Source organism: Tympanuchus pallidicinctus, unplaced genomic scaffold, assembly GCF_026119805.1.
Source record: "Tympanuchus pallidicinctus isolate F22 unplaced genomic scaffold, pur_lepc_1.0 scaffold3, whole genome shotgun sequence".
In the NCBI taxonomy this organism is placed as follows: Eukaryota; Metazoa; Chordata; class Aves; order Galliformes; family Phasianidae; genus Tympanuchus; species Tympanuchus pallidicinctus.
In genome coordinates, this window is record NW_026294747.1 from 31167152 (window position 1) to 31426378 (window position 259227).

General features: G+C 34.6%; 2 protein-coding genes and 5 long non-coding RNA genes across 22 annotated transcripts in view; 6 read left to right on the forward strand and 1 right to left on the reverse strand.

Annotated features, from left to right (window-relative positions):
* The window catches only part of LOC128085923 (uncharacterized), an 8687-nt gene extending 6964 nt beyond the window's left edge, over positions 1-1723 (forward strand). The window contains exon 3 of the long non-coding RNA XR_008209165.1: positions 1171-1723. This is a non-coding gene — a long non-coding RNA (uncharacterized LOC128085923). The remainder of the gene's footprint in view (positions 1-1170) is intronic.
* A 31204-nt stretch (positions 1724-32927) lies between these two features.
* Positions 32928-34453, forward strand: LOC128085912 (uncharacterized). The gene is made up of 3 exons (XR_008209149.1): positions 32928-32983; positions 33076-33146; positions 33750-34453. It is a non-coding gene; the product is annotated as an uncharacterized LOC128085912 (long non-coding RNA).
* On the reverse strand, positions 34152-36567 carry LOC128085917 (uncharacterized). The gene is made up of 3 exons (XR_008209159.1): positions 36178-36567; positions 34676-34821; positions 34152-34272 (listed from the first exon to the last, which is right to left on the reverse strand). It is a non-coding gene; the product is annotated as an uncharacterized LOC128085917 (long non-coding RNA).
* A 168-nt stretch (positions 36568-36735) lies between these two features.
* Positions 36736-214867, forward strand: DPH6 (diphthamine biosynthesis 6). 9 transcript variants are annotated; one of them, XM_052693900.1, is made up of 15 exons: positions 36736-36882; positions 40667-40761; positions 43027-43220; positions 78469-78542; positions 80839-80957; positions 89578-89639; positions 93880-93974; positions 99525-99612; positions 108261-108411; positions 109686-109817; positions 113524-113653; positions 116658-116832; positions 153858-154100; positions 176661-177066; positions 214556-214867. In XM_052693900.1, exons 1-15 carry the CDS (start codon positions 36860-36862, stop codon positions 214669-214671), a joined length of 2103 nt encoding a protein of 700 aa, XP_052549860.1. In that variant the 5' UTR covers positions 36736-36859; the 3' UTR covers positions 214672-214867. The 9 variants fall into 9 exon arrangements, with proteins under 9 accessions (XP_052549860.1, XP_052549868.1, XP_052549861.1 ...); XM_052693901.1 differs by lacking the exon at positions 36736-36882 and adding an exon at positions 36954-37025; XM_052693902.1 differs by lacking the exon at positions 36736-36882 and adding an exon at positions 37014-37123.
* LOC128085922 (uncharacterized) lies at positions 67974-70101 on the forward strand. The gene is made up of 3 exons (XR_008209164.1): positions 67974-68374; positions 68824-68902; positions 69341-70101. It is a non-coding gene; the product is annotated as an uncharacterized LOC128085922 (long non-coding RNA).
* A 9825-nt stretch (positions 214868-224692) lies between the features above and the next one.
* On the forward strand, positions 224693-238563 carry LOC128085911 (uncharacterized). Of its 2 annotated transcripts, XR_008209148.1 has the most exons (5): positions 224694-225820; positions 228676-228764; positions 230633-232753; positions 233224-233343; positions 237963-238563. It is a non-coding gene; the product is annotated as an uncharacterized LOC128085911 (long non-coding RNA). The 2 variants fall into 2 exon arrangements; XR_008209147.1 differs by lacking the exons at positions 230633-232753; positions 233224-233343; positions 237963-238563 and having other exon boundaries at positions 224693-225820; positions 228676-230081.
* Positions 238564-241560: 2997 nt separating this feature from the next.
* Positions 241561-250460, forward strand: ZNF770 (zinc finger protein 770). 7 transcript variants are annotated; one of them, XR_008209146.1, is made up of 4 exons: positions 241660-241981; positions 242076-242170; positions 246228-246340; positions 249643-250460. XR_008209146.1 is itself a non-coding variant. In XM_052693896.1 (3 exons), exon 3 carries the CDS (start codon positions 246360-246362, stop codon positions 248517-248519), a length of 2160 nt encoding a protein of 719 aa, XP_052549856.1. In that variant the 5' UTR covers positions 241634-241653; positions 242076-242170; positions 246228-246359; the 3' UTR covers positions 248520-248999. The 7 variants fall into 7 exon arrangements, 6 of the variants coding, with proteins under 6 accessions (XP_052549857.1, XP_052549856.1, XP_052549854.1 ...); XM_052693896.1 differs by lacking the exons at positions 241660-241981; positions 249643-250460 and adding an exon at positions 241634-241653 and having other exon boundaries at positions 246228-248999; XM_052693894.1 differs by lacking the exon at positions 249643-250460 and having other exon boundaries at positions 241660-241985; positions 246228-248999.
* The last annotated feature ends 8767 nt before the right edge of the window (positions 250461-259227 follow it).

Genomic DNA, 259227 nt, shown 5'->3' on the forward strand with positions numbered 1-259227 from the left:
GACCTCAGGACTATTCTTCTGAGTAAAGTTACTCTCATATAAGCTCTCTTGTTTGCAAGAGAGATCGTTGTATTTGCTGTTCTGAAACAATTTTATTCCTGAATCCACTTTACGAAGTATGAATACAACTTAGTAAAGATCATGTATGTTCAAAGAAAGTATTAAGAAAGTGTTTTTTCTGCATTTTAACACATTAATGCATTTTATAATGTTTTTATAATGTATTTATATAATTATATCTAGAATACATACAGAAAAGTAAAAATACAGACAGAAATTATAGTATGGTTTGAAATTACAAGATTAATAACCTGGGAATGACAGAAATGCTCATTATTTAGAAATAGCCAGGTGAATTCATGGAATAAAGATTAAAATTTTCTATGATATATTCCTAATTTAAGTGGAAAGAAAAATGCAGTAATCTCAACTGCAATACTTCCACTGAGCTTGCTTATTTCAGAATCAAGTCCTAGAAAGCAAAATTGTAACTTAAAAAAGGATGTGAGGGGATTTTTTGCTTAATTTGGGTTGCTCAGTAGAGCAGCCAAGAGGAAAACAAGTGACAACCAAAAGAGAAATAAAAATCAAATTATTTCTCATATGATAATGAACAGAGTGATTTTGGAATGGAAGTTATGAAGGATACAACAATAAATTATATGATAGACTTTCAAAAAGGAGAAAGAAATAGAGACATTAATGACATCTTCCTTCAATTCCTGCCACATGAACTTGAGGACAAATTGTTCAAATTTCAAAAAGTTAATTACAACACACATCTAAACTTCAATTACTTAGAAGATAATGACACCAGCATTATGTGTGTATATATACATAGATCTGTTAGTAATGTAGTAGCTATTTTTCATTGTATACTTCTACTGCTTGACACATCAGTTGACATCCTAGTGTGAGATGAACAAGTGAAGAGTCAGCCCTGAAAGTGGTACCTGTTCTAAAGGCATGCATACAGTGGTTTCCCTGGCAACTGACACATGTGAAGCTCTCTCTCAGAAGAGCTTTTTTCCTCATGTATTCATACTTCTCTGTACAGGATTTTAGTTCATACATTTATATGTAGGTTCAGGCTACAGAATTTATCAATCAAACTATAGCTGCATAATTTCAACCTGATTTTTCTGACTTTTATTATTTTTTGCTTTCCAGCAGCTTATGATGAACATTTCCTGATGAATGGAAATGTTGTCTGACAGTGCTTTTTGTTCTATTTGAGATATACAAATCACTGCTGAAAATTTACAGAACATCTACATGAATTTTGGAAGTATGAAAAAAGCCTGTACTGGCAGTGGGGAGATGCCTATCTACAATGAAGTTGGAGAATGATCTAACTAAGGAGACCCAGATTGACCTTTCCAAATATCTGGCATTAAAATGCATGTACATGCATAATTAATATATGTAGCCATACTATAATTTTTATTTTTATTATCGATTCAACTTGATGTAATTTCTAGGTATTAGCATCCCCATTTGACAAATGTGGGGAATTATCTCAATCATGTTAGCTGTGATTGTTCCAATCATTAATTGAAGCCTCTTCATTTTGGAATTTATTTTGAATCAGACTTGAATGTTGTAAGGTGCTGCCGTGTTACAAAAAAAAAAAATCTATAACTGACCTTCAGATTTCATGTAAGTAGCTTGCATTAAGCAGTGGGCTGTGTATCTTATATAGTATTAGTACAGTAGACAGCTGGATGTAGTAGATAGATAAAAAGGGGTTCATTATGCTCCATTAAAAGACTACTTCCCGATTATGTTAAAGTTTGGAAGGTTACTTTTTTTTCTCTAGGCCCCTTATAGTATTTTTTAACTTAGCTTGTGCTGAATTGGTTGGACATGTTTTGTTCCTCATTACATTTTACACTGACACAGCTATTTCATTTTCACTGGTGTAGTAATTGGTCTAAGAGCAAATCTAAAGGCCATTGAAGTTATTTGGTGATCTTATGTCCACAGAGAGTCAGGAATCATTTTACATGATACCTCTTCCTTCTGTCTTATTCTCGTAGCAGAAATAATACCTTGCGACACTACTGGCCTTTTCAGCTTTGAAAGGGACTTGTATTTATATGTCAGAATCAGATTCAGAAGCTTTTCATGTGCTTTCACTTCTGGGCAACTAAGCATGCCTAATGATGCTAGCAGATCTCATCCTACATGTGACACAGAAAGCCTAATTTCCTTCTGATTCTCATATTTTACCACTGAGAGTCTAAACCAGGGCCTTCTGTACTTCTGGAAAGATTCCCATATTTTATCTGGCTTTGATATAGGTTTTCAACTTCTGCAGATTTTTTTCATTCCTTACACTAACAAGTATGCATGTTTATATCCATCAGTAAAAGGGAGGAAAAAAACTCCCTTCCATACCAGTGAGTATTATTTGTAACAAAAAATAGCAGGAATAAAAAAAAAAAACTGTTGTCAAAGAAGCTGAGCTTGGAATAACAAATATTTTATAGGACTGTTCTGCACTTATTCACTTTATTTTGAATTTCTAGCTCTACCTTATCTCCTTTTGCACCTTTTTCTGTTTTGTTTGTTGTTTTTTTTTTTTTAAATATCATTACTAATTAGTAAACCTTGTCTCTATAGTGTTTCTGTTCTGCTTTATTTTTCAGCACAATAACCATGCTAACGTACAGTGAGGTTAAATGTGAAGCATAGGTAATCATTTGTCAGTGTTCCAAGCAGTATTCAGGGACATTTCAAAATGTTTTTTGTGATTTGGGCTTCCAGCTTTAAAATGTGATGTATAATTGACATTTTGATACTTCGAGGCCATGGTGTATTCTCACACTTCCATGAAAAAACCTCAACTTGCTGACACAATCAGGAAACAGATGGTGACAAAGATTCTGTATTTAATATGCCAATCATTATGCTTTAACTACATATTACCATCTCATTCATGAGGCCACTATATGAAGGAATTTTGCTGTGTAAATCAATCAAGAAGTCTTCAAAAAAATTTTAAATATAATTTAGTACTTTTTTATTCTTTCCATGTTTTATTATATTTGGGGTGGACTATTTATGCATTTTATTATGCATGAAAAATGCTTTGACAACTGCATGGCTAGAATAGATGTCAACAATGGAATTTTCACTATAGATATTTTTAACAGAGAGACCAAGAAATGACTTGGCAACTGAAGTCAGAACATCTTCCATTCTTCACTATAGTCCTTAATCCAAAGGGAGTGACATAGTAAAACATTACGAGGAATGATGTTGAGTAGGAGGATGGATTCTGTAACGTGGCCTCATAACTACTAAAACCTGGACTTCAGTCAAAATTTCTGCTCAAGAAAACCACAGATGGCAGATTACCAGTATATTTCAGTTAGAACTAGCACTGGATTTGAAATCATTGAGTATGTGAGCCAAGCATACCTCTTTTCCAGTTCTGAAAATAGTTATCTTTGGAGAGTTCCTGATTCAGAGTCGCATCATACAGTACTGAGTTCATCCCTTCACAACTGAGCAAGGATCCTCTGTGGTTCAGGAGATCCTTTGAAAATGTTTAGTCCATTATTAGAACTAGTGAGAAAAGGCTTTAGTTTTGTCCTGCCGTATGCAGAAAATGCATCTTTCCTGATAAGAGCCAAACCTTCATGTTCAGAGGAAGCTTGAGTATAGTTGGCATTGTTTTATTTCAACTTGTTATTTTTAATGGGATAAGAAATGGAAAAATAAAAAATAAAACTTGCCAAGCTCAATGTAGCTATGTAACATATAAGCTCCTATTAGCCATAGGCTCAGATTTATTTTTTGTTTTATTACTTATCAAAGGTAGTGGCTTACATACCTTGCACTATCTAGATAGCTGTCTTGGAATGTCAAAAGTCAAGGTTACATCAGCTCTTGACTTTATCCAGGTTGTATGATGTACAATGTCACTATAACAGAGCACTTCCTTCTTTTTTTCTGGGGGATCTTGATTCATAATGAGTTCAACTAGGGAGTAGTGAGATTGAGATAAAGAGACTTACGCAGCAGCTCCTATTTTAGAGAAACAGGTGTTGGCTTTGATTAGAGAAAAATGACATCATCTAAGACAGAGGAGAAAAAAAAAAAGCAAAGGGAAAGGAAGGCAAAAATAGAAAAAGTGGCAACTAGACGCAAATACATTTGCACATATAAAGCTGTTCTAATGAGAGCCAAATTGATTTGACATTCAGTGGCAGTTTGAAGCCAAAAAAAGCATAGCAGCCTACAAAAGGCCCAGCTCATTGTTTATGGAGTGTCATACTTCATCATCTGTGAGACCAATAACAGTGATGGGAAGACCTTTAAAAACAGGGAGTTTGCACAGAATGGCTGTGTGGATACTGCTGATGTCAGATCCAATAGAATGATTGTGAGATATTTCCTGAATTGAAATCGCAATTATGAGATGAAGTAGATGCTCTCTACAGACTATACCTTTGAAAACAGAATTTGGTACTTCATTAGAGTTCTTGGATATTTTCTTCTAGACATGCAGAACAATACTTATCCTATGTTGAGTAGAGATTGTCTAACACCCATGAAGAAAAAACAACAAAAAAAACCCCATAACCTGCAAATGCTGCTTGCACTACATGGAAATTTTCTTTAAGAAAAGGAACTTTGCATAATATCATGTAAATTTATGTAGGCACTTCTTTAATTCCTATTTCCACAAGTAACTTGTTAATTATTTTTACAAAAAAATTGTTTTGAACTTCTATTAAAATAGTAGACTACTGTCATCAGTATGCTGAGGAATATATTTTTTCCATCTCTGCTTTCAGTTAGAATATTTGATGAGGACTGATACGTTTGTTAAATATTGGTGAATACTAACATGAGTAAATAAGCCTTAAGAAAAAAAAAAAAAAAGAAAACACCAAAAGAGAGAGAAGCTATAGTTATAGTCTATATTTATATGTCTATAGTGTGTGTAGAAAAAAAATCTCTCTCCTCTCTCTGCCTTGTAGCTATGAGATCTGCCTAGATATTGCAATATTGATATTAAATTCTGATATTAATATTTCTGTTTAGATTTCACTGAAAAATCTCTTTCTTTCTTAGAGGGAAATTCAGGTATTTCACTCTTCTGTGTTTCAATACTCTAATAATTCAATGGAATACAAATAGACAGTAATTTACATTAGCGTGTCCTTAATCCCATTTTACACCTAGTATCTAATATGGCTTCATAATTCAAAAGGCACTGCCAGGGTGACCAAACTTATAACAGATGGTACATCTATAAACAAGTAATGGAGAGACAGGTTTGGTGGTGATGAGTCTGGGTGAATAAATGAAACATCTTCTTTTACTCATATTAACAAAGTTCAGTTTAACTTTTTAAAATTTTTTTTGCAGATTTTTGTCTATTTCCTGTAAATATTTGAGTGTGTGTGTGTTTATGAGGAGGAACACCCAGCAAAATAAAATAAATCAATCAATAAATCAAAATGTTTTAATAAGCATAAAAAGATAAACTTATAACTATATTAAATACCTTATTCTGATACATGTATATATGGTGTACATTGGCTATGAATTATATATGTGGATGTAATTTTTCCTGTGGTAGTTCTATGTTGTGAATTATATGATTGTTTTTCTTTTTCCACATTTGAGAATTATGTGATGCTGGAATAAAACACAAATTTGGATAGTACAAGTTAGATTTCTAAATTCATTCTCTGGTACAACCTGGACATCCAAGCCTAGGCAATATCTATTCTGACATAGCCTTTATTTCAGTTTTCAGGAGAAATAAGGTTGCTCTTAAGCTGACTGATTTCGTAGTCTAAAGTACTTCAGTGGTGGCATTTAATTTTATTGCATTAAAAATTAAAATACATTTGTTATGGTAAGCCGTTCAACAAGTTGATATCTCTTTTGGTAAATACAAAATCAGTTTGGGATGATCAAAGAAATGCATTGCTACACAGTTTTGCTGGATGTTGTTAAATCATTTAAAATATCACCTTTTAGGATTTAATGTCAGAATTATAACACCACAGAAGTGAATGGGAGCAATTTACATTTTGCTTACAGCTATTGTTTCACACTGTCTGAAGATTCAAGCTATGTCTTTCACTGCTGAGAAACAATGTGATTACATCAAGCAATGTAAACTTCTATAATCCAGTGAAAACAAGAAAAAGACAAATTTCACTTTAGTATATTCAGTCAAGGTTAACCTCAGACCCATATCTGCCATTTTATCAACCATATAAAGAGATAAAAATGATACGACTCGTATTTTACATTGGGACAATCTATTATGGGAAATCATACGTTGTCAAAAATGAACATATAGTCTTTGTGAGAGAGCATAATTACCTGCTGCTCAGACTGGAAGCTTCTTTCCACAACTCTATGCTGTTACTTTAGAAATTGTCCTGCACTATTTTTGTGTTTTCTTTGAAACCTGTGAAAGCAATAGTATGAAATTTTTATATTAAAAAGTAAAAGAGGGAAGCTAAGGAAACTAATGTATATTATAAAAAAAAAAAAATCGAAAACATGCAAAATGCAATGAATCAGTTATGTTAACTAAGCCAAAGTATTTTTTCACATATATAGCCACTGTCTGCTTTCCACACAATATCAATACCAAATATTTTTGTAGGAGAAATTACAAAATCATATTGAAGGATGAATATGTAAGATTTGTATTTTGGTGGAAAATTCACATATCAGATAAGCGATTTTTACAAAATAGCCTTTCAGTTCAATTTTCCTACTGGAGAGCCAGGTGTTATGAAGCTGGAAAAATGTTAGATTACAGGATTTGCTTCTGTTAGTCAGAAGGATAAAAGATACCTGATTTTGATGGGAAATTGCTGTGTATATAACAGCCATTTCATCTAGCATAAAGCAGACCAAATGACTATGAGCAGAAAATAACCGAAGAAATAAAGATTTTAGTTTTATTTTGTCTTTCCAACAGTGTGAGTGATAATTTCTGAAACACATTAGCACAGCAAGTGGTAATTTCTCCATTGCCTTTTATATCTGCACCAGGAAGGGATTTCGCTTTCCCTGGAAACTATGCTTAAGTAAACCAAAACAGTCATTAAATTTGTGGTCAGAGATAAAAATGTAGGAATTCCCTTTTTGTGCTAATTTACATCAAGTTTGTAACTTTACATAGAACTTTCATTCTGATACGGTTTGGATTGTATAGATGGCTTCTGAATATGTCTTGGCACAAGAAGTTACTTGGCTCATAAAATAAGATAATTTTGTTTTTTGCCTGTGTTATACAAAGATCTGTTAGACTAAGTTGTTTAGAGGCATATTTTCAAAAAGAGTTCCCTGCTAGATAACCTTCACTTGTGCCAAACTGTTCATTTTCAAGCTGTGAGTTACTTGACTAAGGCTAGACTTAGATGTCCTTATATGAAACTGTGGGAGGTTCCAAGATGTCTCTCCTATGTGATTAAACCTACCCTTTTTTCCTTTCCCCCTTTTTTTTCCCTCTCTTCTTCCCCCCTTTTTTCTCTTTTCTTTTTTTCAAAAGACTCTTTCAGAGTAGTACTAGCAGTTCAAACACTGCAGCTGGAAATCAAAAGTTGAAAATGAATTGTTTTGTAAGAAGTTGTTCTGCAAACTGTTCATCTGAATTCTGCTTTCAAGACATACATACACACAATCCATGCACCATTAGAAATCCATGAGTTTCTTGAAAGGAAATGCATGCGGTGAAGCACATACATTTTGTTGTATGCAGGCTTTGATTAACAGAAAGTGTTTTGCATGCATATCTCCATTACAATTCTTCCAACAAGTCATCATGAAGTGTTTAACTGTATTCAGTGGCAATTCTCATTAATTCAAAGTTAAAACCCAAATTAGTTTTTACGGTACAATTCATGTTTCTGGAGATGTCTGAAGTTAAATGAATGATGAATTACATTTTAAGTAATAAACATCAACTAAGATGATGGGAAAGAAAAAATATTTTAATTTCAAAATTATTAATTTTATGCCATTTTTTGTGTATTTCAGAATTTTTTTTTGCACTGAAAACTGAGTGATTTTTATTTGGTGGTCACTCAGAATAAGTCAGTCAGAGGAAAAGTCTTAAAACCAGGCATGTCAAAACACTTCTGATGAGGAATCAATTGCATAGACTTTGCATTATACATTCTAAACAGAGAATATGCCAAGTGTGAGAATATCTTCTGGCAAGACACCTGAACCACATAAAAGCTGATAGATATAATAAAATATTCTACTAAAGACAGGGACCAGTGAGATTTGGTGTTTTACTCCTGTCTCAAACCGTGTAAAGATGAGTAGTATCTTCAGCTTTATGAAACTGAAAAGCAGCAGTTTTTACTGAGTCTGCCTTTGTTGTTGTATTTTATCAGTAGCAATAACAATTGCTGCAATTTTGCAAAGGGATTTGAAAAATTAATTAATTACTAAACATCAGCAAAAAGAATCACAAATGACACCAAACTATACGATGACAGATTGTTCTTTATGGAGCGGTTTTTGGTGCTACCAAAACAGTGTGGTTTTCCTTTACAACATTCTTGCCAAATTTTTTTCTTCTGTTTCTTTATTTCAATCACCGAAGTAAGAGGATAGGAAGGAGAGATTAATATAAGCGGAGAGAGTTAAGTTCAGTAAATTGCTGTCCCCTTATTCAGTCGGTATTTTATTGTAGAGCTACCTTTATAATTAAAATGGAAAATAAGGCAGATATCATATTAGTAAGACTGATAATATCTTCAGTTTTACAGCAAAAATTGTATAAGGAAGGGTGACTTTGTTTTCCACACAGAGCAGATGAGATGACCATTTGGTCAACTGTGGAAATGCCATTTGTAAGCAGAAGTACCTTAGGGTTTCTTTCTCCTCTAATTCACTGCAAGTTTGTTTTTTGTTTATGAAAATAGATTTGATCAGCTAATCAGAGTGTAGAGATAGTATTCAATCATTTTATGATATTCCACGGTTTTTATTCACTTTTATACTTCATTGCATTTGCACTCTTGGAAACTCATTTACATAATCTCCGTATGGTCATTTCACAGTAACTGTATGTGACTCTAGATATGCCAGCTAATAATTACTCTAAGCTATCAGAAAAATTGTAACTGCATTGACTACACAGTTATTTCTTAATATTCATAATTGAGATTGAAAGACCTCTGACTGGTCCAATACTATGAATTGTCAAACTGTTTACCAACAACAAAGACACTGCCTCAGCTTCTCAGCCCCTGCAACTGAAGCAGAAAATTCTGTATTTACTTAAGAAGGGGAGAAAAAAAAACCCTCTCCAATGCTTGAAGTGAGTTGTAGTTTTTGTCACTGATTTCAATGAGAATTCAATCTGAGTTGCTTTCTCATTGTTTTTATGCCCAATTCTTCTTGTATTTCAGGAAAGCATTTTATTTACATAATAATTGTCATAAAGCTATGATTTCTGTAGATGAGATTCTGCTGTATTTTCCCCACACACAGACTTATTTTAGGTTCCGATAAGCACTTACCCAGAGCCATGATGTACATTTCTGTGTATTTGAACAACTAATATCTTTAGAAAAAGAAGAAACAAGAATTTTCCCTTGGCACTTTGGGAGGACAAAATCTTCAGGAATTTTTACAATATCATTCCAACTTCCCTGGGCTTTGGTCATTACTTTCCAGCATTATTTTAACACAAAAAGGCTTATTGTGAGACTGCCTCCCTTTTGTTGAAGTAGAGTTTGAATTAAATGAACTACAGAGAGGGCAAGGACTTCCCTTCCCCCTTAGCAATTGAATTTAAAAATGCCACTGTCTATAATCACCAGTTATGGGTTGTTGAATTGTATAGAATTTTAGAATTTGGCAAAAGAGATTAAAAAATTCTGAATGGGGATAAAAGAAAACACAGAAAATTCTAAATAAAACCACAGGGGGAAAAATGTTATTTTCTTTGATATTTTACAAAATAAACAGAAATAATATTCAAGTAATGTATAAATAATACTCAAAAGGTTTACTGTGCAAACAAGGAATTTCTCAGGGTTGTGTAAATGTGTGTTACTTGATTGTTTTCCATTTTTAATTGAGGTTTCTTTTCAAAAAGAATGATGTGATCTAAAAAGAAAGGACAAGCTTAGTTCAGTTATAGCTTTCATATAATTACTACAAACTAATGCAAATTAGACTGTAGGTCTGCTCAATGTACATTTCTGTGCTTGCCAAATTATGTTTGGCAGTGTGGTCAAGCAATAACAGATGCACGCTGTGCCTAGTTTTCTCGGGCTGTTCAATAATTAGGAGGGCCATGTATTATAATAAACCACATCCCCTTGGCTGAGATTTGGATGCAAATTGCACACTAATTCACTTCCAAGTTTTTTGGAAGCATACCAAAAGACATGAAAATTAGGGAAATATACTATTTACTTCAAGAAATGTGTTTAAAACTAAATAAGGCTCATTTGTAAGCAGTGTTCATCTATTTCATGCTTGTAAAAAAAATTAACAATAAGTTCCCTTTTCCTTTGCACTATTTAGTTCAGCACCAGCATAGAGCAGCTAATGTGACACCTCTGCAATGTTCATGGCATCTCTATTATTCTTGTACCAAGAGAGTACAATAAAAGACAGCTATTCTGCTTTGTATTTCTCTAAGATGTTACTGAGGTTGAGTGGATGATATGATTTCAATGAATGCCTTGTATCACACTGCAATCCAAATTCCTTGCAATCAGTTGAGTTGTAATGACACGGTGTTCATAGCAGAAAATTTGTCTTTTGAAAAGGCTGAAGATTCTTTACCTTTAGCTATTACACAAAGTCTGAATGGACAGATTTAATAAAAAATATTTAATGAAGGAAACTGTAGAATACTCTAGAATATTTATTCAATATAGTGCACAGTTGTAACTACATCAATCACCAAACTCTGGAGTAACAGAAATATAAAATTACTGAACTGATATAATGATAGTATGCAAGCATTTTGGCATTTAATCCATTTACAGGAGTACAAATCTGTTTACAGGAGTACATATCATGCAGCTATGGCTAGACTGTTATGTATGTTAGATTTACCATTTTACAGTAGGTGTTTTTCAGGTATTTCTTTGGAGTTCATCCTGTTTTGTGGTTGTTGAGTATTGTGGCTCTATCACCACAGACTAAAAGGTTAGCATCAAAATTCTTGTCTCCAACATGATGAACAGAGAGCTAATTACATAAAAAAAAAAAAAAAAAATCTTTTTCACTCTGTACGTTCAAATTGAAAGCCAACTAAAGACTAAAACCTTAAAAGCAGCTAAAACTGTAAACTGATATGTATCACGGGACTATGAAGAGCTTTAGAGGAATTTTGCAAAAATAACTGGTTGAACAACTTTATAGCAGATAAGCCTCAACAAATATAAGACCTCCCTAAAACACATTAGTGGAAACAGTCTAATGATGTCTCCTGAAATAGTTGTTGCCTCTCAGGAAGAAAAAAAAGATCTAGGCATTATTGTAGACAGTTCAATGAAGAGACTTGTTCAGTGGTGATTAAAAAAGCAAATAAGACGTTAAATTGTGTTAAGAAGGCAATAGAGAATAGAAAAGAGAAGATTACAATTCCATTATATAAATCGATGGCACATTGATTACTATATTTAGTTAGACATCTTATTTTAAAAAGACACAAATGAGAAGGTGAAAAGAAGTACAATGAAAATGACAAAGGTGTTACTTTTGTAGTCATTGAATTATGTCAGCTCCTCCAGAAGCTTATGGGACTAAGTGGAAAATGTTAATTTCAATTTGATAGAATGATCCCTAGAAAGCTAGCCCTTTTTCTAACATTTATCAGATGCAAACCAACCCACTTTAACGTTTAGGAGAGACTGCTTCAGCAGGCTGCCAGTGTCAGATTCAGGAACATATGATGATGGTATAGAGACATTTTTGGATTCCAGACATTCTGTTTTGTGGGCACTCATCACCAGTGCTTTGTGGAGATCTAAATCAATACTTGAGAAATAATTTAATTTCCATTTTTAATGAAAAATTATTCTTGGAAATTAGTCATTCTACTTTAATTTATGGCTTGTCCCTAGTTTGTAGCATTTCCTTGCAGTGATTTTTTGAGAGGCTAAGCTAGAATCTGAGGCTTCTAGATTCTGTAGGTACAAGAGCATTGTTAATGATTTATAAGAATTTTCCTGTTCTTTTTGTGGAAATGAGATCAGTTAGAATTTATTCATAATTATTATAACATTTTAAAGTGATAATGTTACATATTGTCTGGACTGTTAAAGACAGCAGAATACGTATATAGTAGCATACCCAGACTTGGAAACCTCTAAAAACTTCAAGGTTTTTCATGTCTATTTCTGATGAAACACTACATGTGCATGTTAATGTTGCCATTAATCTGAACTGATCTGAAATCACTACCTGACACTGCAAAGAATTAGAAAAATTAGTCATTTCCACAACTCCTGAGATACAGCATGTCTTTTAAGGTATGTACAAGAATGACACCACCACTGCTGCTAACTCCAATTGAACATTAATTCATTAAATATGAAAGAAAGTAGAGAAGATAGGTGCTTTCCAACTCAGAGAAAAAAAAATTCCAATGTACCCATACCCAGTGTTATTCCTCTGGATATGTAGAAGGCATGGAAAAATCTCTCTGGAGTGTCACTGAGTGAAACAGACTTCTAATAGCATAGTGCAAAGTATATATCAAGAAATCTATAGGTATAGGACAGACCAAACACATTGACCATAGTCTTGTTCTTCCTATATATGTGCTTTTGGCAATTTACAATTTTTGAGATTTTTTTCAGTCTCTTGTACAGAAAGTTTTACACCAGTGTGTCTTCCAGACCCAATAGACAGCTGCATGCATAGATGGCTCAAAGAACTCTCCAGATTCCGAGTCAATATTCATACATTCCTTATCAGAATTATTCTAAAATAACATAACCTCTACTGTATAGTCAAGTGAAAGTCAAGACAAATAAATGAAATTCTCTACATCTGATTCATTTTATGACATGTTGATACCATAAAAATGATCAATATGACTTACTGTCTTTCTTATCAATCTTTCTCAATAATTCTGACAACTTATAACTGAAGCTGAGCAATAATTTTTAATTAAATTACTGTAACGAATGTCATTAAAAATTCATAGCCATCAAAATTTTCAAAGAAAGATGGAAACATTTACTTTCAAATGTTTTCATTCATTTTGTTTTAATGCTAGAGATCAGATTTGCTAAAGTAGGTAGTTGGGTTAGGTCTCTAAGGTTTAAAACGAATATTCTGCTGCAGAATACATTGACATTAACATCTGTACGTGATTCAGCTTTTATTGCTCTTTTTTAAAAATTATTTTTAAAAGACTGTAAAACTCAGCATCTCTATTTACTAAAATGGTGGAAGTTATGCCTTTGTTCAAACCTAGAAATGCTCTAGGAATGGTAATAACTACTAAGGATAAGTTATGCTCTTGCAAAACTTGCTGTCAATGATATCTGCTCTAGCTCAGAGAAAATTCTCAATTGAGAAAATTCTCAATTCTAAAATATTATTCAGGAAAACACTTCAATGGCACGACCCTTTTTTGTCATCTCCATATTAGAGTATTTGTCAGAGCGTCACATATTAATGTTTATTACAATGTTACTCTGATTCCTCCTTTGCAGCTATCCTGTGGTTTCCTGGAAGAACCAAAATCCATCCTCCAAGACAGCCATTTTAGTTGTGGAACCAGCTGAAAAAAAAATTGATTTTATATCAATTCTTACTGGATAATACAAGCTGCAGGGAAAACTGAAGCGAGCTAGGGAGGAAAAGAAACATGTTAAAAATAACCTTAGATGTTATTACTTTATTACTTTTGGGAGGAGCTTTAGGGTAATTAATCTTATTGTACAGAATTCTCTCCCTGCAACCAAGACATATAAATATCACCCCTCAGATTTAAGAGAAATCTTTCTTCAGTTCAATTTAGATAACTCTTTTGCCTTATGTTGTTTCTACATGTCCCATTGCTGGCTTTCTCTCCCCACAGACTTCACATAGGGAATCAAAGAACTGGATTCCATTAAGCATCAGGTTTGTGCTGCAACAATCAGTCACTGCTTTGATGCCCCAAAGTGTTTGGAATGAAGTTTTTACCCTCAAGATATTGACAACATTTGTAATTTTTTAGAAGTGGGATAAAACTATCTCAGAAGTGGTTATGAAAGGGACACTTTTGTTAACTGAGCTGTCATTTTGGCATGATATCAAGTCCATGGCAGACTCACTGTAAAAATACTGCACCATAAAATAGACCATGTTACAGAATCTTAGAACATGTATGGGATATACCTAGGAACTTGAGGTCAGCCTTGCTTGTTATTTCATAAAAATTCACAGAAATTAATAATAATAAAGGAAGAAAAAGAAAAAAAAAAAAAACTAGCAGAGGGTTAATTTAAAACTAAAAAGAATCTACTTCAGGCAGTAATTTTTTTAATCCTTCCTTTATAATTTTTGCTTATCAAGGAGTGCCCTTCTGGTATATCAACTGAGCCAAGACTGAGTTCTCAAATACTATGATGGCTTCTGTTAATTAGATAGTTTATCTGTGATGAGTTGTTGACACTGAGATGATTTGTGTTAAATAATTTTAAAATATTCTGTGGGGCACTAAGTTAGATGCATTGTTTGTTCATATTCCAGGACCCGGCTTCAATCTTTTTTTACAGCCCTCGACAGAAATGAAGTCGAGGTTTCAGCAAACTTTAGTGAGAATAAGCAACATCGAAAAGACATTTTTGAGTAACTGGAAATCTCTGTAAAAATTTTAATTTTTATTCTTAATAATTTTTTATTTTTACATACATGAAATGTGGCATAAAATGAAAAAATATTTTTTGCAGTATTATTTAAAGATGTTAAGTTTTGTTAATTTTGCATTTCTTAGTTATTTTTTCTGTGATATTTTCCTGTTCATAAAGCCATCTTCAGAGTCCAAGTGAAGGGCAAACTGAAGGAAGGATTGTCAGAATGTGACACTTTTTTCAGAGTGTGCTCTATACTTACACAAGGTCAGCCTATCCTTCTGTTTAATTATGAAATGCACTGTTTATTAACAAAATCCATGTATTGTTCTTCAGCAGAGTTTACTAAATATCACAGTGCTTGTAATGAAAGCAAATATATGAAGGCTGCACATGGATGAAACTAGGATCATAGAATCATAAGGATAAGCATATTTCTAAGCAGAAAGAACTCTAGTACCATAACAGGCAGCACATCAGTATTGCTTCTTGTTCCTCAGCTCCAGAAATTTGTTCTCCTCTCCTGTCTTGCTTCTGTGTTCTTACACTTTTCCACCTTTCAATCCATTTTTTTTATCTCTTATTGCTCCTTTCAAAAAAAAAAAAATTATACCCTTCCTTTTTCCTGTTTTTAACCACTTTTCTCATTTGCTTCCAATCTCTCTGTAGTCTTTAAGCCCCAAATGCTCCCTTTTCCTTCTCAACGCTCCATTCTTCCTGAGTGGGAGTGCTACCCATGCTGCTATAACACCTCAGACTCTGTTGTGATCTCCATTCTACATTTGCACATGGATACAGTCCCCTAATTGATAGACTTCTTTTTTTTCTTTTTCTTTTTTTTTTTATTAAAAGCATTAGACATTTATATGTAGGAATAACACTTGCAGAGACATTCTTTAGGTTAAAAGTTAAAAGGGATGTCAATCATCATACTTCAGAGTGTAAACAGATTGCCAGCGTGGGTTGAAAAGGAATTTTCCCCATGTAAAATCATAGAAGTTTGCAATAGAAAAGAACTAATAGGTCAGCTAATCCATCTACCTGCCAATTCAAGCTTTTTTCCCACCATGTATTTTGCTGTTTCTTTGGCCTTTTAAAAATCTCAAGTGTTTGGACTGCTAATGCTTCCTGTAGAGATTATACAGTTGTTTATTGCACGATAGATTTTTTTCTGATAGTCAGTTTGAAGTTTTTCCTATTGTCTTTATCCCAGCAGTCCTAGTTGCACTTGAATCTATCATATTAAATAACATTTCTATCCTGCCTTACTTTTTACAATTTTTCAGTACATATAAATTCCTACAAATGTCTGATTGATAATTGTTACTTAATCTATTAGTTGCTTTTAGCTAAATAAACAATAACTTCTGGAATAAACTTTGCCTAATATTATATTTCCATAACCATGAAGTACATGAGAATCAACCACACTACATGACCGCAGGCAAAACAGAGTTTCTGAATTTATGTAAATACACATTAATAGATTTTTTCAACAAGAATATTCATATACATCTATACTTACACAGAAGGACTGTGCAGATAATTCTATCATAACTGAAGATAGTTCTTTCAGTTATGTGACCAAAACTGTGGTGTTCCACTCAGTTTTGAAATGCTATGTCCCAGAAGGAAGAATCAAGCCTCTGTCACTTCAGTGGTAAAAATTTTTATTCTAAACAATTATTAATTTTCAATGAAATAAAAAATACAGAAAAAAAAAAAAAAAGCTTGATGAGGAGGTTAAACTGATATGAAAATACTGTATGTTCACTAAAAAGAGCAGAAAGCTCCAACAGATTTTTAATTTCTCATACCTTCGTTTGTAAACAAGAGGAAGATCAAGTTATGCACAAATAGAATACTATTCCTGAGTCTTAAAGATTTGACAGAGAGACAGGTTATCCTAATTATCATAGGTGATTTTTCTGTTATTTGTAAGATTAGTAATATCCCAGAAGAAAAAATAGGAAAGAACAACTCTTGCTGTGCTCTGTGTTATTGTTATGGTACCTAGAAGTCAGCCCCCACAGAAATAATTTCAAGCCTTGTCACAAACAGCTTTCAACATATCCAGTTTCTTTTTTTCGAATACAAACATAACTCTTCACTGCCCTAAGGAGAGCAGTGGTCTTGACTATTCACACAGCAAAAGCACATTGCAGTGGTACTCATGTATGCTAGAAAGAATAGAGATATTTCCATTGTAGGCCAATTTTTATTATAATTCTAAAAATGAAATAGATAATATACTTAAAATACAGGTGACTGAATGGTTACTATAAAGTATTCTAACTAGACACATTACTGCGACTCCATTTTTGTATTTCTTTGCATCCCTTATAGCTTAGTGTAAACACAATTAATTAATCATGAAAAGCAACTCCAACAAAGTAGGAGCAGGATTTTAGCTTTCAAAGCAAGTTCTCTTCCAGACCTGAAAAATCTTATTCATTGTCAAGCAGTGTCACTCTTCTTAGCCAGCCTTTGATACCATTAGGTGCAGCGACCAAGAATTGCAGCAGTCTGGCTGCTTTTTTTTGGTGTTTTTTTTTTTGTTGTTTTTTTTTTTTTTTTTTTTTTTTTTTTGACATGGATACAGGATTGAAATATACTGGGCTATTTGCACCATCTGGTACATGCGTTTCAGTTGAATGAAAGCAGATGAACTCCTGGGCACTTTGGTGATGATGCATCAGGAGAAAAGGAAACAAAACCCAAGAGACAAAAAAATGTTTGTGAGGAAAAGAAAGCTGAATCAATCTCATGTCCAGACAGTGGAAGGACATCTTCTAGGTTTCTTCACACTTGACATGGGGCTATGTCTTTAACTCCTTGCATGTTTGGAAAGAGAATGTGTCAGATTAAGCAGAATGTTCTAATGATCCCTTTCAGTTTTAAAATCTATGGATCTATAAATATGTATATATCAATGTTGCTGCGACTATGATTTGCAGCTGTCAGTCAGTTTGCATTTATGGCTGTAAATTTTCATTTTGCTAGATTTTTTGAGTAGTCTTCTAAAGAGAATAAAAGTCTACTCCACATCTCAAGATTTAAGACAGAAGAGTAGTGCATGATTAACAGTATGCTGAGAGGTGTCACATTCACATTAACACTGATGTGTGAACCAGTGGTCAAATGGCAGATTACATGTCTGTCACAACACATCAGGGCAGTGTTCCAGTCTGCCAGCTTTACCCTGCCCAGCTTCTTCAAACAAAGAGTTCTTCTGAGAAATGTAGCGCAGAAAGAACATTGAGCCTTTGGAGAAAAAAGAAGGCTGTCTCACGGTCAAGATTTCTGAAGTCTTAGTAACATCAAATGGCAGAAGGGGTTACTCACAGTCAGGTAACCATGCAGGTTCATGGAATTCTGTAACACAAATGTTACATATGTGGCCTTATCAAAGATTTTCTGCAAGATAAGTGAATTACTAAAAAAATACTATGGCTGGCATATTTCAACTTGGAGAAAGGATGCCAATTCTATCAAAGCTAGAAAAACTCTGACCTAGTTCCAAGAGAGAAAGAAAATTTTTGGAACATCGTTTCAAGAAAGAAGTTCCAGTTCACTGGAAATGTCATGAAAGTGTCCTTATCCTTTTGTCTTAAGGACAAAATTTTATTTTTAAAGTGGATTATTAACTAGCTGCTTGATTACTTAATAGCAAATAGCCACACCTGGAGCTCAAGTCACTTTTAGTGGGTAATGATGCCTGAAGCCAATACATATAATGAAGCTGAACACGTTTTCAATCCCTTGGGGTATTTTCATATATTAGGTGAAAAAAATTTAGACAATAATTTTAATATTGTTTGCAAAATCAAAAATAATTCTCAGGGTTTAAAAATGCTTTCTAGGGAGCTGTGAATATCACACTCACTTGAGCAATGCCTAACTTCTTACATGCTATAAGTCCCAAAATATCTGCTGAGCTTTCCTGAAAGGTAAACTGTCCTTTCTCCAGTACTCTCAACACATTGAAAGCAAAAAATGGAAAATACCAAGGCTAAAATTTTGAAAACTTGTAAATAACATAGAAGTTAAAGTTGTTTTCAGTAACACTGAAGATACATAGACTTTTTTTACAAAATAAATACATGTCTACTGAATAACATTAACAAAATACTGTACTTCTCAGTAGTTAGCATATGAGCCAGTATTTGGATACAACCCAAAGTGAGTAGTTAAGTATTGTCTTGGCTCATCTCTTAAATGTTAATATGTGTTTACTATACATAAAGCACTTGATGATAACCTCTTACAACATTCTAAACATTGACTTTATCAGAATCACTTCTGATTTATATACAAACAATGACTGGTATGTCAAATCTATGTATAGATAGGAGATGGAAAAATATTTTATGTGTGCATTTTCAATCCACTATATATATATCTCTATATCATACAGAATATTAGTATTACAGTACTATATTATTAAAAATAATCCATATTTATATGCAAAAATAGAGAATTTTGATTATTCGGATTTTTACTTTGCGTCTGCTTGGATACAAATTTCTGTACAATTCTACTAATGTAGAATTGTAATGTAATGTAGATGACTCTAACACAGAATCATCATTTAGTTTTTACTAAAATCCTCTTTCCCAGTTTAAAATGTTTAAGATACTTATATAGGTGCCAAGTTCTATGAATTTATATAGGGCATATATATTTATTTTAAGGCATTATGATAAGAAGAAACCTTTATAATTTCCCCCTTTTTAACAGTAATTTATTATTTCATGATAAAAAATCAACAACCCACTGCTTTGTTAGTGAGACAAAGTTCAACATTCAGATTAGACACAATTCAGTTTGTCAGCTTTGGCTTTCATTATTTTTTTCTTCTTGACACTATGAACCTGCTGCTTCTGTCATAAGATGTAAAGTTTATTTTTGTACACATTTTGCTTCTCATTTCTGTATGAATGGCTCCTATGTCTTGAGGCGTAGAAGTGTTATTTTCTATGAACTGAATTTAGGCTTCTCAGGAATAACATAGGTATGGCATGCTACAAACAGAAAGAGTAGCTGGAGGGTCTGAATTCCACCTTTAGCTATCTTCTTTCTAATTCACTTAAAGTCACTTAAATAATTATTCTTAAGCAAAGGTCTCACTATATGTTACAGTGTTATACATAAGAAGCAACTATGGTTGTACAGCACAGCATGGTGTTATAAATTATACAGTGCTATAGTATTTTATATTCAGAAGCTAGACATAAAATTGCACAACTTCTACTAATATTCATTAATTTAATTCTCAGTTTCAAAGACAGAGAATCTTAATGATATGAATTTTAAGATCTCACGAATGCCCTTTTGAGCACGCTAAAAAAAAATATTAGGAAAGAGTCTAATGGAAAGGGAGGAGGCATACTTGCAAGAAAATATCCGCAAAGCTGATACATAGAGTTTACTACCTGTGAAGTACTTTAGTAAAAATAGTGGTAAAATAGTATTGGCTGAATTTTCAAAATCATTTATTATTGGTCAGCTGTACTTCTTTTAATTTTTATGCATATCCTCAATAATTTCTGCAGAAGACAAGTTTCTTGAACTCTAGGATAAAATTTATGAAAAAAAAAGATGTTCTTAAAGCAACAGTTGGGCCTCTAAACATGTCAACAATTTACCCTGTAGTGCTCAAAACATCTTTATTGAACTGATGCCTGTGGGTGTCTACATCTGCTAAACATCTATGTTTTTTGCAAGTAGAACTCCTATAACATCTTGTTAGGCAAATGCTGAGAAACCTACACTTTCAAAATATCAGAAAAAGTATCAACACCCCAAGCACTGAACAATTCACAAATTAATTTCACAATCCTGTCTGTGGATCCATAAGTATTACTTATTCTTAGCTGTCAATAATTGGCTAACGTGATTTAAATTATCCTGGTTAGAAATTTAGTTTTGCTCCTGTAATTCAAAGATGACTTACATACATGAGATTGTTATAAAATAACGAGTCGTCTGCTAATTATTTTTGACATCTAGGGAAATAAAAATATATGAATGTTTCCAGTATTAATAGAATTGGCCTATTCTTAAGAAATTCAAAAACACCAAAGGGACGTGATTGCTGGAAAAATTGGCACAAATTCTCAATTCCATCTTTGAACTAGTGCAGGTATTTTCTGTATCTAACTTCTATGAAGACAAGTATAACCTGCAAATCTGTCTTTATATAATTGCATGTAAGCAGTGTTTGACCTACCTTACTTTAAATGCCTTTCTGCAAAATGCATGCTAACTACACATGCTATCAAATATAGTCTTTCGCCGACCACATGCTGTGTAAGGGTACCAGTGAAATACTTCATAAACAGACAGAATGCAAACATGCACAAACACACAAATCACTAATGCCATAAACAACCTCAAGCACAGTACAAACAAAATGCATGCCAAGAAACCTGCTTAAAAATGTGTATTATAGAAAAATACAGTGTCTGAAAACGTATTTGACTGTTTATTATACACAAAAAACTACGCAAAATACATGGTGGCCCTTGAATGAAGCTCCTGACAAGCCCTAGATACAATGTGTTATTATTTACCGTCTCTTCCACTGATACGTTATTTATGATGATGACTTGTCCAAGTACAAATCACCTGATAGAAACAGGCAAAATATTCATAGTATGTGATCATGCGTCCCTACCTGCTTATCAAATATCCAAAGAACAAACAAACAAACAAACCAAACCAAACCAAAAGAAAACAAACAAACAAAAAAAAAAACAACCAAAAAGTAACAGTGTAAAACATTGACCTAATTTATTTCTGATACGACTCTAGTTACTCAAATAGCACTTTAATATCACTTTTCACCTGCAGGTAAATTCACTTCTATATAGAATTAAAATACAGATTTTTTTTGGTGTATACAAGGGACGCAACCACGCTTTGAAACCACTTGATGCCTCACAATGGTATCTCAATGAAAAACATTTAATCACTTATCTAGGCATGCTGCTGCCATGTGAAGCCGTTAGCCCAAGGCTGGCAGGCAAATTGGCTGCAGACAAGATGGAATAGAAGTTGTCAGTGAAAATGGGATAAAGTTGTTGTTAAGTAGGAAATGCAGGGAAGATTGCCAGAGCCCTGAACCTGCCCCTTCACAGAAGTTAGGTCTGGGTGCTGGAGTTGAGCCTGAGGTTTCTTCCCTTCAGTTAAGACCAATTTAGCCCCCAGGCTTAAGACAGGAATGGCACAAGGTGAAAGTTCATAAAATCTGCTTCCCGGATTCTTACCGTACTCACAAGAAGCATCATAGTAGTGTGTCTGGCTTTGCATTGCATGCTTAATGAATAGCCAAATGTGCAACTAATAACTGTAGTGTTCTCCTTGTTGGAGCTCTAACTGTATTTTTTTCTTCTCACACAGATGCTTATTTTCAGAAGAAATAGGAACATTGTGGTCTTCCTTTGCAAAATTCAGTAATGCAAACAAAAGTTTTGGAGGAAAAACATGTAGAAGATGATAAATAAAAAGATGGATAGATAGTGCATATCCGTGTTCTGAAAGCTAAAGATAATACTCCAGTAGTTACAATACCTAGCTGGACACAGGTCATCTAGCTTGGAGTTCATTGAGAAAATGAGTGGGTCAGACTCAAGGGATCAGAAAGTGAGCTGGCAGGTAACAGGTGCTGAGAAGAGACAGAAGGGCCATACACTGCCACGATCTGAGCACAGGTTCTCCAGGCTTCCTACAGGTTTTAAGAAACACTGAGGTAGAATACCTCCTGGAGCATTTCAGCTTAGGAATCAGTACTAAGCAGAATGAGAACTTCTAAGAGCTCAATGAAGAAATGTAAATTTTCTCAAAGTAAGCTAGTATCAGAAAATGACTATTAAAACTGAACTAGTTTCAGCAATGATTAAACAAGCTATGATATGGCACTGATTACTAGTTCTGATGACTCACACTAGGGCAATTTCACCAGCTGTCCATCCAGACACCAGAAGTCACTGCTCCCATTGTGGAGACAGGATGTTCCCCAGATACCCTTGTTTATTATTGAGCTTATTAAAATAAGAGCAATTAGTATTCTTACAAGTAATACAGAACAGCATATCCCTGATTAGATGAACAGTGCTACGCAACCTCTTTAGCCATACTGTTTGGCATATGCCCCAAGAGATTTATCATTATCAGCTACATATTTAAATTCAACAAATACCATGAAACTTCATTACCAGATTGCACTGATTAAACTAGTCAAATTTTAAATCAATTAAATTAAGAGAGTGTAAGTTTTGCCTTATAGCTCAGCCCTTGAAAAACCACTTGTTAATTACATTATTTACTTTTCTTTGTTTTTATTAACACATATTGAATCTGAACCTGAACAAACAGTAATATATTCATCCTTTTTGAAATTTTCATTAAAGGAATCAGCATGTGCCAAAAACCTATTTCTGAGTACTCCAGAAAGCCTTAAGAAGGTGACAAACTAAGCTACCACTGATACTTTAAAATTTAAACATAAACACAAAAAATGTTTTAAACCAGGAGGACATGGAAAAAAGTAATATTTCCTAACATTTTTTTCAATTCTTTTTCTAAATCAGAGTAAACCAAACAAGTATTTCGTTTTTCTTTACCCTTCTGATCCTGCCTCCACACAGCTTTAAATGTTCTCTTTATTATCTGTGTATTTGTATCAAATCCATGCTTTTTGACTGGTGACTGTCTGCCTCTGAAGAATACTGATTAAGATGAACTATTTATGCCTGCCCATTTCCAGCAGCAGCAAGTTTCCTTCAATTTTTCATTAAAATTAAGGATATGCTTGATATAGTTATGACCATCAACAGTATTGCTTTCTAATTGAGATTTACAAATTTGCTGGCTAGGATAAAATTCAATACTTTGGTAAGTCTAGAAAGGCCTTTCTCCTTTTGGTGCTAAAGTTCTGATACACAAGATTTTTGTTTGTTTGTTTGATGGGGCATTGTGTTGTTTTGTTTTGTTTTCCTCAGGATGAGGATTTTGCCAGAAAAATGATTATCTCATTCTTTCTTTTAACTGGTTAGTATTTGCCAAAATTATTCTATAGAAGTAGTCCTCCATTGTTGCAATTAAGCAAGTTTAGTTAATTCAAAAAACAAAATTAAAAAGCTGCTAAAACTTTGTTTTCAGCATGAGTGAGTATTATCTGCCTGAAACCATGCTCATCTGAGAAGGTTTTGGCTGTGGTGGTAGAAATCCCTTGACACAAGATCAGACTTTGTGTGAGAAGGGGATATTCAAGTTCCTTCATGATAACTGACCATGACGTAGTGATTAAAGATGTTGGCTGACCTGACAGCTCTGGAGCTCTGTTACAGAAAATACAGTTGTGGCCAGAAGCCTTTAAACCCACAAACTTGTCTGTATGTATTTATTAATGTCATCACTAGCGGCAATTGCAATATATAGTTTTAAAAAATAATGTTCTATTTTTTTTTTTTTTTTAACTGGGCTCATAAAGTCCAAATGTTTACTTAGAAATTAAACATTTTGGTATCTGAGGATAAGTTGGCAGTGGAAAAACTAACCTACACCAGATGGCAGAGGTTAAAGAAATACTATAAAATATGGCTTCTATTCATACAGTTCTCAGACAAACAGAACCTTAAGCAGAAAAAAAACTGTGAAAGTGGAAAACCTTTTCATTTGCTTACATTTCTCTTTGCTACTCGGCAAACCTGAGAGGTATTGTATCATCACGTATCAAGAAAGTAATATGCCAGATTGTTGTAACAGGTGGAATATGTTTGTTTGTAACACGTTGAATCTGAAATAAAGAAAGGACCAAAGTTACTAAAAGGTTCTACAAAAACATTTACAAAATGTAAGCACCTCGTTTCTGTACCTGCACAACTTACTGAGAAAATTAGAATTTGAGTCAATAGCTCCATTTTGCACACAAAATAGAAAACCAAAACTCTTAATTTTTTCCTGGTTCAGTTACTTATGTTCAGTGAAAACATATGCTAAGGAGATACTTTTACAGTTGTATTTTTAATTAACCATTTCATAAATATTTAAAAAAATAGAAGTTAAATATGGCTTTTATCTAGAATTTATCCTCTATATTCTTTAAACTTCATCCTTACTTTTTTTGCTTGTTTGATGCATTTGTTTCTGAAGGTTTCTAAAATAATAAGTTTTTTGGTACATCAATATATTTGACATTGCCTCCTTACATTGCAATTTAGATTCACTTTTATATTTTTATAACTTCAAAAACAAAAAACAAACACTGTAAAACCCAGTCTGTAAAGCAAAACGTGTTATAAATCTTATATTCTTATAATATATAAAGATATGTAAAGTTAAAAAAAAAAGTGAGGGAAAATAACTGATGTGAACTTGGGCACAGTGGACCATGCTGTCATAAGTATTCAGCTGTCAAAAATGCAGATGGCATAAAAGCACAGCAACAGATCAGTTATCAGAGTTCTGTTTAATAGAAGCTATTGTGTGGATTTTTATAATTGATTAGGTGCCTAAAAATGTGGGTGGTTGGCCAATAATTGCTTCAATGATGCGTAAATATTTCTTGAAAATTTTGTTTATCTGAATAGCTGAGTACTTAATACCTTGAGAGCCATAGTATGTTCCTGAAAATAATTGTTCTCACACGTAAATAACGGTTCAAAAGGAAACAGCAAGGTGTCTGAGAAGGGAGAAGTTCCCTGAGATCTTGTACTTTAGTGTCCAAGAGAAAACAAAAAGCTAAATAGAAGGATCAGAGCACAATGAAAACAAATGAGCAATTTAAGGCCATTCAGTAAAGAGTTTTCATATTGAAGTTTCTGTGCTACAATCACTTTACTAACTAAATGACACTACTAATGGCATTCCAAACAAGGATTAAGAGGGGAAACAATCTATCTGGCCAATCCCGCAAGTGAAACATGGAGCAGCTCTTGTGTCTTCCTTCCTGAGGACTTCCCAATAGCCAGAGGAGAATCTTGAAACTTACAACTATCAGGATTGCTTCCTCATTCTGCCCATTCTATTTTTGCCCCATTTGTAAGAATAGTGTCATTTTGGTATGAATACAAAGACCTCTAGAGATGGATAGAGTCAGTGTTCATAATAAACTCATCTCTTATTGCTAGGCAACACTGAGCAATGTGAATTTGTCACTTCTGTTTGGTGCAACTTTCAATTTCACCTCCAACTGTAACAATATAGCCTGCTATGTTTTAGATGCCACTGTGGTTGGATGCCATCCCAGGAAAGATGTGAACTACTACTGACAGGGAGTGAATGACTGGCAATGGGCATAAGCAGTTTTCTGATTCTTATGCTTTGACATATAATTAATTGTTAGACTTACTCTTCTCTGAAACTCATACTTCATGATTCCCACTTGCTGACTGCCTGTTAGAAAGGCAAATGTTATACACAAATTCTCAAACAGGTGAAGTTTTGCCTGTTCATCTCTTTTCATGTAGTACTTCCTCTGTTCATATTTTTCTTGATAATTTGCCTTTTTGAAGGATGATTATACAATTAAGATTTTAAGCACCCTCAACCAAGTGAATATCATTATTTCAAAGGCAGATATAATTATTTGCTTAAATAAATATGTTACTTGTGCTAAGAAATTAAGGTTCAGATTATAATAAATGCTGAACAGCCTTACACACTGATGAGAAGAACACTTAGCGTCCATGACCATATTTCTGGAGTTGCTCAGGAGCTCAGATTACTGCCTAATTAATACTGTAGTCACAGGTGTTTTAATAAGAAATGAACCCCCTCTCATTCATGATAAATACATTTAATTGTGTTATATCCTATCTAGTTTTTTTTCTTCTTTTTTTAAGAATTGGAAAAGTGATAATCTCGTTTTGAAATTTTGTGTATGATTGTCTACTCTTGGTTATGTCTCTATAACATTTGAAGAATGTTAGATCTATTTGGGGCTAGAACAGGGAAAAATAAGAAATTGGACAAAATACGTACTTTAGATAAAATAAACATCTTTTAAAAAATCAACATTCTCAGCAGTCATTTCTTTAAACTTTTACAAATATTTCATGGTGACACTACAGAAATATGTCAAACAAGTGAGAATCTTAATAACATTTTAGTCTTTGCATATTTTCTCTAACTCACTGGAAACAAAAGGAGTTTCTGTAACTGTATGAATGAACCGCGGCATGCGCGTGTTCTTTTAAGAAAGGCCAAGGGTGCTGTTCTATTTTCTTAGCTCTGCTTTCATATTTATGTGTCTCATTTCCAGCTCATTGCTGATGCCTTAGTTGCACTATCCATCAACACTTTTATCCTCCTTGTTCCTCAAAAAGAACATAAAATCCTTTTTTATGTGGTGGTAATATTATTGCAAATAAAAGCAAATACCAAAATCTTTATTAGTCTGCCAAAATAATAAACTATTTAATAAAAGCATGCTGTAAAAATAAGGTCATTTGCATCACTCAAGTTTCTTGCAGGATATACAGAGAATTATTGGTCAAAAAGTACAAAATGACAGCAATTATTTCTGTTGTTGATCTAATGCTGCCTGAAAATGGGTTAAAAAATGCAGTGATGTTTTGCTAGTTTGCTGTCTTTAAATGTTTGTTTTTAAAGCTGTTATATACAGAGGAGCCTGGGAGAATCAAATTTTTCAGAGCTCTTTTTTTTATCACTCTTCCATAATTGAAGAAGGTGAGACCATACAGAACCTTCTAGAAATCTTTGAGGCAAAACTTACAGTAACCTTTTGACTCCCATATTGCCACAGCAACTATCATCCAAATACTTACCATTTTTATATTCCATATTAATTGTATTTGGTTAAGACTTCAGCTTTAGCTTTTCGGCTTTCTCTTTTGTCATTCATGAGGACAGATCAATTCAAAGATTTTATTTAAGAACTTGGTTAAATATTTAAAGTTAGTAAAAAGACACTTTTCAAAATCATGTATCTAATGTCTGATCCCTTTTCTTACTGAACTATAACCTGATCATTATTTTCCCATTGCAGTTTCTCTCCCCATCTGGCAGTTCTGCAGATATATTACTGGTTGAGCATAGAGAAATCAGTTGCCGTGGTGAGATTTAAATATTTCCTGTGATGCCCCTGTATACTTACCCAGAAGAATGTGCAAACAAACATTAAAAACATTAAACAAACAAACATTAAAAACAAGCTAATCTTACAAAAGTTATCCATCAGACATAAAGTATTTACCATTTGCCACAGCATAAATGTTACGGATTGATATTTAGAACTGAGTAAAAAGATTTCAGAAAAGATTGTTTTGTCTATAATTATTACACTGATATTTTGTAACTACAAATCTCAAAATACTCTGCAAACTATAACTATGCCTACTTTACAGATAGAGAATCTGAAATAAAAAAAAACAAGCTGAAATAGCATAAATAATCACACAAATTGTTTACCAGAGAATCAAATTTTAACATTCATATCACTGGTGGTGTCCCAGTATTTTGAGGTATTACTGCCTCTGCTTCTTAAGTACAGTAAGAGTACTTCTCTTAGGTATATAAAGGATGAGACCTATATAAAGTTTAAGTATTTTTAAAAATATGTTATATATATTGAAATGAGTACTTCACGGAGCCCTGTTAGTGTATTCAGTCATGCTCTAAACCATAAAACAGCCAGCAGTCATTCTCCACACTTCATAGACTGCAGCCTGTTGAAACCTGAATTATCTCTTATTTGAAATAATGTTTAGGATGTCATGTGATATATGCAGGGTAAACACATATATGTTAGGAGTAATGCCTTTTCTTATAATGAAGTTGAGGAAATTTGGTATTTACATACAGTAATAGATTCAGAACTGTAAATTTTTGTCCTGCAAACATTTGAGCTGAGTTACACACTCCAGTAAAGTCACCCACCTGTTTTCAAAATTAGCTAAATCGGTAGTTTCCAAAGTTGACTTGTCTGGATAGTAGACACAGCCACAGCAGATGCTAGAATAGCAGCTCCCAGCTATATGTAGGACTGTGCACTTCAGCATGAAGAGCTGTTCTGTTCCCATGACAATTGAAATGCAGAATGTGCATAACAGTTTCAGAATACCCCATCACTAATCAGCAGTATGGTTTAAATTAAAAGCACTTGCACTGTATGTGCTTGGTATTTATTGGGACTGCTATGCTCTGTATACATCATTAAGAGAAACTGTACAGATGGGATTTTAAAAGACTTAGATAATTATATGAATGTTAATTAGAGCTTTGTCTAGTCAGGCTAAGATAGGAAATAAAGACATCATCAAAACATATTTTTCAAAATATTATATACTGTATTACCTGTAAAAATCAGCACATTCACAAAGGTCTGTTAAGGATTATTTTTGAATTGAGTGGTTTAGGTACAGGTGTTAAATAAATTGTCAGTAGTGAAACAAATCAGGAAAGATTCCTGTAGGTTATAATTTGTGACTGAAAACACTATAAATAATTGAAATTCCCTTCATTTTTCATCAAACAAACAAACAAAACAACAAAGAAACAGAAAACAGGCAACGGCAGCTTGCAAATAGAAATTAATGTCCACACAAGAAAAATCAGGGATAGCTGTCCCTCTGGCTTAACTACATAGGTGGCTAAAGCCAGAAAATGTGTGAAATGACCCCACAGTTGACAATCTACGTTTTCCAGCAAACCTTGGCAGATGGGTATTAAAACTTCTGCTCATCTCAGCTCTTACTCCTGAAGTTGTAAAAATTCTGTACGAGTACAATGCACTGTAAAACTGTATGTTTGTGAAAGTCACTGCTTACTCAAAGATCAGAGACCAAGTGTCCTGATTTTTGTTTTTGCCAAATTTCTTAGGCATTACAGAACCAATCAGACAATGAGGAGAGTTCTTTTTTGTTCACATTCAGTTCTTATCAATAAGGTAATCAGGAAGTATTTCAGTTCAAAGCTTAAACAACATAAAAGCATACACACAAAGAAGTGTTGGAAAGGAAGTAACATGCCCTTATACTTAGCATTTGCCCACTTGTCACTCTTAAATTCTCATCTGCTTTTCAAATGTAGTGTAATCTAATTTTTATGCATACTGTATGCTCACACAGACAATTTCCTCATTTCAGAGTATGTTGTTTGGTAAAGGCTTTTGTACTTTTCCTTAACCTGTTTCAGAAATAGCACTGTCACCATTAGTCTCAGTAATATACAGCATGATGGAAATTGACATTTTTCTATGCAGAAATAAAAAGAATATTGGTTTTATCAAAGACTGAATCCCCCCTTTCCCTCCAGTTAGATTTGAATTTGGTCACTTCAGGGCTTACTGTGTAGGATGATTTTAAGCAATGGTCCCAGTGGTTGCAGGCTCTATCACCTTATAATTGACCATGACAGGAATTATATGTCCAAAGCCAAGGGGTAGAGTGAACAGCATATGTCAGGGTCAATTACAAGGTGGAAGACCCTGCAACAAAAAAGACTGTACTGATTAGAGCATGTTGTTGGCATGGGAGCTGACACTTCAATGTTATTTCAAAGGACACTGTCAAATCCACCCTTCCTTGAGGTCTCAAAATCAGAGGCATATTATGTCAGTCATTTATGCTACAATGTAATAAAGTTCTGTTGGATGCTGGAAGTTACAACTGATTTGTTGCTTTTCTTGCAGTGATAAAATGTTTTAACTTTCAAAGTTAAGCTTGCTGTTTTCCTAATTAGGATATACTAGTGCTCCATACTTGCTAGACCAATTGTCCCAAGAAAACGCTTACTGTAAGACAAAAACAGTTTGAATGCATCACAGTTAAAAACTGTTTTGATTTTTTAAGTTAACATTATTTGTTCTGGCACAATTGAACACAATAGGAACAGTGGAGTACAAAGAAAATAGTTATTTTTATTACTTAAAGCTATGTTATAAATATTTTATGACATGGGAAAATTTTTGTAGTAAAACAAATGAGCCAAAAAAAGCTGCTGTTTGCTTATTCTCCTGAAACTCCAGCAGTTTTAGCCTATTCAAATGTTCTTAATCAGTGATGAACTGCAGCACCATTTAATAAATGAGTAATCATCCCAAATTATCTATCAGCACAATAAGATGCTGCTGTTCAGTTTTAGATTTCATTACACAAGTTCAATTTCCTGATTCCTTTCTTTAAAGCTGTTTCTTTAAACTTTTGCGTCTTTTTTAAAAATAGGCCAGTCATTTCTGCCTACACGTGATGATAGAGAAGATACTGGAGCTTAATTTCACTAACTTGACAGCTAATTACTCCCTGTTCTCAAGGGTTATTACTCTGACCACATTTTTCCAAGGTATTTTGTAGCTATCAAATATATGGCTAATTCTCAATAAGTTAATGCCTGTGGTTACAGAGTCAAAGTTGTTGGATGACAGACTTGTTACAAGGATTGCTGAATCTAAACAACCTTCTCATCCTCTAGAACAGTTAATGAGAGATAATAGATTTTAGTACATAGAAATGCTGCAAAATTTCTATTTTCAGAGTCTTCATTGGCAATTAATGAAACTTCACTGGAAATACATCATCTTATATAACAGAAACTTTGTTTTGAAAATTGAACATGTAATTCTTCACCATATAAATTCAACTCTGATCTACATTTGTAACAATGTAACATTGGAAGAGCTCTCACACTTGTTTTGTATTTTAAAGTGTTATGCAAATTTTAAAATTGAAATGCTTATTTCTAAAAAATCCTTTTTCTTTTCTCCACAAGTGGGAAAATGAGGATTATTTAACCTGTAAATACTTTTCCACCACAATAGAAATTAAAATAAATCAGAATACAAACTTCTACTGGCTTTTCGTAAAGGCAGAGGTAATCAGATATTTTTTCCCTATTGAAAGTACTAAAGCAGTTCATTTCAAGGAGAAAAAACAGTAAAATCCCACGGGTTAAAAAGAACAGGAAAAATAAAGGCAAATGGAGGATTTTGCCAGTCTCAATTGACAGTTTCCCTTGGTAGTAATTACTATTAGTAGTTTAACTAATAAAATAAAAATTTTGAACACTGAAAACAGATCTACTCAAGGGGAAAAACTACTCAGCTTCCAATGAATGCAAATTTTAACTTGTCTGGTTTCTTCTGGAAACTGAAACAGAATGGTCATTTTCATGAAGCAATACATCAAAAGGTTAATTTTTGTTTTGACTCACTATAGATTGGTAGATTGATTAATAAAAAGGTAGGAGTTTATCAAAAGCTTGAAAAAAGTGTCATCATATATGTACCTTTACTTATTAGTAAAGAATGTGAATAATACTGTCTTAAGCTAAATTCCCTCTCTGTTACAGTGGTTAATAAATACAGGTCTGCCACTCTGCTTGAAAGCTAAAGGATGAAGGAAAGTTGCTGAATTACATAGTTAAGAAAAATAGGTCAAATTATCCTGTAAAAGGACAATCTTTATCAAAATTAGGAACTATAGGATTAGCTGTATATATTTTTAGTAGCGTTGATATAGATAAAGCACTTAACAGCAAGAAGTCAGTAGATCTGATAAAAGTCAGTGTTCATGTGCAGTGTAGATAGTGAAGACCAGATCTGAGTGAATGGCTGGAGATAGATGTCTGAAGTCACTGCCTAAAAAGAAGTGAACAGTATGATATAGTGTTCAAACTAATCTCAGTAGGGTGCATAATCTCAGGCATAATACCTTAGTAGCATGATTATACAGAATGTAGCAATTCAGCAAAGTAATTTATATTTGCTGAACTTGAAATGAAGACAGAGTGATCCTGAGTCCTTAGATGAGGAGATACACATTTAATAGTACGTTAGTACAGCACATTCTTCCACTCTAGAAGCTTTTTACCCCAAAAATAACTTCATTGCATCTCACAGAAGAGTTGATAATATCCTGTTAACGGGAAAGTAAGTGGAAATTCAGGAAAGTTGTCATTGGCAGTGTATTGGAACTGCTGAATCACAGCCTGAACCACTAATTGAGCACCTGAGGAAAGGACTTGGTCAACCCTGGGAGCACATGTGAAGGCAATTCACCTGTGTAACCGGAAGGGGTGGAACCTGGCTCCACCTCTTAGACCCCCATTTAATGGCTGACTGCCACTCTGGAAGGATCTCTGGTTGGAGATTCCTTGCTGATGGGGTCCTTTCTGCAAGTCTAGATATTTGGAGATGGGTGAGCACATGCTTATGCTCCTGTGAAATACTATCCTATCTGCACTGGTCACTTTGTTGTTACATTTTTGTGTTACCCTGCCACTGTGCTAGTCTTTCCAATTGTAACAGGCAAGAAGCTGAAGAATCTCCACAGAGAACTCCTTAGCCTCTCTTAGAGAGATGTATTCTCTTAAAATCTAAAATAATATTTATATAATATATTTATATAATATTTATATTAATATTTATGTAGTAACAACTTTAGGCATTAGCAGCAGTAATAATGCTGCCACCTGGTACAGGAGAGAAACCCTTCTGGCTGCAGGTGGGTCATAGGGGAGCACCTCTAATAAATATAAAATAAATAGCACAGATGGCTACTCCAGGGCTCTTACAGGGGCTTAGCTTGGCAAGTAGAGGAAGCAGTTTTTCAAAATCCTTATTTTAAAATGGAAATATTCTTCTAATGCTATGTCTTCTTTATATATAGAATTCTGTTACTGGTGATTGTAATACGGAGCCTTTTAATTAAGAACTACAGCAGTTCACCTTTAACTGCCAGTCACTGGATAATTGGCCCTTTTCTAATAGGCACTGCAGCTCAGGTATGCTAAAGTGGCTGTTTCTCAGAATAACTTGCTGAAAGTAAGTTATTTTTGGAACTCATTTATAAGATAACTTAATTAACTATTCCAAGTCGTTAGGGATACTGCATTGCAATTTTTAATCCTCTGTCAGGTTCCTCCAATAATATTAATTCATTATTATTATTTTCAACTTTCTAGGCAGAAAATGGTGAGAGAGAATCATGGAGCCATCACCGTTTTTTTCTGTACAAACTAGCCAATACTTCTCCAAGAAGAAAGGAAGCTTTGGTGAATTTCTTGCTTCAGCTATTGCAACAGTATAATAGAATGTCTTGGGCAACCAGTCTGACAGATGATGCAAAGTCTTTCGTCCACTGCCATATGGCAAAACATTTTAAAAGCACCAGAGCTATTTCATCAGGTGGATGAGACTGAAAAGATTTACCTACTGAATATGTTTCAAGTTGTTTGAAACTAGCGCCCTCCTGGGTAAAATGTAATTTGTTTCACAGTTTCACTTTATTAATTTGCTATTGACATTTCTCACATGCTGAACAGGCTTTTTACTTGTGCAAATAATTAGTGATATCTTCACAAAAATTCCAGTTTTGAGAGCAAATGAAGTAGGCTTTAGTCCTGTAGTGTCATATGTAACTTCTAGTTCAAACAAGTCGGGAAATTTGTTTTTTGAAAGCTGTAAAATTGAGTGCAATGGAACCATCTGCTGAAAAAGAAACAGCATTGTGTCAGTTAGATAATAATGGACTTATGAGAAAGAGACTTCAGAATTATTCTGAATTAAGATCTTTCCAGAGCTGCTAACAGTGATACTGAGGAGTCAATATCTTTACAAGTCTTCAAATTTGTTATAAATTTATGTGATTAAAAGTATTGATTTTATAGCATCTGCATGTTCTAAAGTAGAAAAACGTATGTATTTTTTACATTTCATGTATTGTTTTTAAATATAGTGAATAAGCATCTTTTAGAAGTTCACAAATACTAGCTGAATTTTTTTTTTTAATAACAAAAAGAAAAATATTTTAACAGAAAAGACAGGAGGTAAGGTATGATAAAATATCCACCCACATTTTTTCCCAGTAAATCAAATACCTTTACTCTACCTTCTTTTACAGTTCCTCAGAAGTGCAGTGATCTTCTGCCTGAATATTATACAATGTTGCTTGATTCAATTTTTTAATCTCTCCTATAATCTTGGAGTCCCCTGGATTTGCAGTTTTAATTCAGAACAGGCCTCCATTTTACATTTCTGAGCACAAAAAACAAGCAAATAAAAACCATTAACTTGGCTGCTGTCCTTTCATCAGAATTTCAGGTTTAAGTAACCTTGGTTCTGATCATTTAATGAGTTATAAAAAGCAAAAATGGCTTTCTAAGAAGTATGCATTTCCACCATCACAAAACTACAAGAAAATCAAACTGCCTTGTAATTCCCAACTAAGTCCAATATTTTGTCTCACAACTGATGGCTTGTCATGCTCAAATCATGAGTTGAAGAAATATTTTTTAAAACACAGAATTTTTCATAATTATTCCTGTGTGGGAAAATCTATGTTGTTGTTACGACACCTGCACAAATACTTACTGATTTTTTTTTTCATCTTTTTCAGGAATGTATTTAGTAAATCATTTTATTGCCTTTATATCTGCCTGAAATTAACTACTCTCATTTTACATGTTACAGGAACTTATTGCACAAATCATACAAATCAAGTACAGTCAAATCATCCAGGAAGAAAAAACAAAAACAATAAAATAAACTTCCCAGAAACAGCTATTGCGAACTGGTTTGTGGCTGTTTAAAAAAAATTCCTAAATACTGTATCTGTCTCACCAGGTATTACAGAACTTATTTTGGTACACCTAACACTATAATTTCACTAAAAATAAAGTGTTTTTTTTTTTTTTTTTTAAAAGGAATTTTCTTATCTGTTTTCATTCATCTTTTTTTCTTCCTGGGAACTTCAAATACAACAAATGAGCAGGCAAATTGTTTCTCAGAGGCTTGCACTGGGCCCTAATGGTACAGGTTGTTATAAAGTGCATAATATCACTTTACATAGGGCTGAGAAGATCTCATGTATAAAGCATACCCTTGTCATGAGCTCTTAAGAACAAAGCCTTTTATGTTAGCTGTGCTGTTATGCAACTCAGTTCACATGGAACCAGGTGTTAAAGCTCCTGGTTGGGGTGACGCATGGTCTGTATGGTGCTGGCTCTCTGGGGATTAACTGAACCCAGCAGACCATGGTCTGACTCCATGATACTACATGTGTCTGATGATTTTCTGTAGCAACCTCCTAAGGGACAAGCAACAAACAGCTATACAGGGATCTCCAGCCCCATTCTAAGTGCACAAGCGTGGGGTGTGGTGGGCTCTCCCAGCACTATGCAACACCTAGCCATGGTACCACTAGCAATGCTAGGTGTAAAATGGTGTAAGACTTAGGATAGTTGCTATTTCACCAGGCTTTGTCTTTGACCTGGGAGAGAGAAAATTGAGTTTGTATTCAGAGGCTAGACTTTAATGCCGTATTGATTCAGCATGGAGACCTACAGTGGTGTACACTGTGTGCGTAAGGGTCTGGTTATTAGCAAAACTGACCCACAAGGAGGGTTACATTAGGTTTATGGCCGGCGGAAGCTGAGCTCAGCGCTGCAGGTGGACATTTCCCACGTGCGCCTGCAACAGGCAGTCCTCCTCCTCCTGCCCGCACAGATCCTCACGGCACCGCGGTGACAGGAAAGGGTCTCCCCAACAGGGACTGAGGGAGCACGCAGCTCTACCCGGCCCCGCCGTGAGTCGCCTCGGGGTGACGAACTCTGAAGTCCCGCACAATTTCCTTCCACCGCACCCGGCCCTCCCGCACCATAACGAAGCACAAGAGCCCGGTGGACCTAGCAGTTGCGTCCGCTGTGCACGGAACAAGCGGCCCGCCCGGGCCTACCGGCAGTAGGCCGCCCGCCCGCACGTAGGCGCCCCACGCGCTGCCTTCCCCGGCGCCTCCCCCTGCCGAGCTCCCCGCCGGGCCGGTCCTGGCAGCCGCGTCCCCAGAGCTCTCTCCCGGACGCGTGAGAAGTCGTCCTCCCGGGCAGGGCCTGGCGGCGGCCCGGAACACCTCCCTCTCGCTCAGGCAATCGGCCGGGCTGCCCTGGGAGGAGGGCCTGCCGCGGGGACGCTGCCGGGCGGTAGCGGCGGCGTGCGTGGCCCGGGGTGGTGGGGAGCTTGAGCTGCGCACTCATCGCACGTCTCCTGTTCAGTGTTACCGCCCCGGGCAGTGTGCAGCATGCGAGTAGTGGCTCTGATCAGGTAACGGCCAGCGAGGTGCTGGCGGCAGAGCAGGGCGCAGCGGGGGAGAGACTGCGGGGCGTGGTGCCACCAGCGCCGCCCGAGCGTTCCCCCGAGCCGCCCCGCGCCCCTGCCCGGCGGATGGGAGGGTCCGGCAGGGCAGGGTGAGCAGAGCCTTTCCCCCCCGCCCCCCCCCAACCACGTGCTGGCCAAGGCTGCCGCGCTGCTAATGCCGTGCTGTCGGGAACTGCGAACATTACCGGTCTGTAAAAGAAAAGAAAAGAAAAGAAAAATATAGTTCAAGACCCTTCCGCTGATTGCTGCCCGCCCCTTATCTCGGTCAGCTCCTGTTTCGTGAGTGGGGCCTTTGCCAAGACCATGCAGTTAGGGCAGTTCTGCTCACTTTTAGTTCAATTTTCAAGGTTATTTTTTGTTTCCCGTCCAAATACTTTATGATCTCTCACGGTAGACTTCCTAGCGTGCCTTCCAAGGGGCATTTCGTTTTTGCTCGTTTAAAAAAAAGACGGGAGTTCCCCATTAAAGTAGCTATGGTTTGGCTCAGCCCTATCTGTGAGGTGTTTTATTTGCTTCTCATGTCGTCCTGCTGCTTTTGTCCGTTTCCATGGTTGTTGTACTGTAAATAATACTTTTTTTTTTTTTTTTTTTTTTTTTTTTTTTTTTTGTAGTTTCAAAAAGAGATGAGTGTTATTTTGCTTTTCTAGCAGTCTGATTGTTTTCTTGAAAAATAACAATTAGAAGACAGCAAGCTGAGGAACCTATACGTGGGAACTGCTTATATAGAATGCAAGCAGTGTGTTTTTATTTTTGGGTGCATTCACTTTACCAAAGTTCTAATATTTAATGTGTTAAATTCTCTCAGGCAATGTCTGATGTCAGACCCCTCTGAAGTTGTTATTTGGCCACAACAATTACAAATCATTGAAATACTACCCAAAGAGGAAAAAATGGAACACCAAATGGTATCTGTGCTTCTCAAGATCTGCTTAAATAATGACAGGGAGAATCAACTTCAGTGCTTTTTCGTGTTTGAGAGCTAAGTTTCTGTCTCCCAGGTTTATTTACTTTGATATTCTCTAAAGAGAGGAATGTGTTAAATGGCAGGATGAAATAAAATCCTAAAACAGGTTTGTAACACATTTGCTATTTTTATGGGCAATTTACAAGGATGTATTTAGTTTCAGTAATAGTTTTAAGAAGAATTTTAAAGAGACATCAAAGTGTCTAAAATCTTTGTAACAGAGCTAGTCTCGAAGATCAGAGGGAGAAAAAGTATTTGAAAAGTGCTTCTTACTTTTGAAAAGGTCAGGATTATGTATAAAACTACTTTAGCCTGTTTCTTTTTGTTCTAAAATGTTGGCCACACTTAAAGTTGATAGTCTTGCACTAAGGTGATATTTATGGGCTAAGCCCTGTATTGTGTTTATTATGTCTAAATCATAGACATTTTAAAGCCAGTCTTCTAACTGAAATATGATATTTTTTTTTCAATTCTTTAATTCTTGTGGAATTTTCTTAGTGTAAATGGTTACATTTGTTGATAGAAGGATTTTTTTTTTTCCTAGAAGTCTTTTATGGATCTGTGCCTTTATGATTACCTTATTTTTTCTTCTGGTATTTTGTTAGTTTATAGTCCTATCTGTTAATGGACCTGGAGCACTGTTTAACCTAAGCCTGGGTGTGGCCAGCATCATTCAGTGTCCTTCAAAAACTATGTGCTTTAATCTCTCTTGGATATTTTTTTTTTTTTTTTTTTTTTTTTTTTCCTGTCACAAGCTGGGCTGGAACTGTGCTGAGTCCACCTTCCTCTTCCAGTATTGGCCTCATTGGACCTAGCTGTCTTGTGTTTTACTGCTAGACTAGAAGGCCTTTTATGTAGGTAACATTTCCTTCTGTTTCTTTGGCATAGTTATTTTTTAGGGCCATGATAACCGTAATACAGAAAATAAATAGGAGTATAATACCGTGTGATACAGCAAGCACTCTACAAATCTTCAATAAATGTGGGAAATCTGAATGTAGCCTCATCTTAAAATGATAACATTTAATACAATTCATGTTAATGAAATATTAAAATGAATTGTATTAAAAGATTAATAAATTTATTCTGGCATCCTTCTTAATTTTAATTAGAAATGTTAATATTGAAACTCTGTGAATGGCAAAGGCAAAAATATCGACTGTCATTACTTGGCTTAAGTTGTATTTTGGAGTAGAAATCAGTGCCAGTAGTAGGCTTTTACTTTTTAGAATGGAATCATTCAGAAATAAAAGAGCCTTTGTCTTATTATGAGACTGTTTAGCCTGAAATTTCACTTTATGAAGTGAATGCTAACTACATTTTCAAGCTATCAAGCACAGTATTCAGAATTAATGAATACGTCTTTTAATGTTCTTTTATCCATATATAGATCAGAAGAATGTTGTAGGAATGGTTGAGAATATTGTTAGGTACAGATGGACCCTAAAATTAGAAATATGTTTATCATATTTATAACACTGAAACATAAGCACCTGCTTTATGACAGTCTGTAAAGTACAAAAGGATTCCATATTGTTTATACAACTTCTTCTTGAGGTTTGAGTTACACAGAAAGTTAGGGTCAGCATGCAGATTTTTACCATGGATAGAAGCCTGAATTGAGGGGAATAGCTGTATGATTGTATTACTGTAATACATTTCAAGCTCTTGCATGAGAGAGAGATAAAAGCGGGAGCTTCCTGTTAGAGATGCTGAAGGATTTTGCTCCTAACAGCAGGGAAATGGTGGTGGCCAGTTGCAGCAAGGAATGCTTCAAACTGCTGTCTGCTCTTCTGTTCTGGTCCCAGGGACCACGAGGCAGGAAGCAGTTTCACAGAGGTATTGTGACTTCTGTCCTGGGTTGGTGTTTGCAGTTGTAGTTTGAAGGATGTGAATCTGAGCATGGGATGTTGAAGTCTTTGTATCTGCACCAGTTTTAGTTTTGTTGTTAGATTGTAGTGCTTCTTTTGACAGGGATTAAAATCTAGGGTTCTTTTCTCACTGGTAGTGAAAAAAGTTTCATTAGGTTTTAAGTCAAAACTAATCATGTTCCATGTTTTTGCATTACCGTCTCTTGGCCTCAGAGGGGAATGTTTTTCCACTTGTTATTCCAGCTTTTATTTAATTAGCTGTAATTTTTGTTATCTGCAATTATCTGTAGTAAAAAGTGGCATGTTTCGTGCAGAGCAAACTGCACCTACTGCCTGCAACAATTAGAACTTCTGACAATGGGAAGTACATTTAAAGTATTGAAACTTTGGACAACATATCCCATTAAGCATGAAAGTTATTGCCGTAGTTTTCATCTAAAAGGACAGCTAAATCTGGTTGTTCTCTGGAGTTTTGCTGTATCTCTGGAGTTGTATCTCTGGATACTGGGAGTTTTGTTTGTTTGTTTCCATGTTACTTAATAATGGGTACAGAATAATTGATCCCTGGAGTAAAAGATGGTTCTTGTTCTGAAGGGATTCCAGTTGAAATGGCTGTTCTTCATGTAAGCTCTCTGATGAGAAATGAGATAAAAGATTAGAGCTGGATACCTGTTTTTTTGGCTACTGTGTATAAATAGGAAACATTGTTTCAGCTTTGCTATGGCGAAATCATCCTTCAGTTCCTACTAGCATTTTGCAACCTCCTCTTATTCAAATACTTAGTAACCTGCTCTGATAATGTTGAGAGCGAGACAGGAGGGCTAAAGTAGTCCCGGAGAGAGCTAGAGTTTTTTGCAGTATTTTCACTTAATTGTCACTATTTTCTGTTTTACAGTGGTGGGAAGGACAGCTGTTATAATATGATGCAGTGTGTTGCTGCTGGGCATCAGATTGTTGCTCTAGCCAACTTAAGACCTGCTGAAACCACAGGTATGTAGAAATACCACATAGGAGTTTTTTGCTTGTTTGTATTAATTAGAAATAGTAGACTGACAGCTTTGCCTTCAGTATTTACATATTGAAGGGCAATCTAGAAATCTCAGGTAGAAGGAAGAAAATGACATGGATACCTATTCAATTTAATTTATTTTTCCTTGAAGAGAGAGAAAAAAAACAACAAAAAACACAAGGTGGAGGTTGGTAAAAGAAAGCCTTAAACAATTTAGAAAAAAAAGCACAAATATTTCCGGTGGTATGGGAAGAGGTTGTATGAGTTAAGTAGCACAAACAGTAAAAGATGTAAGAGGAAATGATCAAACAAAATGAATACTGTATTTCTAGAAATGCGTTAAACTAGCATAAACCATTTTGCCAAAGTAAGCAGTTTTGAAGTTGCTTGTTTGTTTTTAACTTAATGTACCTTTCTCCATTATTCTAGCCCAACATTTGTAGAACTGATCTGAATTGCAGTTTATCTTGATATGCTTCTTTCTTTCTTTTAGCTTTGTCCAGTTTTCTGATCAGTTCCTCACAGGCTAGGCCTAGACTTATTCCTACAGAAGATTATGGGAGAATCTCAGGTAGTCTGAGTCAGGAGTGAGCTGAGCAGGGGAGTATCTGCTACTTCTGTGTTTGTCTAGAGCATAAAATGATGTGTGTTGTTATCCAGCTGGCAGGAGAGTATATTAAATATGTTAAAGTATAATGTCTATCAACAATTAACCTGGTAACTACATTTCAGGAAGCTATCCAGAGAAAGTGAGAGAAAATGGGAGCTGACATCACAGATAAATCATGGACAGACCTAGCAAATGCTTGGGAGTACAGGAACAATTTATTTTCTTCATAGCTAGCACACAATCATCTATAATCTTATTGAAATAAGTTGTCTTTAAACTAATTTATCCCCATAAGAAATGTAGAATATTGTCATTAAAATCATAAAATGGTGTCTTTAAGTGTGTAGTTGGATATTTTGTGGAAAGTTAATTGAGGTGCTTCAGGCAATGGCAGATTCTATGCCATTCATTTTATTTTATCTGCACCAGTGCTGCCTGGAGAGTCTCAATTAATAAGAAAAACTATGTATTCTGAACTGAATATCAGTTTAAAGACCTTGTCATGTTTTATTTATGTTGGAAAATACTGACTTCTCTTTTAAATCATCTATTTTGGCTTAGGTTGGTTAGTTGTGATTATGTGTTTGGACTTGCCCATTCTGTGCAAGTACATATCTTTGTGACTGTTGTATGGCATCAAATGTGACATGATTTAATTGTTACATCACAAATTAATTACCTTGATCAGTATTACAGACTGTTCTCAAGATATGCTAGATGTACTGCAGAGCTCCTTTAAGTGTTTATGTGTAAATTAAGAGAAGTTCCAGTGTGATAGATTAGCATTAAAATAGTGAACTCAGATAGCTTTTAACAAATGAGATTGAAATTTCAGCAATATTTTCAACTTATTTGAGCAATTATTTGAATGATTTTATGTAGAAACAGTTTGAGATGTATTTGTAATCTATGATTGCTGCATTTTAGCTGCTTTTTTTCTTCATTTGTTAGCTACAAACTGCTTGTAAGAAATTTCAGTTACCTTTTTTTTTTCTCCTGATTAAGGAAATAGCAGCAAAGATTTGATCACATTCTAAGTGATTATTAAAATGACTGAAGGTAGAAAGAACTTGGTACTGTAAGGTGTTTTCTCTTTTTGAATGTTAATGTCAAAACACTGTAGCAATCTACTTTTATTCCACATTGGTTCAGATAATCTGCTCTTGTCTCTCAATGGCCATGGAAATAATATAAACGCTGAAAGTTTTGAAAATTGTGACAAGTCACTGCTTATTTACAGTGTTGTAATGCATTCCATATTTCTTGCACTGAATATGCTGAAATACACCTGGGTTTGTGCCTCTGAGCACAAACTCCTATTTGAATTACCCTATGAATAAGAGAAGAATTGGACCAGTCTTGGATACTTGGATGAAGCAGGGAAGAATACTGAAGGAGAAGCAGACTCCACAGCAGACTCCACGGCAGTTTTCAAAAAGGCAGCATATTCTTGACGTATGTCTGGGTGGAGAAAACCTTTTTTTTTCCCCCATGTTTATAGAGTTAATGTCTCTAAACATCTGTTTGTGCACGAAACAATATTAACATTTAGATTTTTTCAGTGTTTTGAAGTATTATGATTATCTTTAACTGTTGAAATTATATAGCTAATGAGATTATTTCTTAACTGTGACAGGGCAGAGTGATGAATTGGACAGCTATATGTATCAGACAGTAGGACACCATGCCATTGATCTATATGCTGATGCAATGGATTTGCCACTCTATCGTTGCTTCATAAAGGGTACCAGCATAAATACTGGAAGAGTGTATACAACGTGTCAGGAAGATGAGGTTGAAGACCTTTACCACCTCTTGAAACTTGTTAAGGTATGATGAATGAAAAGAATGAAATACTTGAGGACAATTGTATTGCTTCCGTATGCTTTGATTGTTTAAAAAATTTGACTCAGTTATGAATTTAGGTAAATGATCCACTAAGGAAAGCTTTGAGAAAAGTTTTTGACACTCACACATTTAAAAGTTTAATGTCCATTCTTTTGTTCTTCCTTGCACTGTAAATATATAGTGTAACTTTATTCACCTTATTCCCCTTCCTTCCAATATAAGTCAAACTTATTAATCCACATTTCAGGCTAAATCCAAATATTTATATAGTTTCATATTTGAAATGTGTCGTTTGATTACTTGAATGAGAGAATTGAGGGAGGTTGTGCATTTATCAGTGTATGGAAAAAAAGCATCTAAACATTTCCATTTGGTTGTGTGTATGCTGTATAAACTAGGATTTGTTTGTCTGTATGTTGCAGATAGTCCACGAAGTATTAAGGAATGTTTTACAATTATGGTTCTACTGATTTTGCTTCTGGTAGCCCTGCAGCTATATGCCAATTTATATCATGATAGTTGTGACTGCAGTACATGGCACTAAAGCAATACAGTGTATAGGAAAACATGTTTATTGTTTAATATAAATTGTTTAATATAAATATTGTTTAATATGAATTATATATAATAAATAATTTAATAAATAATTATAAATAAAAAATAAATATGTATTTACTTTTATGGATAAAGCTGGTAGACTGCTTTATGAAACTTCAACTGAAGATATTTCTTGTCTTCAGTTCAGATACTGAGCATTTCCTCCTTCATTTTTTTCCACTGAATTGAGATTTAAACCTGAAAGCTTTAGGTTTATTCTTGTATAAAAAAATTAAATTGCAGATTAGACTAAGAATGTGGCTTGAGTGCAGAGTGCTTCCTGAGCCAGTGCTGAAATTGTATGTTACGTTTAACTAAACATCTTCAGCAGGGAAAACTGAGATCATGTACCTGTGTTGAGTATAAGACTACTCCAGAGGAGAATAGTACATGTAGGCTGTGTTGTGCTCTAGAGTGCTTATGGAGGTTTTAAATAGAATGTTCTATAGGAATTGAAAGAAATATGGCACAGCACTTTTATACAATTTTTGAATCATGATAGTATTAGAAATTATAGGGACTACACGTGCTGTCTTGTAAAGCTGCATGGTAGCGGCTTTCTGCCTCTGTGTAAGATAATAAATTACAGATCAATTTAATTAAAAATGGTCAGATTAATGGCAATTAAGATCATACTTCCTTTTCGATCCTTGCTGTCTTTGGAGAAATGGATGCTTGACATAAATTAATGCTAATGTTAGATCATGACAACTTCTGCTTTGGAAGTTAATACATGGTAATTATAACTATAGCTGAAAGAGATGTTATCAAGTTGTCTGGAACCAAATATCTATCTCTTTCCTGTACAGAAATATTAATTCTACTGCATGATATTTTAAAGGCACAAATATTAACAATACATTGCTTTTATGTTAGTCTTTGGCTAAACATGCTCTTATCTATCTATAGCCAAATCTGTCTATGAAACTCCAGTGCAGAGTTTCAGTAGAAGTCTATTCTGATGAATAACTGCATAATTATCAATAATATGTTATAGTCATAATCTGCAGAAGATGTAACTCTTTGTATTTTTAATTTTAAAGAAAAGATATTAAACTTTATTCTGGGTTGAAAGTAACTTTGAAAGCTTTCTATTTTTAATTTTTTACATTTATTTATAGTTTTGTACTTTTACTATGTAAATTTTAATTGCTAGTGATTTCTCTTTAGGATTTTTTTTTCCGGATATGTTAATATATCTCAGTTTGCTCTTTGTTGAAGGCAGGAGAGGAATTCTGAAAGAGGCTTGTAAAAATGCATCCTTAAATGAACATAATCTCAAAACACTGGTGAAAGTAGCATAGATCTGTTTTTCTGTCAAATGGTTTCTGCATAACTGTACAGGAAAGTTGTATTCAGTTGAAAATTGCTTAATGTGCTTTGCTTTCACATGGTAAAGAATGCTTATATTGAAGGTACTTGTTTAGTAAATAATGATAATTTAAACCATATTTGAAAAAAAAAAAAAAAACATGATGAAATTAAATGCATTTGATGTTTATAAAAGCATCATGTTAACATGACTTTTAAGAAATTAAATATTCCTTTGCAGTGCTAGGTACTCAGCGTAACAATCTAGGATTCAAAAAGTGATATTGACTGTTCATGACTATAAACCAGTTAATTTTATTGTCACAAACTGAGATGATTGATTTCATATTTATGAAATAAATTTATATTTACGTTCCACTTGCCTAATATCCTATTTTAGACCATCTTTATTCATTACATGTTTTGAAATATATTAGAGTATTTATGTGATGTCAAAATGTATCTAACCAGACAGTCCTCACCTAATAGCAGTATTTTTGCTTTGTAAGACATGTAAATTCTGAAATCTAATGAATAATTTAATTTATTATCCATAATACTGTATAAGGAGCTCTTATTGCCAGTTTGCCCATGTTTGTTGCTTTGCATATTTGGGCTTTCTCCAGAAAAGTGTATAAGCACTAGAGTTTCTTAGTTATCTGAATTATCTTCAGGGTTTTACCATGTCTCTATTTTTTGAAGTACGTAGAAAAATGTCCCCACTTTGTCCCTTTTCAATGTAATTACGATGTTGCCCAAAGCATTGATGTTTGAAACAACCATATAGTGGTGAAGTAGTGTGAGATGTCTTGAGTGTTGGGTTGTTTTCTATTGAATGTTGGGCTGTGTTCTGTATCGCACGGATTGATAGCTTAGACCTATATTCAGGACAGCAGTTTTTGCAGCATCCAGACTCTAAAAACTAATGCAAGATAACTTGTTCCACTTCTGGGATTCAGTAAATTGTTGTCCTCTTCCAAGTTTCTTGCCTTATCTACTCCATTCTGTGAAAGCTTTCCTTTATTTTGTAAGTTTCCACTGCTGTGATAATTTTGTAGAAATCTAGAACTTTCTTACTGAGCAGTTGCTTTCTTCAAGCTATTCTTCATCTTCTTCTATAATGTTTTTCAACAATTAAGTTTTTTGTAATTAGTATTTTGAAAAATTGTTTCTGTTCATAGCTTCTTTGTAATATATTTGGGTCATATGTCTGTGTATATCTATTATAAAGGATGTAAGTTGATTTTCAGTGTATTTTCTGTTTTAAAAAGTTATTTGCATCAGTTGTTTTTGCTTTGCACTTTGTGGGTTCAAAACCTACAAGATTATGAACAGCCCCTAACATTATACTTGGAAGAAATTAATACTTTGGATCTCGGGACAGAGGGATTATGAATTATGGTATCATCCATTGGTCATTACCTGAAAAATAAGAATTGATGCTGAGTATATTGGATGTATGAAACATTTTAATCAAAGTAACCTTTACTTGTGGCACTATTTCATTTTACCAGGGTTCTGAAAGAAGGAAAGAAATAATGCTGCATCCTTGAGCAGTGGTCTTCTAACTCAGTAGTCACTAAAAGTAATGTGCTTTTTAATTGCAGCAACAAAGAGCTTTTTAATACAGTGTGACTCCCATACTTAATATTTATTTTTTAAGGACAGATAATGATTTTTGACATAGACATGCTCTTACATTTACTGAAGAAAGAAACCTTCCTGTACATCTGGCAGGTAAAATTATAATAACTGTGGAATTTTTTATGTTCATTCAGATTATAATTTTTCTGAGATAATATACATTGTTTGTGCAGGCTTAGATGAAAGAGAGGTAAGTTAAGTCCTCTCATTATTCAGTCAAAATCCCTAGGACTTGAAGGTCTGGAACAAACAGAGTTGGGGCTTGAGATGAATGAATGGAATACAAGATTGTTCTTTGTTTAGGCATTAATTCCCTCATAGAAAATAAATTTTGCTGTTCCTCATTGTTGCAGATATTCTTCCATGGTAATTTCTTCCTTTCCGTTCTGTCTTCAGAACTTAGCTGCTGTAGTTAATGGGTGAAATGAGTTCTCAGTTTCAGTACTGATGCTGGACTTTGTGGTTGTTGCACAGCCAAAATTTTGGGTGGCTGCTCCCAGAAATAAAAAAGCATGGATAAATCTATTGAAGTGTTTCACAACAAGTATTATCTCACTACAAAAATATGTTACAAAAGAGACAGTAACATATTTAGAAATAATCATTCAGTATATAGGTATCTATTTTAATAATCTCCCTGTGTCTTCAGTGGTAGTATTTCCATGATAAAGACTAATCGCATGCTCTCAACATATGAGAATAAGGTTTATAAACTTTCCTAGGAGTCTTAGTGATCTAGATGATACCAGATAAGGAATGCTGATTGACTTCAAGAATCTTTAATATGGGGACTTAAGCATGCTGTTCTTCAAATTAATTTTGTAGTTAATAAGAATTAGGGCAAATTAGGTAACTTCTTCCACTTTCTGATGGGATTCAGAGAGCTTGGAACGGTTCTGTTCTAGTTCTTTGGGGTATTTTTTGTTGTTTTTTGTTTGTTTTCATTTGAGGAAAATCTGATGTTTTTCCTGTTGCAATTTGAATTATTTGTGTTATGTATAGGCTAATTGCTTCAAGTTATATTTCTCAGAAATTTTGAGAGAGATTAAATTATAGGAAGAACTATTTGTCTAAGTAAAATTTCTGAAGTAATCTTGTGAGTACTGTGCATTTTATATTTAACTTCACATGTAATTCAGTGACTGAAGCACAATCCAGATAGAATGAAAGAAATCATAAAATCAGTATTGGAAAAAATATCCTAAAATACAGTAAATGAAACAATGACATTCATTGTTATTTTGTGCCCTCTGCTTGTCATGTTGGTTAAGTAAACGTTTGGATGTTTGGATTTTTTAGAAATCTTTTTGCCCATAGAGATTAATGTGGTATATGAACTTTTAGAAGTTTTACAAAATGGCTTCCAACCTTAATAAGAAATACCATCCAATGCTTCCTTGTAAAGCAGGATTATTTTTTTTAAGGCAAAATATTTGATGCCTTTTTTTTTCATGTAGCATGCATTTGTTCCTCTATAATTCCTCTAGAACGACTGTTCCTCCATTGTGCCTTTGGAGTGAATTTATCTGTGAGAATGTGAATTATCCCTTTGCACTCTTCATAATCAATGGATTTATTTATTATTATTTTAATTGGCTTTTTTTTCTTTTTTTTTTTTTTTTTTACTTCTAATTCTGAAGTGACTTTTTCCATCCAAGGGTTGACCATTGTCAGTAGCTGTGAATAAGAGGATGAGTTAAGGGAAGAGGGTAAAAAGTAATTACACTGATGGCAGTGCTTTTTGGTGCTGTGAAAATAATTATGCATCTTGTTCCATTCAGAGGACAGGGGTTTTTTGTTGTTGTTGTTTTAGTTTGAATTTTAAAAGGAAGTGGGAAGACAGAAATTTTGTAGTCAGCAGGATGCCTGTCATTCTCTGTCTCATCTAAACTGTTCAGGAGGGTTCAGTTTTCCTTCAAGAATGGAATCTTATTTTGAGGTAGTTTCTTACCACGACAAATGTTGAGCTTAATGTAAACAAACAAACAAAAAAAAGTCACTCTATTTCTCCCTGTTAGGTGCATGGAGTTTTTTTCACTCACTCTCATTCTTGTGTTAATACTGATTAAGAAGAGGCAGTGAGACTGGTGGTGAAAGATGGTAAACAAGCCTGAGGGCTTGTTCTGGTCAGTTTTAAACCCCCGATTGCTAGGTTTTCCTAATTTCCCATTTCCGGGCCATCTCTTGTATGACCTTGCTTGCTGAATATGATGCTCTGAGTTGCAGGATTCTCACGTGCATTTGGAAATAGGCAGCCAGGCATTGTTTACAAGACGCCAAATGAACCGTGCACTCACAGCAAGTTTGATAAACACACATTTCCTCCTTTTATCAGTGAGATTGCAGAATGTGAAGCATGAGTTTCCAGTTTTATTCATTCCCTTCAAATCTTTTCCTGTTTAAAAACTGAATCTCACTAATTGGATGATGATACATCCTTGAATTTTGTTTTGCTTTTTTATTATTGTTGTTTTGAATTCCACTTACTGGTCACTGACACTTTATTCCAGTGTCTACCTTGACCAGGTTTGGCAGACGTTCAGATAAAAGCTTTCCATTTGTTCAGCACAGAAAAGGTTCGTCCCTATCAATGTAAAGTGAACGCTAATTAACAGTAATGACTTCTAATCACTTAGCTTTTATGCTCCTCTAGGAGCACTGCTATTATCCAATGTAGTTAAGTGAAATGCTTGTATATGAATCAACAATGCGGTATTTCTTCCAGCAGCTATTGCTCATAATCAAGCTTTGAATAAATTACGATAGTAAAATTGGTTTTAATGTTCTGTGTTGCATGGGGAGAAAGGAATCTCACATATCTTGTTAAATATCTTGAATATTTAGAGAGTTATCTATTAACATTTTGGCATTCAGTATTGTAGTTAAATGGAAAAATATGTTAAAATGTTTAAGTCAATTTTGTAAATGTTATCAAAACTTTTTTCATGGTTTTACTTTTGTTTAAGTGACATGCGTAGACTCAACAGCCTCAGTTACAACTCCATTTGAATTCACTTGCATGTCTGTAGGAATGAGCTACAACATTTCTGAGTTAAATTGCAGTGAAGTTTTACATAGAACTAACATATATCTTAAATTAAGAACTTCAGCAGCTTTAGTCTAATGTTATAGTAGTTTGTTTACTGGGTTAATATTAACTTCTTTTATTAATACCCTGTGGCTAAGAAAAGCTGGCTTTGATGAATGCATGCAACACTTAAAAAGGAGCATGAAAGTAGTGAGACTTCCCTAATACTTGAAAGCAATAGAATAAGATGAAGCGTTTAAAATAAAATTGGAGTGTTGGTCAGAAGCAATGCTAATATAAACCAGGAGCTAAATAGATTGTTACTGGAAATGTGTTCAGCACTTCCAAAATAATTTCTGTTTAAAACAGAATTAGCCTAAAGACACTATATACACCAGTTTGAAGTTTAGTGAACTTTCTCAATTGATATTTCATTTATGGAATGTGTAAACTGTAATGTTTGGAATCAGAATATGGAAAAATCTAGATGAAGCCTATTTCTGAGGTACACTTCAGTTTGGTGGGGTTTTTTTGTTTGTTTTGTGTTTTTTAATCTTTTGTGTTTTTTATTAAGAATTTCCTTGAAATTATCATTTAAATCGCCTACGAGGAATCTAAAATATGTGAAGAAACTGGGATCTTGGATGACAAACTTACTTCTGTAGTTTATTTTTTTTTTATTTTATTTTTATTTATGAATTAAAAAAAAAAAAAAAAAAGTTTTCATTTTCTGTGGCAGATACTTTTTGTGTAGTACCTCTGTCTTTTCATGCTTAGAAACCCAATTCCTTCACAGCTACTATCACAGTTTTTATGCATAGGATTGTGAGTGAGTATCCACATACATTCTGTGTGGTTTCAGTTCTGTTTATTTTGTTCATTCACACACATAGTATAGACAGTTTTCTGGTAGATTTTTTTTCTGTTTACTTGAGCATCTTCTCGGTTAACAGTTATTCTTTGGTTTATTACACAGTCATTGTCCAACTTAATTCGAAAATACCTTTCTTTTAGTCTTTTCTCTTTACATCGGAATTCAAGTCAGTGTTCCAAAAAGTCCTATGTCTTTTGCCATAGTACTATAAAATGTTCTGCTTGTGTTTTTTGCCAGCAAGCTGTTGAAAAAATGAGCAACACCTTTCTCCTCTACAGTTTCATTTAAGTGAATGGTACTATTCATATCTTATTTCAATACTTTGGTACATGGCAACTTCACCCTGCTTGCTAAGGATAAAAATTTTTAAAAATAAAATAAAGAAAAAATATAGTCCTATTCTGTGCTGCAGTAACTAGCTGCTTTGTATTGTTTATATTTCTCATTAGGCAGTAGTAATACATGCTTTAAAATTTATTAGTTTTTAATGAAATATAATTGGAGTTATTTCTAATAAAATGCAATCAAGGAAAGGAGAGCTTTCAGATAATTTAACAGTAAAACATTTATCGAATTTGTCCTCATAAATATTTTTATCTCTGCTCATCCTTTGTGTAAAATTCATTTTGGTTTCTTATGCAGGTGCTAATTTATTTAAGCTAACTTATTTAATGGCCCCTTTGATATAAATGTCATACACAGAGCAGTTGCATGCTTTCATTGCTTTCAGCTGGACACTTTCTGATCAGTGTGTTTAGAGACGATTCTTCTGGAAAGGCTAGAATTTATTTGGTTTGTATTGCTCCAACATGACTATTTTCAAAATAGAAATGATTGTTTTGTATCTGTCATTACAAAAGAAATAAAGCGGAATTGGCCTTTTGCAGATAGCTGTGCAATATGGAGATCCTCTTTGTGTTGTCTTTGTGTTGATAAATTCTGTCTGTAGAACTGCAGAACAGTCATTACTCCTTTTCATGTGGGTTGCGATTAGGATTCCCAGACCAGGTTGCTGTTTGCAAAGGATAAGGCGGTGCTGTGATTAGTTATCTACTCCATGGAAAGTGCTACAAAGGAATATGTCAAATGCGTGTGCAGCAGTATTCCTAGTAGCCTGATGCTCCATTATATAAACTTTTCTTCAGTCCGTTTTCCTTCAGAAACACAGCTTCAGTCTTTTTGCCTCATTACTCGTTAGGTGTAGTTCATTTGCATGCTCTAACTCTGGATTCCTTTTCTTTCTTTATTTGCTGGCAGTTTTCTTTTGGGCCTTTTCTCTGTTGTAACTCGCGAAAACTGGAGCAACAGTGCCCTCTATAGTTCCTCCTTGTGTGCTTACTTCTTACAGCTGGTTGTGAGCATTCAGGTAAAGAATGGGATGTTCAGATTTATTTTTAACTCAAACAAAACCCCTTTTTCTAAAGGAGAAATTTTGATTTTCAATGACTTTTTTTACATACAAAACTGAGAACAGAGGAGACTATTCTGAATCCTCTTGCACGCTTAGAAGCTCTCATCCTTATCTAGTGAAAAACTGAAATTTTTTCAGGCATTTAGGGCATTCATTAAAGCTGGATAGGATTTTGACTTGCAAAGGCTTTCCTGAAGTGTGTGTTTGTCTTTATGTGAAGCTTCATAACAAAATAATTTGGAACTTACTTTCTTTGTATTTACTGTTTCCCTTAAACTAGATCTTGCATGGTCTCTGATGTGCTTACCAGCAGAACAGCTAAGCTTTATTAATGATGTTGTTTTAATTCACACACTGACTGAAATAATTGTTGTTCATTAGTATTGATTTGTATCCAAAACTGATTTACAATGTAGATTTCTCTTTTACCTTATTATAGCTTAATATGCAAATACTTTTTATTCTGTGTTTTCCACAGAACTTGTTGGACAGGGTTAGTATTGAAAATGCATGTTCCCAGCATTCTCATACATACATGTACATTTTCCCTCTCGTTCTGCCATTTGAATATTGTAAACTACAATAAAAACATATGACCTTTTTAAAAATAAATGTTTTAACTTCAGTTTCCTATGACAACATCATAAAAGTCATTCTGTGAAAAGTTAAATGGATTTATTTTAGGATGGGGAGTGTTAATGTATGTGTAGAACACACTTAATGCACTTCTATGAATTGAAAATCATAAGTCATTGTAGTAAATTACAGTTAGTGATGTAACTATTGATGGCTATTCAAAACATTCCTGTATCTCTAATGATTTGTGCAAAACACATGGCTACCCACATCCCTTAGTTCGTTTGGAACAGTAGATAGATAAAAACACCAGCTTGATACATGAAAGAAATGATAAGAATTCTTTTGGAGTAAATAGTATATCACAAGCCACTTTCTACAGTATTTGAGATTCACTAAAAATGAAGATGAAATTAAAATGGTCATCCCTTATAAGAGGCAAGGTGCTTTGAAAATGCAGTGTGTCCAAGCTTTCAGTATTTTTTTTTTTCTTTTTTCTTTTTTGTCTGCCTAGTTTAATTGGTAATCTCTACTCATCATATGAGATCTTTTCTTTTTGCCAGCATGTGTGATTTCATATACTGGAATGTCGCCATTGTGGCATAATGTGCACTGGCTAATCCAGAAAGTACCTCTAATTTATTGCCTGTTAAGATAAAAAGGTTACGCACTTTTGGGTGGCTTGTTTTCACTGATGTTCATTGTTTGTTTCAGTAAAGCAAGTATTATTCTCCTGGAAAAAATGTAATGTTAAATTGAGCAAAATGACTTTACTTCATTCTAAATATAAGTAGAATCGTGAATCAAGCTTAGTTCTTGCACTGATTGCACAATTATTGCTAATCCTACATATTGATTTCTTTATTTGTTTCATTTTTGTTAATGAGCTTTTTCATGCACTGTTACTTTTTTAATACTGACGGAAACTTGTTGATCTCTTTAAATTTTATTTTTTCCTTTTCTTTTTCTGTTTCTTTTTCTTTCTTTTTTTCTTTTTTTTTTTTTTTTGTAAAACAGTAATTTTTTTCCCCTACAGTATGGCTGTACTGTTGGTTTTTTATAGAATCTCGGTAGTGATATTCAAAATTTGATTCTTGAAGACAGGGCAGAAATTGAGAATTAGAAAAAAGTTACATAAATTTCATTTTTAATCATTTAATGCCTACTTTAGATATTATTTAATTTTTTAAATTGAACGTCATGTCATTCTTACAGTAAAGCAAATAAATATAGGTGATTTTTTTTTTAAAGTGTTTTCTGGTTGGCAGTGAGAGAAGGATTTAATTTTAAACAGTGACCTTTGAGACAGACAAGTTGTTGTCTATATGGAAAATAAAAATAACAAATTATATCTTCTTGCAATGAAACTAGCAAATTAAATTTCAACTTAATTAAAATAGCAATAAATTTAGATTGCATTGTAGGAGACAAGGACAGTTTTTCTGTATATTGAGAATGGGCATAATTTACCAAGATTGGGCAAAGAAGTGAACAGAGCAGCCACTACAAATTTCAATAGAAAATGTCCTATTTATTCTGCATACCTTTATTTTTTATTAAAAATGTCAATGATAATTTTATCCCACCTTACAATGATTACCTCCCCTCAAACTTCACTTCATGTAGTTTGATTACGTGTGAAGTATTGAGTGAACAGTATGAGCTCGTTACCTCTTTAGTTGAACATGCTTGTTTTCAAATAATTTGTATAAGCATGGTCACTAAACCATTTTTCAGGTATCCTTTCATAAAATGTGAGCTGATACAGAGTATGTAAGGCTATGACTCAGTATCATCTTGATTTCAATTTTCAGTATTTCGTTGGCTCTGAAATATCAAAAGATATGGAGACGGAGTGTTGGTCGTGTTTTCTTTATAGAAAGTTGTAAGTATCTACATAGGACATCATTTTTACTGGTTAACAGTTGCCTGTGTTATAACAGTAGCTTTAAGGTAAAAAAGCAAATATTGCAATCTAAAATATGTATCACAAAAAGAAATGCTACCTTTTCTCACTGGAAATATTTGTAAAAGTCTTTACAAACTTGATGGACTTCTAATGGTTAATTTTAAATTGAAATGTTAAGACTTTTTTTTTAAAGATGTTCTTTTTATGAGATTTTTTATCTCCTATTTTTAAGATATTTTCTTTTTATGGAACTTGATCTCACAAGGGAGAGAGTGTGTGCTATTTTCAGCGACAAAAGTTAGTATTTAGGTTTTACCTTGTTATCTGATAGCCCATCTGTGTTTATAACGATATAAAGTATAGAAAATATTCTCAGATAGAATTGTGGATAGTCAATAGTCAATGAGTAGTGCTGTTTTTATTTTTCTTTTCCTTTTGTTGTGCTGCTTACTCAGTTATTTTATAAGTAGTTTGAAAGTTGCCTGTAGTACTGCAAGCTGTGTTGGTCTTTTTTGTCACATACTTTTAGGAGATAAAACAGTGATATTGTACCTTGGGATGGCATAGTTGTTACAGAGTTATGTCATCATGGTAGGTACTTTAAGCTACCTGGTATGGCTTTGTCTTCTTGGGTTTTTTCAGCTTCTGTGTTCTTTGGCCAACATACCAGCACACATAAATGATTATTGTGTATAGATACATAGTATTTTATAGAAATTGAGTTTAGCCTGTATGCTTTTTCAGAACTAGGAGCTAGATAACTATTGGTTTTTGTAATTACTTTGCTTAATTTATTAGTCTTTCACATTCATGTAATCATCTTTTATTCTGGTGGTTTGTACTACAGAGCCAAGTAATTATTATTTATTTTATTTCACATGCTTTAACTTTTTTACTTTAGACATCTACTGATTCCTTTTTTGTGTGTGTGTGTGTGTGTGCACCTGTGTGTGTATGTACGCGCGTTACAATAACCCTTTTCTGCCACCTTTTACCCACCTTTGCTACTCATTATCCTCTGGAGACCGGTCGTATGTTCTCAAGGAAAGTCTGTCAGTCATTATTTATTACCCACTTGTCATTGTGACTTATTCATTGCTTACATCACTATTCTCAAAAGTATTGCTGTACAGAAATGGTGAGCAGTGCTCTGAAGGAAAGATCAATAAATGCTTTCAAAGGAAGATTTACCCTGAGACTTGGATCTTCTTTTTAATACTAAATCTGTGCTATTAGTTGTGAGGTGATTTTAATATTTTGACATCAAGTTCTCTGGCACCGAAGATGAAAAGTTAACTAACTTTTATGGAGTAGCGTGACTTCAGCAATTAAGTTTATAAAATCTAATTTTCCAGTTTTCAGTGACTTTTCCTGAATAGCTTATCTTCTGAGCTGAACATAATTTCATCCCCTAATAAAAAGTGAAAAAAAAATCATTTAAATAATAAATATTTGAGAAGATTTATTTAAATTTCAATGCTGCTGTCATGTGTAACATCACTAAGGGAGGAAGAAGATAATTATTTGAAATCCTTATCAGTTAAGGAAAAAATTTCTCTCTTCTCATTCCTATTAAAATTGTTTTGAGAACTTGATGATGTATGCGGTGTGTCCAGAGCAACCAGAGTAATTTAATGTGATATACTGAATATTAACACCTTTTTGAAAGTGATTGCTTGAGAATGCAATGTGAATGTATGTTAAATTTATTGTATTATTTACAGATACTGGCATCTGAGAATTTGAAAATGGCAAATCCATATGTAGATCTTTCCCTCCTTTGCATTGTCTTGTTATTAAGTGAAACAGGAAAACCGGATTTTAAACATATGATAAAGATTATATCACAAAGCTAGCTACAAGGAGAATAAACAAAAGATTGCTTGGATAACTGATACTTATTATTATTTGATTGTGCAATATAAATGTTTTTAAAGTATTTTTAAGTGAAGATAAAAAGACCTAAAACATGTGCATGTGCATACCTTTGGACCAGGCATGTGAGAGAGTTTGGAATCTACACTCTCATTTGCAGTAGAAACTTTTCCAGTGTGAAATAAGGGATTACCAAGCTTAGTTGACCACCTGCTGCTATTTCAAAGGTAGGAAACAAGTATCATGGGCAAAATTTTTGTATTCATGAGGAAATCAGGGTTTCTGTGGGAAGTTTTATTTAGTTGATTTGTTTGTTGTTTTACGTTATAGTTGCTCCATCAGCTGGTAGGTATTCTTAGTGCTGTGTTACTATCAGCTGCTTCCAGTATGGTTATATCAGTGTCACTCCAGTGGATTATCCATTTTCGGCATAATTATTTTGCAAAGCTGTAGGAATTTTGTCTGCCAGAGTACTCCTGAAAAACTAAAGATTTTGCCATGTTATAATGCATTACAGAATAGAAACTACTCTTCTGTTTTGCTGCAGTGCAAATGCAAAGTAATATACTTAAGTATTTTTGAATATTTTTTCAGTCTTCTGCAATGTTGAAATATGTCAATACTAGATAATGTATGCAACTTGAGTTGCATGCTCCATTATTTTCCTTTTTTATCACAGTATTTTAGCTACTTCAGACTTGAGCATGAAATCGAATTTGCAAAAACATGAGATCTTCCATGCTATTACACTGAATTGTATGCATTTGTAGTTTTTATATGTTGTTACTATTTGCGTGGAAGTAATTTTGAAAAGTACCAGACTTTCTGTATTTTGACCAAAGCAGAGTTGTGCTTTTAAAATGAATAAAAAATAAACATTTTAATGTGTCGGAAATTCAGAACCAGGGGAATCCTTTCTGATTTCAGGCTTGTTTTCAGACAGTGCTTTGGCATGCTTGTTTGTAGCAAGTGTTTAACACCTAATTCCTGGTTTCTTTTCACGACTTCTGAAATCTACCAGAATTTTTTCCTCTCCACTTAGCAACATGCAAGGATGTATTTATGATATATTAAGAGGTCAGCACAAGTACAACCTGTGTGTAAAATACTTAGGTGAAGAAAAGAGGGGCAAACTATCCTTAAATGGTTTGTACTGAAATTGCTTAAGAGAAGACTTTTTATTTATTAATTGAAGGATTTTTTTCTCAAAGTTAATAATTGGGTTTAAAGTGGTTCTCTTCGTTTCTTTAGGGTGGAAGATAGTAGCATTTGCAGTCTTTCAATTTAATTGTACCTACACAGATTCCATCCATGTTTAATTTTCACACCAGACATTATTTTTGTCTTTATTGGGTAAGGGTCATCTCTTAATGCCTAGTTTCTCATTTCAGCAAAACATAGAACTGTTCTTTCTCTTTGGTCACTTGTTGATATGCTTCAGTAGGTGTGTTTGACAAGAGGTTACATTCCTGTCAGTACATGCATTTAAAACTTTTACATTCATGCTATTTTATTAACTGTATCTTATTAACAACTCTTGTCTTAGACCACACATGGAAGTCCTCTGGTATTTTATTGCTTCAGATGAATGTAGGTTTGCAATTCTTGACCTCTTTCTATTAAGCTTGCAATCACAAAACAACTTTATGATAATAAAGACACTGGTTTAAAACATTAAGAACATAAAACCTTTTCCATTTAAAAACTGACATCTCCCAGTAAAACATAACAATTTCATTTGAAAGCCTGATATAAACATTTTGCCTCCGTTAAATGAGACAGTTATCCCTCTGATGGGGTTCCTGATTTTTCTTGGCAATGTTTTCTGGCCTCTAGCTTTTCCTGATCCTTTTTAATCTATACTTCTCACCATTTTTACTCTCTAATTCCTGTATTTCTCACTCAATTGTTACATGTTTCCCAGCATTTAGCTTTCATGTTTGCCCCAGAAAGCTGTATGCTTTTCATATCTCTAACACGTTGCTAATCTACCAACATGCTTCTCATTCATGTTCACATACCAGTTCTGGCACTCCCATGGTGACTAAAGGCATCTCTTCTGCTGGGTTGGAAAGCCTTATTTTCACTGAATTGGAAAAAATAATTTTCTTCTCAATGGCAATTAGTATGAGATGTCAGAATTTCACAAGATTGAAAATAAATTTCAGATTTTTTCAAGTTGATATAATAAATAAGGATTGTGCAGATTTTATCATAAAATTAAGATTTTTTTGCAGTTCAGGCATTTTTAAAATAAAATTTTTGTTCTGTGCTTTAAAGGAGGGTGAATTTTCTAAATTTTATTTTGTCGTATTGCAAAAACTCCTCTGAAAGCTTGACTTTGCTATGTATTTCTGTTGCTTTTGCTTTTTCTATAGTGACCTTTTTCATTCTTTCTACATTTCTTTAAGAAATTTCCCTTCAGAGTCTTTTGCCAGGCAGATCCTCAAACATTCCTTTCTTTCTGTTATCCAAATTCTCTTGACCTTAGAGAAGTAAACTAATGATCCCTTAACATGTGATCTTGCTGGACTGAGGCAGTGTTGTTTGCATATATTACTTTTTTCTTGGAGAATTGCGTCTTACAGCTTTGTCTGGATTTAGGGTAAGCTAGACTTGTGAATCTATATTTTAGGACCTGATTCAAAGGTGTATCGTTTCTAATATAAGTAATATCATATTTCCTTTGAGAAGCATCATGCCTTTGTAAAATGAGATGGATGGGATAGATTTGCATAGAATACTCAGGAATGAATGATCTCCAATATCAATTTTTAATGAAAAATCTGAATGATATTTGCAGGTTTTGGCCATTCATTTTTGTGGATATTGCACTCAGGCACTTGCCCTTGACTTACTGAGATGCAGAATCTCCATTATGTAGGCGAGAGGTTTGTAGAAGAAAATTAGATACTGAAAATTCCTGTGAGATGAACGAACCTCAAAAAACTGAAATTTATCTCTCTGTGTTACTAAACTTGAACAGCTCAGCCAGTCATTCTTGCATTTAAAGTCCAGAAATACATCTGGTTTGCAGTGCCTTGCATTTACTTTGGCATCATTTATGTGTAGGTGAGAGAATGTCTTACTTTTTATCCTGATTCAAAAGACCCTTCTTGGAAAAAGTGGATGGGGTCATTTTGAGTCAGTGAAAAGCTTCAACCTTGCTTTACACTGGAGTGAGCCACATCTTTAATTGGCATCTGCAGGCTGATCAGGGCATATATTATTCCAGTTGTCTAGATGGCAGAATGTCTTTTTTCTGACCTGGAATTTCTAAAAACTTCTGTAAGAAAAGCAGTAAAAAAAAGTAGGTTTCATTCTGTGATTTTGTGGAGTAAGCACATGTATAAACACAAGAAACTTAAAAACATATTGTATATTCAGTATTGTAAAATGTATTTATTGGAAACAAAATAAAACTGAAACAAGGTATTGAAAACATAGGTCAAAGGAAGAAAGCAGGAACATGCTTGATCGACCATGGCATTGAGTACAAAGTCAACGAAGGTTTTTCTATATTTCTATATTTCTATTATGCAGTGTATCTCGTTATATTGAGGAGACAAGGGCAGTGGTGGTTACAGTGTTTTTCCAAACCATCATAGAAACATACTATGCTTCTTTTTCTTCTGATATGGAAAATATGAAAGCTTTTGGTTAGAAGATGGTGGATAAAGTTTTTACATGTTTCACTGTAGCAACTTTCAGGTTTGGCTGAGAGAATTAATATTATTCAACCTTACATTTCTAGAATTCAAAATAGCTCAAAGTATGAAGAATTGTTAATGAACTCTCCCATTGTAACTTTTAAAGATGCAGAATCAAATTTAATTAGATGAAGTTGCAAATGAAAGTAGAAAATAAGAAAATGTAGCTGTGAATTCAAATATTTTCAAAGAATAATGGTAAAATTACTAATATACTCACATAAATTAACTACTGTGCCATTTGTAGTGATGTGGTAGTGCTCTGCAGGGAAAGGAAGGAGGAGAGTGGTTGTATTGATTTTTGTTCATATCTGACAACAAAAAATATTAGGTCTAATGATGAAGTCATCTGTATTAAAACAATAAATAATTAGTATATGACTGATTTTACAAAGACTTTTCAAGTATTTACATACCACTGGTTATTGCATTTGATCAGTGTTTACTGTTAATGAATAGTCTTCCATTAGAGAAATTAATCTTGTAGTTATTGCAATTGATGACATCATCTGAAATTTATCCCATCTTTCACATGCTGTGTGGAGTGTAGTGATTATTCTGCACTTTTGAAGAAGTCTAATTTTTATTTTGTGGTAATACTGTTCATTTTCCTTAAGGAACACAATTCCCAAGTAATACAAACACTATTCCTGTTGTTTTATTGTATTGTAATGTAACCATAAATGCAGTGTTAAAAGCTATACCAATGGTGTCAGACTCCTTAAGGACTTGAGAAAACTGTCGTAGCTTCTAAAATAACTGATAATCTTTTGTGGGTCAAAAAGAGCAACATGCTGTATTGCTTAGCTTTCTGCTTTCTTTTTCTCAAGGTTTGTCTGAGATTTAATTTTATGTGAAGTACACAAAACACTGTCAGAGAAACATTATCACTTTGTAAAAGCTGTTTAGAATATGGTCTGGCACAAAATGTGCAGAAAATTAAAAAGAATGTTCCCAACTTTTTTGCATAGAGCTGAGTTGTATATATTCTTTGTAATTGTGGCAAAAGAACAGTTCATGTGAATGCATCTTTATATTTGCAAAATATATGAGCTACACAAGCTCATATATGTAATTTAAACATTTTTAAAGATGACAAACATATACAGAGAGAATTACATTTTAAAAAAATTGTGTGTTTTGTGTTGTGCGCATATGTATATATGTATATCTGAGTGCAAATGTATGCATTTCTTTGCAGTTCTGAGGGGTTTCTGTCTTATCCGTTTCACAATATTTCCTTTAAATGCGTATTTTGATTTTTCTTTTGGTGACTAGGTCGAATGCTTTTCCATTACAGTACTAAAAGAATAATCCACTTTAACACAATATTTTTCCCTGAAGGGACGGTCTTTTGTAGTCACATGATACTATTTTTCTCAGAATGGTATTAAAATTCATGATGTAGTGATTTTTATCTTGACTCATATTCTTTGTTCAGACTGTAAAAAAGACTAAGGAGTGTTCGTAGTATCCTGCTGCTAAAAAAGACCTCAAAAATCAAGGAGATGGGGCAACCTCCCAAGCAGTACTGATCTTTTCACAATATTCGTAAAGTTCACAGTGTAAAATCTAGAAGGGTTATAAATGCATGGCATGTTTATAGAATTTAATCAAACAATCAACAACAAAAAAGCAACAGCTAAGCATTCCAAGTTAAGCAAATTTGAAATTAAATAATCCTTTAAATTTGAATTTATAGGCACCCATGTAGACAAATGTATATTTTCAAATATTTTAAGATGCACTTCTTGGCACATAATCATGTTTCTTGTTATATGATTCTTTAGTATTTGAAAACAGAATTTTTTAGTATATAGTTCTCAGAAGAGATGTGTATACTGTATTATTACAGAATGAGCTTTATTGTAATACTGCAATCATAAAAATTAGATCTGTGAATTTTTTATCAGAGGTAGAGCTTTTAAATGTATTTAATTATTCTTCCCAACATCTTTAAATCTTATATTAAGTGTGGGCCTGTTGTACACAGTCCAGCAGTGCTAAATATAGTGGATCTATAAGGAGGAATGTGGTGGGACACTGAGCAGATACGTGCTACCTAGTTCAGCTAGCACACTAATTAGCACATGCATCCTTCATATTAAAGCTTTTACACTTGGCCTTTTCTTAGGACAGAAAATATGAGAGGATATTTTAAAGCTGTTGGGGAAAAAAAACCTTTTCTTCTTTCTCTAAAATCAGTCTGAAAAACCTGAAGCACTTGACTGTATATTCATTGCATGTTGTGTAGCATTGTTTTCTTCAGTGTAATGATCTTTTTCTACTACTTCTGCATTACACGAGAACAATTTAGCAGTTTTTCAAAAGGTTAACCAATCATATTATACTCTATATCTTTTCTATATGATTATAGATTATAATATAGGGCTATGATTAATTAAAATACTTAATTGAATTTAAAGAATGATTATAGCAAATATTCTTATAGTCAGATCAATTTTAACTTTTGAGTTCTGCAGTTTGATTAACCTAAAATACTCTTTCAGGGGAAATAGAACTCATTTGTGCTTCGTTTGCTGGAAAAAAATAACAATACTGTTTCCGGTGGTATACCAAATTACAATGAAGTTATTAGTTTTGCCATCAATGAGAGCAATGAAAGTCTGTCATTAGTATAATATTTTAAATTACCTTAATGAGATGTAAAACTGCTGCTTAGCAACTGGGGCTTGTCAGGCTGTGGAGTGTTCTTTTTGTTCTTTTCTTTTTTAACTCAAAACAAAAAATTAAAACAAACCTGCCACTGTGAACTACACGTAGCATCTCATGCAGTTGCACTTAGAAGTGTCTAGGCAATACAGAGCATTGTACAGAAAACAAGACTTTCTAGTAGTGTCAAACAGCATTTTATTTTGAGGTTGGCCATAGCCTATGTTGCTTTTTTTTAAAGCAAGATTTTCCACTAATGTAACGCTAGTTTCGAATTGGACAGAAATAGGAGGTAATTTTTATGTTAAAGTTTTGTTTTAATGAATGGTTCATTTATTTTTTTCACGTGTTTGAGATTTGCTGGAGATTTAGTTCAGCATTTTAAGATGTATGAAATGCAACAATTTTACCTGACTCATAGAAGTAATAAAGATATCTTACTACATTCTGAGAATATACTGTGTGATATTTCATTGTCTCCTTTGATAGTCTTCTACGATATAGCATACTATTTATCTTCCATGATTGAAGCTTTTTTGTTAGATTTAAGCAAAAGCGTGGACCTCTTTTGATACTTTGAAAATCTTCTTGTACTGAGCAAAGTCCGTTACTGACAATTTTGATTCTCTTTAAAAAAGTAAAATTCATGAAAAGGAACAGATGCTTAAGTGTAATCCAGTATAATCCTTTTTTTTTTTTTTTCTTTCCAAATCACAACTAGCTAACAGACCCTTTTCAGTGTGTTGCTGCTGGTTATCCACAGAACCAAGATGTGGTAGCCATCATGTTGCTGTCTGGAATCTTGCATCCAGATGCTCTTGTCCTTCTGTATGTGATCAGTGCACAGGGACCAGGAACAAATCGCCGTTTCAAGGCTCCAAAATAAAAGCAGCAGGCTGACTTGAATTACTCTGTGGTACAGTCCATTTGCATTTCTGGAAAAATATGCTTCTACTTACAGTAAATTGATTGCGTTTTTCATTTGTCTGAGCTCTCTCTTGTACTCTGCTGTAAACTGGCACTTCTCTGCTATGTATATAGGATTTTTCAGACTAGTGGACTGTTGGAACAATTTGCTGCTGTAAGCAGATTGATTTGATCTAGAACATCCAAGCAGTGCTGTATTCCCAGACTACTTGTTAGTTACAATGACACACAAGTGATTTAGAAATTAAAAGGCAATGTTCTGGAAAGAAAATGAGGATCTGTCAGTGGGAAATAGCCCTGCATCTTGTAATTAAAATGAGTGGCCAATTTTATGGATTGCATAAAGTATATTATAGGAAGAGACAAGACATGGAGTCAGTGAATGGCTGCCCTGTTGCAGAAACATTGCCAACTGTGGAATATTAAAGATTGTAAGTACCAGAAAGCAAAAAGGTAAAATTAATGCAAACTTAATTCTATTCTGTCCTTTAATATTGTTATGCCAGTAATGCCAACTTAGACTCTGGGAGGCATTAACAGTTCAGGCTTTTTAGAAAAAGTTAAAAACTGTATTGAAGGTTTGAACACAGCCAAACCAAATAACAGTTTATTACCAATCTTGGTTTGGATGGTTCCTAATATATGCCATCCTGGGAAACTGATTGAAAAGGAATCCTATCAGTTTTCAGGATTTTTGTCACTGATTTCAAGGACATTGTGCTGGGATTAATACAACCAGCTATGAGTAGGAACAAAGCATTCTACAAGGCCTATCCAGAAGTAATGCCTCCTATTTTATATGTTGGCCCACAGTGTCTGTAGAGGACAGTGTTGCTATGGCAGTAGAGGCAGATATTCCCACCAAATATCCTGTTATATTTTTCTGCTGTGCGACAGATGGCAGCAGAGGGGCAATCTGACAAAATGGTGTCTGACATGAAAGTGCATATAGAGCAAAGGTGAGGAGCAATGTGAGACAATGGGTTGTCTCTGCTGGTGCAGATTTTATGAGTGCAGCATGCAGGCTCTTCTTCATCATTGGAAAAAATGCGTAGCAGATGGTGGCTATGTTGAAAAATAATGCTTTATAGCTGAGGATTTGCTCTTCCAAAGAGTGTTGTGCTGTTAGTATCTCTTGTTGTTTCCATGGAAATAAACAAAAGGCATTATTTTCTGAATCTACATACCTTTACCATAGCTGTGTCTTCTGTATACTGCTGTACTTAGTGCAACATTTTTGTAACACATCTAAGATGTTTTCTTTAAGGAGAAAAAAAAGTGTTATTTGTTTATGGTGTACTCTATTTCCTTTCCTGTTTTAAGTGTTTATTTTTTAATTAATTCTCTACATAAACTTTAAGTAAGCTAATGCAAACATTTATTTATTGTAGATGTGAGAATGCTGTTATTGAGATTGTATTATTAGGCTATCACTCTACATAGGTTATCATTTCTAAACAAAGGCATAGACAATTTAAAAGGGTTTGTGGCTAGGTGGCTGCATTGAGCATTATATTTGGAACTGAGATTATATAGAAAAGTACTTGTTTCTCCTGTGATCAGGAAATAGGAAGAACCCTTGTTTTTTGCTAGACATTCCATTGAAGAGGAAAATTTGAATCTTCATGCAAACTGTCTAAAAGCTTGTCAGAGAGTGCTTTTTAATATTGTTTTGGAACGTTTCTTTTAGTACTTAGAAGCTTTGCTATCATTTTAGGCATTCTTAGTCAGGATATAGGTAGCAAGTTAAGAAAGTGATACTTCCCCTCTGCTTGGCACTTGTACCTGCACTCTTGTGTGCAATTTGGGGCTCTCTGGGAAAAGTAAGATAGTAGGCATATTGGACTGAGTTCAGTGGAAGGCCACAAAAATTCATCATCAGAGCACTGATGCTTACAGCATGCAAGAAGATGGTTCAACCTAAATGAGATAAGGTAAATGTTACGTTTCCAGGCAAATTTCTTCTTGGACATTCATTAGCTGGTAATTTTGTATTCCAGTAACCTATTGCTGCACTGTAATCTCCTTCAGTATAATACATGCTTTATATTAAAAATTGAGACTTCAACACTTTGCTGAGAGGTGTTACAGTTTTGAACTAATGTGCTCTGATTGTAATCAGCATCTCAGGCAAGTAGTAATGAACACTTTTGGCAATGCTTGCATGACTTGTCCAAATATTGCACTGAATATATATTTTTTTATAATGTCAATCAATCCTAAATGGAAATTCACTTACTCTTATAAAACGTGTGTCTTGGTTTCAGCTGGGTCAGAGTTGATTTTTTCTTCATACTGTCTTGTATGGTACTTTGTTTTGGCTTTAGTTCTTGCTTAGCAGTATTGTACAGAGTGAAGCAACTTTCAGTTTCTTAGCTTCTGTTACTGACCAGCTAATGAAGGGAACTAAGGAGACAAAAGAAACTGGGAGGGGACAGAACCAGGAGAGATGACCTGAAATGGACAAAATAATATTCGATATCGTATGTTATCATGTGGATTAAAAAAAGCTTGAAAAGCAGTGGGAAGTTGGCCAGGGGAGCAGCTACTGCTTGGGGAAAAGCTGGGCATGGGTTGGTAAGTGCTGAGCAATTGCTTTGTACATCACTTGTTTTACATATGTATAAATATATATGTATGTCAATGTTATTGAGTTGAACCGACTATCCTCTACCTGGTTGTGTGGAAGAACCATGCTGCATATCTCATCTAACCAGGACAAGCCGTTGTGTCTGTTTTGTAGATGCTGTACTGGATTTTTGTTTGGTCTTCATTGTGGAAAGGCAGATTGCCATTGCCACGTAGAAATTGGTCCACATGGAAGTTGTGCAGTGGAATGCTAATCTGAAGAAAGGGGGGAAAGAAACTTGTGTGCATATTTAAGAACATGGTTTTTGAATGCTTGTTTATACAGTTTGCTAAAGATACTACTAAAAGTATAAATGTAAGAAAGTCTGACTTGTCTGAAGTCAGAGTATGATGCAGAGGGGCTGATTAGCAGTATCTAAAACATGTGCTTTTAGTCAAGAGAAGATCCAGATTTATGATTCTTTTACCTCTATTTAGAAAAAGGTTTGTCTTTGGCCATCCATTGATCTGGAACATAATATGAAGGCAAGTACTTGCCTTCATAAGACCAATCTTTTATTATTCTTTCACTCTCACGAAGACACATGCAGTTTTAGCTGTTGTAATTTTTCAACTTAAAGTCATAAGCTATTGATTCTAGTTAAATGTGTAAGAAGTGTTTAAAAATTTATTGTCAGCCTTTTATGATAATAACTGTTGAGATAATTGCATTTGATTGCAAAATAATTGCACTTATGGTCACCAACACCTAAGATTACCAGTCCAGCATGGGAACAGACACAAATGTATGATTAATTTAACTGTTCTGTAAATGTTCACTGACAACCTATTGTTATAGTGTAATGTCTTTTATTTAATCTGGAGTCGGCCATGCTAAATTTGGTTATCAACTTAAGTACTTTGTCTTTGTAGAGGTAATGTTATAAATAAGATTTACTGAAAGAAGGGTCTGCAAGCAAGTCTGCTCTGTAATTATTTGAATATTTAGGAGATGAAAGTCACAAAGGTGAAGCATATGTTTATGTGAAAACAAATTTCTGCACAAAATGTGGGATTTTTTTGTTTGTTTGTTTTGGTTTGCGTGTGTGTACAGACTGTTGTCTCCCTGAAAGAGATTTTGTAGCTTATGTTGGTGGCATGTAGTCTTCTTGTGCACTCAGTTGACTTGTTTATAGAATTGTGGAATCCTTGAAGTTGGAAGGGACCTTTAAAGGTCATCTAGTTCAGCTCCCCTGCAGTGAACAGAGATACACACAGCTAGACCAGGTTGCCAAGGTCCTGATCTGATCTAGCCTTTAAAGTCTTCAGCAGCGGGGCACCCAGCGTATCTCTGGGCAATCTGTTCCATCCTCACCTCATTCACTATTCTCACTGTAAAGGGCTTTTTCCTTATTTCTAACCTAAAACAAAAGAAAGCAAAAAATTTTCAAGTTCTGTAAGAAAGCAATTAATTAAACATTCCATTAACAGGGAAGTTACATTACATAACAGATAGGCCAGTTACATGCATTGTTTTTAGCATTACATTTTAATTAGAAAAAATGAATCTAAACATTGTTCTAAATTAAATACTTTAGAAAAAAAAAAGTGAAATATTATGATAGCTTTCAAAAAAAACCTCTTCATATGTGTACTTGTAATCTCTGAAAATGTTTAGTATATGATATAACATTTTTTTAAAAAGTCATAAATAAATGAGTTGCAATTCCTAAGAATAATTATTCACTTTGGATATGCAGCTAAATGAAAAACAGTATGTCAGCAAAACTTGCTGTTATGGCGTGCTGAGTTGACTATAGTGGAAGATTGCCCTGATTTTATGTATTTACTATTCATAACTTAATTTTAGCACTTTCAAACCGAAGTATTTCAGTAGATTTACTGTTGATACTAGACTTGGAGAATGTTATTTCTGTCTCTTTTTCTGTTTCCTTTTGCATTTACAGTTATGTGCATATGTTCATGTGTGTACAAACATACCCCTGCACTCACTGAGTCTTTGGAGCTTCCAGGTAGCAAGAGGACCATGCAGTAATTAAATGTTGTTATTAGGAGATTGCCATTAGATACTGAAAGCTGTGACTGTGAGCTGATGAATACATACTCAGTTAATAGGTTTAGTGTGTATACGCATGCAGTATTTCAGTAATTGCATCTGTAAAACTCTTGAAGTTATGCCAATGGTTATGCGTAAATGTATTATTGTGTGTGTCTGTGCTCTACGTAGGGCGTTTGTAAAAATGATCCTAATTAGCTTTTAAGATGGATTAGTTACACTGTTATGCCCTATTATCTCTCTCTGTATAGATACTATTATTGAAAATTAATTTGCTTTGTACATGTGTCAAGCTCAGCTCACTGAAGACTAACAAAGTTCTTCATGGAGGTGTTCAGACAAGAATTTAATATGGACCTGCATTAAATTCATTTTCACCCCTGTTTTTGGATTACTTCTTCCTAGGGAATAAAACGATGAGATATATGTTGTGTCGTGTCTCTGAGCAGATGATGGAAAAGTTCAAGATGACTTGTAGTGATCTGTAAGTGCTTGAGATTTATAGCGATCTAGAGAATGTTACTATACAGTGGTTTTTCAATTTGAAGTTGAAAGACTTTTTTTTTCCCGCAGTAAAACACAGCCCAGCATTTTTGCGCTTGTGTTTAAGTCAAGTAGGTGGTGACATTTCTTTACAACTCTTGAGATGGTTCTGCATCTCTTAATAAGCTTTCTTAAGAAAGTAATGCAAGAGGATTCTATCCCACATCCTTTAAAATTAGGATCAACCAATCAGAGAAGGAGACATTAAACATAGAACTTAAATAACTACATTTCAGCTTACTTCTGTTTGTAAATATAAAATTAATTTTAACAAAACCAAAAGGCTTAAAGGAGGTAATTTTTTTTTTTTTTTTTTTTTTTTTTTTCTCCTGTGAAGTATACTAGTGTACTTATTAGCAGGTATTATTTTGGATTACAGAACTGTCCATCTTCACCCTGGTTGATTAGTTTGTTGGCTTCAGCAAGCAGACCTCTTACTATTCTTACTATTCATGGAGTCTTCTGAGGTGATGACTGAACATTTTGACAGCGTAGTTTCAAGAGGCTGATTTTTTTCTTTTTTTTTTGTTAATGATATCATTATATATTGGACATATACACTATGGTTAATATCCAAGACTTCACAGCATTTTTCATACACTGAAATGGTATAATGGTTTTGTGATTTTTGTTATATGTATTTGACTTCATAATATCATGTAGAACACTGGGAGTTATGTGCTGAACCAGCTCATAAACTGATGACAAATAGTAAAGCTGAAAGTACTACACATGCATCTCTGTCATGGTTTTGTGATTTTTGGTTCTTGGTATTCCACATCATAACATCATGTGGGGCACTGGGAGTTTAACTGTTAATGCTCAAGTTCTGGGTACCTGCCCGGAAGAGAAGAAGAACTACATTCCCCAGAGGACTTTGTGGTCATAGAGAGAAGATATAACTTCAGGCAAGGTCACCTGATGTGCTCTTTTTTTGTCTGCTCTTCTTTGTCGGCTCTCTTCTTTCGTCTCGCTGCTGCTCAACTGAACTGCGCATCTCACCTCAGCATTATGGTGAGGCCTATCCACCTTATGTTAGAATATGTTAGATTTATTAGCTTCAATTCTGATTATATTGTATGATGGTGTGTTATCTTGCATTCTGATACTATATTTAGTAAATTAGTTTGTTTCTCCTCAGATCGTTGCTGCTGGTTTTAATTATTTTGGGGTCCCCTGTTCCCTTTTTCCAGAGCCGCAGATTTTGCGAAATCCCTCCATCCCTCTAGTCATGGAACTGGGCTGAACCAGCCCGTAAACCATTGACATTCTCCTTGTGAGTGCAGTATGGATGCTGTTGGGAAGAGATTTGCAGTATTTTGGCTAGCAGTAAATGTTATTTTTTCATTGTGAATTGGGACTGTGTTTTGGCTCCGAGAGTTGATTCATTTTGTGAATGAGAAGGTCATTACTTTTAATGTCTTTGTGCTTTGAAGATACTTGTTCTATTTGTGTTTCTTTTTGGTTTTTTTTTTTTTGAAGATTTCCATTTTTATTTGCTTGTCTCAAAGCTACTCCTCTCTCAGTCTCTTTCTGTCTTGTCCAGTCTTATATCTGTTGATTTGTCTCTTTTTGTGCTATTAAAACCTGTTAAAAACTTGCTCATGGAAAACACTAGGGAAGTGTCTCATGAGATTAAAGTAAATATGATTTTTTTTTTATTTTTCATAAAGTAGCAATTCAAAAAAGCATGGAATTTTCAGAAAAGGAACACTGTTACTGTAATTCTCTACCTCCTTTTCTCATTAGTACAGCATTGCCACAGGAAAAGAAAAAATGAGCACCATTAAAAAATTCAAGTGGTTGGGAACCTCAGGAGATAATCTAATCCAAACTACTGACTGGTGCTAGGTCAGGTGTGAGGTCCAACATGACTGCTCAGGGCTTGCTATCCAAAGATTGAGACAGCGTATCATCTGTAGGTTTCCTTTTTTACTACTGCTGTAATACTTTTTGCATAATATTCCATCTAAGCCTCTAGTGCCAGCTTGCACTTCTTATCCATTATCCTGTCACTCTACAACATTGTGAAGAGCCTACCTCTGTCTTGGTAATACTCTCATCTCTCATCAGTTCTGCAAGGCTGCTATTAGGTTCTACATGATGCTTTGGTATTTCCAAACTGCAAACCAAGTTCCCTCAGCCTCTCCACGCAGAGCAAGCAGTCCAGGTCCCTCCACATTTGGGTGGCCCACTGCTTGCCTCGGTTTGTTTCTCTCTTGTTTTGAGAGATTCAAAAAGTGAGTGCAGTATTCTTCCTGAATGGAAGAGGATAATCACTTTCTCCTGCATCTACTACCTACCATCACACACAATCTACTACCTCTGCTCCTGTTATAATGCATTGCTACTTAAATTCCGCTCAATGAAAATACTGAATTTGCTATTTCCTAAGTGTAATATCCCATTCTCCTCGAAAATTCTGAATGCTACCATTGTAGCTTTCCACTTAAGGGACTATCTTAAAAATGCTTATGAAATTTTGACCTTCAGTTTTCAAAATAATTTAATTATGCAAGGGAACTTATTAATTAATAGGCTTTTAATTTATCCCCTTTGTGGATATAGAAGCCTGTTTTGAAGCTTAGGAGCCAGTAGGCTTCTCACAGTCACCTTTATTTTATGGTTACAAGGATGTTTCTTTACTGTCTTTAATAGATTGCTGCTGCCTCTGAAATACATATTAATGCTTACAAATATCACATACTCTGAAATGTGTGTAATCACTGATCTTAGAATGCTTTATAAACTATAAGTAATATCTTGTATTTAAGAATCTTCTATTCAAATACTTGCAGAAGTGTAAAAGTCTTGTTGCTAATGTGTACTTATGTGTCATGTACCTGCAAATATGTTGTGCTTTCATTGAAATTTTTCCAAATGACAGATAGTTGCAATCTAGACAGAAATGACCTTACGCTAAAGCTTAAACACTTAAACACTTATAACGTTTTCTGTTACTAATGCAAGCTTCAAAGAGGATATTAATTGGAAAGGCAATTTTATTTTGAGATAATCTATTGTGTATCTTGGCCATAAACTCTCTTTTGATGAAGGTAAGAAGCAGTTTTCTTAAAGATTAAGTAGTTTAACCATTCTTCATATACTTACTGTGTTACATAGATCTCCTTTAATTAGTAAATTTTTAACAATATTATCCCATTTTTGTCAGTGAGAGTCTTCAAGCTTTCTTGCAATCCATATAAACAGGCATCTATATGCACAGATCTAGAACTTTTTCTTTCTTTGGTACTCTTTTGACTGCTGTGTGCAATGTTTTGTTTAAGATGGACATCATTAATGTGGTGAAAAGTTCTATGCCATTATATGCTCAGCAGTAACCTTTACTCATAATGTGATATTGTCTGTCTTATTTTGTTCAGCTTTCTCTGGCACTGATGAAGCCTAAGGCTGCTGTTTCTTTTAGTTGCTGATAATTTTTTATCTGATTAACTGACACATTTAGTTGAAATCAGACACAGCCCTTAGGCTGGGCATGGATTTAATTTAAAAAGTATCAAAGGTTTGCACTGCGTGCTGTTTAATCATCATGTTTATCAGGCAAAGAAAAATTACTGGAAGGACCATAGGGAGAGGGTTATCTTAAGAAGCAGTAACTTGGGAAATTGATAATAACTCTGAGGTAATTTACTGCTAAGTTTTACATTCATTAATATAACATTTCCCACTAATAATTACAGTGCTTGTAATGTACTAATTAAATAGAAAACATTAGCACTAATTTTCATTTTGCTGAAGTCTGAGAAGGTCAGGTAAAGACATTAAAATGTGAAATTAAAGAAAACCTCAGTACTAATACCACTGCAATGAATATTTTACTCACTAGTGGAATACCTCTACTGATATTGTGTACTACAGCACTTATGTAGACGTTGTTACTTATTACTATCACTATCCTTAATTGCATTTCAGTTACTAAAATAAGAATAAAAAGATCAGAAATGAAATCACAGTGTGCTAGCTTAGATTATTTTACATTTCTCTTTATGTCAGCTGTGAAGTAGTTTTTCAATTTTATACATGGGTTCTACATAGCCATGTTAACAGCAGCCTAACAGTAAGCACACTCATGGCAGCTATGCTTTGGAGCTTTCACAGAACTGTTTAATTTTTCATTATATATTCTAAAAGAAAAAGGAAAGTGCAAGTATTTTATTATATGAAAAAGGCAGTAATTTCAAATCATGTTATTTATAAAATCTTCAAAACTAGGAAGCTTTAAACAGAAATTGTGGACTTTAATACAGTTACAGTTGAAAAGATCTATCTGTTGTTCTAACACGATTGATTATGAAGATTATTATTCATGAATGCTATGAATAGGAATAGTCTGGTGATAACAACAAGTGTTGTAGTTGTAATGTAATTCCACTTATAGGTAAAGCTTGTAATCTTTTGTATATAAAAGCAAGCTATACTCCAACTAACAAGAATTTATTCTAATTTTTTAAACTTCATTTTCATATCTGCCTTTAAAATGAGTATTGCTAGTTTTGTGGGAGAAATTACAATATTAAATAATAGAATATAAATAGTTGTTAGCATGTATTTGTGTTTCTGTTTGCATTTAGTGCCTGTCTTTATCACCTTATGTAGTGATATAATACTTTGTAACATATTGTGCTGAACATAAATACTTTCTGTACTGCTCAGAAATTCCAGAGAAGCAAAAATGTATTTTTACTTTCAACTGGTTTATTGTACTAATGAGATAATTAAAATAAGTTAATATTAATTTTCATCCAACATTTTCATGTTGTCTGTAGCCCTTTCTATGGCACAGAGACTAACATATTTCTTCCTCAAAGTTGCTTCCTTGGCTTTTGAGTTAAATGCTAATCCCTGATACTCCCTACAGATTTCAGGCTTCTTTACACAAGCTGAGTTTTGTAAAAATGTTTTAATAGTATCAAACATGTTTAGATTACATATTAAAAAGTGTACTATCTGAGCTATGTCACAATTAAATCTGGAATTTCTTTCTGGAATAAATTCTGTTTGCAAATTGTCCAGTAACAATTCCAGTGCCACATAGTGAATCTATTGAAGAACTAGGTTTCTTTCAGTGCTTGAAGTGCTGAGCTAAATACCAATTACAGCAAGGTTTTGCTGTAAACTTGGTCCAGTTGAGGAATTTATGAAGATTGTTACACTTCAGTAACTTTTTCTTGAATTTGTTCTGCTCTAGTCTTGATTTGTTGAAATGTACAGAATAAGATAATTGAATTTATACCCTTTTGTGAGATAAATGTATTTATATTAACTAGCTCTTCTGTTGCAAATCATTTATTAACTATATTAAGTTTATCAGTAGTTAATTGTTTCCCCTTGTGGCACTGTGCTGTCTGCATAGTGATGGAACTATGTATTTGCAGAAAAACTAAATTAAAAGTGATGGTGGTGAATAGCTCCCTGTTAGATGTTCTTACACTTCAGTTCTGCTAACCAGAACTGAAATATGGCATGAAGTACTGCCATTTCAAAAGATCGTGAAAAACTTATGCATTATTAAAAGAAATAAACTAGTATAAATACAGAATAAATAGTTTATGAATATTAAAGAAGAATTAATATAGCTTGCAAGCAAGCAGGCTATGACAGTATTCTGTTCATTACTAACTTCAATATGTATTGCATACATGTATATGTAAAAATATATACTTTTTTGTGTATGTGTGCATATGCATTCATACGCATGTATCTCCACTCATTAGATTAATTGTAGCTAGGTGTAATTGAAGAGGTGTCACTGCACTATAATAAATATCATGGTTATAATAATAAACATTTTATTTTTTGATGAGGAAAAAAAAAGCATATGTATTATAAAAGTGTATGGAAAATTATATATGATATTTTTATTTATCATATGTAGCCTTGGAAGTTAATCTAGTTTGAGACTACACATGCAGTGTATGTATGAGATACAAAACCATTGGTTTGTGGGATAGTTTGCCACTTGTATCTTGAGCAGTAGAAGTTGTTACTTAAATGATAAGCAGTGACTTTTTTCAGAATATCTGAACACATGGTTTCCTTGTTTGTTTGTTTTAGTGGATAAATAGATGCAAAACAAAAAAACAAAAACAAAAACAGTATGATGGTATATTCAGTGAGAATTTTAATGAAAACTTTCCTCAATTGTGTGGAAAATATACCCTAAAAATAGTTTCCTAATTACTATTGTCTACGCAGACACTATGACTGAACATTTCATTTGTGAATAATTTCTTTCTGAAAGAAACATTTAGGAAAGCCATGAATATTTCAACTGAACCTGTTAGCAAATCAACAACAGCAAAATAACAGTTACAATTTTATTGTCTATAAAAATTGATGACAGTATAATATAAAAGGTTGTTGGCAAACTGTTTCTGTTCAAAATTACAATAAGAGTAAGAGTTCAGAGTAACTTTAAATTGTGTTATGAAGTGGTTTCCTTTAGAGCATAATGCTACTTCAGGCAACTGGCATGCATAGAAATAAAACAGGACCAATAAGCATTGGCAGCATAGTGAATCTGCTTAATTGGCGAGCTCTTCTGCTTTTAAAAATTATTGCTGATGCTAATACTCAAAAAAAAAAAAAAAAAAAAAAAAAAACCAACACCTTTAAAAATATGTGCATAAAATAGTTGTTTAATTTATACTTTTATTCTGAGTTCTTAAATGTAAATAATTTTGAAAATTTGAAAATTGAAAAAGTCTGTTTGCTTTCTGTGAGATTATAAGATCTCAGAGTTTAGTTCCACGGAAGTGACTAACATTTTCCAAAGGGTAAAAGTAAGAACTCTAAGGCCATAAACATAGGCCACTTGCAGGAGTTATTTGTATTACTACATTCTCTATTGAAAAGTTTGACTATATCTCAGTCTTGGAATTTGTAGGAGGGAAAATTTCTTTTTTTTTATAAAGTACTTTTAAAATGTAGTTCTTGTAATTCTTAACTGATTTTTTTTCTATACAACATTCTATTAATGATGGATATTATACATCTCAGTCTTATAAAAAAAACTTTTGAAAATCTACTTTTGAACACAGTGTTATTGTGCTCTTAGTATCTGTTATATAGTCTGTGGAAATTCTTAGAAGGCATTACTCTCATGGTTTAGTAGAGTTAATATTGTGTACTGCATGACCATGAAGATTTTTATTACCTGGCAAAGTTTGTATTGTAAAGGACTCTGAAAAAGGTAGAATTACAGTCATCTCTGTTTAGTAGTGTGCAAACTGCTGTTAATTTAATAGAAATGAACAAACAAACAAAAAAATAATCCAGTAATCTCAATAAGTAGAATAAGCGAATTCTTCCCAGCCTTTGCCAATGTTTGTTTACACTGAGCCCTGTATGTTCTACAACATAATGAAAAAGTACCATTTGTCAGGTACGAAGAAGTAGGTTTGAAAGACATTGTGATTCCATTTTTTGAGTTTTCCATTTTATTTAGAAAATATAACTTGTTTAGTATAATAGTACTTCAGACATTTTTTCATTATTCATTCAGATCTGTAAAGAACACAAGATAGGGCTAGCTATAAATTAAGTTCAAGAGCCTAGTGTTTGTATTTTTCTAATTTTTAAGGAAAAAAAGAACAGCAAAAGGAACTCTTGATAAAGCATTTCCATGTTGAATAATTCTGAACACTAGCAGTCTTTTTCATTGCTGTGGTGATTCTTCTTTCCTGTCATACAGAAAACCTACATAGAAAAAGAGCTTTTCTCCCATAGATTATCAAGCAAATTAATCCAATAATTCCAAAAGGGATTATTTAACAGCATTAAATATTCTTTTGGACACCCTTATTCAGAATGACTTTATTCACTGGCCTTAATATTTAATTGACTTAAAAGTTAACTGTGAATTTAAATTAACCTAATTAGTAATTTGCATCAATTTTCCTGAGGGTGCTATTACTCAAATATGTTTGAAAAAGAAAGAAAATGTCTTGATTTCTTTTTTTTTTTTTGTGTGTGTGAAAGCAAACTTCACGTTGAGTGTTGAGATGTTTATTTGATGTATTATTTTTTACTCTGCTTGACTCTGAAGAAAGGTTATTGGATTTTGCGTATGTCACCTTTATTTTAAAACAGCTCTGTAGAGAATTGTAGGTGGTTAATTTGAAGGCTCTAAAGAGGCTTCATATAGGAGAAAGAGTGTACATACTCCTCCATCTGAAAATTGTTTCCTAATTAAATCTGAGTGCAAAGACATTCTGTGTCTTTCTTTGCAGGTGGAGTTGATGAGTAGGAAATCCATTGAGATTCTAGGAGTGGTGCAATTTATTGTTTTTCAGTAATAGAATCAACTTATCATCACTGAATTATGGAATGGATGAGTTTGGAAGTGACCTCTGGGTAAACAGGGCCATCAAGAGCAGGTTGCCTCATCCCATGTCTGGATAGCTTTTGAAGATCTCCAAAAGACTCCCCAGTCTCTCTGGGTAATCTGTGCCAGTCGTCTGTCACCAATGAATCACAGAAGTACTTCCTGATTTTCAGATGGAATCTCCTGTTTTCCAGTTTGTGCCCACTGCCTCTCATCCTAGCACTGGACACCTCCGGAAATTAATATAAAGAGTATGAAGAAGAGGTATCCAGACAAATGTAAAGTAGAATTATTAAGACTCTGGAGAATTTTAGTTCAGTACTATGGCAGGATTTCCTAGACTGGTTTGATTTTGAAATTTGTACATAGATATATAGTTCAAAATTTTGTGGTAGTCTTTCTGCAAGCTTCAAAGGGTTGATGTGTAACTGATCAGCTCCAGAACATAACTCACCTTGTATAGTTACAATTAACCTTGGTTGAAAGAACAAAGCATCTGTGTCTAGAGTAACGTCAAAGAAAGGAAGTGAGTCCAACATGTTGACTGGAACCCAAGGAATTTAAGAAGGCGAAATATTTTACATATGTACGTTTTCAATGCGTTCGCAAGAAAAAAATAAAGGACTGCTTAAGTAATTGAAATAAAACAGGGCTGCAGAGACAATGTATTGGGAAAGCTTTGATTTATTTATTTATTACAATTTGTAGGTGATTTTAAGTTCCATGCAAATATTCTATCATATTTTATTCTTGTGCTATTTCTTATGACAAATGCTAACATTTTGATTATACTTTATGATTATGTATTACTGATTTATTTGTAGGTAGGATAGCTGACATTTCAGTTATAGTGAAGAATTGTGGGTCATTTTCAGGGTGTCAGGAAAGTGTTAGAATAGACTGTTAAATCTGGTATTTTTTAGTTACAGCGATTATTCCTTGCAGAATGATACTTGCTTACTCTGGAGTCGTAACCATCATGCAGGTCAGCTGTATTGCTCTCTTCTATGTAGAATCTGCATTGCAGCCCACTTTGTTCCATTTATTGGGCACAAGAAAAATCATTTAGTCTTGGTTGATTCTTCTGATAGAAGTACTCAAACTCTATTTTTCAGGCCAGTGTACAATGTTTATCATTATTATTCCTTTTCTTCTTTCAGGACAAAGAAGCAGTGGAGGGTGTGTCTGTAGGAGCTATTCTTTCTGACTACCAGAGAGTTCGAGTTGAAGATGTGTAAGAACACGTTATATCTTTATTAACATAGATATACTGGAAAGTGTTTTGTTCATTTGTTTTCCTTCAAATTCTGGAACAGATGATTTTATTTCTCATGTTCTGTGATACCTAATTCATTCAGTTTGCTAATATGAAGTATATTTTTTCCTTTTTTCCCCTGAAACTATGTATTTCATATTTATTAGCATTGTATGTAATACATGTCATTAGTAAAAATCCAGTAGAAAGTATACCAGAGTTTGGGATTACTCTCCAAGTTGAAATAGGTTCAGTCTTTGACTGAGCTTCAGCTGAAATCAATTACAGAGACACGTATGTGTGTGTGTGTATATCAATTCCAGTGGTGATGTATATGTATTTTTCAACAAAATTTTAAAGTGGGAGCAGTTTGTAACTTGTTATCAGGAATGAAACGGAAGACAGTCCTTATTCACCAATCTTCCATTACTTGCTTGAAATCTGAAGTCCATAATTGTTAATCTGGAATTTTCAGTAATATTTCTGCTGTGCATATTCTTTAAGCTTGAATAAATTGTGATACTTCAGAAAGTCTAAATGGAAAACAAAAAATTATGTAATGGGAATTCTTGAAAATTGTGTGTTACTCAGACTGATTTGGGTATGGAAAAAAAATTTATGCTTCAGAAATGAAAAAAAAAAAAAAAAAAAAAAGCCTAAATATGAATTATGATTTCCTGAGTCCATTACTTATTTGTTGATGATACAAGCAAATATGTGAAACACTTTATGAACCTGAATTTGATTTAATGCCAGCTCTGCTCACATCAGCAAGTTACCTAGCACAGATGTTTTCTTTACACTTTACAGAGGTAAATTGCAGTCAGAAATAGCTCCTTTCATCTTCTTTTCCATAACATTCAATGTGAGTACTGATATAAAGGAACAATAGTCAGTTTTAATGACCTGGTCATATTACTAGATGTTTTAGAAGGGATGGCTTCTGTTGATTATGGGTTTCAGATCTTTTATTACAGCTGAAAGATTGATGTAGTATCACTATATTTCAGAGATTTTATTAATACTGATTTGAAGATTTACTCTTTGCAAATGTTTTTTACAGAAATCATCCCAGTTACTTGGATTCAGCTAATTCATAAGCTGAATTTGAGCACCTAAATGAACTCCTTGACATTCAGAGTTGCTAAATGTTTCTAGTAATTTCACAACTGAGTTCTCTATTAAAATATCTGAAAACAATCACAAAACCAATCAGATTTACATGGGTGTTAACTATGAATGTAGGTATCAACATAGAAATCCATTTAACTACAAATTCTCAATGCTAGTAGTGATGGGATATCCCATGTTTTAATTAAACAGTGTTAAGTGACAAATAAATAAAACTTTTCAGTTACTTGAGTGCAGTGGAATTGGCAGGCCATGGCCTGAACCAATGATTGAGCATCAGGTGAAGAGGCATGGCAAACCCAGGGAGCTCAGCTGCACGTGAGTGACTAGAATGGGCGGACTCTGGGCCTGCCCCTCCTTGCCCTCATTTAAGGGTTAGCAGCTGAGATTGCTCCTCTTCAGTCATCATCAGTTGTCGGAAGGATTGAGCTAATTTTTTTTCAATATCTTTTATTGGTCCATGGTGCTTGTATCCCAGTAGAAGGCACTATCATCTCCTTCTGTTGTTGCACATTGAGATAGTCCCTGTTGTCCCTGTATTTTCATGTTTTTAAATTTTCCAGAACATAGGCTTTATACACTTTATCACCAACTGATGGTACTTGACAACTAACAGAAGGATTAACCATCAATACTGCAAAGTAGTGATTCTCTACTATGATAATCAAATACTATGTCAGTATGATATATATATTTGTAAACAAATAATTAAGTTTACATTATCGAGTTACTACTTTGTACTCAAGCTGTAAATGTTCCCATTAGTGATTCTCTTCATTGGCTGTTGATCCAAATCACAGATTTTTTGAGAGCAACAAACTTTATTTGCTAACGTGTGCAACAGTTATCTCATAGTAACTCTTGCCTTAGTTGTGTTCATAAAAAAGTTATAATTTCCTAAGATGTTAATGGATTTGCATCTATAAAGGTTAAGTAATGCATTTTCTTTCAGTTTTCCTTATGTTCCCCTGCAAATTTATTGATATCAATGAGTTGCAGCTTATGTAGGTTAGTGTAGTCGGAACAAGATTCTTTTTTTTTTTTTTAATGTTGGACTTTATCATTTTATTTAATTTTAAATTAATTATTCTGTACAAAAATATAATGCTTGTTTTCATTTTTTGTTGTTATTGGGTTTTTTTAGATGCAGAAGACTTAATCTTCAACCTTTAGCTTACCTTTGGCGTCGGAGGGAGGAAATACTGCTTAAAGAAATGATATCATCTAACATTGAAGCCATAATCATAAAAGTGGCAGCTTTTGGTATGTATTCAGACTCCGAACAGTGTTGTTTACTAAAACTTCAGTGAACAAATTCACAACATAAGAGGAAAAAAAAAAACAGAGAAATTGTTCTACCTTTTTGGATAATAAAAGCTGTTACGAGCATAAAGAAATTAAAAAACAAACAAACAAAAAAAACCCACAACAAAAAACAAAACCAGTATAGCTGAAGAACAGTCATGCTGTCTGAGTAACTTTTACACTATAGTTTCTTAGTGCACCAGAATATTAATATCTTTGCATTGTCAGATATGTCATATGAGGTTTATATAATAGAGCAAATCAAAAGATTGTTTATTTGTTTGTTTAGAGTTCAAGTGAAGTTTTATAGCAGGTCTTATTGAATGACATGTTTTATGTGCCACATAAAAACATGGCTGAGAAATATGGAATATGATTAATATGGTACACTATATTCATTTCAGGCTTTATGCAATATTGCAATATTTAAAAATATTAGGTGACGTTTTATGTGTAACATGACCAAAGGACCATTTCTTTTCTGAGTTGACTGAGGGTCTGTGGTCCACTGGTCCGAAGAATGGCTACTATTACAATTCAGTAGTGTCAATGGCTTTGGTGGCCAATACAATATGTTTGAAAAACAGAGTTGCATAAGCTTGCCTTAGAAATCTGATGGCTTGTTCTTTTGGACTATTATCACCTTAAATTCTTAAGGTCTGTCCATCTTCTTTAAAGTACTCATTTATAGCAAAGTTGTTTTTACTGAAATATCAACCAGGAATTGAATTATAATCCATTTAGACTTTGGGTAAAATCCATGACTTTTTAAAGATGATTTTTTTTTTTTATTGTTCTTTATTCACTTCTCTTTAGGTGATAATGTTTTTTAACAACTTTTTACTTTATCACTGTGATAGTCTCATATAGGATCTATTAGTGAGATTAGAAATTTTAGCAATGCCATGTTCCCTACTTCACAGAAAAATAGCAAGTGATGCAGTTTAATAGAATTTTCCTGAATTTGTGGGAGACCATCGGAGTTAAATGCTTTGTTTTCCACTGTATTACACTTCTTTAAAAAAAAAAAAAAAAGAAATTTAAGGGAATAAAAATTTCAAGCCATGTAAAATTTTTTAGGTTGGATAGTTGTTCTATTTTTTGTAAAATAAAATACTTACATTCCTTAATCTGAAGAATTAAAAAGGTATGACAGCAAGAATATGCAGTGTGCTTTTTCTGATCAAAATTATATTTCATGGAGTTTAGGCTATTTTATATAATTAAAGGGAACAAATTAGGAAAAATAAGCTAACAAACAATGGCCCCAAAATGGAACAAGTATGTACTGTTTATAATTTATCTAAAATATATTAAAGAAAACAGGTGATTTAAACAAGAGATAAAACTGCTTCACAAATAGACATTATTGCCTCATCCCTGAAGCAAGATTAGCTTTTCCTTTGTATTCTGCAGCCTTTTAAAAGAAAAAGAAACTTAAAACAGACTTGTTAGTTCTCAATGAGTCCTTTGTTGACTATTTGTTTGAGGAGCAAATGCCATAAATACTTGTAGATAGCAATTAGATAGAAAATGACTGTGAAATTTTTTTTCCTTTTTTTTTTTTTGGCTACAGGTAAAAGAAAGATCTTATCAGAGTCAATTTCTCACCTGCCTCAGGCAAATGTAATTGGATGTAAGCAAATTTAATGGAGCTTGTGTGCTCTGGGGCCATTCTGTAATGCTTTAATAATTGCATGCCTTATTAAAGTGAATTTAAGGTATGAAGGCTGTTTAATATATCAAGTGGCAAAGAAGTTAAGATACAGTTTAACTTTTTGCCTCTCAGATTAATAATCAAAGCTAAACTGCAATGAAAATATTAAAAATAGCAGATTTAATACTCTGAAGGGTAATGCATTAGCTTGTACACTGTACAGATGTTAATTCAAGAAGCAAATCAGTAACTTGAGCTTGACATTCATCAGAGCTGGCATACATGTACACCTACCTTGTCCTGTTTTCTATTAACTCAGTGCCAGTATTGGCAAGGTAAAGCCTGTCGGTTTATGTAGAAAACGCATAATTATGCAAGTAAATGAATATTAGTTTAGTATGTTTCCTTAAATCCACCATTACAAATTAATACCATAAACTTTGCCAGTGGCAAGAGTTTTCTATCTCAGAATAGTGTGCTTTTCCAGATGGAATACCAATTGCTCTCACTTGCATGCAAGAAGAGTATTGTCAGCAAGACCTCTTCACATGCCTCCTGTAGATTGATAAGTACATTAGCTTGTTTTCCTTTTGAGTGTGTTTTGGAGGCTCTAATGATGAGAGAAGAATACTCCACACAAACCTAAGCAATTAAAAAAAAAAAAAAAAAAAAAAAAAAGGATTGCTCTGCATATCTGTACGCACTGCCTCTTTTTTGTTGTTGAAGATGCCTGTGTGATGCATGATATTTTTGTATTTGAAATATATCTCCCTTCAGTGGAAGTCCCAGAAAGTTAGAATGAGTTCATTCAATAATAGTTAAAATAAAACTAGATAGAATAATGTGTATTTGTGCACTTGAAGTTCCAGAAATATCCATTGCTTGTGTGAGACAGTGTACTATACCACAATCATAAGATGCAGTTTTGACATCCTTCTTCTATGGACAAGCTGTGTGGATTAAAACAACAATTAGCTAGTAGAATCTGCATGTGACAGATTCCATTTTTATTCTTGGTAACATTATGTACTGCTTCTAACTATACCAGGTTCTAAAACTTCTACTGCAGCAAAAGCTCTAATACTCAACTTGAAGCGAGAGAAGGAGGAGGAAGAGGAAGGTTATATTTAGAAGGAATTTTAAGGTTCTTCACGGTATGGTCCTCAGTAAAAACTGAGAATAGAGTTTTATCTATTTTTAATTTACTTAAATCATTTAACTATGTCTAATTCTTGCAGAGACAAGAATTGACACTAAAACTTAAGTGCCATTTATACAGAAGTTCAGTTCTGTTAGTGCAGTTGAAATTAATTTTATGTCATGAAGTTAGAGCAATTTGTCCTCAACAATTGTAGTTTTCCTTGATGTTTTAAGAGGAATATTTGTTTTCAATACATTTCTGCAACACAGATTTGGTGCTGAAACAGAGCTTAAGCTCAAACCCTTAAATACGTATGTGTGTAGAGCCAGTGATACTTTCCAGGTTCCTATGTGTGCTTGTCTAAATTGATTCTTCATTTCTGTTCTAGCTTTTGCCCTTTTGCAGGCAGTCTATCAGTTTGCTCTTCCAGAAGTCCCTGTTGATTTATCTGGGAGCTGTGCATCTTAAACATTTTATAAATTGTCTGTGTGGGATGACTTTAATGACAGTGAAACAAATTCAAGCACTTGTTCATGCCACAGAATCAATTTTTAATTCCTTTCTTCTAAGCTTAATAGCACTACAAATGTTCAAAGCACAGAAATTTCAGAATCTTTTATCAAGGAAAGAAGAACTTTTTTTAAAAAAAAATCCCAACTATGGCAGTTGAGCTCTTTTAATGAAATAAAGTAATAAAATAAAAAAAAACATGTTTAGAGCTGGTACCTACAACTAATTCTCCTCAAAACATTTCAGTATGCCAAAGTTTAAAAACTCTGAAAACAGATTTCTATGAGGAAAACCATACATTAGTAGAAGTACGAAACGAGTTTGTAATGTCTCTGAAGTTCATGGAGATTCCTGAAGGGAAGTTAGTTGGGGCAGTGTTTTCAGCACGCTGAACTATTTGCTATATAACATCTTGTTCTGAAAGATCAGAGAAGAAAAATGGAGTTGAAAACAACAGTTTATCCTTTCTTCTTCCACAATGTCTTCTTAAACTATGAACCTTTTAGACTTTTAAAAGTACATGTAAAAATATTCCACTAATACAAAATTTCTTGACAGAATTACTGAGATTTTTATTTCTGAAACAAATATAAGTTGCTTTGAAACCTGAATGTAAATAGAATACAAATAACTTTGTTAAGAACTCACAAGAGATTACAGACAAAATTAATATTGCTAGTATGAAGAGTTTTATCTCATAAAATTTTACCTTTTGAATTTTAAAATTTGATGATATCAGATTAACCTAGTTTAGAAAAAAATTGTTGAACACTAGGTATAGGATTTTATCTTCAACAGTAGTCCTACAGTCTCTGTTCCAACTAGTAAAATTACAGATCGATTCAGTGTAACTGTAAGAAATAATTTATGCACCACTCTTTCTTAAAACTAATCATTACTTAATCATTATTTACTCAAAATGTGAAAATGGAACTTGATATGTTTTTAATGGCTGTGAAAAAGGCAAGTGGTACCACGTAGTTCCCCTTCACTATGCTCATTTGGAAGTAACTTAACATCAACAAAATGCCTTTTAGTAACATTTTTTTATAGATCTTTTTCACTACCAAACAAAGCCCTGAATTTCTGCCCTGGTGTTTGTGTTGCTGCAATTCTCTACAACATGTGTCTTGTGACTGTGCACAAGAGTTCTGCAAATGTTGATAGGTTCAAGAATTCTGTTCCTGTCAGTGGATTTGTCAGTAATTGCAGATGGAGTACACATTAATTTGAAATGATTATACAATTTGTACTATCATGAACTGATTTTGTATTAAAACAAAAGTTGAGGTGAAAGCAAAGCTTGTTTTACTGGGTACTGCTAAAAATAGCAAATCTTGCAAAGTGTTTATGTTGTCATGTACTGATCTATCGCAGAGAAATAAAGCCCAACTTGCTTTCTTGACAAGACATTATAAATTGACTGATGTAATTCAGTTGGGGAGTTAAAATGCTTTGAAAATAATGGGGCATAACATTCTAGGGTTAACATTTATTCATAGATGATGCAATTAAATAAAGCAGGCATTAACTTCAAGGTCAGTCAGTAAAGTAATAAAAGTGAATATTTTAATTGAATTGTAATTGCTTCCCATTGATACATGCAAGTTAAGTGAAATAGATGTCAGTGCTACAAATTACAGTTCTCTTCCTAACTAATTTATTCATTTTACAACAGTCATCCAGATCCGAACCTTGTTGTTGGTTTATCCATCCATCCAGCTTTCTTCCTGGCTAGCTTTATGGAGAAGTCTGGAGGATGTGGTTAAATTGAATATTCTGAGAATTTGCAATATTTTTTTCCTTTATAGTCTAAGTTGTTTTAAGTGTCTCAATCAATCTACTCCTTCTTTAAAAACAAACAAACAAAAAAAACAACATACAAAATAGAAGAATGAATTTACAAAGGCTGCTCCAAAAGTATTACCTCCTATTTTATTATGATGGCCTTCAGTGCCAGAGGGAGATGTTGGTACTATGACAGTAGAGGCTGAATCTTCCCACCAATATTTTGCTGTATTTTTTTGCCACATAAAATATGGCAACAAAGTGACAGTCTGATAAAATGACATCGATGAAGTGTGTCTGGAGCAAAGATGTGTCATTGAATTCCTACATGTGAAACATACATCACCCATTTACATTCATAAACACTTGCTGAATGTTTATGGAGATCAAACAGTGCATGTGAGCACAACGAGGCAGTGACTGGTGCCATTTCTGCAGTGGTGACCACAGCAATGGATCACTTCCGCAGATTTTAGGGGTGTGGCATGCAGGCTTTTGTTCATCTCTGGCAAAAATGCAGTTAGTGGTGGTGATTGTGTTGAAAAATAATGTTTTGTAGCTGACAATTTGCTCTATCAAATAGTATTCTTGTGCTTTTGGTATCTGTTGTAGTTTCCATGGGAATAAATGGGAGGCATTACCTTCAGAGTGACCAATGTTTATTAACTGCTTGTTAAATATGGCTTGTAAGTATGGTAATATACTTTATTTTACTTTAGCAGTAAGTGTACACTGTGTGTGTACACCGTTATTTGCAATTTGAATTTGGATTACTGATTCTGTGAGCTACTGGTTATATTGGTTCTTGATGTCTTTAGCAGATTATTTTCTCACAATGCAAACTTAGTAAAAACTAAAGGAAAATATACTTTTCAAAAGAAGGACAAGCTACCCAAAAAGTAGAATACTATTAAGAAAGAGAAAAAGTTACATTGCACTTCTATAGATTTTCATGTAAGTAGGGATAATAATTATTGTAGAGTTTACAAACTGTACACAGGCAATTAATTTGCATTTTCTATGATATTTGTATAATAGTTTCTTTTTACTTGTTATGATTTATTAAATGGGAGCAAACAGTAGAGGAGTATTCTTCTGAAAATCAAAGAGAGATTAGGAGAGAAATAATATATTAGTATGTCTGGATTTAGCAACTTTCCTTTCTGACTTGTTTGTAGTGAGAATTTAGTTAAAATTTAATCAAATAGTTAGTCCCTCTCTTTAATAAAACTATCTTGGAAAAGTAGTGATATTAATGGAGAATGTTAATCTGGTATTGTGCAGAGTATTATAATATGCTACTCACACCTGTTCCATTAAATTCAAGGACATGATGTTAAGCTAGTATTCATTGGAAGACATCAACAGAGTCATTGCAATTGTTTACTGTAGGCCACATCAGCTTTCACCACAGTGTATACCATAAGTGCATATGTTCTACAATTAATTAATCATGATATCTGCATGTGCTTCATGATCATTTAAGTTGAGGAGTAAATTTGCTCTGGAGAAAAGGTTCTCCAGCTAAATGATTGTAAGGACTTTAAAAACAGTGGACAACCAAACTCATACCTATTAAAAGAAGATATAAGATATTTTTCAAACTGGAGACTGTATGCTGTTGATCTTGTAAATCATTTAATAATATTCATCCCAAATCTTAGGGACAAAACAATACCCAATTTGGGGTTAATCAGTGCTTATAGCCTCATCTGACATGTATGTACACATAGAAATAGTGTACGTTTTGAGAATAAAGGTAGTTTTTAATGAACATTTTCTTTATTTGCCATTTTGCTCCATTATCTTTTATATGGCAGATTAACAAATATAACCTGCTAGAAATATGCTCTATTGGCCTGATTGTACAGTATGGACAATGATGGGATTTTGAAATGTATTTAAAAAAAAAAAAAAAAAGCTTTTCAGAGCAAAGTAAGTATATTCAAATGAAGTTATCTTCATTTGATTTGATCAATCTTCAATTGATTTTCACAAGCATAAAGAAACATTATCTTTTATGTAGCAATGAACATTTTCGTTCTGTTAATAAAGAGCAGTAGATGACTCCCAAGATAAGAACAGAGGTGGAAAAACTGTCCTCCATCCTTTTAATTATTAAACAGTTTGTAAAGTGTCTCCTCAAATAGTAAGGAAATTTTTAATGCACTTTAATAAAATATTTAAAAAATTTTATGTTTTGAAATCTCATTCATTCTATCTTGTTAATTTAGTTTCACTGAAATTTAAATATATCAAGAGCATCATTATAAAAATTAAAAGGCATATCAGCTATTTGAACTCAGCAAAGACTTTATTTAATAGTAAACCATACATTTATATAAAAACTTATATTATCAGTGAGCTAAAGTGCTTTGCAAGGAACATGCTTTAGAAATTACTTCTAAATTGAGACATTCTGCTGGCAGCTCTTTGATTATACCATTATTATATAAAGTAGTACCCTAGGAAGAAATAGACGAGTTTGTGATGAGTACTAGGAAATGTGATCACTGAAAACCTTTCAGTGTACCTTCGCTTTTAGAAGTCATCGTTCTGTTTTTCTTTCTTTGAATGTTAAGACCTTTTGACCACTTACTCTCAAATCTAACTAGAATATTAATTTGGTTACTCATTGATGAGTGTGTCAGCTCTTGAAATAGGGTTCCTGGGTGTTTTTTTTATCCCAGTGCTGATTACTGCCAATTATTTGTTTTATTCTTGAGAAGTGACCATGTAGCAGCCCTAAGCTGGCAAAACTCATAAAGGCAAAAAGTGAAGAAAGAAATTTAGAGAGGCAAGGTATTGGTACTATTAAATGCTAATAAATGCTAATAATTACTTTTTTTTTTGTCTAGGAAAAGTAAATCAATACATAGACATCTTATAGAATATTTTGTGATGAGTCAGAAGGCAAAGCATTTCAGATATGCTGTAAATCTGAACCCTATATCTCCATCATTTCTAATTCTTGCCTTTTTTTGTTAGACATGTATGAGAAATTTTGTTTTGCTTTGTTTTTTAAGGAAAAGTTTGTCTTTTCCAATAATTTAACATATCTCTTGTAGAAACTACGATAACTTGTATTTTAATTTAACATATGTGTAGAAAGGAAACTTTCTAGTTTCCAACTGAACTTCTGAGGTGAGAAGGTAACTTCTGTGTAGATTATCTATTGCTGTGAATTCATGTGTTTACTTTGCTGGCTATTGAAAGGGAAGGAAAACAACAGCTTATCTAGTTGGCACGCAGTACAAAAATAATTGGCCTTGTTCATCATGAGCGTGATGAATGAAACGAAAACATTTTGCCTGATGGGGATGAAAGAATTATGACAAAGTAGGTTTTCTTTAGGATAGAACTTTTTTTTAGGTACAGTGGGACAAATTCTGCGGTAGACAAGCTACATTAAAAAAAAGAAAAAGAAAGTCATATTGTTACTTCATAAAACATGTTTTAACTTTTTTTTTTCTTTTTTTCAGGTTTAGATCCAGACAAGCATCTTGGAAAAACATTGGATCAAATGGAGCCTTATCTTTTGGAGGTATTACTGTATTACTGAAAAAATACTCATAGGCAAAGTTGTAATTTGAGTGCGATGCTTTAGAAAGTCAGAAAAATTAACAGCAAGTAATGGATGTGACAAGATCATATGTGATATAAAATTTCTCTGTAACTGTCAACATCTGAACATTTTGTATCATATTTTATGTAGTCAGAATGCATACAGAAGTGCCTTTCAAAATTGAGTAAGAGCATATACTTGAGCATATACTAAATTCTGTCCATGGGGGTATGTAGTCATCACAGCATGTAAATGCTTATAAATGGAGCTAGTATATTCACTTAAAGAAAAGGTGTATAACTAAGAATAAGAAGACCAGATTTTGTACATCATCTTTGAGTTTGAAGTAGAAGAATCAAGTATTGAGCTATGTACAATCTGTGAATAATTGTCCTGGAAGTGTGGTTTTGTATGTTGTCTGTGACAAAATAAGCTTACTCTTTTGCTGTCCTCAAGCAAATTAACAACCTTGTCCAGGTTTAAACTGAGACAAAGTTGATTATATTCAGTGTCTGGTATGAGGCCATGTTGTTTTGACTTCAGGAGAAAGACAAGTTTGATAACACAGTGATCTTTTAGTAATTGCTGAGCAGGTGCTGTAAAGAGCCAAAGACTCAGAGGGCTACAGAATTTTCCAAGTTGGAAGGGCCCATGAGGATCAGCAAGTCTAACTCCTGGCTCTACACAGGACCACCCAAAATCCAGACCCTATTTCTGAGAGTGTTGTCCAAATGCTTCTTTAACTCTGGCAGCTTGGTGTCTAACCCACTGCCTAGGATGCCATTTTCAGTGCCTGAGCACCCTCTGGTGAAGTACCTTTTCCTAATACCCAATCTGAACCTCACCTGCCTTGCCAGCAAGGGGAGTAGAAGGAGCTGGGAGAGGACAGAACTAGGACATGTGACTCAAACTGGCCAAAGGAATGTGTCATACCATATGGCATCATGATGAACAATAAAGGTGTGAGGAGTTGAGGGGGCAGCAGCTGCTGAGGCGTACTGGCTGGCCAGCAGTCAACAAACGGTGAGAAACTGCATGGTGCATCAACTGTTTTCGGGAGGGAAAAAAAAATTAGTCATTACTATTTTTCCTTCTCTTTTTAGTATGTAGTTTTGCTCACTGCCAACTCCCAGTGGAATGAGGGAGGGCTTTGGGAAGAAAAGCATAGAGCTCATGGGCTGAGTATTTGTAACTGTTTATTGGATCATTGTCAGGGAGACTGCAGAACTGATCCCTGTGCAGTTTCCTCTGCGTTGCATGCTATGAAAGTCAAAGTACAAGTAAATTGCCTTTTCTGGATGTTTTGTTGGATTTAAGGAGTGATAAAAACAAATCAGTAACTATAAACTGCAGAGGTTTCTGATTTGAAAAATTGCTATGCAACCCAATGAAGTGTTCAACATCAGAAATCCTGGTAGACAGAATGTGAGAGCGAGGTGCTTACAATTTACAGGAAGGAGGAGAAACAAATTTTATTGTTCTGATCAGTGTCAATGTTAATTAAAAGAGAAAAAGAGCTCTGATTTCATTCATGGAATTATTTAACTTCGGGGAGAAATAAATTGCTGCCTAAATTTTCAGTCTTCTGATTGTATTGAGTGGGGGGAAAAAAGTGAAGTGTTAGGTGGGAAGAACTTTAAATTAGATTTGCAATATTTTTCTCATTCCATGCAGGAGGTTGAGTTTGTAAGTACAATAATGATCTGCTATCTATGTTTTCATCATGAGTATTGGTTCAGGACAATGGCAAGAAAAGTTCCTGAATTTTTTTCTAAATTATAAGAACTTAGTTACTGAGGAATGGTCGCTACATTATTACTAAATTGTTTTTTTTTTTTGTATGACTATTTCTTGCATACCAAGAGCCCTAGCTTTTTACACTGAAGTATTTTTGGCAACCTGCCAAATCTCTGAGGCTGTTTGCCCTCTCCTTGGAATTTATTAATAGAATGCTAAATGTATATCATGGTAATATTTGTCTGTACTTCTGTCCCTATTAATAGAAATAATTTTTTAGTCATTTGTGTGCTTGCCTTATAACTTGATGAGTAATTCTGAATGTAAAGAGCATTTCTATAGTTACGTAGAATTTCTGAATTGGGAAAAAAGTCTACACTTGGACAGGAAGCACTGGAATTCATATATTCTATCTTATATCACTCAACTTCAGTCACAAAAGTCAGCTTTTCTCTTTGTCTGTTGTACCCAAAGTTAGAAGGGGCCATTCTTTGGTAAAGTTTGGATTCTTCTTCTATACACCCTTTGTCTGACTGTGTATTTGAGTTAAGATGAATAGCCTGGAAGTTGATTTCTTCATTATATTTCTTATAGATTTTGAATTGGACTTGTATATTTAGTTGTGTAATTTTTAATTTTCTGGCTCATTTGAGACCCGTCTTAGCAATCGCAAAATTCATATTAGAATCTATGTTGTTAGTTATGAATATAACTTACAGCTTGCAAAACAAAATATATTAGTCTTGAAAAAATGTTAATTTTCTAAATGATCAGAAGACAAGTTTCTGTTGTCATTGATAACATCTTTAAAATACCACTCACTTGTGAAATACATTGAATGTCTGTTCTGTAAGAGCTGTCAAATGTCCTCAATTCCTGTTGACATTAGTGGGAACTGCAAAAATCTTTAGTGCCCAGTGTAATGGCTGACAAGCATGATCTTAAAGCCAGTAACACTGAAAAAGTGGATTTTCCATCACAAATACAATAAACTGTCTTTCACTTTTTGAGTATTTGGTATTGCCTCTAATTATTACAGGTACTAATATTCACAAACAGAACTACTGATTTTAAAAGTGACAACTTTTCATAATGGAAAAAGTTACTGTTAGAAAGATCTCCAGGTTTCTCTTTTTCATTTTATATTATGATTTTGTTTAGAGGGCTTCATTTATTTGTTTATTTTATGGAAGCTCCAAGAAGAAGAATAAAAGGTTTTGACTAAGTGTTTTGTAGATTGTCCATTCTTATTGCATCAACATTAATTATTCTTGATGTATTTGTCCTGTAGAAATCTTTTTGCTATTGTTGACAGAATACATTCTTTCTTGTGTCAGAGGTGTAGTTTATAAAGAGCATTTGATTAAAGGTTTTCTTCTGTTCATTTTCTTTTTAAGACAATATTTAAGGGAAAATGAAAAATGTCTCCAATAGTAATACATTAAAAAAAGATGTAACATTTCTTACAAAGGAGACTTAGATTTTCCACTACAAAAACCCTTAAACCACAAGGTCACATAGAGTATTATCAAGGTATTGTTTTCTCAGATTGTTATCCTTTTCTTCAATAATATAAAAAAATTGAAGAGGACTTAGGCCTTTTGTTTAACTAACTGAATTTAAATAAATGTATTATAACCAGGATCGGAGTTTTTCCTGCAGGGAAAATGGAGGTGGGGTGTCTGTGCTTATAGCATGATGCAGTTGCTTGATTACTACCTACTGACACAGTAAATGTAGAATTGGAATGAACTGTTCAGCAATTGCATTCTTCTTACGCAGACAAATGAACTTTGGTTCATGTTCTACAGTCATTGATGTAAACCATGTCTCTTATTTGAAATTTACTGAATTATGCAATTATCTGTTTTAATGTGATTCCCAGAGCTTCAGGAATATTTATAAATATATCAGCTTAGAGACCATACTTAGTATGATAAGGAATGGAAGCAACAAATTCAGTTTTTGCTTTTCCTTTTTGCTTTTGACTTGGAAAGTTCAATTCATGAGAATTTTTGAGAACAAGATAGTTATTTACAAGAGTATGGAAGCGGTTGTTAACTGTTGCCAGAAATTTTATTTGCTGTACACTGCTATGTAAAGTGCTACATCTTGTATTGATTTACAGCACAAGCTTCTCGCAGAAGTGAACTATCTCTGCCAAAGGGATAGAACCAGATTTGTGTGCCTGAACAAACTTTCTAGTCTTTTGTGGAAGAATAATCAGGATTTGATTTGTTTATCTGAATACTGCAGTACCAATTCTACTTAAAATGTATCACAAATTATATTTATTGGTATTTCATAGATCATTGTGATACAAAGAAATCAAGAATCTTTTGTGTGATATTTGAGGGTCTTTTTTATTATTTTAATGAGTGGCCTTTTAGAAGATACAAACTGAATTTATCAGCAAAATCTATTTTTAGTGCTCTAGCTCTACTGTAATACCTGTATGTTTAAATTTTTTCTTTTGCATTAGGTTTCTGAGAAATATGGTGTCCACATTTGCGGAGAAGGTGGAGAATATGAAACATTCACTCTGGACTGCCCTCTATTTAAGAAGAAAATAGTTGTGTAAGGAATAGTTTCTTCCATTTCCTTATATTAAAGCAATGAGAGCATTTTCACATTTAGCTTGAGGCAGCTTTTGTTGGCAGAGTGAAAAACACATCCTCTAAGTTCACAAATACTCACTTTGTTTAACACTGGCCAAGTCCTCTGAAAACCTAAATCAATACCTGACAAGACGAGGCCTTCATAGAAAGCTATAAACTTCTTAGACATTTGCACTTTCGTTTACTTGCTGATTATGGCCTGCAGTAAAACTGGTACCTGCACACTGACACTTTTATCCTTTCATGAAGTGTGAATTGCCTGTAATATTTATCTTTCATTACAGCTACATTTGATAAACTGCCACATCAGTAGCCTGTGGGTTCCATTAACTCCGTGTGTGTGTGCGCAAGTGAGTGTGTGTAAGTTTAGCAGCTTAGAATGATAACGAAAACATTTTTCTTCCATTATTAGAGGATATTTTAAAAATAAACATAGGATGAATCCATCTAGTATTTACTGAGTAGCTTATTCTTTGAAATAAATTGAAATCTGTGTAGTGGGGTATGAATAATCTTTGACTCTTGTTGTAAGTTTCTTTTTAGTCTGTTAAATAGCTAAGTTTGCTTGCTTTGAGTGAGATGTTTCGACTGATGTTCCTTTTCTTAGCCAAGTAAACAGATTAGTAATCATGTACTGATGATGGTCGTCTTATGGAAGGTCATGATTATTGTTCATATATGGTAAAGCTTCCACAGTGAAGATCTATTTGTTTCATTTTTCCATACCACTGGTATCTGTATAGAGCAGAGAACCAGCAACTGTTTGACTTTCATTACAGGGACAGGAAGAGCAATAGATAAAATGTGGAAAGGTTTAGAAACTGCTATAGTGGAAGTATGCTGAGGTGAAATATTGGTTGACTGCATGATATGTCCTACGTAGTCAACTAAAAAACTAGATAATTTGAGTCTGGAGATATTCATTTTTACATTTAATGTCTCATACGATTTCTACTGAAGTGATAAAGTCTTATCAATTCCAGTGGGTATCAGAGACAGAATTCTGAGAAATTGTCATTTTGTTTGAGAAATAATACCCATTACTAGCTGTGGCCTGTTCAGTATTTGTATTGCAACACTTGCAACAAAATGTATACTTTAGAAGAAGGTAGCTAGGTTATAACTGATAAATGAAATACGCTTATTTAAGTTTTTGGCTTACATTTGTTTAGTTTATTGTTTACATTATTAACTATATTTTGTTTCCGATTAAACCTGGTTATTCCGTTAGAATTAGATATACAATTCCCCAGTATTCCTTTAGAAAGATCCTTAGAAAAGGTGTCCTTTTGCACACCTGAAATAGATTAAACGGTTACTCAAGCTAGTTCTAAATGTACATTTCTATAGTCGAAACTGAATAGGTACACTGACATTTTGTTTCTCAGGCTTAATTAGGACTGCTTAGCTCTCTCCTACTTTGTTATAAAAGCATACCTTTTAAGGGCCATTCATGTAAAAATCTATTATGAGCTTTTACAATAATATTTGTAGTTTCTTTTTCATTAAACATTGCTGATAATCATTTGTTATTTATGAGTTGTTTTTACAACTTTACTTAGTTTTTATTTTTGTTTCTCATATTCACTGGGTGAATCAAAACAGACTATGTAATCATGTTGTTAGGCTGGTAGTTTCCAGATGTTTAAATAGCCATGGTTGTGATATACATCCTGATATTATTTTTAAGCTTAAATGGCATTGTAAGAATTACAAGCTAGAGGTTAAATAAAACCTGTACAAATTTTTTCAAGGTTCCTAAATTCCTTAGAAACATTTTGCTAGTGTAAGTCTCTGTGGAAGACATTGGAGATTATTCTTTCCTATATAACAGTTACAGTGTATTAACTTTGGCTGGCTGGCAAATGCTCACCAAGCTACCCTCTCACTTTGCAGGGGAAAAAAATAAGGTGCAAAAGCTTATGCGACAAAATAAGGGCGGAAGGATGGCTTAGTTGAGACCATCATGGGCAAAGCAGTCTTGATTTGGGAAAGGGTAATGAACTGCACCAGTGAGCTGCTCAATTAAAATTAATAGGTTGCAGCTCCAGCCAGGAACCCGCTCCTGCTTTGGCTCTCCACAAGCTATGGCCTTTCTCAGGCCACATCCAACTGCTCCTGCACAGACTCATCTCTACGGTCTGCATATGGAGATTTGCTCTGTCTGCCATCTCTGGAGCTGCAGGGGAGCAACCTGCTTCACTGTGGGTTTACAGGGTACTTCTGTTCTGCATCTGGAGCACTTTCTGACCTCCTTCTGTGCTGATCTTGGTGGCTGCAGGGCTGTTTTTCTCACATGTCTTTTCTCACTCCTCTCTCACAGCTGCTGTTCAACATTTTTTATCCTTTCTTAAATGAGTTATTTAGAGGATCTACTTGAGTAGCTAATGGGCTCAGCTTTGGCCAGTAATAGCGTCCCTTTTGGAGCCAGCTGGACCTGGGCACAGTTCAGTTCTCACAAAAGGCATCCCTGCATCTTCCCACATCAAAACCTTATCTAATATGCCCATAATTTACAATGTTACTTTTTGGTAGCATTTTCACTGATTACTGCTTTTGTCACACGAAACTTGTGACTGTGTTTTCACATTGTCATCTTTGAAAAAGGAAATCTGCTCTATCAGGAAGAAAATAACCTTTATATGTCAGTTATGGAGAAGTGGGAGTTGTTTTAATGTAAGACTATGTGGTTAATTTTGCTTTTGAATATTAAATTCAGTATTGCAAAACCATTCGATTTTCATTTAAAGACATGCCTTGCAAACCAAGCATGCCAAATTGACTGAAATATTTGAAAATAAACAATATTTAGTGGAGAAACAAAGATCTTACAATAGAAATACTCAACCAGGAGTCAGATGGGTTTTACCTGGTTTTACCAGAATGTCTGTTGTCATCTTTCTTATGCTCAATATTTAAGAGATACCAAGCATTTCCTGTCTGGCATTACATTCAAATTTGTAGTGCAATTGATTGACACCTCTAGAAATCATATAGTTCTTGTCTATGTGAGGGCTATCTATTGTCTAATGTTATGATAAAGGCCCATTAGTATGTATGGAATGCAGAATGCTTCAATTTGTTTTCTTTCTAAGTTAAATTGATATGTTGAAAATGTTTTGGAAGTATAATTCTACAGATTGCTTTGTCATTAGCCCTGTGATTAGGTTTAGAATCAAAACTAAATATGTAAACTTGAGAAAAAAAATGACAAAGAAGACTTGCCCTAATGTGTATTTGTTTTGTGAAAATATTATTCTGTTTTAAAGTAATTTTCCAGGTATTCAAGGTGATTTGAGGGATCAGACAATTAGGACAGTTTTTCAAACTATTATTTTTGTTGTTTTCTAAAGTCTTCTGAAAATATTCCTTAACAAAATTCCTCTTCTTCTGTCACAATGTAGTTATGTTCCTAAGGAAAACTATGACTTTCAGTATGAGATGGACTTCTCTTACAATTTTCAGAACCTCTCAAGTGACTGTTTTTTTTTTTATATTAAGCTCTCTGCTATTGATGTTGTTTAATTATTTACTTACATCTTTTACTATCTCCTAAGCCATACATAATGTCCAAGTTAAGGGCTTCCTGTGTTTTGAATTGATGACTTCTTATTGATAACAAAACTCTTACAGTTTCCACATGTTTGTTACGTTTAGTATTGAACAATACAGTACATTTTATCAGTTAAAACAAATATGTATGTTCTGAGAGGCTGATAGAAAATGATTTAATTGGAGAAGAATATTTTATATATGTTGTAATACTACTTTCAGAACCACGTAATCTACCTATTTTGAGCCATCAATTGAGAAATATTAGCACTTTAAACCAAATACCTACTGTGGTGCCATGCATGTGTTAACTGTCTGTTTCAGGAATGCATTTCATTCTTAGTAGAAATGTTACTGTTTATATTACTTCTTGAGCAACAAATCTAAAAAGTTCCACAGTTGTAGAATTGCTAGCACAAGCATCATTGGTTAGCATGCATGCTGCACTGTTGAATTGGTACATGTGGGAATATGGCTTCTTTTATTTTGTAATATTTTTTAGAAGTATACTTCTTAGTATTTTTTAAGTATTTTTTATAAGTTACTAGGCATTTAAATTGTACAAAATTGTACACTAAACAACCCTAAAATATTATTTTTTAACTTTGAACATAAGCTTTTCTGAAATTTCAAGTAACTACTGCATCACTCAATGGTACTGGACTTCTCCATTGCTGTTGTTCCCTTCAACAGCAAGCAGTGGTTATTAAGATATTATCTTCAGACACTGGAGATACACAGATACCAGATATCATTGCTATATCAAAGTATGTTTTTATGATCAACCTGCTCCTATACTAAAAATTTCCAAAGTGAGATTCTATCCACTTACAAAATTCCTATTTGAATTAGTAGGCACTGTGACCATTTGAAAAGAATTACTTTAATCTTAAGAGACTATCTTTAAGAAGTCCTAAAAGAATGTGATATTTCAATCTTAAAAGTCTTGGTAGTAACTCTCAAGAATGAAGCTATAGACTTGATCATCAAGAAATTAAAACTTATTAAAAGTGAAGTAGAATTTTTTTATGCTAATGGTGCATTGTACAATATAGTGATGGTGATTGCATTAAGGAGTTTGGATTTTAAATCCTAAGCCACATTTTAAAAAGCAGATATTTCTGTTAATTTTACACTTTCATTAAATCAGTGAAATATGGGTAACTTCAGCTGTTTCCAGTGTGCATGTGGCATTACCAGAAATCTTGTTTGGAATCCCCAGGCCAAACTCATTGAATTCTGTGAAGTTTTAACAGCACTGTGACTTCAAGAAAATTATCTGTATGTCTTCAGCATTTCTTATAGGAATTTTCAGGTTTTCTTGTAAGGCATCTGAGATTCTCACTTTCTGATGTTTATTTCCTAGAGTTACCTTTTGCTTAAGTAGTAAAGCCATGCAGATGGCTAGAACAGATAAAGCCTCTTTTGAATCAAAACATGACAGATTGTGTCTGTAAAAATAAAAGCTACAATTAACTAATTTGAATCAGCACACAGTAAGTTTATCATTGCTACCAACACATTTGGCATTAAAAAGTTGTGTCTAGTAGTCTTCAGTATAAGAAGCAAGATGGTCAAATCAGTCAATTTCTCAGCATGAAATATTGCATGGTGTTAATACTTGAAGAACTAGTCCCTGGAGCATAATGATGAAAAATAGACTTTCAAAAATCTCACATTGATAAAATGAAAAGATTGCATTACTTATTAGTCTCTGGAATGCAAAATGTAATGTCAGTTATGATTGCATAGGCTATATCTAGCTAAATATCTTTATTCTGATCTGGAATTATAGATTATTCCTTTTGAAAATTAGTGAAGATAGCATGATGTTCAACAGAAGATTTTATATGGCAAAAACTTTCTTCATTGTTTTAAAAAAAAAAAAAAAGAAAAAGATTCTCAACTGGTTATCTTGTACATTAATATATATGATTCTGATAACTTTGCGTTTCAGAGATTCTGCAAAAGTGGTTATGCATTCAGCTGATGCATTTGCACCTGTGGCCTACCTTCATTTTCTGGAAATGCACCTGGAGGATAAGGCAAGTAAATTCCAAATGTCATCTCCCTTTAAAGCTATATGCATGGTTTTTTGTGTTGCATTGTCATAGTTTGAAGGTAAGTTACATCTTCTTATTTGTGTTCTTTGAAATAAAGATGTGTATATTTAGTTGAATTTCAGAACATCATATATGAAAAACTCAATATAAATGCTTTCTTATTGAATGAATGAATGAATGAATGAATGAATGAATGAATGAATGAATGAATGAATGAATGAAGGTAATATATCAGTGTAGCATTTTTTTCATTTTGAAACCTTAAGATATTCAAACAGCATGGTGCAGTCAAGTAGATACGTAACCCGCATCATACAGCCAGCCACAGAGTAGAATGCATCTGTACTAGGAACTGTAAGAACAGTGTTGATTTGCTTGGATCTCTTCATGCTGTTTCTGTTGTGGTGCAGATGATGCTAAAACCTGAGCCCCTAGTGCTCAAGTATTAAACATGCTGCTTGTTTAATCTTTTCTGTATGGAAGTTACATCTAATGATTGACTTTAAAACATTGTAGAGAAGATATCCTGATCAATGAGCTTGAAAGAATTGTCAGTAATTAACAGGGATTCCTTCAATAGTTCCTGATTCAATGGAATATGGAAAACAAGAATAGGAACTCCTGTGATTTGGATGTTGCAAAATTACACATGAGCTAAGAAAATCAGATGAGAAAGTACTTTTTCTAGTTTTTGTTATATATACCTATTCATATCTATATACACTTTTCTATTTTTCTCTTCATTATTTTGCAGATAAAATATGTTTTTCTTACTCCTTAACATTTTTAAATGCTTCAACTTTGTTGAAGATGATCTTCCTGCCACTACTGCAGTCATCTTTTTTTAGTTCTTCCCCATTTCTTTCTATGCTTTGCCAATCACTGAACTTCTTCTGGTTGAAGGGATTGTTACTGAATGTTATTACAATTATTACAGTTTCATTTACATCTCATCTCTCTTAAGGGATGTTTCTTTTCTTTTTCTTTTTTTTTTTTTTTTTCCCTATGCACGATACCTTTTCTAATCTTATCATTCCATGCAGATAAAATCAGTACTTTTTTTCTTGTATGGTAACCTCACTGTTCCCATAAAAAGTAAATTGAATTTTATCCTTCTTGTTTCTAATTTGAGACTTCTTTCAGATATAAAATGGTAAGTATATGTGAGGAGAATCTGAATGTCTGCTAACTACATGAAATAAACCCAAATAGGCAGAATAATTGAAAATCTGGACACACGTGGTGGGGTCTACATTATGATATTAATATTTCTTTGGGGGTCCTGACTTTTCTTGCTTATGGCACACTTAATGCTAAAATGCATCATATATCACTAAAAAGTGGCAGGCTAGGGAAAATGAAGAACACAAAGGTTTACATAAATCAGGAAAAAGTTATATTAAAATGTATAATATTTTATATCGGAATCAAGATTTTTACTTTTATTTGAATGGAAGCTCTTTTCTCCTTATTATTGTTGATTTATGTTTTAGATTTGGTTAAAGCCTCACAGTTTCAGGCACTATTGTAATAAGTCTTATTTCACATTCCTTGTAGACAAAGCTGTCACACTTCTAGAGAAGTAAGGTTTATTCTGGATTTTGGTATATGAACTAATGTCTTGTAGAATTAAAAGAAAAATAGTCTTTTTGTGCCATGTCTGTGTCATGAGGAAGAGCATTAGAACCTTTTGGCTATAGATTAATTTTGTGTCATGTTAAAATAAGCTAGGTTTTCAAGAAGATATGAATATGGAGAGCCAGTCAGTCCTTCAGAGCACAACATGTTACTAGGCACAGTTCAACTGTGTAATGACAGAGGCCTTTAAGATTAATATGCCTGTAGCACTGTACTTTTTCTCACTCCTTCATGCTTTACAAGCCCTACAAAACATGTTAAGTATCGGTTAGTAGTTCAGCGGTTGAAAGCTAGTCCTGCAATAACAAATCATTGCAGAGGAGAAAAAAAAAAAACGGTTTTAGTTACAGACTTTCAAAATATTACTGAAATTTGAGCAAAAATTCTCAACAATGAGAATAAACAGCGTATAACTTACTTATGTAATCTCATTGTTTACAGTTGGAACAGTTGGAAACTGTTAATAGACTGCACAGTGATGTGTAATTCTAGTAAGCATCATGACATCCGTTTTGTTATCATTTCAGCTGAGCTGTGTATTTTTAATTTTTATTTTGTATTCAATTTATCTTAGTTATATGCCACAGGTGTTAACTTCACATTCTTTGAATTTACCTTATTATTGTTATGCACTTATTATGCTAGTGTACCTTAGCCTCTGCTGTCTTTCCTTCTCTAGAATGTATTTTCTTCAGATAAATCCCTTCTTGTTTAACTACAGAGCTTGGAACTACAGAGCTTGGGTAGAAATTTGTTTTAGATTGTTTCTGTCAGCAAAATGAGCCCCCGTGCCTGGGGGAAAATAACATCTTGCTTACTGTTCTGATTTAATATGCTACTGTGAAACCTCAAGATGCATTCTTGTATAATATTTGAAACTTTTTTCTTTTTACCTCCTTTTTTTCTTTCATTAACAGTGACAACAAAACAGATAAAGAGATAATTAGATTTTATTACTAGAACATTGTTAGAAGTTTGGCAAAAAAAAACAGCTTAAGAAAACTTTTTTTCAAAGGTATTCTACAAAGACATTAGGAATAAATAATGCCAGTAAAACACTCATGCTTAAAATTCATGATTGCTTCATTTACTTCATTGTGGGGAAAAAAAAGTCACTATTGTGATGTACATAAAGCAGATACCTAGCTTCATTCCTATTTTACTTTTCCAGTAACTCTGTGACTTTGCATATTTAAATTGTAAGATGTTCTTTGCTGAGGGGAAGCAATTTCTCTAGCATTTTCTAGTACCTCTAAATCAAATGTATCAGATTTTTTTATGCAATAGAAATATAATTGTAATATTTTTCAATTAGGGCAAAATATAACTGTTTAAAATTGCAAGTTTTTTTAATTGACAGCAAACTGAATTTTGAAAACCTTTTTATTTGCCCCATTTCATACTGTTCTGTTACTATGTTGAACTATTTTGATTTTGAATGATCAGAAACAGAAATGAAAGCTTCTTATGTGATAGTTCTTTCTGAGCATATTTCTGGTAATTGTGGTGAATATATTAACTACCAGTCATGCTTTAAGATTTGCTCTTTGTCACATTTAATAATGAGTGCTCTGTTCCCTGAGTCCCAGTGTGTAGGAATACATATACATAAAACAATACTAGCTGTCAAACTGCAGTCCCTTAGGTTAGAGTTAGTCCAGGATTAGAAAGAATCACATAGCTTTCTACCTACACTTAGCAGAAGAAATGGAATCTGATTACCTGCAACAGATAAAGGTGACATGTTTGATGCTGTACTTCCTTGATGTGTAGTATTGCATTGTATTTACCTACCATGAAATGATATTCATTTTTCTGTATCTGGGTGGAACATGTTGCTGAAATGCAAGCAGTTGTGCCTCTGTTAAACATCAGCAAATCAATTTCACAGGCTAATTTAAAGATTAATTTTGAAATATTTGTATAAGTCAGGAATGGTGTTTGGTAGATATGTACCTGCCTCTTGTACTAAAGGAGCATACTCCTATAGCTTAGATTTGATTTAACTTTGTGGCCTGTTTCTGTCCAGTTTCTTCTACCTGAATTATTTTAATCTATCTCCACCTAAGACTTTAGGTATTAGACTTTGTAATTGGTGTTAAGGAGCACAGGAGGGAATTTCACTGTATTGGTAGTTGCATTTTTTTCAATACTTTGCCATCACTTAGTGATATTTCTCCTAGGTAACCTTTAATTTCCCTTCTACATCATAAAAATTTTGGAAACTGCTGTTTGTAACAACTTCTCAAACTTTATAACAAATAATTGCAGACATATTTTCACTGTACATTGATCTATTTCAAACAGTAAGATAATAAATCAAGGATTTTCCTTCATGCTTCATTTGTTTGCAGACTAAGTCCAATTCTCTGAAAAAGATTTTTTGAGAGGTCTCTTTATTATTTTAAAATCTTTCAGAGTAAAGGACATTCTTTCCTGTGTGTCTATATACTATACTTGAAATACTGCAAGGAAGTGTACACGGTCTCCCTCATTATATTTATTTCAAAGAGTTATGTTATCAAGGTAAGCTGCAAAGAATAGATTATCACAGTCCTCGTACATCTTATGTCTCACGAGCTCTCTACCATCCTATATTTTCATTGTTGCTTAGTGAGAAACCTTCAATTTTGGAATTTTGTTGTGATGGGTTTTTATACCAGTTTCTATGGTGGCAAATGTAAGCTTTTTAAGAAGGCAATCTGTTGTTTTCATAAAAGACCACTACATGGAATTTCAGCTGTATCAGTCAGAGTCCTAGTTCCAAGGCTTTTTCAACCAGAGAATTTGGATCTTGGAACACTCGTGCATTTGCTTAACTTCATTCTGAGTGTGCTTACATCAATGACAAGAGTTATGTGAATATAGTTAACCATATGCATGTATGCAGGCTCTGATCCAGAATTAGTTTGGTATCACAATGTACAGTGGGTGAGGGAGAAACAGTCTACACAAATGGGAAAATATATTGCTTCTGTGAAGTAAAATGAAAATGTTATGTGGTAAAATAGGTTCTGTAAGATTTAATTAAAATGTCATTATAGCAAGCTTGTTCTTTTTTTTTTTTTTTTTAATAACGACAATGTTAGTCAAAGAAAATCTGTTTGTGGCAGTCTGTAACTTTTGGGATTTACATCCTTAGATTATGTTTTCTATTGACAGCAGTGGAAAACCAACATTTGTATGAGATTTGAATATAACTACTCAACGTAGTCTTGCAATTCTTCTTATGCTGGAATTGAGCCTGTTGTTCTTGTGCCAGATTCCACACCTCATACTTCTGCTGAAGCCTACACCTATACTGCTGTTGAATATGACGGATTAGCAATGTTTTTGGAGCATTGTGGAAGTCATCCTTGATTGAATCATTGTGATATATTGTAGATATATTGAAATCAGTGGTAGCCTATAATTATATTTATAGTCTTTGATGTATGTAAGAAACCTCATAGAATTTCTAGGATGTGGTAATTTCCCAATTTAAAAAAATTTTGTAGCTGACTGGCTGCTTGTGTGTGTGTGTGTAAACATATATGATTTTATTTATATCTGTGAAGCAATATTGATATGATCACTTACAAAATATTGAAAAGTTTAGAAAAAAAGGATCTAGCAGTGGATTATCTGAAAATTGAGTATGTCACACATTTGAGTTATTTGTTATTATTACAGTGCTATACAGGAGTACTGTAGGTTATAAGTGTAATAAGTTGTAATAAAGTTTGTAAGTCTTACTACAGGTCCATGAATATTTTATGACGCACATTTACAGAAAAGATGTTTAGAAACATAGTTGAAAGAACAGTCTTCACAGGTGGCTTGAAAATTGAATAGGTGCTCTTTTAACATTCTGTTGCATCGTGTCATAAATTCAATCCACCTGGTTAGGTAACAGAGAAGTTACAGATATCTAACAATACTTGTACAAGATATCTTCCTCTCTAGATTTCTCAGAAGGTATTTATGTAAAGCTTAATAAAATCAGGAAACATAGTGGCTGACATTGGCAAGCTGGAACTTCTCCCTTTCTTATCAGCATATTTTTATCCTAATAATAGTTTGTTAACCATTTAAATTCAATATAATGTTATTGAAGTTAAAATCCAAAAATCTAAAAAAGGAAGCAAATAATGAAGAAACAAAGAACAGCACAGCATTGTCATAGGGTCATTCATGTAATTGTCTGTGCATACTGAAAGGCTATTACCAAGTGATGTGTATATTGCATTAGTACTCTCTGAATGTCCATGCTCTAGTTCTAGTTGTTTGTTTCATGCTGGTCTTTACAACTTTGCCAGCATAAGTGACTAACTCAAAAAAACGTACTATTTGCAAGAAGGATGTGGTAGCACTTTTAGAACTTGATGCAACTTAGCATACATATATTTCTGTGAAGAGTTGTGTTGTGGAACTTTTATTATTTTCTTTATCTTGATGGAGCACAGTCAAACTTGAGATCTAATTCAGTTACAGATCTACGTTCCTTCATTTTTATTCTGTAGGTCACAACTGAATATCTAGTTGGCTGTCAGGTGCTCCCTAGATGATGGCAAAATATTTTAACTGGCGGCAGTAGTCAAAGGTGTAATTCAGTGAATGGGAAGTGGTGCAGATGCTGTTAGAAACTTGTGTATTGTAATGTTTGTAATCACATAGCATTTGTGATAAGTTGCAGTTTTCATCTTTGTGCTACGATGTTACTTCTAGTTGACTTCTTTTGACCCCTCATGTACCAGTGATATACATATGGTAGATTATTCCCCTGACTTTCATGCTTTTCTAGGACGAATTAATAGAATGAGGTCCAATGAAAGATCATCAGCCCTTCCACCAGCATAGTTTTAGAGTTTGCAGCACTTAAAAAATTCCCCTTGAGCCCTGTTAGAGGCAGCAGAACTGAGTTTCCTCTCAGAGTAAAGACTTTTTTGTAATATGGGCTTTCCTAAAAATTTCCAAAACCCTATTTTCACTTAACTTTTTCCCTTAACTGTGAAACATCAATGTAAATATTGAGCTCTCAGACTTCTGATAAGTATGATCAGAAGTATTATCAGAGCTTGTGCCTTTTTGTTTTTATTACTTTTGCTTAATATCAAGAGAGCTGTTAAAGTTACTACTAGATATGTTTTGTTTTCCAAAGGAAATAAAAAAAAATATAAAATTGACTTATTGTATGAAAATTTTTATATTTGGAATTGATTAATAACCTTTAATATAGCCCATTATTTGACAGCTTGGTTTGATCTAATTCTTGAAAAACAGAGAATGCAGAGGGTCACGCTTTGGGTGACCTTACTTCATATAACTTATGCACTTGTGTGCTTTGCTGTATAATATTAATGTTCTTTTTGCATAGAAGTTTCATATTCAGTACAATTAATTTGTGGGCTAAAACAGTATTTGGCAGTTTTTAATCCTCATGTAAGGCTTCATATTTTGTCACCTTTTTGTCACCTTTTGACAGCATGCAGTGTCATTTGCTTGAGGTTCATGGACAAATTCAGTCATAATTCATTTTCTTTTTATATCAAGACAAGTAGTGTTTGCCAAGCTAGTGATACCAAAGTCAGCATCTCCTGCAGATTAGGCTGCATTGGAAATTAAGATGAAAGAGAGTAGTGGGTTCTGACTGTTGATCTAAACATAAAAATAGATACATGTGTATGCTGTAATCACACAACTTGCTGGTAACAGTGAACACAGTGTTTTGGAAGGCTGATCTGTGTATTCTTTTTGCATTAAAAGGTGCACTGGGTAGTTTTCTTATCCTAGGCCCAGGAAAGCATTTAGAAGCACAGAATCACCAACAGTGGAAACAAACCTGTTGCATTGCCTGGGTTTGTTGTGGCCAAAGTGCAGGACCCAGCACTTGGTTTTGTTGAACTTCATCCTGTTGGCCTCAGCCCAGCTATCCTGCCGGTCTGGATCCCTTTCTACCCCCTGGCAGATTGATGTTTCAACCCAACTTGATGTCATCTGCAAACTTACTGAGGAAGTTCCCATTCTCCTAGTCTGGGTCATCAGTAAAGATACTGAACGGCACAAGTGCTGATTCTGACCCTTGGTGGGGAATGCCACTTGTGACCAGTCAACAGTTGGGTTTAATTCCATTCAACAACCCCCTCTGAGCCCAGCTGTCCAGCCAGTTCTTTAACCAGAAAAGAGTGTTCTTGTCTAAGTCATGGATTGCCAACTTCTCTAGGAGAATACTATGGGAGACAATCTCAAAGGCTTTGCTGAAGTCTACGTAGACTACCACTAGATAGATTGTCCACTGTGTGGATAGAATTTAGGGAAAAAAAGACACCACACATTATTTTTCTTTCTTATCAAAACATTACTCGATGTATAAATTTCGTAAAATGCTGTTTTATTTATCTCAAAATACTGAGCATTCTAAAGCTTGTTGAGTTTGATTAAGTGGATAGCCTTTGCATGAGGTGAATGGAACCAAGACAGTGGCTGCATTTACTCAAGATTACGAGACTTACAGGGGCTGCATTTACTCAAGATTTAACAAGGTTTTAAAACTTTTCTTATAGTCTTTTGCACTGTCTGAAGTGTTTACTGACAGTGTTAATGATCAAGTTGCTACTATAACATTTCTGTTCTTTTTTTCCCTTAGTTATTGTATTTTCTGGCAAACATAGCTGTCCTGCAAAATTGTGGAACAGTGTTTCTTCATTATAATATCATCCTCTCTCTTATCTCAAGTTTCATTGTTTCTCATATCTGTTATTGCTTACTAAACCTGGAATTTGATCCCATGTGATGAATCAGTGGGAATATATTGTATGCTGTTAATTCTGCAATCTAAACAGTAGGAAAAGCTGTTACTGTTTGTTCTTCCATTAATTCTTCTAAGCTTAGGTGCTTGTCAAGCTGAAGTGGTTTTTGTAATTAAAACTGAAAGCTTGAATGATGAAATATGGTTTCATATTGCTTGGTATGGTGTTTACTGGTTTATTTTATAATTCTTTTTTCTCATGCAGGAGAAATCTTCAGATACATTTATGGGCAGTAGCTGCTCTTGTGAAGTAATCTGCAACAACAGTGATAGTTTATCTTCTTCAGAACCGGATGAGCAACAGAATATCAGTCCAATCATCGGGAAGACTTTGAAACATAATTCTTTGGATTTCAGTGAGTTTTGTGCAACTTTCATTAGGAAAGTAATAGTGAATATTTTATGCACTGCTGGGCAGGAGCGTAGCTGTTAAGACTATAAGACAATTTGTACCCATTAATAGCCACATCTTAAAAAAATAAAAATAAAAAGTCTCCTACTACAATTAAGTTTTTTGATAGGGAGCAATAAATCTGTGGTAATAAAACTCAAGTTATTTTGCAGAAGAAATGTAACCCGATTTTTTCTTTCTTTCTTTCTTTCACACGTTAATGTTTATAATTTGCCTGAACTAAATTACTTTAATATTACTGTCATTGCAGTGGAAGGAATTAGTTATTTAGAAGATCATGCCAGTACCTGTATCCTAACTCCATTTTAAACTGAAAGTATAAAAGGAAACTCTAAAATGGGTAATAAAATGCCATGACTTGTCTTGCTTGCCTGGACAGATTGGTGTCTATTCCATTAATAAAAATGTCACTGTGTCATGTGCGTGATCAAGTTTAGCACCCTAACAATTTACTGTCCCTTAGGTGAGCTGCAGAGCAAATCATATGTCTAATACTAGCATTGGCTCAAATGTGAGATGACTAACACAAAATAAACTAGTGTTTTTAGAATGGTGACTTACTGAAGTACCACAACATCACTTTTACTCTAAACTTAAAGATTAGTAAACTCTGAAAAGTAAGTTTCATAGTGTAACAGTGTTTGATTTGGAGTGGTGCATAGGCACTTTTAATGTGGATAAATTCTGGGGATTTTTAAAACAAACAAAACAATAATAACAAAAGCACCTAAACAGATTATGCACTTGCTGCTTATTAGAACCATATTAAATTCTTTTAAAATTTGACAGGTAACTTTGAAAATCTGTTTCTATGTTGGCTGAATAGTTTTGAAAATTGTAACTTTTCAATATCACTTCTTTAACGTGTCTTTATAAGAACAAGTAGAAAAACTGTAAAAAGTCAGGGGAAAAGAAGTAAAGGAGGAGAGAAAAATTGAAATTCTCAGCTAAATACTACTTATAAGCACATTTTCTGGAGGCAGTGTTGAAGTACTGCTTTGTTTAATGAGTACTGAATGGTAGCTTGGATACCAGCACAGTTGTAGTATTTGATTTATACCTACATTTCTGTAAATAAGTTATGAAGAATTTTTAACAATTTATATTATGTTGTTTTTTTTCCATGGTTCTTCTTACTTAAACAATTTAAAATGTATTCTTGGTTAGTGTGACTGTTTTCATCTCTGTAATCATAGTGCTGTTATGAATTTCCCATAGGTAAGACATTCAGAAGTTCAGGGAAATCTGTGACTGGTTACCAGTGGTTTTCGTGCATCACTGCACACTTTCATCCATTAAAAGACAAAAATGCTCAAGAGGCAGCAAAGGAAGCATTTTCGACTCTCCAAGGTGATTTTTTCAGATAATCCATTATCAGCTCCTAATAATACATTCTCAAATACGGTATAAAAAAAGGAGTCTGTATTGCAATGTGATTTTGTAACTTCAGGTGTTGTGGTTGTCAGTTTGCCACCTCATCTAGTGTTTGATTGGAATCATTATTGGCTTTAATACTGAACACACTGTAATTTGGCTGCCAGTGAAGGCCCTAGAAAGCTAGCACAGTGCTCATATCAGTGTGATGCTATTTCCATAGTACTTATCATGTGTGAGAGTACATGTGTGCTGTTGATGCTGTCTACTTGCTAAAGCACTATTATAGCTACTATAATTTTAAATTAAGTTTTCTGGAAAAGTGTTGAACATTAGGTCAGTAGCCATAAATCTTACTTATATTCTCAATGCAAAGGAGAAACTGCTTTCTTGGGAATTGTGAAATCCAAGTTCCTTATTATCCTGTCCTTATAAGATATTGATATATAATACAAAATGTTCAGGTTTTTTTTTTTTTTTTTTTTTTTTTTTTTTTTTGTTATAATCATTAGATTAAGCACATTTGTACAGTCTTCTTTTCATTCATAAAAATGGAAATAAGTCTTATTAAGTAAATTCGTGGGCTTGAATTCTTGCTCACTCACAATTCTTGTGAAATGTTATTGTGTAAAATCTTGAACATATGTGTCTTATTTCGCGATTGAATAGAGGACGATTAAGAAACCATAGAAATTGCTTTGAAATAAGGAAGTTTATTGTCAAAGGCCTTTAAGCTAGGTTTTAATTGCTTGGAAGTCAGAAGGGTAGATGTGATTAAATTTTTAATAAAAGGCAACAGTATTTAGTATAAATCTTCTGGACAAAATATGTTAATTAAAGCAAAAGGATTGCATAATATTTTATTTTGTTCTTATCATATTTCAATGGATATCTGTTAATACATATATTATATATTTTTGCTACAGCATAGATGAGAACTGATTGTGTCTGTGTAGTTCAGTAGCCTGTTGCTTTTAGCACATTTCTTTCATTATCTGTATTATAATCAGGAAAAATAGCAATATTCTCATCTTTGGTTAAAAATGTCAGTTCTCAGATTTCCTTTGGGGTTATATTATTTTTGTAAGAGGTTGTGGAAGACTAGATGAATTAAGTTTCTGACATGGAAAAGGAAGCGATATGTTTTTGAGATCTTTACTGATAGGCAGATATCCACAAGGCATTGTCTGTAGTCATACTTCTGATCTATATAGCATTTCAGTCCTTTATGGTTTAAAAATGGAATAGGCACAGTCCTTTTAACCTTCACTTTCCAGGATTAACTGATTTAATGATCTCTAAAGAGGATAAGTGCTTCTCAAAGGATTCAGAAATAGAAATTTATTGTTGGGCATTATGAAACATGCAACTGTTCCATGAAGTGGTTGGATTTCTTCCATAACGCCAAGTACAAGAGGGAATTCAGTACCTTGCCATTTACTGTTATTTTCTTAAACAGTTTTTTTAAGCATATCTTTAGATGACAAAGATTGGAGTGCTTTACATAAAAAGCAGCTTTGGACCAGATTTACCATGGCATATCTTCCTAGGCTTCACTGGAGCAACATGGTTTTTTATTGCATTAAAAATTAGTCTAGAATACTACTTGCTGTAGACAGTTTTGATGTTGCCTTCTGTAGCTCTCAGTCTGAAGATCCAGATAACTCATTTAAAAAAAAAAAAAAAAAAAAAAAAAAAAAAAAGCTGTACTTTTTAATGTGTGTCAGAAGCAATTCTGTATAAGAAAGAATGACTTTCACCTGGCTGTATTTTACAAATATTTTGTAAGAGAGAATGGCTTGAAATTCAACAGAAGGACTTTCCAGGTGTATCCTGGGAATGTGCTATGTGATAGTCTTCTCTTTGGAAGCAGAACATGTAGTTAAGAACCCAGATGATGAATTGGTAACTGGTTCATCTTTTTTATGTTTTTACTAACAACAGTACCTTGGGAGATCAATTTTATTATGTTTGCAAGCTAGGGAGATATTATTTCCCATCATTCCTCTCATTTATGCAGAGAAAAAGGGAATTGTACTTAACATATTTCTAAAAAGTTAAAAGTTATAAATTTATCCAAATCTCTTTGCCTTTGATTTGCTATAATGCTACTTCATGTCCACAAATTAGAGTTTGTTTCTCAGTTTATGCAATTTAGACTTCCTTTTTTACATTTATTTTTTTTTTCCCCGACATTCCACATAGTGCTACAAAACCTTTAACTCAAACTCTCAAACTCTACTTGACTAAAATTCTGGCCGGAAATTTACGAAATGTCATTATCTTCTCCTTGAGTGATGAAATAGCACCTAATATTGACCTAGTGATTACTATCAAGCACTATAAAGTACATTTATATTTCTGGACAGAATTATGATTGTGTACTAATTTCTTAGCTGATCATTTCTGGAGATCTGTCTTGACTTCATGCAAGTTCAATGTCAATTGTTTTATAATCTCTTGTATCGCTTAACAGGGAATGTCTTTTTCTGTCAGTGAGAATTTCCCTTTCTCTCTTCAGACTGCCATCACTAGTGGCAGTATGACTAAATAAAGCTGAGATATTTAGAATAAAACCCAGTGCTGGTGTGACCACATCGACTTTCATGGAAGTGTGCCAGATCCTCTACTATGTTTAAAGACAAAGAAATGTTTTCCACAAAATTATTTGTTTCTCACTAAGGCAAGAATGAAGACTATTTATACTCTCATGCTACTCCTCTGGAAGACTATATATAGATGCATATAGATAGAAACTGTAATTCTAAAGGACAAGAACCCCGAAACTACATTGAGAAGAGCTTTGCGTATCACATTTAAGTTAGGTAAATGCTATTATATGCTCTATATTTCTCCACGTCATTCAGAGAAGACTTGCTTCATTTTATTTCTCCAGCTTATGAGTTGTGAAAGGTCCACACTGCAGAGCTGATCCACATATCTCGTATGGTATTGATGTATGTAACAGTAACACATTCTCCTTAAATGCTATGGCTCAAATCTTCTATGCATACACATTCACATTATTTCCACTTCCCAGTATCTTTTCTTTAACTTTCTGTGCTTGAGCTTTCCTGTGCTCACATCATATCTTCATTTCTACTGTGGCTACTTCTGTTTCCTACCGTCTGTCTTGCCATTTATAACTCTTTCCTCATTATTGAACTTTTTTTTTAAAATCAGCTTAGACAAACGTCCCTCCAGAATAGCACATAAATGTTCGATCTTTTTATTTGAGAAGAATTATGGACTAAAGGATTTCTTATTGTCCCTTACAGATCTGTTAATTTTTGATTCGAAATCTTATAGATTACTAGCTGTCATAATCTGAAACAAAGCAAAAAATTAACAGGAAAAAAAAAAGGATAAAACTTAGTGATATAAAAAGTTAGGAATGTAACTTATCTATTTGCATGAATGCATGATACATTTTCTTTTGGAAAGGATTCATTAATGTGTGGATAGAATTTATCATTCTATTTCTGTCTATTTAGAAAATGAGACATGAGAAAATTTCATGAAAAATTGGGCATTATGTAAGGAAAAGAAGTGTGTTGCAAAGCCTTCAGTCATATTTAGACAACTAGTTATTACCAGTTTGTTTTGTTGGACAAATACAGGATGCCTGTGTTTAAAATATTTTGTCTTTAACAGCTACATTATTTTTTTTTTTATCTTGCAGCAAGTATAACTTCAGAGGGATTAAAACTGAAGGATATTATTTTAGTTCATCTGTATATGAAGAGCATGAAAGATTTCAATGCTATAAATTCAGTTTATGTGACAGAATTTGATTTGTGTCCACCGGCAAGGTAGGATTAGACTACTGCTATAGTTTATTTATGATACACTGTAATGTACTGTATTATTGTTATCACATTTATGAAGCTTTTCTACAAATATTTATGTCTCACAGACTTGGAAACAGACTTTTGCTACCTTTTGAAGTAATGTTGTCAGGGGTGCTCAAGTCAGAAACACTGGAGGTGGAAATTCTTGCCTTTGTATTTTCCATAAGGTTTATAAATGCCCCTCAATATGACTTTACAGAAAAGTAGTACATTTTTTGCAAGTGTCAGTTCTCCCTAACTCAGGTGAAATGACAAGTCTTTTGTATTGATGGGGCTCTGTTTGCTTGTGTGTCTCTCAGTCTTGGCAGTTCTCCTCCTAATGCAGCCCAGGATACCATCAAACCTGGTGATAAGGGCACGTTGCTGGCTTTCACTGTATACTAGGACCAACCAGGTCCATTTCTACGAAACTTCTTTCCAGCTGGACAATTCCCAGCATGCACAGGTGCCTGGGGTTTTATCTTATTGCAGGATTTTTACACTTGTTGTATAATGTTCCTGTCAGCCCATTTCTCCAGCATTTCCAGGTTTTTCTGAATGACAGCATCACCCTCTATTGTAACAACCACCGCTCTTAGTTTTGTATAAAACTTGCTGAGGGTATGCTTTGCTCTATCATTGAGATGTCTGATGAAGATTTCGCAGGGTTGCACTAAATGTATCTTTGATGTGACCCAATATGATCTTTTCTTGTGTGTTTCCATCATCTCATGAGTTGCATAGCTATACTTGCTTATTCAGTAAATGCAAATATGAATAAGAAATTACTTCAGAATGCGCTGAGTCTAATATTTTTACTCATAAAGCTTCAAATCATAACTATTTAATATCCATCATACAGAACTGTTAACATTGGGTCCTAGTCAAGCTCTGACATAATGAAACAGTTTGTTAATATTGAGAATTTGATCCTGATGTTATTTGATTTTAGTTTGTTTATTATTAGTTTTTTTGTTTTTTGTTGATGTCGCTGGAAATTGGACTACAAACACCTAGCCCATGAAAATTTTGCTCTGCTTTTTTAAATTGTTAAACATAATTTTCCCCTTGTAAATTCTTTCTTGCATTTGTCAGAAGAGCATATTTCTTATAACAGTAGTTCATGTTTTTAAGCTTCTGAGATACTGTGTTCAGTATACAGAACTACTTTAGTTTGAAAAACCACTTGGGTGGGTTCTCTGGAAGTTACCTAGTCCAACCCACTTCTCAAAACAGGCAACAAAGCTTGTATCTTGATATTTTTTAAATCAATTGTTCAGCATTTTCTAATGTAAAATATTACATACTTTTTATTACAGAGAATGAAGTTTAGTCACATGAATTTTAAGTATAATGTGAAAATAGCTAGAAGATATTTGTTCTATTATTTACCATCATTAAGATGGTATATTTACATTCTCCTAATTATTTATAGTCTGAGTGTCAGAAGAGAATAAAGACAGCAGGAAGAGGCTTTTTTGAGATCCTAATTGTAGTCCAGAGTTACCAAACAGTGGAGGAATGGAGTAGTGGTGGTGTGTGCCAGAAGAGGAAGGATTTAGACTACTATAAACTACACAAAAATGTATATCTACTGCTCTGTATCTTAAGTTCTCTTTATGGCACTTTTTCCCCGATCTAGTGTCCTTCATTTCTCATGCTGCTGCATGTCTTAAGCCTTCACGTTTGCACAGCCGCACATAGTTTTCCATTACTTCTTGGAAAGGTCATAATATAACTGGTAGAAAGACTAGGAAGTTGCAGCAGGAAATGACATTGATTATTTTATAGGATGTACAGATGTTGCATTTTAGCCAAAAGAAAAATTAAGCAGCAGTTTGCATGCCTGTATTGTTGCATTATGCACAGAAGCCTGTTTGTGGGAGTTCTCACAAGCAATATGCTAGAAGCATTGACTCAGGAGTCTAGATCTACACTAAATTTGCAAAATTGTCTTGAAAATTCACCATCCCAAGCAGAAAATCCATTCATCCATGCTTATGATGATGATAGTGAGGAAAAAGCAGTGTATTTGTGTGGGAAAGGAGGGGAGAAAGATAGTTTTCTTGGAAGAAATAAAGCAAGACGATAAGAATTTTGTAAGGTTCTGTTACATGATACGTAAAGAGAACAAGTAATTTTTTGTTGGATACCTGCTGGGAGATAAATGACATTTTAATGCATACACTGCAAATATAATTATGTTTCTGGCTTTGAAACATCATTGTTTTTTTCATTTTTTATTCTTCCTTTTTATTTATTTCCCTCTCTGCCCCGCTCTCCCCCACCCTTCACACACACACACACACACACAATTTTCACTAGGCATTTGCAATATACTTTGTCTCTCATTCAGGCACACAGTTTTAAAATTTTTAAGTTTGGAGCAAACAAAAATGAACTTTCTTAATGAATGCTTAAGTAGGTTTTCTGTGCATTTGTCAAACAACTAAAAGTAAAACAGAAAAGTATGCTTGGTATTGCATTATAGCATGTGAGGATGGTGCAAAGCAACAATGAGCTGTTGCTCATGTTTAGAAAATTGAGCATTTACTCCAACATATGCAAGGTGAGTCAGTGAAAAATGGTGATACGGCCAGGTGCTCCCTATCCAAAAGCTGCTTTAGCATAACTTATTTCCAAAGTTGCATGGTCAAAATTTTCTTGGTGAAAGAATTCATGTATTCTTAAAATAATGATATACACCGTAAAAATAAACAAAGGTAAATGAGCCATAGGCTGTGGTACTAGTTTCTTCTTGTTAGTGAAGATTGTCTTGCTGGAATTGTGAAGCTGATTATCATTTGGAGAGGAGATAAGAGTGTAAATACCAGCAGGTTACTACAATACTGTAGTGTTTGTTTTTATGTTCCTGGTAAAATTTCATTATATAGTATCCAAATTAAAAAGAAATCAACTTGGAAAATAAATGCTGATAGTGCATGCAAACTTTATTTGATAAAAGATAATTTTCTTCTGCTTTCAGAGTGTGTGTGGAAACCCTGTTGCCTGATGGAGTATTGTTTTGCATTGATTGCCTTGCACATAGCTATGACATTGCAACAGATGACGTATTAAGTGAGGAAAAACTGGTCATGCATGTACAGAGTATTTCCCATTGGGCACCTGCTAGCATAGGACCTTACAGTCAATCCATCAAGGTAAGGAATCTTTGTTATTTCATGTGAACTATACGTCAGATTACTGAAGTGGGTACAGTTTGAAAGACTCCCTCCCGTCCAAATGAGCGTACAAGAGAAAGAAAAAAGGTATTAAAGTTTAAGGAAAATATTTTCTAGTGTAAAAAATTAAAAAATAAAAAATAAATTAAAAAAAAAAAAAAAGAAGAAAATCACTGAATCACAGAATTGTTCAGATTGGAGTTCATTGAGTCCAGCCCCCCTGCAAAGCAGGCCCCCTAGACCAGGTTGCAGGGCAGGTGTCCAGGCAGGTCTTGAACGCCCACAACCTCCCTGGGCAGCCTGTTTCAGTGTTCCATCACCCTTACTGTGAAGAAGTTCTTATGCACATATGTGCAGAACTTCCTATGCTTCAGTTTGTAGTCATTTCCCTTTGTCATATTGCCACTCACCACTCATGTGCGGCCTCATACCTTTGCCACCTGTACCTTAAATACTTATAGACATTGATGAGATCCCCTCCGAGTCGTCTTTTCTCAAGGCTAAACAGACCTGGGTTGCTCAGCTTTTCCTCATAAGAGAAATGCTACAGGCCCTTTATCATCTTTGTTACCCTCTGCTGGAGTATTTCCAGGAGAAAAAAGAAATTTAAAAAAGCATTTTTAAGTTATATTTTTTAAACTTATGGACAAAACAAAAACATAACCTACATCATCAGGTTGTTGTTCGCAAGACAGGTTTAATTATTCTTAATTGCATTAAGAGCAAATATTATTCATATTTAATCTTGAAAACAGCTTACTTTTTGTTGCTTATTAAGATTATATTGAGTAATTCTGTCATGTTCTCATTTTTATAATCTGCTTAGATTACAAATGCACTTTAGGAACAGCCAAGATATTTGAAATTTGTTTAAAGTGAGCAAATCCAGACTTCTTCCATGAATCAGTCAATTGTAAAATGCCTAAGCAGTGAAATTGCTCTTGATATTGTTCAACCATTTAAAAGTACACAGAGGTTGTACTTTGTTTCCAATTAATAACAAAGTAAATAGAATATTGCATCTCATATAGAAAGCATGAAAATGAGGCAGCAAAATATCGTTGATAACTAGACTGAAAAATGAAAACTTTTTGCAATGAAATGAAAGTCCTCTTGTCCAGCTTGCACCAGCTGAGCTGATGGAGTATGTCACCTTTTATACTGCAAAAACACTGTATTTCTTTACTAGTGTTTTTCTTATAAACCAAGTCTAGCCTAACAGTACTATGAGAACAAAAGGTAAAAATTTGAAGTTTATCATGCCAATATCCTTCTCATCTGTAGCAGAACAGTGGCAGAATTATACTAGGATTTAAATTCCACTCAAAATATTTATGTAAAGGTTCTTTTCTCTTTTGAGAATGTTCTTTAAAGATGACCTCAGTGTTTCCAAATAGATGTAAACTGTTTTGAGATAAAATAAGACTGACTTGTAAGAAAAAAAGCAGAGATCATTTTTCTTGGTCCACTTGTTTTAATAATATAGAACACTGTCTATTTCAGCTACTGGAATGTAAGCTACATTAGAGTTATGGTATTGTATCACAAATGTCTAGGACTTGCAGTGATAATTATTTTCACTATAGTTATCTTCTAATTATATTAGCTGATGTAACAAAAGTTATGCCTTTCTGTAAGCCTAATCTCAAAGGGTAATGAGAGATTAAAGCATGGTCATGCTGGTTTTATAAATTTTATTTACCATCTTTCAATCCTGTGTGAGAAACATTTAGTAGTGAATTTTAGCCATATTTTAAAAAGGATTAAAGCGTTTGCATATTTTCAGATTTTTTTTTATGCCTGATATTACTGGGAGACTATAACAGTCAGGCAGAATGAAATCACTTAGTTTATCTCTGCCCTCATCATGCTTTCAGTACATCTGTGGAAAGCTTAAGTTGATACTGAAAGAGAATTATATGGTCCTTTTGCCCTCATGTTTGGGGATGTTCCTTTTAGGCAGACTTCCAAAGTATTACAATTATACCCTTCTAATACAAATACAATAGAGTATCTAGGCTACATTCTGTTTCAGAACATGCAGTCATAAGCCTTCATTAAAATTTTTTTTTCAAAAGTCTATCTCAATTGAAACACTAAACACATAAGTAATTTAAAAGTCTATTTGAACTTTGTTTTGAAAAAGTTCCTTGTTTTGCTATCTGGAAATGAGCAAATAAACTGGAACAGTAGAATCTATTGTACTGTCATATTCTACAATAATTTTTGATGCTGACATTACCTATTTTATAGATATAATGATATACAATTATCTATGACTTAATTATGTCACTTCTAGATGACAATTCTAGATTTTCCTTGTGACCTCAATGCTTTCTCTGACAGCTGCCAAATTCTAGTTTCTAGTTTCAGGCATCTTATTCTCAGTGTTCTCTTCTACGCTTGTTTGAACCTAGTAGCATAAACTCTTAGTTTCTCTCAATCCTGGTGTCAAGGTCCCTACAACTAATTTGGATTCTGTTTCCTGTTTATTCACGTTTCAGTAAATCACTTATTTGCTTTTTTTTTTGTGGACCTGTCATTTCTAACTGTTCAGTGTTGCACAAAACTCATGGACCATGGGCTGGACACATCTGGTGTAGTTGAATCCAAGTGATCTGTAGTTTCCTGAGAGTCAGAAGTTACTATACAAACATCTGTATCAAATAGTGCTGATTTCATACATCATTGATACAATAAAGTCTGATTCAAATGGCTATTTAGCTAATAACATCATCTTACTCAGTTTATCAGTTTGAGGTAATTACTCAAAATTATTACTCAAAAGTATTGCTCTGCCAAGGAAGGGGCCACAAGGTTTAATTCTGGGTGTGCTATTTACAGATTAATTAGGACATTTAACTTCATTTTTAATACTAAAGAATTAATCCCATAAAAATTAGTGATCTCGGAGGAGTCAGTTGTCAACTTCTGACAGGATCTCTTTGCCGTAATCTATTAAAATGCTGCTTTTATCTTGTCTTGCCTGTGTCATATTTTATGGATTTTTTCATAAACACTGCCTATACTTCATAAATGTCTCAATTTTCTAGTCTATTAACATTACTTCAAAAGCAATTGATAAAAGAGTAGGGCATGCATGAAATAATACACCAATAATGTGAAGTGCTGGAGGCAAGAACAGTGGGTAGTATCTGCGCAGCTTGTGAGCTGAAACAATGAAAGGATGTTTTATCTACTACAATAAAGAAACAAATGATCATTTTTGATAGCAGGAAAAAAAGATTGCTGGTAATTGGGCAGATGAAAAATGGGTTACATGGAAAATACAGCATATTTTGAAAATGGTAACTGATTGGAAAAAACAAACATCTCCAAGCATGTATTTACATTTTCCAAACCTTTCCCCTTTGATTCTGATGTACGTGGCACAATTTTTAAATACTTGCTGTGAACTCCTAGAAATGGAAATACATATGGTTCTTAAAGAAATACACATTTGTGAAAGAGGTGTTTGGAAGGATGTACAAACTAAAAGCCCCCAAGTGAAACACTTCAAAAATGCTTATAGTTCCTTTGGATTAATTATAATTCCCCAGTTTAGGGAAGGAAGGATTAAACATAGAGGATTTGATTTATTAGATTAAGTATTTTGCCTTTCCTTTCACCACATTTGTATGAGAGAGTCTGAGTTTTCAACCTTACATTTTAAGTTTTGTTAATGAAATTGAACCCTTCATCCTCCAGCATTCAAATAGTGATGAAGTCAGGAAACCACAAAGAAAACTAGTAGCATAAAACTAGTAATGCATAAAGAATATATATAAGTAGACAGTATGGTAAATAAAATACATTTATTAAAATTCTAAAAGCAGTAGAAATTTCTAAAAGGCATCTATTACGTTGTCTCTGCTTTTAGGTATTCTGAGCATGCATTCTGTAGAGCATCTCAGCTCCCACTCATATTAAGGTGACTGTCAGGAATCAAATGTGGAACTGAGATGCTTAGTGCATTAAAACAAATTAAGTATACACTGGCTTGATATCTGTCTGTCATAGCTTCAGTGGCCACTATTTTACGCAAAGTGCATTAAGACACTGCTGTCAGATTCAACTGCCTTACTTAGGGCAATCCTTTATAGTGTCTTCCCCCAGACTCTGCTTCACTCTGTATCAATTTAAATTTGCCAGGTAATTCTCTGTTTGCTTGAAAAATCTGTAACTGCCTAAACTTTGATTGGTGCTGTTGCTGCCATCTAGGGAGACAGACATCTGTCTGTTTTGTCTCTACAGTCTCATCTCTTCAGATTTAAGAATATGCAAACGTAAACCATGGTCCCCAGAAGAGTCTAAATATGAGGAGGTGAAAAGGATGACTGTCATGTTTTGTATGATGAAGGGTTAGTGTGCTTCCTTAGGAAATGCAGAAATTAAGTTTCAGTTCCCTAGAGGCTGAACATTTAATCTAGAGCTCACACTACCCAAATGTTTGTCTGCAGGGTGTACTGGAAGTGTACTTCTCACTTTCCTGTTTTTTAATCACAATCCAGAAGTGAGGAACCATAAACAAAGTGTCAAATTTCAGTATGGTTAGAGAGTTTAGATCTGAGATACTAGAAGCATCTTTACCCTTTGGAGGATACTCAGGATCCCTAATAAGACGGACTTGTCTGAGGTTTTTTGTTGTTGTTTTTTTGTTTGTTGTTGTTGTTGTGTTTTTGTTTGTTTGTTTTTGTTTGTGGTGGGTAGTTGTTTTTGTCTGGTTTTGCTACTGTTTATTTTCCTTGGAGAAATGATACAGACAATGAAATTTTTTCAGTCCCAGACTATGGCATTCAGACTTAGTCTTTCCAGAATTTGACTCAGAGTTTTTCATTACTTCCAAGTAGTAGTTTAGTAAACTGTATGTTCACTGTGCTGACTGATGTAAATACCAGGTAAGTCTCTAATTTAGGAATGTGAACGTAACACCAAAAGAAAAGCCAAAAAAATGGTTTGTGAGAATTCTTCCAGTTGCTTAATAGAAAGTAATCTTGTACGTTTTTCTTTACTTCCTCTTTCTTTTCCTCTCCACATAAATTGCAGACAGCATTTTTCTGTACCTCAGAAAGAGGACAATATTTTTGTGGTTTGTACTTCTACCTTCTTTTGATGTCTCTAAATACATATTGTATACTCACCACAAGTAAGGTTATGTTTACTGATAAACCCAACTGTTTTTCAATGTTTTAAATCTATGATTGGAATTTGATCAATGGCAGATATGAATACCTTCCTGCTAATGATACATCTTAAAGTTTGTGACCTGATATTTAGCATTCTTATGAAAATACTGTGTAATTATTCTACTAATTCTATGAGGAGCTATGTCTGAATTTATGTATGAAAGGAATCCCTTTGATTTCTGCTCATATACTTAAATTTTATGTATAGGAGTTTAATATACAGATGAAAAACTTGCAGCACTGGGATTTAGTAATGAAGATGTGCCCTAATTGGCTTGATTACTATGAGCAGCTCATTCCAGGTAACTACTTGTTCCCTTAATTTGACTTGAAAACTCAAGCAACTGAACATCTGCAAAAAGATTTGGCTTTGCAATAATCAGCAGTAAATAGCACAATCAAAATCTGTCAATCAAAGGAATACTTCAGAATTCTTAAGATTCAACATTCAAATTGAATTAGACCAGAAATAATGAAAGACGTGACTATAGTGATCATAAACTACATGGACTATTTAAATGAAGCTGACACTATTGTGTAAATCTTAGAGAGGGTTCCAAGAGATGCTTTTGAGATTCAGTAGAAGTTAAGCCTGACTCTCAACTCCTTTTCATCGACTGTCCTTTGGATTGTTTTGCTAGCTGTATCAGATTCACAAACAAGGGAACCTTAGCATGCCTACTACCATCTGCTAGTACTCCATGAAACCCTCACTGAAACCTCAGTCCATTTTTTATGCCAACAAAAAGTTTTCCGTGGCGGAAGGGAAACTTTCTCCACTGATTCCATAACAAAACCAGCCTCTTGACCAACAGCCTCATAGCTTTCTGCATTACTTCTCATCTCTATGCCAGTATGCCAGTTTATAATGCCTGTTGAAGCTTTACCAGAAAATGACCAAAATTTGAAAAACTGGCATAAACATCTCAATTTCACTGTAATAACAGCTAGTTTCACTAATTCCATTTGTACCAGACTGGATAAAGGAGTGAACATGAAAATAACCTTGCACTTGGCCAATGCCTTTATGGGCTGCTTTGAAAATAATTGTGTTATTAATGTCATGGTATATCTGACATATACAGATGAAAAGTTGGTTGCCTGAACTGTAAACCTAAGACTACTGTATGGATTTCTGCCACTAATTCAGTAATTATCAACTTTTTGCCAAGCCATCTTTGAAACATTCATACACTATTGCTTTTCTAGATGCTATCATCATCATCAACACTGCATTGTAAAATCTCCAGTATGCAGAGAAAATGAGTCCACCTATTTCCATAAAATAAAAATCTACAGCAGCCTGTTAAAAGATGCAGTGTGCAGTTACACCCTTAGATAAGACATATGGTCTGAGCAGAAATTATCTTAGTCAGCTAAAGAGGATTTTTAATCAACAAAAAACACTAATGTGAAAAAAGCCACCTGAAAACGATATTGGGAATTATCAACTTAATAAAAAAAAAGTTGCTGCTGATCCTAAATCCTTGCCTGTCATGTACTATCTATCAACTGAACTTTTAGAACAGCATTAAGAATTGCATACTTACAGCCTGTGACAGAAGAATATCCTAGTCTTGAAATATCTTCCAAGAAAAATTTTCTTGGAACACCTATCCTAGTATTCAAACAGCCCTTTAACCTCGCTGAGCTTATCATTAGAAACAAGCGCTGTGTGATACAAAATACACTCGACAGATCTAGTGTGTGTGTCGGGTGAAATGGAAACTCTCTAAAGTAAATAAACTCTATTTAACATCTTCAGATTCTCTTTCAACACTTCTAGAATCATAATAAATTTCATGTACTGTTAGAATAATTTCCAAGTGAAAATGAGCCACTAGCATGCCTCCCATTGAATGGTACAGAAAATCTTTCAAGTGCAAAAATTATCCTTTGGTACTAGCGTAAGCACTTCTAACGAAACAAAATCTATGTAATCTCCTAGTTCTGATCATTAAAGGAAATTCACATAAATGTCTTCAGAAGATGAGAATAAGAATTAGAATTTGTACTTCTGTTTTTTTTTTTTGTTTTTTTTTGTTTTGAGTTTTTTTTGTTTTTGTTTTTTAAAGTGAAATTCTGCTAAAAGCATGCAGTGATCTTACTGTGCGCTGTGAACTTCCTTGAATGTTGGAACACTGTTAGCAGAAGCTACAAGCTTGTCTGTGTTTCTCCTACTTAATCAGTATCTTCTCTTTGTCTACCTTTGCCTCTTTCTCTGACATCTCATCTGCAGTTTCCATTTTTCATATAAAGATAGCAAACTAATACACATGCAGTTCTCCTCATCCTGTGTTTAGCTTCAAAAGTGATTGCAATGCTTTCAGACCAGTCACCTAAATTACTTCCTAGGAATAAGATCATTTTTTCCTACATTTTTCTGTTTCTTTATGTTCTTCTTCAACGTTTTTTAAGAAGGATCCTAATCAGAGTTCAGACATCTTTTTCAGAATTATGTATTTGCTACTGGCAAATTTATTTGGGTCCACTACATTATTTTGGTATTTTGACACCTCAATTTTTTCCATCCCCCATCCCACTTTGTTTTCAGTGGTGAATTTGATGCATGAGAGCCTGAGGGTTGAGCTCAGGAACAGAAACGTTGTCTCTTTCTCTAGAGGTTCAGTTATGTGATTATTGTGACAGGTTTGAAGTGCTCATGAACTGCTTTCTCTTTGGATTTTCACTAAGTTAACTGTTTGTGAGCCATACTGTGCCCTAGATAACTCATCCCTATACATTCTCTACAATAGACAAAAATAACAACTTGGTTCTTTGTGTAGCTGGTATTTCTCCCAACTTTAGGTTTGCAAAAATTCCACTTGGGGGGATACTCAATGTGTGTGTTTGTGTGCCCACTGACACACTTACATCGACCAAACTTCTCTTTACTCGTTTCCTAAAGCTATCCATGTATTTTTTCATGGTACACACCTTCCTCTGTAGTCCAGTTTTGTACTTCCTTGGGAAAGTATCCAGATGTTACGAGACATCAAGTTAGAAATTTCTCCAGTTTTTATTCTTAGCGAAAGTATTCTACTGAGATACTAATGTCTCTTCATAAATGTAGCCATATTTTTTCTATAGGACTGAAAGCCAGTTAAAGCAGAACTTACTGTGATTAATCAATGCCCTCCATATGATTATGCACTGAAATAGTACTGAACTTCAAAAATATGTGAAATTTTTCTCTTTTTTCCAAATAGCTTTTGATACTCCAAATCTGACATCTATTTTAAGCGTGAAACCTCTTTGCTTTTAGCTGTTTTTTTTTATTGCTGAAACTATAGTCAGTTAACTTGAGGAATTCAATCTGAAGCACTCTGCTGTTGTTCAACTTTTTCCTCCTTGTGCTCTTTCAATGCAAGTATGGGATCTATCACCCTCAGGCAGTACTAGCAAAGATAGCAGTCATCTTTAAAGCTAGAGCAGTTTGTGTCCATGGCTCTTGTTAAGATCTTCAACCTTTTAAGGAGATAGATTATTGGTTGTTATCCCATCCTTTCTTATTGATTTTGAGAGACTGCAAATCATTTTTATTCTTCAATTTGTTTTGACTAAGCTTTCTCTTATGTCTCTAAAAACCTGAAAAAAAAAATTTTCAAGACAAAATTATTATTATCTATTCCCAAGTTCAAGTGCTAGAGAGGCAGAGCATTTCTTTAAACTGCAGTTAATGTTTTAGGGGTTGAACACATTTTTATCCCCGAGTTCAAGTGTACTGTTTCTCACCACAAATTCTGTGAACAAAAAGCGTCCTTGAAATCCTTTAAGAGAATTCTGTTGCAGAGAACATTCTCTTAGCAGCTTTTAGTGATGAAACAACAATTTTTCAAAGCAAGATTAGTTGACCTGACTGTTGCATTTTACAGCAGCTTAAAATGGAAAAGCGAAGCTTACTTGCATGTCTATGGCAAGGGATGCATTGGTCTTAGGCTCAGAGAGTCTAGGATTTGATTTTTCTGCACCAGAGAGCAATTTTTGACATCTCATTTTTATTGTTTCCAAGGCTAATAGAGTGTTTTGAAAGGTTTAGATGTTCTTCCTCCATAGCTGATAGACATTTGAGGGTAATTTCTGGTTGTTTGTCCTTTGCTACACCTCCAAATTATAGTTGTATTTGTTTATTTTCTGAGTTTGTGGCAAATTATTCCTACCAGTTCTTGCATGTTAATGTAGGAAAACTTACCATATAGGTGACATTTTTATATGTGTTGCTTCCCTGAACCATTTATCTCTTTCAGCAGGCAAACTGAGAGACTTTTGTAACTTGAGGTCAACATCCAGTGAAGGTTCAAAAATAAATGTTTTGGCTCCAAAGTTCTGGTAGAGTTCATGTTGTGTCTTGTTATCTTATAAGAGAAAATTGCAATTCACTTTTGACAAGGTAACACTGTTTTTCTCCCAGTTATGGTATGGTGTCAGTGTGACCTGTTTCTTCTGTTTCTGACTAGAGCTGAATATCAGTGTTGACTTAATTTTTCTTTTAATATTATAAAAAAAAAATAATAATTGTGAAATATTTTGTAGTCCATAGAGATGAAGATTACTGTGTAAGATGATTTCTTATTATTAGGCAGAGAAGTTATTTCATTTTCTAATTATTTTTTATGTTTCTTTTGCTACAATTCTTAGTGCTTACATAGGGAGATTTTTTGCTGGTATGATATATATTTATTTTCTTTCATTCTTTTTATTTGCCTTTTTTTATTCCTTTATTTAGTAATTTGAGAAGGAAAGAGTTGTTTTTAAGAAGAAATAATGCTTCGTTAGAGTCACAAGATTTGTATGGTAAGGCATCTGTTGTAATTGGAATGTGTTTGCTAGGCATTCAAAATGAATGGAAATGGTAGCAAATAGAAAGTAAGTAAGTATCTGTACATATGAGTGGATAGTAAAAATAGTTCCAGTTTAGGAACAGATCTTGATTGTGTAATACTACAGGTTCTAATATACTAATAATATATTTATGTTCAATTCTTCAATTTACTGTAAAAATATTCCTATTTGCTCTTAAAACCTACTAGGATTTTCATTTTAGTGAATGGTTCTATTACAATTGCGCAAAAATATCCCTTATCTAGTATATTAAAAGTTTCAGGAATATTTCAGAGCTTTATAACATTAAATCCTTGTGATGAGGATTGTGTTTGCTGTCATCTATGTATCTAGTTATTTATTATGATACAAATATCCTGTGTTTATTACAGTATTGGCAAACTATCAAATAAAACTTGAGTTAGTGAACAAAAGTTTTGTTTAACTGTGCAGAATTTTTTTTATCTCTCTATTTTTTATCTCTTTCTAGAAGAAACTAATGATATTCAAGCAACTGTTTTCAAGTGTTTTCTTTAATTTTCAAAGTTTATGTATCTGTAGATTACAGATGCAAGAATTAAATTATTGCAAGAAAGCACAGAGAAATTAAAATATCCTTCAAACATATGTCTTGACGTTGCTTAGTGATTCTGCTGCTCTTTATCAAATATTGCAGCATAATGTTTGTGGGTTTTTTAACGCTATTTGTTAATGCTCTATTTTTCTAAACCAAACTCATTAAGAAAGGGTAGAGTAATCATTGATATATCTTTAGATAGAGTATTGAAGCTAATTGAAATCTTAAGACTTGCTTGGGTTAGCCACATGCTTAATTTTTAAGTTAATGTTAATTCCTAATATATATTCCAAGAGTTAGATATAACTTTCCTTTGGTCACGATTATTGCAAACCAAAGTAATGAAGAGATGTCATTAAAAGAGATCACTGTTCTTTCAGTTATGTTTCTGCTCAGTGTTTTCCGTATTGCACCCATTGAATGTAGTGCATTGTACATTACAATATCAAAAATTACCAGAACTTCTAATACTGTTAAATGCCAAAAATCTTGTCAGTTAAATGCCATAAATGTTGGTAGTAATATGTACTTTCATGAAAGCATATTTATATTGCAGTCAGTGGGATTTTTGTCTTAGCTAGTGCGTTCAGGAGCTGAATATAGTGAAAGGGGAAAGAAGAGAAAGAGAAGGAAAATAACAATGAATCAAATTGAGACTAAGAATGTTGCAAAGGAACAAACAAATACTTCAGTAAACTATGCCAAATCTAACAAAGGGGATATTCAATGTTCAAAGCTTTGGGTTGAAAATGAAATGCTGGCTAAGTTTGGTTAAGAGGTTAGCTGTAGAGTTAATACAACAAGAAGAAAAATATGAGAGAAGCTAAAATGTCAGACAGAAAGTAGGCAAAGTGGACAGAAATAAAGAGAAAGAAGGAATTCGTCCTGCAGAGATGGTTTCTGCCGTCACTCTGAGATAAGTGTTGTCTCTAGAAAGGTCAGTTCAGGAATTGCCAAATGACAGAAGTGATAGGGGAGAACCGCATCACCTGATGTAAGAGGAGTATAATAGGTCTCAAGTTGTAATTTTTATCACTGATAGAACAGTGTTTACTTTGACAAATCTATGAATTCGCCCTTGAAATGAGTGGGGAGTTTTAGTCAATATGACTATTCATTTTTTTCCTTCATTTTGTGTTGTCACAAACTTTTCACTCCTAAATGCATGGTATTGCATATTCACGTGGGACCTGATTACTGAGACCCTTAGAAGAAAATTAGTATTAGAAGTGGTACTGAATACTCAAATTGCTACATGCTTTTAATCCAGTAGATTATGTTAATAATTATCACACATAACAGCTCTTGCATAAGTGAATCCTTTGGACCAGTTTGGTTTGCTTTTTTTTTTTTTTTTTATTGTTAGTCACATGAGGCAATACTGTATTTGTAGTTAATTTCCATTTTTTCATCCTAGTTATTTTATGGGAAAATTTCAGATTATATTAACAAATAGAAAAGGCATCACCAAGAAAAAAAAAAAAGAAAGCAGCAGGATAAACGTTGTGACCTTCTAGTGAGAAACAGTATGGCATGCATAAAGCAGTGCTGCATTAAATGGAGCAGGGGGGAGAAGGAAGTGGGTAATTATTTGTAGCAGTGCTTTTACTGTTGTTGGAATGAAACAGACTAACAGTGGCAGCAGTCATTTTGCTGAATCAAAGTCCATGTTAGTCGCATTATACACTGCCACAAAAGGTTGTTAAGGCTGGTATTAGCATGTACCACTGAGGACATTGGAAGGACTCGATCTGTCACACTAAATCGCCTTCTTGCCCTCAACCATTGAAGTCTCCGGCTTCTCTGACATGTTCTTTCATTAATGGCCTGGCCTTGACAACTGATCCTAATTGCCTCTGAACCGCACTTCATGTATTATTGGTGTCTGCCTGCCCTGGTTCATGTCAACAAGCCACAGCATGCACAGGGTGTGCCCGGTGCCTTTTGCTGAAATGATGCTCACATAGTCGTTTACCTCTGAGGGTTTGGGTCTCACTAGGAATGAAGTATAAAGCTAAAGATCTTCTTGTCTCTTCCTAGTAATTCTGTAATGTAGATCTGTGCTGTGTACTTATTAGGCATGTGTGAAGACTCAGTAAACCCTCAAGTCAATTATACAAGATTCCATTAAGGCATAGACAGTAAATGCAAAATAAAACTTGTCTGTATTTTGGTTCCTATGTATTTGTTTATTGATTCTGAAAAACTTTTTGAGCTAGAAAGCATGGGTTACTTTATTTTTCATAAATAAAAATTGTTTTCTCATCTAAAGTAATGGTATAGAAGAAATATTATCCACAATGTTGGCATGATACCATTGCCTTAGATTGAAAGGATCTAACTATACAAATACATATATATATGTATATATAAATAACTGTATAAAAACTATATAAATATAAATTTCCTATTATTCAGTATGCAAATTAAAATAAAATCAATTTAATTTATTTCAATATTCTCTTTTTTAATGAGGCAGCATCATAAATGTATTTATTGATATTTCTGAAAACATTCTTAAAGCGCACGTTTCATTTTATAAAGTGGTATATTTTTTCTTGAGTCTAAAATCTTTTAATTTCAGTCTTGCAGACAGCAAAAACTATGATGCATTTTAATACACATTGTATTTTTACTGTGAAGTTTTATTTTAAATATGTAACTTTGCCTGTCCAAAATGTTTATATGTTTTAAGCATTGCTATGATTTTAAACTTATATAATTCATCATAATATTATTATTTCTGTGATTACTTCAGTCATTGAGAAAACTGAATAATTTGAATGGGAAGCCTTTTAAGCATGCAAGTTCTACCAGTGATAATAAAATATAAATCACAGAAGCTCTTTGGTGCTAGGTATCATTTAGCCTAATCTAGACAGTGACATTTGGGCCACTAACAGCATAATCATAGTTATTGCTACAAATTGCTCCATGTTTGAGTTTTAATGTTATAAGTAAATTATGCCACAGGATAATATATATGCTTCTTTGGGAATTAAACATGTTTATTTCAGCGATGTGGATGTGTAATACTAGGTATTTAACACATTTCTTCCATGTAGTAATACTGCCACCTTCTGAGCTAGAGAAGAATGACTCAGAGATGTAGTTTCCTATTCTAGGGAGTTTCTGAAGAAGGCATTGCAGGTTGGTTGTTTTCTTTGAGCCAGCAGCATAACATCCCAAAGTCAAAAGTGCTCAAGACCAGAAATTGCCTGAAACTTGTTGACATTGTGGTTTCAGAATCTGTTGGAGGTAATTTAGATTTTCATAAAGATTGTACTCCTCCTGTGAAGGACTGTTAGGCTAGAAGAAATAGGCTGAACAAGTCTGCAGGTAAAATTTTGTTAAAAATGCTTTTCCAAAGTTTTACAATAATATATTCATTTAATTCCAGAACCAAAAAAGCACACTGTTTTCTCTATACTCTGTCAAAGGACTAATCAGGAATTAATTCTGATGCAAGTGTTACATCGGAGGAAAGGTTGCTCAGTGGTTTTAGGGCAGGGGTGGCCACAGCTGGGATTAGAAGATGAAGGGGATTGCAAATGTTCCTTCACTATCATTCATTTAGACAACGTGCCCTTCAGCAGAACAGCAAGCCCTTCTGATTTTCTCGAATTAGGAAGATTAGCATGAAGCGCATAATGGAGGATGATGGAATTTGTCATAATTTGCATTGTCCTGGAAAGATTCAGTTTGATAGAGCGATGCATCTCAGAGCATGTCATGTCCCACGGGCAGGTCATGGAGGAAGCTTGGCAGAAATAATTTTGTGATATGTGCATCAGTTGTAAATGCCTCATAACCAATTTGTCAAAAAAAAAAAAAAAAAAAAAAAAAAAAGAAAAGTGGAGGTTAGGAGAGTTGAAGGAGGTGGACATTTTCCCAAGTGCATGTAGAAGTTAGATATGATAATGGTAAATTAGACATATCATTTTTGAATAAGACACAATTACATGCAATAAATGCACACCTTGACTAGGCACCTGATAAGTTACTGGTACAATTTCTGTTTTCACAGTACATAAGAAAGATAAATATTTCAGATAACTGCAGTATGAGGTTTATTTATGAAAATTCCTTAGAGAAATTATCGGACACAAGTGCTTCCGAATCAGTTTTCTGAGCGATTGCTTCTGACCTTGATAATGTTCCCAAACTGCAGATAGAAAAGGATAATCAGCATGTAGTTGACAAAACGGACATGACAGTGTTACTTATATGCTGCGGCATTTCTTGAAATAGGCATGTAGAATTCAGACAGGCAAGGGGAACATACTTATTTACAGTAGCATAGCAAGAAGAAAAGGTCCAATGTCATGAATTGACCACAGTTTATTTATGGAACATCTGACAACGAAGCAACAGTCTTTGATATTTAGAAATCTCTTCTGCCCAAGAACATTATAACTAGTGCTCATAGGTTATGTTATTTATCATTTCAATATCTGGTTCTACTTGAGGAAGACATTTTGCAGTGTCTCCTTTATTTGTCTTTTGTTGTACATTTCAAACAACAGATTAATGCCATTGGTGCAGTAACACTGATCTTTTGTGACAGTTGAGCATTTGTGAGTTGAGGGTCTAATAATAAAATCAAAATAAAAAGAGGGGGAAATGAAAAGAAAATTGTCACTTCTAAGGACCTGTTTTACTGTCCATGATATTCAAATATTTCTTCCTATCTCAGGTTGATAGTCAGATGGTTAATACAGTAGAATTCAGATTTTTGAAAATAATTTCCTTAGGGTACAACTCAGTATAAACAAAATCTCAAGCACTTGGGTCAAGATACATGTGACACTAACATTACTGCATAATTGTAATTTGATCAAGTTTTTTAGCGAGGATTTTTTGTTTATAGAGCTCAGCATAAGAAATGTATTTTGATATTGTTAACCTCCTCCACCCCCAAAAAAAACAAAATGTTGCTAGTGCTGTGTAGATTTTTTGAGTTCTTAATTATCTTTTCAAAAATTTACAGCTTTGATTAAGTTTTCAAATCACTGTGCTTGACAGAGATCATAACGAATGTGTGGAATCAATGAAGAAAAACATTATTTCTGTAACAAAAAAGGTTCCTACATTCTGGTTTATATATTACAAAATAAATAAATAATGAGAAAAGAACTTTATCTGTTATAGAATTGGAATACTCTGTATTACATTATTTAATATTTAGTACAGTACAAGGGGAAACAAAACAATCTGTAAAAACCAGCATGCATTTTTATTACTTTGCTGGGTGATCTATGATGATTATGTTTTCAACTGACAGAATAAATAGTCTTTGCCTCTCTATTTAAAGGTTGGTTAATATTTTATTCTTAAGATATACTTTGGTACTTTTTGAGTGGAAAGCAACAAGTGTTCAGATTTTCTTTGCTGTTGTCTCTCAGAAAATGTTTTGTACTGTTTACTAGTCCATTTCATTTTGGTTACGTAGACTGAATTGAGTTTTGAGGGCTAATGTTGATGAGTGAACAACTTTAAATTATGATTCCTTGAGTTTGCAGTGATTACTTAATGATTGATAGTATTTTCCTGTATAACTTAATTTTAGAATACAACATTTGGATATATGAGAGCAGAGCACAAAAACATAACAGAAGTGACTAAACAATATAAGAGCTTTGAAACTTTCCATTATTGTTTAATGATTTGTAATACAATCTTGATAAAGAATATTCAAACAATATTTTTACATTTGGCCTCTGAATATATTTTCTTTCTTGTGTTTGGTGATGAATTTAAAGCATGCCTATTGGGTTCACTTTTTTGACAACAGAATCCATGTAAAATACTTAATTTATACTATGTACTATTAATAATATTTTGTTAAGAACATGTCCAGTGAAGGATGAGGTCGTGTGAGTATGAGAGAAAGATGCAATACAACTTCTTATGTAATGTTTTCTCAACATTTGTCATTTTCAATCGTGAGTGTGCATTTATCACTTTTCTGGGATCCTTGCCATATTAGTATAGAATTTAACAACTTATTATGTTCAGTAGAATTCACATATTTCCTTTTTCTCCTTCCTTTAAAAAAGGCAGTAAGTGATAAGTTGTTCAGTTTCACTGTGGTTTATATAGTGGACACTCTGGAATGAATAAAAAGCAAAATAAAGATACTTAAAATCCAATTCTTTTTTCTACCATGCTCTACTAAAACTACTAATGCAAAGGGAAGGAGAGAGTCCGTAAGAGGAAAGCTAGGGACATTTTTCTAGATTCATTAGGGTTTCAGATAGAAGAACACACATCCCAAGTGGTTCTTCCCTTATGTGTGTTTCCATTGCCTTTTTCGTTGCTTTTCTTTCATATCTTTCGCATTTGGAAATCTTCAGATAAATTAGTCTTGACAGTACTTCATACATACATATTAATTATTCTTTGGATATTACTTTGTTCTAAAGAGGTTTTGTCTACTGACTGTCAGCGACTTCCAACATAGTTTATCAGCGCATGTAGGGGAAAAAAAAACATGATTTTTTTCATGGAGCAAGTTCAGTCTAAAACTTTCCAGTTGATCTGCATTCTTTTTATTCATAGAGTTCTTAACTAAAAAGGTTCTTCAGATTAAGTTCTAGACATATGTAAAATGCGCATATGTAGTGTACACTTAGGTATTCCTTTGTCATTATTTAGAGCTTCCTGTGTAGTTTTTGAACTGTGACTGAAGAGTTAATCTGAAAATATTGAAATGCCATACTCTGAAAGTAGAGATTGGAACAGTCTGTGGTTTCAACACCCTCAGCTGTGCCTGTCACCCAGCACAGGAGAATGCAGAGAAAATGGAAGGCAAGAGATTATGAGATAGGCAGGAAAAGTCCCTTGATACTCACCTGAAAGTACATCTTTCACTGGTCTTCCTCTTCCTGTATGTGAATTCTCTAGAAATTTAACTCATTCCCATATTAATAGACATAGAACAAATGTGTTGTGAAGTCTGATTCTTCTCAAAATGTTGTGTCCTCTACTTATTCTTTTAAGTTGATCTGCAAAAAGAAGGAAACAATTGAGGGAAAAAGAAATAGAACTGAGGGAAGAAGAAATAGAACTGCATGGATTTGATTGTTTTTGTGTGACGCAGAGTAAACCTGATATTCTGAGTACATTATGGAGATTGGAGAATCCTAATGGAGAATCTGTGAGTAGAAAGATACTGTGTGTAGACAACAAATCCTTTCTATGCCCTCACCTAGCTAAACTGCACTCAAACTGTAAGCATTTCAGTTAGCCAGCTTAAAGCAACTTCCATATTACATTGTTCTGAGAAAACTAGAGGAAAGAGTAATCAGAAAAGACTAGCATTGAGAGGGAGAGTTAGAAAAGCAGTGAGAAAACACTACAGATAATACGCTACAGAGCCTGTGCCAGTGCTCCATCATTCACTCAGCATAAGATGATTAACAGTGTGTTTCAGGTTGGGCCCATTGCCTCTTGTTCTGTGACTGAACACCACTGAGAAGAGCCTGTTCCTTCTTTGCACTCTCCCATCAGGTATTTATATACAGTGGCGAGATTCTGCACTAAGCCATCTTCTCAGGCTAAATGGTTTCAGAGCTTGGAGGAAAGCAACAATTATTGCCAAGATTTAATTTGACTCCATTTTTTTAATAAAGATTCAGCATTTAAATCTTTTTTTTTTTTTTTAATTTAAAAATTTGGGGAAAAAAAAATTGAAAAAATGACCTTTCAATTCTTCTTATAAAACTGATAGGCCATAAAATAGTTATTGATTGTTTTTCAGATAAGTATTGAAAGATATTGACATGTCAAGTGTACTTGCAGACATCTTTTATTAAGATTCAGAAGTGTCATTCTGAAAAGTATTTAATAAAGGGCACAGAAGACTGTAAATTGACAAGGAGCAAGACAAAGAAGCAAGAGAGAAGCTTTGAGTGAGACTTACGAGTTTCCTCTTCTAAAAGCAGATTAAATATGAGCAAGGTGCAAGTTATTCATTCAGTTTATTACATTCACAGCTACACCCTTCTATATTTCTGTACTTCCTAAGACTTTCCACCAGTTCAAAGTACAAAAAGTTAATGATTAGAATTTACAAAAAATATAAGCAATACCTCCATATATGTGAATCATGTAGGTGAGTCTGAATCCTTCCTACTCTGCTTTGGCAACTCACCACATTTTCTGTTCTTTGTTTTAGATTTATACTATATGGCTGCTCACAGTTCAGTTGGTTTCTATGTGATACTGAAAAGGAGTTGCTTAGAAATTTTGTCTGCTGGCCTTACACACTTTTTATTACTATGTTGTTTGTTTTTTTTTTCCTTCCAATTATAGAAAATTGATTTCTTCAATCAAAAAAAAAAAAAAAAAAAAATTAACTACCTTCATTATTTAACTAGTATTTTGGATGTGTCAGCATGACAGTTATTTAAAATAGAAATCCTTTGTTGTCAGTACAGTGGTAGTTAACCAACTGTATTTTTATATTGTTATTATATATTATTAGATTACTCTTCAGCATATAACATTTTCAGTTTTTCTGAGCTCTCAATTTCTCCATGGGAGCTGCTAACTGCTGAGCAATATTGACAACATGGACATCTGTAAAAGTCAAAATTCAGAAGTATGCATACATAGTAAGGCTGTTGAGGTTTTGGGGGGGAAAAAAAAAGAAAACAAAAAACTACTTCAAAAGTAATGCCTCCTATTTATTTCCATGGAAACTATAGCAGGTGCAAAGAGTTTAATCGTAGTTAATAGTTGTTTAATAGTATTAATTCTTTACTTTGTTTAGAAACCTTGCATGCATCATCCAGCAAGAGATCCAAATCCTGAATCCATGCTTATTTTAAGCATATGAAACCAAACTGAGAATTGGAAAGAGGAAGTAATTTCTCCTTTCTCTTTACTGTTCTTTAAAGCATGACACATACAAATAACAGCTGCAAATTACAGTCTCTTCTTCCAAATCCCTCTAGTCTACAGTGACTTGTGCAGACTTCTAAAATTTATACCAGCTTATGAGTCACTGTAAGATTGTATCCAGAGCATTTTTAACAATAGAGAAATTTCAAATAGGAAACTGTCTCTTCTTAACTATTTGACTTCACAATAAGGATTAAAATATTTTCTGTTGAGGTTATAGGTTTCCTGATAGCCACACATATTCTATTTGATTTAAGATTTTAGTTATGAACATGGCTTGATGCGACTGTGGACCTCAAAAGAACAGTTGAAAACAATTGCCGTTTAGACTTTAGTGTGAGGTCCTCCATCTGAGTCATTTCTATATCAAGTGCTTATATAAATATGATAATTATGTAGTAGGAAGTATTAATTTTGCTTTTGCATTCTGTTTTTCAACATTATACTGAACAGATCGGGATAGTTTTGAACTATTTTAAATATTGTAAAGATGGGGTCCTTTATTATAAGAGCTCAAGCATATAGATGTGAGTAAGGTTCATTTATTTGATCCAGATCTTTATTTTAACTCGTGTAATAGTTAACCATTAATAGTTACAGTCTCAAGAACTGTATGTCTTGCAAAAAAAATTACAAGGTTTTGCTGTGTTTTGAAAGAGAATCCTCATGGCATATATCTGGAATCATAGAATAATTTAGTTTGGAAAACACTTTCAAGGTCATCAATTCCAACCATGATTATAAGAGATTAAAATTTTTAAAATTTCTATGTTTAAGTTAAAATAAATGTGGTTTTTTTTGTTTGTTTGTTTTATCTTAAAAGAAAAGCTTAAATTTCTATTTTACTTATAGCTCCAGGTGAAACTACCTTGAAAAATTTGACTAGGTCCATAGTTTGTTGAAAAACAACTGCACCGAGGACAATATTTCTCTGTGAAGTTGAGTTGGCTGAGAGTTGAGAGTATATACAATTTAAATATAATTCTTTCTTGCAGTCCAGTAGACAATACATTTATTAAAGTTAGACAAAACAATGTATTTATGTATTGTGACTTTCCTGTTGCAGAAGATGTAGTGTGAGAACTTCTGTTTTTCAATCCTGTTGCCACTGTTCTGTTGCTAGTTAGATGTGCAAGCACATGAAAGTGTTTAGTGTGGGCATATGATGTGTGTGTATAAGCAAAACTTAAGAACTGAGGTAAATTTGTTGTAAAAACTTACACTATTAGGACTTGGGGCAAAAATTGGACTTGTGCAAAGCATTTGACACTGTCCTGCATGACATCCTGGTTGCCAAGTTGGAGAAAAATGGATATGAAGAATGGATAGGGAATTGGCTGGAGTTGTGATCAAGGCTCAGTGTCCAAGTGGAGACTGGTGATGAGTGGCATTCCTCAGGGATCAGTGCTGGGATTGGTGTTAAGTAGCATCCCTGTAGGTGACATGGACAGTGGGATTGAGTGCACCTTCTGCAAGTTTGCAGACCATACCAAGCTGAGTGGTGTAGTTAACATGCTAGAGGGAAGGGATGCTATCCAGCGGGACTTGGACAGGCTTGAGAGAGAGGCCCATGCCAACCTCATGAAGTGCAAGGTCCTCAATCTGAGTCAGGGCAATCTCAATCACAAATACAGGTTGGGCGGAGAATGACTTGAGAGCAGCCCTGAGAAGAAGGATTTGTGGGTATTTGTTCATGAGAGATTCAGCATGGAATGGCAGTGTGCACCTGCAGCCCAGAAAGCCCAGTATCCCGGGCTGCATCAAGAGAAATGGACCAGCAGGTCAAGGGAGGTGATTCTGCCCCTCTACTCTGCTCTTGTGAGACCCCACCTGAAGTATTGTGTCCAGTTCTGGAGCCCCCAACACAAGAAGGACATGGAGTTGTTGGAGCAGGTCCAGAGGAAGGCCACAAAGATAATCAGAGGGCTGGAACACCTATGCTGTGATAACAGACTGAGAGAGCTGGGGCTCTCTAGCCTGGAGAAGAGAAGGTTCCAAGCAGACATTATAGTGGCCTTGCAGTATCTGAAGGAGGCCTACAGGAAAGCTGGGGTAGGACTGTTTATAAGAGCAGGTAGCAACAGGACAAGGGGAAATGGATTTAAACTGGAAGAGAGTAGATTTAGACAATATATTAGGGAGAAATTCTTTATTTGACAATGTGGTGAAACACTAGAATAGGTTGCCTGGTGAGGTTTTGAATCCCTCCTTCCTGTAGGCATTCAAGGCCAGGCTGGATGGAGCTTTGTGCAACCTGCTTAGAGGGAGGTGTCCCTGCTTTTATAACAGAGGAGTTGGAACTAGATGATCTTAAAGGTCCCTTCCAATCCAAATCATTCTATGAATTTCAGATGTAATAGCCTTGCAGTTGCAGATCCAATTTGTACTTATGTCACACATGAAATACACAGTTGATGTTAATATTGGGTGCATGTCCATGAATTATGTTAATATTATGTATTATTTAGCTGATGGATTCTAAAACTCAGTAACCAGGAGGGTCAAATTGATAAGGATTGAAACTGAAACTGCTTGTGGGCTTACATTTTAGCACAGGAGAGAGTTTTGGATTTGAACAGGGCAATAGTATCTAATATTGGATATATAAAAGATTAAAATAAAGATTGTGGAGTCAGACTGAGTTATGGAAATGATTAACTTTTGAATTTGAAGTGACAAAATTCAGGGAGAATTCTAACTCACAAATGTGTAGTCTGATTCTTCTAAGAGTGTGTTCCTCAATCTGAGCTTGGAGTAAACTTCCAAACTTCGGTGTTGTGAAATGGTTTTGTTGAAGCATATCATGTCTCCTGTAGACAAAAATCAGTAGCAGTTCCTAACATATTTCATCCTGAATTACTTTTTCTGCACTCATCATAGAGGTTCTTCTTGCCGCTATACTGCAGCGAGCTTCAGAAACGTCATTTGACTATTCAGCAAAATTGAATTTTTCAGGTGATTTCTAGATTTGCATATTTTTCCTACTGATTTGTGATCTCTGTAACTTAGTAATTTTGTATCTTGATTTATCACACATGATCATCTTCTCATGCTTAAATTCAATGGAGATCACTGAAGCTCTTAAGAGTCTTCCCATCGTCTCTATATTCTGCATTTTCTGAATGGAAAGACTGTAGCATGAGTATACATAGTATATAAAGATAGTGTTGATAGCATGCTTATATTTAATTTCTTAGATGTATATATATATTTATGCATGTGTACCCAAAAACACATACTGCAGAAAGACAGACCTTCTTTAATGTCTCATGGTGAACTATGAATTGTCATTTTCCAAGAACCAAAACTCAGTATGGTCCTTGAGAACCTAAACAGACATCATCCATAAGTCTTCAAGGATCTTCTATTCAGTGTCTATAAGGAAGACTTGAGAAACCTTAGGCTAAAATTCTGCAACATTTGTAGCTGAGTAACAAACCTAGGAACCTTATTAGTGGAGTGTTTTTGGTATATGGTAATAGTTGGTTTCATGATAGGGCTTACTACTCTTGATATGGTAGGTTTTGGCATTTGAAAATAAAGTATGAATTCTTAAGATATACATAAACTAAGTTGTTCAACACTAAAAATTTTAACGTACTTTGAAATGTCTATGGAAATGACATAGCACATTCATATTCTTGTTAAGCATCGTGAGTTATGGGATATATGATACAAACTGGAAATTGAATTGTTACACCATGTTTTTGTCATATACTAATCTTAGATTGAAACAACAGCTGTTTTCTGCTATTTTTTTTGTTTTTGCTGTTTTATCAGTGATATTCCTGTTAGGATTGTGGTAGACTTTTGAGCTATGTGTTTAGCCTTAAGCAATAATAATAGTATAGTTTAAGTTATACTGCAGTTTGGCTTCGTAACTGCCAGATTTTGAGTTGGTTCAGTTAGATACTGTAAATTGCATTGCATACTTGATTTTGCGGAAGAAAGTCAGCAGACTTCAATTCTGTTGATATTTAACATGCATTTTATGTATCTGAAAGTCATTTTCATGTTTTACCAGGTAGGAAAGCAAAACTGAATGCCTCTATAATAGGAAGAAACCCTCCTACATTGTTAGAGACTAAAAAAGCCTTCTGCAATAGTCTTAATTTCATGACAGTAAAAGTCATGAATGTTTTAAAGGAATAAGTTGCAATGACATTCTTGCTATGAAATATTGGGCATTAAAACCTTAAAATGTTGATGAGACATTTGTCTCATATGGAGCAACCTGAGAACTGCCCTATCAAGGTTGAATACCCAATACACAAGATTGTCAATGTCTAGTCCCCAGCTGCAAAGGCTTGTGTTTACTTTTTTGTGTATGTCCCAATTCAACCAACTCAAACACCCAACTGCTTTGGAAAAGGGGTAATTATAGTAATGACAACTGAACAGGATGGGATTGTTGTGAAAGTTGAGATGAGTGTAGTAAATAATACATTAGCATTAACTGCAACTCTGTTACAGGAAACTTATTTACGTTTTTGTCATGCTAGGGATGTGACTTACAAATATTGCAATTCTTTCTGTGACAAAAATACACATGAGACAAACCTGGTTTTATTTCCTTATGGTTCAACTTTGTTCTAACTGTCTTGATAAGTAAGTGAATTTTAATCATGCAAAACAGAACTTTTACAAATGTTGTTGAATATGTATATCTTCTGGAGTTATTACATGGATCACAGCCCTTGGACAAAGAGCACATAAGGTTAAAAAGAGATCTATATTATGGTAAGTTTATGTGGTGCTTAGTCTTTCAGTCTTCTCCTTGTGGGATGGAAAGGCTTTGGATATTTCTTAGATGGATAAATTACTAAACATTCACTGAACATTTTCTTTCTGGGCTTTTCCCTCCTGTGAAGCAATCTATCAGATCTTATTCTGTATTTAAGGAATTGCCTGAAGAGTCTTGGTTAAGTTGTCTGTGGCTTACAATGTGTGAAGTTTAAGGTTTCTTCTTTTGAACAATAACAAATCTGCAAGATTATTTTTTCCTAAGTTCTGAAAAGGCACCAATAAATTTGAATTCTATAAATGAAATTTAGACATTAGTCTTGTATTATACATATAGTTCTGACATTAATCTAATTATTCAGAAACTATAGTAGTAGAATAACAAGAAATTTATTGATGGTTTAAACTCATGTATAGTTTTGTTTTACTCTGCTGGTCTGAACTGCTGTTACAATTTCATTCTTAAGAACAGGAGTGATGAATCACAATTTTTATCCCCACCCTGATAATCTGTGCTGGTCAGAGGCAATTGAAAGTCAGGAATATTTCAGCAAAGATAGTGAAAAATTCATTGAGTATGTATATTTCAGTAAATTAGCAAGTGATCATTTAAAATGTAAATCTTGAAGCAATTATGTCAAACTACAGCTTCTTATAACGAATAAAGTGCCTTTTTGAAATGTGAATATCCTTCACAATTTGTGTTTCAGTAATGTGCTTGTGTGCATGTATTTTATCTGTGTATGTGTATATATTTTATGATCAATATTCATAAATCTTGGAGCATGAATTGCTGAATTCACTGTAGCTGTATGTTACTATTAGCACATAAATGACCAGCTCCTTCTATGATGGTTGGTTTTATAGATACTACATCCTTCTAGTGATGAGATGTTCTTACCTTGATGGTTTAACAAAAAGCTTTTAATGACATACTGTGTATATTAAACTGATTATCTGATGGAGTGTTGCAGCCGTAACGATGCCTGTGTTGTCAGTGTAAGAACTTAGCAGTACCCATATAAGATGTTGTTCAGTATGACAGTTACTCAGTTTATACTTCAGGAAAGATATCAAAGCTAATATCTACTTTGTAGTATAAATAATCTTTTGTGATTATCAGTTAGGATGATTTGGGACTGCTATCACCACAGTGACTCCTCTATATTCCAGCTTTTCAAATGGATTTATATTTCCATTTGTTAATCTTTCTACTCTTCAATTGCAATTGCTAGAACAATAAATGTGAATATTTTTTGCTTCTCAGTCTTACATCTGTAGTACAAATAATAAAGTCTAAAATATAGTAGCTCACAGAAATTGTCCTCTGATATGCTTTATGTGAAAAGAAATGCAGAAGATTGTCATGACTGCAGATTTATTTGACATTTATGTGATATCTGTATGGTTATGCTGGTGTATAGTGCATGGTTCTTCTTGCAATAACTTTAAAGTCAGGGAAATGGCTGCTGTACTGATAGGATGAAAGTAGTAGTAATAAAAGAGAGCAAAAGAAGACAACATACATTTACTGTTGAGGTGTTTAAAACTTGCTTATGTTCCCTCCAGGTCATACAGATAGAGATGGAATGTTCTTGACCTGACAACTTCAGAATTTTTGATCAATTACTACTTAGATTTCAGTGGAACCTTTTTAAAGCCTCATGACTTAATCCTCATTTATGACATTTCTACTTAGCTTCATTTCTCCAGTTCTCAAAGCAATGCTATTATTTCTGTATAAACTGTGATAAATATGCCTACAGCACTTCATGAACAAATAAAAACAAATTTCTTTTTTCATATCTACCCTATACAATCAAACCATATAAATAGATAGTTATATACAAAGTTGGTAAGGACAATATTAGAAGGCTTAACTGTTAGCTATATTTTTCAATAAGAATAAGTGCAATATCCTAAATATCGCAGTGGGAGATCCTAAATGAGATAAGTGTTCATCTCTGTCTTTTGTTACGGATTTCTTTTTTGTAGCTTTCCTGTTACTGTCAGCCTATGATCACTTCTACTGTGTTGATAAATGCACGTAGGAGTATAAGAAACACTTCTGCTCTTACAACTACTGTGATTTGTGACTTTCGTCAAAGTATGTCTGACTAACCATTTGGCTAAAATGGCAGTGCTGTTACAGCCATTTCAGCTGCTATCACTGTCAATCCCAATGAAACTGAACGGCTGTAATTATGAGATATTTTTGGTCAACATGCTTTACATAGGCAGAACCTTTGAGGGCAATAAATTCTAGGACGCGAGGAAGGATGTGCAAGAACAATACTTTCCACTTTAAATTACATGTTTCAATATCTAATTAGAAAGTTGCAGTGGTTTTAGTGCTGACATCTGCTTATTGTCATAGCAGGGAAATAGTACAGATTTTCATTCACTTTTTTACAGATTTACTCCATTTTAATGACATTTACACTTCACAGAAAGAAAGCAAGGAAAATTTTACATCACTTTGTGCACCTCATATATTGCAGACCAGTTATGCATCTACAGTAGCATTATAAAATATGGCTGCAAAATAGGCTGCAAGCAAATTTTGCCTAAGGCATGAACCATAAATTAAAGTAATAATCATCTTTGTAAGAGACAACTTTTTTCCATGTTCTCTCTCTCTTTCTTTTTTTTTTTTTAATAAACTAGGTCAGAGAAATTTAGGATATTTTAGTGTATGTACAGTATTGTATTGTTTGCCAGTACCTAATTTACAATTACAGAGCTGCATGAATATTGAAATGATTCAGCTTCCCATTATAAATGTATGTGGCAGTTTGGTTGTTGATCAGTTTATGAAGTTAATGCAAATGAAACTGTCTTCCTGTCAGCATTTGAAATATATAATGCAGTCATGTTGTATATTCAGGGACAGGCCATTGACAGTCAATTAACAAGTTTGATTGGTATGTCAACTCATTCTTTTGAATTGTTAATAGTATGTTAATAGCATTCATTTCTTTGTGCAGTCCCATTTGCAGCTTCACAGTTACAGCTATTTTTTATGATTCTGAGTAACCTAAAATAGTGCCTTAATAATAGATTATTAAACACCTGTCTGGTGTAGCTTAGGGAGGTTTTTCTAGACTGGGAGTTTGCAGTGGATCCCTTTGATATTCAAATCAACAAATGATAGCCTTTTTATTCAAAACGTAAGTTCTTTTGATGGTTAGCTTGTTAAGAAATATTCAGCTCCAGTCTGACCTGATCTGGTTTCTCATGGAAAAGATCTGATGCTGTTTGAAGGCTCATAAATGGAATGCCAATGACAATTTGTTGTTGACGTTTTGCTGCCTCAGCCTTCAGATGCTGCTGGTTGATGTGCCGCTTTAGCTTCACCAAATAATGCTTGCAGGTAAATGATCTTCTGATTGATCAGCTAGTTTCAAAGCAAAGAGTTCTCTTCTGTGGTCTGTAGTCATGGTTTTTAGGCTTGGAGGGGTACTTTAAAAGATGCATCAAAGTTGACAGATGAATCTCGAGGCAAGGAATGATGGGAGACAGCAGAATTATGGGAATATTTTTGAGAGAATAACATATTAGTGAGAGTTTTGAAGACCTTCAAAGGTCTATCAAGCCAGCTCCCTATAGCAGATTTATTCCTCCTTTAAATTTTTTTTTTTTTTTTTTAAATTAGGTACTCTGGTTAACTCTCTGCTTCCTGTATTGGGAAGGTGTTGAGCTGTAAAGATTTATTATTCTCTAATTGTTATTTAAAGGGCTTATGACATATGAATCTCACAATTATCTTTATCTACATCCATGGCCTAGTCCTGCAGTAAGCAGCTTGCTGCTTCTACTAAGTTTTGCATGAAATCAAAGAATGACATCATTTTTACAAAGTCATGTTGTACAGTGAATTGCATTTCTTTAACATCTGTGATACTGTGGATTAACATTAGAATTAAAAACATTAGTTGGAACTACTCTGGTTCTCCACCTTTTTTCTTATTGCATCTATAATTCTTTCCTACCCATTTTCATTCCCTATTTGCATCCTTCCTAATTCTAACAGCTATTCTGAAGACTCGGACTTGCTATTGGAAGTTCAAAACATGCATCACAGAAAAAGTTCATTTTTCTTTGCTTTGAACACTTAATTATTCACTATCAGCATGTGATTTTTTTTTTTTTTTTCCAAAAACATAATATTTTTCCCTGTAAGAACTATAAAATTTAACTCCTGGCCCAAGTTGCAGGTTCTATATGGCTTGTGGTTAAGTGTTGAGAAGACTTACACTGTCAAATGCAAACTCTGAAATAACAGATTGAAAGGTGCTGCATGTTAACTGTATTTAACCAGACTTCTTAGCAAATAATTCTTACTGGCTGAATTTAGACTAAAAAAAAAAACAGAAGAGCAATCTTTAAATAACATAAAAAAAATTTTCAGACCTCAAAACAACGCTTGTACATACATGTAAGTCATTCAATTTCAATCTTGTATGTTGGATAAATAGTCTATAAGTTTTATACAGGACAGTTTCCATTATTATTTTTGGCAATTTGAATAATTTTAAAATACTGTTTCATTGATAATTAGAAGCTTTTTCTGTTAGACTGGAAGAAAAAAGTATTAGACATTTGTCTTGACATACTGGGTCATATTTTCTGTGAAATGCCTATAATTTTCCTAAGTTTAAAAGCAAAATTATATATTTAAATAGTTTGCTTTGATACAGACTCTGTTTTTGAAGAGTTGCTCCATTGGTTATTTATGAAATTCAAATAACAAGTTCAAAGATTTTCCAATGATAACACCATTGACACTGTTTCGAAGTCATCATTTCTTGTGCTTAAGTAAGTTTTAACCATTGTACTTCAAAGTGAATAAAGTCTTATCACCACAATACGAATAAATAGGTTAAATATCATGTAAATAGCAATGAAATATATATTTTGTATTTGCTATTTGTGTTGCTATTGCATAGACTGTACATATGTGTATAGCTGTGACAAATAAGTCACTTTTCTTTCCCACTTGGAGGTGGTGGGGATATCTATTGTAAGTTGGACTTGTGCACTGAATAGTCTTTGACACAAATTAATTTTGACACAAAATTTAATTTTGCTTATTGCATAGTCACAGACATAAGTAAAATTCCTGTTAGACTGCATATACACAGAGAATAGGTGAAGTGTGAAGCTGCACTAAATTGCTAAACTAAGAATTATCACTTTCAGCTTAGCAATACTGTCAATATAATTAACTGTTTTCAAACCAATGCTTGATTTTCTGAAACTATTTCTTTCCTTTCTCCCAATTATCACAAACCATTACCTTAAGTATCCAATGACATTCCTGAAAGGCATGTTTTCAGTAAGAATTTTAAGCCAAGTGGTGGCTGGGAAAGCAATCTTTTCTGTAAGAATGGAATATCATGGTGTTAGTGTGTTTCATACAGTGTGCATTTTGTAGGGAATTATTGTAGTGGAATGAACAGGTTTTATCTTTCAGTGCAGAGTATTTTCTCTGCCTAGTTATCCATCAGGTAGGAAAGGGAAAATACTAACTTATTCTTCATAGTATTTTATGACTACAATCTTTATTCTTCTTGGATCCTGAATTCCAGAAATATGTTACAGCCTTGAGCAGTAACACTCTTATAACCATAAGGGAGGATAGGGTGGTAGAAGTTTCCACTAGTTAACTGGAAATATGAATAAACCTAATGAAACTTCAACCCAGAAATTTCTAGTGTGACTTATTGGACTGCTTTATCACTGCAGTTGTAGTTTACATGATGATTTAGTTTACTGTAAGTGGACATTTTTAGTAACAGCAGCAATTAATGTGAGCAAGATATGATAAGATCCTTAAGTGTATTGTACGTTACTGTTTAAGGAAAAAAGGTAGAGACAAGGCTTGTAGTATAAGCACAAGTAAGTATATAAGGATGTTGCATCACTTTCTCTGTTTTATCTTCCTTTAGATATTGTGCATGGATAGAAGAACCTTATTGTCCCGCTCTTCTATATGCTATCTGTTCCTGTAGAACCATTCCCTTCAAAGTATAGACAGAGAAAAATGTAGAAATCAAAGAGAGAACATTCTAATTATACTGTTGTTGTTGTTTCATACACAGAACTGAGAAAGAAAGAATGCTGATGTTATAAACCTATCCCCATCAGAGTAAATTTAGTATAATAGTCATAAGTAGCAAAATCATGAATGAACTGTCTTGGAACATCAAATGGATGTTTATCTAAACTCATGCAAGGTTTGATATTTACTATTTGAAAACAAAAAGTATATATTTTTATTTTTTATATCCTTACCCTAGCTGATTAAAATGTTTTTCATACTTTGAGTTCAGCAGTTCTAGCCTATTAGATGAAAATTGATGTTATTGATTAACTGTTAGGAATTTTAAAAAAGTACTTAAAAACTGAGCAGTTATCTGAAACTTTGATGTGACATCATCTCTTACAACATTCTTTTTAAAATCGTAGAATATGATGTCAGTTACTGACTCTTTAGAAAATTTTACACCATTATCCAAGGATTAGTGTTACTTGTTCTAGAACAAATATTTGGTAGATCTGATAAGTCTAACCTGTTTCATGAGAACAGAGACAGAAACAACCTTCTTTAATATTATAATTAATTTGTTACTAGTTAGAAAGAGTTATGATACAATGCTCAGCACTGCTGCAGTCAAGTTTTCTTCCATGATACGAATATCTGTGATTCAAAATATTTTTGCCGTATGTTCTGGTATATGTTTTCATTTCTCCTAAGTGTCCATTTTTATTATTTCTATTGGTGTACATTCTAGTTTAGTATCCTCCATGAGTTTCATTACCATGCTGTTAATGCCTTCTTCCATTGACTTAATGAAGATGTTAAATAAAGTCAGGCCTGATACCAATCCCTACGGCACCCCAGTTCAGCACACTGGCATTTTCATTACTCTCTCCTCACAGCCTATCAGCTATTTAACAGCATTTTTAATTAGCAGAGTTAAAAATAATTTGCAAAGATGCTGAATCAGATATTTTAAGAATTCAAATGAATTACAACTATTACATTTCCTTATCTATGCATATGTAATTGTAATTCAAAAATGCAGTCAATGATATTGGACATAAGATGTATTTTCTAAAATTTTATATCCGTTGCTCAATATTCCATGTCCACATTGTCATTTTTGACACTTTACAACTTTAGACACTAATCTTTTCCACATTGTTTTTCTGGACCTTGTGAGTATACCTTTATTTTTCTTGATTAATTGATTTTATGAAGTCTCTCCTTCCCCATCCCAGCCCAATTAGTGTGCAGTAGATTAATCTAAGTTCTTCTTTTTCTCATTTGTTTGGCTTGGCATCTTCATCCACAGTGATATGAATATGAAATGAGTAAATGATAATCAGTTTGGAAGTTTTACTCCATCTTTTAGATAAGGTATGTTCATAAAGCTGAATGTTCTGCAGTTTTTCACAGTTGCCAGATTTTGCTAATGTACTTGTGTGAGAACTTGTGATTTTTTTCAAAGCTTCAGAGAAAATGGTAGGTTTTGTAAAAGGTGACAGATTAATAGTTGAGAATGCTAGAATTCCACTGTCCCAAGAAGGAAATGCATTAAAGAATAATACTCTAATTAGCTTGCTCATTTTCCAATACAAAGACTGCTCGTTTTTGGAGGGTGGAAAAAAACATCCTTTTGGACATGAAGAACAGTTTATCCTCTATGGCAAATGTTTGAACTGTCCAATTGTAATTTTCCATGAAGGAACAATATATGATCTGTGCACCGTTACAGGACATTGACCAAAATATATATAAATACATAATGTAATACACTTTACCTCCATTTTCTTCATTTCATCCCTATGTTTTGGATATTCTACGTGGACTACAATGAGTGTTTGGGAGCAGGCTTCAGCCTTGCTGTCATGCTCACATGAATATATTATGTGGCAAAGCTTTTTCATCCACCTTATTGAGATATTTCCTAATGTTCATGGCTACATTTACTGACTTAAAAAACTAAATTTGTTTCTGTTCTATGTTTTACACTCCCCTGGAAAGTGAATGACAGCTTTTGAGATGTTTTTATGTGAACATTTCAGTTTTAATCCTTACAGAATCTTTTCTTTCTAAAAATCAAAAATACGTGGGTTTTGTTCCCATCAGTTGAATAAATTGATTCAACATGGGTCAGTATTTGAATATAACCAACACATTGCCACATATACATATATACAAAACGTATACAAATGATAGTTTTCTGTGATGATCTAGAACAGTTAAAAAAATAATAATTTTGAAGTTGAAACTTTGGTCTTTGATCTTTCTTATGCTTTGTGACCTGATTGTCTCCCTCATGCCTGTGCATTTAGCATTTCGGTAAACTTCAAGGGGCTACACACCTTCAGGAGTATCTGCTTTGATGATTTGCTTTAAATCCAGTGCAGTTTAAAGGCTTAATTTGCATTATTTAATTATTTGGATTTTAGAGGATAGCAGGTATTCATGGTTGGGAAGCACAGAGTAGGAATGAGAGATATTTAGAAGAACTTTCAAAAGTTGCTTTATATTTATAACACTGAATATTGTGGCTTTTTCAGATGGACGGTTGATTTAGTGGTCCGTTTAAACTATTTATTTTTGTACATAATATGGGAAATAGTGCTTCTCTTTTCTATAGTTTTTAATTAAGAAATGCACAAATTTTGCTCAGTGTCGGATATGAATGTTGGACAGTGTATGTTAATTTTGCTAAATTACAGTTAAAAAAACACAACTGTATAGACAAGTGCAGTATTTTTGTCAGTTCTTGGTACAAAAATACTCGGTGGATGTTTGTTGTGGCTTAGAAAGCACAAATATAAGTTCAAACAGAAAAAAATGTATCACATTTTGATAATATAAATTGTAATAGTGAATGACAATACAAGAAGATGAGTATTCTGTAGTCATGCAGATTAGGTAATCAAATAGATTTTGAAACACACAAAGGTCCAACTTAGCTTGAGAATTAGCTAGCTGCTGTCACAGCATTTGAGAACTGAGTTACAAATCTCTGAAAGCTGCAGAAATGTTACAGAAATTTCAATAAGAAAGCAGTAACAGATACCACTGATTAGTTTATGCTGTTTTGAACCTAAGAGAAGCAGTTATTTTATTAAAGGAAAGCTCTGCATTTTTGAGAGCAATATACAAGCATCTTATTCACGTTATAAGTAGATTTTTATGTGAGTCAATTTCTGTTTAGTTAAGGATAGTAAAAACAATTTTTTAATTTTTCATTTGGGTTTATATCCTCCATCTTTTGGCTGCTGGTGTTAAACTCATTTTCTCAAAGAGAACCTGAATAAAGCTAAACTATGTATGACCAACTTATTTATTGAATTTTTAGCCTACACATTTGTAGGCTAAATAGTTTAAGAAAAAACACACACATCATATTGAAGACTGTGATGTATTGGAAGCATTTTAATCAGATGTAATTTGTGTTCACAGTATGAACTCAGAGCCTTTCAGTTACCATTGTCTAAATGGTACCTTTAAAACTTTATTCACATTGGGTAGCTGAATAAAAGATTTCACATTGCAAAAAGCAATTTTACCATCATTAGCTAAAATAAAAGGGCCCTAGGAAGAAAGGATTATCATATATTAAATAAAAAGTTCACCACCTTATAGCTCTAATCCTGTTAGAAAAGATGATTTCTAGCTAACTTAATCAGCCAGAGGTCTTTATTGCCTGGAGTATTAATTGATTTAGGTCTTCATTAAGGTCAGAGGTACACATGGATGACCAGAGGCAGCCTATTAGCACATTGTCAGTTATGCTTATTTACATTGACTGAGCATAATTGTAGGCTATTTCACTGTTAGGTCAAAGGGTCACTGAATCTTTTGTGTACCCTGACCTGTTAAAGGGCAGCAGTCACTCAGACACCATACTGCCTTCAGAATAAAGGTTTGGTTAATTGCATATTGACTTCACCCTTTCAAAGAAAAGTGTATTGGTTCATATAGTGCAAATATTAACATTGGCATAAAAACCTATAGGTGAATGGTCAAAATGTTTCTATTAAAAATTCTCTGCGCTTTTATATTTATGCTAGTCAATCACTAGCAAGTTTTAATAATACCAGTAGGAAAAGTTTTATAAAGTTTCTGTAGTTGCTGTTGGCCTTTGTTAACAAAAACAAGCAAAACAAGAACCAACTCAGTGCAAATCTAGAGGTATCCTGCAATTACAAGTTTATGGGAGCTTCCAGTGTATGATTACGCATCCGCTATATTGTAGTTTTGTTTTGGTGCTGAATTTACTGAATATGGAAGTCCTCTAGAGTTGATACACTGTGAATCTATAGTCTGAAAAAATCTTGTGTTATCTTTGAAGATGCTCCAAAAGGATAAACTGTTGCAGCATTCTAGCAGCATTTTGCTGAACACTTTCACAACACAAGGACTGGCACCATACATTGTGACATCTCTTGTTGTTCAGCACTGTGAAAAAAATATTATAAAGTCTTCCCTGTTTTAAATGCTTTTTACTCTGCTAACAATTTTCCGTATAATGCTTCAAACACTCTGGAGACAACCTCTTGAAATCTGCTAAAACAGTGTTTTTACTGGTTTGCTACTTTGCCCCTGCTGATTGTTTATTTATATTTGCTTTTCATGACCAAGTCACTGGGAATGAGGAGAACATCCCTCCCCCCCTCCTTACTCTCAATTATGTCCCCCTGAAGTACAGTTGCTCAAAACCTGTGGCCTCTTTTGACCCTTTTCCCCTTCTTCCCCCTTGAATCCACCCTTTCATAGCATAGTAGCATGTTGAGAACTCTGTTTTTCTATTAATTACAGCTTAGGATACAAACAAGTATGTTAGGAACAGAGGGGTTTTTTTAAAATTATTTTTTAACGAATTCTGCAAAATTCCCACTGAACCTGAGCCAAAAGCAGTGCCAATTTTGCTCAAATCCTTCAGAGATATTTTTTGACCTTGCTTATGATCAATGTAGCTAATTGTATCAGAACTATCCAAGATACTTTAAGAAAGTGCTATCTTAGTCCGTATTTCAAAACACTGACAGATATTTTATCATTAATTAGTATTCATATTATGTCTCAAACAATCTGTTCAAGAAAGAGGAAGTGAACTGGGTGAACAGCTCTTCTGTCTACCTAATAATTAAAATGGGTAATGCATGGAAAACCAGGAGCCCAGCAGAAAGAGGAAGAAATATTGCCAGTGTGATTTTTTTCTGTAAACTATTAACTACCTGTATCAGAGTTTTTGACTAGTACATGGATTTCACTTAGCAGAGGTAGAAATAAATGGCTTAATTTTAAAACAAACCTGTGTCTCTCTGAGTCATATCTTCTTGAATTTTTTTCTCATCTTGTCAGTATGCCACTTGATAGCTGGCTGGACTCCCTCGTTCAATGGCACATATTTTAAAATAGCACTAGAAAAAAAAAAAAAAAAAAAAAAAAAGACCATTTGTTCCTATAAAGTAAAATATTACTTGCATATTTTTTTCAAAATTCAGGATTATATATAGCATTATCAAAACAATATTTCAGATATTTTAAACAATTTAAATTGTTGATGAGTGTCAGTTGATATGTTTCCTCTCTGCCTCCTCCCCCTCTTCAGCTGCTAATCATAGAACTTGTATGCCAAATTGTATAAGATACTCTTCCAATAGTTACATGTGTGAGTCTTTTGTGAGGCACAGACAGTTATGAGGACAGATTTGGAGTTGCATATGGGTCTGTCACATGGTTTGATTGCCATGTCTTCTAGGACACAGATTTCTTTTTAAATTTTTCTTAATTGTAAAGAATTTTTACAGTTTTTACAGTAAGTTCTGGAAAAAAATTTCTGAAGATATCTTGCTCAGTCCATTTCCCCTCTCTACAGCAAATTGCTTCCTATGCACTCTTCAAAGGTGATTACGCCCACCTTACTTCCCACTTCTGTGCTTAGTTTTCTTCTGATTCGGAACAATATTCATTGCTTCTCTGATCAGGGAATGTATAGACCTTGTAGAGAAGTACAGAATAAGAGGATGAAAAGTTCTGATATTTACATTAAGGTTTTATAATAAATCTCTGAGATGTCTGAATCGTAAGAATAAAAATTTCCTTTTCTGCCTCCTTTCAAGAAAACAGGTGTTCAGTGTTGCTGGGAAAATATAGGAAAATCAGCCCAAGGTAACTGCATTGCAGTTCGGTTTAACATATATTTGTGGCATATCTGACCGCCCATTTAATTCAATTTTCAAAAGACAAACCCTTCTCTAATTAAGTAGCACTCTTTTGTATCTTATTTTCAATCTGCAATTTGCTTTTGCTTTCAAGAGGTGTATGATGATTTTTGTAATACTCTGAAAGACAGTGTGCAATTCTCACTCTGAAAATGTACAGTGAAACAAATGAATATTGAAAAGAAATGGAAGCTTACTTAAAAGAAAGCAAGAATGTATTTAATCATATTGGGGCATCAACACAAACTAACAGTTACGTCGGATATTACTTTGAGGTGATGCATACATCCATATATTAACTGTTGGTTTAAAGTTTATTATGGTGCTGTATTCATGTGAAGTATATAAAGCCCTATCAAAACTGACCTTTAGAATGACGTTTGCTACATTTTTAGTGACTGATAAAGGATCGCAAAGAACAGTAATGCTGAAAGAAATTACTTGGAAAATTGATTTTTTTTTCCCTTTGTTTCCTATGTAATCCTATAATTTTATTTATTTATTTATTCCTCCAGGTTGGAGATATTCTCTACTGTGCTGGACAGATTGGCCTAGTACCATGTACTATGCAGCTTGTTAGTGGTGGTGTGTGGACTGAGGCCACAGTTGCTCTCAGTCATGTTGAGAAAGTCCTCCAGGCTATGAGCCAGAAGACTACGCTACTCCATGTGATCACAGCGATCTGCTATGTAACCGACAGCAAACACATTCCTGTTGCTCATTCTATATGGAAGAAGAAATTAAGAGATTGTAAAAAGGTAGCTGTGATATCCACTTCCCTCATTCTAAGTTGTCTTTTTCCTCCCTCTGTCTTGTAGTAATATCAGAATTTTCTCAGTACATTTCAGAGTGGTTCAAGTAAAGCTAATATAATAAGGTCTGATTGAGCTGTTATGTTCTGGCTCATAAGTGGTTGTGCACAATTGAGAAAGAAAATTGCTTAATAGAAAGTTATATTCATCACTAACTTTGTCTTAATTCCCAAAGCAATATAGAAAAAAACTCTTAAAAAGCAGTCAGTTCCTCTAGTAAAAATGTGAACAATACCTTATTTGAATTACCTCTGCCCATATATTTTTGTAGAGTAGGAACAGGGCACTTTAACTTTTTGTTAGTTGTTCTGTTGAGATTTTTTCTCCCGTTCTTTCTTACAAGCAATATTGTCGTGACAACTGAGTTTAGCATTTCGCTGCTTATTATTATTTATTATTCAGCTGGACTTTTATAACAGGATGGGGTGTTCCAGTTTACTGGTTGACTCTAGATTATCTCTAACAGTACAATAATTTCCCCAGTGATTTATAATATCATAATCATTTCCGTTATGCACGTACCATTTTGCTTAAATAGCCACAGAACACTCTGCAAGCATTAAAAAGGTAATGACCGCAAATCTTATAAACAAAATGTAGCTACTCTATAAATGAGTAAACAAGAGTAGTTACTACATAATTGCTATGGAACTTAATAGAATTTTTTTGTTATAGTTTCTTGGGAGATATGTGGCCTGGAAGCATAGCATGCATTAATAGCTAATATTGCCCTGTTAGAAGGGACAATGCTTCCCAAACCTTTTCTTTTTGTTTGAATTCATGCTCAGTCTGTCTGTGCTATGCACTTGTTTTTCTGAGGCAATAGGTAGACTTGCATGAAAGCTGACACAGTTAACATAGATTTTGTAATAAGATATCCTCCTAAGTACCTTCCTCCAAGACTAAGGGTATTGAATTTGAAAGATTCCCAGTTATCTCTGTAGCACTCTTACAGGTCTGCTAAGATCTGATTTTTCATTTCTGTTTTTACTGTAAAATGTACTGTTTGTTTTACACCTTGCAATTTCTACTCTAGGGCATGCTGTCAGGTGTTTTTTATGTTCTAGTATTTTTCGTGAATGCCTTGAATTTTACAGTATATTTGAAACAGGTCAGTTATTAAAGTTCTTATTTACTTAAAATTCTCAGAAGTAGCTAACTTGCGGAGTGTAGAAATAACCTCATCTTTATGACTGCTGCTGAAAAATGGTAATAACTTTTTACGGTTTTGTTTGGAATCACTTAAGGAACTCAGAAAGATACGTTCCTCTAAATAAGACCATCACACAGAGAGCTATTTTATTCTTTTGTAATTCAGTCATGTCTTAGGTTTTTTTTTCTGTAAAGAACATTGTTCCAAAGTTTGTGTCTTACTGAAGATCTCAGCCTTTGTTTTTACTAATTATGTTTATACTCAGTTCTCAGACTTGCCATGGAGATATTAGCATAGTTCTTAAGATGATGTTGAGTCTGCCAACTTTATGGGTTTTATGGATCAATGCTGCAAGCATTAAATGGAAACAGCAAGTGTGACATCAGTGCATTTTCAATATTATCTTAACAGTATACTATCTTTAGCTGTCATTTTTTATAAGATTTACCATTTCATGATGTCTTTGAGGCTGCAATTAGAGATGTTGCATGGAGTCATAGCATCATTAAGCTATTTTAGGGTAGAGACAATATTGTCAGAGTTGATCCTGTAAAGCTTGGTCATTTTGAAAAGCTGAAACTGTTTTTTGTTCTGTGACTAATAAGTAACATGTACCATGACCATGAAGCCCACATACTTCCTTATTTGTAATATATATAGGCACAGATTTGAGGGCAGATTGGTAATGTTTTGCTGTTCTTTGAAAATTTTCCTTGTTCCATGTAGAATCTTATAAATACTCTGTAATTATTGTACATTCCAGCTGCTCTTTATATAGTCTTCTAGGTCTTACACTTAGTGATATAACTAGACAGTTTCTTCTTAGCTACTTGAGAAACACCTCATGAGATTGCTTGCTTTTGGGTTATTAATAGTATCTGACTCTTGGCAATTTCTGATTGCTCAAGTCATAGCTTAAAGAATGGATTGCTGCCTACACATACTCCTGTGAAGAGTTAGCTGCCTAGCTGGCTTTGGGAATGTTTAAAAGAAAACATCCTAGAGGATTTATGTATAAAGCATTGCTGTAGGGTGCTTATGAATCTTGCTCTGTGCTAATTAGGTTTTATTCATTAATGACAGTATCAGAAATAGTACAAAAATATTAGGAGGTGAGTAATATGTACCACAGCAGGATCTAACAATTGGAAAAATTAAAAATATCAGTGGGAACAAGATGGATTATCAGCTGAATATTCCAATTTCCCTATCATTTTATCAATGGATATGGTTGCATTTTTTTCATGCTATGCATACTTTTATGATTAGGAATTGGTTATGTAAACAGCAAAGCGTAGATAAAGATGTTTCAAACACTTCTATCGCAAAGATCCAGCGTGAACTATCATTTCCTGAAAATATAACTGATCATGCAATTGTTAATTTAATTTAAATAGATATTTATCAATGAGCTTTTGTTTTGCAGAAGTACTAGCTGGCATATTATTAGGAGAAATGTTCTTTTTGGCTGATTCTACCCTGGGAACAGGGGAAAACAGTAGAGCTTACTGTTGAAATATATTACACTTCTCCTTGCCTGCATAGAATCAATAAAAACAGGAAATGTACTTTTCATGCTTCTTAATGTTTTATTTGAAGGAGCCTGTAAGATACTCACTTTCCGGAAGCCAAAACACAGTAGCTTTATTCTGAAAGCATCTATGTTTAAAAATATCAGTAGCACATCCCTTGTTTATCTTAGTTTTTTGTTTGTTTGTTTTATGCCAGTAGTACTACAGAGAGTTCTAGGACATACAGTGGCCTCAATCATAGAATCATAGAAATGAAATAATAGTCTGTTCTCTGCAAGTAAATTAAGTCAAACAAACATAAAAGTATTTTGTTATTTTTGAACTTTATTCAAAGCAGTGGTCAAAGGCATGAATCAATAACAACCTGCAGATTGCTTAATAGGAACAAATGATGTCTCAATTGAAATTGCTCTTCTGCCAGCCATGGAAAAAAGATTTTATTAGGGAAAGCAACACAATGAATATCATAACTCAATTCTCGTAAACTAGACATTATAAACCAGTTTTAATTGTATTTTAGTAGAGATATTAGACTTTGCATTTCTGCTTGCTAAATATTCTGTGTTTAATAGTGAAATTATCATGTCTTATGATTGAATTAATTGTATTTAACAAAGTGACTAGAGCATAGACATCACAACTGTCAAAGGTTTCTTTTGGAGCATCAAAAATGATTATTATTCTGTGACATAGTGATGTCTGGTAAATATCCTCTACATAAATAATACCAGTCCACAATTTCAGTTGAGTTATTATATATATATATATGCATATAATACATTATATATTATATTATATATATAATCTATTATAAAGATATATATTATATATCTTATATACTATATATATATTTATATAATATATATATAATGTTATATGTTATATATATTTATATAATATATTATATTATATTTATATAATATAGAAATTGTATACATTGTTTATGACCTAACAGAAAGTAACATAGAAATGTGAGAATTGTTCTCTGTGTATGTTTATATAACACACAAGTTTTAAGAGCAGGATGTGGGCGTGAAGCTGACCATTACAATAACCTAGGAACTTCTTCATCTATGAAAAGAAAAATAATTTCAGAATGTTTCATAATAACCATATCTTTTCATATATAACCAGATGAGTGGGTCTAGTCAGTGTTAAGGATGGGAAGAGGGAGACAACAGCAACAGTAACTAGGCTGGACTTTCTAGTAACTATTTACTTGCTTTCTTCAATCAGTCTCTGACTATGTACTTCCACGTAATTCCTTGCTATTTGCACAGCTCCTATCCATTGCTGCCATCCCGCTTTCCCTCACACCAGGAGGGAACTCAGTGTCTTTTGTCCAGTCACTGTTCCCTGCAGCCTGACTGCTCCAGTATTGCCTCAAATATTGCCTCTCTAAGCCCAGCCATTAAGGATGATATCCACAGAGCTGGAATACAGACCCTGCCTCTCCTTCTGTCTTCTTCCTACATCAGTTGGAGTTGAAGTGTTGTTGGAATAACTATTCAGGGGCAGAGAAATAAGAAGTCTAGTGGAGGGATGGAAGGTTGTAGTAAGAATCCACCGTTGAGAAAGAAAAAATGAGCAGCAAGGGAAGAATAAGAAAGCAACCCCAGTAAGGACTTACACCAAAGCAACATTAAATCACTGGGCTGGCAAAAAATCTTAGGCTCAGCATTTTAAGTATACACAAGAGAGGATTCCCTTGTTAAAACTAACAGGGCATTGTAGAAACTGAAACTAGATAAGGGAGCCTAGGTAAGAATTTAAATTCTGTGGATGGCTTTGTGGCTTAACCCAGCAAATGGCTAAGCACCACACAATCCTCCTCTGCCTCTTCCCCCTTCCCAATGGGATGGAGGAGGGAGAGAATTGAGAAAAAAAACCCACAAAGTAGAACTCATGGATTGAGATAAAATTACTTACTAAAACAGAGAAAAGGAGAATAGATTATATAAATATAAATATATGTGAATATATATAACATCTGATGCACAAATAATTGGTCACCATCTCCCCCAAACAATGCTCAGTCAGCCCTGAGCAGTGAAGAAGATCCAGATGAACTCCCATCCCCTAAAAAACTCCTTCCCTGTGATGTCATATGGTATAGAGTATCCCTTTGGCCACTTTAAGTCAGCAGTCCTAATTCTGTCTCAACTCCTCAGGCCCTTCACTGAGAATAGCTTTGGCCCTGTACAACACTGCTCAGCAGCAAGTATGAACATTGGCTTGTTATCAATACTGTATTTCTTCTAGAACAAAAACATAGCACCATATCAGACACTCAGAAGAAAGCAATTCCTTACCAGCTGAAACTCAGATAGACAGGAAAGTTTATATTATTATTAAGTAGTGTTCATTGTAGAAATTAAAGTTAAGGAAAGCAGTAGTTAAAATCAAAAGATAAAACAGTGCTGTAAAAACAGAATAAAGCAGAATAAAGACGGTTATACAAACATATAATCAAAGCCAAAGCCTAGGAAAAATAATTGGAATTAACAAATACAAGTGCCAGCCATCAACAGCTTCCAGCACTCCATTTTTAAGCTACTTTCCTTCCACAGTCTCCTTAGGAGTTCTAATAAATAGTAAGCTCTCACCAGCATGCTTTAGACACCTTTTGACACCTTCTTGATAACTTCAAGAAGCTTTGTTAGTCAGAAATAGTAACAATTGTGTGGTAGTGTGGAGGAACAGTTCTGCCCAATCCAGTAGTTTGCATTTTAAGTAGCCCCCATCTTAAAAAAAAAAAATAAAGAAAAAAAGAGAAAAAAAAAAAAGCACTTAGCATTGCTAAAACTTTCTGGAAGAAGAGCTGACAGACTCCCAATTAAGTCTTATCATGTGTTTTTTTTTTTTACTTCACATCTTTTAATGACAGTGTCATGTAATATGATAATTTTAAAAGCAGTTTTGCTAACTCATTCAGCAGAGTAATCAATAGAAAAAATAAGCCAGATGGGTTGTAGTCCATTTGTATTGGGTGAGACAGATGGCATTATTGATAGATGGAAATATTCCAAATAATTATTGTATAATGATATAACAGTGAATGTGCCTGCAAAATTTTACTAATTTACTTTGTGTACACACTAGATTCAATAGAGATTGAGTTGTGCTGTTTGGATAGAGCTCTCACTATATTTAGTTCAAATCTGAGTCCAGCCCCTACCTACTTTTTCCACTTCCCTTGGGTTTTCTGTGGAGAATCATTCCTGTAGTACTTTGTTGGTGTATTTGAAGTGGTGCATTGCACATCTGTCTGTGCCGCAGACTCCACTAGATTAGCTGAGATAAATAAGATTATAACTACATTTTTTATGCCTCACAATATCTACTTTTGTCATTCTTAATTATATGAGGAAGAAACATGCTGTAATGTATTAAGATTTCAGACGTTCACCTTGTTTAACTGCTGTGTTTGATTATTCTTACATCTTGCTAAAGCCCAGCAAGAATGAGTATAGCTAGGCTAGTAACATTTTTCAGTTTTGGTAATTGGTGTAATAGGTATTTGTTTTGGCTGTTCTTGATCAAATTTACATTCCATGACAAAGTAGTAGTAATTTAGTATTGTCTCTGAGATAAGAGCACATGATCTTAATCACAGAATAACTCAGAGGCCATTTCCTGCTTTTGAAATACAGTTCTTGATTATCGTGACTGAATAACAAAAGTGAGTTTCAGCTCTCATTTTGATTTGATATTATACACAAAAATCTGGGAAATATTTTCCAGAACTATCTGAAGTTATCTCTGATTTCTATGAAAAGAAGTATAGGGAAATATTTAACATATTCAGTACATAAAGTTTTGTTACCACCTTGAAGTTTTAGTTTACCTGTATTTGTAAGTGAACTGAAATGGTGAAGGGAGATTTGGAAAATTTTGATGAAACAGTGAAAACAATATTTTTTGTTAACAATTGAAGAAAGAATTACATAGGAATGTAATATTTCATGTAATTTCAGCACTTATTAATAGCTCTAGGACCATAAAATGTACCTTTTACTTCAGCGATTCATTTTATACATTCTTTTTCTTTTTTCAGATGGTAATATTGTAGATTAATTCCATTTTCCATTCTGAATTATTTCAGTAGTCTGCTCCCACTTATTTTCTGTCCTCATCTATTTTTTTCATCCTCTTCCTCCAGTAAATTCTTGATCAAAGATGAGACAAACTTAAAAAATTTTCCTGTGTAGCTTTCTCTTTTTTTAGTAAGCATTCGGTATGAGAGGTGGTTCCATGGTAGTTTCAAAACCAGCAAAGAGTGCTATAATTGACTTTCTTTCTGTGAGGAGTGCCAGTCAGATTGATGACAATATGTGTCTTGGTGGCTCACAATGCAGAAGTGATGGCAGAAAGATTTGTGGTATTTTATCTGATATATATGTTATAAATGGGTTCCTTGCTTATTTCACACTGTGCATCTTGATGCCAGCTTTAAATATCTAAATTTAAACCCTTTTTTGCCAGATATATATAAAGTGTTCTGATACCGAAAGATGTAAATTAACCTGAACTAGAACTTTTAAAAAATAGAACAGTCATTTAAGGGCCTTTGCATCCCCTGCACTGTGTCTCCCTTGACACTCCTGTAAATAGCATTCCTACTACCCTGTGTCTTTCTGCTTTGCCTACAGAAAACTTAGAGTCTTAAGTTAGTTAAAAACAAGTTAACTCCAGATCTAGAAGCTGTCTAGCTACGTGTGGCTGTTTCTGGAGTAATTACATCTGCAGTGCAGTCATATAGAATGGTGTCATGGGTCTTGAAACAGCAATGCGTTGTGTTTTAGAGATGTGCGCGTAACATTTGGAGTATAGGGAGCATGAGTTTAAGTAAAATTAATGCATTCCCTATCCTAAGTAGAACATAGATTATGCTCAAATCATGGAATTCAAAGTTTGTTAGCACTCCAATAGATTGGACAGAGGTTTAAGATTCCCTTTACCTATGGATAAAATTACATGTAACTTAAAAGGAATATGGAAAACAAACAAACCAAACAGATTTCAGTGAGCAGGTATGTACTGTAATATTCAGGTACATGTTTTTGCATGTTTTATCATATATATGAGTTAGAATTTCTGTTGAATGCAAGTGTTACATTTCCAAATAGTTCTGTAAATTATGTGCCCTATAGACAGTAGTGTAGGTAATACTAGTTTAAATGGTCTCCTTCTGTTACCTGCTTCTTGAACAGAATAGTAATAATTTAAGAAGTAAATGAATTTTAGGAAGGTATAAATGGTAGATTAAAACCCAGCTAAATTTGCACTGCATAAATATCTTTCTTGGATGAATTAATGTCATCGATCGTTTTGGCAAAAGAAAACTGAACGTTTTTGGAAAGAATTGCCTATCAAAATTCCAGTAGAAAGAAAATATGTTTCTGTTTTCCTTTTTTTGTCTCATCAAGTTTATAACATTTATTTTGCTACTACACTATTTCGAGCATTCTACAGTTTGATATATTAAAATGGCCTTCTTTTATGGCCCATGTTAAGAACACACAGTGCATTCAAACAGCACTCTGGTACTGGATCTTTCATCTCGTGCCTAGTGTATTTCATTTCCCCTGAGTTAGGATTAAACAAAGCTTTTGTATTCATTTGAAGCAACTGTAATGAGAATCTTTAACACGGGTCAGATGCAGACATTGGAACTCTGGAGGTCCTTGAAAATATTCTGCCTTTTGACACTGGGCCACAGTGGGAGGTGAAAGTATTACCCTTTTCTTTTATATAAAAAAAAAAAGATTATTTGTAATAATAGTGAAATGTTGATGAATTTTAAAAAGTGATTTAGGCGACACAAAGAACAATGGAGAGTGCACGTTTTTCCTAAAGCATTCATTATACATTGAATACATATATATAAGCATATGATTGCCAATGTTCTAAACATCCAACCTGTTGTAGAACATAAACATAAAATATGAACAACGTAAGATAAGAAAAGGGAGGTTTTGTTGTGTGAATGTTTTAGTAAATAGATAGAGAGAGATACAATCAAATCCTCAGCTGGCAAAAGTCACAGTAACCCTCTGATTTCCATGAAATGATTTACACTAGCTTATTTGCCATTTATAGGTAATATATACATGCATATGAACTTTGTTTTTCAGTTAGACACAGTGAAGAAATACATCTAGTTATTGAGGGTGCTAGAGAGCCTAGTTCATCTAGGTTGACTGATTTTCCCCTGCAGCAGTCTCTTTATATGAGTTGGTTTTGGTTTTTTTTTGAGTGATTCTTCATCTCCTTTGCTGAAAATATTAATTCTGCTTTGAGCCTGTCACTTTTGTGCTAAGCAGGAGGGCATATACACATCTAGTATTATGCAGGGCTTCTTGTCCAAAGTCTTACATGTGATGGCTGTGAAAGCCATTAGCAGGATTGCAGCCTCAAGGCTGGTACCTGTTGTCAGTGCCTCTGTAGAGTGGGTAGGATGCCATTCTGGTTGAAAGGTGTTCAAGGCCCTACTTTCACTCAGGACACTGTATTCCTAATTCCAGGTAGGGCATTTTAAATTCCCCTAACAAAGTAAGAAACCTCAGGAGATTCATCAGGGTCTTTTTCTGTCCTTCTCTGGGCAAGGTAATCCTGTTGATTAGGACCAAAAGAACAGCAAGTTCACACCCCAACTTTCAGTGACATTTTCACTAACAACTGGTCTGTCCTAAATCTTTACCATCTTCTAGTGGAAATAGTTCCTTATTATTATATAATATGAGGTATGCTCCAAAAGTAACGCCTCCTATTTTGTCATGTTGGCCTGCAATGCTGGAGGTGGATGTTGATGGTATGGCAATAGAGTTTGAACCTTCCTGCTAATATTCAATTCAATTTTGTTGCTGTGTGACTACTTATAAATGCCAAAACAAAAAATATTTATCCTTTTTTGTACTCCACTTCCAAACAAATATGTCAGCAGCCTAAAAGTGAACTAATGTTATTCTGAAATCAAATTTAAATCTTTCTATATCAAAAACAAGCAATGCTAATTGGTCCATACTCAGTAACATGCATGCCAGTTCAGCATTCAACTTTCTCTCTGTATTTATGCATCTTCTGGGATGAAAAATAAAACCATTACCAGTTGATGTGATACATGTGTATAGCCTTGTTGATCCTATAGGTGTAACACAATGATCACAACTGGTAACACTTGAAATCTAACATTTTTAGACAGTACTCAGTGGTAATATTATGTAGGTCTTTATGCATCTCATTTATAACCAACTTTGTGGGAACAAAACCTGACCACCTGACCTGCTGTCGACAAAGTAGTTACTTCTGCACAGTTCACAACAAAGAAACAATAATGTTATTTATTTATTATTTTATTTTATTCATTTAACTTTGTTTTAGCGAGTTACTTTATTTATGTAGGCTATATTTGTTTTATTTAGTTATTAAGTTACTTATAAAGAAGCTATTAATAAAGTTATTAGTATAGTTATTTTTAATAAATGAATCAGTGAAGAAGTCTAAAAGAGTAAAAACGTATACATTTATTGATGAAAATACTGATTTTTTATAATTTCTAGCTAATTCAATAACTTCAGTAAAGTTTTGTCATAATTTGTCAAATGTATATTTGCATGGAATTCTAGATATGCATTCCGTGGTGCATGATATCTCTATGCATGTTCTGCACAGATAATTATGTGGGGAAGATGTATGCAGATATATATATGTATATATATATATGTATGTATGTATTTTCAATTCATTTTCGTATTCATTGTCCCATCCTTCCCATATACATATATATGCATATAGTTAAATATATGAAAAAGTACAAAACATACCCATGAAGATGGATTTGTAATTTTTCAACTTTTAATTAGCATTTATATTAAAATCTGTTGAACAAAAACCATTTACTAAAAAATTTCCATGCTCCCGTACATGGGTTCACCTGAATGTAAGAGTTGATATCCCATTAAATATGTCAGTAGTAAGTATCCTCACCATCAGGAGAACTGTGCTTTCCGTTTGAGCCATTCCAGTAACTGTTGAAAATGTTGAAATGCATATCTCAAGCTTGGCTTATAATTTTTAGGTGCCTGAAATTAGTTATCCTGAAATTCTTGTCACAAGTGAATATGCGATGTCTGGCTGGCATGTAATTAATTTCCATATTCAGTGGGTGTGGGCACAGCCAGGACTGCTGACCCAAATCCATATATCATACTACTTTTAAGGTGGCTGTCTCAATGAGTTAAAGCATTACAGTTCATAGGAGGTTAGTAGCATCACCAGAATTTCCAAATTGTTTTTCTTCTGACTCTAACAGCATCACAGTTCAAAGCATAATGCAAAATGTAATTACAGGTTTTAACCACAATTGCTAAAAGTGCTGTATGTCTACAGGAGAACATATGACTGTAGTTAGAATGCAAAGTAAAAGATGAAACTTCATTTGAAAATTAGCTCTCTTTCAAAGAAAATCAAGATTTGAAATTTAAATTCTGAATCATAAAAACAGCTATCCTTAATGCAGATTTTGATCATTAACTTTTTCCCATTTTCCATCCCATTTGGGTACACATTCTCAATTTTCAAGTGGAATCTCTTTCCTAAGTGCTTATTTTTGACACTAGCCATGAAGAATAAAACCCTCAGAGTGACAGTCTGTGATCATGTTTCATGTGGCAGACTTCATTTGCTTTCAGTTTATATTGCTATCAATTTATGACTTTGTTCCTTAAGTAGTTATCTTTCTTTCCACAGTGTAACTGATATATTAAATGATGTATGTTTGAGAGGTATTTCAAGGAATCTTAACTCCAGTCGTTAACTGGTTTTCTCTTGGCTCAGGATCCTTTAGTTTGCTGAGAAGTTGTTAATATCTTTAAAGCAAATAAAACAGCTTTTTAATGTGTAATTATTTTCTTACCAATTTTACATTTGCCTGTCCTTTTGAGTATCTAACACGCACTGCTGGAATTTGCGTTTAGCTCTGCAGAAATTTATTTAAATATTATTATTACCAAGGACTACAGCAAAAATCAAAGTGAATTTTTAGTACAACGGTGAGATACAGGAAGGTACAATTGCAGTAACAGCAGCCAGTATTATTGTATAGAACTAACTCACAGCTTGACAGAAAGTCCCTGCTGTGGAGGAAATGTAGGGGAACTGGAAGGATTTTGCTGCAGCTGCACCCTACTGCTGAGAAGCTTTAATCTGTTTCATTTTTATTATGCTTAATGTTTAGATATTTTGCTTCCAAAATTGTATCTGTAAGTGTGAGAACACATAAAAGGCAGCACAACAGGTAAGGCTGTTTAAAAATTTAAAACCATCAGCAAGGGATATTAAAGGCCATAGTGAACAAGAAGGTTGCCTTCTCATTGTGGGTAGAGTAAAGGCAAAGCAGCCTTGTAGACTGTAAATAGTGGGTAAAGCAGACTTCTTAGCTTTAGAAGCTTTTATGGCTGGAAGGCACCTTCAGATCATTTAGTCTGACCTGTATATCACAGGCCATTACGTTTCACCTGGGTATTCCTATTTTGAGTGTACTTAGACTAAAATACAGCTATCTAAAAGGAGGTTACAGCAAGGAGGATGATTTTGGTCTCTTTTCTCAGGTAACAAGTGATGGGACATGAGAAAACAGCCTCATGTTGTTCCAAGAGAGGTTTAAATTTGCTATTAGGAAGATTTTCTTAATCTTGGTGTTGGTTAGGCATTGGAATGGGCCACCCCACCCAGGGAATTGGGCAGTACCCATTCCTAGATGTATTTTAAGAAATATGTGTACATGGCTCTAAGAGACATGGAATGGAGCAGACCATCTTCAGCACAAGACCAAGCCTGGATGGTGGTGCAGTGTCTGGACGCCAGCTCTCTTAACTGCTGTCTATAGCTCTGTCCCTCTATCAGTACTATGCACTGACTTAAATGCAGAGGACCATCCATCTTCTGAGCTGGTGACCACATCCATGCTCCAAATAGAGATCTGTAATCCTTTTCTGCTTTTTTCTGACTTGGTACAGACTTGTCCATTTGTCTCTGCCTTATCATTTCTGACGAGATTGGTGTAGAGCTCAATGTGGTGCTTGTCACTAGGGCTAGCTGCTGTACTGACTGTGATCTCAGATGCCTTCTGCTCCAGTCTGCAGTTTGACTGGAGCCACTTTCTTGGTTAAAACCAACTTCACGTGTCCTAGTGCCCTTCAACACGAGATGTTCTTGCTCAGGCTGAGAGAATAGAGGGTCTGATGCCAATTTATGTTTTGTTTTTTCTTTCAAATTACCTTGAAAAGCTAAAATAATTGCTTTTTAAGGAAACTTTTGGGCTTACGTTGGTAAGCCCAGAAAGCAGAAGTGTTAACCCAGTTATTACAGACTTTTTATACTGTCTTTGTTGAGGCTTTTAGTTGTTTATTTCTTCTAGAAACTTGTTCAAAGCTGAGTATGTCTTAATAGAAATGTGAAACTGATTGCTTTTATTTTGATATGTCACAGGGCTTGCTCTGTACCTTCTTATTGTCTTAAGTGAAAGGATTTAAAACACATATCCAATAATAGAAAAGAGAAGCAAAATTAACACACAAATGATATTTTTATATACTAAATATAATCAAAAGAGAGCTTTTATGGTTATGTTTTTAATTTCAGCTGAGCCTTTTGTCTATCGCACAGAAGTGGAGAAAATGTATTTCACTTACTGAAGCCACTTACTGAAGTTGGTGGTTAGGGTAAAAGAATACCAAGTGTCTAAATTATTCTGTTTGAGTGATGTAAACTATAGATTTTATATAGTTATTGATCTGATTTTTTTACAAGCTCTTTTTTCACAGGCTCCCACATTTGCTTTTTTTATTATATAAAACTTAGATATACTTACAGTAGTACTATTCAGAGACCGTGCATCATGGAAGTTTTGACTATCGGTTTAAATATAACATCCATGTCCCACAAAGCCTGTCTTGACTTCTGAAATCAAATTTATCAGATTTATTGTGCAACTTCCTCCCTAAGAGTACTCACTGGTGTGGTAGTGGTTATGTTATGTTAGTTAATTTTTGTGGTAGTTTCTTCTTATATATTTGGTTGACTACCATGTAAGAAGATTTTAGTCTTGAAAAATTCTAATAGGCAGAGATATACTGTGGAGATTTTATACGTAATTGATAAAACAGTTTAAAGTAAGATCTTTTTTTTACCCACAAAGTGCCTTTGGCAAAAGCTCAGCAGCTATGATTGGCATATTAATTGCTGACCAATTCATATCTAATAATTAAATTTGCATCACTAAGATACAATTATTTTCAAGAAAGCATTTTTCTTACTTTATTTACTTTTTACTTAAATTCAAATTAACTTTATTTACTCTTAATTTTTTTTTCAAATGCCAACTTGTAGAAAAGTTATATGGAGAGAACACATTAATTTGAAGTCTACTAGAATAAGAAAAATTGATTAGAAGTACCCTCAGAAATAGTATTGCTCCCGTATTTCTAAATCCATATTTGTTTTCCTGTGTCTACTTTCCTCTTTCTGAAAGGCAGATGAAGACTACACACACACACACAAATCTGCAAAATGCTTTATCAGATGCCTAAACAAATGTAGGTCACTTTGAAAGTAATGCCTCCCAGATACTTCATGGAAACTACAATAGATACAAACAGCACAACAACAGTAATTTGATAGAGCAAATTCTTAGCTAAAAACCATGGTAATCAACATAATTGCTACCATCCGGTATGCATTTTTGCTAGCAATGAACAAGAGCCCTCATGCTGCACCCCTAAAAATCTGCACCAGCCAAAGTTGCTGCCACTACAGAAATTCACCTCACTGTGCTCACATCCGCTGTTAAGTCTCCATAAACATTCAGCAAGCACTGGTGAATGTCAGTGGGTGTCATTTGTTCCACAAGGAGGAATTCAATGGCACACCATTGCTCCATATGCACTTCTGTGTCAGGCGCCATTTTGTCAGACTGCCATTCAGCTGTCATCTGCTGCATGGCAACAAAATGTGATAGAATACTGGTGGGAAGCTTTAGCTTCAACTGCCATCTGCATCTGACATAGCAGTCCAAACTCATAAAATAGGAGGCATTACTTTTGGAGCAGGTGTTGTAGAACCTTCTTTTCTCCCTATTCTCCTTATTGGGTAACATCAACTAAGTACATTCTTGATGTTCTTGCTGACATTGTACAAAATAGTTTATATATGATACAAACTACTGTCAGCTTTGTCCAACACGTTATGTAGTGGAGAGAACTAAGATATCTGAAGAACATGTTTCTTTTTTATATTATCAGTGTTTATTCCAAAGTGAATATTCAGATTCACAAGACCTCATTTTTAGCCTTCCAGCTTAGTGTTTGTATATTTTTGGCATCTGTTTTATTTCAGGAAAGAATAATAAATGTCAGACTTTATTTTTGTAAGCTTTGCAAAAAGTCTTAACAGTTGTATTGTTATAAAACACAGTGGTTTTCATTCTTTGAATTCAGGACTGTTAGACCAGGAATGTATGTGTCCTATTTATTAGATGAACTAGGATGTTGAAAAGGATTGTTTCTATCCTACTTTCTTCAGGAACTGACATTTTTATTCTTCTTCAGTTTTCCTAGTGGAATATTTACTTTTTAAAGTCATAAACCTATTGTTGTGAGAGACTCTCTAGCAAGCCTAAACTGGATCTCAGGAGTTTGATGCACTCTGTTTTATGCAGGCAGTGTAAGAGACATTTTAAATGTATTATTTACAGGCACATTAATCATGCCACTATAATGGTGTAATAATGCATACCATAGAAGTTTTTCGTATTCTCAGCTTCTAAAAGTAACATCAGGGTATCTTTCTTTTTGTTCTCTGAGTCAGTTCTTTGTAGGGATAGCAATTACACATTCATCTCTCTTATAGCTAGATTCCACATTCAGCTGTGAAGTAGGTAGTCTGTAGATAGACCTTACACAACAAAAAGAATATTTCTGATTTGGAACAAATGGAAGCTAGTCAAAATAAAAAAAAAATTGCATAATTAATGTTAATTACTGAAGTTTGTACCTTTTTCTATTAAACTAAATAAAAGAATTAAATGCTTATAAAATTGTTCCAATATAGGTTTGTGTCATATTTAGTATTCTTCTTTCCCTAGGAGTTTGAATAGTTCTGACTTGATTTTGAAAAAATACACTATTAGACAGAAATGCTCTTTTAAGTTTAGCACTTTTAAAACCACACTCTAGATAATTTAGTTTAGATCCATTCCAGTCCAGTGTATTTCATTTAACTAAGGTCATAGCATTGGAGCTTTGTTTTAAAGAAGTAGGCACATGTTAGTGTAAGAGTATTCTGTAGCTGTCTTGAACACACACAGTGAAAATAGAGTGACTTGTTACTAAGAACTAAGGCATACAAAACACTAGAATGTGGTAATACTGTAAGCCAGCACAATAACCTTTGTATCTGAGCAAATCTCAGGAAAGAATTCTGCACACAGCATTTCAGCTAGCTATTTTGCTTTAATGTGGAGATATGGGTTGATTACAAATTTAAAAATGAATTGACACACTCTGTTGTAAACCTTCCATTCAGTGTTATAAACAGGCTTATATTTCTGCATTAAACATTTTCGTAAGTGTTAGCTAAGACATATCCCTACCAACCTATCTTCTCAGCTTTGGTCTATGCATGTATATAATGAAAACTGAGTTCCCATTCTCATTTCTTGAGATTAGATAGCTTACTGAGTGTGATGTCACTTAGCTGTAGTACTGTGGACTTCAGTAGGTGTTCTGTGATGCCTTTAGACCCTTTATATTTCTAGCCAATTGTCCTTATATTTTTGCAGATTTGAGGTAAGTATCCATAGTACGAACCTGTTAGAGCAGTTAGAACACAGCTGACAGTCTTGGTGGCTCTGGAGGTAATGGGGCCCAAGATCTACATTGCTGTGTCAGTTGCCTCAAGCAGACAAGCCTCAAGCTTGGCACTGTTGGCACTGTGCGTTAAAGTTTGCTTGTCTATGCTAATGCTATATCCGTATAAGCAAGAATTTAAAATATGTTTAGCTCCTCAAAAGCAGTATTCCAGTTCTCTCTGTGCTTCTGCTTCAGGAAAAAGGAGAAGATGAGGCTTTTTATTTCTTCTTCCCTCAGAAGGAGGCCAAGAATACGCAGATTAAGCTCTGCATCTTCCACTATGATGCCAATACCTCTGCTCAACTGACTGAAGAAGCACTTTTCCTTTCAAAGCTGTTACCTGTATTCTCTTACTTGACTGTATGATCACTATTAATCTGGTAAATCAATCTGGAGTACTCAGATAAATATTAACAATTACAGAAATGTTGGAAGGGACTAGTTATGTAAATTCATCCTGCCTTGTCAAGAAAGCCCAGTTATTTTTCTTCACTGAACACAGTACTGCATAAATTCTCGTGTAACAATATAAGAATAGTAATAATGGTGAACATTCTGCTTGGTATTCTAACTCCTAACAGTAGTCCTAAGCAGATATGAACAGTAAAAATATGAAAAGTATATATCCACTCTCATGTTCTTTCAGCTTCAAACTATTTCAGTTCATATTTAAATTAATTAGATTTATTGTATTACTTATATAAACCATTAATAACTATATAAATTATTGACTATTTTATAAGTTATTCTTCAGTAGGATTTTTAATATGTCTCTTTTATAATCCCTACTGACTCTATCTTCTAAATGTTTGTTCAGGTTCCCCTTGTATCTATATAATGCTCTTGGAACCATGAACTCTGTCAAGGAATCTTAAGTGTCATCCACTATTGTAATTTTTGTAACCATGCTCTTGCTAATGTCATTTGATGATCCATAGCTCTTTTACAGAAAGACGAGCATGCACAATCAGTTCTTATCTCGATCTACTCTTTTTATGTCATGCATGACTTTGTAAATCCTGGTCAGATTCTCCTTAAGGAAGCTGGATAACATTTCCATTCAAATTTTCCAGAGCTTTTTGATCATCCTTGTTCTATTCCTCTGAACACATTTTGCATCTAGTATGACCTTTTTCAACTTGATCAGAGATCAAGAGGTGTGTATCTTTATATGTGAATGAACTGTGAATTTCTACAGTGGCGTAACATAGCTCACTGTGATCTCTATTCTTTTGTTAACAATTCATCATGTTTTACTTGGTTTTCTGACTGCTGTCATCTGCTGTGATTCTCTACTAACCAGTCCATGAAGACTTTCCACAGTGTTACTTAACGTAGCATGGGACCCTTTTCAGTATTTACTTTAGTATTGTATCAGTCAAATTTGTTATCATAAAATTGCAGGTAAATAAGACAATCGCACACTTTAAATCACTGTCATATCACATCTTTTTTCAAAGTCCTGGGATTTACCACTTCACACAGAATCAGAATCCTGTCATAGTCTGGTCTCTGAGATAATCCAGTTTGCATCTATCCCTGGAAGAGGGCATTGTTGCAGATAAATTTATTTTCAGAGGCTATCTCCTTCACAGAGGAAGTATGCTGACTTCCTGCTTGAACCTTCTTTAAATGCGAGCATGTAAATGTATATGATATAGAAGAATATCCGTCTCCATAGTACCTCAGCAGTCTGCCACTGAATCTTTAACTCTGTTTATTTTTCCTGTTGACGGACAAACTATTCCTAGTGCAAATTTACTTTGCAGTGTTGGTTTTTGGTTTAAATGTTTAAATTGCCTGTGGAAATGCTCATAGCAGGACATGAGGATCTTTTACAGGCATACCCTCTTACATGAATTTGAAAATCACTTGAGTACTGTTAATTCTTAGCCAGGAAATAGTTATTTAAGAGCAAATGCCTTTAGATAGCAGCTACGCTTACAGCATAATGAAATTTGTAGAGATTTGTAAAGTTCAGGTTGTACATACTTTAAGGAATCACTACTTTCAACTTTGTCTGGCCTTGTTTTATCACCTCATTAATAAGATTTTCACAGAGGTTTCCAAGAATTATTTGACACTTCTTTTTCAAGAATAATAGGCCAAGCCAAGCTGCTTCCTCTACCTCAATTTGTGCTTGCTCTTTTTCAAGACTGTGAAGCTGTGGGAGAAGGACTAGGCTGAAACTCGTGCTCGTTTGTAGAATGCTCTACAGCAGTATCCTTGTGCAATAACCTTAAATCCATGTTTTTCTTCCTATTACCGTAGGTATCTGCCAAAAAGTGTTGTCTCACTGATGACAATGTAGAATCAATTGTACAGAGTAACTTATTTTCACTCTTAATACAAACTTATATTGTTCCAGCATTATATGATTAGAATTTCTTATCAGACCCATAAATATTCATCCCCATGTACAAGGGAAGCTATCATAACTATATTCAGCTGTTTAAGACAATTGTAAATTTCTGACAGGTAACTCAAATGCAGCATCCATGTACAACACAAATGTCAGTGATTTCTTGAAAATAAGTCAGGAGAAGTCACTGTTAGTAGTATTTATGTATGATTTTTAGCAGCTGATGAAAGATTGTTAGTCCCCAGTAGCTCTATCATTTGTGCTTTGTGCAAATTCTAAAGCTAAAGGTTATGAGTGCTATGGTACTGCACAGGTTCACCATGAACAGTCTTTCACTCAGAATGATTCTCGTTTGTTAAATTTGGAAATGTGCTTTCTCCTGGCCTTAATTTTCATGTATTTCTTCATATTCTAAATGGCAGCTGAAGGCAAGCAGAAATAGTGAGTAATTGATTTAACAACCTAAGACAAGTACAGGGAAGTAGAAAAGTTTGTCTTAGTGCTTGATGTGACCTGAGAGAGCTTCTCTAGACTTTTTTTCTAAACTGCCACAGCACCTTGGGCCAGCAAAGTGGCCTTTAAGCCTGAATGAGCATACCTTTTTTTTCTTTTTTTTTTTCCCTCAGTGCAAAACTCCAGTGTTTCGTATTTTCAAACTGTTTTACAGCACTCAGAGCAGAATTATATTGACAAGGTTAGAATTCATCTCCTAGAGGAGAATACTGTGTGCTCCTCCTGTTAAGTGCTAATATAACATTTATGTGTTGGTACCTTAATAACAGCCCCAGCTTGCCTAATGAAAGTACTGAAAGCAAACAGTACTCAGTGAGATTTTCTTATAACTGAAGTGACTGCAATTTGAGACAAATTATCCCTATTTTTGTTCCCATATCAAAAACAGAAATGCTAAAGCAATTGCTAGATGTTTGGTATAGAATTAGACTCCACTATCGTTAATATAGAAGTAAGTGCATTTTTCATGTAAACAGCTCACAAGGGTCAAGCATCAAAGACATTCTGTGGAAAATGCTTGTCAATAACCTTGTGAATGCCTGTAACATGTCATTATTTCTTCCTCTTGAAGTTGAGAGCAAGCAGATGAAAATTGAGCTTGTGAATTGAAGGTACTGAGAGTTATATGGCCTTATCAACTTCAGGTAAAATGACAGCTTTGCCTTGTTATTGTTTTTCCTTTAGAGATCAGACAATGGACAGTATAAACAGTATATACTGCAGGGTAAGCAAATTGGTATATAAAAAAGTTATTATCTGTGTACACAAAGATAATATAAATCCCTAATCTCAAAAGCACTTAATATATATATTATCTCTCTTGAAAATGGAGGAAAAAATAAGACAAACAATATCTTCTGAACAGAATAAATACCTATAAATACCTATAATTCTTCAAATTAGAATGTATTTATTCAAAAAGCAGATAAAGATAAGGTACATTAATCCTTTTTGAGAGCATATATCATAAAATTGAGTTGTTTTCCATAAGTAGACATTGTCGTATAATAGGTGTATGAGTATATGAATTTAACTACAAGGTTACAGAACGCCTAAGTGTGTGTCTGGCCTGGATGGAGCTGAATTTCTTCATAGCAGCCCTTACAGTGCTGTGTATTGGATGAGTGGACAAAATAGTGTGCATGACATGCTTTAGGTACATCTAAGCAGTGTCCGAGCTGCATCAAGGACTTCTCTGCTCACCACACTACCCACACAGCAAATAGGGTGGGGGTGCACAAGAAGCTGAGGAAGGCACAGGCAAGATAGGTGACCTGAAGAGTTCAAAGGGATATCCCATGCCATATGACACCTTATACAGTGATACAAACAATGAGGAGATGGGTTTTGGAAAGGTACCCATTGCTCAGAGACTGGATGGACATAGGTCTGCTTGTGACAGGTGTTAAGGGATTGTCTTTGCATGAACTGTTTTGTATTTTTTCCGTTCTTCCTCCTCTTTACGTCACTTACCAAACTGCTTTTATGTCAGTTCCTGAGTTTCTTCATTTATGCCATTGGGGTGGGAGGAGCAAGCAAGTAGCTATGAAGCTTCACTGCCAGCTGGGCTTCAGCCCACTGCAAGGTGATTCCTCAGCTGCGTTCTGAGGCCTCTACTCTGTGTATTCTTGTAAAATAAATAATAGAATACTTTGCAAGAATATGGGGACAAGATGATACTTTTATGAACTCATTTTAGGTTTTACAGGTAATGCTATATAGTGTACTTAAGTACAGTTGATTTGTGTTGACATGACTGCAAATTGACAATTTCTTCCTCTGGCTCATGGCATAGCACTTAAGTGTTTTGAAACATTATATTCACTTCCAATACCTTAACAACATGTTCCAATGTGATTTATCCTAAGATTCTTACAAGGAAGTAAGAAGAAAACCTCTCCCGCTTCATTAATACCATTAGAGAAAAAGGAGGTCAGTTTCTCAAAGTTAGCTTACCGAGTAAGCTTTCAAAATAATTCCACTATTGAGAAGATGCTCTTGTCTTTAAAAGGGTTCATTTAGAAACATAGAATCATAGAATGATTTGGGTTGGAAGGGACCTTTAAGATCACCTAGTTCCAACCCCCCTGCTATAGGCAGGGACACCTCCCTCTCGACCAGGTTGCTCAAAGCCCCATTCAACCTGGCCTTGAATGCTTCCATGGGTGGGGGCATTCACAACCTCACTAGACAACTTGTTCTAGTGTTTCACCACCATCACAGTAAAGAATTTCTTCCCAATATCTAGTCTAAATCTACCCTCTTCCAGTTTAAAATCACTTCCCCTTGTCCTGTTGCTACCTGCCCTTATAAACAGTCCTGCCCCAGCTTTCTTGTAGGCCCCCTTCAGGTGCTGGAAGGCCACTATAAGGTCTCCTCAGAGCCTTCTCTTCTCCAGGCTGAACAGCCCCAGCTCTCTGTCTGTCATCACATCATAGGTGCTCCAGCCCTCTGATCATCTTCATAGCCTTCCTCTGGACCTGCTCCAACAACTCCATGTCCTTCTTGTGTTGGGGGTTCCAAAACTGGACACAATACTTAGACCATTCTGCTGTTCGCAATTGTCTGAAAGGAATCTTTGCTGTATCTAAGCTGTATCTTTAGTATTCCAACTTTTAAACTAAATACGTACATTTTATTAATCCACTGCTGTAGCTTCATTACTTACTACTATTTCTATTCTTTAAAGAAAGGAAATTTTGTTCATTGAAATTGACAGAAATTGCCATATACAAAAAAAAAAAAAAAATTTTTTTAATTGTTAAATATGTTAAGAACAGAATTTCCTTACATGATAAAGGCATAGTGGTAGTCTAAATAGGAAAAAATGAGCAGATATTAACTGCCAGACAAATTCATCGTTGCTCAATGACTTAAATATGAAGGAAATTTTACAGGGAAAAAAAACAAAAACAAAAACCAACCACTGTGAAATAGCTGTACTGTAGATCCTTTTTTGGAATATATCATCTGAATAGGAGCAACATTAATTTCTAGCAGTTATGTAATATGCAAAATATTTTGTTTATCTTTTAGGTTGATGATCCAGAAGCATATGGTGAAGTAGCTGCAGAGTGTGGGATGCTTGCTGTGGTTGTTGTAACTAACTTACCTAGAGATGCTGCCATTGAATGGCATGTTACTGCAGTAGTTGATGACCCACTCCACAGAAAACATTTTGCAAAGAAGATGTTATCAGAGGGCTTCCAAATTGATTGTGAGTCTGTGAAGTCCAGTTCTGCATCTTGTGCATCAGTCTCTGTACGCCTGAGCTTGATTTTACCTCCTACTTCTCAGCTTGATTTAGATGGACCTCTTCATGACTTAGTTTCTATGTTTGGACAAGCTGTTGAGAAACTTTCAGAAGATTGCAGTACAAGTCCTTTGTCGTTTAGAGCTTTCTTCAAGAAGGATGTCTTTGATATGGGAATGTTACAATCAGGTAAGACTTTGGATAGAAAACAAGTCTTAATACTAAGCATAATGTAATTTGTTTTACCTCTACGTAAGGTTTGATTACAAGAAAAAAAAAAAGTTAAAAGTGCCTTTCAAGGAAAAGCCCAATTAAGATATGTTTGTTCTTTTGACGCATACTTCTCAAATAGAAAGGTTCCGTTCTTGGAGACATCCAAGTCCAAATTGAAGCTCTAGTTTGCTTTTTCTGATCCTGACTTTCAGCAGGAGATTGGACTAAATGATTTCCTTTCTATCTGATTTCTTCTGTGATTCTATAAAGAAGAAATTGCCAAGAAATCTAGCAGCCTTAGGGTCAAACATAGGCACCATGAATCTTTTGCTCAAACATTATTGAGCAGAAGTACATTTTTGTTGTAGAAGTATGTTCAAACAACAAAATGTCTTGTGTTAACAAGGACTTTTTGGAGACTAAATAATGGAATATTAATATTCTGAAACAAAAAATGCCATTGCATCCCAAGATAAGAGGGTGCCAGTTTTTGAAATAGGCTAATTTCTTAGCAGGTTAATTAGACAGATTTTTTTACGTGAAGAACTTTAATGTTTTTCCCAGTTTTAGTTTTTTCAAAATCACATTCCATTATCAAGTAAAAAGAATAAAGAACAAAAAATACAATGTTGCAGCTATGATTTATTTCTTATGTGGTACATCTGTATTTTTGGCTGTACTCAATTTGGAAAAACTAATATTATGCAAGAGCACAAAAGCAGCTTTTATCTGTCAGGCATACAAAACTGGTAGATCATACTTGTATTGAAATCAGTAAGAGCTTTCTATCAATCTGAGAAGGAACTAAATCAGATCCTTCATCTATATTTGTCTCAAATATGCATGCACTTTAAAATCTTTGCAAACCACAACTGATCCATATTAATTAGCTGACATAAATGTTAGCGCTCAAATATTCTACTGTCCTATTTTTTTTCTTAACCTGCAGCAGTTTTTGAAGAAAATTCAACTTGACATTGTTTAATAGGTTTAAAGTACAGGAATTGAAAGCTATAAAAATGTGGCATAGCATAAGCATATTTAATCCAGGAAGCAAGAAATGAACATATAGTCTGACAGAATGTTGTTGTTTTTACTACATCTTGTTTAAGAGCTAAAAGGAAACCTGATAAAACATGTTTCTGGCATGGGATTAACATTATCATTTTGCCTGCTCTCTTTCTTATATTTCTCAGGCCATAAAATAATTACTTCCAAATAAATTTAATTTGCTTTATTAAATATATTGCACAATATGATGTGTAAATTGTGTGCATGAAAATTCAATTTTATTCATGTTACACTACTAATGGCCCAGATATAGAAAGTTGTTTTGATATTCGTATATTCATTCTAGTTGTGTTCAAATCTCTATACTGTCATAATAATTCCTATCATTAGAGCAATTTTATCATTATCTTCATGGATAAGAAATACATTCTTCCAATTTGTAGAATATATAGAATACATTAAACATACAAGTAGCACTAATTCATTGACAAAGACTTCAGAAATAACTTTTGTCTACTTAGGAAAAATTTCCAGAAAGTTTGTGTGATGGGAAGAATATGCTATTTGAACATAATTTCTCATATTAAAAGTTGTCTTTTACTGATAGTTTCAAGACTGCTACATATATACATAACATGACTTTGAACCAGAAGGGTAATTTTTAATATATTATTAAGACACAGCAATATTTTAAGTGTCCAGTTCTTGGTGCCTTGAAAGGCATATAGGCTACAGTGAAACCTTCTTGCCTTTCAAAAGGATTAAGCTTATTAATGAAATATATCATTGACTGTCTTTTATACTATATTTGTAATTATATTTCTCATAATTGAAAATGTACTCAAATATATATTAACACTCAGTTAAACAAGCACTTTATAAGGACTCCAAGAGTCATTTCTCTATATCCTAGACAGTGTCCATAAGCAAGATAAAATAGTTTGTTTTAACTCTAGAGTCCCTATAGGCTGTATACCTGAATCAGACCTTCCTTTTGATTCTTACAGTATTTTAACTGTTCAGAGATTGCTAAGCTCCGATGGCCATACTTTCTTTCAGTTTATTGTAGTATATTTTTATGTTCTTTTTCCGCTTTAAAGTGGCTCTCAAGTTTCATTTACAAATAGCCATTAACTTTTCAGCCTTATTCCTAAATCTGGATTCAGCACCATGACAGGAAAAGTGATGATTTTATTACCCAAAGTTTAATTCATTACCTTATTATTCATTAATAAATTTAGATGCTTACATTTAATACACCTAGGCAAGTTCAAATAAACAACTTCTGCTTCTGGAGTGCTCATGGATGCATGAATCAGAATAAGACAGGCAAGTCACAAGAGGAAACAGTCCTGATATACAAGGTAGAACTATTATGCATCTTCTCAATTCTGAAGGTAGCTGAAATTTGCTTATGCCTGCCTTTATAGGCTTTTCTAAGATATTGAGTGTGTAGATGTCTTTGTAATAATATCTATTACCTCCAAAGGTTAGTTTCTGTGCCCAGTTGGCTGCCAGAAATTATTTGCACTACTGATCAATGGTAGGTAAAGCTGTTTTTCAAAAAGAGAAGTGTTCTAAGAAAGTGAATAAAGCAGGAATGTTCTGATCATGAAAATCTGAAACCTAATGCATGGAGTTTTAAAAATGTTCTTCTCTTGATATGGCTGCCAGAACACAAATGATACTGAGAGAGCAGTTTTTCAGTTCCAATTATTAATTCATCTCAGGTAGTGCTGGTTGCTAACCATCTGTATGATGATCCATTACTGACATGTTTGATCTTCAACATGTGTTAGACATTGCTAGTCCCACAAGTAGACCTGTCCTTTTGGAGTTTTCAACTACAATCAGATCCATTGTCTGCTGGGGAATGATAATATTAATAACCTAACAGGGGATGCTAGACACTGCTTTTCAAATATTTTTAATGCAAAGCACATCAGACAGATGTACCTGTAATGGAATAGATAGAAATTATTAAAGATAGGGATGAGGAAATAACTATTCCTCCAGTCTTGCTGAAGTGCAGGTGGAATTCCATCATGTCATAAGATTGGTAAATAACCTAGAAGAATTCTTGAAAGAGGTTGAATTATAGTGTATTATCTCTTCTACCAAAAGCACGAAAATGAAATAATTACCTTTTTTTTCTTAGAGTAAAACTTAAAACCACTTGAGTGAAAGAATGCTGCCACAGATAATCTCAAATAAGCTTCTGATGAGACTAATGCTTTTTCTGATGCAAAGAAATTGAACATTTATTAGGAACAGTCCAAATAAATTAGAGAAGCCTGTTTGTACCTGACACAGTAAGATGAGAACAAAGAATACGTGTATGTACATATATGTATGTATATCTATATACACTCTACTGTAACAGATCATTGGAAATTGCTATAGCAAGTGTTAATTGATGTCAAAAGAAGCTAAAGGTTTGTGATGCAAATTTGAGACAGATAGCTTTCTGTCATCCAAAGACCAGATGTAAAGTTTTATTGAACTAAGTGTAGTATTGATGGCAAACTTCTGAGAGGCAATCCCTGCTAACATATGAGAGCATTATGGACACCATGCTGAGACTGCAGAACGCATAGAAGTAGGAGGATTAGATTAAGCTGACATACGTATTTAGTAAGATGCGGTTAAGCCTTTAGAAGTCTTTAACATAAATTTGACTATTTCTTTCTTGTTCTCATTTAAATATGCATTAATATAAATGTGTCAGGATGATTTGCTATACCATCCATTTGACTAGATTATACTTCAGTATAGGGAAGTTGAATGCTCATAAATCATCCCATTATGATTTCACAAGCCTTGTTCACAAGATGTATGCAAAATATTTTTGAATATTTATTAGGGAGTAGAAAAGGTTCTGCATTCACCAGAACATCATATTACATAATCCCTTTTTAATACTACAGAAAAAATGAAGGGAGAATATAAAAACGCAAAAGCAAACAGGAATAGAAATACAGTCTGGTATCAGCAATAAAATAAATATGTAACCAGTTTAAAATGTGGCTCTAGTTTGTAAATGCTTAGAACTAAAAGGCTGTTTGTACTCACACGTTTATCAAGCTTCAGCTACACTACACTTAATTTAACAAAATAAATAGAATACCAATTAAGTAGAGTTCAACCAGACTGGAAAAAATCTTGCTTGAAATGGGACTGTTTCTTCTGGAAACAGAAGCCCTTATGATTAGGCACTCACCTAGGAATCCTTGCACAGAATCATGTCAAACTGCTTCTAAACTAAGCATTCCATTAATTAAGATACTGCATTTTTAACACGCATTTTTTTCTAGATGTTTTCCAAAGTATGGGGTTTCTAGTATTGATAGACATAAGTTTTGCTGTGTAAATCTTGGAGAAGTGGAAGTGCACCAGGGGCAGATAATGGTACATTTTTTAACAACATGTCTATGTGCACTAATCTTGCAAAAAAGTAAAGCTGAATTAATTGTTCAATATTTATTTCCTTGTTTGTGCTAAAGGAACATGTAGCAAAGCCAAGCAACTAATGGGTAATTACTGACAGACATATTTAAAAAAAAAATAGATTCATAATCCAAATATATTTCTTGATATACGCAGTTTTAATGTCCTGATTATCACAGCAGTTGCAACATCAAATCTAGATTAAGAAGACAAGATGTAATTTCTAGTGAAGGTGTTGGAAACAACACCAGGAATTAGTACTTCTGAGCCTTCTGAGATTTGAAAGTATGTTCTGAGGAATTTGTCAAGGAAGTACCACAACCTTTCTTGTCTTACTGAGATTATCAGTTTACAAGAATGAGGAATTTCATTTTTTAACAAATAAGAAAACTTATTCAAAGGAAGATATCAATGACAATATAAGGTGCTATGTATGTATATGTACAAATGTACATATCACATTTATATATGCAGTCTGTTTGTGTAATTATGAGTCTGAGAAATCACAGATGTAGACATTTACAACTATATATCTAGTTACATAGTCAAATAATCTGTTTTTTCAAGGTTATTTATAGAATGTATATTGGGCAAAACAAATGGAAATCAAGAACAAAAGTAATTGAGTAGATAGAATGATTTTAAGAAGTTTCTGCAGCTTTAACTCTCTGGTCATTCTACAGAAATATGGGCAAGCAGCTCCAGTAGCAGCAATGGCTTCAGAGGAACACAGTGTTTTTTATCTTCTGTCTAGATTTCAGCATCGCTGATGCAGTGATTCTTGTGTACTTACTGTGTTTTTTCTTTATTCATTAATAGTCCCTTAGCTACTAGTACAATAAGAATAAAGCAAATGAGCATGGAGTCAGACATTCCAAGAATAAGAGTGGAGAACATGCAAACAGCATTTTCAGCATTGCATCTCTCATCACACATGGATCTAATTGCAGATGTGATGCCACCTTTTGCCTTTCTTTGAGATGAAAATATGACTACTTATGAGGGGGGGAGTTCAGTACAGATCTTACAGTTCTCTGTTTGTCCCTTTTTCAGTAGGTAGGGAAAGTGACACTATAGATTGCCTCAGTCCAGAAGAAAATTCTAGTTGCTTTTTTGCCATAAGATAAACCAGTGTAACTCAGTGAGTGAATTTCAGTATTGAAATTAATAGGAGTTAAGAGTAATAACATGCTCAAAACCACATTCCAGTAACTTCCAAGATTTATCTTGTAGCTTCAGAACAACACACGTCAAAAATTTAAATATTCTATCAGATTATCCAGCTGTTAATCTACAAGTGATCCCTACAGCATAGTTTCAGGGGGTTAAATTATTGCCTACTTTTCAGGTCGGAATGATGACCTTTTCCCGTTCCCTTAAAATATCTGAGAGTCTATAAAAGGACACCCTTTCAACATTCAGCTGTTTAGTCCATTTTTTAAAGTTTTCTTTAATCTTGTTCTTATTTTTCTTTGATCCCAATGTCCATAGCTTTAATCATACCTGCTAGTTCCTGTTTCAGTTTGTTACCTGTGAAACACAGATACTCCTTTTTCTTCCTGTTAACATCCTTCAGATATTCATAGGCCACTATCAAGTTCTTCTCTGCAATCAGCCATACAGATGTTGCTATATCAAAGCAAGCTGTTCACAATCAACTATTTCTTTCATTACCAGTGTTTTTTCCTTTTCTTTGGAACCATTTTGGTATGTTACGTAGTTAATGCATTGTGCAGAACTGAAGGCAATTTTTTTCTACATTTTGTACTAATTAGGAGAGCACTTATGATAGGCTACAATTTGTGGTTAGAAATAAATTTGATTTGTATCTGACCATCTTTGCAATCATTGCTTAATGAGGTAGTTGTTGTGGCCAACAGATAATTTGGCCACACATAAATATTTTTAAAATATCATGATGCTGTCTGAAGAAGACTAAAACCTGAGCCAGTTTTTCTACCAAATCTTATTAATGTAGGCTAAAAGAAAAATCTGAGAATTTGCCAAACTGAAAGAGGAAAATTTCACTATACCTTCTTTGGTTTTTTTGGTTTTTCTGTTAAGAGAACAAAGAATATTTCAAGTATAATTCTTCAAGCAGCAGAACTATGTTGCTACTCAAAAAATAGAGGAAAAAAAAAAACAGTTAAATTAGTCCTTGGGGAAATGAATCAGACTATAATATATATAAGCAATTAGGAAACACTGACGTGATTCATGAGTGTGTTTGAAATGACATTTTAAAAGGGTAAAAGCAGTTAAATTTGGTCTTGGGCTACAGAGGTGGCTTTGTAATCTTGTTATTGTTATCCAAAATATCCAGCTGAAGGACCTAATATATTAAATTACTGCTAAAAGGCTGGAAGTTTTTGTATCTGTTTTCAAGGCTATGTTGTTACTATACCTACTACACTTCACTGTGAACATCTCATAAAAATATGGGGAAATAATTTGTTGGTTTTCAAAGACTTGCAGATATTTTTTTTTTAAATAATGCTGCTTCTTGAATGAATTTTCATAGGAAAATGTATTATACCTGGACTCACTTTAAAGTATATTAAGTTCCTATTTCAGAGCAGTGGCCTTTTTTCTTTTAGAATAAGAAATTCATTTTCTAATCACTTGGTGCCTAGGGCAAGTACCAAAGTTGGAGCTTCTTCTTACTCCAAGCATGTGATATCTGAAGGTTATGTATTCCATAGCTGTATATGGAAACCTTGGCTAAAACTTTAAATTGAAATAAGTTCTTTAACTGATTCACTCAATGTTGGAATAAACACTTTGATACAGAGCTATACCAATGCAGTTGTTTTAGAGCTACCTGTGTACAATCTCACATTTCTTTCTGAATTCTGCTACTGAAATCTAAGATAGATTTATAGGTTATTTTGTGCTCACTACCATGTTTTCACATTATGTGTTTTTGAGTTTTTCAGCAAAGGAATCAGTAATGTTTCTCTTCTTGTTTTCTTTTTCTTTGCTCTCTTTTTCTATTTTTTTCCCCTCATTGAAACAGATTAATAGATGATAATACTTTTTGATAAAGAGAATATGGCACTAAGGAGACTCAATACATTTATGTAGGTAAACTTAAAGATAAGCTCTGCATATAAATGCAATCCATTCCATTAATTCATTCCTATCAGAGATGTGTTCTTCTTCTGAAAAATACAAAACACTTTATTAGTTTTTATCATTAAGTAGCAATAAAAAGCATAATAGTGAGATTCTTAATTATCAGATTCCTTGAGAGAAACGTCCATACTTGTCCTTAAAGTCAGATTATTTTCATTTTTACAGACCAAAAGCTTATATTTTCACATTTTTTGAGCTCTATGAGTTACTAGTAAGGAAGAACAACTTCATCTTTATCAGGTGATTTTGGAGGCTTTTTCTTTATTTAAAAGTATTTTTTATTTTTGCCCTGTTATCTCTTCAACATTTTCATATCAGTACTGTAAATTCAAAGTGTGCAGGAAAGCATAAAAAGTAAAGCAGTACAAGTTTGAGTAAAGTAGACAGCAATTACATAGTGTATTTTTTTGTGTGCTGTCTCTCAGGGCAATGATGGAATTGTCTGGTATAAAGTTGTATGCTGTATGACTGGAGAATTTTGATTAAGAATATTTTTGCAAGCTAATGACTCAGCGAAGGGTAGATTTGTTGCTCTTGCAAACATTTGTCATATTATATAGACATTTAGGTTCGTAAGGTTCTTAAGATATTGGCAGATGCTAATGAAAGTTAGATTGGTACATGATCTCATGCATATTTCTTTCATTATTTTCTGGCTGAATTCCTAGGCTATTTCATAAAATTGGATTATTATTCCCTAAATATATATAATAAAAATAATATGTAAGAAGAAATAATCTTTTTTATTCTGTATTGTGCTATTCTGCTTCACAGAAATTCTTCAAAAGAGGCAATATGTAGTGTAACTGTGAATAAACTTTATTTGTGGTTGTGGCCAACAACGTCAGTGATGTGACTGTAGTATTATGTCTCACTGAAATCTTAAAAAACGTTGTTTTCTTAGGTTGGAAAAGAAGATAGATATTCACATCTATGGGTCTGAAAATAATTGCCACAATATTGCTTTTGCAGTTTTTTTCTGAAAATTTTATTGATGAAGCTGATTGAAATGTATAGTTCATATCTTACTTCCTTAACTGGCATTTAAGCATTATTATATATCTTTATTTAAAAAGTAAAGCAAAGGAATTAAAAACAAAACAAATGCATCTCTTTTTAAAAGTATTTTCCCTTATATAGAACTAAAATGTAAAGTTGTCTCCAGAGCACTGAATAATTGAGAGAGATGAAAAAAAGAACTCCAAAAAATATACATTATTAGATCTATTTTCCTGGTGTATTATTCTCTTCAGTATGATTCAGTATACAAGCTATTGGGTTGAAACAGCATCTCACTTGTTTTACTCTCAAGAATATCACATCCATACATTGATGCTGTGGATGTACATTTGAAATATACAAATAGCATTTTGTTTGTGGCACAAAAGCATTAAGTGACTTGCTATCTTCATACAAAATGGTAAAATTATACAGCTTTATTTTTCCTGAAGCTCTTGGCTGAAGTTACAGATGCTAGGCAACTTTCAAAGTCAGGTGCTGTTTATAGGAAGCGTTCTAGTGAGACCAGGTAAGTAGAGCACTGAAGAAATGTTCATTGAAATGCATGCCTTGTTTCAGAAGGAGCTATGAGATCAAATCTGTTTTGAGATTGCTCTTCTATTGGGTATAACTATATAATTTTAGAAGTGTCAAGGGATCTTGTCATTTCTATAGTGAGCATGAATAATTGAAGTATGCCTAAGGTATTTTCTACAAATACATACATGAAGATAAATATGTTCTAATTTAGCTGATTACTCTATTTTTTCTTTGCATTAGCTGCATAGAATGTGATTGGAATTATTTTCTTTCATAACATGTAGCATAGCTTACCTGCTGTGATTTAATCAGGTATTTTGGTCACTCAAACTATAACAGTAACATAAATAATCAGGATCTCTATCTTTAGATTAGGCCTTTTAAAGTTTACTTTTCTTCTAAATTCAAACATCTTTTTTTGTTGGTAATTGTCTTTAACCATCTTGTATGCAAATCAATTGAACTTTTCATCTAATACCTTTAAAAATTCAGATGCACAAACCTCAGCTGTTTAACAATGCTTTCATTAAAAGCACTGCTTGTCATTTTTGGCTTAACTTGTTTGAAAATGTGTAGGAGTTTTGCAAAATTTTTAAGCACATTAAGATTACCTTCTGATAGGAAACATGTTGTCTAATACTTCCTGGCTATGGAGATTAATGCTGTAATACTTGCTCTACATAAAGTTTACCGTATGATATTTCTTAAAAAATGTCTTTGACGGGTATTAATTGGAAGGAATATTCTGGTGTTTGGTGTTAGGTGGAAGTTATTCTAAGCAGACTGCATACAATGCTCTTTTACAATTTTCCTTGTGTTATGTTTCACTTTTCAATGAATACACTACAGACAGGCTGAAAAGCATTCCAGAATTTTCACCACAACCCTATTCAAAGTCAGTAATTATACTAAGGAGACTTAACAATTCCAGGGTACGCTGTGTCATATTAAAGAATATTTGATATAAAGAATATTTGGTATATTTTTAGTACTGAGTTGGCTTGAAACCCTCAATTAGTTATCTTAATCTTAATTAAAATATATCCAGTCAGTTCTTCCCACTACGCCACTGAGGAGAAAAAAGCAGACATCTTCTGTTAGATGGTAAGACTTACATATATTTTCCATAGTAAACTAAAACATAGGAAAACTTGTTTTTGTTTTCTGGCACACAAATAAAACTTGTCCAGGCATTAGTGGAAGAGTTTATTCACTAGCCAGGCGGAGCTATGGAATTAGGGCAAGAACTTGGCCCTTTTGAACCAGAGCAATCATACTGAGAGATTGCAATCTCTAGTTCTTCTGAAAAATGATCCGTGTTCTCATGTATCACATGCCAAGACATGTAAAACAAGCCCACTTTTCAGAAAGTACTGAGAACCTGGACTCTTAAATTGGAATGAATCTGAACACCAAACATCATTTGATATTGATGTTTTGTCCTTTAGGCAAAGGAAATCCTAATATATTGGAATTAATGGCAATTACATTATTAACATCATTGGGAAAGAATTTCAGTGGTGTGGAAGAGTGAAACTTGAGGCAGGTACAGTGTACCAATTGCAACAAAACAAGATGTAAGAACCAGCAGCAGTCTAAACTTCCTAGATCCAGAAAAAGGAGATGTGAGAATATAGAATGCAGAATATAACAAGCAGCATTATTAAGAAAAAGCTTCTGTTTTAAAAAATGTGTTGATCTGTACAGAAAATGTGATAGGTAGCAAGTAGTGAGCAAAACTATGCAAAGTACAAGAGTAATTCAAAGCTTGGATTCTACTGGGTGTTTTTTTTTTATTAAATTAGTAGCCATTAATATTTTCTTCAGATGAAAAATAGTGGCATAAAACCAAAAGAAACATGATAGATCATACCCAGTCCTCACACCAGTCTACAAGCAACACATCCTGTTGTTGATATTTTAGAAAGAACGTTTTTTTTATTAACAGAAAGATAATAAGTATATTACTAGAAAATATCCTTCTTTAGACTCATGATATAATGAAATAGTTATACGTCTCATGTGAACTGTTGAGTGCTTTCCATTGCATGGAGACATCTGGAATCCATTTAAAATAGGGATATGGTCAACAGCTCGAGTGGTTTATCTTTTATGAAGGAGGTAAGTAGTTCAGCTTTGCTTTAGATCATGATTCTTAAGCAAAATGGAGGATTTTTTTGAAGCACTTCTGATGCAATATGCAAGTTAGTGATTATTATGAACATGCCTTGCATGATGAGGTCTTAAGTTTGGTTTTAATTTGTTGAATAGATACAAAAGTAATGTCACCTCTCATCATACAAAATAACTTCTTAGTTATTACTTTGTAATGATGGGCTGTTTTGTAAGCAGAACATTTCAAAGCCATTTGAAATGTTCAGTTTCTTTGATTAAGTAGACTTTGAAAACGTGTCATTGTTGTCCCCTCTTTGATTCCATAAATTTAGCTGGTATTTGTGCAAGATCGCCAGATTGCTTAGAAAAATCGTGGTCTCCTATATAAAGCACTGAGAACAATTACTGAATTTAGATTTTGTTTGATTTATTAAAGTTTTTCAGAAGATTTTCTCTGTCCTTACAAAAGCAGTCTTTCACAAAACTTAATGTGTGTGTATTTAGGGCTCTGCCTTGTAAATAACCTTATTTCACATTGATTTCATGTACTTATATGATTAATTTAAAATTTTGCCAAAATAGTAGAGTGAGAAAGAGGAAATTAACAGCATATTTTCAGGCTTTTTGCTGACTCGTTACCTTGTAGTTTAAAAACAGAGCATTAAACAGCTTATGTACATTCACTTTATGGTATACAAAATTGAACTATAGCAGTACTAATTTAGCCTTTTATTCTTTGAATAAAATCAACAGATAATTAATATTGTTGTTTAAATGATTTTTACAGTAAACCTCATGTCATCAATTAAGAATGACAAGGTGGTATGATTAGAAATGATTATGTTTCATTTACTGCAAAACACCCATAGATAATGTGGTTTGTAGTGTAAATATCAATCACTTCTTTAGAATACAAAATAGCCATGAATTATTATTTTTCAGAAAACCCTTCAAAATAACAAATGAAATTGAAACCTTAAGAGAATAAGGGGAAGCTACAGGAAATATCATTTTATCACTTATTAGAATATACTGACATCTTGTCAACTGGGAAGCAGGGGCACTATATGCAGTAACATGTACAGCATTATGCAAGAACTTCTTTACAGTGAGGTGATGGAGCACTGGAACAGGCTGCCCAGGGAGGTGGTGGAGTCTCCTTCTCTGGAGATGTTCAAGACCTGCCTGGATGCCTACCTGTGCAACCTGCTGTAGGGAACCTGCTTTGGCAGGGGGGTTGGACTCGATGATCTCTGGAGGTCCCTTCCAACCCCTACAGTTCTGTGATTCTGTGATTATAAATTCTTCACATGTATATGCACACACATTGCAAATTGACAGATTTGAAACAGTTATTTTAAAGAGTTATAAATTAGTGTGTTTAAGAAAATTGATCTAGTAATCATGGCACTAGGTGAGTATGTATGTACATACCTCATCCATCCATAAAGTAATTAAATCTGTGTGCACTTTTCTGAACTGAAGCTTGTCTAAAATTACCTTTCTAAAAGTGGCCCCATATAAAGACAATTGAAACAATAAGAATCCTGCAGCAGAATTTTAACATGCCTGAAAAACTAAGTAGCTAGTAGCTAGAGGATTGTGACAAATACCTTAAGGCATAAGTGGAAATTAATTGAAAACTGAAATTTTTTTCATTGCCTCCATAAACACAATTTATACATGCAACTTAGCCTTAGAAACACTTCTTGCAAAATGAATGCATTTTGAACAACCAATTATTAGTATTAAAAAAAGGTTATCTACCATGCCTTAGATACTTTCTGTGCTTAAAAGCACAATAGCTTATTCATTTTTCTGTACTGTTTATGTCTTTACAATGTGTTTTTATAAATATTCATATTTTCTTTTTTTTTTCTTGTTATTCTCCTAAACAGTTGAAGTTTTACTTCCAAAATGTAAATAAAGATATTTCAAACTTTTCCATGCAAATAAAATGAAAGCTGATGCTTAGGTATCCAACAGGATGCAGAGATAAAGTACAGTGAGTGTAGATCCTCAGGAAAGACTTAATTTAGACTTGATTTATCATTTTCTTCCTTTTAGAAACTTAAGATATTCTACAGCGAATTCTTCACTTTCACTTGTCTAGTTTTTCTAATGAAAGCTTGTCACATACTGTAGATTCTTTAGTACATTACAGTAAAATAACATTTACAAAACTAAAATATGCAATTCCAATGTATGTTTATTAATAAAGGTAAAATATGCACTAATACATTTCTGTTATTTTTACCAATAAAATTTTCATTTTTAATAACTACTGGAAAAATTGATGTAAAAATGGATATTTTTTAAATGCAAAAAATCTTATATAAAATTGTGTTTCCTCTCCTTATCGTTTTACAAGTCAGTTTGATTTATCCCTGCTTGGAATATTAGACCAGACGTGAAAGGGTAGGAATATTTTACAGTTAATGTACATATGTATGCACCATTGTATATACAGGTGAACGTTAATTTCCTCTGGCTCCCATCTCTGCCAAGAAAATTTTCCACTTGTCAGTCAATTGATCCTAATATTATCTTAGAATACAGAAAGCGTTTAAAAATTTTAAACCACAGAATTCTTTTCCTTTCCCCACTCATATATTTAATTCCTACAGTATTTGGAAAGGAAAAACTTTGTTTCCTGAAAGTAGATGGTCATAGTCAAGACTGAAGAAAATTAAGAGAGGATGTTGAGGGAATGCGATGGGTGGAAAGGTCTGTAGGGGCAAGCAGATAATTAAATGGGAGCCTGATCATACCATCTCAGCCACCTCTAATTTTCGGCCATTTTTCCTGTCACTGTGACTGCTGACTGTTGCTAGAAAGGAATGAAGGATGATTCTGGCCCCTTTCAATTTAATTCCTCTGCTTACTTCTCAGTTTGCTTTCATGATTCTGTCATGATTACATGATTACACAGAGGAGGATGTCATTCAGGTCCTGTGAGGTTTTAATATTTATATGTTTAAGAAAACACTTAGGTGACAGTTGTTTCTTCTCACTCCCAATGTTCACTGGATTAAAATAGGCGATGTAAGTTTAGAAGTGAAAGTTGCATATCAGAGTCCTCGCTCTCTGGAATTTCTTTGCCATTGTCCCTATTCTTTCTAATATTATTTATGGCTTCTGTTGCTGATTTCTGTTGAAATTTTTCTGCATCATTCACATAGTTCCAGTAACAATCTGACAATATAAAAAGACCACAGAAACACAAAATCATATCAGTAGAGCAACACAGTCTGCTTTCTTTACATTTCAAACCGTACTGTTTTAACTATGGTTTATAGGTAGTTTAGAGTTTTCTTTTTACCTTTCTCTTGCTGAACTGTTTCACGTTTTCTGTGTTTTTCATGTGTTCATTATTTGTCTAAGCAGGCTGTTGACATTTTCATTCTGAATTTTTAAGAAATTTCAAATATTTTCTCCTAAGCTGGGATTCAAGCTCACTGGTTTTTGGAGTTCATTTTAAGTTTTCAGTATTATGAAGTCTGTCTTGAACATGTTTTATGTCATTCAGTTTTCAAGCAAAACGCATCTGATTGCAGCTTAGCAAACTCATCTTGGCTTCTTCTTACTTTGCAGTGTCTAGCATTTGAAGTGTCTTTCTCTTCTTAAAATAGACACTGGCACTGACAGTCTCTGCTCAGGATTCTGCAAGTTCATTTTCTAATATCCTACTTGGATGCAGTATTTCAAGTAACGGAAAACAAATGTTGGCCCTACACTCTTGGATCTTGTATTTGACAAACTGCTTCTCCTCCATTATTCTAAAGTCTATTAATCTTAGAGGACTCTCACAAGAGATGCATAATTTTTCTTGCAAAGGCTGAGTTAAAAACTCTGCATAATTTTCATATAATTGCAAGATAAACTGCAAGTCTGGTAATTTGTATCAATTTGTACCAATATGTAACAAGTACTTTCTGATCATTTAGAACTCTTTCGAAAAACTTCACAACTTTACATCTTTTTACAACTTTAGAAATCTTAATAAAATCCTCATGGAACAGCACTTCCCCACACTGATCACCTTTACTGAAAAAAAAAACAAACAGATTTGCTGGTACACTGTAATCATTAGGCAGTATTTTGCCAAACAGCTGCTGGTGTTCCTGCAGCCATAGTTTCTTGATTGACTAGTAGTGTTCTGTTTGCAAAGTGACAGTTCCATATTATCTCATTTGAAAAATGTTCTTTGACCAGATATGAATCTTTATCTCCTCCTACAGGCTAAATATTTCTGCATGTTTGGAACTAATTGCATCAGCTTCATTAATCTGTTTCGCGATCTTAAAGCTCCTGAGGGTGTCTTAATCTGGTGTTTGAGGTAACTTTCTTGATCAACCCCTGAGCTTCATCCTGTAGCTGTGAACTGGAGTTGACTAGTTCACTAGGTTGAATAAAGCTGTTTGACTGTGATTGCTATTGCTTGCCTTCTTTATGGATCACAGATTTTATATCTCATAAATCTCATAAAAAGTCAAATAATGAATAGTAAAGAAATAGAATTTATCTAAAATTTATGAAAACGTTTTGTTGTCCCTAAAAGCATAATCATGACCTTCTGCTGAAGTGAGTCAAACTTGTAGCCATAGGGAACATTTCACACAGACTGTATTGCAAGATTGAAGCTGAAATGAAAGTCCAGATAGTTTACGGCCATTCTGTAGGCTGTGGACCAAAAAAAATTATAACTCCTGGAGTAAGTTCAAACTGTTAGTGATTACAGAAAGGCTGTCATCTTGCTCAGTGTTCTGTCCATGCAGAGCTTGTTGAAATTTCATTAAATGCAGCATTAGTGACATTTCCAAAATAATGTGAGATTTACTGTAGCAAAGAATTACCTGGAAGTAGAAATTCCACTGTTCTGACTTTTTCTTATTAAGCATATGAATTGTATTTTGATCTTCTGTTTCTCAGCTATTTTCTTGTTATTTGTTTAAAGATGAAATCTTTTTAATAGCTGCCACTATTATCATCAAACCATTATCAGTTGATTTTTCTTTCTTATGTATTCTCATTACGTTTTTTTTTCTCGTGCCTTCAGGGTTATTACATTGGTCTATCATGGAATTTAGTAGACAATGTTTTTAGTACAATAAAAATATATATCTAGATGTAGCACAATTGTATCTTTTAATTGCAGGGTACCTGAGAAAAGCGTTTAGCACTGTCCAACTGTGTTTTGTAGAAAGAGCCTAGAGACAGGAGACAAAAGTAGTGACTAATTCAGGTTTTCTTAGTAAGCCTGTAACAGAAATTGAACTTTTGTCTACTGACTTCTTGCCAAATATTTTCTGCAGCCTACTCTCCTGCACAGGCACCTTTCCAAAGTGAAAAAAGGCATAATAGGAAGATGATGTAAACAGATTTAAATTAAACATGCACAGTTCATGAAATTGTGGTTTTACTTAATTCAGTGGTAAAAAGCCCTTTGACTTCAGTGGAGTCAGGATTTTCTTCAGGTCAGATCTTTTTTACACTCTTAGGTCTTTTTTCTTTTAATTCCTTTTATGAAAAACGCACTGATCTGAAGAGGAATAAGTTTGGTTTTGTCACCATTATTCTGACATTTCTCTTTTTTTGTTGGAGTTGCTACTCTTCCATTCTCATTATATAAGTAGTATTTTATCTTTAGATAACTATTAATTACACCTCAGTGAAACACACAGTCATTTACATTGCGACCACAGAGTAATAGTTAGGGTAAGGATAGATTTTTAAAATTGAAATTAGTGTGTTTTAAACTTAGAACCTTCTTGTTTGCCATTAAAATTATGGACAGCTTTTAAGGTTAGTGTGAGTTCATTTTGTTAAGTAGGGTATTTAGTGACAGTTTGCAGATTAGCAATCAGAATTTTAGATGAAAAACATGGTTTGCTCCTGATAGTTAAATTTGTGATATTTGCTCTGGTTACTTTCTGTTTCTTCTCTGATTTTATTTCTTTAATTTTCTTCCTGAATTCCTATTTCCTCCTATTTTTCTCCTAAATACTGTTATGGCAGTGAAAGATTAGAGTTCACTGAGACATAGAAAACAAGAAAGAGACTTGGTGGCAAAATGGAAAAAAAAAACAACAAACATAATCAATGCTTTTAAAAGAGTCTGAGAAAGAAAGGTTTTTTTGTTTGTTTCGTGGTTTGAGTTGTTGGGTTTTTTTTTTTTTCTCTATAATGGTTGTAAATGATGGAACCACTGTAAGTAGTAAAATCCAGATTGGGAAGTGTCATACAGTCACAAAATAGTCTCTTACACAACCGGTTCTCATAAAATCAATTGAGAGAACAACTGCTTTCTTGAACAAATTATTTTTTGGAGGACTATATTCCTCCATTCTATTTCATCTGCTTATCATCTTCAGAGAATTCTGAGTTGTACTTGATTTAACGTCAATGGTTTCAAAAAGAATACAAGTTATTATTCAAATTTATCAACTCAAAAGATGTATTCAATATGTATACAAACTGAGAGAAGAAATCCTTGAAAGGAGTAGCCCTGCTGAGAAGAACTCAGGGGCCCTGGTTAATGGAAAATCTAACATAAGCCAGCAGTGTGTACTTGCAGCCCGGAGAGCCAATCTTATCCTGGGCTGCATCAGAAGAGGATTGGCCAGTAGGGACAGGGAGGTGATTGTCCCTCTCTGCTTTGCCTTCATGAGGCCCCAGCTGGATTACTGTGTCCAAGATAGACTGCAGGAAGCCTGGAAAAGAGAAGGCTGTGAGACCCCATTGTGGCCTTCAAGTATTGAAAGTTATAAATGTGAGGGAAATCAATTTTTTACATGGGTAGACAGTGTTAGGAAAAGGGGCAATGGTTTTAAACTAAAGGAGGGGAGATTTTGGTTAGATGTTGGGGAATTTCTTTACTGAGAGAGGGGTGTAGTGCTGGAAAAGGTTGCCTAGAGAGGTTGTGGATCCCCCGTACCTGGAGATGTTTAACACCAGGGTGGCTGGAGCCCTGGGCAATCTAAGCCAGTACTTGATATGGTGGCTGGTAACCCTGCCTGTGGCAGGGATTTAGAAGTTGATGATCCTTGAGGCTCCTTCCAAACCAGACCCCTCTATGATTCTATGCTTATTCCTCACAGGATATTTTACTCTGGGGAGAAGTTATGTGCAGGATTTAAGACAGAATATGCTTATGAAAGTTTGAAAATTCCAATGAAAATGGCATAAAATTTAAAAGATAAATTAAGAATAGAAAAATCTAATACATAATGTCAAATTTTAAGTAGTTTTAATTTTGTTCTATCTTGCCTTCTGTTTTGAAAGTGAGGAAATTAAAAGCATTAATGAATTATATCTGCACCAAATCACTTTCCATCATATCACCTCTAAAAATATGCCTCAGTAATACTAAGAATAGAACAGTAAACATAAAAATAACTGATACAAAAATGAAACACATCTACTCATCCTGCAAAGGTGAAATTACTATTGCTTTTTTATTTGTGGTGCCATAGATAAGGCAGGGCATATATGTCATTTTCTTTTGACTGTTTGGTTTCGGTCTTTTGGTTTATTTCCTAACAATGTGTTTGATTTAGAAAATATTTTATTCCACTGAGCTGACATGCTGTTGAGCAACAAAAAATCTTGGCTTACAACATATGTGTAAAACAATCTTTGAAGTGGTAGATACTGGCCTGGATAACTGGAACTTCAGTTCCATGTAAGTAAATGAACAGATATATAAATAAAGGAATATACTCTACTCTTAGCATGAAAGAATTAAGCCTTGTCAGTTAAAATGGTTTCTGTGATTGTGATACAGATCAAAGACTAAGAATGAAGAATGCCATAGGTTTAGGCCAGACTTTTCAAACATGGTATATTTAAGACTAATTTTGCAATCATATAGGCTGTAGAATTCATAATTCTAGAACAAAATTAAGAATAGAATTCATAACAGCATTAACATACCAATGGAGTATTATCAAGAGGTAGTTGCATACACTTATTTCTTATTATCAGAACTAATATCAAAGTCATATTCCTATAATCTTTTCAAGTACAGACATGTCAGATGTAGTGTAGTATATAAACATATGCCAAACTGTATCTTTATCTCAGAATATTTTCTCTGTGGTTTTTTTTTCATAATATGATAGACTAAAGCTAATCGTTGTGTAGGGTTTTGGCACTGATTCATTGGCATTAGGTGAAGATAGCATGCAAATTTGACTAGTACTCCAACAAAAATTGAAGAGTACTCAATCTCAAAATAGTTCTTCATAAAACCATTTAATTCCCACCATATGATAATATCCAATTATTTAGAAGTCACATAATATTCAGTATTGAGGCATCTTTTGTTTCCTGGATAAAAACATAATTTTATGTGTATTTAAGCAACTGATAATTTATTTTCATGATGCTTATAACAAATAAGGTGTTCATATTGGACCCTACATGGATTTCCTTTAAAAGTAGTGATTCCTTTCCTTGAGTTATTTTGAGACAGCATAACTTAGCTCTGTTCTGTCTGGCTGACTTAATCTAGAAGACATTTGATTGATTCAAAGGTGACAGAAAACTGTCATGATTGAAAGACCTGTTATTAATTGATAGATCATCAGTCTTCAGTGAACTTAGAAATTAAAACAAAAACTGCCAACTGGCTGGCATTGATTCAGTTTATTAAAATAGGGGAATGTGTTCAGTTAATATTGTTATGTAACTGTAGGTAAAGTTGACAATGTTGATGAGTGTAGTGCCTGAAAATTTTCCAAATTTTCCAAATTTAGAGTGGAGTCAGAATTATTTTCTTTAATTCTGTTCTAAACTATTTGGGTTTGAAGGTTCTTTGACATTTGTTTGTTTGCTTGTTTGTTGTTGGTAGTTTTGAGGGTTTTTTTGTGTGTGATTGCTTTGTTTCCTTGTTCAGTTTGGGGTTTTTGTTTGTTTGTTTGTTTTTGTTAGTCTAAGGTAAATTTGATTCTTCAGGAGTATAAGCATGTGCATATAGCTTGGATGTGATGTGCTTGAAGCCCAGCTGAGTATATGATTCATCTATCTGACTTCCTTATGTACATGTTGCTGCAAGTGTTGCCACTAAGACAACCTCTGCTGTGCATGTCTTTGGGCAGATTTAAATAGCTTCCTTTATTTTAATTAGGATGTCAAAGAAAAGCTTCTTTGTTTTTAACACTTAAAATTAAGCTTGGTCTGAAGTCTAAATTTAGCCCTACAGCAACAATGAATGCAAAGACAATTCACTTTCTTGCAGTTGCAAAGGTAAACTGGAAAAGAAGACTGCAAAGTAGTAGATCTGGGTAAGACGCTTCCAGTTTATGTAGTTTCTTTTCTAATTATAACTGCGTTTAAGCAGCTGATCTATTTGCTTTAAAATTTCCCTTAGGCTAGAAATACTGAATTGCAAACTTCTCTATTCTGCATATTTTTAAAACTAAATTCTTCTGAGCAATAGAAGTGATAAGGAAAAGCTTACCAGACAAACAGATAGCACTATATCTCTCCATAAAGTGTGCCTAAAGTTTACTAGACAAATACATAGCACTGTATCTGAATAAAGTGTGCCTAAATCATTCTGAAATTAAAAGCGTTACATTGTTCTGCATGAACATTGATTGTATTTCCACTTGAAGCTGGTGTGTTAAGACTGAAAAGCCATTCAGGAATAACTTTGAATAGCAAGGGTTAGCTGATCATTTAATGTGAGGGACTATGCAATGCAGTTATCTGCAATAATAACTCAATTAACCAGACACCCATTTAAATTCATTGTTGCTGTTAAAACTGAGTGTGATGCAATTCACAGTTGCCTGGACACCTAGGGTAAGATTATTTTTTTCTAACTGCCTAGAAGTTGACTGTTTTGTTTAACCTCATGGTCTCAGTTCTTTGTGCTGGGAGACAGACACCTTCAAGAACCGTTCATCCTATTTTGCAGTGGGATTAATAATCTTTTGGAACAGAGAGCTGTTTTGCTTTAGACGTTTAGCTCTTAAACTGTTAAGTTACATGCAAATAGCTCCATCCTAAGTTTATAAAAGAATATGTTCTTGGCCCACAGCAAGTATTTTTTAGTTTGAACTTTCATATTTTAAAAATCATAAGACTCATGACTAATATTGGTGAATCAATATGTATTCTTGTGAAGTATTCCTCCTGAATGTGATCAAGTCAGAATTAAAATAATAATTAAGACATTCATTTCAATGGCTATCCATTCTGGCAGGACAGTGTTGAAATCTGAATCTGTCTCTATAGATAACAGCCTATTGACTGTTCTGTGTCTGTGTCTGTCTGTGTCTTTCAGAGGAAAATCTCAGCTAGTAACTTCATTCTGCATCTCAAACAGCCCCTTAGCCTTGTCTCTGTCATCTAGCTGCCACACTTCCCAGCCACTATCTGACAGTTTGAAAAAATTATGTATAAAGAACAAATATCCAGGTGATATGTAGTGAAAGATATATAGTGATATCCAGGTGAAAATACAGTGATAGTATAAAATACATTATTCTTGTACTTCAGTTTTTCTGTAGTGTATCTGATTGCATTCTTTATTTTCTAAGATAAACTAATATATTTCATTCAGGAGCTGCAAAGCTGAGTGCTTAAGGAATACACCAAGTCTTCATTTTAGCATGCTTATGCAATTGATTTGTAACTATTTAATTGGAAAAAAAAAATCAGTCTAATCACTTTTAGTGCATAAGTTATATTCAGCCTGTAAATTCCTCATTATTCATACACAGAAGGATGTGTTCAGTGATTATGACCCCAAGGATTTTGTTGATAGAATAATCTGCATTTCTAAAGAAAGAATAAGCAGCATGGTATTTACTTCTCTAAAAGAAAAGTTATGATGCACATCAAAGCATAATGGCATCTTACAGTTTTAAAAACAATATCCACAACTTGCTTGTCAATTGGCCTGTTCACTTGTCTATCTGTTCTGTACAGTCTTGATCTAATAATTGCTAATTATATCATTGTTTATCAGCTCATTTGAAACATCCTGAAATTCAGTCTAGTTCAGCAAATTGCTGTGCTTAAGGCATTTTTACATTCCAGGAAATTAGAATATCCCTAGAAGGCGAAGAATTAATAATAAAAATCCTCTTTTGTAAAAGATTATCATTACAGAGCAAATGGAGCAGATCTTCCCTATCTTAGTGCATTTAATATTCTCATTTTTTGCTATGAAATTTTGATGGAAAGACTATGTGGGGATCACTGTTTTATTAACTTGTTAAGAGAAAAATTTACTGAACCACTACTGCGTACTGATTTCAGTATCTGCTATATGGAAAAGCGACAATAGTAACGGATGACATTTAGACATTTCCATATGGCAGCTAGCTCATTCTTCAGATGTTTCATGATCTTGACTTTTCTGACTGGTGTTGTGGAGTTTCTTACTAATAGATCCAACCTTACTGAACCCTGGAACTTTGAGAGTAAAGCATTAGAGAAGCAAATCCACAGATTGTATCATTCTGTTGGAAAGGGGATTCTGACTGGTAAGTGGGCAGTAAGTAGAAATTTTAACAGTACATGCAGGGTATTTGTGATCAGTTACTAAATGTTGTTTGAATGATCACGCATGCAACTACCTCTAGAGTGGAGGAGATTAACATGTTTCTTGAAATCCATTATATATAGAGATGTCTTCGTCTAGTTATCTGCGTAACTATAGAATTACAAAGGTAAACATAACATCTAAGATATGTAATGAGAAGAAAAAAGGTAGATGTCAGAATAGAGTTGCTGTCCTCTAGATAATATTCTTGGAGTTTATCAAGTACATAAACACGAATTGTCTTCCAAGTTGTTTTTTTGTTTTGTTTTTACTGTATATTTTATTTTAAAAAAATATCTTGCAGCTTAATCTTGGTGTCCAACACTGTTTTTATTACTCATTTATTAATCATTTTGGCATTTCATGATTGGATTCTTGAAAAAAAAGAAGACCTCTGTGATCTTTCATTTCATTCTACAAAGTGAGTGATCCTTGTAAGTAGAGAGGAAATCATTACAACACAATTCTGAAACTAATTTTGATATGTCTGTTCTTCTGTCAAGCTTTTGGACAAATAGTAGTTTATTTCTCAGCTTGTTATGTTGATCTCTTAGAAATCTCAAGCTGATTTCTACTATAAAATCTTAATCATTTAGGCAAAGTAAAATGCCTTTGTATTAGTAGTATTAAGGTCATGCAGTTAAGTGATTTACAGGAATTATCTAGTTTATTTTTGCCAAGCCATTAGAAATATGTTCTGGAGATTATTAAGCCTAGCCCTAGAAATTGAAATATTTGACTTTCATGAGGTAAAAGAAATAAGGCATCCAATAATAATCCATTTTGTGCAGAAATGGTTTACTGCACTGGATTGTGAAGAATCTATACTATATCTCATAGTTTTTATCCTAAGTTTCAAAAATATGAATAATTACTCTGGAAATAGGGATACATGTGTAATTTTCAAGTCAGTAAGATTTACTTCTGACAAATTTATACTGTCAGAAGTAAAGTTATTGATATTAATACACCTGAGACAGGGGATTTGGAACTTGATGATACTTGAGGTGCCTTCCAACCCAGGCCATTCTATGATTCTATGAAGTGCAGAGTCCTGCACCTGGGGAAGAATAAACACATGTTTGTTTAGTAGCTGACCTGCTGAAGAGAGGCTCTGCAGAGGAGGACTTGGGTTTCCTGGTGGACAGCAGGTTGGTTATGAGCCAGAAGCACGCCCTTGTGGCCAAGAAGGCTAATGGTATCCTGGGATGAATTAAAAGCAGGTCAAGGGAGGTTGTGCTCCCCTTCTACTCTATGTCATGATGCCACACCTGGAATACTGTGTCCAGTTCTGGGATCCCTAGTTAAAGAATTTAACAGAATTTAACAGAGGACCTTAAAGATGATTAGATGCCTGGAGAATCTCCTTTATGAGAAAAGGCTGAGAGACCTGGGACTGGAGAAAAAAGAGAGTAGATCTATCAATGCTTGTAAATATCTGAAGGGAGGGTGTAAAAAGGATGCAGCCAGGCTTTTTCCTGTGGCCCCAGCAATATGGAAGGGGGGGCAGAGGGCACAAAATGGAACACAGGAAGTTCCTTATAAACATGAGCAAAAACTTAATTACTTTGAGGGTAACAGAGCAGTGGAATAAGCTGTTTAGACAGGTTGTGGAGCTGGACTAGATGATCCCATGGTCCTTTCCAACTCTTACAATTCTATTATTCTGTGATTCATAAGGTGCTATTTCTAGTCTAAAAAATGAAATTCTAAAATTTGGGGATTGAGTTTAGGAACCTTAAACTCAAAATACAGACACAAAAGTCCCATCTAAGGCCTAAGGAGATAACTGCCTGTCTTTACACCACTGGCAGCCTTTGCAAAATTCAGTAAAGAGTAGCTCTATATGCATCATTGAGACCAAAAGAACTTACCTAAGGACTTCCAGTTACTCAGAGGCAGAGTTGGCAATGGCATTCCCCTCCCTGGATAATTTATGCTATGCCCTGGACCATCAGCATACTGTCTGAAATGTGAAATCATTGTTTTTCATATATCAAGATTAAAACAACAGGTGAGGAGTACTAAATATGAAGAGGTAATTCATCTGAGAAATTCTGACAAGATCTACTGTATGCAAGTGAATCAGAAGCACTTTATGATACATTTAGAATTTCAAGACTGAATTATAGTTTTAGTAATCAGCAGTTCTCTTTCTCTTCTGTCTTTTTTTTTAATATATTGCATGAAAGAGACTTATGGTACAAGTTTTATAAGCTTGCAATAAAAATATAACAACTGTTGTATTAAATTATTTAAGTTGTAAACCATTGTAAAAAGCAGAAAAAGTTATATTGACATGGAGCCAGAAAAATGATCATGATGGAGTATAAAATATATTGTGCTGATCACAACAGAATTTTTACCCAGTTCTGCATACAGTAAATCTTCATTTGGTCTCAAAAATGAAACTGTGAGTAGGATTGTAGCAAGTGGTTTGAAAAAAAAAATAAGGTATAATAAGATTTATAATTTACAAACTAGTCAGAACAAAAATGCAACAGTAGCCAGAAAATACCTAAAAGGTCAGAGGAGAGAAGTGCGGCAAAGCTGAGGATCAATGAACTTAAAACTTCCAAATTTCCCCTGAGAAAAAGCTAGGATTCTGGAGGAATAAATAACCAAGTTTTATGTTTTGAGCAAGTAGGTTATGGCTTAAATACTTCATATTATTTTTCATTAGAACTTTGGATCTGATTACATTAATACAGGTAGCATTTCAAACATTTGCCTCAATTGGTTGCTGAAAATGTAAACAGGACACAAATGTGGTTATATAGAGTTCTGACTGTATATGATAAGATCCAGTTTTCCTCATTGCTCTTGGTAAGTCAAAAATGAAATCTGATCAATTATTGTTAATCATTATCATAACAAGCCTTTAGCATCTTCATGTTTCACCTTGTCTTACCATGATCTGTACGACTCTAATGAACCTAATGATGGCTTCTTGTGGCAGCTTGTAGGTGAGTTTGCTTTGCCCCACAAGGTGGTCTGGCAAAATTTCAGTTGGCCAGCAATGTTCCGTTGTCTTCCTTGTCTACCCACATACGCATTCTGTTGTCGGCAACAGAAGGAAAAAAAAAAGATGTGCCTCATTCTGTTTGATCTTTCTGGTAATTGCATAATTTGTTTACCTAATGTAATGTAGAAGATACCAATAAGACCTTTACAGTGATTATATTCTTTCTGGGAGAATATCAGCCCTCTCTAAGCAGATTTTGATGGCTTTCTATAGTCTGTCTTTCTCACTACCATGTTCTGTAGTGCAGAAGGCAAGATGTCCCCTGACAAGTTAAGGCCCATGGCATAAAGTATCAGTGTTGACCAAAGGGAGGGCTATGTGGGCATCTTTGCTTTACTTTAAAACTGACATCTTTTCTTGAGCAATTTATTTCCTTCTGGCAGTACAGCAACATTGTTAAAACCAGATCATCTACCACAGATCACATTTTTAAAACAGCAGCAGGCACAAGGATAAAACAAGAGTATGTTTCCCTGTGCCTTATGGGTTGGCCTCCTTTCCATGGGAAAGATAAAGGTCACCTTTCCATCACTCACACTTTGTGTTTCTTATGAGTGATTAAAACATTGCATCCGCGTTTCTTCTGAGAATTTCCAGTTTAATTAATCTGACTGAGCTGACCTTGCTTTTGGTAGAGATGTGGCTTACAGCTCCAGAACCTAAAATTGCTTTTGTAGAAACCAGTGTGCAGACAGAAGAGCTGTTCAGCACTGCTGATAGACTGCTCAGCCCAAGGAACAAGGAACCCTTGAGCTATGGGCCAGACCTGTACAGCTTTTCCATTCACTGAGAGACTATGCTATGCACTTTACCCATCACCCGTATGGCTATATAGAGGCAGTGCATTTTGTATAATATTTAAGCGTTCATAAGACAGTCAAGTTTGTAACATGATAGACTACTTTGGCATCAAGACCTTACGTAACTTCGAGATATTCTGTGAACAACTCCAATGGATACTGTTGGTGAAATAATGAGAGAGGCTTCTAAAAAGTGAAAAGTGTTAAAACTCCAAAGCAGGTGAAACATGAATAGACAGTAGTGCTGTACTGGGGTGCAGTTTTATCTTTCAGAGATCCAGCAGCAAACCCCACAGTTCCTGGCCATTGTATTATTGCTGCTACTAAATGTGCTGGCTGTGCTGTGCTCTCAAGAGGAAGAAGAAGAGTGCAGGGGATCAGAGTTTGGGGTCAACTGTTTATTTTTCCAAAAATTGCATTAACAAATAATGTGTAATTTTGGCACATTTTTCTATGCCTCAGATTCCTACCCGCTGCACTTTCCATTTTAAGCTCTATTTTTGTTTTTGTTTTTTGTTTTCTTATGATAGTACTAAACACTTTGTGGTAGACCTTGTCTGTTATTTAGTGTTCATTCAGTGCCAGATAAAATGGCACATAAGTCTTAAGGAAGGCTTTTATAAATAATAATGTTAATAACTTTGAGTTAGAACAAAAATTACTCACAGCTCACATTGCTATCTGGCCAAATTTCAGACTTTTTTCTTTCATTTTGCTACCAGTTGACACAACTGCATGACTCTCCTAGTCTCCTGTTCCCAAATCTGTAAACAAACTATGAGTTCATATTACACTGGAAGCACTAGCAGTGAGATTTATTTGTCATCTTTGGAGGCCATGGAGAGGAACAAAAGACTTTCATCTCTCTCATTTTCTTTCTTGACTGTAGGGAATAAGAAGGTACAAATATCTTGGGGCTCTGCCATATGGGATAAAAATCCAATTAATATAAATCTGCCAGATCCAGGGGAGGTGTCTGGGTGACCATCAGGAGCCTGCAAACTGCTGGATGGGCCAACAGCAACTTCCAGCAGCAGGATGTCCTGGCTGGAATGGCTACCAGATTTTGCTCCTTCTTTTTTAGCTTTAGCATACCCTTCTTTTTAGCTTGCTCCAGTCAATATCACATAAGTTGTCAGATGCAACAGTAATGAATTTTTAGTTATTTCTAGACTCTAAGATTAAATCAGTGACCTTGGGATGAAAGACGGTGAATGCCATGACCACTCTTTGTTACCTCTTTCAGGCAGCTTTGATTAAACTGTGCTGTGAAACCAGACCTGGATCAATAAGAATGATCTTCATCGACCTAATAATGTATTTAACATGTTCTGTGCACTTTTATCTAGTTTTGTTACAACAAGTTGTTTGCGTTAATGTGGCAGATTGATTTAAAGTTTCAGAGCTCTCTCCAACAATAAACATCTAGAAATAATCTCATTAGTCTGCACATGATACTATATATAAATATGTGATCTACTGTGCACGCTCCTATACACGCAGGTGTATATTAGCACAGCTACAATGTACAAGAGTTAAGAATCTGGCCTAGAAACTCAAAATGCTTATTCCAACAATTTTATTTTAAATGATCATGGCATAATTTATCATAAAATAAGTACCATATTATCTTCTTTGTACCCAATCTACAGATTTTAGAATGTTTTAGAAATGTTTTTTGTTATTTATAGAGTGTATCTCCCCCACCAGTAGATGTATGTAATGCCCAGCCATTACATAATCTCTTTATGGTGGGGCAACTTATATATACTATGTGTAGTCAGATATTTCTTAAACCCACCGGTTTTAGAGACTAGTGGACTTGAATAAGCTATCAAATGTGGAAGCTGTACCAAGTATATCATTCAGGGATGTCAACCCCTTAACAAACACTGTTACAACTGAGTCCATGTGTAACCACTGAGGGACATATTTGCTTCAGTATGTCCCATGACAGCTTCTTAAAAAGTGTACTTCAGTGAATTTAACACTTGTGAAAGGTGCCAGATTGACGGCCCTGGAGTTAAAAGTTCTTAAATTCCCAGCAGGCATAGCTGAGCTTCCTACACACACTGCCCCACCGTGTTCCCAGCCTCACCTGGAGGGCACAGCCACCAACTGTCCTACAGCTTGCAAATTTGTGCTATATCATGCTCTTGAACTATGGGGCAGAAGGCAGTAGCTGAAATGTGACCTAAAGGTGACAAAGCAAATTTCATAATTATTGCACAGGTGCTGTTGCAGTTGATCATTTTCATACCAAGTTTTCAATTAATCAGAAAAAAAAAAAAAAAAAAAAGTGCACATTTTTCTGATTTTGCATTGGAAAAATAGTGTACATGAGCCTCTAGTGAATCCTGCAGTTTTATATGATCACATAGGCACATTGAGATTACTATCTGAGCAAACAAATGCTTCCACATACTGTGAAGTGCATTCTGAGATGCCACTTGAAAAATGAGTCCTTACTGTTTTATATGTTTGTAATAATCTGTCTCCAGTCATAACTCATCCCTACTTGGTGTCATTATAGCCTATCCTCCCTAGAGATTCTGAATACAGCTAGCATACAAGTTCAATAACCATCCACCCCTTAAAGAGATTGGGTTCTTACAGGGTTGAAAGATAGCACACAGAAAAAAAACAGGCTTGTGATCTTTGCACTCTGTCATGGTTCTAGAAAAAAACAGGTTCTTCTCTTAGTGATTGCACTTGGAAAGTTCAGTCCTCTGTTCTTTTTGAAATTATATTTAGACCTCACTGTGGGTACTGGAAAGGCGTGTTTAAATGTTTCTTTATTTAGTGCTGAAGGTTAATGACATTTTAAACAAAAACCTACATTTATAACCTTGTACAGGCTGATTCTCAACCTGCATATAGGACATTGCTAAAAACAGAATACTGGAAAACACAAAGCAATGAGTTTTCATGCTCTGCTGTTTTCTAAACTGTAGCCAGCAGCTTGAAAGAATTATTATGGAAGCTAAATCTTTATTCTTTTTACTGAGAAATAGCCATAACTAATGCACAGAAGAGCTCAGCAACATTTGTTTATCTTTAAAAGAGTCACATTTCTTTCTCTGGCTTGCTATTGATGTGCATGATAACATACGTCATTTGATTGGTACAGTGTACTTTGGAAGGTAAATCTATATATCTGGAGACAGTTAAGTGGCGTATAATTAACTAAAGGGCTGTACTTGATATGAAATTGCAATTCTTAGAAATATCAGTATAAATATGCATTTGATGATTATGTTTTCTGGATTTGCTTAACTCCTTGGCATTTGTGGTACATCTGTCACACCATAGAGCTTTAGGAAAAGCTCATGGCAGCCTTCAAACTAAGCTGAAGTTTAGAAATTTGGAAGGAAGTTTGGGGGAAACTATCCAAGGATAGTTTACAGTGGTAGTATTTGTGAACTCAGTTTAAACGTCTTATTTCCACCTTCAGTTCTTCTCCTTTAGAGTCTGTCTGCTAGAAAACATAGATGGATCATTTTTGGTAATTTTCTGTAATCCTTCATGGGATTATTCTCTCTAGTATGTAGTTTCATATTTTGTCTAGTCTGGTTTTGAATATACAGTCTAGCCAAGTACACTCCTTTGTAGGTTATATATCAGGTTTGTTTGGGCTGGGCTTTTTGTCTGGTTGTTTCTGTGTAGTAATTTGATGGCATTTTCATTTCCTTTATTTTATTACGTAGTTCCTTGTTTTAACAATATCATGTTATAAACTCAGCATTAGTCTGCTACCTGGTATCCCCCAACTACCTTTTTAACATTGTTGAGCTAAGGGCTGGTCTTTTGCTTAGTGTGACATCAGCAGAAAGGCAACAGGATTGTCAGAGCAGGAAGTGGGGTGCCAGGGCCCTTCTCTTAAAGAATGACTCCACACCCAGAAGAAATAGATTGTTTACCTGGTTTTCCTAAGACTCAGGCAACACTAAAGAGGTCATTTAGAAGCAAAGGCTTCCAACTCCATATTGAAGCTCCGAGGATGTGTCTCAAGTTCATTAGTTTGAAAGCTCTTCATAGTTGTGAAGTATCATTTTTAATCTCATTTAGGCAAGGACAGAAAATAGAATCATATTAGGGAAGCAGAGAACAGATGTTTGTTCCTAGCTGAGTTAAACAGAAGCTTTCAGACGTGTAGAAAGGGGTTGATTCATTCCCTTCTTCACGTAACTAGAATTACAAGGTTTAGTAAGGAGAAAGAATCATAAGCTAAATCTTTCGGAGTCCAGGAAGCACTAATTAGCACCCAGAGTAAGTTTTCTGAAATTGGTCCTTAATCAAAGTTTGCCTTGAAAACAAAACAAGATATTGTGGCAACTTGATAAAAGAGATATATTGCCAAGGTCCATAATCAAACAAGCACTAAAGATAACTTTTTTGTCTACTAATTTTCTTTCAAGATGCTACAAAAATACATTCTTTTAGCTACAGCCTAAAAAAACTTCCACAGTTATTCAGCCTAATGACTATGCTCTAGAAAATTAAGATTTCCGTAAATGATAACACACTCTGTGAAGATGAGTGAGCCCTCTTTCTTCCCACACATTTCCATCTAGGCACTGAGGAACAGCAGAGAGTTCAGTGAGACTGAGATGGAGCAGGCAGTGGTTGGATTCCTATAGAGCTGGCTGTATGGAGCTGTCTGTTCCTCTTCACTTTGCACTGGTAGTGTGGAGCACAGACATTTTCAGTGCCGACTAGTTTGGGCAAAAATAAATCAGTTTCTTGCCCGTCTTGAGTCAGCCAAACTGCTGCCTGCATGCTCGCAACTTTTCCCCACACAGATTCAGAGAGCACAAGTTCTTGATGAGGCATGAAGGAAAGTAGCTCATTTTCCTCCTCTTCCTCTGATTCAGGAAGTGCTACTTGGGCCCTGATGCAGGCATCTATCTAAATCTACATCAGTTTGCATTCTAGTTTCACTCACCGTTGCCCATGTAAAGACATTAGAACTGGGTGGGGGTTTTTTTTGTTTTTTGTTTTTTTTTCAGGTTTGGGATAGATTTCAATGGATTAAGAAATACACTGCACAAACAGCACTAGCTGTCAATTATTTTTTTTTTTTTAAAAAGAAAAAAAAAAGGTAGTCTTCCCTTTATAGAGGATTTTTTTGTGAGGTTGCATTTAGTGAGTTGTGTGCTGTGTGGAGTGCTACCCTGTTTTGTAAGTATTTCTGCCTACAACACATGGTATTTTATGACCAAAAAAAGCACTGAGTCCTATCAGTATGGGTGCTAACAAACATAACCTTAACAAACAGGGTTGCTATCTATGAGGATTGTTCGGTATTAGGAACCAGCTGAATGCTGTATTTGGTGTTTCAAATCCATTTTCATCAGTTCTGTGATTATGTGGAAAAGGTATTTTAATTTTTACTACTAAAACTAATTTGATGAGAGAAGCAAGAAGCCAATAGGCTTCTCATAGCAAGAAGGGTCCATAAAAGTGGGAAAAATCCTTGAAGTTACATTTTTATGAAAGAAAATGTTTGCAAATGCAGACTATGCAAGCCTGAGTGGCTGTTTTAACATCCTGACATGTATATCTGGATTCCTGAGTTCCAAATGCAGTCCTGCAACTGCCTCTGTAATTTCATTTATTTTCTTCTGGAGTAAATAAAGAAATAGGTCCATAATCAAATAAGTACTAAAGATAACTTTTTAGGCTTATCTAGAAATAAGCCTAAAACAATGCATTTGTTTTTCTTAAATATTCAAATTATGTCAGCTACTTTTTTTTTTTTTTTTTTAAACAGATATTTTTAAGTAAGTTTCACAGCCTTTCCCAATAATTAAACTTAGGAGAGTGGAAATGAAACTTGCTTTGGAAGCAAACCAGTCTTGGTTATTTGTCCTGGCTATTATATTATTTTCCTTTGTCCTTTTGGTTTTGCATGAGTTACAGTCTGTCTTCACATATTTATAACATCAGGATTATGATGATTTCCATACTTGTAATGATGATCAGGGTATAACTGAGTTTTGTTAAGTGCTGGTAAACACAGCAGAGTTCTGTGACACGTATTGGCAGACCAGATTAGGAGCAGTTCTAGAGACACTATAAGCTCCTTAATGCAATACTGATGATGCACTTTAAACACTCTGGCCTGGAATGTATTTCTGAATAATAATTAAACAGATGCTTCAAGTTGCAGGGGAAGTCTGTTGCCATGATGTATAACACAGATGACCAGTCTGAATTTCAGTCAGGCTTTGAAACTGACTTAACTGATTACCTGAGCCAGTCTATGAAACTATGTAAAGCAAACTAACGGAATTTGTGTTCTCTGCTACATAACATTCAATATCCAGTTTGTGTTGTGAATATTTGTTATGCTGTGTCTAGACTTCCCTCTTTTCAAAATCAAAATGTGATGAACGAGCTTCTTATGTTACATGGTAAATGCATACTTTTCCTCTTTTTCTTCATGTGAATGTTTCCCACAGACTTTAAATTCAGTAATTTTGGAAGGTGTTTATAAAAGCACAGAATAACGTATCTTTGGCCAGTTTTCCTTGGAACTGATAGGCTCCTGGTAGATCAAGTTCACAAGCTTAGTTGTCAAAATGTAATCACAAGTATTTACAACATGTCACCTCAATTTTTGCTGTGGGCAGAGCAATCTTCACAGTTGCAACAACAAAAAAAAATAGTACAAAATCATATTTTGCAGAGCAATTCACTATTAAATTCCAACAATGATTTTATTTGCTAGACTAGATTTTAGTTTGGACAAGGAAAATCAAGCAAGCCAATTGCACTGGTTTTAAAATCTTACATTCAAGTACATCATTTTATATTCTATATTATTTTTAAGTAAAACTGTGAGAAAAATCCTGAACTGATTTCTGTGACACTAAAGCCTCATAAAAAGCAGTACATACAGAATATTTTTTAAAAAAACAAATTTTCTTCCCTTGCTATTGTTGTAACCCAGAAAGACAGGCAGCTGAATGCTTAAGGACGGTAAGGGGGGGAGCAGGGAGGAGGGGAGTGAGGAGTGTGGTCTCCAGATCCTTATGTTTCACCCTTTCATTGCTCTGCCTGATCATTTAAGGCAGAGGCTTGTTCCAGACAGCTTTAATTAAACTGTGCTGTGAAACTGTATATAGATCAATGGAAATGATCCATAACAAGAGGCTAATAATGGATTTAACAGTGTTCAGTCCAGTTCAATCACCTTCTTCCATTTCTGTGTCTTTACATGCATGTGGCAAAGCCTTGGATGTGTACATGTATTTTTTAATCCATCTCATTAGTGACCATATGCTTTGACTTCAAGGGAGACAAGAACTGTCTGCAATCTGCCAGGGATTTAGGGACATCAATAATTTGTGAATAGTCATGTTGGTACTGGTCGAAGGGTTAAGTGTTCTGCACACCAGGGACACATCTTTTGGGACTGGAACTCTTAGTCAACTGTTAGGAACCTGATCCCCTGTGACGCATCTTTTCAAAGTACGTGCTTCATGTCAGACCTGTGCAGCTGAAGCAACTGAGCTTTATTAGCTCAGGGATTTAAAAACCTGCTCTAAGCATAAGAATATCTTTTGGTTAAAATGTGAAGGAAAGATAGTAGTTCTAATATGAAAGTGATTTTTTTTGTGTATTGGGCTAAATGTGATCTTCCTTTTTGTTACCGTTTTCCTTTTCAATTTGAGCTATCAGGTGGCTCCTCACCTGCAAATATCTGTTGAAACAAGCATATGTCACCAATAATAGGGACCTGGTTCTGTAAGCACGTAAGTGGAGTCTGTCATCTAACCTCATACTGGTTCAAATCCTACTGAAGCCAATGACAGCACAGATGTGAAAACAGTCTTCCTGGTCATTTGGAATTAACCTTATAGGGACTCCCAGAACATTGTTTTATGTACCTGGTGTGAAAAGCACCTTACAAAACAATAGCTTATGATGTTATATGCCATGTTACATGAAAAGGATGCTAAGCCAGCTTGAAATCATCATTATAAAGATCACTATTTATCTCAATATGCTGTTCATACAGAAGAATGGCTGAAATAGATAATGCTAGAATTTCAGTTGAGAGAGGGAAGAATTTTTAAATATTTTCACATGATTTAGCTTATGGTTATATCCATATCCTTCAGATGTGCCTAGGTCAATAGAAAAGTGCATAGTGGATGAAAAGAAACTTGGTATGGAAGTTGTTCCATTGACTTTTGCTGTTTAGTTGGAAATAGAGGGCAATTCACTTTACAGGAGGAAGCTCACCTGCTTTAGGAAAATGCCATGTAGTAATAATATTGAATTCTGTAACAGAAAATGAAAACATGCACATTATATATCACATGATTGCTGCTCACTAACCAGCTGCTTTTGTTTTTGTGTTAATAAACATTCTGCATAAGGGCAGACTAAGTAAATTTAAGATGATTATGCCACCTAACTCCTGTTAGAGCTCCAGCAAACACACTATAATCCTCTGCCCTTTACACATCTTCACTTTCAAGATCACCTTTTACAAGTTCAGCATGCAACTAAGGAAACATTTCCCTAAGAAAACATTTCTTTGAACATAAAGCAAAGAAATTTTTGAACTCCAATGTGCATTTGAACAAAGAGTTTGAATGCGTCAGAAGTATCAGAAAGTGCTCACACTGTTGACTGAGATTCTTATTTATCTAAAAGCATAATTTGCAAGTTTTAATAGAGCATTGTGTCACATTAAAATATACAATTAGTATTGGAAGATTTATTTGTATGTAGTATTTATAGGAGGTGAAATGTACAGCTGTCCATTTTTGTACTGTGTCAGCCATCATTACCCAGTCTGACACAGATTCACTTACTGTGCGTTATCTTTTCTGGGGACCTTACAATAAAATTTTACCTTTTTGGAAGACCTCATATCCTTTTTCCAGGGAAAATGTGCATAAGCAGACTTCTACTTACAGTTTTCAAATGTAAAATGTTGTACGTCTAAGGCAGAATATTTTCACATCATACCGTTTGATTTAGAACTATAATAAAACATTTAGAGACGTGTCCCAGATTTCCAGCTACATTTCAGTTATATGTGTAGGCTCTGCTGCAGTAGATTGCACCTGCAATAGAAAAGTGAGGAAGGTGTCTCTTTCTGTTGCTGAGCAAGTTCATTAGGGTATATTCAAATGTAAATATTTACAACTATTTTGGCTGCCTCAAAAAGCAAAAGGATGCAGTTAAATTTCAAATTCTTCCTTTGAAAGTAAAACCTGGTTTTGTTATGGTAGCTCTTAGCACTGTTACACAACTTTTAAGGCTGTAAAAAGTAGAAGAATAAAATGATATTTTCACAATATTAATTGAAGAAAAAGAGGAAATGCTACTTTAGTAGTGCAGAATTGGTGATTTTTGAAGCTAATTTCCTTTACCTATTTCCATTTAATGCCTTCTGAGCTAACATAGCTATAAAGTTTACCGAAATTGAATTTTGGAATGAGAATATTAGCCGATGCTTAATTAGCAAGTCACTGAATATCTGAGATACATAAACAGAGCCAGTCTTTACACATAACATGAAGTCCTTTGGCCTTTGAGGTGACTGTTGATCTTTGATTCACCCCATCTGTTTTTGTCTTTAATGTCAATGTTGTTAATACAGGAAAGCCAGCAGAATTCAGAAGGCTGGTATCGTCTTTGCAGTATTTCATAGGCAGTGTTGCTTTTATTACATTAATTTATTATACTGCTGCCAGGTAACAAGATAGAACAGTTTTGGCACCCATGAATACAATGGCAAAATTCCTGTTTTATCCTATATGAGGTAACACTTTGACTGAACTGCCTATTCACAGTTACACAAGAAGTCATGCCAAAAAAAAAAAAAAAACAACAACCACCACAGTTTGACAGTCTTCAAGTTCTGCCCTCTTTACACTCTCTCTAGCCAAGAATGCTTAGTGTTGTAAAGAACTGCAGTAATCACAGAAGCTACAGACAGAAATAACAAAACCAAAAACTATGCAGGTCATACCATGTCATTCAGAAACTATCTTTTGCAGGGCTGTTTGGAAGGGTTTCTGTAGTCTGCTTTACAGGCTCTGTGTGGCTGGATTCCTACCATGTCCATTGAGGTTGCAGCATGTCCAGAAATGTCTTAGTACTGCCTTTTAATTTTCCATTCTTTAGTTTTCTTCCTTTATTCTCCTGATTAGTTTATCTCTATCATCATTCCCCTAGTGGACATGGAATTTACAGATTTCTGTCACAAAACAGTCTTAACCAAGCTTTTTGTAGCTGGGTATTTTTAGTAGCTGCAGATATGTATGCTGTCGTCCCTACACTTCCTTTGTCTTCAACACAAAATGCTTCCATTGATTTCAAACAGAAATCATATTCACGTTACTTAAAATGGCCCATTCTACATTCATAAATTGACGCAACAGGGTGAGACTTGAGAGCAGAAATTCACTTAGAGACAACCACGCATTCATCATCCAATTATCAGAAATTACAAAGAACTATATTTCAGCTGGCCTTCTGTTATTTTTACTGCCTGCATTTCATCTGAGCTTGCTGTATGTGTTACTGACAGAGCACTCAAAGCTGGTCATGCTTTTAGTTATTTTGCTGAATCCTGGCCTTAAATAGAATCCTGTACAGTTGATCTCAAATTAGTTGACTTGGAGGTTGGAGATGGTGATTCTTCCTCCTGTATAAATTGAAAATTCAGTGTTGCATATCACTTTTGTTAATTTTTACTTCCTGATAGTTTTCAATATATTTTATTTTTGACTGGATGATTTTTAAGAGATGACACACAATAGTAAATAAGATAGGAGATTCATGGATTGTTTTTTTCTGTTTTAGGGCTACAAGAAAACCTTGAAAAATGCTTGGGCAAGAAGACCCCAGCTCTGATTTTAGTACCTGTGGTGGATTTACCTGGCAAGGAAGTTATTCATATAACATGCTGGCTAAGCTAGCAGCTTAAAAGAAATGAGCTGATATCAAAACACACATTCATCCAAGAAAGAACAAAGAATTGATCATGACTGTGTTGGATACTTTCATTAAGAAATGTTGTTTGATTTAAGCAAAGTCGTATTTAGCTTGTTAATGATGCCTCATGATATGTGACAGAAACAGCTTTGTATGAACAATAAAGGTTTCTTTTCAAAATATTGTGCTTTTTTTTAACTTATTTTTAGATACATTCTGGCAATAACAGGTGGATCTTGGGAAATGACAGTTGCTCTGATCACGTCAGTTCTTTAGTTTGATATATTGAGGCCTGGTTACCACGAACTGATTATAACTTCAGAACCTTAGATCCAATACTGTTTTAAAGACTTTGTTCCCTTTCAATTTTATGTTGAATTTACTGACTTCAAGTGAACTCACAAATAAGTTATTTGTGGCCAGTTATTAACCCTTTTCTGGACTGAGGAAGTATTATTCACAAGGATATTCAGGACAAATATTTTACCAAAATGTGTGATGGAGGTGATGGTTAAACTGTAGGATTTGCCATCCCTGTATCTGAGGTGATAGTGCCTTCATGCTGTATATCCAGGAGACAGCTCTTAATGAAAAGCTACCAATATTCCCCAGGGCTTCATTCTTCCCTGGAAAATCAACAGAAGTTTTACCTCTGCTTTTATTAAAACAGTCTCAGACTCATAGGTGAGGCTCCTATTGATTTACTTGCATTGATACTGTACTTATGACGTAGGATTGGTATAGGAGGGGAAGCCTTTTGCATATAGCTGAGGCAGTACAACTGTAGAGAAATCTTATTTTAAGGCAAAAGCTATACAATTAAGCCTTCAAGAAAGAAACTTTTGCCAGTGTTCTACATCTATTTTCATTGCTTCTTTTCTCAAGTGTGAGTAATGGAGCTACATGACCAGTATGACATTTACCCTTTTTCTATGCCAGCACGTATCTGAGGTAACTCCACCAAAGTCAGATGAAGGGCAGGATGTTTATATAGGGTAGCACTGCAGCCACACTTTCTTCCCCAGTACCAGATAGGCACTTGGAGCTGATACAAAACCAGTGTCTAAAGATAAGAGAATTTTGCACTGTCAGATATCCAGCATGTCCAGCATATTATGCTGATTATTACCTGAAAATAGACTGTTAAATGCCATTTTGCTTTACCGTTACATCAAGAAATACAGTAGAACTGCCATCCTCTTTTGTAACAATTATATTTGTCATACTTATTCAAATATTTTTAGAAGAGAGAAGGCAGAAAGCTTTTTATACTACAGTGTTTGAATGCATGGATGCATTAAATTAAATTTAATAACAGGAAAAGGAAGAATCTGTTAACAACATATTGGTTTGTTTGCATTCAGCATCATTTTTAGGCAACACTAAAACACACGCATTTGATCTTTGCTCTTCCCCACAGTCAAAAAAGATCTTGCTAATACCTGGATGTGCCTGTTTTATTTGAATTCTACACTTTTATAAGACTAAACCATTTTCTTACTTTTCCCTGGAAATATCAGTATTTTCTTTCACTGCAGTATGTCCACAGCCCAGGGTCTCACAAATTCGCTTTTCCTCTAAGTTTTCCTTAAAGATTTGTGATTCAAACTATCCTTTTTTCCTAATACTGAGAAATGAAAACATAATGCATTGGTTTATAAAATGGTATAATATTTTCTTCTTCAACAGAAAGGTTGTTGGTTTTGGTTTGTTTGTTTGTTTTCGAGGCTAGAAAATCTTCAGTGGGTTTAATGGGTTTATTTTGTGAACAGATAAAAAAGAACTATCTGAAGACTTTCTCCTTGAAATGCTTCATACATCTTCTAAGTGTCTGAGTAACTAAAACTATAAGATGAGTCTGCTGAGCTTTAAGAGTGAACAATGTGAACAAGGCAATTTCTTCAACATTGATATGCAAGGTAAGTGGGTAAAATGCTGTTCTATATAGGAACCTAGGACTTTTATAATAGAAAGAAATGTCTTAACGCCATTTTATCTGCCTTATGCTGCAGATGCATCATAATTACTGGGTCCTACTGTGAATAAGTTGTTTCACAGGTCTTCTTCAGCTTCTTTGTAACACATGTGCTAGCTGAAGATAGACGGATAGGAGACAGGCACATGGGCACATAATTACACAAATGTTAGTTTTCATGAAAAGAGGGAAAGACAACAAATACTTAAAATTTATAGATGCAATTGTTTTGGTTTTTGTTTTGCTTTGGGTTTTGTTTGTTTACTTTTTTGTTTGTTTGTTTTATTCGTTTGAAGGATAAGCTTTGGTGAGTGTTTACATCAGCAGATGTTAATTTTGACTATATATCTTCCTCCATGACACTAGTTTTGAGGATTATATATAAGCACACAGATTCTAACATTTGGGCTTGCAGGAAAATATGTTCTGCGTGTATTATGACACAAAAAAGGTTTGCTGATCATTCGAGAACTCAGAACTCAAAAAAGCTAAATAATTTCTGGGAAGATGTTTTTAAAAAGTAACCCATGAATTTAATTTCTTCTTTCTCTGATGTAACAAGTGTTAAAAGTATGGTAATCACTTTTTTTTTTCCCCAAAAAGCAATCCATGCCCTCTTACAGATCTCTGTGCCAGTGAAGTTCTGTCTCCTGCCTCTTTTAGAAATCTGTGTATTGAATTCTTTAATTGTTTAATATTTAGTACTAAAATGAAGTGGTCAAATAAGACTGCAAGACCAAAACTGATTTAATAACTTTGTGTGTTACTCATTTCAAAACCCAGTGATGTCTACAGTACCAGTGAGCCTTTACAATGCACATGGCTAAGCTGCTATAAAGTCACCAGGGCTGATCTTCCTAAAGAGATTTAAAAATGACATTGAGATATTTTAAGCAGAGATCATTTAATTTTTTCTCTGCGAGTTTTATAGTTAGGTGATTCGGGAGCTGATTTGTTACACCAGACAGCACTGGCGCATCTTTCCCCTTGGCTCTCCAAAGTCCAATGGGCAATAGAAGCAGGATATCTCCTGAGTATTAAAGAGGTGAGCTGAAGCAGCTACTCACCTTCAAGGATGTTATGCTCAATCCATTATCTCCTGTCTACATGCAGTACTCTAGTCTATCAAAATACAGTGATTGAATAAAACTTTTATTTCATATAAATGAATGCAGTGATTTAATAAAAAGTTTGTACTGCATGGTATAATAGTTCTCTAAGTGAATACTGAAATCCTAAAATATAGGCACTTCTCATGTTTCCAAGTTAAAGTATTGTTACTTCTTTCCAAACGACTTTGCTGAAGCAAAGTTTATCCTATGCATTAAACTATCCTGAGCTCTCTGAATAGTATTTGACACTTATTATTTAAGTAACCTTCTTTTAGTATTATAAGTGTCTGGCATTAGGAACACGTATTAAGAATACTTGACAATTTACTAATTTATGATCTCCTTAGTTGTATTTTAATATTTTTGGCAAGCCAGCCTGTGTTGATGTATTAGCCAAACATTCAAAATTCAGACTTGAAATCTTGAAAGTCTTTTTTTCAACTTTCATCTGAACGCTGAATATTTTTGACATATTTTAAATTTTAATTTTAAAAAACAGATTGGGTACCTGTGAACTGAACCCGTATGTTACACGCAAATGCCCTTTTGCTGATGACTCACTGCTCACAATTTCTTGGCTTTGACTTTTGTTGGATTAATTCATGGCTAGGTTTTGCCTTTCTCATTTTTTAAAGCACTGTCTGCTTTTTCCTTTTACTTCCAAGCAGTTAGTTAGGTTGTCCTGAGGATCTTCTCAAAGGTTAAGAGCTGGCAGCACTGTCTCGTTATTCCTTTCACTCCCGATTTCATGCAGAATGTTTGAAAACCATCTCTTGGACATGTCTGCTCACTGTGAATTTCCTGTTATATTGCTGTTTCGTGATTGTATTTTTAATCCTAAGTCATTTTCAAATAATTTTACAGTTTAATCAATCTGAAAAGACCTACTGTCCAGTAAAAACAGTAAGTGCTCAATAATGTGGTCATATCTCACTTCTCCCATCTTACAGCAATTCCAGCTCTTCTCTAAATTACACAGATCTCCCATTCAGAAGAAAACATTTTTTGAGAACAAAAAACTAAGCTGAACTAAATGCCCTGAACAAATTGACAGACACTCTGATTCAGTAACCTGTTAGGGGACTCTAGAGTCAGGAAATGTAAGTTAGGGTCATGCTACCCCTCTTCTGGTTAACTTTAAGCACTCCCATTACTTTTCATGTGCCTCTGTTACCATATTTGTATCTTTGAAATAATGTTTTCTCACTCTTGTAAAGGTGTTGGCAAAGAGATGCTAAGTTGTAGGCATACAACCTGCAGTAACAAAAAAGTTTAGACTGAGTGAACAGCACACCAGAGTGTGAAAATAATGTTGTAGTGGGAGCCATAATGAATGTGATCACAGATACCAATTTGCATGAGCGCAATCTGGAAAGCTTTTCTCCTAGCACACCGCCTGCAGCACTCTCAGATCGCAGGAGCAGTATGTAATCCACCCTGTAACACTAACGATACATTTCACAGCATGATTCCTCTGGTGGTCTCAACATGTCATACAAGCCAACGACCAACTGTCTGTGTGGGCCATCAAGGGAGCAGCCATGTACTGCAGGCCTCTCCTCACAGCACCGGCATGTTGGGCTATAAGCAGGCTTCCCCTCAGGGTGGACATGTTGGGGTTTGCTGCTCGAAGGAGAATTCTGCTGCTCCCTGCCATCTTCTGGGCAGGGATGTTTGTTTTGGCAGGAGCACAGTTGTAACAGAGATTCAGGCTTCAAAGTCACCAGGTAGTTAGTCTTGCTTTCTGTTGCTTGCGAGATTTGTTCCACTTCAGATTTTGCCAATGTAGAATGGAAAAAAAGCTCTCTGGTGGGTTCCTGCTATGGACAACTGTTGCCAATTCTAAACAATCGTAACTTCTCCAGTACATCCTTTTACTGCCATATCCCCACTTTACAAGGAAGATATTGTTCCTCTGATACAGAAATCATGATGTCGCATTAGGGGTGCAAGCTCATGCAAGCACAACTTCAGCTTCTGTGTCTCATGTTTTAATTGTTGCTGCCTTGACTTTATTTTGTTGCTTATAGAAGAATACGAGTTCAGAAGGAAGAAATACATTTCTCAGCTGTAAGAGTTCTCTCTCCCTCTCTTTGCAAAGTTCAGCCCTTCTCCCACGCTGATCCATGCACTGCAGTGAGACCCAGATACATGCAAATGCAGAGAGGCTTTTTGTAACTGAACTAAATTCACATAGCACTGTTTGTGCAGGTTCAAAGCAGGAGGTGTTAAGTGATACAAAATAATAGAAAGGAAATGCAGACAAGAGTCAGTGTAAAAAGAGTGGTGTTATTAGGAACCAGTAGGGAAGAGAAGCTAAAAGGCAAACAAAAGGTCTAAAGACCTAGTGGGATTATTCTTTATTTATAGGATGTCTTTGAAGAAGACCTTCAATACCTGAAGGGAACCTACACCCAGGAGGGGAGTAAACTCTTCAGAAGGGCTGACAACAGCAGGACTAGGGGAAATGGATCCAAGTTGAAGGAGGAAAGATTTAGGTTGGATGTTAGGGGGAAGTTCTTCACAAGGAGAGTAGTTAGGCCCTGGAACGGGCTGCCCAGGGAGGTTGTGGATGCCCCGTCCTTGGACGTGTTCAAGGCCAGGTTGGACGGGGTCCTGGGCAACCTGATCTGAATGTGTACGTTTGGTGGCCCTGCTAGGCAGAGGGGTTGGAACTACATGATCCTTGAGGTCCCTTCCAACCCGGGTGATTCTGTGATTCTGTGATTCTGTGATTCTGTGATTCTGTGATTCTGTGAAGAGGACTCTGGGCTGCCTAATCACTGCTACTAGCTATAAGCAGTGCTTGACAAATGAAGAGGAATAAACAGAGTTTCTAGGAAAGAGATCCAGAAATATACTTTTAAATGTAGCTGTAATTCTTTCAATAAGGTATACTCAAGGTAAACATCTGATTGCTCTAAGAGAGTGCTTTGTTCTGGCTTCTGAATGCCAAGATGCCCCAAATGGAGGAGCATGCAAGAGGAACCACACCCCGTGTGCCATGGTGCTGTTAGGGGTCACTTCTCCAGGTGCCTGGAGTGACCACATGGAACATGGTCCAGTTTGAGACCCAGAGCCCCTGGGTGCACTTCTCATTTGTATGCCTTCTCCACCAAGGCAACACAGGGCACCAAGATTCTGACTGAGGATTTGCTTTCCGCTGCTATGGATGTAGTTTAAAACTATTTAAATACCAAATTTCAGAATATCTCATATTGCCACATAGATTAGGCAAGGCAAATGTGATTCTCTTTATGCTGCAATCCCCAGTGCAGACAAAGCTTTCTCAGGTTGAGATCCTGCCACTCACATAATTATTTAGAGAGAGACAGCTCCAGTTCTTCAGCTCAAGTACTTCACGAGGGGAATGAAAACATTAGGAAAAGTTTTTTCTTTGATGTAGAATACACTGCCACTTTTTTTGTTATTAAAATAGGAGCTAACTTTAAATAAATAAAATTTTGCCTGGAGGCTTCTGAAAACTAATGTTGTGTTTTGACAGTGTCACTTTTCTGATTCCTGAAAGCATTACGTGAGTTAACTTAGGACTTCATTATGATTTTTCTTCTATGCTACATACAGTGAATTATTTTTTCAGCTCTGTATCTTGATTTATTTATTTATTTATTTATTTATTTATTATCTCATGCACACATGCACACACAGCCACATCACTGCTCAATTTCTTATCTGACAAGCGCTCCCCAAAGCTGGTTCTTCCCCCTTTTAGAGGACAGGTGGATCAACCCCCTGCAGTGGAAGTGAGAGGGAGTGCAGTGGAGGGGAAGAAGGTACCATTGTTTTGTACTGCAAGAAGAAGTGGATGAAAAGCAGTCAGCTTTGAGTCTTTGAAAAGGAAAATAAACTATGGAAATGAAAGAAGGTCACACAAAAAAACATGTGAAGGGAGAGAATTTTGTTTTAAAAATAACACTGTCACTGTCCGACTTGTATGTAATGTCTCTTTAATTGGACTTACAGTTTTTATATCCTCTGAATTCATGCTTTGCTGTTAAGAATATTGATGCAAGGATGATATAGGACTTACAGCAGAAACAGAGTGTGTTCAAATAACAGCTGATTTCATACCCTAGTCTTTGATAATAATTTATGGTCCTCTTTTAAAAAGGTAAAGATTCTTTTAGGTGTATGCTCAACTAGAAAACTCAAATAATGTGTGCTTAGTGAAAGAAAAAATATTGCTAACAGCACAATGTGTCTTACAGCATAAAGTGCGACCCTAAAATTGCATGTTGCTGAGCATTCTTAATGTGCTGTGAGCAATTTCATTCACTGTATTTCAAACCCTGAGTGCACACTCTAATATGCACATATATCAGGGGTGGCCAAACTTTTTCATGTGTGTCACAAAGTGATTTCAAGACACAAAAAGAGCTGGCTGCAGGCTTCCAACTCCACTCTACAACTATTTGAATGAAAACAAGAATCTTTCATGTTTGCTTTTATTGTTGTTTGGGATGTGTGTATGTTATTTTGAGGGGTTTATTGCAGGAGGTTTTTGCATAATGGAATTATGTCAAAATACTTCTTTATTGAGAAGCTCAGATTTTCGGTTCAGATTCTCTTATTATCAGAAGTCACAGATAGCCTTGGATCTTGGAAACTTTTCTGTTGCTCATTTTGTTGTAATTTATGTCTCTTAAAAGAACCCACATTCTATTTAAAAGATATTTTTTTCTTATTCTTTGAGATGTCTTTTTTCCAATACAGAAAAAAGGCCTTATCTCTGTAATGTGAGTAGAGCCAATTGGTGTGAGCTAAGGAGTGACTTGCTAAAATGCAGTGCTGACACTGAACTTTGCAATGGTTGTAAGTTATTTATTTATGATCTTTTCCTCTCTGTAAAGTAAGAAATGGGTTGTAATGCTGTGAGGGTTTTCTGGTAAGCAGTGCTAGGTGTACAGTAAGGTGTGCTGTAGGCATTGTATGTTAGCAGAAAGGAGAACACGTTGAGTGCTCATTAAGCTCTCAGTTGATAAGGCTGATAAGTCCTTACTTAGCTGTGAGGAACACAGACTTCTTAAAACAGTATACTATGAGAATCTTTACTTGCTTTCTTTTTTTAATTTTTCCTCTTTGTAGAAGACCTCAAAATGAAAGGGAGATGCTCTTGGCTGCACTGAGTAATGGAGAAGTGTGAAGCACAGCACAGCCAGGTGCTGCCTGTGCAGAAGCAGATGAGCTACCCTCCTTTACATATCTGGATTTCTGTGTCCTTGCACTATGCAGCAATAGGTAGCATATGCATACTCTTTGACTTTTGGGGCACATTTTTTTGTTTTCATTTGAAACTTCAAAGAGCAGAAATCTTTGTTTTGGATATTACTGATTTTTTCAAATATTTGCTTTACGGAAAGGGGGAGATTTGGGGGTAGTAGAAAGTACAAAAACAGTGCAGGAGAAGTGAGAAAATTACTTATTCTCTACTAACACTGGATGTTCCCCTTTGGTCTTTAGACAACTCTTCTACCACCATGGGTCTCTTTTCTCCCCTTTCTGTCCTCTCTGTATTCCCATTTCTTCCTTTTGGTGTTCTTTTCTCCTCTTTTTCCCCAGTCTTGATGTGCTGTTCAGTGTATGTCCAGAAAGAGGAAAGTTCCATACAGTATCTTTGTGGCCATTTCTAAGGACTGTAACATCTGCGCCAGGATGAAAAGCACAAGGATAGGACGGCTGACACACAGCGTCACGCTGAGCCCCCCTGGGGACCAGTATATATATATGTATTTATAAATACACACTGCAACCATCAGGGAGCTTCCTGGATCACACTTTTATATAGTTTCTGCACATCTCTCAGCAAGGAGACACGGCAATGAAAGATTATCCACTGCCTTTAAGGAGCCCAAGCATTCTGCTTACATGTTTCAACACACCCACATGGCTGGGAACACCATTCTCATTTTGATCTGAAGTTGAGTGTACACTCCCCAGTCATGTAAGTGCCCTTGACATAGTGCTTGTTGGGATGGAAACCTTTCATGACTCAGTAGCTTGAATAGAGATTACCAAAATTTAACAAAACAGACCTTGTAAATAAACTTAAGATCAACATACAGGAAAAGATAAAAAAAGAGGAAGAAGAAAAAAAAAAGGGGGGGAAAGGAAGATGAGAGAAAAGATAAAGAGAGTAAAGGGGAGAAAAGTAAAGCAGAGAAAAGGAGAGAAAGGAGAAAAGGAGAAGGAAAGGGAAAAGAAAAGGGAAAGGAGAGAAACACAACTCCTTGCAACTTCTTGTCTGTATACTTGTCAAGGTGCAGCACACAGCTCCAGGCTGCTCGGGCAGCACACTGGAGCCCAGCACAGCCTGTCAGATGGCTCCCAGGCTAGGCGAAACGCGCTGCTTCCCTAGGAGCGCTGCGCGGCCGGCAGCCTACCCCGATCAACCCCAAGCCAAGACGGCTGCTGCAGGCGGCCGAGCAGCGCGCTGCACAACGCGGGCGAGTTACCCGCCTCCTTTCCGCCCATCCCCTCTCGGCGGCCGCGCAAGATGTGTCGGGCAATGCTGCCCCCTGCTGGCAGCGAGGCGCAGGGCTGCTTCCTTGCCTCCAGGGCGGAGATGGAAGTGAGGCCGCGAAGCGGGACGTCGCCACCGGCCTCGTTGGCTGTGCGAACGCTCTTTGAGCACGGCAGAGGAATGAACCCTATGAGCGCAGGGGTCAACCTCGAAGTTTCTGCATTTTGCTTTCCTGATGCTGCGCTGAGCATCGCGATCCACACGAAGTGGAATGTGTACTGAACGGTCTTTACCTCTTTTTCCAAATTGCAAGCATTTTTGTGTGTGTGTTAATTTTGTATTACAGATTGCATCTTTGTGGGTTTTGTTACCTTTTGTGACCTAGAGACAGAAATACAAGAATTACATCTGTAGCTTATATAGAGGTCCAAGTACAACGTAAATAACCGTTAGGGCAGTTTACAGTTAGCAGAAGGGCTGAAGCATTGTCCAAAGAGCTAAAATGCACTAAGAGAGAAGTCTGCTTTGTTTTATTTATTCTTAAACATTCTGCTGGTTTCCTTCCCATGCTGCGCTCTCTTCCATATGCTCCCTACACCCACCAACACACCCACCTACACACACTCACAATTTACCAACATACTTTATGACTTTGCTGAATTAAGATCCACACCACCATTCAAATAAGATAAAATAAACAGCTGTTTTCTTTCTGCAGAATGAGCATATTCTGACTTGGCACTTATGAAGCATCTGAAAGAAGGGGGCTGCCAGAAATGTCTTACACCAACACTGCACTGAAGGCCTAGGTCTGGAGTATGTGCAGCTGTGTGCACTAAGGAGCATTGGGATTTGCAGTAGGAAAATTTCTAGGGGGATCTTGCAGGCATGCAAGCCACGGTAGTGTGTTGTAGGTCACTGAGAAGCCAGAGGAGGTGCCCATGGAATCTCCAGGCTTGAACACATAGTCAAAATAGCATCAACAGGGTACAACAGAAGCTCATCGCAGACATTTAATTCAAGACCTCCCTTTCTGCTGGAGAATTACAGTCCCAAGAAGTGCAAGCAGCAGAGATTGACTAGATTTGCCCTGCCTCTCTTATCTCCTGCATTAAGCTCCTTGATTTGGGAGCTGACAGAATTTTGCAGTGCCCAGCAGACAAACAAATAACCTAGAAAGAGTCTGAAACAGGTTATATTACTGTGAATCCTGTTTTGCCATCCATTTCTGCTGCTTATCAGTTGTAGGCCATTACACCTCATTCTGAAAATCAAAAGGGCTGAAAACAAAAGCAGCATCTCAGATTATCACCTTGATATTTCTCCTTGCTGTATGTATGGTAACTGTTGAGTCACAACCTGAACTGCTGATTGAGCACCTGCAGAAAGAATCCAGTCAGCCTTGGGAGCACAGGTGAAGGCAATTCTCCTGTGCAACTGGAAGGGGTGGAACCTCGTTGCACCTCTCTTAGACCACATTTAAGGGCTGATTGCCTTTGAGGAAGGGTCTCTGGTTGGAGATCCCTCCCTTGTGGAGTCTTTTCTGTGAGCCTAGATCCTCAGAGGTGGGTGAGCACTTCTCTGTTGTAACACAACCTCATCTGTGTTAGTTGCTTTGCTGTTACACTGCTCTATTACCTTTCCACTGCACTGACCTTTTTGATTGTTAACAATGTAACCACTTCATTCTGATTGAGCCTTGTGACACATAGCCACCACAGCTAGAGCAGGAAACGTTCTCCTAAAATGTGCCACTTCAGGGCTCTGGGACAGGGTGCCCTGGGTGCCTTTAGTTCAGACATAGGAATGGTAGCTTGTAAATACTAACTATTGGAAGCAGCCTGTTCCAAGACTGGTGGCAGTAATGGGTGAAATGAAAAAGAAAAAAGCGAAGAGCTCTCAGTAATCCTTTTGTGGGTATTAGGGAGATAATTTTGGCAGCTTTGCAGGTTCAGAGCTCTGCTAAAATGCATTCCCTCAATATTTTAATGAGCTGAGCAATTGACAGTCCTAGCTGAGTACTTCTTTTTGTTGCTGTTGCTAAGCAAAATAAGGGTTAAAAAAAAAAAAAAAAAACAAACACAACTCCCTTTTTCATCATGTAAATCATAAATACAACCAAGCCATTTGATTGATATATGCAGAAATTCATTCCACTTTCATGCCAGATCATCCTACATAGCTTAGTTCACTTTCTCATATTTTTTATACATATTCAATCTCTACAACATGTCCTGGGACACATCCTGATTTTATTGTCTTCATGTCCTGTACAACCTTCAGGCCCACCCAGTGTCTACTCAGCTTGGACTCTTTATTTGATCTCCAGCACAACCCGTGTTTATATGTACTGGTACAGGTTCTTTGTTCTTCTCTATACGTTTTTCTGTATTGTGCCTTGCCAGCTCATAGAATTTTAGATTTCAGCAATGTTCTAAGAGATGCTGAGAGATTTTTTTTTTTTTCATTCTTTCTCTCTCCTTCTCCAATGACTTCCTGTTTTCCTGCAAAAGCTTCCTGTCTTCAAATTAAAGCAATCCTTTAAACTGCATACTCTGTTATCTATTTATCAAATTTTAAAATTCTTATTCTCTCCTTAACTTTCCCCTTCTCTTCTACACTTTGTTTAGCCATTCATCTGCGTTTTTCTTAGCCAACTGAACTTTCTTTCACCCATGAATATTTTCTAGAAATTCTAGTACATGTATAGTTTGAGGAAGTCTGATATTGTCCTTCCAAACCTGTTCTTGGAGCCTACCATGTGTTAGTAAGAATGTCTTACCTATTATGATGAACAGTTTTGGCCTTAGTGTGTGTAAGGAAATTCCTGGTTTAAATGTTAGCAAGTCTTATCTAGCTGCCAGGTCCAACTTTGCATATTCAGAAAATTTTCCTGGTCCCACTCTTCAATCTGTTATTATATGTTTTTGTTTAGAGAAAACTCTGCTTAGAAGTTGTTAGGATGTTTCCTCCACATCAAAAATGAAACATCTCTCCCTCCTGAGAGATGTTGGTCTCTGATCTTGAACACTAACATTTAACACAGGCACAGTCACCAAGCATTTTGGAGGGCTGCAGTAAAGGGTTATATCATCTTGGTTAGAGTGGAGAGGCAGAGCAAAATAAGTAAGAGCTCCCACTGTCTTTCTAAAGGTCATTGCTAAAGGAGCAGCAAGAGGGGAAAATCTCTACCTTCAGTGAAACCATATAACATAAGACAAAGAACAGTCAGACAAAAGAACAAATGGAGAGAATATTTTAGTCATATTGCATCTTTAGCCTTTGTGAATCTTCCTTTGACTATGAAGATCAGCGCTGCAATTTTGCTATTTCAAGGTTTTAAATATACTGATGTTACTCTAAAAACAACTCCTATTACTTTAAAAACTAGCAAGCAAACAAAGAACCGTGGCATATCATCATTTTTCATGTTCCAATGTAGCTGTACTTCTTGCTCCAGTGTAGGAGTACTCCAAGCACACATGCACTCATCCTCAATGACCATTTCAAAAGCAGTCTATTGAACCTCAAGAATCTTTTGTGTATTTACCACAGTTGCTTTTTTGTTTGCCTGCTAAGCACAAATCTTGAGCAAGCTACAATGCTCTACCTCATTTATTTCTGCCTTTTTTGTCTCATCTCTGGATTCAACACCTTTCAAGTGTATTTAACCACTTGCATAGGAAAAAGGAATTTAATAAATCACATAGGCACACTGTAAAGGATTTTCTTGCATTTCTTTCCTATGTAAACGGTCTGTAGCTTTTTCATGAATCAGGCTCATAGACTCTTTATTTCATACTTCCATCTTCCTTTCTCTGTAGAACTGCAATTTAAATTATCCTGAAGCATTTGAAGACAAGTACAGGTTAGCCTTGCAGATCAGTGACATCTGATTTCAGGAATGGAACAAAATATTTGTAGTTTGTAGGGATCCACAAGGATCATCAAGTTCAACTCCTGTCAACTAGTTCAACTACTAGAAAGACAGAACTGTACTCTGAACTCTAGGTAGGGTTGGCATATAGCCCCAGAAGACATAACAAAATAACTACTTTCTATTATTTACTCAGAGCTTCACACAGTTCTGGAACACTTGTGGATCGCCGGGGATTTTTACTTCCTCTATGTTGTGAACAATGCATAAATCATTAGGGGGCTTGGAATGTTGTTTTAACAAAATTGAAGGGAGCTTCACAAATCACATTTTGGCAAGACTATATGTTGTAACTTAACAGTATTTTTTTTTTTAAGAAATTGTATAGCCTGTAATCCCAGTGGCTGAAGTGGAGACATAAATGAAGCTGTCTTACAAAGAGCAAAGTTGTGATGGGTGAGAGATTTAAATTAGTATACCATACTGTGCAAAAAAATAAAAAATAAAAAGTAAAAAATAAAAACTGTTATTTCTGCATTGCAGCCGACCCACCAGGCCTGATCTGCATGGGTTCTTAAAGACAATGAAGGCTGCCTGACAGCTTGGAGTGAACACATGAGACTTGATCAAAGGTGGAGTAAGAGTTACCAACCAGTGGGGACTTCTGCAGGGATTGTAGCAGCATACATTTTGGAATCAGGTCTTGAAATACAGCCACAGAAACTGCCAGGAACTCAGCATTTAACTGGATGTTGAGTCAATTGTAAAATATTTGGACAAGATTCTTTTCCTTCCCCTTTAGCTCCTTCCAACATCCTCCCTCTGGAAAAACACTTTAATATGTGGAATATAAATTAAGAGGTCTCCAAAAGAGTTGATACGCGTTTGGGAAAATATTGTTGCACAGCGTGACTGGACAGTTTTATTCCATTTGAGACAGATTGAAAAGATGGAAATTACTGTGATACTGGCTGATGGAATAGCTCCAAACTCTTTCAGCTTTGTCTGGAACAGGCATGGCTTAGCTACTGTTGTTTTACATAGTGACTAAATGTAAATACTATAAAATATTTATGAATAATGAATGCCAAACTGATCACATTGTAGATTTTTACTGGAGCATGTATGTCTTGTTATTAACCTGACATTTATAGTATCTTGCCTCTTATCACTTAATCAAGTCATCTGTCCATATACTTCATCTTCTGAAATATGAGAAGTTGGAAACAGTTCTGTGATTTATTTAAAATCTCTGAGACTGTTTCTGCCAGTGTGTGTGCTGATAAATGTTATGTTAACAGGTTCTCTGTTTGTTTAACGTTCTCCTGAGGAGGGTTTGATGTGATTTAAGCAATCTCATATATTTAAAGTACAGCATTAATTTCAAGTCTGCAGTGAGAATGACAGGAAGGGTCACAGGCAGCACAGCCACTAGTATGACAGTGGATAGCTTTTGTATTCCTAACTAGAAGTTTATTCACATCTCAAGCTACTACTGGTCTTGAAAATCTTGATTTAAGAAAACATAGTATAGAAATTAAGTCATGCATTGCAAGACTAACAACAGTATAGGAATTTGTCCAATAACAGTCTAATGTCTGTTGTTCAATTTTTGTCTGTCTGCGTATGGTTTGATATACATCAACTTTCCCTTAGAGGAATCAGAGGGCTTTTTACAACATATAGCTTCAACATGCGCGTGCGCACGCACACACATTCACACACATTCACAGCCTTGCTAGCTGTTTTCTAGAATGTTTTTTCCCTGACAGTGCTACAGAGGTGATAAATCAAGCCTCAATTATGCATATCTGTTTTCTAGAGAGCATTTGGAATTGCTAAAACACTTCAAAGTCTTAGATTATTGCCTTTTTGTCGTGGATATCTGTTATGCTTTGCCTGCATTTGATAGACACCTAATTAAAATGAAAAAAGCTGAATCTATATGATACCATGGTTCATTATTATCACTGTATACAGACTGTAAGTGAAAAACACTACAGTGCAGATCCAACTAGATCAAGTAATTCTGGTAAGTTTTAGCAATTATGGTTGTTCTGGTTTGTTTGTTTTTTAAATCAAATGTTATAGAAGAAAAAATACCATTGAGCACAGGCCCTGGGAAGCTCACACTTTTGCAAATAATGAAATACTTAGTGAGAAGAGCTGATAGAGACTCCTGAGTGCCCAAGTTTTGATTCAGTTGTAACTGCCAAAAGCCATGTGTCTGGCTCCAGGAGGAGAATGCTCATCTTTTATTAGATGAATTATTAGGACTTATTAGATGAAGCTGTCAGCTTTCCTTTGGGTTAAATGATAAGTCTGATAAGCACGCAGTTTTAATCTTGAATCAGCTGGCTCTGAGGTGGCAGAGAAGATGCTGTAGCCCCTCTATTATCTCCCCATAAAAATTACCTTTCATGTAATGTGGTGTCTGGTGTGTATAAATTACCCCTAAAGTATATTAATTCTGAAAGTTGAATCTGCTATTTGTTCATAGGTTCATAGAACCATGGAATGGCCTAGATTGAAAAGGACCTCAAAGATCATCTAATTTCAACTCCCCTGCTGTGGGCAAGGTCACCAACCACACTAGACCAGGCTACTATTCAGATAACTTTCACTTGGTCTCACAGCCCACAGGATGATTGAAGATTTCGAAAGATCAGAGACTGAGCAAGTCTATCACTGGACATATAACTTCCCTTAGACGTTTTTCTTGGCTTTCTACAAAGCATCAACTTACTATAAGGATCAAGATGATTTCTTTCAATAATATCTTGAAGATAGCTGACTACTACCTTCAGTGCTGATCAGCAACAACCTCTACTACCTGAGTAACTATTGACTCATCATTATCATCACTCCCTACAGCCCACAACAGGCTATTAGAGAAAGTTCAAAATGTTTTCCACTTTCAGAATTACTAGAAAAGCTGGAAAGCTTCTCCTAAAGCATTGATTTAGTGACTATCATAGTCACAGGGAGAAGTCCTGATGCCTTTCAGTTAGGAGCCACATCTCTAGGCAGATGATTATTCCCATAACAGAAAGATTTGCCAAAAGAAAAACAGAAAAAGAAAAAATTCTATAATGTTACCCCTGAAGTCATGTTTTTATTAGATGAAGTAAAATGTCCTCCAAGTGCATGAATTCTACCATCTTTCATTACAATTTATTTAGTTAGAATATTATGCATGCCCAATAATGCATTGCTTGTAAAGGCCCTTTGTCAAAAGTGTTTTTAGAGGGGAAATACAGAGATGCCACAACATAAGTAAATGAGGTTCTGATTATTCTGTTTACTATAGTTTTCAGTTTCCTCACCTGATTTGGGTGAAACCAAATTTTTGATTTGCGGATTTAAGTGCATTGGACGTTTTTGTACAGGGCATGTTACTGGGGACTGGATGCTCCCTAAAACACCCAAAGCAGGTATTTAGGTATCTTAGAACACAGAATTTGGAAAACTTTCTTCGCTGAGCCAGAAAATTAAGATTTTTATGTCTTAGAATTTAGTGATAATAATAATCGAAGACTGTAATACTGACAGTGAGGTTATCCTTACTATTAGAATGTCCAATTCAAACAAAATAGAAGTTAACAACTTACCAAATTAAAATAGAATCCACAGCGTACCTACTCATTATGTTTTAATGGCATGTAAAAAGCACATGGATGACCAGTTGATTCTGAGAAAATCTTTATGTACAGTTGTCATGAGTAATTACTTACCTTAGCTCTCTTTTCTTTTGAGGAGCTGCAAATTTAAATCCAAGTGTATAATTTCTTAGGGATTCTATGCCCAGAGAGCTGAATCTGATCATTTGTATGAGAAAATCCAGTCCAGCATAAAAGAAAACTTTCCCATTTAAGTACAGTTTAAGATTATGTGTAGAGAACAATATATATAAAAGTCGCTCTCTTGTCCTAACATCAAAATCCTGGAGGTTCTTTCTGTCCTCATTAGAGTCTGTCTGATTCTTGCTATTAACCTCAGCAGGAATGGACTTGATTTTAATACTACTTCAGGGGCCTCCTCCAGATTCAGTCACAAATCTACTTTTATATGTAAATCACATGAATCATTGATTTATTTAAAAATGAGGGAAGATGTCTGTGATTTTTCTAGGTGGAGAATCAAGGACTAAATGATTGTCAGTTCTCAGAGTTAAAAAAATGAAAAGAAAAACGAAACCCTCCAGAACAGCCAAAGTATCCAGTTGCTCATCATTCTGCATACTGGCACTCTTGATGATGTTTGCTCTTTTTCTTTCCTGTTCACAATGTTCTTAATAATTCAGTACTTTTTTCTTTAACTTTATTATTAAAGGCAATGGACTGATGATTCATTCTGCTTTCTTTGCTCTTTCAGTGATGTCCATTAATGAAGACTTACTTTTCAGCATCATTGGCTTACTTAACTAAATCATTTATTTAGTTAAGTAGTTCAGTGTACGTTTTTGTTTTTTTTTTGCTCAGTGTAACAGCTAGTTATAGCTCAGATTAGAGTTGCATATTGATTTTATTCTAGAAAATGTGTATGAAATGGACTGAGCTTCAAGTACCAAAAACTGGAAAATGCAGGGCAGAAGAAAGTACAGCAGAACATAGCTGCATAGGTAAGAATTATTCCCCTTTCTGTAGCAATCTTTTCACTTATTCTCCTTTTCATTCGGGAAGTCATTCTCCTGCAAGTAAGGGTACTAGTCTAATATACGAAAGTAAAAATAACCTTTTTCCTACTTAATTTATTGAATTTTAATCTTTCCAAATCAGACAAAACAGAAATGAGTGCCTTTCCAATCCAAGGCCTATACACTAAATCATCACTTGCAGAAGACTTGTAAATTTTCATGGAAAGAATGTGACTAAGCACGTTTTCTTAAGAGAAGATTTTTGAGTTATTTCTTACGCAAATTTTTGCTCACTGCCTTGTTTCTCCTGTCTCCAAGGAAATCTTTGCTGTTTGTGGCTCAAATTCCTTTTTCTTTATTGGATGTTTTGCTTGTTATTTAATTTATACAGAGAAGCTTCAAATGCAGAAATACTGAAAAATTCTTCATATTAAATTGATTTCTTCCACTCTTAGCTACACCTGCAGAATGTGACTCCAGGAGAAACAACAGAAGTGCTTTCTCTGGATAGCAGGAATGTTCATTCACAGACATTGTGTGCCACTGGATGTCACCAGCGTTTCAACACTTGAGAAGTAATAACTAATTTTATTTTAAAGCTTATTTTGATCAGGGAAAGATTTGCTTTCTCCCTGTTTCAAAAAGTAACTGAAGTACAGGGGAAGTCTAAAAGTCATATTTTCCTTTGTACTATTCCATTTCTGTGTGGAAGATGATTTCTATCAGATTGAAAGGCATTTACCTCACTCTTGGGAGTAAATAATGGAACAAGATTGGTTTTTAAATGATTGATCCATAGTAAAAATAGAATTTTTTGTGTCAACAAACTGAGAAACATTACCCAAATCTTTAGATCTTTAGAGCCCATAAGACACTCTTTAAAAAATAAATTGGTAACACTAGGTTTTCAGTATAGCCTATTTTTGCTCCTAAATTCCAGCATTGCAGAGCAGATCTGTTCCTCATTACTACTGGTGTCAATTGTACAGTAGTTGTAACAAATAATTTCCCATTTCACTCCACAGCAAATCATATACATATTATTCAAAGCCTTTGTAGTCCATGTTTTCAAAACCTGAAATCTCCATCTCATCTCATCTTGAAAGATAAACAAGTAAGATGGAAAGAATTTTGATAATGGTTGTCTGAGGGTTTAAATTGGCTTTTATTAAATATTTGTTCAACTTAAATGTCCACTGAATAATTGGAAAAAGATTGTCATCATTAAAATATCAATGCTGTAACTTTTGAATTAGTGAAACCTCTCTGCATAAGATTCTAGACACTACTTAGGGCACAATGCTTCCCAGCCAGCTCTCCCACAGCTCAACAACTTTCTTCTACACAAACCTTAAATTAAAATGAAAGATGAGATGCTACTCTCCTCATCTTGACTCTTAAGATGTTTCACCATAAAAAACTGATTAATGTGGAAAAAGTAACAAAGGTAGAGGTAGGAAAAAACTGTAGACATTTATCAGTACCCTGAGTGCTGCCCCGTGGGATTTGGCTGCAAGGGATTTGGCTGTCTATGCTTTAGTTAGCACAGAATACAGTGCAGCTGCACAAGCTGGATTCAAGCTACTGAGAGCGGAGTAGTGTGAGAAATAGCTGGAAGAAGGGGAGTGGTTTCCTCCTTGTCAGAAGCTGTGTTCAAACCAGTGTCCTTGCTCTTGGATCAGTATCCCTGACAAGGATCCCATGCCTGACAATGTATCATTTATTCAAATTTGTCGCAACCCACTGACTTGACTTGGACAAGTCCAGCTAGGATTTGGACCTGTCTCAACACCACAGATTTGTCTGTCAATCCCTGAACTGACAGCTGGCCCTCATAACACTCACCAGACATGCTCTGCTCTTCTTTGGGTACTGTGGGACTGCCCCTTTGTCAGTGCTGTTGAGGTTAAACATTTACCTTGGGCCACCTTTGGCTCTTGCTACCCAACCTGACAGAGGATTCTAATTCTACTGCTTCCCAAAAACTTGTTTCTGTGTTAAGAAATCTAGGCTTAATACACATACAAATGAGAGAAAAAATAGAAGACAAACAGAAAAGGATAAAAGTCTTTTGTGAGTCACCTTAGGCACTTCTTTTTGATGGAAAACAACTGGAATATTTATTGTCAGGCTAAAACCCATGAAAATACAGTTCAAAATGGGAACATTGACCCTTACCTATTGAAATGCTAGTGAATGCCACCCCAGTCAAAGTATCTGTAAGCTGCTTGCAATTAAAAAATTAAAAAAAAAAAACAAACTGCAAAACACATAAACAAAAAACCAACATCCTCATAGTTTCAACCCTCTAAGTGCCAGTCCTCTGAACTGGTTAACATTATCAAGGGAACACTTGCCTGACAGAAAGTAATTTAGGATCCATTAAATATGATTACTTGGCCTTGAAAATGATGGATATTGAACAGAATTATAAGATCACTTTATAAAAGAAAGGCTTCTTTTACATCTCTTCTTGTGGGGCATTAAATAAAGTCTGAGAAAACTCCTAAGGGATTCCTGGCATTTATAGGTTACATTTATGAAAAGGAGGATTGATATTCATATTAAAAACTCTAAAAATTGAATAGGCAGATGTGGCAAGCTTGTGGACAGCTGTGACATGTCTAAAAAGTGAGTGACGTTCACCAACTGTTTTCCTTGCTTCAATTGTATTAGAGATATGAAAAGTGCCTTTAATTTCAAACTAATCTTTCATGTTCCCTACTGGAATATTAATCCCAAGTGATTTCCTAAGTTCTCTGTATTTCTCACTGTATCATCATCAGTAACTGAAGCAAGAGGTTTTCAAAATCTCAGGTTGCTGTTTTCATCATACTATCCATATTTGAAGGTGAACTTGTCTAAAGATATGATGTGCTTAAGCCACTTTAACTGAAATCTAAGCATGAGACAACTATATTTTAGGCAGAGGGAAAGTTTAGCTTTTTCTTTTCTAAAGGATCTATCCTGAAGCTCAAACATACAGTGCAAATCCATCACTTTTCTCCCACTTGTATTTCTGATCAAAATTGATAAACTGAATTCAGACTAACATTTATTTTTATTCATTTTCCTAAGGTGAGTGTGGGCTGGCTAATTTATTCTATGGAGACAGCTACACCTACACACACAGGTACACAAGGATTTAAACTAAAGTTTCACCAGAATAAAAGCACAGATGTGAACTGAGATTTTCCACATTTCCTATCAGTGCCTAAGCTATTTATTTGTTCAGGTTATGGTGGGGGTTTACTTTGACAGGAGATAGCTCACAAAAACACAATTTTAGTGAACCAGAATTTCCTGCTAAAAAGCTGATTTCCTTAAGCAGCCCATGACTTCTTCCCCTAATGTGACTGACCTTTTCATTAGTTTTGATAACTTCCTAACATATAAGAAAATGAAGAATAAGGGCCTTATATTATGAACTTAGTTATCATCATAATTTTATAGCATGCAAATTAATGCAATATGAATTACATAAGCTCTTCATATTTTAAAGGAATCTATGATTCTATGCCTGGGAATAGTTAGTAACAGGTAATGTTTCTTTTTACCTGATTATTCTTTTCATCAAGTAAGTAGATTTTCTTGGAGATAATAATATCTGAAAAGTTCTGGCCGCTAAGTGTGAAAGACAGGTAGAAGAAAAAGAGAATTAGTCATAAAGGAAGGAATACTAAGGAACCCTTGATTTGTCTATGTTTCAAAATTTATTAACCTTGTTGCAATGTATGGAAATACATAATTCTAATTATGCATAATTCAGCTATTCCTTAGACTAGTTTTCCTAGACTAGTATTCCTTAGACTTATCTTGGGTAGCAAGACTATGGCAGAAGTGCTTTTTTTGTTGTGAAATAATCCCTGGCAAACAAGAGCTTATAATGGAAGAGCTGACACAACTCTCATGCTTCAAGTGCAAAGGGTGTGACTGAATTTAGAAACAACTGAATCTCATCCATTAACTCTCTTGTCACATGCTGGTAGTACTACAGGAAAGTAGTTAACAACGCATGCAAGTAAAGTAAACCAGGATTAACTGATGCTGTTTGCTGTATGTATTTCATAAATATTAAGATTAAAATATGAAGATGCCAGTGTTTATAAATGTTGCCAACTATGATGCTGAAGTAGGCAGGCAAGCTATGTGGCAGTACACATTTTCTCTCACGTCTCTCAGTTCTTGCAATGAGCCTGTTGAAAAACCGCAACAACCATAATCATCTCATCTCATCTCATCTCATCTTTTTTTTTTTTAACTTTCTTAAACAGTGTCATTTTCAAAATGCTTGTAGATGACATAAAGAACATTTTAAAGACCTGTTGTTCTTTACTGTGATTAATATAAATGCTGAAAAAGTTTCTGAAGTTGTAGTGTGATTGTAAAGCAAAGATGCTAAAAACATAAATGAAGACACAGCTCAGCACACATTGAGCAGAACTGAGAGAAACCCTATAGTCTTCTCAGAAAGCAACATAGGGACTGCAGGACCGCAGTGAACAGCAGTAAATCTGTTGTAAATTGGCCAACGTCTCTGACTATCACTGATTAGTAGGTAGCTATGGTGGTATGTTCTAAGTTAATCATTCATTTCTCTCAAAAATTAGATATTTTCTGCTACTGTGTGTGTGCTTTGTCTCTAACTCTTAAACCAGAAACATTTCTTTGTGGTTATTAGGTTCTCAAAAAGTACTAAGAAAAGTAACGGGATAAAATGAACTATTTTCCTGTCAGTCTTCTTTTGGATTGATGCTTTGGTTTCTAATCTTTCTATACATTGCACTGGTCTCTTGCCAGATGACTTGCAGTTGTTTGGATTGTCTGCTCTGTGTGTTCATTATCTGTACCTGTACAGTTAATAAACTCTGATTAGTTCTCTGAAATTATTGATTTGTTACTAAAGAAAAGAGAATGGTTTTATAATAAATGCCACATGAAGATTTGGACTTCATCAGTGGACCAGAAAATTATTTTGTGATTTTGCAGGACCAAAGCCTGACCTTTTCTGATAACATGGTTTCACCTTTTGACTTACAGAGACAAGACTTTCAATGAAGTTACCAAACAGACCCCAGGAAGGTGCTTATAATATTTTTAGCTTTCTTAGTAAGTGATTAAGCTAAGTCTGAATCAAAAATTTAGATATTATACACAGCACATGCAACTTTATATCTTAATTTTTCACTTCTAGATCATCAAGAGATTCCTTTTAAATGGAAACAAACATACCTACAGGAAGGAAGTGAAGAGAAAGGAAACATTCTATGGAGTATGTCAATCTGTAGATTAATTAATACATTGATTCCATTTGAGAGTCTGTATGTACCTGTCTTCCCACTGAGATATCTACTATGCAATCAGTGGTAATTTGAAAATCAATTGCTCTTTTGTAGTACTTAAATTTGTCCATCTAAACAGATATAATTGATAGAGCCTACAATTCATTTCAAGGCAGTGATGCTTAAGGAATCCTAGAGATAAGGGATGTAAGCTAGCAAACTGGGAGGTTTTACCCAACAAATGACAGTCAAAATTAACAGTTTTGTATTGGTTTTAAATATAAAATAGTAGATATGAAATCTGAATTGAAATATACTGCTAAAGTAAAATATATTTTTAGACAAGGCAAAAAAAAGCTGATAGAAGTGACTGTATTTAGACAAAATTATATCTTATAGAATTACATTTACATGTTACAGAACTAAATTGTTGTTTTTTCATCATATTCTTTTAAATTTCATCATATTCTTTTAAAACTGATATTTTGAATATGTTGATCTAGCTGCTTACAAGTCTGGATGAATAAAGTTTACTTTTCTTGAAAATGTTATTAAAATTTGCCTTTTTTAGTGTACAAAGAAATTTTGGAGCTTTTGCCATACACGCTGCTTAATCAAATACAATATGATATTTGCACGTGTTGAATACATATTTCCAGATTCATTAAACAACTATTTCCCCTCAAGGCAATTCATTGTTATGCACTAGAGGACTCTAAGATGGACTATTTGGTTGAGGGGATAGAGGGAGGGCAGGGGAAGGAAAAAAAAAAAAGCAGAAAATAGGAAAAGAGAGGAAGGAAGAAAGCTAAGACTAGCACAAAATGTGTAGTCACAGTTTTTAAAGTCTTTGCAATTTATTTCAGCCCTGAGGTGGCATTAATTGACACATTAGCAAGTTATTTACCGTGTTATGTGCCTATTTAATCTAAAATTCAATGAAAATAACACCAGGGAAATAACTGTAACACATTGCATATACAGCACATGTTTAAAGTATGGAACACCTCTAAAAAGCAGACAAAATATTAATGGTAATGTGTCACAGTTAACTCACAGACTGTCCCTGCAACTCACATAATTGAATTACCAACTGTCAGTTAGCAGAGGCACCTTTACAATACTTTAAGGTAAAATCTTATAATTCCTAAAACTTAAAAAGAATTGAAAATTATTTTCATATCAATATACTGTAGTGTACACCAACAGAGGAAGCAATCAATCATTTTTTACTAACAGTAATTAAATCCGAGATGCTAATTCCTTTCCTAAACATTGTACATTCTATAAGAAATGAAGAAATATGGATTTATGGTAAGATAAAAGGTTTACATAGCTTATTTTGTTGTTGCAACTAAGGGGTAGCTTTCATTCAGTAAGGAAGAGATAATTCAGCATCCAAGATCTCAAATTCAGTTCTAGATAGCAAAACTATAGCATTGTCCAGTTTTACCAGTTTAGAAAGGTTTTTGTTTGTTTGTTTGTTTGTTTGTTTAATATTTTCCTTGGAAAAATAAACGAGTAATAGAAAAATCTTTCATGTGACACTACAGCTATCACCAGAGTCAGATTTATTTAAATTCTCAAATGCCAAATTAGATAGTAATCACATAGACTACTTCAGTATGTCCCTGCTTTATTTATTTATCAAACACTGGAGCCTGCAAAAGTACCTTATGCTTAAGCCTGTAAATGCTGTCATCTTCTTTTTCATTACTATATATAGAATCCATGAGTAGCCAACTAGTATTATTATTATACATTTTTTAGCAACAAGACATCTGTTTTCAGCAACAAGGAGGTAGAGGTGATTAGGCATGTCTTCTACCCAAAGAGGGAATAATAATCAAATTCTATGTTTTAATATCATTTACTCAAATGGCAGTATACTGCGGTGGTTTGTACTATTTAAGTTGTATGCTCCAAGGTCAGAATGGTGTTATTTTTATTGACAAATATTTATGTATATACATAGGTTTTGTATACAGCCCAATTCTGAGACTGGGAAAAGAAATACGTGGCTGCTGTTCACAAAAAAATCAGTGCTAGGGGCCATGACCTTCTATGGATGCAAGCTTGTCTGGTATGTGCTTTTGTTGACCATGCCTTTACCACACTGGAGAAGGGGGAAGTCCTCTGGTTGTTAAACTTGAGAAGAGTAAATATTACTAGGACTGAAATGTCACAGCACGTAAGATAAATGGTCTGTCTCTACTAGATTACATTTCCAACACCTTGTGTTCTTTTATCTACAGTTTGGCTAAAGAAACTGAAAATCACATGTGAAGTCACTGGTCCAGATGGAAAGACTCTTCACAATGCCATTAGTCTGAGTGGATTTTTATTTTTTATTTTTATTTTTATTTTTATTTTTTGTTCTGAAACATGAATCTTTATGTCATTTCCAATCTGCCTCATTTACTTAATTTTTTTATTTATTTATCTGCTGGATATTGCTGCTTTCTAGATAAATATCCAGTTATTTCTTGAATCCTGCTCAGTATTGTATCACAGCAAGAAAACACCAAAGACAAATGCTCACCGTGTGTAACCTTTTGTCACACCATATCAGAACCATTCTGGTTGCCCTTTTATCATTATTCTATTATTTTAAAACTCTGCCATAGCCCAGGACCCTCTTATACTATGCACTGTACAAAAACGTCCATTCTCTCTTTTGCAAAGAGATGTTGTGCAGTCACCCTTGGCGCTACATCTGTGGGAACAACATAAGTGGAAATGTGGCCCCCACCCATATTTGCTACGAAGGTAAATATGTGTCTGTAATTTGGAATGTCTGTCCCAAAGAGGTTACATACAGTTTAGGCAGAAGGATGGAGAAAGCAGGCAGATAAAGGGAAGTAGAGCAGAACAGTGCCCATCAGCATTATAATCAGCAGTCTGAGCACACCACCAGCCTCATCCATATCCTTGCATTCTATTAATTATTAACAGACTTTTGTGGCAAATCTCTTATTCTCTGCTACACCATCTGCATGTTCCTTTCTGAAATAAAGAGTTTTTGCCTTTTTCTGGCAATTTTTGGCCTTTGCCTGGAAGACCTGAGGACAGCCACAGCCAGGCAGCAGCTGATGGCCCTGCCATTGTCCCTGGCATTTCCAGGCACCTTCTTCTGCCCATGAGCTACTCTATTTCCATGGCCCCTCTCTTGCAGAAGAGAGGCTCTGAAAAAAAAAAATTATTACTGGTGTGTGCACAAGCTATTGGAGATCTTTTTAGACAGTGTTACCTCCCAACCTCCTGGGCTACGAGCTTTGGCATGTTTGTCCATTTGGTTGTGTGACAGTGTAATTCCAGAGAATCATAGAATGGCTTCAGTCAGAAAGGGAACTTGGAGGTTTAGTTCCAACCCATCAGAGGTGTCACATCAGCGAAGGTTTCAGACGCAGGATGAGGGTACCCTCGCGAACTGAGGTACCCACGTTTCGGTCAGGCCAGCCGCTCCCCGGTGTCCGCAGCAGGCGGCGAGACCGCATCGAGCATGGGAACTTAAAGCTCCTGCCCACGTTTCCGGGCTTCCCAGCGTCCGAACGCCATCCGGGCGGAAGCGTTTACGCAACGGCAGCCACGAGTGGGCTGGAGGTGATGTACTTGTGGTGGATGTTTCTGTAAGGTTTTTCCGGCTTTTCCCCAACTGCCCTCGCCCGCTACGGGCAGCACGGCGCGATGCGGCGCGGCGCAGCCCCCGGGCACTGCCGGTGCTGGGCTCGGGCGATGCCCGCTCTGGTGGCCGCGGGTAGCGCTGAGCCGGGCCGCCGCGGCCCTGCAGGGACCCCGCTTGCCGATGTGGAAAAGCTGCCGGCGGTTGTGTGCCGATCTGCCGTCTGTTGGAGCCGCTTCGTTAGTTGCTTTAATTGTTTTTAAGAGGGTTTTGTTTAAAGGAAGGGGCGAAATTGTAGCAACGTTTGGGGTAGGTCAGTTTCAGGTCACCAGTCTCTTCAGCAAAACTTTATTGTGTGGTTAAACTAGTGCTGCTACTCCTCATCTACGTGCTTTTGTTTCAGATAATGCTTTAAAAAATAGATGGAAAACAGGCAGATGAGATGCACTAGCTTCGAGTAGCTTGATGCTGATTTCTCTGTTAAAGATCACGTTTCTGGTAAGCTTTTCCCTCAGTGCAGCATACCAACCTTGTCCCCTGAGGAAGGACAGGTGAGGAAAATAGGTGGAATGTGTTTGTTAAAGTAGGCAGAGTTGTGCTTCTTTTTGATCCTGTGTTTCATAGATAAGCAGCTAGATTTTCAATTGTCTGTTTTGCAGGTAACGATACAAGGAACACTTTATCTTGCTTAATGTGTTTATTGGCATTACTCTTTTTGCACCTATCTGGAGAAGTATATATATTTGTGTTTCTTGAGGCCTGAGGATAAACTAACAAGGCATAATAATCTGTTAGCGGCAAATTTGGAAACACTGAATTTTCAGCTCTTTAAGTTTTGAGAGCTGAATTAGTGAGTCATAGGAAAACAGGCTAGAACATTAATTTTGTGTTTATTCCCATGCATCAAACCAGAGTGAGGGAATCTGAGATGCCTTTGTGCAGATTCTTCTTGAAGACGTTACTGGTGTGTTGGGAGACTGTTCTACCTCCAACAACTTAGTTATTGAGAAAGACTGTATAACTGTAAGGAAAATGTACTTGAATCCTCTCCTGTAATTTGAATCCATTTGTAGCCACAGCTTTATGTGGCTTGAGGAACAATTTTTCTTTTCAGCAGACATTTTTTTTAGCATGTTTGTCTTGCTTTTTTTTTTTAATCGGGTCTGCTCTCCTTTAAAACATACGTTCCCAATTATTTTAATATTTTTCAATATATTATGCATATAAGCTCTGATCTTTATTGATCCTCTCATCTAGTCTCATTCTATCAAGTTCATATACTTGATTAAATTTGAAGGGCATTGTTCAAAACAGGATAGGGTATTCCAGTTGTTGAATTCTAAGCAGTAGCATGGGAGATTCATGTGCCTTTCAAGTTCTGTTTCTGCTTATATATCCTGGCATAACAGTATGGTGTTGGCATATTCAGCGTCTGTTCTAACTGCCCCCACGTCTCATCTGTGTAACTGTTGCCTAGGAAGGTGTTCATTTTCCAGAAAATCTTGTCTTTCTTCTTATTGAAGTGTGAGTCCAGTTTTTTGGTTTTTTTTTTTCCCTTTAGACCTTCTCTGATTATCAGCTTGCTGTCATCTGAAAAATAATAATATGTATTTAAATAATATTTAGATGTAGGAGAGTACTCTGTGGACCTTCAATGGCTTGCATCTTTATTTTATTTTTCTGCATGACCTTGCAGCCAAGATGAAAAGTAGTGTCAATTTAATATTAACTGGGCCTAGTCTACAAATGAAATCTGTAAACTAAATTTGTATTGCATAGGGAAGTACTTCTAATTAGGACAAGCCTGTGTATTTCCAGGGCTTGCAGAAAAGAATATTCCAAACTAGTCTTTTGTTCTTTGATCTTTAGCAGCAGTGTGTTTATTCTTTAGATTTGGAAGGCACAGTTCATGATGAAATTGATATGGAGAAATCTATCCTAAGTAAATACAACTTGAAAATGTATTTTGGCCACAAAAAGCTGCTCTTATAATTTTTCTCCTTCTGCACTGCCTCATTTGTGCCTAAAGTTTTTCAGTGGCAAATGACCAGCTCTACTCTGCTTTTGACACCTTTTACTACAGAACACTTTCCTCATTCATCAGATAGAATCTTTAATACATTTATAAGCTAAATACAAAATCCCTTGTGTAATATGCCACAGCTGTCTTTCGCTTTGACTTTTTTCTTTGCATGTCACTGTACTGTTTGAGTCCTTTCCTCATGTGTAAATTAGATCTGTATGACAGCATGTTAGCTAAAATTTGTCAGTCTTTACAGTTCTTTCTCAGGAGGCTTTCCTTCAATTCTAATGGAGGCTGCCTTGAACCATAGCTGTACAGGAAGTTCCAGCACACTGAGAAGCATGCTACTGTTCTCAGCCTACCTGTCTCTGCATTCACTGAAGCACAAACTAGAAAGCATTTGGTGTCAGACATTTACTCTAAACTCTTTGCATTCATCTGATGTGACAAGTAGGAGGAAAAGGGAGTCTCCTAAGAGCATTGTTTTGCATCTTCAAAAGGCTGAAACTGAGTAGCTGTTAAAATTATACAGGAAGCAAATAGGAAAGGAAAAGTTGACTTTTTCATTTGCTCCATAGTGTTAAGTCTTATCTTGAACAACCAAGATTAGATAACTCCTTGGTACAATAACACCTGCATCTAAGGCACACATGCAAACATTATTTCATTAAGTATGATGCGTATGAGAGATGGAAAGATCTTACAAGATGAACAGGTTTCTTTCTGTTGAACATAAGAAAAACCTTGGTTTATCAAGTATTTTATTGTGCATATGTTTAAAATCTCATCTTAATTTGCTTTACATTGCAGAAGGCTTTTATTCTTTGGAACTACTTTAAATGAACTTTTCAGGTATTTCTGAATTCTTAAAAATGAAGGACATTGTCTCCGTGGGAGGAGGCAGAGCTTTAGAAACGCTGAAACTTGTAAAAGCTTTAGAAACATTGAATAAATTAGTTCTGGTGGCATGTAAGAAAGAATAAGCAACTTGTGAGTAGTATCATTTATAGTGTCAAAATACCACGAATTATAGTTGGTGAAAATGTATACCATAAAGTCGTTACACGCCTTCTTAAGCTGTTGTTTTGAAGTTTGTTCCTTACATCCTTTTCCCATTTATGTAAGGGGATATAGATAATTCTGCAGAAGTATGCTGTTATTCTTACTTTTGTGGTCTGGAGTACTTCTACTGTCTCAGATGCTGCAATTTAAGAGTTAATTGAAGAGGTAGTCCAGTGATGACTAAAAACACCTATCAGTTCTTTTTTTTTTTTTTTAAAGTGAACCTAAAAGAAACACTTTTTTTTTTTTTTTTTTTTTTGGAGGGGAGGACTTTTCTATTACAAAAAAAAAATAAATAATAATAATACACAGAGTAGTATCAGGAAACAACTTTTAATTGTTTTCCATGTTCACTGAATGAAGGACAAAGGAACTAACTTCGTAGTAAAGAGAGGTTCAGCTGAGCACAAGGAGAGCTTGGTGAGAAGTGGAAGTGCTTTAAATCTCTTTGGAAGTTGTCTCTGATATGAATGGAGGGCTTGGGCTAAATAGTTGCTTGAGATGTTCCTATGAATATTTTATTAAAAATACCAATAATTGAGAGCATGAGAAGTTTCTTATTTTCAAGTCATTGTGCTTCAGCAGAGACGCAGCATATTGCTGAAGTGTGCTCTGATTTGAAAATTCCAGGAGAATAAAACAGACTGGTTCATGACTTCAATTTATTCTAAATCATTCACTACAATGATTTAAGATAATATTTATGTTTACAATAACATAAGAGCATATGCATGGTTAAGTATCACAACTCAGACGTGCTAGCTTGGTTGTGGTGTAGCAAACAGTCTGTGTTCCATCCTTGTTCTGATGGTAGTTAACAGTTACATTCTGCTGTGCTTTGTGGCTGGCTCGTGTGTGTGCCATTCTGAGCAAAATGATTACTGTTTGTTCTGTATGCAGTTGAGAAAACATACAAATGTAAATTGTAACTCTGTGCTTTGTTTCAATGTATTGTTTATTTTCACTTCCTGCAAACATTGCATTCCCTTAATTTTGATGTTCTAATGCCAAGAATCCCTAGCTCTTATCTCTTTTTATCATTATGAATTCCATATGTGGGATTTAGAATTCCTGTTCTAGGGAAGAAATTTATTGTGATAAGTTTTGTTGATTTTTTTTTTTTTTTTTTTGAAAGTATATTCTTTATTTGTAAATAATCTAAATAGTATAATGTAGCTGAACTACACAATTTAAAAGTAACAGGCAAGATTAAATAATATCTGTTTTAAAGCATTGGTTACTTAAACTTGCTTCTTCTGAAAAGTAGAAAAGATTTCAATATTATGTAAAATAACAAGCGAATACTCTGTAATCAGGAAAGCATTTTAAACTAAACTAAATCACAAATATTGTTATCTGGATGTTTTTGATCTCCTATTGGGGGGGAGGAGGAGGAGGAAGAAAAGGGAAGAGGGCAAACAATCTTGTATTAGTATAGGCTATAATACTGTTCTTTTTCTCTTACTTTAGGGTCCTGTGGTATCTCTGTTAAGAAAACTTACACCTTGTACAGCCTGCTGCTTTAGTGCACAATTGATGATTTCACTTGAAATACTCACCTGAAGAAATTAACAGTAGGCAAGGTATAACTGCTTTTTAACAATGTTAAGAATTCAGCATTGTGTAACAGCTAACAGGATACCCAAGAAAAAGCCGTATATATGTGACATTTGCTATAAGCAGTTTGAAACTCCATCAAAATTGGCAAGACATTATCTGATACATACTGGTCAAAAGCCATTTGAATGTCATGTGTGCTATAAAACGTTTAGGCAGTTGGTCCATCTGGAGAGGCATCAGTTGACCCATAATTTGCCTTTTGAGTGTAATTTTTGTCATAGAAACTTCAAAAATGTAATTACTTTGTTGAAGCATCAGCAGCTTCATAATGAAAACTATCAGAATTGTATAAAGCAAGAAGAAAAATCTGTGAGTTCTGAGCAGGATGGGGTCACTTGTGGCATATTTCGATGTTCTGTGTGCTGGAAGTCTTTTACAACTGAAGAGAAGTGGATGCTGCATCAGTGTCAGAAGGCAGATTGTCTACATGGTACAAGAAGGAGAAAGAAAACTCACCCTTGTGAATTGTGTAACAAGACATTTCCATCGAGATCTAAGCTAGAACGACACTTCCTTATTCACACTGGCCAGAAACCTTTTAAGTGTTCTTCGTGTGGCAAATCTTTCAGACAGTCAACACATTTGAAAATCCATCAGCTCATGCATACTGAAGAAAGGCCTTTTCAGTGCTGCTTTTGTCAGAAGGGATTTAAAATACGGAGCAAACTCGTGAAGCACAAACAACTCCATGCCAGAAATAAGGCTGTCTCCAATATCATATACAAAGGAAAAACTAAACATCTCAGACTACAGAAACTGTCAGAAGGAAAGATGGATAGTTTTGAGAATGCTGACACATTCAAATTGCAGGAGAATGACCCACATGATGTTTATTTGATTTATGTCGTACCATTTCAGTGTCCAGTGTGTGAGCAGTGTTTTGACACAGAGGAAGTCCTAAATTTGCATAAATGTTATCTAAGAGGTGAGAAAAGCTCAAGTTGCACAACAGCATGCAGTTGCACAGTCAGCATGAAAAGCAAGATCCAGATGAAGCTGAAGCACACTGGAGGAAAGCTATCAGATTTTTCTTTGACTGGCAGAGAAAAAATGAAATCAGGTCACTTTAGGAGTCCTGACCTGGTTGCAGTGAGAGAGCAGCAATCTGATAAAAATGTTTCCACTAAATCTTTCAAGAACTGCTGTAGCAAGCTTGACCTGTGCAAGGCTGTCAATTGGATGAAAAGAAGGTTTGCTGTGCCATTACACTGGCAAGAGCATCTAGAACCTCTAAAGGTAGGAATTAATTTAGAAGGTGTGCTTACTGGTGAAAGCATGTTAAGCATCAGTAATGGAGTGTGTAATAGGGATGATGCTTTTTATGGTTCATCAGGTGATAGCTTCCTTGATAATTCAGAAATATTTCACTATGCTTTTTCAGCTCCTAAAAATATACATAACAGACACAAAGTGTGTAAATGTGACAGATGTGAAAAAATATTTCCATCTTCATCCAAGCTTCAAAGACATTACCTTATACACACAGGACAGAAGCCCTTTGGCTGTAGTGTTTGTGGGAAGACATTTAGACAGTCAGCTCACTTAAAAAGACATCAGCTCACCCATACTGAAAATAACTATAAAAGCCCTGTTTGCCATGTAGAATTTGAAAATCTGCGCAAATTCTTCAGTCATCGGGAAGATCACATTGAATTTGAGTCTTCTCAGCCTGAGAGTTATTCAGATTATTCTCAAGCACCTTCAGAGGCACCTGGCTTTCAAGAATTTGAGCTGACTCAGTCAAATCAAGCAGCTGAAATCAAAGTTGAAATTGAGTCAGAGGCCTTTGTTCCTGACACTGGCAGTAGAAACACAGAGCCTTATTTGTGTAGTAAATTGATGGAAACGGAGCAAAGCTGTTGTAGTTACTGGCCTGATTTTTCTGAAAGTGTTGAAAGAAGAAAACTATACCAGTGCAGTCTCTGTTTTAAGACATTTAAATCATTTTCTAAGCTTGAAAGACATTACTTCATGCATGCTGGACAGAAGCCATTTGAATGTTCAATTTGTGGTAAAAGTTTCCGACAGTCTCCACATTTGAAAAGACATCACCTTACTCACTTTAAGGAGAGGTTAAAGTTGAGTTCCAGTCAGCAACAGTCAGAAACATTGTTTTCTCTCAACCTGGATACTGTCCCCTGAAGTTATACATTAATATTTTTGATTACATGATTATTAAAAGGATTATGTTAAACTGAACAACCAACTGAACAGGATTATCTTTTTACGTTGTGAAGATGACCTAATGACTTTATTTGCTCTTTTCAGAACTGCCCGCTTGATTGTAATATCTGGTAACCGCGAGAAGATGGTAAAAACAAAACAAAGCAATAAGAAAGCTACTTCACATTTGTTTTCTTCACAAATGTATTTTTAAATACACATTTTTACTGTATTGATGGTGTCATGGCAATCCGCAGTGTTCTGTAGCTGTTCAGTGAGAATGATCAAAAAGTAAAGGCAACTTGTGGAATACAGGAAAAACGGTCCTGCTGCTTTCTTCTGGCTCTCTGTACATTGCAAGCATTAAAATGTGCACATTTGCTGTATTTAGTCCATGTTTTATTCAAGAAAGAGTAATAGTTAATTTTGGATGAACAAGATGCAGGAAAAAAAGAACAAGCTGAAAAAGTGGAAAATAATATTTAATGAGGAAAAACTGTTGACTAGAATTATAAAACAGTTAATAGAGGAAAAATAACCTAACTCCATATTTGTAATGTGCTTGGAGATCTATGGGTGAGAAATTACATCCTTTCCTTATTAGTGGTAAAATGAATAGGTAGTGCTAAAGTAGCAGGGTTTTTAATCAATCCCTTTTAACACTTCATTATTTGCACTTCTTGCAGAATCCCTTTTTTGTATATTTTTTTTTTCATGCAATAGTGAATTATTTTTCTGCAAGCAAAGAAAGCAAAAAAATTATCAAGGATAATACATGTGCAGTTATTTATTCCTTCTGTTGTGCATATTGCACCATTATAAAAAAATGTTCTCCTAGGTGTTATGAACCAGGCAAGTAGTTTTGTTGGGAAGTCATGTTCTTGTTACATTAAATTTAAGAGACTAAAAATAATTTTTCGCTCAAATTAATTTTGGTTTTGTGAACAAAATCTGTGATTATACTTCTGGTAAGTAGAGAGCTTCATCTGTTGTTCATGTGGGTCTGACAAAAAATGTAAGTGCAGCGGAGCTGTAAGCTGTAATCATCAAGGAAAAAAAAATGAAGTTTCTCTTTTTTTTTTTTTTTTTTTCCCCTCTGAAGAATCATTGTAGAATCACAGAATGACTTAGGTTGGAAGGGACTTAAAGATCATCCAGTTCCATCACCCTGTCATGGGCAGAGATGCCATCTACCAGCTCAGGCTGCCCAGGTCCCCATCCAACCTGACCTTGAACACCTGAGATGGGGCATCCACAGCTTCTCTGGGCAACATGCTCCAGTGCCTCACCACCTTTCTTGTAAAGAATTTCTTCCTAACATCTAACCTAAACTTTTGGTACATTTTGCTTTGTTATGCAACTTCTGAACATTTTAATCCTGAAGTTTTTAATCCTACATCTAAATTAACGGAATTGTAAGTTCTGTAGGTAAACTTTTTTTTTTTTTTTGTCTTGAAGTTATTTCTCTAGGTCTTGCTGTGGAATAGCCTTTGTAGTACTTGATATAAATGAAGTGAAGGATGAAGAGAGTTCTTACCATATTTTTGAGTGTGTGTATCTCCACTTTCAGAGCAAATGAAACACTATGATTTTTATATGACAGGCTAGTTGAGTGTCTTAAGAACAACTGATTACATACCGAGATTGTTTTTCTTCCCATGTGAGTTGTTTTGTATTGAAAGAGAATACTTCATAAAATATTTTGAAAGTGTATTGTAGAGCTCTTAAAAATATTTGTAATAAACTATTTTATTTATATTGCACTTTTATTGTATACTTTTTGCGCAAACAAAATAATGTTGAAACTATGTAACATTCAGTATGCGGAGAAGTTAGATAACACTTTGCATGTTAGAACAGAGGTTTTCTTTCAGAATTTTTTGCTATATAAATAAAGTTAAGTATTTTAAAAGAGAGAAAGTGGTCTGTTTTTTTTTTTTTTTTAAGATGTCAGTCATTTGAAAAATATATTTTTAAGCATAATATTTGGAGAAAAATAAACCTAGTGTTTTCAAAAATACTGATTTTAGTGAAATGGGGGAAAGATGAATACAGAAAGCTAAATTTGAGGGATAAGTAGAAGAAAGAGTATTAATGTCTGATTAATTGGAAATCTAAGGTAATATGTGGGCTCCATGGGATTTTTAGAAGGGCAGTAATGGTCATTTTGCTTATCCGGCTCTATTATTTTTATCAAAAGTTTAGTGCTGGATAAATTCACAGTTGTAGGGGAATTATAGCTTTAACCTGCTAGACATGAGTTAAAAGGTTTCTGCAAGTCCAGGGAAAAAATCTAAGGTTGAAATTGTCACTAAAATTCTCCAAGTTCTTTTGAGAATTTGAGCTAGAGTAATTTTTCCAAGTGTTAGGAATAATAGTTCATGTCATTTATTATTAGATTAGTCATTTTCCATCATGCTTCCAGGCAAGTTCAAGCCATTGATCTCAAGTATATTTGGTGGCATAAACATTGCCAGTAATTAATTTAGTTGGAACGAGCTGATAGATAGCAGTAATAACCCCATAGAAACATAGTGGGTTTTTTTTGTCTTGTTTGTTTTAAGATTATGCACAAAACTAAAGCATATTGCAAAGAGGAAAATGGAAGGTCCCCCTATGATACTAGCAGACTTCTTTCAGGAGAGCTTATAAAATGCATGAATTTAGCTGTGAGGAAGTTCTGTGTGATGTAGAAGAAGGGACAAATAAACAGAAGAAGGTTAAGGGGATTTTGTTCTAAGGCAAATAAAGTATGCAATACTAAATTCATTGGAACTGCAGTACTACCTGATCACGGTCCATTTTCTGTCTAGGAAAACAGCTATGGTTAACTTTAAAACATTAATGATTTTACGTGGTTGTCATGCTATCCTTGCAATGCTCTTAGAAAGTCACAACTTTATGTACAGGGAAAAAAAAAAATCTAGAAAAAAGAAAACTGTTTTTTTTTTTTTTTCATTTTTCTAGCTACCTCTCACTAAGCAATTCAGTTTTTGCTTGTCTTTGATCTCTCGCTATTATTCCTATAGCCAACAAGAAAAGTTCATGAGGCAAATGGGAAACAGATACAAAAGAAACTTAATTGAAGGTAATAAGACTTTTAGGCTTGTGATTGTGATGTGAATTGTGATGCTGGTTTTAATGCTTAGTTTTTTTGGTTGGTTTCTGACAACAGAACCTCACTTGAATAACGTACAGTTGGATGACTCTTATATCAAATAGGCTATAGATTTGGTTTTTCTAAAGGCCCTGGTAATAATGTTCCAAATGTCTAGGTATCCTAAATAACTAAAGAAGTCATGGTTCATGTTCCTAGCACAAGGTTTTGTGGATTTTTTGAATGCAAGTCTGAACTTAATAGCCCAGCTTTTATGGTCTGATGGCTGAGAGGCAGTTACAAGGAAAATGGAAATTACAGAAGTGACTTCACTCTTATACACCTATGTACGCATACATATGTTCTCCAGATTGAGCATTCTAATTGTGCCTTTACATATAAGTAAAGCATCTTTTTTAGCATCCATTTAAAAAGTGAATCTTCAAAGTCCATTAATGTGTTAATCACCTTTGTATCAACAAAATTACAAGTAGAATCGATCATTTCCTTGTTCAAAAACTGTTGTTCTAACGTGAACATTTTCTGCCACAAACCATCACAAGTTTTTAAATTCTGTTCTACATTTGTACACTATCTGAATTCCTGTCTTCTTCTGGGATCTGCTGATGTATGACTTTATTCTTGTATGTACCTGATAAAATTTGTATGTGCAGCTAAAATTCTTCCTCTTCACTGGAATTCTTTCAGTATAACTGATCCTAATTTTTATGGATCTGTGAAACCTCATAGTGACCTCAGAGTCACAGAGTTGTTTGTCACATATGTGCCTCCATGGTATGCAGAATGGTGCCTTGTGTACATGTCCCAAAAAGCTCCATAATTCTCTGATTGGCTAGCTATGGCGGACTATGAAGAAAATAAATTTTGGGGCTGTACATGAGATGCATGAGTAATGAAGAATATGGTATGCAGAAGGTGATTGAAGCTTTTGCATTGGAAGAGTTTGTAGAGGGAAAGTGTGTCTTGACAAGAATGTTATGTGAAAGCAGTCTGAGGGCCCATGTATGGGTCTGAGGAACTGGTGAGTTTGGGGCCACACACTTGAAGGAGTGGTATGAGAAGCACTGCATGAGCACACAAGATGACCAGCCATGATGTAAACAGTGGAGCGTGTCCTTCACTGCAAGTGGTTTGCGTAATTAGGGTAATTAAGAGCATATGGAAATAGTGGCTACTCAGCTTTGCCTCTTGCTGCTTCACTTGATGTGGCACTAGAATGTGAGGAATGCAGAACGTTATTTGGTCACCAATGTGGAAAAAAAAAAAAAAAGTCTATACCCATGTTGTCTCCCATGAATACTGCTAATGCATTGGACTAATTAAATTTCTAATGAATTCAAGGGAAACACTGCTTTCTTGGTGTGCAAATTTGTGTTATCTGTGCTTTTTTTTTCTTTCTTTAAACAATAGACATTTTAATGCTTTGTATTTGTTTGAAAACATTGTTTGCTGAGCTCCAGAAACTCAGCTGATATCCTCAGTTTTTATTTCATTTTTGAATAGGATCCAGTTTCTGACAATGAAATCCTATTAAACTGAGTAAAAATCTGCTAAGCCTTCTATACACCTCAGGTGTCTGTCAATTTGAGGATAGTTTTTAAGACTGATGTTAGGATTTTTTTTCATGACGTTGAGATCAACTTTGAAGTAGTATCCTGTCAGCTTTGTTTGCCATAGCTAATTCTATATTGTATTTTATCCTGTACGTCTCAATATTAGCAGTCCTTAGGTACTGAAAATAGCATCGTAAGAATTTCCTCAGGCATTTTACAGTGTGTCTGATGCCAGTGCAATTTGCAGAGGAATAATCTGTTTGACAATAAGCTCAATTTTTTTTGTTATGTAAATTGCTGTTTATATTACAGTATTTTCCAGCAAGAGTTATTATTACTTGATTTTTCAGTATTACACCAAAATGGCTTCTGTTTTCAGTATTATGTTTTACTCTCATTTTATCCTTTCTTAAAATCCTGTTGCGTTACTGCAAATGTCTACCAAAAACCTAAAAAATATAAAGGCAAAGATGAAAAGTTCTAGGAATATATCCTACAGAAAACTCAACGACAACTGGAGATAGCTCTCAGCATCTTACAGTGGTTCTCTACTGATTAACTGTTATGTTACATATTAGACAGGCTTCAGTTTTCTCTGCAGTATGTTTTTTCGGTATTGTGAGAAAGGATATGTGATTGAAGGTCTATGTTCCCAATGATTCTCCAAGTAGGATCAACTTTTCATAACATTTTTCATGCTAGTACTAGCAGAAAGGAAACAATTTGCTTTTAGAATCTCATTTCAGTGATAAAGTTCTTGTGTTCTTCCATCAAGCAGATTTATTTCTCATTAATTTTTTTCGTAAGAAAGAGTTGGTGCCATAGGATTTGTAGCTTGGACAGAATATCACTTGCAATGCTGAACTGATAGCATTGCTTCTGAAAACACATCAAGGCATATGTATATATTTCTTTTTCATTGTTATTATTTTTAAATCTAAGGTGTCTTAGAACTTCTTTGATTAGACTACTAGGAAAAAAAGGATCTGAGTTGTTTACTGAGGATGTATATAGTACATGCACTCAGTAATATTAACTTCATTGGTTAGAAATATTGAGTCTGTATTGTAAAGACTGTTTACTCTTTGCTCTAGTCAAAATGCCATCCTATGCTACAGTGAACTTTTTTATGATTAATAGCATAGAGTTGAGTAATCAGGAAAAAGCAAAATAAAAGGCTTGATAGTATACGCAGCTGTGGAGAAAAGCATATCCTGAACATCTTTAGTAGTAACTAGCAATAGAATTCTAGATATTGGTGTAGAAACTTTGTTACAATCAGTCTGTCATATTTTGAAAGGACCATCTGCAATTTTGTTGACTTTTTATGCTTTTTATGATGCTGTAATAACTAAGAGTTTTTTCATCTCATATTTCACAGTTGTCCAAATCTTCCTAAGGGGGTTGTCTACCTTTTTTTTTCTTTTTTCTTTTTTTTCCTGTTTTTCACTAGTAGAGAATTTCTACTAGATGCAGCATTTCCGTTACTCGTATCTGGTTTCTGAGACACATAGAGAACCATAAGAAAATGATAAAAATGAGAAGACATTTTTGAAATGCTAGAAACTACATTTAAAGAGATTAAGCTGCACTACAGATTTAAGAGGGACACTTCCTCATAGAGATGTTATCATATACCAGTCTCACAGGATTTCTAGCAACTATTTCTAAAACATTAAGTACTGGCCACTGGTTTCTTATGTTTATATCACTATTCTGTTCCAATTGGTAGGAATCCAGGTGAAAGTATCTGAAGAGAATTGTGCTAGCCCATAATCTGCTCTAATATGAGCTGTTTGCCCAGCAACAGAAAGCTAAAAGTAATACATAAAAAAGTAAAACATAAATTCCCATACTTATCCATCTCCTTCATTAGAGGCACTGCTTACTGTTCTGGAATGTAAAAGCAGCTGGGCTGCGGAATTTGACATATTTTTTTCTAGTCGTGAGCTCAGATTTTCCATTGAAGTTACTGTAAGTTTTGCACAAAAATCAAGGGCAGTACATTGGCCAGAACGTGTGATAAATAAATATTTATACACAAATCAGAATGCTACTGACGGCTGCTTTGCACTTTAGAATTCTAAATATTTTAAGAAGCATCTGTTACTAAACTGAGGCATCATTTCTGAAAGTACCCATATTTACTTAGTGAAAGTACACATACTTGGAAGTACACATATTTACTGTGATGAACATAGTGACAAACTCTTGGATTACAAGAATACACTTAAAATTATAAAGGCAATATAATATGATTGAATTAAAATTATAATGAACAGACTGAATATTCAGTCTATGTGAATATTCTCTACTGTGAAAGATTAATGAAATGAATAACCCCTGATATTGTGCCTCAACTTCTTAGAAGCTGAAAGATTCCTGTGATCTATTTTGAGAGGCTTTTCTGATTTACTTACTTTTTAATATCTGAAAGCAAATATAATGAATACATTTTTTTTCCTATTACTTCAACAACTAAGGGACACAGGAGGTTTCTGGTCTTCAGAGAATCACAGAATATTCTGAATTGGAAGGGACCCATAATGATCATCGAATCCAACTCCTTTCTGAAAGGTAGAGTAATGACTGCAACCTGAAGGAAGTGCTGATGTTTATTATATTCTTTGGAACAAAGCGTTTCCACTGGTAGATACGTGTTACCCATACATAATCTGTATTCCTCCATGCAGAGTTTTTTATTTCAAAGAACTGAAAGAAAAGATTAAAAGGCTTAATTCCTGTATTTGTTTGAAAGAGTAACAACTCTTTGTTTCACAAAGAGTGAAACAACTTTTAGACTAGAATATGTAGCTGCTGCATCTAGTTTAACTGGTGAAGAAATTCTAGTCCGTATATATACTGCATCTTCACAAGTAGGATGGTCATGGTTGTGGATTCTTACCCATATATGTTTCCAGTTAGGAAAATTCCACAGGCATGGATTCTCTCTAGACTAGTATATTAGTATGACTTAGAGTAAAAACAGGCTGTAATTCAAACATGACATAATGTGTGTATATTACTGAGATTCTTTCCCACTGAAAGTGAATTAAGAATGATATTTACTCCTTACATAATACATATGAAATTCAAAGCGCTTTGCAATTTTATAATGTTCTTGCATTGCTAATTAGAGCTTAAATAATATACATATACCAAATTAGCCTCATAGCTAAGATACAAGCCCACAAATTTATTACAGAATTGTCATCTAACTACTGAATTGTTTTAAAGAATCAAAACATCAGCAGTTTCCTGTGAATTAAGTCACATCTCACTATAGACCCTAGCATAACAATTTTAAAAGACGCAATACTATAAACATTTAGGGATGAATGTCATGATGTGCTCCCCCCTACCCCCTTTCTTTCTCCCAACTCCCTACTCTGGTCTCACCTTGCACAGCAAACTATGAGTAACAATGCTGACAGCACTCATAAAAACAGAGTAACAACCACAAATCTGTCTCAAACTGAGTAGGCTGAATGAACTGATAACAGTCACCTGGGTCAACAGCTGAGGGCTATTTGGGCATGTGCCTTTTTTTAAATAAATAAATAAATAAATAAATAAATAAATAAAAGTATGACTATGAGTCAATCATCCCATAAATAGAGAGCAGCTCAAGACTCCCATGAGTTTGCCTATGTGGTAGCTGAATGCAAAATGGGATTCTTCCTTGAGTGAGGATGTCTCTCAAGGCTACACCTGCACAGAGATCCCTTACATGTTGATGACAAGACACCTTGCCAGTACAAATCTTTGGTAAGTGACTAATAGTTTGGTTTAGGCCTTGATAGATTCACTAAGATCATATGTGATCATATGATTCGTCAATTTTGCTAAGATTAAATCTTTGATTGATTGTGTACATAAAATCCCTCAGATGCAAGCTGTTGGCTAAGTCTAGGGACTAGGAGTGGATCCAGATGCAACTAGGCTCCTTACCTCCCTGGTTCAAGAAGGTTAGGAAGTAAGGGGGTCCACTCTGAACCTGGTGACTCAATGGGAGGGCCTCCTGTGTGTTTGTTTAACCCTACCATTTATGCAGTAAGTAATCAAGTGTACCCAGCTATCTTGAATCTTGTTAAGTCACTCTTAAATCACTATATAATATTATGTCAGTAACTATATTCCTTCTTCTCTTTTTAGTTTTTTGAAGTTTTAGCACTACAAATTAATTATTTATGTGTCTCTAGGTAGAACCCAAAAAATCTAAAATACAAGATAGAACATAAACTGAATCCATGCTGATTATCACTAGATACTTCCTGAACCACACTGTATCTGGGAGAATATCATTGATATAATAAACAAATAAATAGACAGCTTATTTATGATATTGGCTTGTATACTTTACAAATAAAGAAGAAAAGCTTTAAAGCTTTTTTTTTTTTTTTTTTTTTTGGCTGCAATAATATGGAAGGGTAAGGGTCTAAAGCAAGAAGAGCTATGTAAGCATCAAAGCAGCACTGATTATCAATTGACCAGGACTACATGCAGCCTAAAAATACATAATATTTTGAAATCATTTAAAGCATCTACTCAAACGCATGGCTTCTTCATAAATGAACTCCCAGATTTATTTATTTTTTTTAAGAAAGAATATTTGATGTTCTAGATGCATTAAGTCAGGGAGTACAGAAAGGTGGGTAACTTCACAGAAGGCTTTGTGGAAGATGGGGTAGAGGGTATTATTTTTCCCTTAACAACAAAGCAGTTTGGGGTGGAAAGTGATAGAAGTGCCTCCGCTCTGGAGAAAAGTGAGCATAGTATTCAAAAGATGAGCGTTAACACAGCTGTGAGCAGGAGTGAGAGTTACAGATGGGTACATACATAAAACTGTGGGTATCATGCCTGGTCTCACAATTCCTGTTTAAAGGTTCAGCAGCTATTGAGGCTTGAAAGCAAAACTTATGTACAATCTTGATGAACAAAGCCCTGCATGCCATGCTTATAAAAATCTGCACGGCCCCCTGAAATGTGGTTTGTCTTTCACATTGTTGTCACCACTGCTGAAACACACCACTCGCTGCCTCACTGTGCTCATATCCATTGTTTGGTCTCCATAAACATTCAGCAAGTGTCAGTGAATGCCAAGAGGTGCCATTTTTTCTCACATGGAAGAATTCAGTGACATACCTTTGCTTCATGCTCATTTCCATGTCAGATGCCAATTTGTCAGACAGCTCCTCTGCTGCCAACTGTCATACAGCAACAAAATGTAATGGAGTATTGGAGGGAAAGTTCAACCTCTGCTGCCACACCATCAACATCTGCCTCTGGCACTGTGGACCAACTTGGTAAAATAGGAGGCGTTATTTTTGGAGCAACCCTCGTACCTTATTTTGCTTACTTTTATCACCATTTAAGTGTCAGATAGGGTACAATGGTGTAACTGTATTTTAATTGCTTTGCATTTACGTGTTGTCATTAATTGCAGGTCTCTCTAAAGGCTTCAGTCATCAGACAAGGCAGTGCTCAGCCCTCACTGTTCAGAGAACTTGTTACCAGCACTTTTGTAACTTCTTTGTTTGACTAGTTTCCACATAGAAAACTTAACTTTTCTGGAACTTTTAAAGTGAAGGCACGAAGGAAGCATATTTATCTGAATACAGCCATCCTCTGATCCTATTCAAGGTACTGTCATTACTTTTTTCTCATTCCCATTGAACATTCTAATTCAACTTCAAAAAGAATGTTTAGTTTAACCTCTGCTTGAAGACATGAAATGGTGATCACCTTGTTATCAAAACAAAGGAGGTCACATTCAAACAGACTTCAATGGTGTCTGCCTGGAAGTTTAAAGTGTTTAAACTGGCAGGTGCTGGATAATGAGCACAGACACAAAGCGCTGGAACTTCTCTAGGGATTCTGATAATTTCCTCCTTAATTAATGTGTTTACCGAATTCAGTAAGCTAACTGGTCTAAATAACTGCCAAGTTGCCGACTTCTGTAAGCACTGAATTTTGCCTTTTACCTTTGCTTCTCCTCTGCTCCATGGGTTGGCAG

What these genes read in the sequence shown, in the direction of transcription:
- ZNF770 (XM_052693897.1), top strand. Translation starts at nt 246,360, where the DNA reads ATGTTAAGAATTCAGCATTGTGTAACAGCTAACAGGATACCCAAGAAA.
- DPH6 (XM_052693899.1), top strand. Translation starts at nt 39,669, where the DNA reads ATGCTTCAAACTGCTGTCTGCTCTTCTGTTCTGGTCCCAGGGACCACG. An exon ending in ACCTCTTGAAACTTGTTAAG is followed by an intron (nt 43,221 to 78,468) that starts GTATGATGAATG and finishes TTCTTCTTTCAG; the next exon opens with GACAAAGAAGCAGTGGAGGG. An exon ending in ACATAATTCTTTGGATTTCA is followed by an intron (nt 108,412 to 109,685) that starts GTGAGTTTTGTG and finishes AATTTCCCATAG; the next exon opens with GTAAGACATTCAGAAGTTCA.